Below are 288,358 nucleotides of genomic sequence, written 5' to 3' on the forward strand. Positions count from 1 at the left end.
CAGGGCCATGCCACTGTAATGCGAATGACATGCAGCTCTCAACCAAGTCTCACTCCTCTGCCTCCCCCTCATCTTCTCTCATTCATGACTGCCAGTCTGCTATACAGGCATGGTGTACTGCTATCAATATCTGCCTCAACGCCAGTGACACAGAGAGAGCCTACTCATTGGGACCCCTGCTCCCTTTTGTCCTCCCACACTCTGGCCACACTCCATGGGCCGGCTCCCCTCACCCTCTTGTGGGTCAATGGACTTTGTTGTCATCTTCAAATCCTGTCTCCTTCTCTCTTCACATCACGGACCTTGTCTAGAAAGCCCACTATCAGCTGCACCCCCTAAAAGGCATTTTCCCTTTCCACCCCTTCCCCCATTGCCTCAATGTCTCCAGTTCTGTGTTCCAATCCTGATTTGTGTGTCATGTGTTGACGGTTGTGGTGTCTGTGGATATGGGTGGCTGACTGATGCCATTGGAAGTCCTTCTGCATTACAGTAACACATGCGCAGTATTTTTCCCCAGTATGTGTGCTGACATGACAATTGCATGGCTCATCATTGCATGTTGACGCTACCTGTGTACGTCAGTGTGTCCGCTGACTGCATGCACAGGACCGGGAGATGGGCCAATAGTCGGCAAATGCAATACATCTGTAGTTTACAGCTCATAGTATGGGAATGCACAATGTCTGATGCTGTCATTTAGTATTTCAGTGCAATATGATGTACATGTGCATTTGTGTCTCGAGTCACATGACTCAAAATGTCTTTATCTCTCCATGTGCAGGTGAGGATGCACCAGATGGAGAAGAGGTGCAGGAGGGGGAGGAGGAAGAAAAGTTAGTGGTGCGTCAGACCACCAGTGGAGGATGTGGTGCTGTACGCCAAGAGAACCCACTGGTGTTGCAGACCAACCTCAGTCGTGCTGCAGACCCTTCAGTCTCTTTGGACTCAGCTGAGTTTGATGCTGAACCACATGTGTATGCCTCAAAGAGGGCGAAGGGGAGTGCCACAATGGGCAGATCAGATGGGGCCCATGAGACTGTGGTGCTGCAGCTGGATTCACAAGGCCAGTTAGCGGTGGGACACCTGCCTGCAGTGGTTACGGCTGCAAGGCCACTCTTCCATAAATTGATGTGAGGTCCTGGGGCTGATGTCCAAGGGAGGGTCGCAGACCTGCATATAATGACAGGGGCACCACAGCTACGGGCATTGTCCCTTGCATCAGGCCGCAGTGGGCCCTGCACACGTGGTGGATGTGTGCATGCTGGGGAGACACAGTGGGAGCAGCAGATGTTGCATGCCGCCATCTGACATGGCAATGGGCCTCATTACGAGGTTGGTGGTAACCCGCTGCTGCCACCAGCGGGTTGCCACCAACCCTGTAATACCGAATCTGGCACCTGACTTCCAGCGGCACGGGAAGTCAGGCGCTCCATTTTGTAAGTGCCCATAACCACAGGACTCTATGGGGGTGGGGAGACGGAAGCACCATCGGCTGGTGCCTCCATCTGGAACAGCTTCCCTGCCTCCCTGAAACTTGAGGAGAACCATCTCCAGTTCCGGAAGCACCTCAAAACCTTTCTTTTTGCTTCTGCTTTCTCTCCTCCTCTCCCCTGCTGACCTCCTGGCTGAACTGAAACTGCACCAGTTACCTGGCCACCCTCTGATCCCGGGCCCAGGCCCCTCCCCTGCCAGTCTCACATACCTGCACTGCCTGCCTGACTACCCCCGCACTTCGGGACTGTTTCTATGTCCCTACAGTCCCACTATCAGCACTTGACACCTGATTTCTGCACTCACCTTGCACTCTCCCCTCCGCCCGCCCGTACTTTCCCCTTTCCCCTTCTCCCTTCCCATGCACTTGTGCGATCTGAATGACACTTGGCCTAGTAGGATCGCTGTCTGTCCTCCCTTCGTTCCCCCTCCCTTGCCTCGTTGCGCCTTGAAACACTTGTGTATAGGCGCGTTATAAATGCCATATCATATCATATCATATCATATCTTCGGCACGTTGCTAACGGTGCCAGTGCTTCTGCGACAAATCTGCCTACCGGGGTCGCTGGGTCTGCCATGGTCAGGCCTGTCGGGTGCAGCGACCCCAGCAGGCAGACTCGTAGTGTGGCAGTCTGGAAACAAGGGTGTCGGTGAGCTTACCGGCACCTTTGATTCCATACGGCCACACTTATAATGAGACCCAATGTGCTGGACAGAATTTCAGAGGGCATGGGTAAGAGCTGCAGGTCATGCGGTCCTCATGCCGCTCCCACAGACTGCACATGGAGGCCAACATGAAGGGCCGACAGGCTGATCTGAGTTGCCTGCAGGAGTGCCTGCATGCAGATGATCAGGCACACAGAGAGGCCCTGAAGCGTGAGATGCAGGCCATGAGGACTGCAATCAATGACGAACTCTCAGCTACAAGCACATTGCTCCATGAGGAGATGGATGCCTTCAGGCAGACACTGCCTGAGGAACTCAATGTATCACGGGTGAGTGTGCATACAGACTCTGTGGCTTTCCGTGAGGCCTCAACGCCCTTACTGTGCTGGTGCATTCGACCTTGTCACATCTGGCCATAGCCACTGAAGACCAGGCGTTGGCACTGCATGTTATAGGTCCAACACCAAAACTACCTGCATGTTAACCGCAGGATTGGGGTCCCAGCACAGACCAGCCTCCTGGTCCACTGTTGCTGTGAGTTACATGGGCCCATGGAGGGGATTTCTTGTTTTTCTTTTTTTTTCCTCACTCATGTGGACATTGACATGTACCCTCCCCCTCACCCCTGCAGGGCAGACTCCCCATCTCCCCAGTTCAGGATGCACTTTTTTTTCCTTTTGGACATGACTGGTGTAGTTATTTTTCTACCCCTTGATTTGGCATGGACACTTTATTCTTGCTTTTCAATACCCCTGGCCAGGATGGTGGCATCTGTTTTTTTCCGCCCTTTCCTGGGTGGTCTCTTTTTCTTTTGTTTCTTTGTTCCCCTGAGATGTGCTGTTGCCCTCTCAAAGACATGATTGCAGTTGTGGAGATGCAGCCATGCACAGTGGTGTCAGCTGCCATGGCTGCCTTGAGGTCGATAGGATGGCATGTGAAGGTAACAATGTGTTGAGGAAAACGTGACACATATGTGCTGTATACATGATTGTCAACTATGGCTGGTGATTTGCAATGTCCCATGTTGTTTCAGTGATCCTGAGTCATCCAGTGACTGCACTCCATGGGAGGTCCACCCTGCACTCTTCCACATTCCTAGTCCCCATGCCCTCTGCACTCTTTCACCTTCCTATTCCCCATGCCCTCTGCAAGGCACTGGCCCTCCTTTCACAAAGTTGGGGGTACAGTTCCCGGTGCAGGTGAGGAGGGAATCACATCATGCAGGCTCTGTCAGCAGGTAAGCATGTGCATTGTCTCTCGTGCTGTGTCTGTATTATTGGTCACCATGGCCTTTGAATGCATGACACATTTGTGCTAGCTGTGTGTGTTATCCTTGAGTCACAGTAAATGTCTGTGCAGATGTGTGTCTGTCCACTTGCATATGTGTGTATGTGCAGCTACACTTCTATGCGGGTGCATTGTTTTTGTGGATGCACTTTCTCAATTGATGCAATTAATGGAAGTGATTGGGCAGCACTTGTCCCACTTTAGCCGTTGTCAGTATTTCCATCATTCTGGATGTTCATACTAATTGATGGCATGCATTCTTTGTGCATCTGCACTCTGTGTATTTTGGTTCTCCCAACAGTTGCCTCACTGACCTTGATGATGTCTCCTTACTGCCCACCTTCTACTCCCTCTGGCCACATGTTACCTACAGGGCCCTGCATGTATTCTTCCTGGCCACACCACTCTTTGACCTGTGCCACTTCCCACTCCACTCCCTTATCCATTTATATGACCTGCCCTGCACCTGTTCCACATGCTCCATAGACTTCCATTGTCAGTTCTACTCATCCTCAGCTGCCCTGATTTATGACTTTGCTTCTGGTGACACAGTTCTGGGCATTTGTGTACATTGACTCCACAGGACAGGTTTGTCACACTTGCTGCATGTAGGGTTATGATAAGTTATGATATTTGATTTGTATCGCGCCCACACACAAGTGTTTCAGAGGTTGTACAGATTTGCGCATATGTACCACTAATAGACTACTTCTGTGTCACCCAATCAGGTCACTTCTTGTACATTGTTTATTTCTGTAGGTTATCTACACCATGATGTGTTGCATGTTTTTTTGTTTGCTTTACTTGTTCATCTCATACGGCACTGTGAGTGAGTGCAGAGTGTGTTTGCACATTGTGGGCCCATGCATTCCTCTGTTCTCCCTGTGTGACTTGCGAGTGCATCCCGAGATCCATGCACACTTACTCGGACGGTCTCACACAGGATGTGTGGTCTGTTGGGGGGGTGAGTGAACAGCTGCATGTTGTCCTGAGCTCCATTTACAGTGGTGTCCTACAGTTGTAGTCACTTCCTTGCAGGGATCTAGCACATATGGGTAGTTTTCTGATTTGCATGCCATGGTGGGTGCTCCCTGTAGTTTCTGTGATGTGGAGCTGCTGATTGGCCTTTCACTGGTGCCCTTTCTTTGCAACTCTGCCCTTCTCTGCCACCCATTTTTGACGTTCATGGCCCACTACATGTGGTACTTTTCCATCTATGTTCCGTCCAGGCTCTCTGACCAGGCTGCTTCTCGCATAAGTATTCATGTCCTTGTCTACCTCTCTTGGACAACTTCTCTCTGGACCCACAGCAATGTCAGACGGTGTCCAGTCAAAGGGTCGAATACATTGATTCGAATTACAATAGTTTTGAGTCAAATGGACCGAAAAAAAGGTCAAATGCCTTTTTTTAAATGTATTTTCTTTTTTTGGCTTCCGTATAGGAAGAAAAAGTGTTTTTTTACACCAAAACAGGGTTTTGGGGGACCCTTTCACCTACAACCATGTCAGACATATCCATCCTCATCTCCCCTCCAGACAGTCTCCTCCTTGCAACACTTTTCACCTATCCTTCTCTCTCTCTCTCTCTCTCTCACTTTCTCATCCTCTCTCCGCTCCATTGCTAGGCAATTGTAACTCTGTGTCCTGTCTCCCTCGTGAACTGTTATCCTTCTAAAGTGGGTGGTCCATGCCTATTTACTTGTTCCATACAGGAGTTGTCATGGATGTCCAGTATCTTTATGTTGATGCAATGCATGTCTTTGCAATTTCAAAATGTTATTTCAGGTGTGATGCAGTGGTTGCAAGCCAGTTGGGTACTTTGTGCCGGTAAGTGAAGGGCTCTCAGGGTAGAACTTGTGTTGTGGTTGGTGGCAGGGAGTCTGGTACTGTATGGGGTTGTTTTTCTTTTACTTGTTTTGAGGTGAGCGGGTCCAGCTTCATGGGTGCATGTGACACATGCTGATGGTGGGCTGCTGTGTCTATGTGTCAGTCCAGAAAAACCAAACACCCCTTGAGGGTCCGGAAATTAATGATAATTGGTTGGCCGAAGACAAACCGCCTCATTTACAGTGTTAAGAATATACATTCATTAGTTATTACGTAGCTATTAGTTCAACTAGTTCAACTAGAGTGAGGCCATTTTAAGATGACCAGAATCGCCATTTTGTTTTCTCTCTCTGCTCTCTCTAACGTTGCCACTTTGCCTCATGTAAAACTGCTTTGCTGTAGATATTATTTCGCTTTAATGGTCCAGGGCTAAAAAACATGTTTAAACATTACACTGGAGAGGCAGACAGAAATGCCCGATTCCCTCCCTCACATATCCTTGAAGAAAGGGAGCAAGGCATTTAATCAGTACACGAATGCCAGCGAGTCTCCTGAAAGAATAGCAATGTACGAAACTAGCATTTAAAGAGTTGAATTATGATCTTCTTTATGGCCCCCCTTTCTGAGCCCAGTGAGGCCCCGGAGAGCGGGCTGACCTCTAGAGCGAGAATCGAAACTAAGAGATAGTGACGTCTGGTATGTGCCAGTCTCCTACGCGCAGCTTGCCCATGAAACACAGAAACGCTGTGTTCTCGCAAATAAAGAATGGTGTCTGTAAAATTGAAGATTGCAAACCGTTACTAAATATTGTGGTCTAAGGTGTCATATTTGTCATACTGGTCAATCATCGCCTCTAATTCAAAGGGAAATTAATTGGGGGCGGCATCAAATGTGTCATACTGTGTCATTGCTGATTGTAAGGTGCTCGGTTTGTATATATGTAACTGATGTACGTTTCACTCTCTCTTGCGTCCCCCGAGGTCTGTTAGACACACGTCGCGGGGCGTGGGACGATTTGGCCAACTGGGACTTCTTTGTATTGCAATAAACCCTAGATTTTGGGAACGGAACATCGTGTCTGGAGTATCTATTCGAGTGTGGTGACTGTGCCTTGTTTCCACATCTGAGGGTCCCTCAGGGGCCCCTTTCAAGATGGCGCCTGAATAGGGACCCTCCCCCACTTGTTCCATTGTGTACGTTGCAGAATAAGGAAGGCAGGAAGAACGGCGAGGACGGGAGCGATCGAGCCGGGATCAAGAGGTGTTTGGGGCACCCCTGCAAAAGCGATGAGATACTCCTTTGCAGATCTGCACACCGCTGATCCCTGATCGACGTCCCTGGCCAGCGAACAAGAGGCGAGGGTCCCGAAACGAGGCAGAGCCGAGATACGCAGACACAACGTCATTGGTTGTGTCAGTATACGGACGAATTGTGTCTTGAAAATTGACTAATCAGGTGAGTCATGCCCCGATTCGTAAGTGATCCTGATATTGGTTGAGAGTTGATTTTGCAAAATCAAACACACAAAGTAAGTTTGATTAGCCAAGGGTAAGGTTAAAACATGCCTGGGGTATTGTCCACCTTAGCAGGAATTTTCCGCTGCGGCGAACAATCTTTGGAAACTGGGCAGGAAGCACCACCGGGAGGAACGCCCGCTTATGATATGTACATAAAGTATGGTATGGGAGCGATAATGTTTTGTGAAACTTGGCATAAGCAAACCAGAACACAGGAAAATCTCCAGTGGCCGAGGGATGGGAGTTTTGAGATGGAACGTATAGATAACCTTGAAAAGGTGTTGATAAGTAAGAGAGCACGCCCTGGGGCACTTGATATCCTTAGGGACTGGAGAAGGGAAGCAATGCTCCGATTTAGAAGTAGAGAGAAACATGCACGCAGGCATAAGTCAAAGGCGGAGAAAGCTGAGAAGGAGGAGTGGAGTAATAGCTTGAGAAAGACAAGACGGCGCAATGAATTAAACATAGAAAAAATATATTGTTAAGATGGATTTCTGAACTCTGTCCTGAAGGAGCAGAGGTTCAGAAGGCCAGCCTAGTTTCTTGGAACAGGGTAACCTCTGGACAAGCCAGACCAATCAGGGTAGCGATCGCGGAGGTCAAGACTAGGTCTCAGAAGGGGTGAGGGTGACTGAAAGCCAGCAATGAGCACACAAAGCAAGGACACTTACAAATTACTCCAAGCAGCTGTTATATTAAAAATATATACACATGTATTACAAGGACTTTGTAACATTGACCGTAGCAAGAAATCACAATAAAACTCAAGTAAACCAACACATACCAAACCAATACAATATATATACAAATACAAACAAGTCTAACGAGTTAGACACACGAAATGTGTAGACCACCTAGATGGGGAGGAAAACAGGCAGTGCGAATAATAATGAGACCCAGTCCGCCTTCAGAGGCACCTAACTAAAAGGAAGTCCAAGCCCTACCAAGAGTGGAGTCTTGTGCTCAAAAGTACCTGCACACGCTGGTGCCAACGGGCAAAAAAGGGAAATCTCTTCGAGGGAATAAGGCAGTTTAGTTTGGTGAACAAATGAAGATGAACAGAGCTCCGCATCTCCAGCGCAGCCTCCACTGTGGGCAGAAGCAGAGCGCGAGTACGGAAAGGCGTGCTGTTAGACACCGCGGGGAAAAGCTATGGGCTCCTGCAGGAGGGCGACCAGTTCCTAGCGATGCTACTCACCGGTCCCCGATGCAAGCAGACCCAGGCTTCTCCGCGTCAGTTTCAGTGCTGGCAGGTTTAGATACGAGCAGGGGACGTCTCGGCGTCATGTAGATTCTGCAGCAGCAGAAGTTGAGTTGAGGACGTCCTAAACGCAGTCAACCCGCACAGTTTGTTACCACAGCAGGGCAACGGAGCGGCCGTGTGTATTTTAGCCAAATGTACACTACTCACTTCAGACCTGGGAATGCCAAGTGTACGAATCGTGTGAGAGTGACAAGGACTCGTAATACAACACAACCTGGCGGCGGTTACAGAGCAAGACTCCTGGGTAGGCTGGTCAGTCTGCTGGATGGCCCAGAGACACTTCCGAAGGCTTACGTGCAGGAGATGGTGAAGATGCCGAGAATAGTTGTTCCCACTATTCCAAGGGTCGAAGTACCAGTACAGGCCTTCTCGTTCGATCAGAGGTAGAAAGGGTTTCACCAAGCGACAGCAGTGCCGGAGAGCAGTCCTTCAGCGGGTCACCAGCGATTCCTCGGTTCAGCCTCGTGGTTGCAGGATACTTGGCTCCTGTATTCCTTCGTTCGTGAGAACTCAGGAGATCGACATGGCAGTAGTGTTTCCAGCCCCTCTTATCCACGGTTCCCTTCGCACCAAAACGGCGGGGACCCAACGGGAGATCTGCTCACAAAACACTCACAACATACGTGGACCTATCACGGACCACGGAGGTCCCAGGCATTCACACCACCCTAGACTCTCTGGCACCCAGGATATGTATTGGGACCAGACATCCCAGCCCACATCCTGGAGGCACACGCAAGGCCTGTAGAAGCCCGCGAAAGTATCTGTGTTTCGTGGGAAAGTACATGCCCAAATAAGGAAGGCCCCGGGTCAGCTCGACCTGGGGAAGGTGAAGGGGGCAAGACCGTCAGCGGACAGGACAACGAGCCGCGTGGTCTGGCCATTTTGGGAGCCAGGCCACCATTTTGGGCTAAGCGCGAGAAACGCGCTTAAATGCCAAAAGGAGCTCAAAAACACAAAGAAACGATCGCTGCCACCAGTCCTGTCCGTGATTCACTTGCACCGTTCGTTAACAATCCCAAGAGAGCATCTAGGGCCTGTAGCAGACTAGAGACCCAAGAGAGCAGTAACTTAGCTTACAGTGCCCTCTTGTGTCCTGTTGTGCGAAAGCTGCAACATGATAAAAGAACTATGGAAAACAAAGTTTCCCGTACTGACTGTTTTAAGGGCATGTCAGTTTCCCCGTAAGAATGGAGCGAAAGCCCAGAGGAGTGCGGCAGAAGGCTGCACTTCCCTGGCAAAGTCTAGATCCTGGTGAAAACAACAGCAAAAAGTTTAGGGGTTGCCACATGGAAGGAAAATTACCCACAATTAAGACATCTTTCCTAACATATACCCACAAGAGAGCTACACTCATCGGACAAATTAATAAACAGAATCTTAACTGAAACAAAACAGGGCCCGAGGAGTGTAACTAAAAAGACTGCGTCAGTAGCTGCCGCTCAACCCTTTCCCGTTGCTCAGCCCCTCCTAACGCCAGCACAGCCACAGGTTGCATCAGACACTGCACTGCCCACTAGCCAGCCAGCCCCCGAGTGTTTTGCAACTACCACAGCCCCAACCCCAGCAGATGGATCCCACTCTCACTGCCCCCTCCGCACCTCTCGATCAAGAGGGTGCCACTGTTCCGACCACCCCTCCCATGAGTGGAATTGAGCAGAATGAATGTATGAGAGTAACTCGCAGCGCGATCAGTAAGGAGAGAAAGCATGAGCTGCAAGAACAGGCGGAAATGTATATAGACGATAATGATGGGGTATCCACGCTAGCGTCCCTATATGACTTCAGAAGGAACAACGAAAGACAGGTATTGTTGGAATGCATGGGGGAATATTTGTCGGGACAGTGGAAAAAGTTAATTGGGAAGTTACCACCGCAACGATTGTTGGATTTGAATGTATTAGCCCGTTGTAGAGGGAGAGATGAAGAAATAGAAGAGCATGTTAAGCGATTGTTTGAAATAAAGAATTAATTGGATGAAGAGTATTCTGAAGTACTCGCCACACCGGGAAATAAGAGAAAGAATATTGAGAGGGGTAGACAGCAGTGATTTTCGTCACCAGCAGCGCAAATTAGTGCAGAGATAAAAGTATGTATGCAGGAGGCACTAAAATGGATTTCAGATCCCAGAATTCCCACAATGGAAATACATGGAATATTTGATGAATACACTTTATCAATGAAAAGGAGAGCGTTACAAACAATGGTTAAATATTTGATAAACAAAGATATACGCGAGGAAAAGGTGAGCCCTCCTGAATTGTTGGCAGTATATAAGAGAGCGATGGAACGGGGAACAGGAGAGACAGCCTTATCCCTCGACCTGGGAATATTGTTGCATATGAGGGAAGGGGGAGGAATAGTGAGTGTGGCTTTCCCCATGAGAGAAGTGCCCACTACTTTTGTACCGAAGGTAGAGACTCCGGCAGTAGGCAGTGCGCCACCTGTGGTGATTCCAGCACATTACACAGCCCAATATGTGCATGTTCCCTTCTCTAGACAGGAAGTGAATAATATAAAACAAACAATCCCTGACATACGGAAAAATCCATCGTTTTTTTTTAAAGAAGTGGAGTCTTTATTACAGTCCTCGGTGTTCACTATGGGTGAAATAGATCTAATATTCCCCGTAATTTTGCCAGCGGACATATGAAAATGAATAAGAAAGGTAGATGACGAGAAGGCCTATGGTGCCACGTGGGCAAATTTAATACTGGAAGATAGGAATAAAGCAGTGGGTGCACAGCCAGGGGCGAATATGTTAGCATTACTGGCACAGTACAGAAGTTAAAAGAATTGGTCCCAGAGGAAAGAATCCAATGGGACAAGATGACGGCGTGTGTTCAAGGTAAAGATGAGTTGTCCACAGATTATTTCAACAGATTCGAAGAAGTATTTACAGATTTCAGTGGACAGGATGTGAGTACGGAAGCAGGGAAAAGGTTATTTGTGGATAAATATGTAAGGGGATTAATACTTCACATTCAAAATTTGATAATGACTTCAGAAAGTGCATGGCAAGCAAAAACGTTAGAAGTATTACACATGGCCCAATATTATGAGAACCGGGTAAATGCCGAGAAGGAAAGAGAAGCAAAGGATAGAACAAACTTGAAAACGCAAGTGTTACTCCAGTATGTAGCAGGACACAACAGGGGAAGGGGAAATGCACAGAGTAGGGGAAATTTGAATATGCATGGTGGGCCTTTGGGATTAAACCAATGTACATACTGCAGAGAGGAAGGACACCGGCGGGCACAATGTGCGCATTTGCAAAATAGAGGCGGATATAGTCAGAGAAGGCCTCACAGAGGGCACATGGAAACAAATGGTCACAACAGAAATCATATGCAGCAGCACCAAAGTAATTATGGGAATGGTGCACACAATCAAGGCCAGGCTCCGAATCAAACTACTCAAAGTGAAAATCAGCAGGGTGTACAAACGGGAAGTAGAGGGAGAGGGGGGAACATTTTTGATAACCAGACAGGTGCATATTATAATAACAGTGGAGACTGCACATCGGATGATGTGTGGTTACCCCAATAGGACAGCCCAGGACAGGGGTCGGAACCAGTGTCAATTCCCGTGATTCAGAAAGGACCCTACGTAGAGATGAAAGTCGGGAATGAAGAGCATAGATTCCTCATAGACATGGGGGCACAAAAGTGCTCGATAGATCATCACTTGGTTCCAGACATACCTCTGTCAGGGCGACAGAATATTTCAGTAGGGTTTGCAGGTAACCCAGTAATAAAGCCTGAGTCCAAATCAGTAGCAGTGACAATAGGGCCTTTTACTGAACATTGTCCATTTCTTTTAACAGAGCATTGTGGGGAAAATCTTTTAGGATTGAATCTATTGAAAAAACTAAGCGCAGTTATTCATTGTACACCAGATGGGGTATTTTTGACTATTTCTCCCCAGACTATGCCGACTTCTGAATTTGTGACAGAACCTTTATCAGAGGAATTGAGTAAGGTACCAGCTTGCATTTGGGCCGTGAATGACAATGATGTGGGATGTTTGAAAATAGAGCCAGTGAAAATTACATTAAAAGAAGGAATAACGCTACCATGTATTCCGCAGTATAAAATTTCAGCAGAAGGAGAGAAAGGATTGAAATGTATTGTTTCTGATTTGCTGAAATTGGGAGTGATTGAAGAAATTACAGGTAGTGTATGTAACAGTCCCATTCTTCCCGTGTACAAGAAAGGGGGTAATGAGGTACCGTACCGTTTCATAATTGATCTCCATGCACTGAACAAAGTGGTAGGCCCCCAATTCCCATTAGTGCCAGATGTCACTAGGATTTTGACAAGGATCCCTGCGTCAGCAGAATACTTTAGTGTGATCGATTTAAATAACGCCTTCTTCAGCATTCCAGTACACAAAGAAAGCAGGTATTTTTTTGCTTTCACTCTAGGAGGACGATCATTCACATTTGCATGCATTCCACAAGGCTATACTGAAAGTCCGAGTATAAACAGTAGAGCATTGAAAGAACTGCTAGACATGTTAGAATTACCAGCAGACTGTGTGTTGCTACAATACATTGACGATTTACTAATCGCTGCTGACACGGAGGAGATATGTAAAGAAGGTACTGTTCTATTATTGACTCATCTAGCTACGCATGACCATAAAGCGAGCTTAAAGAAATTCCAGTACTGTTAGAAAGAAGTAGCTTATTTGGGTTACCTACTTTCAAAGGAAGGGAGAAGATTAACGCCAGAGAGGATAAAGAGTATTTCTGGTATGCCTATTCCAACAACACAGAAAGGTGTGAGAGCGATAATAGGGATGGCTTCTTCTTGCCGTCAATGGATTATAAACTTTGCTTTAATTGTGAAACCAATGGTGGAATTAACAAAAAAGGATGCTGTGATGCCTTTGCAGTGGAATGAAGAATGTCAGAAAGCATTTGATTCGCTAAAAAACATTTCGAGTTCTGCTCCAGTTTTGGGCACACCGAATTATGTAAAAGGTTTTTAGGCTATTTGTGCGTGAGAACGAAGGATGCGCATTGTCTGTCTTAACACAGGAACAAGGTGGAAGAAATAGGCCGTGCAGCTATTTTTCTTCTGCGCTGTACCCTCTAGCGCCCGCATTACCACGATGTTTGCGAGCTGTTGCAGCGGCTGCTGCGTCAGTGAAACAAACAGAAGGGATGGTTTTGGGGCACACCTTAATTTTGATGGTGCCACATGCGTTAGACGTTCTACTCAATAGAACGCAGACGCAACACCTCACCTCTGCTAGAGCTAGATTGACTAGATATGAAATTGTATTGTTCGCGCCCCACATCAAAATTATGAGGTGTAGCGCTTTGAATCCAGCAGAATTAATACCAATGCCCGGGGAAAACAGTGGTGGGACTGAATTGCCTCCCCATGATTGCCTAATGGTTACTGAGGAAGAAACAAAAGGGAGAATTGATTGAGTGACACACCGCTAAAAGAACCAGAAGGGGAACTGTTTTGTGACGGCTCCTGTTTTAAACTACCTGACGGCACATCAACTGCCGCATATGCTGTTACGACATTAAAAAGCGGTGTGGAGAGTAAAAGAATTCCTTATAACTCTGCCCAAGCAGCAGAGATAATTGCTTTAACAAGAGCTTGTGAAATTTCGGAGAACTTGAGCGTGAATATCTATACTGATAGCCAGTACGCCTTTGACGTAGTTCATAATTTTGGCCGATTATGGGCCGAGAGAGGTTTCTTAACATCCCATGGGGCTAGAATTCAACATGGCCCTCTGATTGTGCGATTACTGTCTGCACTTACGTGTCGAAAGCACCTGGCATTAGTGAAATGCGAGGTGCGCAAAAAGGTGACATGTAAAGTTGGGGAAGGAAACGCATTTGCAGACAAGATTGCAAAACAGATTGCCACTGATTTGAGTACAAAAATGTTGACAGTACAATCGGAGGAAGTGCCCTGCATGATAGAAAATTGAACTGTGACTGTTAAAGAAATGCAGGCGGAAGCTACCGCCGACGAAATACAGGGATGGGACAAGGGCCCTGCAGAACTGGATTTGGAGGGTTGTTGGGTGGACAAGAAAAGCGGGAATTGGATGTTGCCAAATGCGTATGTAAACGCAATGGTTACAATGGCTCATAGTCCCACACACATCTGTGTGAAGAAAATAGTCCAACATTTAGCCACAGTCTGGGAAAATCCACTTATAAAAAAGAATGCCGAAAGGCTGGTACAAAACTGCATTACATGCCTACAGCACAATGTGGGAAAGGTAACGATGACTCCAACAGGAAGTTTTGAACCTCCCTCTATGCCATTCGAAGTGATTCACTTTGACTTCATAGAAAAGGAGAGATGCCAAAATCTGAAGTATGTTTTGGTGATCATATGTGCATTCAGCAAATGGGTGGAAGCATATCCCTTGAAAGATTGCACAGCTATGAGCACGGCGAAAGTAATGCTAAAAGAGTTTTTCTCTCGCTTTGGTCTGCCCCGTGTCATATGGTCGGACAATGGTCCGCACTTTGTAGGTGCAGTGATACTGCAGGTTTGTGCAGGATTGCAGATCGATAAAAGATTCCATTGTTTGCGACATCCGAGTTCGGCCGGTTTTATTGATCGGCATAACGGAATCTTGAAGTCCAAAATCAGTAAGATCTGTGCAGGCAGCAAACTAAGTTGGGTAGATGCATTACCAATAGCGTTACTGTGTATGCGAACGTCAGTACAGGCCAGAACTGGGCTCTCCCCCTATGAAATCATAATGGGGAGACCGGCGAATGTGTGGTGCGCACCTCAGCCGAAAAGAATGAGAGAGGTAGAATACCCTGTACTCAGCATTTATTGTAATTTGTTAGTAAAATAACTGCGTTTGATTCATCAGCAGGTGCAGGAGGCATTACCAGTGAGGTATACTGGCCCAGGACATGCACTGGAGTCAGGAACCTGGGTATTAGTCAGAAACTACGAACGGAAAACATCACTGGCACCCAGGTGGCATGGGCCATATCAAATTCTCCTGACCACGCAGACAGCGATACGCGTGGATGGGCGCAAGGCGTGGATTCATGCCACACACGCCAAGAAAGTCCCATCACCATTCGACACGTCAACTGATTGGGACAAAGACCAGAAAGATATAGCAGCGGTTCCAGAAATGAAAAATGCCATTGCCAGTCCCTTGCCACAGAAACTGCCTGATCCTGAAACAAAGCCTGATGAGATTGCCATAAAAACGGAAGAGCAAAGAGTGCCTCAACGTTGTCCAGCCGATTCTGCATCTCTGCTGGGTGACATCAAGCACATACCTCTGTGGCGCCCACCATCTTCTGTTGTGCCACAGCCTGCATTGTCGCCTGGGCACCCATCATCATCTGCCATTGTGCCCAGGCTGACTCCAAGCTCGAGACCGGAAGTGCACCCACACTATTTGTTGATCACACGGTACCAGGAGCAAATTGGTACAACCTGCGGAGCAGAAAGAAGGAGTGATCATATTTTCATCTCTTGGTGAATTTCTTGCCTCTGTTTCCTATTTTCGGATGAAGTGGGAACCGAAGGCCTAGAGGAGGGTGGCGTAAGAGTTGTGCAAGTTAGACAGCTCACGAAACGCAACTCCTCGGTGCTAAATCCATGTGTCAGGAACCCGAGTGAACAAGCGGTTCGCACGTGGTACAAAGGCAGCTGCTCTGAAACTATAGGGCAATGTGAAAATGCACGAAGGCCTTGCCAAATGAAAAAGCAATGCAGGCAGATAGCAAACTGGCATAAAAGATTGTAGACATTGATTGAACTCTGTCAACATCCTGGGAAGCACATGAACAAGAGGTAGTCACGACGAGCACAGCAGAAGAAGAAGGAAGAGAAGAAATGTCGGAACCAGCAAATGCCCCCTCTTGCACCAATGTTGATAGAGAATTAAACGTAGTACATAGTATGGTAAAAAAAGGACATGGTAAAAAGAATTGTATGTTGGGTCTAACCATAAGAATGTGTATAATGAGTATATTAGTACCAATATTGACCATATCAGTATTATGGTACCTAGAAGAAACGCACCCTCTTGAAGTCCTTTTGCCTATTATGAACATTTCCACAACGGAAAGCCCAGTCCATGTGATTTCCTATACCTTGTCCCCAATGGAAGAGAAACATAGGGAAGGATATGGGAACAACACATTGGTGTTCATAATGAATATGACACACTCAATCCTAAGAAAAAATAATTGTTGGGTTTGTGCTCACCTGCCGCAGCACGGTGGTCAGTGAATAGGCCGGTATGTACTGCCCCTGCCCTTAACTTCCGCATGTTATGCTTCTCTGAGTTAGCTATATTATGAGAAATGGAACGAAAGTGAAAATGGTCAACTAGATAAAACAAATATGAATGAATTCGAGGAAGTGATTATGAAACCAGTGGGTTGCTCCATGTTCCACAAAAGACAATTAATTACACCATCAATAATGCCACAGGATAGATTGTCTGTACATTATAAAACTTCTGTGATCACGTTCCAAATGAACCCACAGGGGAATAAGGATGCGGAACCCCCTTCATATACAGTGAATTATAACCCTCATTCTGTCCCATTCTGTTTAAAGAAAAAGGGTTCTTTCCAGGTAGGAACATTTACCAGCTGCAGGAATATAGCATTCCTTGATAAAGAAGTGGAACCAATATATGTGGGAGATCCTGTGTATTTCATATGTGGAGAAAAAACATATCCTTGGTTACCTATGAACTGGGGAGGCACGTGTTATTTGGGATTTCTGTTCCCTGGGGTGTTTCTTTTTAAAACATCAGACATAACCAAATTGACCAGGTCACGACCTTGCCATAATATTGAAGACGGGTTGATTGTAGGGGACATAGCAAAATCATTCATACCATTTTGGGGCCAGACGATAAACTCTTATAACATAAGACGACTGTCTAGGATATTGCAAGAAACAATAAATGGAACCACTGATATATTATATAATATGACTCTTGAGGAAAAAGGAATTAGATTAATGTCACTGCAAAATAGAATGGCCCTAGATATAATCTTAGTTGATCGCGGCAGTGTTTGCAAAATCGTGGGATCAGCGTGTTGCGTATTTGTAAGTGACTCCTCCCCCACGATTTTTTAGGCGATAAGAAAATTGCATGTGTTAAGCTCTGATCTCCACCCCCCTGAAGGTGGCTGGGAATTGAACATAAGCTCCTGGTTCTGGGAAGTGTTGCGATCCTGGGGAAGGCAGCTATTTGCAATCCTAGTAGCAATCCTAGGAATATTCGTGCCATGTTGTTGTTGCATACATTGTCTCCCCATAGTATGTACTGAAATCAGCGAAGAGTGTGTACAAATGTTGAAACAAAAAAACATTACTAAATCAAGCACTCGCCATAGTAACGAATCGGAAACCATTAAAGAATTCCTGGTAATTGATATTGATAATAATAACGAGGAGACAAGAAGTGTGCATGAGTCCGAATTTGAATCAGATTCCGAATCGAATCCAAATACTTGGTCGGAGGAGGATGCAATGTATGGATGAGACGTTTGGCTTACGGCCAAGAGGAGGGTTTGTCAGTCCAGAAAAACCAAACACCCCTTGAGGGTCCGGAAATGAATGATAATTGGTTGGCCGAAGACCAACCGCCTCATTTACAGTGTTAAGAATATATATTCATTAGTTATTACGCAGCTATTAGTTCAACTAGTTCAGCTAGAGGTAGGCCATTTTAAGATGACCAGAATCGGCATTTTGTTTTCTCTCTCTGCTCTCTCTAACGTTGCCACTTTGCCTCATGTAAAACTGCTTTGCAGTAGATATTATTTCGCTTCAAGGGTCCAAGGCTAAGAAACATGTTGAAACATTACACTGGAGAGCCAGACAGAAATGCCCGATTCCCTCCCTCACATATCCTTGAAGACAAGGAGCAAGGCATTTAATCAGTGCACGAATGCCAATGAGTCTCCTGAAAGAATAGCAATGTACGAAACTAGCATTTAAAGAGTTGAATTATGATCTTCTTTACCGTCCCCACTTTCTGAGCCCAGTGAGGCTCCGGAGAGCGCGCTGACCTCTAGAGCGAGAATCGAAACTAAGAGATAGTGAGGTCTGGTATGTGCCAGTCTCCTACGCGCAGCTTGCCCATGAAAAACAGAAATGCTGTGTTCTCGCAAATAAAGAATGGTGTCTGTAAAATTGAAGATTGCAAACCGTTACTAAATATGGTGGTCTAAGGTGTCATATTTGTCATACTGGTCAATCATCGCCTCTAATTCAAAGGTAAATGTATTGGGGCGGAATCAAATGTGCCATACTGTGTCATTGCTGATTGTAAGGTGCTCGGTTTTGGATATTTGTAACTCTCTCTTGCGTCCCCCGAGGTCTGTTAGACACACGTCGCGGGACGTGGGATGATTTGGCCAACTGGGACTTCTTTGTATTGCAATAAACCCTAGATTTTGGGAACAGAACCTCGTGTCTGACGTATCTATTCGAGTGTGGTGACTGTGCCTAGTTTCCACATCCGAGGGTCCCTCAGATGCCTCATGTAAAACTGGCCCCTTTCATATGCATCCTGTTTTGTCAAGACAATCAGGGTGGCACTGGTTTCTGGCTCATAGTTGTGAGGGAGGCTGTCACTGTAGGGCCTTTGTTAGTGAATTGTCATGAGGGTGGCAGGCCCGGCTGTTTGTCTGCTGTGACACATGGTGATGGCAGTAATGGGGAGTGTTTCCTTCCACTTTTCACATGTGTCTTGCCTGTCATGTGGCATCCCATTGAATGTTTTTTAATAGTCATGTCTACCTACGCAGCAGTCCAATCTTGGTGCTTCTTTCCCTTCTGGGGGTGCTGTCCCAAAACAATTCCACACACAGAACTGCATTGATGGCCATTTGTGAGATGCCGTGTTCACCACAGACACCAGGCACACAACATTGGCCAGAAGTTGCTGTTTGCCATGGTGAACATGTACTGTGCACGGTACACCAACAGATTTCTTTGGGGCCTGTTGACAGCTGCTGAGTGCATCGCAATGCCCTTCAGTTCAAAGCTGATTGGACCCAATTCAATCCAGTCCCGGTGAAGTCTGCCTTCCCTTCCTCTTTACTGTTACTTGCTCCCTTTTGTTTCGCAGTGTTCCTGGCCTCTGTTTCTCATTCCTTTCCCATGTCTGCTTGCCTCTTTCATGCTGGTTGCCTCGGTGCCATACCTTCCAGTATGACAGCTGCCTCTGTGAAGAGCTGCGTTCTGCCAGATCCTGTCTTCGGTGCAATTAGTGATATTTTTCCATCACCTCCTCTTGGACTTTACATCACCTGCTCCCCTGCCGGTGTTTACTGCACTGTACCACTGCCACGTTAATCAGGGGATGCCATATCTTGGCATTGGGAGTACTTCCAAGGTGATCCTGGGTTTCTATTCTCTAAGTGGTCTCTTTTTGGGAGTCCTCATAGAGTCATACTGACTATCGCTGGATCACAGTGTTCCCAATGTCCATTCACCATGATAATAGTTAAATGTTACGTGCTCCCTCACTGCATGGCACTCGGGCGGGGGAGGCAGGCAGTGTAGGTGATGTGTGTGGGTAAGGTGTGTAGGAGAGGGGTGTTCATGTTGCATTGGCGTGATGTGGGCAGATCTGGCTGCATAGGTGCAGGGATACATGGTGATGGGTGGCTGGTGAGTTCTTGTTTTCATTTGTTGCAGGTTACAGGGGCTCACATGTTGCTGTGTAGTTGGGTGCATGGATATGTTGCCTGCCCTCACATTGTGTTGTATTTCTCTACAGAGGCATTCTGCAGGGGAGGATAGTTGCTGTGATTGTAGGACACATCATCAGGGTTTGGTGGTTTCCAGGCCTACAGAGGGGGGCATCCATCGATTCCAGGGTCTGGCTAGTGCAGGCTCACAAGGGATAAGGTGTGAGGTGAGATGCCCATATTTCTGGCGATGCACTTGCAATTTCCGGAATCTGCTTGACTGCTTTGATGTGGCTGTGTACTGTGAGCATAGTTGGTGTCAGGGAATGGGTTGTCCACTCACCCTGTTTATTGTGGTGGAACACGCATAGTGGGTCCAAGGCACTCCTCATGTGTCTTTATTACTAACATCCATTGTGTACTGTGCCTTCCTACTTGTGGTCTCGTGTGTAGTTTAGTGTCTGCGTGCAGCACAGTTGTTGCCCATGTGATGGTGGTCAGGGACTTTGTTGTTTGAGTTGTGTGCTTTTAGGTGTGCGACATGGACGCTGTTGGTTCAAGTTGCTATGACTATGTTTGTGATTTGTGCACACCCATACAGATTAGCGGTGCATCTGCCATTTTTGCTCACTTCCAAATTGGTTCATACTCTGTTGAAATGTAAATATGGAGTTCAAATGCTCCCTGTTCACAGTAGGTATGAGACATGTGGAATCTTTCACCACTGCTTTCACACTCACAGCAACATGGATATATTTCGGTCTGTAGTGCACGTAGTCCCACAGGTGTAATACAGTATTTTGACTGGCTGATTGGAATAAGTAAACACGTAGCTGTTGATGGCTATGAATGACTAGGTGCTAAGAATTGAATGTCGCCAAGTTGATGTTTTTTTCTATTTCAACATAATTTTACTTGTTTATGTGTTTCTCACATTTGTGTTTTGTACTTACATTTTGTATGCAAAATCACTTTACTACCAACTTTGCAAAGTGGGAGTGGAATACTCCTACTTACAAGTCTTATCTGGGGCTCTGTTTGTGCATGTTGTTTTATGTTTAATGGACGCACACAATTAGCCCCTCCCAGAGACATATTCTCAGGGGTTTGTTATGGGCAGGTAGGATCAGCCCCAATTCATCATTGAATGGCACCTGGGATGTGGCCTCACTGTGTGTGCTCCATAGGGGCAGGCTTTAATGTGACGTATGATTGCACCAGTTGGGCGCTTGCAGCCTCTCCACATACCCTTTGGCCAACCAAGGCTAATGGTGGTTTCTGTGGGTGTGGGCTGTGTTCCACTTGCATTTCCAGTGGTACGCCACGCTGTGTGGCAACATTGTGCAGTATACATGCAGCCACTAGGATTGTACATACTACTGGTGGTGCATATAGCAACACCCCACCAGAGTGGTCAAAGGAAGAGAACCGTGACTTCAGCCCTCCAAATGTGCGCTCCACTATGCCCCTAGTGGCTACATGTGCTGTATTCTATCTCACCCCAGCTGGTGTTGTGGGATTGCCATATTGGTGTCATCATGAATGTTGACAGCGGGTAGGCACTGTCCCCTGTAAATGTGTATATGGTTGTCATTGTCATTTATTGTCAGGCCCATTCATACCCACTGATGAGCCATGCGTTGCCATGATTTCCAGATTTCAGGGCCCGGTGCAGTGGTGACTGGTGGAAGATGTAGCTATCATGTGTGCTGGCTGGAAATTTGGCATATACTTCCATGATGATTCCATTGGCATCAGACACTATCTGCACATTAATAGAGTGCTAGTGCTTTCAATTCCGGTAGATGTGCTCCGTCAATGGGGGGTCCGTAGCGCAACATGTGTGCAGTCAACTGCACCTACTACACGGGGAAAGTGTACTACTGCATAGAATTCCTGGATCACTGTCTACCTTTCTGCCCGTGTATAGGGCATATATATGTGGCTGCGCGCACATGCATGTGCTGGTATGCATGACAATACCTGGTGTAGACAGCGGGATTGGGTGGCCTGCGATATCCCAGCAACTATTGCGGTGGTTCGCTGGAAGGACCAAGTTGCTATGAAATGGAGTGCAGTCAGCACTTTTTCTAGGGGGGTAAGAGCTTGGGAGCAGATTGTGGGTGATGTTAAGCCATCTTTCCACTCTCTGGCGAGGTCTAGGATTACATGGGGGGTGAACCTGTACCTAGCATATTCCTAGTCTTCCGACATCCCAAACAGCGTGGTTCGTGTTGTAAAGATCCGGGCCTTGGACATCCTCTTCCTCCTGAAGTGTCTAGTCATCGTCTCAGGAGGATAGCTCAGGGGCAACGCACTAGCCTTGGAAGCAAGATCACGCTGAGCCGCACAGGTTCGATCCCCGGGTCCGTACTTAGAAACCTCAGGGTATTAAGCACGTTATAAATAACCCATTACACTTACACTTTCATGCACGATAGCTCCTACTATTGCTGGATTTATTGTGGCTGTTAACATTAGTTTGGTTTGCATTGCATGCTTTATTCGCATTTGTTGCTATGTGCGTTGAAGTTTACGCCTGCTAGCATGTGGCGGATGGATCACAGGGTTTGCGCGTACCTTTCCCCAGTGCGAGGTTGGCGTTGACATCCATGAATTTGTTTGCATTTGTGTAAGAATGGGCGTATGCTTGCTTAGTCATGGACAGTCCCTCCACCTGCCCACATTTTGCTGTGTTCTTCCTCATTCTGCATGTTCTGCCCCCTATTTCGGCCTCTGCATAAGCCCGGGCCACGCTCTGTGAGGAGCCTCGCGAAGGGTGATGGTCCACTCGCATGGACGTGCCAGGCCTGTGCGAAGTCCACGCAAGTCCCTGGGTGTCCCGCGCAGTCGATTTCATAAATCGACAAAAAATGTTTTGCACGATGGTTGGTGCGCAGTATATTTGCTCAATCAGGGCCCCATATGTCTAAAAAACATAAAAGCTCAGAGTCCAGATGAGACCTTCAGTTCATAAACTTGTTGAAGGTGTTACATTTGCCAGTGGATTGAGGTATTGTTGGTGCATTTAGGGTACTGAAGAAGTGTTTGTAAGCCTGAAAATGGGACTTGCTTTTGTTAAATGCTGCATGAACACAACAAACCATAAACTACCTTCTTGTTGGTTTTATTGTAATTTCAATTGTAAACTATCATTATAACAAGTCTTCCAAATGTGTTCAGTACCAGAAGACACAATGGGCCTCATTAGGACCCTGGCGGAGTGGGTTTCCGCCAGCGGTATTCGCGGTGGACCCGTCCGCCCCACTACGAGTTCCCGTAGCGCCATGGCGCCGTTTTCCGCCTGGTTTTACCAGGCGGAGAAAACCATGGCGCTACGGGACCTCGTTGTTAATTACGCCACCGTATTTTACGGTGGCGTAATTAACTCCTTCCCCACTCCCATTATACCCTATGGGGCAAGAATGGGAATGGGGAAGGGCAGAATGGGGATTGGGGATTTACCGCTCCGCCAAGGTCGGCATGGGGTGGTAAATCCGCCAACCCCCATGGCGCTATCGACGGCTTTCCGCCGTGCTTCGCGGTGCATTTAGCACCGCGAAATCCGCCAGGGTCCTAATGAGGCCCAATGTTTGTGTGCAGCAAATTACAAAAAAAAGGTGACAACATACAATTTCATGAAAAGAAGCCATTTGTAATCACAATGTATACAATCAAAATATTTATAAAAATCTAGAAGTAAATAGACAATCATAACAGATATAAATGGCTAGTAATCCTAAAAAACTAACATCTTAATATAAACAAAACTCATTATAAGAGACAGAAAAGCAAGCAAAAAGAATAGTGTACGAATAACAAAACCAGTCTCATAAATAAGAACAGTGCAACTTCTATTCAAATTGATCACTTCATTCATGCTGAAAGTAAATCGGGTAATCAAATAAAGACACATCCATGCATACTGCGTCCAAAAGGAAATAGATGGCCTATATCAAAAGTATATGTTTCAGCAGCTACATGCCGAACCCAATAATGCCTTCGTTAAGACAGACTATCAAAGGCTACATCCATTTCTTATTTAAATTCTGTGCGAAAAATAGACAAACAACTAGTCACTCCCATATTAATCATTTGTAAAAACAAATCATCTCATGTCATCCAGAGTCCATTAAAAACGTAAGTAAAATGTGGTATTACAGAGAGACGTCATGATGACGGATGCAAGAAAACATGGTTCTGTTTTATCTCATCCCTTAAGGTGGACTAATATTTTCTTCCTATACACCAAAAAGCTTTTATCCAGTGTAAGCATTCTGAAACAGAAAGCAAGAAGCAACACATATTCTAGAGAAAGCTGTATGTCTACCAGTTAGCGTCTCATTTGTTGGCAGCTGCAGCCATGGTTACTGTGTAAAGGTTGGTCTTGGCAGTTATATTATCCCTCCACTCCCCACATAACCCGAGACTGGGTTATCTGCTTCCCTGTGTTTCCTCTCCTGGTTGCTTGTAGATCTCTTGCTGCCAAATTGCCCGTCCTTCCCCTCCCCTGTTGTTAGCTCCCTTCTCCCTTGTATCTCTGCTTCCCTCACTGTGCACTTGCTCCAGGACTTATAAGGCACTCTGTTCCTTTGTGAAGCTAGTTCGGCACTCACTAAATACCATAATAAAAATAATAATGCAATCAGGGTCCTGTGTGTTCAGCAGGTTTTGTCAGAATTTGAATGTATTGCCATATTTTTCTCACATTCTTCACCTTGTGATCTGTATGTGCCTGTGTGCAATATTTTCCTGGCATTATATAAGATAAGGCAGTGTACCACCAGCTACAGGATTATAAGGAGAGTGTCAAACTCCTGGAAGACTGCCAGTGGTGTTTAGACCTAATGGGGGCACTGGCAATGCCCTTGAGGACATAAGGGAAATGTGCTACAGTCACTGAAAGTTGATGGGTCAGGAATATTGATGTTATGTGTCCTATTTGCAACTTTTGATGTGAATGTCCATGAGATAATTAATGCTAGGCTACCCTTGAACTAAATATTGACTGAATGGCTAGGAAATAGTACACATTTCTTGACAACAGAGCATCTTCCGTTAAGTTTAATTATGAATCATATTCTGTCACTTAAAACTGTGGAGTCCCACATGGATCTTGCTTGACACCCATTCTACTTAACTTTTATATGAAGCCTCTTCATGACTTGTTAGATCAATAAGGGGTGTCGTTCGTTCCACAATTAAGCAGACAACACCGCAATTATAGTGGGACTAGAAGGCCAGCCTGCTGAGACTATGGAGTGCATTCAGGTCCTCTTCAATCACTGAAGGACAGGATGATGGAAAATTGGTTGAGTCTCAACCAATTTGAAGGAGCATTTCTCCTGTTGTACACTAATCACCCTGAAAGCAAAATAAACACTTTATATCCACACATCTCTATCTCTAGCACAACGATCAATGGATAAAGTTAAGTCATTAGGTATTCACTGTCTATAATGTCGCAAATAGTTCAAAGATCTTTATCGTGTTATCTGATGTTACTTAAACAAATCTGTCAATTTCTCCTTCGTATGCAAACTGTTTGAGGATTGCCAGGACAATAATCTGAGCAAAGTTGGATTAATTGAACATTCTTGGGTGCTAATCAGGACATTCTCCGAAGGCTCATGTTCTAGTCATTACTGCAGCCGGAATGCTGAACATCACCTCAAGATGGTCACATTTTTCGCCAGTTACCAGAAGGGTTCACCGCCTGCCGATACAGGCCAGGGTCCAATTTAAGTAGGTCTCTCACTTTAATGAAAAAGGTGCTCCATGGCCCTTAGGGACCCTACCTAAAAGAAAATCAAATGGCCTGTGTCGAGCAGAGATCGTCGGTCCTCAAATACATTTTTGGTTATCAGTCATTGATGCCATCATAAGCCATGTGGCAAGTAGGGCCATTTTAGGACCAAGTACTTCTAAATGTTGCACTTTGGTGAGATTGGTACACAAATAATTATAGGAGAAACAGATCAAACCGTTATTTCATATTTTATAAATATGGTAAACACTTCACCCTTTTCATGTCAGTCTCCAGCCTCTAAGCACAGTACCTACGTACTGAACCCAAAATGCTCGGTGTAGTCTTGTTTACAAGACCAGAGAATTGCCCCTGAGCTATCCTTCCCAGTTAAATTAAACTGATGAATTCCCCTCATTTAATGTCTTATTAATGTTCTTCCTTGGGCACTCATAATGTATGAGTTACTGAACCGAGTAGCCACCACAAAAGGTATTCCCTGGCTTGAACCAATGCTCTCTGCTATTTTTAATTTCTAAACATCGTCTTCTGCTTCATAGCATCCGAAAGCATTGAATTAAATGTTATTTACCGGAACTCATTTGGCCACTCTAATATCATGAGATGGCATTCGTCACTTTCCCTTGACAATCAATGCACCTCTGTAGACTGACCTGCTCAATCGTCTCTGTGACAATCTGGGTATCACCAATCAGGCTCTGGCGTGGCTGACCTCTTTTCTTTCTGATCGACCCTCCCAGGTAACACTGGAGTCCTTCCTATCTTCTATCTCCCTCTCTACTTGTGGTGTGCCCCAGGGGTCTAACCTCTCATTCTGGCTTTTCAACCAATACTTGGAAACTCTTGCCTACTGCATTTCCATTTTCTGCTCAAACTTCCAGTGCTATGGTGATGACACCCAACTCATGTTCAGACTTCCCTCAGACGTCTCCTCTCCTTCTCTCATCTCCAACTGCCTAATTGCCATTCAATATTGATGTGCTGCCAACGATCTTTATCTAAATGCCAACAAGACTGAGATCCTCCTCATTGGCACACCTTCACTATCCTTTCCCCTCACTCTCTGGCCAGCCTCCCTCGGCTCTCCTCCTACTCCTACATGCGAGGCTATAAATCTCAGGGTCATCTTTGACTCAAAACCTTCCTTCTCCTCCCACCTCTCTGACGTCTCTAAAAAGTCAAACTTCTTACTGCACCTCTTTAGATGTACTCTGCGTTTCCTCTCCTTCCCTCAGAAGCTCATTGTCTCCCAAGCTCTGCTTCTCTCTAGGTTGGTCTACTGTAACAGCCTCTTTCTAAATCTACCTACCTCCACACTTTGCCCTTTACAGCTAATCCAGAACAGGACTGCAAGACGTGTCCTTGGCCTTAAGCCCTGGGATTGTATCTCTCCAGCTCTGAAATCCCTTCATTGGCTCCCAGTGGATGCAAGGATTCCATTTAAACCCCTCTGCATTGTCCACAAGGCTTTCTGTGGCCTGGGTCCAACATGCCTTCAACTATCCCTCCGTAAATTCCTCCCCTCTCGAGCCCTTTGCTCCTCCACTTCTAACTCCCTCAGGGTCGGTCGTTTCTCAAAGAAGCGAGCTGGGGGCAGATCTCTGTCTTCGGCTGGGGCCTCCCTCCTGACCACCTTGGAACTTGAGGAGAACCATCTCCGGTTCTGGAAGCACCTCAAGACCTTCCTCTTTGCTTCTGCCTTTGCCCCTCCTCTCGCCTGCTGATCTGCTTCTCTCACGTGGCACCGTGCACTTGGCCACCCTCTGTCCCTCGGGCCCAGGTACTCACCCTGCCTCCATCCTGCACTGCCTCTCGGCCACCCCTGGCACTGGGATCTGGATCTGTACCCATACAGCCCCCCACTCTTCTTCTGCACTTATCAGATATACCCTATCTGACTATCATGTATTTGCCACTTGCTGGCTGCACTACCTTTTTTCACTGCACTTATTTATTTATTTCACTGATTATTTATTCTGTTCTGTTCTCTGTTCTGCACTCTACACCTCTCCCCCTTCCCCGCACTTTCCCCCTTTTCCATGCACTTGCGCGTTCTTAATGTCACTGGGCCTAGTAAGATTTTTTCTTGTGTTCTCCCCTGTTCCCTTCCCTTTGCTTGGTCGCGCTCTGAAACACTTGTGTATGAGCGCGATATGAATAAAATATCATATCATATCATACTCCTAGCACTGAAACAATGCACCCTTTTCCTTATCTTCACATTTCACTTCTGACTTGGTACTTAGACATTCATGGAGCACAATACATCTGTCTCCTGACATGTGTCTTGCAATGCCACACCAGTCCCATGGCATCTAAAGGCTCTCGAAATGCACCTGTTTCCTTTTCTGCACAATTCACTTCTATCTCAGTACTGGAACATTCGCAGAGCTCTCGTGGCGACCAGCCACTTCACTTGTGCAATGCAATGCTATACTAGAGCCGAAGCAGCTACCGAACTCTCACAGTGCAAACCTACGCTGGCCTGCAGAATTCCTCTCTATCCCAGAATTGAGAAAAATGCGCATTTGCAAAATTACACCTCTAACTTGAACTGCTCCATGCACTGATATCTCAATGCTAAGGAATGTGCTCATCCCTCACAGTGCACCTCCACCCTGACCTTCACCATGCAAAGTACAGGGCTATCAGAAAGCACATTAATCCTGACTTGTGTTGTGCACTGGTCGTCTAATGCTGATTCATTCACAGAGCTTTCCTGAGGATCTACGTTGAAATAACGACAATTGTTCAAATTTCTAATTTTGGAAATGTTTTCGAAACGCAATGCGGGGGAGACCTCCGGCCTCCACTGCCTCCCTGCATCCCCCCCACCGTAATGCTGTCCCCTGACTCAACTCCCTATCTATTATTTAGAAAAACGTGCACAAATGTCGAATAATTCGATAAAAAAATTCGGTGTTTTCGGCCTCGTTGCTTTGCACTTCTTTTTCTCACGCCCTACCCTTAACAGATTCCGTTCTCTATTCACCTTCAACTCTTTCCCGCCACTGAGACGTATGCAAAACGCTCACCATGCAGCTCTGCCTACATCTGCAAAAACTCCCGTTCAGTTCATATCATGGCTTCCAGAATGCACTGGACTTCCTGTGTGGCAACGTTCACCGAGCATAGAAGTGCTGAGAGATCCACAGACCACTCACAGTGACAGTCCTGCACCGTACTCGACTGCCATATTCGAACACTCTCTTAGTTCCGCCTCTCTACTGCACTGTAGAAAGTGGTCCCCTTTGCCAGCAATGTTGGCCCTCCTGCGCGAGGCTCTCTGAGAAATGCAGGTAGGAGGGGGACTGTTAGTGGGATAGAAAGGCAGTAGATGCGGGGAAACCTGTGGTGTTGATGAGTGCATGTCAGAAGAACTTGATATCTGTTTGGTGGTAGGAGTTTTCAGTGTTTGAGAGGGGGAAATACTTTGTGGTGTACTATCTGTAAGGAGGGAGGGACACATGTTCTGAAATCTGTGATGGCTGCAGTGAGATGGTTAGTGAGGGAAAAACATAAGAGTCAGGGCCGAAAACGTCCGCACCCCCAGATGTATAGTTATTCCTTGGCTGCAGAGGCTGTAGTCTGGTTTGGAATTTGGTAGGACAGGAGATAAAGTTCCAGACAAAGGGCACGTGGTCTATGCGGGAGGCATAGCAGACCAAGGTTCCTTGTGTAAGACTTTGATTGGCGTTTTTAGCACCCATTCACCTGTGAGAAGTGAAAAGGGAAGGTGATGAAGCTCCAGTCGCACAGGTTGGTGGTTCCCTAAGCGGGAGGTACAGCAGTCTGTCTTCCTTGTAGAATGGCTTTGATTGGCTGTTTTAGCACCTACTCACCTGTGGGAGGTGGAACAAAGGATCGAGTAATTAACTTCTCTTTTATGTTACTCTTGGTCTGCTGCTGCTTATCTAATTCCTTTAGTTGAAGAGCCATGCCTTGAGCTGTTTCCTGAAAGTCTGGTGTTCCTCTTCCATGCGGGGTTGCTTACGGGGGTAGTTAAAGAGTTTATTGGGCAGTAGCCAACGAGGAACCTCCCTGCCTTTTCATGCAGCTGGGAACTAGTACCATAGCAAGGTTACTGGGTCCTGAATGGGATGTGGTATTGGAGGTTCCTTGTGAAGGAGTCTGGACATTACTGTGGTAAGCCTAGTGGGCAATGCAGAGGGGTTTGAAACGTATTCCTTTCTTTACGGGGAGCCAATGGAAAGTGTCCAGCACTGGGGTGATGTGCTCATATATTTTCATCTTGAGGAACAGTCTGGTCGCTGCATTTTGGGTTCTCTGTAATTTTTCCATGAGGTATTCTGGGAGTCCAAAATACCGGCTGTTTGTGTAGTGCTGTCTTGTTAGAACCAGTGCTATGTCGGTCAGGTTCCTGTGGGTGAAGGACAGGTAAGGCATGATGCGTTGTAGAGTTCACAGTTGGAAGAACTAGCTTTTGAGTATGCCGTTCACCTGTGGCTCAAGCAGAAGGCTGCTGTCCATGTGGTTTCAAGGTTCCTTATTATGGAGGTTGGTACTGGGCAAGGGCCCCTTTCCTCAGGCCAAAGGACTGAATTGGTGTTTGATGGTGTTGCACTACAAAACATGGGTTTTGCTTTGGTCAGGTAAAGCTTTAATCTGATTGCTGCCATTAGTGCATGCACATGTGCCAGCCATGTTTTTAAGTTTGTTGAGTCTTGTAGAGGAGGAGCCAAGTACCCCCACTCCAACTGCCCCATCTACATTACCTAAAACGTATGAACCACAGTACGTGACGTATACTGAACAGGTAAACCAGCAAAGAGAAGAGTGTGGACTCTGTGCAGTACCCATAAGAATACCTATACCTAAGAGAATATGGGAGGTAAAGTACCAATTGAGGAAACCATACTTGCATCCAAGACAAACAGCGCTTTGGCTTAAGGCGCTTTATAAATAAACAAATACAAATGATGGCCATTTGAACGAGATTCCTGAAGAAGCAAAGTAACTAAATGACAAGGATGAATGGTGATGTCAGACAAAGTTGAATTGACACCTATATAAAAAGATAACCAGACCAGAGAGGCAGACGCTTTATGAAGTACAAGAAGGTGCCAGGATAATTGACATCTTGGGATCAAGATGAAGAGACTTATGCCACAGACCGGATGAAAATACTTAGTTAAAACGTGTACAGATACAATGAAACGCAAGAAGCAAAGCAATTATGAAGCTAGCCACATGTTTATAAATAGATTAGACCGGGGAAAGCACCAACATATACATATATACCTATATAGATACATATGGACAAGTAAAGGAGGAACGTTTCCTCTACTTACATAAGCAGTACTGAATGAAGCAAGAAGGCCTCAGTTTAGAAAAGAAATTGAATTAAACCGAATAAAAGTTCAGCTAAGGAGTTCACTTAGCCAAGAAAGCCAAGCTCTTATCAAACTGGAATTGGCTGACATTGGATACAATTAACGTGAAAGAACAGAAGCTCCTGTTCAGAGAGGTCCAGCAAGAACAAAGACGTCAGAGGACTATTGAAAATCAAATCAAATACACGAAAAGGCTCAATTTCAGGGTGTCCAGTCATGTGATGGAAGAAAGTTGGACAGACGAGATGATCACACCTACGCACGGAAGCCAGCTAATGCACATACTTCTTAAAAATTCTCAGAGAACAGTACAAACTCAAGGCCAACTTCAAAGCACTAATTGAAACTGGACCATTGAGTTGATGATGGATGATGTTTTAATTGGTGGGAAGCTGGTGCAAAGACAAGCTCATCTGGACTTGGTTGTCCAGTCTGCGTGCTTCTAACATAGGTAGGAAAAGTACTGACGGGGGTTAGAAGCCAACCAATTGTAGGGGACCACGTAGTTGGGGGTCCTATAGTGTGTGTAGCCAATGGGACGTCGTACATTTAGTGACGTTCATAGTCACCATTTTGAAGGGAGGGCTTAGTTGCCCCACCTGATAACTATCCAATGACCTCTTTCTGTTACTCTATACAGATATAGAACCTATGCTTAGTTATTCACTTAGAACCAATCCCACCTCCCTCTAGGTTTTGTAGTTTGCCACATAGGATGACGTTGGTAATGACACAGGTCAAAACGTCAGGGTATCGAGCGATTGCTGATGTTCGTTGTACTCCCTGTTTTAGATACTTTACATTAAAACAGACACATTTTTGGCAAACTATTTGTGTCGTCTTGATTATTGATGTATGAATAAAATCTGTATCCCCATCTATCTCCAGGGTACCACTACTCATCTTAAAGGGCTGGAAGGAGCCTCCAGTTCAGTCTGTTCAAGGGTTGTTCTTGTCTATTTGGTTTTATGTCAGAACAATGCCTTTTTGTTTCTTGAAAGTAAAAAGCTCAAACTATTTTGTAACCACATTGTTTACTGTAAAATGCTGGGCAGACCACCTGCAGCACCTCTCACCTACTACTCAACACTCTTAATATATGGCTTACACCAACCAACCATTTATATTTTTTCAGTAAAATAAATTGTTAAAAAAACCTGTACCAAAAAAGCTCTGATTATTGTGTGTCGTCTGCTTAGTTATTGCAGGTGAGACCAGTCAGACTGATGAGGTCTACGAGGAGCGTCATGTAAAAATGTTGGAGATAGGGTGGATCCTTGGGGTACTTGACATGTGGCTGAGATCAGCCATGAGGGTAGTTTCGGTTCTTCCAGTGAGAAAAGGGAAAATCCAATGCTTAATGCTCCTTGTACTCCAATGTCATCCAGTGTCCGCAGAAGAATCTTGTGGCTGATGGTGTCAAAGTCTGCTGACATGTCCAGTAGGATGAGGGTTGTCATCTCCATTGTTCTCTAGTATTTTGCAAATTGCACTACGGTCCTAATAATGTGCTTGTATAGTAAGTTTGTATTTCTCGACGAAATCCGGGAGTTGACAGTATATTAATTTTTTCAGTATTTTTCTGATGAAAGGAGTGATTGAGATGAGATGTCTCGGGAGGATAGCTCAAGGGCAACATGCTCGCCTTGGAAGCAAGACGACATGGAGCAACCCAGGTTCGATCCCGGGTCCGTGCTTGGGTCCGCGCTTAGAAAGCTCTGGGTATTAAGCACGTTATAAATAACCTATCATATCATATCATATCATATGGTTGATTGTAGAGCTGTTTTGGTCAACTGTGTGCTTTTTTTAGGAGTTGTCTGACAAAAGTTGACTTCAATACTAGTGGAACAGTCACAGTAGCACTTGAGCCATTGAGGAAGGATAAGAAAACATGCGTCAGTTCCGTTTGTTTCATGATAGCTTTGTATATGTGGCAATACAATGTGATCTCAATGCCGAGAGTCATAGAGCTCTCACTATGTACCGCCATCCCGAAGTATGTCTTGTCCAGCTAGTTCAGTATTATCACAGCCATAGACCACCCACCCTATACCTCTGCTGCGACGCACAGTCTGCACTGGGATTCCTATGCAGTGTCACAGCTCTCACAATACACCTCTATCCTGAACTGCGGTGTACTCTGATATTCTCTCACTCAGACATCCACAGAACAGTCATAATACACACACATACTGAGCAGCAACATGCTGTGTTATCCCATCAATGACACAACAGCCGATAAAGTGCACCTCATGCCCGGCTTGCTCTCGCAAGTTTGAATCGTGGCAGGGACCACTCCGCCATTCCTCCAATGGAGGTCGCTAAATCGAGCACCATTACACTGGGTGATAATTACAGCTATTATTACAGCGCTTAGAAGCAGAGGAAAGCGGTCATGATGAGCTATATAAAAACCTGATATTAATATTAGTATTGTTATCATAGTGTTTCAACATGTGAACTGATGTCGCAAAGGTTACAGATACAGAGCTCGTTAGAAGTGCCTCTATAATGCCCTGCAGTGTTCACTGGGCCCTCACTACTGGGACCTTCCCAGAGTGCCCACAGCTGAACTGAGATATGTCATGCCCTGCTATTCTGGTACTGAGGCATCAAAACGCTTCTTGCATTGAAGACACAGGATAGGAGCTCATTGCCAAGGCTCCCCCAGCATAAATGGAGCATAAGTGGAGGGGCTAAAGACAGGTTTTCAGCAGCCTTTTCACTGGCATTCTTCGGGGCTCTAAGGGTAAGCAAGCTGGTTCCCATAAATAAGGAAGGTAAGGGATCGGGTTTTTTGAGGATGAGCGATGTATGGATAGGGGGTGACCAGGTGTATATGTTTATTAGGGAATCCAAGACTGATCAGAGTGGGAAGAACTATCACACTGGGAGGCACCAGGGCCAGACCGGTCTGCCCAGTTGGGTGTGTAACTGCTTATCTGAAGTTAAGGCTCCACACGGGAAGAGGGGAGCCATTCCTAATGCATGTGGATGGGTCAGCATTGAGCCGCTTCCAGTTCAGGAGAGTGATGGACATGGCACTGGAGAAAACTGGGTTTTCAATGGGGGTGTATGGGACCCATTGCTTTAGAATAGGGGCAGCCACCTCTGCAGCGGGGATGGGGCTAGGCGCAGAGGCTATCAAGCAGATAGGAGGTTGGAAATCAGGTTGTTTTAAAAGATATATCAGGCCGTAAAAAAATGTAGTAGTAACGGCTTCCCTCCCAATCTCCTCTTTAGTAGCGACGACAAAAAGAAGGCGACCGTCTGTCTGGATGGTGGGCCATTCATTTGTGTCAAAGGCCGGGCCAAGCTGGACGTCCAAGCAGGAGGAGTTGACCACCAGGGAATATCGAGTGCAATGTCATTGGTTGCCAGGTATGAGATGGTCACAATTACGGGAGCACATGCACAAACTGCTGGGTAAGCAGTGGAAGCCCGACGTGCTGGTGGTGCATCTCGGCGGCAACAATCTGACTAGTTTAGGGAGAGGAAACTTGTTGAGGGAAATTATGTCTTCTTTACAGGAATTGTCAGCTCAGATGGGAGAGACCGAGATCGTATGGTCGGAAATCATTCCAAGGCAGGAATGGAAGGGTGCTGAGAGTCATGCAGCTGTGGAAAATTCAAGGAGAAAGTTGAATTGTGCGATGGCTAAATTCTGCAAAGGAAGGGGTTTCCATTACATCAGACATGGATTGATCAACCTCAAATCCAGGGAGTACTACTTAAAAGACGGAGTGCATTTGTCAGCACTGGGAATAGAATTGTTTTTCTGGAATGTGTGCACCAAACTACTGGAACTATGAGCAAGGAAAGGGGGGAGCCACGGTGGGTGGTAACCCACCTTTGGCAAGGCGGTGTTGTGGCGACCAATGATAAGAGACAGACTCTGAATGAGCCATTGCTAAACCGGAAGGGGCTTTGCTTGTTCTGGTCAGTGCCTCTTGGGACCCTAAAGCGGCGGGGGTGTCTGGCGGTAGCAATGAGGGCTCAGCTTCCCCCTAACAAACAGTGCTCCCCCAGTCCAGAAATACCTGCAAGGGCAGGCACTTCTCAGACTCAAAGTTCTTGGGGGAATTGGGCCTATGATGGACATGGGAAAAAAGGGGGAAGCAGGATATGGAGCAGTTGCCGCACCTTTGGAGCTATTTTCAATATCTGTTTGCTGTGGTTGTATATATGTGAAATAAATCTGCGGTCTTGTTATGCCAAACAAAAGGAAAATGTCTCATTCAGCACCTTACTGGAGGGGAAGGAAAAGGATCTTACAAGAATGAGAAATTGGTGATGCATATGGCATTGCAAATGGACAAATGCCCAGGTTATGAAGGTGACGACGGAAGCACAAAAGAAAAATGGAGGCGGCAACCCGATAACTGGGGCAGGAGCCGGTCGGACACTCAGGATACACAGGCCAGGTACGCATAGTGGTTATTTTATTAGCTTCTTAGGTTACAGGATCAGATGTCATCAAGCCATTGAGATACAAAGAGGATCAGGGACAAGAGCCCACTGGCTCCCACCACCCAGGCTCACATCTTGTAACTGCCTGGGTTAGAACCAATTCAACTCTAAACATTCTAACCTCACACTCACAGCCTACATTCTAATGATGTCATCGATCCTGGCACAGCATACATGCAAGCACAGGAGCCAACCCTAACAGGGCCTCCCTCACTCCGCTCTCTCTTCTCCCCCCCTCGGTGGCAGGGGAGAGGGCGGGAAACTTCAGAAAAGAAGCGGCAAGCACCCCAACAGCCTGCGAAGGGCCAACAATGGAAAGGGGCGGAGCAAGGGCTTCATAAGGTGGTGGGCATCCGGCACAGGGGCACTTGCAGACCTTCCAGCAGCCGGATGCCCCCCGACAAGGAGAGGAATTCATTTTAAACAGGAGCAGCAGCTACGGCAGAGCCTGGATGTCGTGGTCGCAGGACGACAGGGTGGTGTTGTGGCGACCAATAATAAGAGACAGACTCCGAATGAGCCATTGCTAAACCGGAAGGGGCTTTGCTCGTTCTGGCCAGCGCCTCCTGGGAGCCTAAAACAGCAGGGGGTGTCTGGCGGTAGCAATGAGGGCTCAGTTTCCCCCCAACAAACGGCGCTCCCCCAGTCCGGAAATACCTGCAAGGCCAGGCGGTTCTCAGACTCGAAGGTCTTGGGGGAGTTGGGCCTATGATGGACATGGGAAAAACGGGGGAAGCAGGATATGGAGCAGTCGCCACACCTTTGGAGCTATTTTCAATATCTGTTTGCTGTCGTTGTATATATGTGAAATAAATCTGCGGTCTTGTTATGCCAAACAAAAGGAAAATGTCTCATTCAGCACCTTACTGGAGGGGAAGGAAAAGGGGCTTATAAGAATGAGAAATTGGTGATGCATATGGCATAACAAATGGACAAATGCCCAGGTTATGTCATGCCCTGCTATTCTGGTCCTGAGGCATCAAAACGCTTCTTGCAATGAAGACATAGGATAGGAGCTCATTGCCAAGGCTCCCCCAGCATAAGTGGATCATAAGTTTTACACCTGGAAAAAAACAGGTGGTTTCCATAGCTGATCATTGTAAACGCTGCCTGCCATGCGTACATGGCAAGAGGCGTTTACTCTATTTGCACTGCGGAATGCAGGAAGAGAAGTGTAAAGAGGCTTCTGCCGTCTCTTTGCACTTCTCATTTGCACTTCATAGTGCAAATGAAGAAAATTGCCCAGAGGGGACCTGATTGCACGTAAGTGCAAACGTAAGATGTCCAGCCCAGGCAATTTATGTTTAAGTAGCTCAGTAGCCTGAACAAACGATGCAGTTGTAGCACAGTACTGAGATATCAACAGAACAGCCACATCACCTTAATGTGAAGTGTGCACGTGCATCTCGGTGCTGACACAATCACAGACAGGCTTGGACTGGCCTAGAGGGCAAAAGGGCAATGCCCAATCCAAGAATGCAAAATGCTATTGTGGGCCAGGTGTTGGGGTCAAAGTGGGTAACATTTTGGGCCAATGTGAGATAGTTTGATGAGTTAATTCACTATGCAGCTAGTAGTTTTGGCCATTGTTACTAGGAACATATTATTTAAATTGCACAATTTGCATCACATTTTATATAAAAAAACTCCCCCTTGGGTGCTATTCAGACAGTAGGCCTCATTACGAGCATGGAGGTAATGAAAATAGGAAGGCGGAATGGTATTACTGGCATCGTTAACGGGTCTGGGCCATTACGACCCGACAACCCGCCAATACCGCCACTGCCCGTACCGTGCACCTTCATACTGGCATGTGCGCGTACACGCGTCCCTTCGTGGTGGAAATACCGGGATGCCGGTAATAGGAGGACATCACAAGTTACGCGAGCATGCACTTACCGGCATCCCGAAGGCAGTAATTATGGCCTGCACAACAGCGGCAATACAGACATCGAGGACACCCGTAAATAGCAACCTGCAGTGTAGGCAACTGCCACAGGTGCACACAATCACCACAGGTGGAGTCAATGGAGCCTGTCCCAGTACAAAAGGAGTACACCCACACACCACACCCCTTCCCACACCAAATGATAGGACTAGCTGTTGCAATCATGGGGCTGGAGGACATGCCTGTACTGCTACAACTACAGCAACAACAGCAACAACAACTACAGCTACAAGGAGGGTGAGACAGGCCCAGCAAGTTCCACCAGTGCAGCCAGTGGTAACATGTAGGCAGCCACCAATCCCTCGCATCAGACCCAGTCCATTCAATCTAACCCCTGAGCAGATCCACACCCTGTACCGGTTGGACCGGGACACTATCACCACCATAGTGGACATGATACATGACAACATCGTCAGCCTCATAGAAATACGCTCTGCCATCCCCCCACTACTAAAGGTGGTGTCTGTGCTCCACTTCCTGGCCACAGGCACCTACTAGCACACAGTGGGCCAGCTGCATGGTATATCACAACCACTCTTCACGCATGCTGACCCAAGTGCTGGATGCCCTCCTGAAGCATGCTAGCACCCACATATCCCTACCACGGACTGACCAGGAGCTTACCGACACTAAAGTAGGCTTCCATGCACTGGCAGGCATGCCCAATTGCTCGGTGCCCTCGACTGCACCCATTTTGAATTGGTTGTCCCTCATGCAATAGAGGCAGTGTACCGCAATCGCAAGCAATACCACTCCATCAATGTGCAGATGGTATGTAACTCCTGAAGATCATCACACATTGTTGCGCCCGATATCCCGGATCTACACATGATGCCATAGTGCTGCGTAACTCCACCCTACCCCGTCACATGGAACGACATGCTGGACAACGTGCCTGGCTGCTTGGTAAGTTGCCTGACTGGGCCATGTCAGTGCATCGGGGTTGTGAGGTGGGGGGATGCATAATGCACCTGGGTGGGATTGGGCGATGAGTGGACTATGCACTCAGAGCTAAACACTGTTGACCTGAACATCCCAACCCAAACATGAAACATCAATGCCATACATAAGACCAATGCCGTGCATCACTGACAACATGCAAGACGCACAAGCAGGCCATATTGCAGTACACAATGCATCAGACCAATCTGTGTGCATACATACAGGGACATGTGCATGTCAACACCACATAGCTGCGGCCATGGCTGTGATTCCTAAGGGTGTTAGCTCATATTGACTCACACAAACCGCCTTGTGCCCCCATGCAGGTGATGGAGGATATCCCTTGAAGCCGTGGCTACTTACCCCTGTGCAGAACCCGCGTATCAGGCACGAAGAGGAGAACAATCAGGTTCATACCCGTACCCGTGTCGTGATTGAGCAGACCTTTGGCCTGTTGAAGGCACGGTTCCACTGCCTGAGCAGGTCTGGTGGAGCACTTCTTTATGGCCCTGAGAATGTGGCAAAGATCACCATGGTCTGTGTCATGCTGCACAACATGTGCATCCGGAGAAATGTACCACTGCCACCTCACATTTACATGCATGCACCGGGTGAGGATGATGAGGATGATGATGGCGGAGAAGCAGCACCCCTGCCAGTACGTGATGCACAAGATGGCCTTGCTGTACGCCAGTCACTGATTGACAATTACTTCTGAACCACAGGGACGTTGATGGTTATGTGTCAGTGCTACACTGAGCACTGGGACCGTGTCGACATGGACACAGGGTGTGTGGGGAATTGGGCATAGTGCGCTGTCATGAATTGAATGGACACACACGAAATGAACAATAGTCCAGGCATTAAATTATTTCGAACACAACGGGTGTATTAAGGTAATTTACAAAACAGTGCTTTCTCCCTCCACCACTCACACGCCCTCCCCACTCCCCCAAAATCCACAATGAACACCCCATACCCCCAATAAACAACCCCTTAATCCCCAATGAACACCCCATACCCCCAATAAACAACCCCTTAATCCCATCTATACCACCTACACCACCTCCCCCCTCACCCAATGTCATCCCACACTATTTGCGGGTTTTTTTAGTGTCCAGGGGCAGCATTTCAGTCTGCCTTGCACTCCGCCTTGTCATCCATACAGGGCTGGAGGGGGTGGAGGATGCAGGTGTGTATGAGGGGGTTGATGCAGATGGTATTGCCACTGCCGGTGCTGGTTGTTGGTGCTGCATCTGCTGTAGCATGCTGGTCAGGACCTGCGTGACGGCCCCCAAACTGTCACAGATCATAACTGCACTGGTGTTAATTGCTGCAATGGTCGCAGCATTGGCCTGACGGATCTCCCTGCGTGTTTCCACACCCTCAGCCACATTTTGGCGCAACAGCTCTATCATCGCGTCCTTCCTTGCCTCCACCCTCGACAGGCGTGCTTTTATGTCAGTGTGGGCTGCTGAGGTTGATGGTGCTGCGGCTGGGTGGGCCATTGCAGGGCTGGCCTCTGGGGTGGTAGTGATGTCTGAACTGTGCAGTAGGATTGCAGAATCCAGCATGGGGCTGGAGAGTGAGGCCTGAGTAGCATTTTGTGGGGTGGACGGGGGGCTTGGGGTGTGTGGACATGCCAAATGGATTGTTCCTTCTAGGTCCACGTACTCCTATGCTCCTACGTCCACGTCACTGAGTGGGGCTGTAGCTGCTGCCTCACCCACTGAACTTGTGGCAGAGGAATGCCACTAGCCTCCCCTTCAGCTGTTGTTGGCAGCTCTGTGGTCGCAGTCTCATCCGCTGCTGTGGGGTCCTCATGTGCCTGCATGGCCTGTGCACTTGCCCTGGCTTGCACTGTGGGCCACGATGCTGCCCCGGAGGTGGATTAGCCAGCGCCTGGCCCTGGACGTGGATGGCCTTGTGGAAGGGTCCTGACTCCCATCTTCTCCATCGGTGCCTGGGGGGAAGAAGAGATGCAGGGCATCAGTGATGGTGTTACATGCAAGATGCATGAGATGGTGCTGTACAGTTTTCCATTTCTCATGCATTGCAATCTTACAGGTGTGTCACACAGGGTAGTTTCAAGGGGGTGGGCATATTGGCATTAGCCGTGACATCTCCATTCGGGACTGATGTGTGCCAGGTGGCATGCCATTGTATTGGGGTTTGTGTGATGTATGACATGCAAATGGTCCCTGTGTGTTGGGTGTCTGTTGGTAATGGGATTGGCACACAGCATGCATTTCAGTGTGGCAGGGTTTGGGCCTCCGTCTGGACATGGATCTGTATATGTGTGTCTGATGGGTCATGCATTGGCTTGGCTCACTTTCACATCAGTTGTGCTACGTCATGGTTTGGCCTACTGGCGTTTACAGGGTCACTCACATCCATCTCCAGATGTTGCGGCATCCGTCTCCATTTCCCCAAAGCCCTTTATCGACTCCATCTGGATGGTTGTGCTGCAGGTTTCCTACCAGCGCGTGAGTTTCACCGGGGAGTGGGCAACCCCGCCCGTGGCCATGGCCTCCCTATGATTGCTGGCCAGGATGTTCCGGACCCTGAGACGGAGGTCGTACCATCTTTTTTTGCAGTCTTTGTGCGTGGGTGGTACCAACCGCTGACACCTTGCGTGCTACCTCCTCCCATATTTCCTTCTTCCTCAGCTACACCTCCCTTTTGAGGTTATGGGTGAAAACCTCATTGGCATGGGCAGCAAGGGTATCTGCGAGCATATTTAACTCCTCATCAGAAAAGTGCTTCTTGTGCAGGCCGTTGTTGGTTTTACGGGTAGCCTTGGATGTGATGTACACAATGGCCCTGGTCTCTCCTCTGCAGCACTTGTGGATTGGGAGGATTGCAATGGATTGTGTTTTTGAAGATGGCCGCCAGCGCATTTCCCGTTCCGAAGCGATGACGTTACTTCCGGGTCCGGTATTACGAGCCCAGTATTTCCATGATGTTATTATCGGGTGAGTGTTAAGGGGTTGCTCCTTGGCGGAGGCGGTATCGGCGGGTCCCGTGATGCCGCTATCGTGGGTTGGAGGGCCTTTAGCGGGGTGGTATGGCCATTACCGGCATGGGGGTTCAGCGTGCTCGTGCACTCATAATCAGCCGCTGTTAGCGGCATCAAAGGAGCACGGACCTGCTACTTCCTCCATGCCGGTAATGACTCTGTTTTTAGCGGGATTCTCGTAACGGGGCCCACTGTGTCACAAAAGGAATGAATTGCCATTTGCAATGCTGGCCCACATTTTATTTGGTGCCCGAGAGAATGTTATGCCCCAGGCCAACCCTGATCATAGAGCTTTCGAGATGCACCTTTATCTTGAGCCCTAGAGTGTACCGCAGTGTTTCAGTGTCCCCCTCACAGTGCACCCTTTATCTTGACTTGCCGTGTGCACGTGTATCCATGCACTCTGTGTTCCAAACGCTGTCACTTTTAGTCAAGATAGGTGCAAGATGAGTCGTAATCCAGGGCTAATGCTGGGAGAAGGCCATGGGAAAGGCTGGCACTGCTGCATAGAAATGCGGGCACAGAGTCAAGACAGCATATGTAAAGTATGAGGTTTTTTTGATGCAGTTCCAAAGATCTGTTGGCGAAAAGGTGTCGGTGGAACTGCTGAAAGGGGAAGGCAACCACAGTCTGCATTTTAAACTCAAAAATTGAGTTCTTGCTGGAGGGATATGAGGCCTTTGGGAAAGCGTTGGGAGGTCCGTACTTTCCATTAACAAACATCCATCTGCAGCTGCTCGGCCTGAGCTGGGACGGCAACAGGGAGCTACCATTAACTGTTTACGTTGGCTTCACTCGGGAGGGTACAGGGCACTTTTTAACAATAGCAGCCACGATGAAGCCTTACCGGCCTCAGTATAAATGCAGGAAACAGATGATTAGATGTGTGAAAAGGAACACACACCCCAGTTTAGACACAGAACTCTGACTAGCACAGAATCTAGAAGGGACCCAGCACGGATACAGGAGACAGATCCGAAGCAACAAGAAAGGCGCACATGCCATAGTGTGGCCCGTGGTCCTGCAGGGGTCCTGCTAGAAGGTGTTACATGTATGTCCCCAAAGAGAAACCCTAGAAATAGAAACACAGACACACGGGAGAATGCATTGTGTAGTGTGTTTTCTGCGTGTGTGCGCGCTTTCAAATGTGGTACTCCATTCAGCCCACCATGGGGCTAGATGGAATGTTCAGGAAAGAAGGAGAAAGGAGACCAACGGGTCGGAACTCCCCTACCGAGAATGGCTGGGCCAGGGGAGAAAAGAATACAGAGGGGATTTGAATAAAGAGGACAGTTAACGGACAGTGGAGGAGTGAAGAGAAGAAAAAGAAAGGAGAACGAAACAGAGAAGGGGAAAAAGGAAAATAATTCACTTGGGCGGCAGCTGCCCATCTGCAGCAGTCACCCCTGTGTATAAAGACAAGTATTATATGTTTCATGTGTTGTTTGTCATTATGTATATTCATGTGTATACATTTAAGTGTATAATATATGTTAAGTAAGTTAAATGTATAGTAAGGGGATTAGAATGTGAGGGAACACATTCAGGGGAAATGGTAAGCAGGGTAAATGTTATGCATATGTATAGATATGGGAGTAGAGGGGAGGTATCCTGGCTTGAGGTTGCACGATGACGTGGCACCTGCCCGAGGCCCCCTAGTGGGATAGAACAACCTGTGGAGGCCATCCACTGGCCTCATGCTTCAGTGGGTGTACCAGGAATTAGGTAGGGGGTCTGTTACATCAATCTAACCCTATTGGTCCTCAAGATCCCTCCAAAGAAGGGTTGGCTGTCAGACCAGATACCCATTTAGGTGGTACTCACGTCAGGGGGATGTTAGGATTTAGATTCAAGTTTAAGTGTTTTATAAATAAATAGGGGTCCCTGTTGGGATCCCTATAAAATCCACCCTGGTGTCTGTGTCCAGTTAATAAGATAAGAACTCAGGGTGTAGCCCATCTCCTGTTAACTATTTAATTTGACAGGTGCAGCGCCCCTCGCTGACCTGGTGTGTGGGGGTGGTGGTTCCCATGTGGAGTATCCCGGTCCAGGGTGAAAGAGTTGGACACGCTTGCATGGACCAGGGCTGGAAAACTGGAGCTACAACACCATAGATAGCAGATACACATTAGAAGCTACCAGGAAGATGCACATATCGGGGCTTAGACTGAGATTTAGAAGCCGGCCATTGTTTTCAAGTGGTATGGCTGTTAGTGAGCAAAGACACAAATTACTTTGTGGTGTACAATAGATTGATGGTCACTATTATTAATTATGAAGCAACAATGTAGCCAGTTAAAAGATGAGTGAGGTTTTTTGAAGAGTAACTTGTGATGTGAACTAAATCACTTTTCATTTTGAAATATTTAGGGACTGGCAAATGTTGTAGGTTAATTGAGTTGCCCAGTATCACATACTTTAAGAGGTCAAATTGGGATTTGTGCCAGTGTGAAACTTCAGAACTTGACCAAACTATTTTCCACTTCTTGTCATATATCAAGGAAAAAAATGTTTGTGAATGATTATCGTTCATGAACTAAAATAATACCCTGTTTTGTAGACCTTCCTTGGAAAGTACAGAAATCACATAACCAAGCATAATCCTGTAAGGGGACCCTTAGCTATAGTCAAGGAGGGGTTGGAGATGCCTACTCCCCCTATCACTACCAATGTAGTAGACTATGTGCTAGGTCTAAGGAAGAGAATGGTTCTCCTGATGGCTCAGGCTAGTGATAAATGGGCAAACTCTGGTGAAACACTGGTATGTCCAGAAGGCTTTCCTTGTCAACTTTACACCAGGCCAGCAAGTCCTAATCATAAACCCTATACGGCCTAGAGCTTTGCAGGATAAATGGTCAGGCCTCTACTAGTGGAGCCCCTGGGTGAGTTAAACTATTTAGTGGACCTTGGAAGGGCTAGACAAGCTCCAAAAGTGTTCCATTTCATCCCTAGGTTTGAAATAGCTGCGCTGCTGTTGGCATCAGACATAGAGGAGGAAGAGTCAGAACCTCTTCCTGATCTGTTCCAGGGCAGTCCTTCAGACAGCTCCATTGAGGGTGTCAAAGTGGCCCCTCACCGGACTGCTGGTCAGCAAGATGAGATGAGAAGTTTGCTGAGGCAATTCTCCCCCTTGCTTTCCCTAGCTCCTGATTTGACACCTTGGTGCAAACATGATATTGACACAGGAGATAGTGTACCTACTAAATGTAGGGGATACCGGATGTCAGATAAGGTGAGATCTTACATCAAGACAGAGGTGAACAAGATGTTAGATATTGGGATGATTGAGCCCTCCAGTAGTCATTGGTCCAGTCCTGTGGTTCTGGTTCCAACAGCAGGTTCCTCTGAGTTGAGGTTCTGTGTGGATTACAGGGCTCTGAAGGCTATCACCAAGACAGATTCACACCCTTTGCCTAGAACTGATGAGCTAGTGGCTACCTTGGGTGCCTCCAAGTACCTCAGCGCTTTTGACCTCACTGCAGTGTATTGGCAAATAGCACTGGCAGAACATGCCATGGAGAAGACAACATTCTCAACTCCAGAAGGTCTTGACCAATTCAGGGTAATGCCATTTTGATTGAAGAATGCACCTGCCACTTTTCAGAGGCTTGTGAATCATGTCCTTAATGGGTTGGATGAATTCAGTCTTGCATATCTGGGTGATATAGCAGTTTTCAGGGCCACCTGGGACGATCATGTGAAACACGGTAGAATTGTGCTGCAGGCTCTTTAAAAGGCCCACTTGACCATAAAGGACAGCAAGTGCCAGATTGGTCAAAGTTCAGTGGTCTACCTTGGGCATGAAGTAGGTGGAGGGAGGATTCAGCCTCTACCCAGTAAAGTACAAGCTGTACAAAGCTGGCCTACCCCCACTAAACAAACTCAGGTGAGAGCCTTTTCAGGTCTATCGGGGTATTATAGAAACTTCATGGCAGACTATGGCACCATAGTTGCCCCTCCGACTGCTCTAAGAAACCCAAAAAAGGTCTCTTGGTCTGAGGAGTGTAGGAAGGCCTTCAATGGCTTAAAATACTCATTGTGCCTGGCCCCTGTTCTCAGGACCCCTGATTACAAAATACCTTTTATTGTGCAGACAGAGTCCTCTGCTGGGATAGGTGCTGTACTATCACAGATAGATGACCAGGGCAAGAAACACCCTATTGGATTCAAAAATCGAAAACTTAAGGACAGAGTTCAGGTAGTCCACAGTAGAGAAAGAATGTTACTTTGTTGTGTAGGCCATAGGGAAGGTGAGGCCCTACCTCTATGGGACTCGCTTCACTGTGCAAACTGACCATAGGCCCTTAAAGTGGCTCATGAACATGAAGGGAGAGAATCCTAAATTGCTCAGGTGGTCCATAAGCCTGCACGTGTTTGACTTCATAATGTCCAACATAGCAATGCTGATGGGTTGGCCAGAATGTTTAACTGACCAGAACAAGAAACTCATCCAGGGGTGGATTAGTTCCCCCTATCCTTGGTCTGGGAGGGGCGAGTGTTAGGATAAAGTTCCATTTATGGGTGAATATTATAGCAGGTTTATTCCCACGTACTCCGACAAGACAGTGGCCATGAGAGCATTGCTCAAAAAGGGTGTACGTTTTGAGTGGTCAGAGTCGTGCCAACTTGAATTTGAAGGATTGAAGGCTCAGGTGGACCAAGCTCCATCGTTAGCTTCCTTTTCTCCATCAAGGAAGACAGTTTTGACAGTGGATGCTAGTGAATATGGGGTAGGGGCTGTTCTCGAGCAGTGTTTTGATGGATCGTACCGCCCCATTGCTTTTGCGTCTCAAATGCCAAAATCACTGCCTGCCCACCTTCTCCATCTCCTTCGCCTGAAGACAAAGCCAAAACATCCTGTCCCGGAAGGTGCCTGAACACCCTCAAACCCTCCGTACCAAGGCAATTGAGTAGAGTCGCTTCCTTGTCATCATCAGACATTCTGGAACCACCTGACGCTCTCAGGTATACCTTGAAAGTGTCCACCCAAAGCTCCCATGCAATGGGGGGCTCCCCCGGATTGGGGAGGAAGGCTGGGGGAGGGCGAGCATTGCTATGCTGCATGGTCAATGGAACTGACATAGCCACCGACTGAGGTCAATGCAATGGAACAGGTGAAAATGTCTGTGCACTTCCTTGAATAATAATATGCTATCACGTGCACCTTGGCCTAACAGCAGACTATCAATGAATTACTCCACACAAACCCTTTACTGGCAGAGAATACGTGGAATGGGTTGCACAAATGGTTACCCAAACAGGCTCTATTCACTTCCCTCCTTTGTGAACAAACGTGGCCAACAGACGTGCAGTTCCTTTAACATCCGCACTGAAGGAGTTAACCCTCCTCTCCTTGCAGTTCATGTAGTGCAGACACACCCACCAACGAATAGGAAGCCTTCGGCTCTCTTCCTCATGTAGTGGGTGGAGCCGAACAACGTGACACCCGTGGTCTATATGCGCGGCTTTCCCGGCTACGAAGAGCGCAGGGCTGTGCCCCCACCCAGGGTCCACCTCTCACCTGCAGGGCTCTTCAGTCCCCCTTCTTTTTTTTTTTTTTCCTTTTTTTTTTTTCTGCTAGGCGGCAGCCACACTCTCCCTCAAGCCGCGCTCGACCTCCTCCGGGAGCGCGGCTCGGCAGTATCCTCTGTGCTGCGTAGGAACAGCGGCCGCCCAGCAGCAGGCACGGCTGCACTCCCCGCCGTGTGCCGCGCTCGACCTCCTCCGGGAGCGCGGCTCGGCAGGATCTTCTGCGCTGCGTAGGAACAACAGCCGCTCAGCCGCAGACACGGCTGCACTGCCCCGCCGTGTGCCGCGCTCGACCTCCTCCGGGAGCGCGGCTCGGCCGGTCACTGAAGCGAAGGTAACGCTGGCCCAGCTGACATCAATCACGCCGGGGCTGCGCTCGACCACGTCCGGGAGCGCAGCCCGCAAAACCAGCTGAGGCTCCTGATGATGATTACGGCATCGGCAAGGCGCGTGGGTCGGGTTTGAAGATCCTCGTCGCCAGTGTAATAACGTGAGGAACACCGGTAAGTGGAAGTTATATATTTATTATTATTCAAACCCGAACACCGTAAACCACCATCTCCTCCCAGCTCCTTCCTTTCCAAAACCAACCGCGCCCCGAGCGTGGAACTCATGAACATTCCACACTTTGGAACCTTTAACAAAGGCTCGCGGAAGCGCGAGCAACTACTACAATTTTCCCTCCAGTTGTGTACCCCACAACTTGTTGCTGTTGGTTGACCACCCTAGTCTGACTTTTCCCAGTGGAGCCAAGCTTTCTTCTGTACTCCACCAGGCTTTTGCTCATTTTGTTATGGGGAAGCTGACATGCCCTTAAGACTGTCAGTACTGTGAGACTTTGTTTCCCTCAGTCTTTAACTATGTTGCTATTAATTAGCAACATGTTATCAGTGCATAAAGTACCTTACAGTACAAACTCACTTTTGATAGCCAACAAAACCTATAAATCAGCTGTCATAACACACAAATCGAATTCTTTGAATACCCACATAAACAATGCCTCTTCCAACACCACAGAACTATTCTCTATGCTATAGAACTGGAAGACCCTATCCCCTCCACCACCCACATCAACTCAAGTAAAGCCTGGTGCACTACTATCCAGAATGCACTAGCCTCAAAAATCCTTACACTACAAAAGAAAATTCTGTTGAAAAGGAAACTATTGGCTGGCAAAAGTATGCCTTCCCTTGTGCCTGACTTCGGCACTGAAAAAACAGCCACCCAATTTAAATTATCTTTGGTTTCCCAAGTCCAGGTCCTGAACACCATCTCTACATTGAAACCCTCCAATTGTAAAGGAGATAGCTTCCCTGCACGCCTAGTCAAACTTTGTGTCCCCACCTTAGCACCTATCATTATCAACTCCATTAATGCCTCCTTGATCACCAACATTGTCTCCACCAGTATCAAAGAAGCCTGGGTAACCCCACTTCTTAAGAAACCCTCTTTGGACCCTGTTATACCCACCAACCACCGACCCATTACAACAGTGCCTTTCTTGCTAAAAATAGTTGACAAAATAGCCTACACCCAAGTCCAAGAGTATCTAGAAAGCAACCCCTTGTTGGGAGCCCGACAATCAGGCTTCCGTCCTAAGCACAGCAACAGCCTTATTAGACCTCTAAATCCAAATGGACTTCATAAGAGATGCTGGGAAACTGTGCATCCTCCTCTTACTCGATCTGTCTGCTGCATTTGACTTGGTGGACCATGAAAAACTATGTAATGCTTTCTCAGAAAACTTCAACTTCCCCACAGCAGCCACCCTATGGGTCAAGTCATTCCTATCGGAACGTACCTCGAGACTATCCATCGGCGATGAGGATGCCGACCCTATCCCAGTACCTCTACGGGACCCTCAAGGTTCTTGCCTATCTCCCACCCTATATAATGCATATACAAAACTTCTATTTGCAGCCCTTGATGCCACAGGAGTCATCTACATCAATTTTGCTTCCGCCAACCCGCAATTGGCGGCACCCTAAATAACGGTGTCTCTAATAGCGGCATGGGCGCGTACACGCACCCCTTTGGGGAGCAAATACCGGCATGCCGGTAATAGGAGGACATCACAACCCACGCGGACATGCAAATACCGGCATCCTGAAGGCGGTAATCAGGGGCTGCACGATGCCGGCCATACAGGCATCACGGGCCACCCGCAAAATGCAATCAGGAACAAGCCAACTGCCACAGGTGCACACAATCACCACAGGTGAAGTCAATGGAGGCTGGGCCAGTATTAAATGAGTACACCCACACACCACACCCCTTCCTACACCAAAATGCTACCACTAGCTGTTGCAATCATGGCGCTGGAGGACATTCCTATACTGCTACAACTACAGCAACAACACCAACTACAACAACAACTACAGCAGCAACCACAGGCAGCACAGAGGAGACGAGGGAGGAGAAGGAGTGCGAGACAGCCAGCAATTACCACCAGGGCAGCCAGCAGAGCCTCGTAGGCAGCCACCAATCCCTCGCATCAGACCCAGTCCATTCAACCCAACCCCTGAGCAAATCCACACCCTGTACCGGTTGGACCGGGACACCATCACCACCATAGTGGACATGATACACAACGACATTGGCAGCCTCATAGAAATACGCACTGCCATCCCCCCGCTACTAAAGGTGGTGTCTGTGCTCCACTTCCTGGCCACAAGCACCTATCAACAAACAGTGGGGCAGCTGCATGGCATTTCACAACCACTATTTTCACAAATGCTGAACCAAGTGCTGGATGCCCTCCTGAAGCACCAAACACCCACATATGCCTACCACGGACTGCCCAGGAGATAGCCGACACCAAAGTAGGTTTCCATGCACTGGCAGGCATGCCCAATTGTGTTGGTGCCCTGGACTGCACCCATGTGGAATTGGTAGTCCCCCATGCCATAGAGACGGTGTACCGCAATCGCAAGCAATACCATTCCATCAATGTGCAAATGGCATGTGACCCCGGCAAGATCATCACACAATGCTACGCCCAATTTCCCAGATCAACACATGATGCCATGCTGCTGCGTAACTCCACGCTACCCCGTCACATGGAGCGACATGCTGTATCACGTGCCTGGCTGCTTGGTGAGTTGCCTGAGTGGGCCATGGCAGTGCAATGGGCTACTGATGTGTAGGGATGCATACTCCACCTGGGTGGGAAAGGGGGGGGATGCATACTCCACCTGGGTGGGAAAGGGGGGTGCATACTCCACATGGGTGGCAATTGACAGTGATTGGAGAATGCATGCAGAGCTAGACACTCCTGACCTGAATCTCCCAAACCCAAAATGACACATCACTGGCAAATATTTTACCAATTATGCATATCGATGACAACAAGTAAGAGGCACAACCACGCCACCATGGGTATGTTAAGCAATGCATGACTGAACAGGTTTGCAACTGTGGCAATGTAGCTGGTGTGACCATGCACAGTGTATAATACACAGCATAAATGGGAGGCTAAACATTGTTGTACAACCACAGTACATCCACCTCAGCATGCATTATTTCACCCTGCATCATCTATTGAACGCCATCCAGACTACCACACCTCATAGCAGTATAGTATGCATCTAGTTAACATTATTGCAAATGTACAGGGACATGTATGTCCACACCAAATAGCTGCAGCCATGACTGTGCCTCCTGAAGGTGGCAGCTCAGAGTGACACACACCTATTTGGATTTTCTTGCATGTGATGGAGGATATCCCTTGAGGCCGTGCCTACTTACCCCTGTGCGGAACCCGCAGAACAGCCATGAAGAGGAGTACAATCATGTTCACACCCGTACCCCTATTGTGATTGAGCAGACCTTTGGCCTGTTGAAGGCGTGTTTCCGCTGCCTAAGCATGTCTGGTGGGGCACTCCTTATAGCCCTAAGAAGGTGGCCAAGATCACCATGGCCTGTGTCATGCTGCACAACATGTGCGTCCAGAGAAATGTACCACTGCCACCTGACATTGACATGCATGCACCGAGTGAGGATGATGAGGATGGAGACGGAGGTGAAGTAGCCCCCCTGCCAGTACGTGATGCACGGGATGGCCATGCAGTAGGCAAGCACTGATTCACGAATACTTCTGAACCACAGGGACTATGATAGACATGTGTCAGTGACACACTGGGTCCATGTGGACATGCACACAGGGATTGTTGGGAGTTGGCACTGAACACCGTCATACATTAAATGGATACACACAAAATGAACAATGTCCAGCCATTGAATGTTTTTGCACACAACGGGTGTAGTTGTTCAAACAGCAAAAATGTGACCACTCCCCCCCCAACCCACAGTGAACTCCCAAACCCACCCAACAAACCCCAAAAACCCCCATTGAACTCCCGAACCCACCCAACAAACCCCAAAAAACCCCCAGTGAACTCCCAACCCCCCCCAATATACTCAATAAAATGCTCCCCTTCACCCCCAAACATGTGTCCCACTCCCATTGTCTGCCCACACTACTTCCGGGACTTTTTGCTGTCTGGAGGCGGCATCTCGGAGTGCCGTGCACTCCTTTGGGTCTGGCGCACAGGGCTGGTGGGGACTGAGAATGCAGGTGTGGTGGCTGTTGATGAGTCGGAGGCTGTTGATGAGTGGAGCAGGATTGAAGTGAGTACTTGTGTTACTGCCCCCAGACAGTCCCTCATCAGCACAGCTGACGCATTCACAGCGGCTGTGTTTGCTGCAATAGCCGCGGTGGTCCCCGCAATGGCAGTTGCGATTCCCCGCCTGGGCAATGTACTGCCGCAGGAGCTCCAACATGGCCTCCTGTCGGGCCTCCACCCTCGACAGACGTGACTCCACGGTGTTGGTGGGAGCTGGAGTGGTGCACTCACGGGGCCTGCATTCTGGGTGCTTTCCTCCTCGATGGTGCTCAGGTCTGAGTCATGGAGGCAGGAATCAGCACTGCTGTAGGTGGGTGAGTGCTCGATATGGGGCCGGGGGTGGACAGGGGGCTTGGGCTGGGTGGACATGTCACTTCTGTGACTCCCTCCTGGTCCACATTGCCATCCATATCATCCTCAGTGGTGACCGGCGCATGTAGGGACTCCCCTCCAACTGGTGTGGGTGTGGCTGCTGGGTCTGATGTGTGTCCGGCACACTGGCAGCAGGTGTTGGTGGCTGTGTGTCGGCTCGGTCAGGCACACTGGCTGTGGGTGTGGCCTGCTTGGCTGCCATGGTGGTGGTGGTGGTGGTGGCGGTAACCCTTTTCTTTGGGTGGGACGTGGATGCCCTCGTGGTGTTGTCTTCCCTGGCATCTTCCTCATCGGTGCCTGGTGGGTAGAAGAGATGCAGGGTATCAGTGATCGTGTTACATGCCAGAAGCATACAATTGTGCTGTTCAATATTCATTCAATCATGCAATCATGTCTTACAGGTGTCTCACACAGGGTGTTCTGAGGGGGCATTTTGGCATTCACTGCATGGCAGGTGGCATGCCATTGATTTGGGGTTTGTGTGATGTGTTACATGGGTACCGTCCAGGTGTGTCGGCCGTGTGTTGGTTATGGGATTGGCACTCAGCATGCATTTCTGTCTGGCAGGGTTTGGCCCGCAATCTGGACTTGGATATGTTAATGTGGGTGTTGGGACATGCATTGCCTTGCCTAGACTCTCTTCCACATCACTTGTGCTATGTCATGGTTTCCCCTACAGGGATCTACAGGGTCACTCACCTCCTTCTGGGGATGATGCTGCACCCATCTCCCTCTCCCTGATTCCCTCAATGGACTCTGGATCGATGAAGCTACTTGCGGTCTCCTCCCAGGGCATCATTTCTGCCAGAGAGTGGGGACCCCCGCCTGTGGCCATGGTCGCCCTCCTGTTGCTTGCCATGATGTTGCGGACCCTCAAGCGGAGGTCTCCCACCTCTTCCGGCAGTCCCTGACAGTACGTGTGGTGGTCCCCACAGCTGACACCTTGCGGGCGACCTCCTGCCAGATGTCATTATTCTTCTGCTGGACCTCATGCTTCATGTGATGGGATTTCATGAGGTCTGCATGTGCAGCAAGAGTGTCTGCTAACATATTCAATTCAGTGTCGGAGAAACGCTGTTTCCGCAGCCGGGGGCTGGTCTTCCGGGTAGCCTTGGACATCCTCAAAGTATTGCCACAGTGCTCAACAGGAATCGACTGGTGGTTTGGGAGGATTGCAATGGATTGTGTTTTTAAAGATGGCCGCCGGCCCATTTCCCGTTCCGACGCGATGACGTTATTTCCGGGTCTGGTTTTACGATCCCGGTATTAGCATGTTGGTATTACCGGGTCGGTATTTAGGGATTCCTTATAGGCGGTGGCAGTATCGGCGGGTCCCGTTATGGCACTATCGGGGGGTTGGACGGCCTTTTGCGGCATGCCGGTATGGCCATTACCGGCATGGGGGTTCGCATGTGCTTGCGCACTCGTAATCACCCGCTATTAGTGGTGTCCTACGAGAACGGATCCGCTTGTTCCGTCATGCCGGTAATGACCCCGTTTTTACCACGCTACTCGTAATGAGGCCCTTTGTGTCTCAACGACGAAAAAACTGAGATCCTCATTGTAGGTCCCCCCACCCGACTAAAAACTCTTCACACTGACTACTCAGCCATTACCATCGACGGTACACCCATCCCAGTACTCAAACAGGTCAAAACATTGCGCATCGAAATAGACTCTAACCTTACTATGACCAAACTCATCAGTGCTCTCTCATCCTCTACGGCCTACACGGCCAAACTCATCGCACTCAGCTGCCAATTTCTTACCCCACAAAACTGCCTCACCCTAGCCCGAGCCTTCATACTATCGAAATTGGATTATTGCAATATCCTCCTGCTAGGAACCACAAGTACAAATTTGGCTGAATTGCAACTGATACAAAACAAAACCTTATGGAGAGCCTTTGGTTTAAAAAGAGACGATCATATTTCTCAGATCAGGAGGGAAGTATACTGGCTACCCATCCAAGCTAGAATCCTATTTAAGACTTATCACACACAAATGTATCACCAATGATGCCCCCTCATACCTCAATAACTGTGTTACCCAAAAAAAGGTCAACTAGATACCTCAGATCGGGCTCTAGCACACACCTATTTGTCCCAGGGTTCAAGAGCTCTAGGGCAGGGTCACCAGTTTCCCAGTAGATGCACCTAAGATCCGGTACTCCCTCCCCATGCACATTAGAAATTATCCTTCCCACCAGCGCTTTGAGAGTCTTATCAAAACATGCCTCTATAAAAATGTTTAACTAGTAGCAGTGGAGTAACTTTGCTGAAAAAGTTAGGGGGGACATGACATCTGAAGAAAGGGCGCCCCAGCCAAATGAATGGGGACAAAATGGTGTGCCATGAAAGTTGGGGGGGACAAACACCCCTGCCCCCCCTAAAATTACGCCCATGACTAGTAGTGTCTCCACTATGCCACTGTGAGCACACTGCATTCACTTATGTTGGAATGCTCTGTCTGTACTGTAGCTATCTGGTAACCCGAACTGTAGTGTATGTATTGTAACAAATTTCTGCCTCTAACCTTGCCTGTATTGTAACTACCTCTGTAACCAGACAAGCACGTTTATGTAACCTATGCGGTGATACCTCCACAAATGCTATAAATAAATACATAAATGAAATACAGTGCGCTGCGGTCCCCTTTTCACTTTTAAGGCCCTAGACCATTGCGCATCGAAATAGACTCTAACCTTACTATGACCAAACTCATCAGTGCTCTCTCATCCTCTACGGCCTACACGGCCAAACTCATCGCACTCAGCTGCCAATTTCTTACCCCACAAAACTGCCTCACCCTAGCCCGAGCCTTCATACTATCGAAATTGGATTATTGCAATATCCTCCTGCTAGGAACCACAAGTACAAATTTGGCTGAATTGCAACTGATACAAAACAAAACCTTATGGAGAGCCTTTGGTTTAAAAAGAGACGATCATATTTCTCAGATCAGGAGGGAAGTATACTGGCTACCCATCCAAGCTAGAATCCTATTTAAGACTTATCACACACAAATGTATCACCAATGATGCCCCCTCATACCTCAATAACTGTGTTACCCAAACAAAGGTCAACTAGATACCTCAGATCGGGCTCTAGCACACACCTATTTGTCCCAGGGTTCAAGAGCCCTAGGGCAGGGGCACCAGTTTCCCAGTAGATGCACCTAAGATCCGGTACTCCCTCCCCATGCACATTAGAAATTACCCTTCCCACCAGCGCTTTGAGAGTCTTATCAAAACATGCCTCTATAAAAATGTTTAACTAGTAGCAGTGGAGTAACTTTGCTGAAAAAGTTGGGGGGGGCATGACATCTGAAGAAAGGGCGCCCCAGCCAAATGAATGGGGACAAAATGGTGTGCCATGAAAGTTGGGGGGGACAAACACCCCTGCCCCCCCTAAAATTACGCCCATGACTAGTAGTGTCTCCACTATGCCACTGTGAGCACACTGCATTCACTTATGTTGGAATGCTCTGTCTGTACTGTAGCTATCTGGTAACCCGAACTGTAGTGTATGTATTGTAACAAATTTCTGCCTCTAACCTTGCCTGTATTGTAACTACCTCTGTAACCAGACAAGCATGTTTATGTAACCTATGCGGTGATACCTCCACAAATGCTATAAATAAATACATAAATAAAATACAGTGCGCTGCGGTCCCCTTTTCACTTTTAAGGCCCTAGACACCCTCAAAGGATTTTTCGATGAATGTACAAGTGTGCCTTGGACAGAGCTGGGGGCAGCTGTTACTTTACATGTGTTTTCAACTATTTATAAGGGTCCATACTACATTTACTGCATTTGGTCCAGGACAGTGGCCAGTGCCTAAAATGGACATACCACAAGGCCCTTTGTTCTGTCCTTTGGCCATCTTGTCCCTTTGCTTTTCCAAGGTCGAGGAGATCTGGTAAATTTCTTATATGGTCATGCAGACCCCCGCGCAAACCAAAGCTTTTGCAGGCTTCTGCATGCCTTGTGTGTGTGCCTCCAGGATGTGAGCTGGAGCTGTCTAGTTCCAACACACATCCTGGGTGCGAGGATGTCTGGTGTGCTGGGATGACTGGGACCACTGTGTCTGGGATGGATGTATGTGAGCAGATCTCTCATTGGTTTCTCTTTGTTTTGGCGCGAAGGGGATTTTGGATAAGAGAAGGAATCTTACACCCATTCCAGGTCGATCTTCTGAGTTCATACCAAACTTAGTAAAGGAGCCAAGTATCCTGAATAAACAAAGCAGATCCGTGGAACAGCTGGTGACCCGATGGAAGGTTAGGCACCCTGAGCCCGCTGTTGTCCCGTCGGACCCCCTGTTTCTGATTGAACCTAGAAGGCCTGCAAGGGTGCTTTGACCCACTGGAATAGTGAGACCAACTGTGCCTCCAACTTAACCCACAAACAAGCCTCTCAGGAAGTGTTGCTGGACTGCCCAGTGAACTGACCAGCTCGTATGGGAACTTTGGCCTGGAACCACCGCCATCTAGAGTTTTTATTTTGCCTGTGGAGACTGTAAACTCTGTGTATAAGGCACTCTCGTGCCGAGTTTCGTACACCAAGCATTCCTAGCTCTGGAATTAGGAGAGCACGCCTGAGCCCGAGCATACACAGCCATCTTGTCGTCCACCTGTGGTGATAAACTTCGTGGGTGCCTTGCTGCTGTGCCCCCTGTGCCCTCAAACTCACTGCAGCAGAACTGGCCTGATCCCTTCATCAGGAGCGGAGAAATCGCCACTGTCACGCCACAGATTCATCCCTGGAACGCAGCACCTGAAAGCCGCAGAGCCACGCAACCGCAGGATTCGAACCTGTGACCAAAGTGGACTCGACAGCCGAAGTTTGGTCCGGAATGCACGAGGATCAGTGAGTACTTGCAACCCTTACAGGTGGCCTCTGGTGCATCCATCAATTGTTACGCACAAGTGTCCCCTGAGGGCCACTCTTCTTTATAGAAGTAGCCTGTGCTACCGAGCTATTCCCAATTCTTGGATCCTGTTCTGCCCTCTTCCTCTTGGGGAGACCCTCTTTGAATAGTGGGAACTTATTCTTCACTGCCTAACCCACCTTCCTGAGTCACTACAGCCCCTGAAAGAGACCCCGTTTTGACTTAACCGCACAATCGCGTGTACCAGCACCAAAAGTACTTTTGGGCTGAAGGCTCCACTCATTTTAGGCACTGACTTTCAAGTTAGGGCTTGAATTCTGAAGGAGTGCCATAGAGATATTCACACTGTATAACCCCTTTCTGTACAGGTTGTGGAACTGTACTAAGTAATATCCATGTTGGCCATTGATTGATGTATAAATGTTTGCTAGATTAGTGTTGTGTTGGTTTTGATATTACTGCTTAATAAATACTTTGTATTTTACTTAAAAGGCCTTTAATAAATGTATCTATATTTATAATATACACCTGACTGAGAGTAATTTGTGGTATCATTTGCTGTGTGTGCTCATTAAGGGCTTTCGATCACCCTTACCCCTACTGAGACCTAGTCTTGACTGCCGCCAATGCTACTGTGATTGGTCTGGCTTGTTCAGAAGGTTACCCTGTTCCAAGAAACTAGGCTGGCCTTCTGAACCTCTGCCCTCCAGGTCTGAGTTCAGAAGCCCATCTTAACACATACCAAGATGGAAGAAGAGACAGAGGACATTGAAGATGGCAGTTGGTTTACCACCTTGTTTTCATGGATTCCTCAGTTGTTGGCAAATCTATTCAAGGTTCTTGGAGTAATACTGGTGCTAGTAATGTTTGGGTTTTGTATAGTCAGGATGGGGATTGCCAAATGCAAGAAAATGGCAAAGAAAGTAGCAGGAATTAAGATCATGATTGATGTAAAAAATGAACCAAACGCCAAGGAGCTGACTGATGACGCTATCAGAAAATACATAAAGGCTAGCATCATGGCACCTGAGGGAGCAAAGCTTCTGTATCCAAGAATCATAAGAAGTACATGGGACAATGGGTCCATTGTACCCCGAATGGTTAATGTAACTACATGACCTGGAGTGTAGCTGAACATGTCAAATCAGCAGGCCTCCTGAGGGGGGTGATGAAAGTATGGACACCTAAGAAGCACTTCTTCAAAAGAAAATGCCAAGATGTAGAAAAACTTGTGGAGGTGTGCGAGGACTCGACCAGATGGGGGATTGTAGAGGAGCAGCTGTATATCTCTGCAGGAGATCCTACCCCCCTTCCTCCCATATGTTGGAGACATGAGACTGTGCAATGTTTAACACCAGCCGTTGTGCCAATACAGCAGTGTTTGTTCCAAAGAAGATACCCATTGAGACAACCCTACCGAATATATCCCCGAAGTGATGACAACCTAAGGGACGAACTCCCTGAATATGAGAAAGAACAAAGAAAAGAAGCTAGTGATGTCACAAAAAGTATGTACAATGTCCCGAGATACTGGCTGAAGATAATGTATAGATCCTAAAGAAACTAATGACGAAGTAAAGAATCAAGTGAACTTTTAAATATGAAGAAGATTACACGTGCATAAAGTGCCGTAGAAAACCAACCGTTCAATAAATGTACAGATGCTGAAATGCAAGGTAGACTAAGTCATCAAAGAAGCTAGCTATACGTAGTGAATAGAACACAGGCAAAGCCACCATTATATGGAAGCTGGACATTGGTATCATGAATTTAGTAAGCCAGGATCCATGAAGCGGGAAGGGAAAAATGTGTTGCAGCAAGAATAAGCAGAATCGTGGAGCTGCATGGCGAGGTTGTCTGGCCTGGAGTCAAGACTGAAACAGCTAAGGCCAGCTATCTATTCTGGAAATGAGCAAACATGCGTCGGATGAATCAGCCCTTGTTAAGGTGCAAAGAAAGAACACCAAGAGTGCCAAGTTTAATTCATTTAGAGCTTTTAAAACCTGCAAAATGACCAAATCGTGGTCTCCTGTCTCTTGAGCCAAGGATGAAAATGGAGTTTGAACTTGGAGTCCTAGACAGGATAGTGAGTGCCCTCACTCCCGTGCATTCTCAAAGACAAGGATACTTTTGCAAGGCCAAGTACAAAGATAATCTTCATGGCCGAAGGCATGGGCGATGAGAGATGCTGGGCTAATTGGGTGGGGCGGTAGTGTCATGCCCCCATCCCCTTGCACCTGGGTCTAGGCTTACATGCTGCCAAGTGAACCGAATGTTCCAAACATGACACAAGCTTGCCAACCAATTATATTAGTCCATATAATGAAGGACCTTATAGTTTGAAGACCAATGAGAAACTGTGTATCTAATTTTCTGAATTACATGTTTTAGAGGTAGGCATATGTTGTCCACCTGATAGTGGGCAGCCAATCACAATCCTGATTCCTATAGAAGATATTCGTAGGTGTTCCCCTCAGTCAATCCCGACCCTTGATATGTTTTTCATTATTGCCACATAGTATGATGTATTTTTGAGATAAATACCATGTTTTGTGTAAAGATCGCTGAGAGACTGCGTGCGTCCATTGATGTTAGTTGTAAACTCCCTGTTTTAGATAATTTTTAATAAAATAGTACTTTGCCATTTTCCTAAATTGGTTCGGTTATTTGGACTTGGAACCAATTGGTATGATCCCACCCATTATATACACATGTTCCTAAAGGTCCCTAAACTCAGCATGTCAGGCCTCTCTCTTTATTTTCGAGACCTTTCAGCGCCTTCCATTCATTTCAACGCGGCTGTGGCTTCCATCTTTATTTACATGGCCACTCTTGCTAGTTGCGTTCAGCGTCAGCAAGCAGTCCATATGTATTCTTGTGCAACTTCCCATTACTGCATACTAAAGGTGTGTCCATCCTCTAAGTAGGTCATAAGAATGTTTTCATCTCTAAGAGCAATTTAATCTAAGTTTCTGTATAGCTTCATGCAGGAATGCATATGTACTTCATGTCTAACACATCATAGTCTTAGTTGTGATGTCATCAGCCTTCAGCGTGATTACAGTCTACTTGCTCCATCAACTGCAAATGTATCTCTTCTATTACATCATCAGAATAGGGTCTAAATGGTTGTCTGAGTGAATACCGCTTCTCACATCTGCGGTACATCAGTGATGGGGACAAAGGGGCCAAGAACAATGTACACCTTTCGCTTCTGTGACATCGAGAGGAGGACGGGACCAGTGCAACGAGGGTCACATTCATGTCTCTCTCTTCAATCTCCCCGTCTGGTTGATATATCGACCACACTTCCTTGGATTTTCTCCCTGTTAACATACGGCTTTGGGATCCATACTTTCTCCACTCCTCCCAGGTGACCTTTGTACTTCACTTGTTCGGTGAAACCCCAGGTCATACAGCACCAATCTCTGACGAGCTTGTACCATACCCATCATCCCACATAGTTGCATGGATCTGAGGTAAATGAGAACCTTGTGTCTGAAGGGAAAATGGGACATTGCTTCAAGTGAGACTGTAGTACTTTGAAAGTCTGCGTCTCTCCATCTGCCTTTATCTCTACATCCAGTAATATTTTCATCCCCATTGCCTTTTCTGTAGCTTACTTGCACAGAGTTATTGCTACTCTAATGTCACAGAAGGCCAGTAGTACTAGCACTAAGGCATCAACCAGTACTTTGAGCCTGTTAGACAACCATGATGCTATCAAGGAAAATATATTTGCCAGCAAACCTTCATCTTCCCCTGCTGGGCTCGTTATGTCTTCCACCTTGGCATGTAGGTATGATAATTGCACGATTGCTTCTGTGAGAACTCCACTCTCTCCATCATGGGAGGACACATATGTGCAGCAAGATGGCCCTATCTTTGTGCACACACCCTTTTCATAGCCGCGAGGAGATCCAAGAGGCATCTTTTTTGGAGGGTCATCAGTCTAACAGCTCTTAGTTCTTCTTTGATAGCGTTGAACCATTTAACTGTCGAGTTTATTGTCTGCAACAGTTCCCATCTTGTAATCTGGCACCATTTGGCATTTCAGTTGGCCTGGACCCCAGGGACAACCGATGCAAAGAACATTTCAGTCCTTCAAAACAGTCTATGCTCTGGTGGTATCACATTGAGTGCTTCGTCCATCTTTGTTGAAATGTAGTTTTCTCTCTTTTTCTCTTGTCAGCTCTGCATATCTTTTCTTCCTCTGCTGTACCCCAATTTTGGGAAACCCGTCTACCTGTATGTTCTTTTAAGGGACTACTAGTGCTGGCGTATTCAGCTGTATTAGAGAACATACCCCTGCCCAGTTTGGTGGTAGTCGCATGTACGCCTTGCAACCACAGGCCCAGTAGTGGTCCATTGTCTCTGCAGTACCAAACTTCATACCCGGTATCTTTGATGTCCTTTTGCATCCTTTGTTCGCCCCAACCTTCACTGCACCAATATTCTAGAAACTCAAGGCAAGCACCCTCAAGCGGTATAATTGACAGAGGGCCTGCTTAATTCTCATCCCACGTGAGCATCTTGGCACTTGCTGCCCATTCTTTGAGGCAGTCATCATTTTTCTTCTGCACCACTTCCACTGGAGCTATCAGGAGTGCCTGTCCTTTTACCCCATCGTCCCCTCAATCCAAACTTCCCCTGTGAGCACCTGTCCATGCACCAGCAGTTGAGGTCTCTCCCAGCATCCTGGCAGTCCTCCTGTCTCTTTTCGGGCACTGCAATTCCTTTTGTGTTACTATCCTTGCTTCCCCTTTATTTGGGACATCCAAAACATACTGTATCATCTTATCTGTACTCCAATAATCATCCATCGTTGCTTGAGTCTTGATGTAGCTATCTTCATACGGGAACGTTTTCTGTGACATCCATGTTAGAGTGGCCCATCTTCCTTGACTTGGCCCCTTGTGGTGCAGAGCGCTAGGTGAACAAGGCATTGTGCTCTCGCTACTGGAATCTCCGATGCTGTGAATGTTCTGGCGGCACTCATGGCATAGGGGATGTGAGAGCACACAACGCAGCTCTCCTTTGCAGCCTCACTTCCCACCTTGGTCATGTGCTGGTACCGCATATTATAAGCGACGTTGGCCGAATCAGCTAAATAAGCATTCATATGCTGAAAGTCAGTATTTGTGTTTCACCTGAGTCTTTTTACTTCTCAGGCAGCACTAATGATCAGCTCTGGTATAGCTTTGGTGGCATCAGGAATAGGGGTTGTGTTAGCATATGCTTTAGTGCATGTGTGATACAATGCAGCTTTCTGCAGCACAAAGAGGGTAGAGAGGTAGAGACAGCATAATGCAAAATATTACAGTTCAATAATTCTTGCTGCAGTGTCCATGTGCCGCATGCGTGTACGCTCCTGGTGTTTTCCGTGAACTCGGTATAAGCGTTTACCAAATCTTATAATCTTTGATATCACCATTGTTTAGACAGTCAGGCTCTTCTAAGATAATACTGTGCAAATGTGGCAATAAAGATTCTTTCAAATATTAATTGTATTTTAGGGTTACTGACAAAAGCAATAATAGGCACGTTACGTCTTGCCAAAATTGGATAACTGTGTGCTACCTAGATAAGGAAAGCCTAAACAAAAACTTTGTCTGGTATCATTTGCTCTGGGTTACTGTGAGTTCATAAAGTGCTTTTCTGTGATCGTGCAAGTGTACAATTAATCGTCTATTATTACTTTTGTATTTGTTTATTGTTTGTATCGCACACCTAACCCTGAGGTACCTGGGCGCTAGAAAACGTAGTACATGTTACACAATAGCCAATAAACATGACAGGCTTAAATAAGCAATTGTTGTAACGGGTAGACCCGGGTTACAGAATGGTCTAGGCATCACAGTAAATACAAATAGAATATACAAACAGAATATACACATTGGTGTACCAGTGGTTTCAGAAGTAGAAGGTCGGAGGCACTGAAGCCGTGAGGGCATCTTATTATATCAGTTATTGATCTTGCTGGAGAGCCAGAGTTTAACGCTGGTTTTGAAGGCATTGAAGGAGAGTTCCAGTCTGATGGTGGGGGGTGAGGCATTCCAGATATTGGCGGCTTGCATGCGTAAGCTGGCTCCACCTGCCGTTTTGAGGTTGTACCTAGGCATAGAGAGTAGGTGAGTTTGGGATGATCTGGTGGGCCGTGTAGTTTGGTGCAATGAGAACTTGTCTGAGAGGTATTTTGGGGCAATGTTGGAAATGCATTTGTGGGTGATTGCCAGTGTGCAGAGCGATATTCTGTCACGCCCTGGAAGCCAGTTCAATTTTTGTCTATGGCTAGAGATATGATTGGATCTGGGGATGTTTAGTGCAGCTCTTAGTGAGTTATTTTGTAAGGCTTGTAGACTGTTGAGGTTCTGTTCAGCGGTTTCTAGGAAGTGAGTGTTGGAGTAGTCTAATTTAGAGAGCGCTAGAGCTCTTGTTAGCGTCATGCAAATGGTGGGGGATAGGTAAGTCTTGCAGGCATTGCTTAGTTTGTTTGTGTAGGCTGTTGATGAAGCAATAGAGCTAACTTGTTTTTTAGTGATAAGGTCCAGTCAAGGTAGACACCAAGAGTTTTTATCACCTTTGCAACTTTGATTGAATTCCCATCAATGTTGAAGGACATATACTGTGGGTCTAGCTTGTTGAGGCGGGCCTGGGTGCCAACCATTAAGAGCTCTGTTTTTTCATCATTGAGGCAGATTTACTCAATGTGAAGAAAAGACAGTGGGCCTCATTCTGAGTATGCCGGTATCGTGGCGGTAGAACCACCATGATACCGGCATGTGGTACTTACCTTTACCGGCACTCGGATTACAAGTGCCGGCGTGCCGGTGTAAATCCCCATTCATGAGGGAGTTTCCATTTCCATCATTGCCAGTGGTGGTTGTGAGGGCTTTTTTGGCTGGTAGGGTACCTGGCTTACCTCCTGGGCACCTAGAGGTAAACCAGGTGCCCCACTGGCAAACACATAATCGGGCTGTCTGGTAAAGTGCTGGTATCCATGAATACCAGCACTTTTTTACCAGACCGCCCGACTTTGAATGAGACCCACTGTGCCTAATCTAGCTGTCTGTATGCTCTTGTCTAGCTCTGGTCCTTGAACATGTCTGAATCTATGGCTGTTCCTCTTCTTCTTCTTCTTCTTCTTGTGGTGTATCATCTATATGTTGGGCCCGCGGGGGATTCACCTTGGCAGAGGTTGACGTCTCCCAGATAATTCCATGCTTTCTTCCCTAATAATTTAATAGCCTTTTATGTTGCTTGCTCTATGGTGAAGGGACCTCAAAGCGTGGATTGTGCCACACTCTAATGAAATTTCAACAGTACTTGGTCCCCTGGATAAGGAAGTGGTGCTTTAAGCAGCTCAGATTGTTCTATTGGTGTATTATCTTCATCATCCTTCGTCGACCTCCCCCACCACGACTTCATCTGTTGAGCAATACAAGAAGCACTAGCCATCATCGAAGCAAGATGTTCATACATCTCATTACCAAGAACAGTAGTGTTCTCGAAGTCCTAGGACCCCGATCTTGCTCTTCAGCACCTCTTCCGCTCTGACAGGCTCTCCTGGACTCTCTGGGGCTCTCGGCATTTCAGAAAAAGTACTCAGACAACATACAGGAGACAGAGCCAAGTTCATCAAAGACATCAGGTTTTATTCATGTCAGACTTACACAAACAGCATCGTTGTCAAGTACATGAAACCTGGCCCCGGGCTGAAAACGGAGCTTCTTATTATATCATTCTAAGAAAGAGAGTTGAACCCACACCCCTTTTTAATACATGCCCAGGCAAAACACTCCATTGACTTTACTCTGGCACCTGGCAATTATTCATTATCTGCTTAAACCTTCAAATTGAAATACATTTTGGCACCCATCATTGGATTTTCCCGGCTTAGCAAGCCTTATTTGGTCATGCAGCTGTGTTCCTTGGCTAAAAACTCAGACATGGCCTTGTTGTCTGTCTAGTATCAGGCTGCTTATCTGGTTTCCGCAGGGCACTGTGGCTTTGAAACTTTCCTGCTCCGGGGGCTGACTCATGCCACCACTGTCTGCAGAGAACTTCTTCATTTAATGCATTCTATTTGCTCATTAAAGGCATTGTTTCGAATTAAGGGTATTTGCCAGTTACACAAATGGTATAGTTCTTTTTCTATCTGGGTATATTTAAACACTTAGTCATTTTCCTACTCAATTGTCTGTAGAAAGTCAAAATAGGAACAAAGTCATTTGGGTACTGGCAAGGGGTCAGGTTTCTTTCTGACTTCAACCCCTTCCTCCTTTTCTGCTATCAAAAATACTTTCTGGATCATTCTCCCCTACTTGTTGGTGCACGTAAAAAACTATTTTCCAACCACCTCGCAGGATACTTAGTTTAGCCTTGGTTCTTTGCTCAGCTTAGCTGCATGTGCTTCCTGGTTACCTGCAAGTGCTTCCTGGTTAGCTGCAAGTGCTTCCTCAGCTCAGCAGTAAATACTTGCTGCTTAGCTGCCATTCTTCCTTTTTTTCTTCTTGCCTTTGTTGGACCATGGCCTTTGCTTGTGCTTTGCGTTCATCCTATGGAGACAAAAGGAGGCGTTCCTGCCTAACGTAATCTAGTCTACCCCTGTTTTTCAAGACTATGGCACCAATTCTTACTATGTGCCTACATTTTCTATCGTACACAACAATGCTTGCCTCTTCTAATAATTGTATACCCCCATCACATCAGACTTCTTTGGCATTATGAACACAAAAATAATTGCACCTATCTTGGGAAAATATGCATTCTAAAACCCTAGTGCCACTTAACTCTTCTAAATACATCAGGTCATCCTATGAAGCTGTCTTACTGTGAAACATATGAATTGTTTTGTTTTGCAAAAGTATTCCTTATTTTTAGGTTGACACCTTTTATTTCCAGGTGTTTCTGTGTATTCTGTGTTTACGTATTTCTGAGTCTACATGTAAGCTCACTTACTCGTCCTCTGCAACAAATTAATTTCGCATGTAATGCACTTTATTTTCACAATGAATGCAACATATAAAACACAACTAGCTGAGCATTTTCCAGTCTCACTCTCATCACTACAAAATAGCTTTTATCCAACAATTACACCAGCTGCACACACAGCTGATACACCCACACATCATACAATGCTATCTCTTTCGACTGACTTGACCTATGCTTTTCGATGGTGTTCAACCTATCAGTGCTTTAAAGTAATACCACTGATATGTAAGGCGCTATATAACTGCCAAGTAACATGACATGACATAACATATTTTTACTCCTTTGAACCTAAACCTTTCCTTGCTCTTATTAATGTGTCTTTTTACCACACATTTTGACTAATGTATCTAATTTACCACCGTGCTAAAAATGACTGCCGCGAGTCATAATGAAACAAAAATGCAGAATGTAATGACCTAACAAAATCTGAGCTTTTGTGCTTATCAGAAGTGGGCCACACAAACATGGGTTACATCAACTCTCTTCTCACTTTAACAGTTGTGCTTGCTTGGTGCTCATATTAAATGTCTTTCATTAAAAGAATGTCTTCAAACTTTTCAAATGTTTTGGCAAGTGTTTCAAAAATTGCACGACAATGCTCGGGAGAAATCTTTCGCATACAATCTGTTTTTTAATACATGCTTCCTTAATTACTAAGCCTGTCTTTGACTGCATTTGTTTGTACACAATAGAGTGTGACCTTGCGAAACGCATGATCATTTTACATTGCTTTCTATCATGGAGCAATTTGCTTAACTTAGCACTGTTATCTCAAAGAGCGGCATTCTTGTCTAATGAATCACTGTGTTCACTCTAGCGGGTCAGCTTGACCTTGCTTCTGGGCGAAACACATTTTTTTTTGCTTTTCTCATGTGCTAGTCTGATTTTAAAAAAATCCCCTTTAAAATTCAACATATTGTGCGCCTCCACATGGATCCTTATGCATATTAACTTAGTTGCATTTTGCTTAAATATCAATTCTCAATTGCGTGTTTTCAAGCAGCTTTTCTGACTTCATTTTTACTTTGCTAAACAAAATATATTCTTGTTCATTTTGATCATCCTACAAGGATGCCAGCTTAAAAAAAAAGAACACTATCTTTTAAACCACGGCACGCAAACCCCAAACATGACATTCCAAAAAAAGCACAGCTTTGTTTCACTTCGGCGAGACAGAACCAGAGGTGTGTATTGCTACAGAGAAGACCCAAATGCACTCTTCAGCGAAGAAAATCCCTCTATTAAGGTAAGTAACTCTAATAGTTTTAGCGCCGTATAGGCGAATTTCTGGGTACTGGAGTACCTGGTTGCATTCAAACATTTAGTATTAAAAGGTAAATAGCAATACCTCATTAGGTAACAGACATGACATTTAGAAACTTCAGTAGAAAATGTACATATAAATCAGAGCCTGAATTATAGAGCTAACTCTTGAATTTTTAATTTGTCAAATCCAACAAGTTATTAGAAGTGATAGGATCAAATTTATACAGTGCCCTCTATTAAAGCCATAGGGAGCACATTAGTTCATGTAGCATACAATGTACAGAACTTTTATCAAACATAGGAAATGCCTTACAACGACTGGCATTGTGTAAATCAGTCACAAGAATTAATACAGAAAAGTGTCACTTCACACATTCAGAATCAATAATTTAAAACAGCATAATCTTCCAGTGGAAAAGTCTCCTTTTTTTTGGATGTTAGAAAAAGGGAGATGACCGACGCGTTTCGGTTCAAAAAACCATCTTCAGGGTGTAAACTTTCACTGTTCCTATTTCACATCAATATTCATAACATGGACCCTGTAGGGTAATAGAGAAAAGGCTCTAATCAGTCTAATGTCTTATTTCATAGAGTCTGTTAAAGTGATTGGGAGGATAGAAAACACTAACCTTGCTGATACAGAAGCGAGGCGTCCAGTCAAAAGCCAGCCAACTGGTGGAAAAGCCAGAGGACAGAGCCGAGATGGGATGCGGCCAATAGAGTATTTAAAATAAAGATCATAAAGGACCCATATATCAGAAACAGAAATTAGCCTAGCGGGGACAGGCTACTGGTCAATACGGAATAGTGGAAAAAGAGATACTGCATGTAAAGGGACAGATAGCCATGTGCACGGCAGAGCCGCGCCATGGACAGAGATGTAAATAAAGAGGATCCAGTGTGTCCAGGGAGCTGCAACAGAACCTCACGGACCAACGCACGTCTGTCTTTAAAATGGGCCGAATGACAAACCCGGAGTAATCTGGTGGAAAAGTAGCTGCATCAGCTAGGGATACTAGCAGGAATAAAGAGAAATGGGCGTGCTGTGAAAAACGTACCTCAGTGTGCGGGGATCTCCGTGGAGTCTGGCCGCTGTAACGCACGTCCAGACTGGAGTAGGGCGTTATGAGTCGTCCTGGCAACCCCGCGCATGCGCGCGGTTCACCAGGACAACGTCCATCTTGAAGTGGGAAAAGGCGGAGCTGAGTAGCCACGGCAACGCGGCAAACACTACGAGGGATGAACACTCAAAGGAGATAATCTCTCGAGTCAGACGAACTATGGGAGCACAGCAGGGGAGCATAAACGCAGCCTACATGGGACCGCAGAGTGCTCACAAGGTGCAATCAAAGGTATGGCATGTACGCGAGCACGCATGGGGCACAACCACAGCTCAAAGGAACTGCGGGGTGCCCCCATGGTGCTAGAGGGTAAATACGGACAGCCACAAAATGGCCACCGTGAGAGTAATGGAATGACAGGCCAGGTAAATGATGGAAAAAAGCAGGAAGATCCTGCAGGCCAACACAGGGACACAGTCCAATGGGGGAAGGGGGCCGGCACAAAAGGTGCAGTGCCAAAGAGGCACAACCCGGGGCAAAAATTCATGTGGCTAGAAATGCCACTGGAATGGCACAAAGACTCTAGGGGCACTATATGGTGTAGGCGAATGGTAAGCAGACGCTCACCCTCTGTGCGATCTGAAGGGCTACAGTCACTGGACAAGAGAAAATTGTAGTGTTGGGTCAGGCAAACTAACGCATGGATTGATTAGAACATACACAAGATAAATAAAAACATTAGTGCCACTAATGTAGAATGAACATGAAAATGAGCAAAGCAATGTACATACTAGATGTGGATGCATTGGACAAAAAAATGTCAACAAGAACATAAGTAAAACATACATGGATCATAAGTAAAATATATATGAATCAACTGGGCTCGAGTCTCTAGGAGTTACACAAAGCACATATGATCGAACTCAGTGTTCATGTCGTGGGGGCTGAGCGAATCCAAAAGTTCAATCCGTAGGATTTCTCGTTGCAACAATTTCCGCTGGACATCCCCACCCCTGCTTCCCGTTTTCCCTTGCTCCAAGATGACACATTTCAGTTGTGCAATGGTGTGACGTGCTTCTTGAAAATGTAGAGAGACTGGGGACCTTAGACTTTTGGTACGGATATTGGATTTATGTTCTGACAACCTTGTTTTCACTTTTCTGGTGGTCATACCCACGTAGTATAAGCCACAAGGGCATCTCAATGCATAAATTACATTTTGGGCGTCACATGTGCAGGAATGTTTAAGTGAGATAGGTTTGCCAGAGTGAGGGTGTGGTATACTGTTGCCTTTTATAATATTACTGCAGTGCTGGCAGTTGTAGCATGGAATGGTACCCTTAAACAAATTCTGAGTAGATGAAACTTCCGCTTTGACCAGACTTTTGCGTAATGACTTACTATTCCTGTAGGCAAAGGTTGGAGGTTCTTGAAAAATTTGCTGCAACTGAGGGTCCATTCCTAGCATTGGCCAATTCTTCTTTATAATCCTCTTGATTTTCATGCTGTGCAGAGAGTAGGTGGTGACGTAAACTAGCGGCTCTCCTGGTTTGGGGGGCTTCGGAGTCAGCAGTGTCTCTCTGTCAGTGCCTCTTACTTTCTCCACCACATCTGTTATCCTTGTCTGATTGTAGCCTCTAGACCTGAATTTGGACTCCAGTAGTAATGATTGGCGTTCATATTCAATGTTCTCCTTAATTATCCTTCTGTAGCGTAGGAATTGACTGAACGGCACACTGTCGACAGTTCTCTTACGGTGGAAGCTGGTAGCGAGCAACAGGCTGTTTCTGTCAGTCTTTTTTGTGAAAATCCTGGTCTCTAGAGAGGTGTTGGCTACGTATATTTCAACATCCAAGAAGTGGATAGAGGTGTCACTTGTCTCAGTAGTGAATGCATTGAATTCATCATTTCATAGAAGTTGTGTAATTCATCTTCTGGCCCGGACCAGATTCCAAAAATATCATTGATCTATCTGACGTAGAGGGGAAGATGGCTCATCCATCTGGGCAAAGTAAGAATGTTTTCATGTTCGAGGTAGTACATAAAGGCATTGGCATAGCAGGGTGCCATAGCCGCACCCATGCTTGTACCGGATGTTTGGAGAAAAAATCGATCTTGAAATTTGAAAAGATTATTCATCAGTACCAACTTGAGTAAAGTTAGTATAAAAAGTCTGTCGCCCTTGCATTGGTCAGATTGCAATAGTAGCCATTCAATTGCTTCTAGGCCTGCTTCATGTACGATGTTTGTGTAAAGAGATGTGACGTCCATAGTAAACATCACATCTCTCCCTTTGACGAACTGTGCATTTTTTAATTTGTGCCGGAAGTGCATAGTATCCTTGACGTATGTTGTGGTTTCCTGGACTAAAGGTTGTAGAATCTTGTCCAGGTATTGGGCCAATGGTTCCAGGAGGCTATCTGTAGCCGCTATGATATGGCGTCCCGGAGGGTTAGCTAGTCTCCTGTGTATTTAGGATAGTAGATACATGACAGGCATAATAGGGTGTTTATTTTTGAGGAAGAGTCGTGTTTTGTCTGAGATGACATCATTGGTCTCTGCTTCATCAAGTACTCCCGTGATCGTACTGCTTCAGTTGGATTCTGGGGTACTTCCATGTATGTCTCAGGGTCATTCAGTTGGCGTTCGATTTCATCAATGTAATCTTGTTTGTTCAATAGTACAAGTGCACCTCCCTTGTCTGCTGGTTTGAAAATCACATCTTGATTGTCAAGCAACTTCTTTAATGTCTGGCGTTCTCTCACCGTAAAATTGCCTTGTGTGTTGGTGTTAAACGGGATTCTCTTAAATTCTTGTAGTACAGTTTTCTCGAAGGTAGATAGAATGTGATTCTGTACAGGTGGATTGAAGGAACTCTTAGGATTGAGTTCAAGGAATCTAGTCAAGGACACCTTCAATGTTAATTTACGCATCAATTTGAAAAAATCTATTTTTTCACGAAGCAGAGTACTGTTGTTGTTAGGGACAAATGTTAGGCGTTTTTTCAAAACACGTAGTTCCATTTTCGATAACTGATACGATGAAATGTTAACAATCATTGTTTCCTCGTTGTTTTCTTCCGCTGAGGATTTTTTCTTGTTTCCTTTTCGGACTGGCCTTTTTCTAAAAAAAGGCATGGGGGTGGTTGTTGGTTCCTCTGCCACAGGCCCGGGTATTATGTTTGATATAACTTCAAGTTCTGCACTCGGAACGTCAGATGAGGTATTCTCCGGTGGAGGTTGACCTGGTTTCCGTGGTTTGTTGAAATTAGGTTTGTTCTGAGAATGGCCGTAATATGCCTGCCAACTGTAGACAATGTCGAGCTTATAGTCTTGAGTGTTGCGTCTGAATTTGCAAATTTTCTTGACCTCTAGTTCTTGTTTGAAGTTTGCCAATTTCTGGTTTGTCTCTTCCAAGATCTGCTTGAGTTGGTCTGCAGTGTAACCTTTACTGAGTGAAGTTTTGAGTCCTTCTATATCCTCGTTCAGATTTTGTAGTGAGTGTGCTAATTCCTCAATAGTGAGGAGAATAAGGTCAAGTGAGCACTTATTAAGAATTTGATGCCAGCGTTTGAGAAAGGTCGAGTTCTCTTTGCAGAGTGTTGGCTCTAAGTTGACATGTAGGCCCCTTGGTATCCTCTTGGCTGTATAGTATTGGGCCAAGGTTAATGCATGAAGTTTAAGATTAATCTCCCTTCATATCTTCCATTCAGGTTGTCGTATAAGGGCCTCTGGTTTATCAGTTGCCGTTATTTCAGCTCCGGCCGACTTGATCAGCCCCAATATTTGGTTCCTCGTCACTGAACCCTAGGGTTTCAGATCTATTATCGGTGGTCTGATCTATTCTAGAAAAGGACATAGTAACGTCCTAGAGGGGTAATCATACAAAGTACCTTGAGTAAATCAGACTGTAAATGGGTGCGTGCAACCCCTCGGTTGTGGCCAAAGAAAGTGAAACAGACAAGTGGGGTATAGGGGTGCACAGAACAATTTAGATAATCATAGACACTTGAGGAGAGAAACAAAGTTTCAGGAAGATGTATATCAGCAATGATTAGAGAACAATGTAATAAAAATTTCAGTTGCAGGCGGGCATACGTCACAAGGCCACTTGGGACAGAGAAAATCGAGCAGAACCAGAGCTGTGTATTGCTACAGAGCAGGCCCAAATGCACTCTTCAGGGAAGAAAATCCCTCTATTAAGGTAAGTAACTCTAATAGTTTTAGCGCCGTATAGGCGAATTTCTGGGTACTGGAGTACCTGGTTGCATTCAAACATTTAGTATTAAAAGGTAAATAGCAATACCTCATTAGTTAACAGACATGACATTTAGAAACTTCAGTAGAAAATGTACATATAAATCAGAGCCTGAATTATAGCGCTAACTCTTGAATTTTTAATTTGTCAAATCCAACGAGTTATTAGAAGTGATAGGATCAAATTTACACAGTGTCCTCTATTAAAGCCATAGGGAGCACATTCGTTCATGTAGCATACCATGTACAGAACTTTTATCAAACTGTTATGTCACGCGGGAGACGGGGGTCTGCCGCTCTCTTCCCCTCCTGGCGAGTCTATCCGCGCATCTGCTTCCGGGGGCTCGCCGGGAGGGGAGTGGCGGGCTACAGGGCTGGCGGCCTTCGGCGCATGCGCGGAAGGCCTCTCTCTCGGCTCCGCGCATGCGCCGTGGGCCGAACTCATCTCCCTAGCGGGGCTTGCTTCTCAAGCCTCGTTATGGGTCCGCCGGCGTCCGGAAACGGAACGGCTTGCGTCCCAGGCCTTTCGGGCGCCGGCGGCCCATAAAAGAGGCCGCAATTCACAGCGAGTCGCGTCTCAACGCGGTTCGCTTCGCTCGCCTCGTTGTTCCTGCCTCTTACTTACCTGCGGCCTGTCCTGGGCCAGCTTGCCTCCTGCACTTACCTGTGGCCTGTTCTGGGCCAGCTGCCTCCTGCACTTACCTGTGGCCTGTCCTGGACCAGCTCTCTTCCAGCCTTACCTGTGGCCTGTCCTGGGTCAGCTTACCTCCATTCCTTACCCGTGGCCTGTCCTGGGTCAGCTTACCTTCAGTCCTTACCTGTGGCCTGTCCTGGGTCAGCCTACCACCTGCCTTTACTTGTGGCCTGTCCTGGGTCAGCCCATCTCCAGCCCTTACCTGTAGCCTGTCCTGGGTCAGCCAGTCTCCAGCCCATACCTGTGGCTTGTCTTGAGCCAGCCTGCCTCCAGCCTTACCTGTGGCCTGTCCTGGGTCAGCCAGTCTCCAGCCCATACCTGTGGCTTGTCTTGAGCCAGCCTGCCTCCAGCCTTACCTGTGGCCAGTCCTGGGTCAGCCTACCTCCAGCACTTTCCTGTGGCCTGTCTTGAGCCAACCTACCTCCAGCCTTACCTGGGGCCTGTCCTGAGCCTGCCTGCCTCCAGCCCTGACTTGTTGTCGGCACTGGGTCTGCCCATCTTCAGACTTACCCGGGACTTGCCCAGTACCAGCTAGCCTCCAGCTGTTCTCTCTCTTCCTGTTTGCCTACCTCCGAACCTAATCCTGCAAACCTCTGGAACTATCAGCACCAACCGGACTTTTCTATCAACTGTAATACCTCACTGTTACATTGGTTCCGGAAGATTCATGATATCTACAATCGGCTCTACCTGAACTACAGTGTCACCAACCTGAGCCATCAATCCTCGAGTCACGCTCATCTGGCGAGTACTTATCGTGACATTGGGGGTCGGTCCAACCTTCACCCAGTTCCTCTTTTGGGTGGTGGAGGGGCTGATTCCTCGTGCCGTTAATTCATCAGTTCCTGGACTCCAGACTGGCGACCTCAGCAAGACCAACCACCAAGATTACAGGTACGCGGTCCTCTCGGGCCGATCAGCTTAACAGATTGAGACGCCTGCCTTCAGATTCGGAGATGGATGAATCGCAAGAAATGAGGAACGAATTGCTGGCACTCAGAGCTGAGATGACCGCCCTGCATCAAGAGAATCAAACATTACGCCAAATGATAACACAAGGAGCACCCAGTTCTTCTCAGATAGAGGGACAATTGGCTCACACAACACCCATCAAATTCGACGGCGATCCTAGACGGGTGGCAGAGTTTTGTAACCACTGTAGGATCCATTTCCTCTTCAGGTCCACCCACTTTAACAACGATAGGGCCAAGATTGGCTATATCCTGGGGAATCTAACTGGGAACGCATTAGCTTGGGCAACCCCGTTTGTGGTCACGAACAGTCCTATTTTGAATGACTTTGCTGCCTTCGAAAAAGCCTTTCTGGAAGTATTCCAGTCGCCGAACCTGGCCTCCGTCGCACAGAATCAGTTGATGGACTACAAACAGGGAAGCAATGACGTCATCACCTACATCAGTCGCTTCCGACTTTTGGCTACCGACTCTCAGTGGCCCGAAATTACACAGAAAACGCTGTTTCGTCGAGGCCTGAGAGAGGAGTACAAAGACGAATTACTCCACATCCCCGAGCCGGAGAGTCTTCAACTCTTGATTGATCAAATACTTCGTATTGATCATAGGCTAACCGAACGAAAGGCTGAGAGACGTCGGTTTGACAGAAGCGGTTCCCGGACGACCAACTCGCCTGCTGGTTCATTTGGATCAACCGAGTCCGGATCTGAGCCCATGCAAGTAGGAGCCATGAGAGGGCCTTTGTCGGAAGAAGAGAAGAAACGAAGGAGGTCTTTGCGTCTGTGTCTTTACTGTGGAGCAGCTGGGCATTATCTGAGTATATGTCCTTTACGTCCGCAAAAGAAGAAGTCGGGAAACTAGGAGACCTGTCGTTTATAGGAAGGGCAACGACAGGTCCCATCTCCTCCTCAGACCCTTCGGTTATTTGTTCCATTCGTCGGCCCATGCAACCAGTGGTGCTACAGACCCTAAAGGTCAGGATTAAATTACCAGACAGAGACCTGGAGATATCTGGTCTGCTAGATTGTGGGGCTTCCGGCAACTACATCGACGAAACATTCGTCGCCCGACATAAAATACCACTCGTTTCCAGGCCTACTCCCTTGTCGGTGGAGCTTATTGATGGTACCCCCTTGTCTTCGGGGCCTATTAGCCAGTTCACGGTCGGATTGGCTCTTCAGATTACTGATCATTATGAGGAACTCTCCTTTGATGTTATTAAGTCACCTAACTACAAGATGGTCCTAGGACTACCATGGTTACAACATCACAATCCGTTGATAGACTGGAGAACTCAGACTTTAACCTTTTCCTCCGAAAGGTGTGCTCAAGGATGCAAGCTATCTGTTCCCACCATGACCGTTTCGACTTCCCTAAAGACGGACAACAATGGGGTTCATCTATGTTCCACGTCTCTGGTTCCACAGGTATATGCCGATTACAAACAGGTGTTTTCTGAACCCGGCAACATACCCCTTCCTCCACACCGGTCCTTTGATTGCTCCATTGACCTGTTGCCGAACCATGTCATACCTCATGGGAAGTTGTACGCGTTGACCCGTGACGAGAAGCAAGTTCTTCAGGCTTATTTATCTGAAAGTCTAGAAAAGGGGTACATTGTACCGTCAAAGTCACCTGCAGGGTTTCCCCTGTTCTTCGTAAAGAAGAAAGAAGGCACGTTGAGACCCTGTGTTGACTACCGACAGTTGAATGACATTACAGCCAAGGACCGGTACCCGTTACCTTTGATTCGTAGTATCCTTGAAACCCTGCATACTGCACGAATCTTCTCCAAATTGGACCTCCGTGGAGCTTATCATTTGATACGCATCAGGAATGGGGACGATTGGAAGACAGCTTTCAAAACTTCCTTTGGGCACTTTGAATACCGGGTTATGCCCTTCGGCTTATGTAATGCCCCCGCTGTTTTTCAACGATTTATGGACCACATCTTTGGTGACCTGTTAGGATTGTCCGTTTGGGTTTATCTGGATGACATACTGATATTCTCTAAGTCCTTGGACGAGCATGTGGAACACGTTCGTGAGGTCCTTCATCGACTATCCATCAACAATTTGTTCGCCAAGGCAGAGAAATGTAGCTTCCACCAGACCAGTATCGAATTTTTGGGATTCATTATCAATCAAGAAGGAGTTGGGATGGATCCCAAGAAGGTTCTAGCCATACAAGAATGGAAACACCCACACGATATCAAGGCTCTCCAACGATTTTTGGGGTTCGCAAACTTCTACAGGCGCTTTATTCCACATTACTCGCGGATCTCAGCTCCCCTCACCAGTCTTACCAGCAGCAAGATCGCTTTCGAATGGAGTCCTGTGGCTTCCCAGGCTTTTGGAGTATTAAAATCGGCTTTTATGGCTGCTCCCATCCTTTGCCATCCCCAGGAGGACTTGCCCTACATTGTAGAGGCCGATGCTTCCAGCTTCGCGGTCGGAGCCGTCCTTCTCCAGAAAGATCCAGCCACGTTAGTGGAACATCCAGTTGCCTATTTTTCTCGCAAGTTGAGTCCCAGCGAACGAAACTACGCGGTGATAGAAAGGGAATTGTTGGCCATCAAGACCGCATTCGAGGAATGGAGACATTTTCTCCTCGGAGCCCGTTTTTCTGTAGAAGTGCGAACCGACCATCGCAATCTGCAATATCTTCGCTCTCTGCAATGTCGGACTCCTCGTCAAGCCCGGTGGGCCTTCTTCTTCTCTCCATTCGAGTTCCATGTCACTTATATCCCGGGAACTTCCAATATAAAAGCAGATGCTCTCTCCAGGTCCTTGGAAAATGTTGATGGGAAGCAAGGTCCTGAACAGCCATTGATTTCTCCTCGCCATTTCCTGCTGGCTTTGTCCTCTCACCTTAAGTCCATCGCAGAAGCCACTCGGTTGGACCCCGAAAGAACAACCCTTCTTAGTCGTCACTCAGTTTCTGAACGAGAGGGACTCTTGTTTTTTCAGAAGAGACTTTACATACCTAAAGGAGCCATTAGGAGGGGCATTTTACATGGATTCCATGATTCACCCATAGGAGGACACCGTGGGGTCAGAGCCACTCGAGAGTTGATTTCTCGACAGTTCTGGTGGCCAGGTTGGGCGACTGAGGTCCAGAAGTACATCGACAGCTGTCCAATATGTGCACAGTGCAAGGTTCCCAGAAAACGGCCATTGGGTTTATTAATGCCCACTGAAACAGCTCTCTATCCATGGCATACAATCGCTACTGATTTCATTGTGGATTTGCCCCCATCTGAAGGTTACACCTGTATAATGGTGGTCGTAGACTGCTTCACTAAACTGGCTCATTTCATCCCATTTCGGAAGATCCCTACAGCTACCCAAATGGCTTCGGCATTTCTGCATGACATCTACCGGCTGCACGGCCTACCAGAGAAAATCATATCGGATAGAGGAACCCAATTCCTTTCTTCATTCTGGAAACAGGTATGCGGTCATTTAGGAATACATAGAGCTCTAAGCTCAGGCTACCACCCACAGACCAACGGGCTGACCGAAAGGACCAATCAGACTTTGGAGGGGTACCTCCGTTGTTTTGCTAATGCCACACAATCAAACTGGAAAGATGGACCAGATCTGGCCGAGGTTTCATATAATAACACCGTCCATGCTTCCACCGGAGTCAGTCCATTCTTCTGTTCCACTGGTTTACATCCTCGATTGATGCCCTTTCAACCCATTCCATCTAGTACTGTTCCTTCTGCTGATGATCTGGTCAAACACATTCGGAATCAACAAGAACTGGCAAGCAAGATCCTAAGTGAGGCCAAAGATCGGATGAAGAGACAGGCAGACAGGAAGAGGAGTGTAGAACCCGACTTTCAGGAGGGTGACAAGGTGTGGTTGTCCTCAAAGAATTTGCCACTCCGCAATTTGCCCGTCAAACTGGCTCCTCGATACTTGGGTCCCTTTGTTATTACCAAACGGTTGTCCTCCGTATCCTTTCGCCTACGCCTACCCTCTTCTTGGCATGTACATCCCGTTTTTCACGTGTCCTTGTTAAAGCCCTATGTGGTCGATGCTTATGGCCGCACTCCTCCCCGTCCGGCCTCTGTCCTGGTGCAGGGTGTCCCAGAGTTTGAGGTACACGAGATCTGTGATGCCCGTTTCCGTAGAGGGGTGCTCCACTATTTGGTTGACTGGAAGGGGTACCCAGCCTGTGACCGTACATGGGAGCCACGCCAACATGTACATGCTCCCCGGTTGATACGTGAGTTCTATGTACGGTTTCCCTGGAAACCCGGAGCTCCGGGCCTTCCTGGGAGGGGGCATAGTGTTATGTCACGCGGGAGACGGGGGTCTGCCGCTCTCTTCCCCTCCTGGCGAGTCTATCCGCGCATCTGCTTCCGGGGGCTCGCCGGGAGGGGAGTGGCGGGCTACAGGGCTGGCGGCCTTCGGCGCATGCGCGGAAGGCCTCTCTCTCGGCTCCGCGCATGCGCCGTGGGCCGAACTCATCTCCCTAGCGGGGCTTGCTTCTCAAGCCTCGTTATGGGTCCGCCGGCGTCCGGAAACGGAACGGCTTGCGTCCCAGGCCTTTCGGGCGCCGGCGGCCCATAAAAGAGGCCGCAATTCACAGCGAGTCGCGTCTCAACGCGGTTCGCTTCGCTCGCCTCGTTGTTCCTGCCTCTTACTTACCTGCGGCCTGTCCTGGGCCAGCTTGCCTCCTGCACTTACCTGTGGCCTGTTCTGGGCCAGCTGCCTCCTGCACTTACCTGTGGCCTGTCCTGGACCAGCTCTCTTCCAGCCTTACCTGTGGCCTGTCCTGGGTCAGCTTACCTCCATTCCTTACCCGTGGCCTGTCCTGGGTCAGCTTACCTTCAGTCCTTACCTGTGGCCTGTCCTGGGTCAGCCTACCACCTGCCTTTACTTGTGGCCTGTCCTGGGTCAGCCCATCTCCAGCCCTTACCTGTAGCCTGTCCTGGGTCAGCCAGTCTCCAGCCCATACCTGTGGCTTGTCTTGAGCCAGCCTGCCTCCAGCCTTACCTGTGGCCTGTCCTGGGTCAGCCAGTCTCCAGCCCATACCTGTGGCTTGTCTTGAGCCAGCCTGCCTCCAGCCTTACCTGTGGCCAGTCCTGGGTCAGCCTACCTCCAGCACTTTCCTGTGGCCTGTCTTGAGCCAACCTACCTCCAGCCTTACCTGGGGCCTGTCCTGAGCCTGCCTGCCTCCAGCCCTGACTTGTTGTCGGCACTGGGTCTGCCCATCTTCAGACTTACCCGGGACTTGCCCAGTACCAGCTAGCCTCCAGCTGTTCTCTCTCTTCCTGTTTGCCTACCTCCGAACCTAATCCTGCAAACCTCTGGAACTATCAGCACCAACCGGACTTTTCTATCAACTGTAATACCTCACTGTTACATTGGTTCCGGAAGATTCATGATATCTAAAATCGGCTCTACCTGAACTACAGTGTCACCAACCTGAGCCATCAATCCTCGAGTCACGCTCATCTGGCGAGTACTTATCGTGACATTGGGGGTCGGTCCAACCTTCACCCAGTTCCTCTTTTGGGTGGTGGAGGGGCTGATTCCTCGTGCCGCTAATTCATCAGTTCCTGGACTCCAGACTGGCGACCTCAGCAAGACCAACCACCAAGATTACAGGTACGCGGTCCTCTCGGGCCGATCAGCTTAACACAAACATAGGAAATGCCTTACAACGACTGGCATTGTGTAAATCAGTCACAAGAATTAATACAGAAAAGTGTTACTTCACACATTCAGAATCAATAATTTAAAACAGCATAAACTTCCAGTGGAAAAGTCTCCTTTTTTTTGGATGTTAGAAAAAGGGAGATGACCGACGCGTTTCGGTCAGGTTTCGGTTCAAAGAACCATCTTCAGGGTATAAACTTCAGCGAGACACCCTTGTCAACACCTTTCTAAATTGAAACACAAACCAAACCTAGGCTAGCATCCCACCATGCTATGCTTTTACTTTGAGAATCATTCACTCATTTCTTGCCTGACAACCAATTGTCTTGCGCATTTCACAGGCTCACAGTTCATTTCTTAAATAATAAATGACTGTCATTTCAACTCGAGTTTTCTATTGCACACAGTTGAAAAGGTACTCCTGCGCAGTGCATCCCTTTCCCCAGAGCACTAAGGCACTGATAACATTTCCATGAATTACTATAAGTAATTTGAACGCAAATTTTTATCGTTCCTACTACCATTTATTACTTGACTTGGCCAGTACTGGGAAAGCACAAAATTACCTCTGTAGCTGCTGGAGTGAATCTTTTTGTAATGGCTACAAGTGCAACAGCTTTTTTCATTTATCTCAGAACTGTTTGACTTTTTTTTAAGTGAACTCACCACAAATTTGTGTTCCTTAAGTAATAGCATCTGATCATCTACATTTTTGTTATGTTTTGGCATTTTCAAAAACTTGGCTGGTAGACAAGTTTTAAATTAGCTTAAAAATATCATTTTATATTTTTTCCAATATTTGACAGTGCACAGACAATATGACACATAAAACAAAATCAAACAAACAACATACATATAACAAAATCAAACAAACGACATAACATGACATATGACAAAAATCAGACAGACCCCGGCCGGCTACATGAATCTCTAAATTTGTCATGCCCCTAAATTTTACCCCGACATGGGGTGTAAGCCCATCCCTTTCCCAAGCATCTTTAACCGCTGTGGTTTTCTAGTTATTCCTAGTTATTCCTATTTTATTCAGGACTCTGGATGCAGGCTTCTTCTAACCGCTATATTAAAATTAGGAATTTGGGCGTATCCTCTCTTTTCGGGTATCCCCCCGGTTTCTCTCTCTTATCAGGTATCCTCCTGGTATCCTCCTCTTCTCGGGTGTCCTCCCCGGTATCCCTCTATATATATATATATATATATATATGTCCCTATATATATATATATATATATATATATATATATATATATATATATATTCAGTGAAAAAACTTTGTTAAAGGGACGTTATGGTTAAGTTGCACTACTAAAAACCTATGAAATTCAGTGAAAAAACTTTGTTAAAGGGACGTTATGGTTCAAAGTAAAACCGAAAAACCCCTGACATCAGTGATGTCATCAATTACATTTGTGATGTCATCTTTGATGTCCTGGGTGTTAGTGTTAGCAGTGCACGGTGGCGCGAGTTATCTTACCATAACTGGCAAATTTCAGGGGTTTTTCGATTTTACTTTGAACCATAACGTGCCTTAATTTCATAGGTTTTTAGTAGCGCAACTTAACCATAAGGTCCCTTTAACAAAGTTTTTTCACTGAATTTCATAGGTTTTTAGTAGCGCAACTTAACCATAACGTCCCTTTAACAAAGTTTTTTCACTGAATTTCATAGGTTTTTAGTAGCGCAACTTAACCATAATGTCCCTTTAACAAAGTGTTTTTACTGAATTTCATAGGTTTTTAGTAGCACAACTTAACCATAATATCCCTGACTGTAAATACATTTAACATAGAACATACTGAACCCCTAGCTAGTGATTTCGATGTCATATCGAAAATCTGAGCGTGTTGAATGTAAATTTAAATAGTGTGCCCCATTTCCCCTTTGAGGTTGGCTCTGAAAAGAGCCGTTTTTTTTGTTTTTTTTGCAGATGCTTGACAGACACCTGTTATTTTGTATTTTTCTTCTTCTTTTTTTCTTACTTTACTCCTAAAATCTTCACATACCCTTCTCCAAAGCAGTCCCTGGAGCTCTATTATTTGGGTAATGGGAAATGAACTATACACTTCCCACAATATCATGCTAAGCGCTCGCATAATATAAAATAATAATAATAATTAGGCTTTTATATAGCGCTACAAACCCTCAGGTATCTGAGCGCTGCTTATTATTACCCACGGTGTGTGGTGCTCATTTATCGACCTCGGAAGGATGAAACGCTGAGTTTGGCGCTGCCGGGATTCGAACCTGCGTTAACAGGCTCTGCACGGGTGTCAAAGCGGGCGCTCTACTCGCTGTGCCACTTGACCGGCATGCGTTTATTGGGTGGGGTGTCAAACTAATTTAATAAAAAAAAATATGCTGCTCGCTTTGCTTCTGCTGCTTCGTTGCTGTGGGAATCCACATCCTCCCCCCTCGTGTGGGCTTAGCATTTCACTACCACAATTGTTGATGGGAGCTGCAGCGCATTTATGAGCCTGTCCAATAGGGGCACATGCTGCACTGGCGTACTGTCAGCACTTGGAAAACCCCGCCGTTTCCAACATGACAGCCCTGCATGTACTGTTGACGTCACATAGGCGGAATCAGAGTACACTGTGATCTCCCCGTCCTCATGCACTTGTAGTGCAGCCAATTCTGCTGCTTGCGCCGAGACATGCAAGGGTAATCTCCCACTCGCCCCTACTTCAGATGTCCCGTTCTGTTTTAACTTAACAACTACAGTCCCAGTATGTCTTTCTCCTGTCGTCTCGTCAATAGTTGAGGATCCTGTAAGTGATTTCAATCCTGCACTTCACCTAAGTCAATGCCTAGCGTGTAATGCACAACTGAAACCCTTATTTATTTGTGTCTAAAAGTTATTTTATTCTGAACGATGTACCATTCATATCACGCCCCTCTCTTGGAACCCCCCCGGGTCACACTGAACCAGGAATCAGGCTGGTTTGCAAAGTTAAAATATTTATTTATGTATTCACAATATAATCACACTATGTTTAATGGGCATACAATAATCACCAATGGGGTAATGTAACACTAAGCAATCTCTTTAATCACAAGACGTAATAGTGGGCAAAACAATTCAGCACAGAAATAATACTTTTGTGTGTGTTCAGATCAAATAGATGGTTACTATTTCCCCCTGCACACCCCTCAACCCCCCAACAGGCAATGTAAAGAGATAGGAGGAGAGAGAGCAGCTATTCAGGAATGCAGAATTCAAACAAAATATCAATCCAAATTCCCCCCCCAGCAAACACAAGAGAAAAACTGAATTGATTGGCAAGCTGTCAAAATGGTTTTAAAGTTATCTTGAGAATGGATTGGGTAATCAAAAGCTGTTTTACATGTGACAGGATTTCCCTAAACGAAATTTTGCTGCAAACTTTTCTGCACGCGGTAATCACGGTTGCGGGAGAACTATATGGATTTGGAATGCCGTCTTAGGTTCTTGAAAAAGTTATGGACGTTTTAGTGGAGGTTGTTTTTCTGAGATAGGCGCAAGAATGGGAAAACAGGGATGCACTTTTAAAAGACAAATGGGATTTATTTTACACTAAGGGATGACTATGAAGAAGCAAATACCACACGGAAGCACAGCCACTGGATCGAGGCGACTGCCTGCCAAGGAGCTTGCCTTCTTCAGATGAGATATATCAGCGCAAAGATGTTTTTAACAATACTAGTACAGAAGGAAGATAGTAGGGATAAGATAGAGAGTTCAGGCAATTCAAAAAGATTTCCAACAATGCAGGTTCTGAAGACAAAATAGGATGGATTTAGATAGGGATTGGACCAAGCCAGGCACATATGCTAGTGACACAGTTCTATTCTATAGATACTCACTATATATGTTTTGAGTGGAACCGCCAGGAATTCTGGTCCGTCAAGATTTCTGGTCAGGGATTCTGCTCAGGGATTCTGCTGGGCACACCGAACTGCACTGGGGCTGCAATGGCTCTGGTCACAGCTCTCTGGTCACAGCACGGCACAACTGGATTGGATCTTTTGGTTCTGATGATAATTATTTTAGCAGGAAAACAGTACAGCACAGCCCGGCTGTTTCTTTTGTTTCCCCTTAGCTTTCTGGGGTGGATTCTGGAATCTTAAGGCGTAGCTGAAAATGGTTGAGCTATGTTAATATTAATGTTAATGTTAATGTTAAAGGTTATTTATACCGCGCACTGTCACCAACGGAGTGGTCCGCTGGCGCTCTGGCGGCTCTGAAAGAGGGAGAGGGGGGGTGAGTTAGTGGGAATAAGCTGGAAAAGTGCAAGATAGCAGTGATGTGCTGTTGGCAGCCTCAGCCCGGTGGGTCCGTTGACTGGGCTTGGGGTGTTTTACGGTCGGTAGTCGTCATGTGCTGTTGTGCAGGTCTATGTGTGGTTTGTTTTGTTGTTGCAGTGTAGTGAAGTTTGTGCAGATTGCTGTGTTTTAGGCCTGTGGTTGTGTTTGGTTAGAGTTTTAGAGGTGTATGCAGAGGGGTGAAATTGTTAGTAGATTGGTTCATTGGCATTGCTGCCCTTGCAATTATGTCTGGGTGTGATGTTTGCTGCCATTCACCATTCCATCGGAGTATGGCGCTCGCTAACCTTCAACATTCTGTCCAGATGTGAGGCAGGCTAGTGATCGCGATTCCAATTCAAGTGCTGCACTAGTCATCATTCACAGTTTCATTTAGGTGTTTTAACATTCACATTTCTATCTAGATGTGACGCGGGCTAAGGTTGAGAATTCCATCTAAGTGTGGCACATGCTAACATTCACATTTCTATCTAGACGTGACGAAAGCTAAAGTGAAGAATTCCGTCTAAGTGTGGCACATGCTAACAGTCACATTTCCATCTAGATGAGACGTGGGCTAAAGTTGAGAATTCCATCTAAGTGTGGCACATGCTAACATTCACATTTCTATCTAGACGTGACGCGGGCTAAAGTGAAGAATTCCATCTTAGTGTGGCACATGCTAACATTCACATTTTTATCTAGATGTGACGCGGGCTAGGGTTGAGAAATCCATCTAAGTGTGGCACATGCTAACATTCACATTTCCGTCTAGATGTGACCCAAGCTAAAGTTAAGAATTCCATCTAAGTGTGGCACATGCTAACATTCACATTTCTATCTGGATGTGACGCGGGCTAGAGTAAAGAATTCCATCTAAGTGTGGCACATGCTAAAATTCACATTTCTATCTAGATGTGACGTGGGCTAGAGTGAAGAATTCCATCTAAGTGTGGCACATGCTAACATTCACATTTCTATCTAGATGTGACGCGGGCTAAGGTTAAGAATTCCATCTAAGTGTGGCACATGCTAACATTATTACACCTGTCTAAAGGTGACGCAGGCAAATCTTGACCGTTCTCTATAGGTGTGGTACTAGTTAACATTGGCTAGTATGTTAGTGTGCAATGCTGTGCTACATTTATAGTCCGGCCAATAATAGATTTAGGCTGGTGGTCACAAATCTCTATAAGTATGCATGTTGTAATTCTATGGCAGTCTACGTTATGGAGAGGTAAGGTAGGGTGGCGAGGGCTTTCTGGAGTAGAGTAATTGCTCTACACCACACCCATGCCCCACTTACAGTTTTGTTGGTGTCTGTTGGCTGCTGGCTTCCTTTGCTTCCCCTGCTGACACCTGCAGACACATCTTGGGGCCACCTCTGTTGGAGCCGCCCTTTGCCTTGGGGCCCTTAGCCGCAGGGGGCTGCTGGGCAGAGGGCTGCCCTAGGAAGGTCAGTTAAAACCAGATAGATCTGCCAATGGGAGGGGGAGGGCGGGCTGGGAGATTCAGGCCCAGGAAGTGGTTGCTGGGTGCTATGGCACCTGGGGGCTGGGGATCAGGTTTTTTACCTTTTAGAATAAATAAATACCCCCAAAATGGAGGCGCTGGGGGCACTGGGGGCATGCTGCGCTTACCTGCTCCAAGATTTTAAGTGGATGCAGGGGCAGCGCAGGGTTCATTAGACCCAAACACGACGGGGATGACAGCCAATAGGCGGGGGAGGGCAGGCTGGGAGATTCAGGCCCAGAAAGTGGTCGCTGGCTGCTACAGCATCTTGGGGCTGGGGATCAGGTTTTTTCCTTTTTAAATAAATAAATAAACCCAAAATGGAGGCGCTGGGGGCATGCTGCACTTACCTGCTCCAAGATTTTAAGTGGATGCAGGGGCAGCGCGGGGGTCATTAGACCCAAACACGACGGGGATGACAGCCAATGGGAGGGGAGGGCGGGCTGGGAGATTCAGGCCCAGAAAGTGGTCGCTGGGTGCTATGGCATCTGGGGGCTGGGGATCGGGTTTTTTTACATTTTAATAAAGAAATAAACCCAAAATGGAGGCGCTGGGGGGGTTGGGGGCATGCTGCACTTACCTGCTCCAAGATTTTAAGTGGATGCAGGGGCAGAGCGGGAGTCACTACACCAAAACACGACGGGGATGACAGCCAATGGGAGGTGGAAGGCGGGATGGGAGATTAAGGCCCAGAAAGTGGTCGCTGGGAGCTACGGTACCTTGGGGCTGGGATTGGGGTTTTTCCTTTTTAAATAAAAATATCCAAAATGGAGGCGCTGGGGGCATGCTGCACTTACCTGCTCCAAGATTTTAAGTGGATGCAGTGACAGCGTGGGGTTCACTAGACCCAAACACAATGGGGACAACAGCCAATGGGAGTGGGAGTCGGCTGGGAGATTCAGGCCTAGAAAGTGGTCGCTGGGTGCTATGGCATAAATAAACCCAAAATGGAGGCGCTGGGGGCACTGGGAGCATGCTGCACTTACCTGCTCCATGATTCCTATACTCAACCCGCCCCCTCCCTCCTCCATGCGGTGTTTTTGCAAGATGGGAATTCTTTCCAAATCCAGTCATTCAACAAGCCCTTCCTCATGGGAAATCTTTCATATCCATTCATTCAACAAGCATTCCCTCATGGGAAATCTTTCATATCCATTCATTCAGCAAGCCCTTCCTCATGGGAAATCTTTCCAAATCCAGCAATTCAACAAGCCCTTCCTCATGGGAAATCTTTCCAAATCCAGTCATTCAGCAAGCCCTTCCTCATGTGAAATATTTCATATCCATTCATTCAACAAGCCCATCCTCATGGGAAATATTTCATATCCATTCATTCAACAAGCCCATCCTCATGGGAAATCTTTCCAAATCCATTCATTCAACAAGACCTTCCTCATGGGAAATCTTTCCAAATCCATTCATTCAACAAGCCCTTCCTCATGGGAAATCTTTCCAATCCAAGAGTAGTTATTTATTACAAGACCTCTTTAATATTTTATAAAACAATCTTATGATTCAATTAAGATTCCCAGCTCATCAGATTGTAAATATTAAAAACGCAGGCCGGAGGGGGCGCACGGATGACGAGCACCGCCGTGTGAGCTCCGCACCCTCGGGTCCCAAAAGTGCTTTGAGCCCCCGCTTTTGACCCCCCCCCCGTGGAGAAGTAACTGCTGCTCATGCCACCCGAAGTGGCCCCCCACCCGCTGAGGAAGTCTGGGTGAAAAACGGACTTCCCATCCCGGAGTAAAGTCCATCCGACAGCAAGGCCCCTCTCCGCCGCACACGCAGCAGCCGGAAAGCGGGACGCGACTACGCGCCACATCGAGGAACCCGGCTCCCTCCACGATTCGACTGCGAACGACGCAGGCCCTGCTGCGAACCCTCGACGGCCGCAGCCCTTCCACCTGTCCCGCTTTGCCTGCGGGGCGAACGACCACCTGGGGCGGGAGAGTGTGGCCGCACTACCCGCCCAGCTACCCGAGCAGCTCCGGGCCATGAGCGAAAGGAAACTGTGGAGAGGGTAAGTGACCTCCCCCCCCCTCAGAGCACGCAGCGGTGCTTCGCCTGGCCCGGGGTCCTCCCTATCCCCCCGGCACTCTCCTCATCAAGGGCCCGGGGCTGAAGATAGCGTTTGGGGTGCAGATGAGAACCGCCCACCATAATCGGGCCACTGCGATAGGCGGCACACAGCCTCAAGAGGGCCCCCACATCAAGGCCAGACAAGCGGGCTGCTGTATATATCAAACGCAGCCTACGCCCTTGGTCCAGCTGCTCCGTAGGACAAGCGCAGTGCCCTGGGAGACTTAGACGCCACAGCCAGCCACGGAAATCGGGGCGAGGGACTTGCGCACGAGGTGAGGACAGTACAGAGGGTTGGGCCCCCACCTATGGGGCGTGTGCCCTCCTCTGCACAACCACTAATCTTTTGCCCCCTCCGGGGCCTGAACCTCAATTTAAAAGCTACTGGTCAGGAGACCTCCCCCACGCCATCTTGCCTGGGCCTACACCCAAGACCTCGCCGACAGCGGAGAACCCCTCCCATTGGAAAGGGCACACGCCCCGCATGCTGCGGGGCGTGTGCCCTTCTCAGAGCCAACGTCCATAACGAGGCCTGCCTCCACTGGACCTCAACACGGTTAAACGGGTGCCCCCCAATGAACCAAGGAGCAGCACGCACCCTGCCCTCCTCAACTGCCCAGACTCCTCTTCCAGAGGGCACCCGCCAACCTTGAACCATATTCAGTCGGGTGGCTGTGGAACCAGGGACAAGCCCCGACTTCCACTCTTTGACTGTACCCTTGGTGGGATCTCCTGCCCAAACACAGCCAAACCCAACGTATGAACGCCAAGGAGAGACTGGCGGCATACCAGTTCTCACCCTCGCAACACGTCTACTGCGCACCCGGAGTCCCACTATGTCAACACCGGGCCCCGAGGCAGCCTCCACCAAAGCGGACGTCGCCGATATCCTCAACGAAATGCGGAGTATGAGAGCTGACATCGGCAGCAAGATCGATAAAATAACTCAAAGAATGGACAAGATGGAGGACAGGCTTGAGGAAGTTGAGCACAACCAGACCTCGCTGAACACCCTGGAGACCCAGATGGACATGCGACTCGCTGGACTCGAAGCTAGGGAAGAGGAATTTCGCCTAAAAATCGATGACTTGGAAAACAGGGAGCGGCGCAATAACATACGCATCTTCGGAATTCCGGAGAATGAAGGCGAGACCGAGTCAGACCTGAAAAGAACATTGCATAGCATAATGAAGTCGCTTTTCAATGATGACTCAATTGATGAGCCCAAAATTGAACGTGTGCACAGGGCTGGGGGAAAACCAGGAGGCCCACGATCGGTGCTTGCCCGATTCCATTATTACGCAGACAAGGCCAGGGTCCTGGACAAGGCCAGAAACACTCTGCAAGTCGCGTTGGGCCCGGTGCATGTCTCCATATATCAAGACCTATCCTCCCTCACACTAGCAATGCGGAGAAAGTGCCAACCACTCACCAAAATGCTGAAAGAAAAAGGGGTCCGATACCGTTGGGGTTATCCCTTCTCACTCTCTTTTGAATGGGAAAGTAATGCCATCAAACTAGTCTCAGAAAAGGATATTAGGTGCTGCATATTTGATCTATTGGGTACCCAAGAGGAGGAACCGTCACAGAGCGGAAACAGGCCGGAGGCAAAGGAATGGCACATCAAAGGTCCACGGAGAAAGAAGATGCAGGGCGCCAGGAAATATAGACGGATGAACGCCTCCCCGGACACTGAACATTGTACCCACTTTGTTCCTTTACCTGTTTCTCTTTTCATGGGTGGACCTGACGACGGACATTAGGCTAACTAGAGACCCTGGAGAACGTCGGATGGACACCCATTGGGTAGCAACGGGGGAGGGTGGAATCGTTGTCCTCACACCACCTCACCTGATGCGGAAGAGGTGCTCGCAAAGCAACCTGGGATGAGAGTACACTAAGATGATGTGACTCGATGCACTTAAGTGGACCCTAAAGAAGATGGAGGAAGCAGAGGTCTGTATGAGGCCCGAGAAAGGGTAGCACGTAAGAGGTGGTGTGAACCGATATGAAAATGAAGGAGGGCCCTTACAAGGTTTTACCGGGGGCCGAATATCGGGCGCAAATGACTGAGATCCTATTGTTGAAATGCAGTTCAGTTCGTTAACATGTTTACATATGCAGGGGGGGAGTTGGGGGCTCATGGTTATGTTTTATAATTATGTGGTTGGGACCGTTTGAGGTGCGGTTCCCGTTGATGGTCCGAAGACGATTGGGTGAACATAACCCAGCCGGATCGTACGCCGTATGGTTTAGGGGCGAGGGGGTGGGCCAGTGCGACTGGAAAGGTCAGGTGGAACGGATGAATACGAAAATGAGAAGAAGAGAAAGGCACACTTAATACTGTTGAAGGTTGAGCGACAAAGATGGTCAGCGGCCCCCATAAGGCCACATAGGAACCGGCTTACTTGTGTAGGAATAGGCATATGGCAGGCGCTTAGAGCAGAGACATTGAGGCAGGTGCACTTCTGGGGCTACCTCACACATTGCAATGGCCGCAACATGTAGACATCACAAGCTACGTGTATGCACACTCAATGTAAAAGGCTTGAATTCCCCCACTAAACGCTTGTTGGTAGCGAGGGAATTTAAGAGGTCGAACATTGATATTATGTTCTTACAAGAGACGAAATATCAGAAGGGTAGCAAGAAGGGGATCCCCAGTGGTCTGGTGGGGCATACATATTGGAGTTCGGGTGTCCTCAAGAAAGCCGGGGTGGGGATCCTGGTCTGGAAGAATCTCCACATGAAGATCCTAAATTCCTGGTCTGACACAGAGGGTAGGGCCATGTTAATAGTGGGATCCATTCAGAACACAGTCGTGACCCTTGCCACAATTTATGCACCCAATCAAGGCCAAAAAAGATTCCTCCTTAAAACGACCGAATGGCTGTTTAATAAATCGCAAGGTCATACTATTCTTGGGGGCGACTTCAACACATGGATGAACAGTGCCATGGATAGGCAAACCGCACACAATGTCTCCCAACCTCCCCGGTCGCAGGAACATGCAGAAATTAAAACGATGCTTGCCCTGTACGGCCTCTCGGACAGTTGGCGTCACTTACATCCAATGGACAAAGGATTTACCTTTCGATCCACCCCTCATGACACGCTCACAAGAATAGACTATCTGTTCCTCTCGGAAGACCTGATGAGAATACTCCACACCGCAGACATACATCCCATTGCATGGTCTGACCATGACATGGTTATGGCGGAACTAGACTGGGATGGCCTTGCCCACCGCAACACTAAGTGGAGGTGCAATGAAACATTGTGGTCGGATGTGGTTTTCAGGGAGGAATTGGAAAATGAAATCAAACAATTCTTCATGACCAATGATACGGGTGAAGTCGAGAAAGTGAATGTCTGGGAAGCGGCAAAGGCCACGTGGCGTGGGATCCTAATCAGGGAGGGGGCGAGGAAAAAGAGGGAACGCACCATGCTGGAGGCTAACGTTAGAAAGAAATTAGGCGAAGCAGAGAGTCCAGCCCAGACATCTCCTCAACGTAGAGCTACACACCTTGCGGAAACTAAGGCATTACGGGAGGAGCTAAAAGCCCTTGAGATGAACAAGGTGACCCAGACCTTACAATACCTGAAACAAAAGTACTATGAAAAAGGAGACAAGGCCGATGCCCTTCTTGCGGCAAGGCTCAGTGCGCAAAGGGCAGAAAGATGGGTAGACGTGATAGAGAGGACAGATGGCACTCTCGTGGATACAACAGAATCCTCCCCAGAGGGCATACGAGAGTCATTTGCCTTCTTTTATGAAGATTTATATACCTGTGACCTTCCTCCCCCACCGGGGAGTGTAGATGCCTATCTCAAAGAGGCAGATCTCCCGGCGCTTACACGCCCGGAGGCGGAAGCTCTTGAGACTCCGGTCACTGAGGAGGAGGTGGCTGATGCCAGGCGTCCGGGGACGATGGCTTCACCCCGGGCTTCTACAAGATGTTCACTGCGTTCCTTACCCCCTTCCTGGTGACTCTATTCAACCACACCTTCGAAACAGGGCAGGCACCCCCGTCCTTTGCTCAGGCCCTTCTAACGGTCATCCCAAAAGAAGGCAGAGACCCCAAATACTGTGGGTCATATCGCCCCATATCACTCCTTAACATAGATGCCAAGATATATGCAAGAGTGATAGCGGCCAGATTAGAAATGCATTTGCCGAAATTAATACACACGGACACACGGTCGGCTTTGTGGTGGGGAGGCAGGGAGCTGACACGATGAGGAAGACGTTACACTTGATACACGCGGCACAGGGGAGGAATGACGACCGCACCCTCCTGTCGCTTGATGCCGAAAAAGCCTTCGACAGAGTCGATTGGGAGTTCCAAGAAAGAGTTCTAGTGTGGATAGGTCTTGGCCCCAAAATACGCCGCGCCATTAAGGCAATATATTCAGCTCCCCGGACCTCTGTGGCGGTGAACGGTGGCTACTCAAGGTGGTTCCCATTAGAGAGAGGCACCAGGCAAGTCTGCCCATTATCTGCTATACTGTTTGTGTTGTCTCTCGAACCACTGGCACAGAAGCTTAGACTTGATAAAAGGCTGGGAGGAATTACAGTAGGGGATCAGGAATACAAGCTAGGCCTATATGCTGACAATATCCTCCTGCATACAACAAACCCCCTGAGCTCGATACCTGCAGCCATGGAAATAATTGGCGAATATGGTCAATTGGCGGGCCTGAAAATCAACACAGAGAAATCGGTCCTCCTCCCGCTAGACAAGAGTAGGGACTCAGAGGTTGAGCGATTTACACCCCTAGGGATGGAGGTTAGTCTCACTACACTGCGATATCTGGGCATCAATGTGACTCGTAACCTGGGTGACCTGTTTGAAGTCAACTTCCCCCCGATGCTAAGCACAATACAAAAAGACATTGAACGGTGGACAAGGCTCACCATCTCGTGGATGGGCAGACTGAACACCATTAAAATGGTAATCCTACTAAAGTTACTTTACCTATTTGAGATGCTCCCCATACAACTCCCCAGGGACTTCTTTATAACCACCAAAAAAGTCCTACATACCTTCCTGTGGCAAAACAAAAAACCCAGGGTCCCTGCTGCCTTACTTCACCTCCCAAAAGACGAGGGCGGGGTGGGTCTCCCAGACATAGAACTGTACTATAGAGCAGCACAACTGTGAGTACTAATCCCACACGTCAGACAACAAAAAGACCCCCAATGGATAGGCTTAGACAACTACTATCTTCGTCCTTTTATTGTGGGGGAATGGTTATGGGTACCTGGGCCCCAATTACGAAATAGCATCAAAAACCACCCCATCCTCAGGACCATATGGGCCATATGGAAACCAAACAAAGGAATGAAAGGAGTCACAACATGGCCCTCCCCCCTGGCGTATTTGTGGGCCCCGGGCATCCGAGATGACATTCCCGATCCAGGCAGTTTCGAATCATGGTACGAGGCAGGGCTTGAAAGGGCAGGCCAATTACGGAGGAATAACGCCTTCATCACTATCCAAGACCTGGAAGAAGCTCTCGGCATAGGTCGGCTCTCAGTTTTCCAATACCTAAGACTAAAAGGTGTTATGACCCGGGAGGTATAGAGGGAGGCTCTACAGAGAGACCTCACACTGTTCGAAAAAATTCTAGACACATACATAGGCTCCAAGGGACTCATCAGTGCAATGTATGCAGCACTAGTTGGAGTCAACACAACCCCCTCAATCGCTCTGAAACAAAAGTGGGAAAAAGACCTTGGGAGCCATCTCACCCCAGAAACATGGCTCAAGATTTGTAGAAGGACCTCAAAAACCTCTATCTCCTGCCAGTACAAATTGCACGGGATCAAGCTTTTGTATAGGTGGCAGTACGACCCACTCCGACTAGCCAGGATGTATCAGGATGTGAGTCCTTTCTGCTGGCAGGGCTGTGGCCAGAAAGCGGACTATTGGCACATGTGGTGGGGATGTAGGGTGGTCCAGGCATATTGGGACGAAGTACTCTGTTGGATAAAAGAGGTTGAAGGAGAGGAAAGGGAGAAGCACCCAACCTTCATCCTATTTGGTTTGGTCAAAACAGAAGAACAAACAACCAAATTGCCCATAATGACGCATGGGCTCTTGCTTGCTGCGAGGGCCCGCCTTACAACTGTGTGGAAAAGAATTAATTTACCAACTAAAGCTGAGTGGATCAACGTCTCCCGTAATATCTTCAACATGGACAAGCTAACAGCAGCCATTCATGGTGACCGCACTTCCATTGACAATGAATGGTCCGAGTTCCGAGCCAAGTATATTGCACAAAGTTGAGTGTGCAACATGGTATAGCCAAAGCACCATTGCAATGATCTGCCTACTGCTCTAATGTTAATTTTGAAATATCTTATGCAAATGCCACTTTTCCAAAAATTCTTTTGCCTATGAACTCCTTCGCCGGACTGTAAAAATTACCTTAGACCAACTATCGCTTCAAGGGCTGCAGGGTGGGGGAAGGGGGGAGGGGCTCAAGTTGTGGTTATTCGTTAAGTATGTGCAAATGTAAAGCAGTTGAGTTATTCTGTATTCTTTGTAATGAAAACTGCATTCTCTAGGTTTGAAAAACAATATAACCAATTTACAAAAAAAAAACCACACAGGCGGTTTAACCGAGGCCAACACATTTTGTTATTATTTGACCTGTCGTAATTGCTGCTGTAGGCTGTCATCCAAGGATCTGTAGGGGAACTTTATATACAGATTTTAAAACTTGACAGCATTGTATTCTGCCACCAACTTTGCTAGCCCATCAGAACTACACTGACAGTCTTTTGAGGCCGTACTCCCGGCGCTTCCTCTGAGGTCCAATTGACCAGCATGAAATTGATTTTACACCCACTTGCGGATAACCTTGTCCATCTCAAATAGACTTGAACGGCAGGATGCTTAAGTGAGGTCATTACGACATATGCCAGTAATCTGGTGCTACTCATTAAACTTTCCGGTACTACTCATTAAACTTTAATTCACCTTCTCAGACATATAATTAGAGCTTGAAATCTAAAAAAAAGCTGCACCAGTATTTCTGGTCTAGCAGCAACTGGTTCTAAAGCATAATGTGGATAGTGTCTTATTGCAAGCCTGCAAGCCACTCCGAGATGGTTCTGCTACTACCCAAACAGTAGAACAGACCTGCTGAGGAGTGTCAGCACTGTCCACACTAGAAATCCAGGCCCCATTCAAAGCACAGCAGTCAGGTTACCACTCCTGCCCACATTCTAGGAATAGCAGCACTGTAAATAATAAGTGTTGGTCTCCATTTTCAAAGTGAATAAATGAAGGCGACCCTGCTGGGATTCAAATCGTGACCTGCAGGTGTGAGGCCTTTGCTCGCGAACCTGCTAGGAAAAGTGGGATTGTCTTTAGCACAGGCCCTCCGGCAGAGAACAAACTCCAAGCAAAACAGAAGCTGGAGCAAAACATCCCAACAAAATCCACCAATAAGCACAACTTACACAGTGACTCTAATGATATGTTGTCACCTCATTTGAGTAACTGTGCTTGGGGCAAATATTTGCCGAAGTTTATAAAGCTCCATGCATCGAAAGGTTCAGCAGACTATCACAGCTATTTCAATATTTCTCTTTGGAGCGGATGAGTAAACATGACTTCATTGAAAAGACGCTTTCGTGAGCTGCATTTCCAAACCCCTCAAGGCATCAAGTAGGTCTCGTTAGAATGCAACGAAGCAGCGAATTGGATTGTTCACTAAGCTCCACCAGAGGAATGCCTGCGGCAGGTGAGCAGCCATTTCAAGGCAGATGCCAGAAAGGAAGTTTTAAAGCATTCCCCAGTCTCCAAACAGGGCTCCCCAACATAGCTAGTAAGTGATTTGTGATTCTGATCTCTTTTTAGTGAACAATGTGTTTTTCACCTAAATCACTTGCATAACTATTTTTGTTTTGGCGGCTATGATTTGACTTTGTGCAGTCCCATAATGAGGTCTATTGTGTAGCACTACAACGTCGTTTTACTTTCTTGATTTATGGAAATGTTTCCGCTACGTAGTGTACCCAGACAGGCAGATGGCAGTGGTGCATTCAGGTTACACTTGTTAGGGGTACACTGCTGTGCAACTTTACTATTTTACTCTAAGGTGACTATTTTAATCACTATTGTGGCCAGAAAGGCTCAACTTGTAGTTTAAGCCCGGTCTTGTTGCCTCGCAGTCTCTGTGGACATTCTTCATTCCAGGAAGGTGTAAAAATTGACCAGATATGGTAACTCCCTTCACAGGCTCTAGTCAGAGCCCAGGCAATGAGTCTTTCTGCTTGGCAAGTTTCTGGAGTCTGGAGCAAGGAAGATGGATGGTTCTCTAGCAGGGTGCTCTGCCAGCAATCGGTTAGTGGGTGAATCTGTGTGTCCCTAAGTCCTCAGCGTCTCGATTTATGCTTATGATAAAGGGGTGTGTGCTGGTTTATCCTAAGCACGTCCCTTAGGCAGGCGATTGGCTGGAGTCTCTTCTCTCCCTTGATTGGAGGAGAAAACAGGGTGTCACCATGATGATGTGGGTTTATGAGTCAGAGAATCCTCCCCTTGTCCCTTTGAACATAAAATCTACTTTTGGTACAATACATATTTACATGTGTGCAATATTTATAACAATAACATATATAGATTACATATTTTGTATAGCAGTTACTCCTCCAAACCTCGTCGCTGTAGGATTTTGTGTCTGCTTTTGACAGAATTTTGCCATTTTTGTCCAGAACACAATATCCAGTTTATCAGAAAATGTGCACTAATGTGCGCATTGAATATGGGCATAAGTGTATGAAGTTTCATGCTTTTGGCATTAATTCATTTGGTGTAAAACCATATTTTCTGCTGTTACTCCCCAGAACATCTCACAGAGTTCTGGCACCTCTTAAAACGTGCCACCAAAAATTAGATTCACAAATCTGTTGTTTACATATTTTTCACAATTTTACACAGTAAATTATCAGTCATTTAAGAATGTGCTTTTAGCCTTTGTTAAGCAACAAATTGTGGTTTGTCTCCGCCTCCTTCTTCTCCTGGCAGCTCAGAAGCAGACTCCTCCCAGTTCCTTCTGGGCCTGGCCATTTATGAGCCTTCACACTTCGCATTTCCTTTCAGCCGGAGGATGTCCATTGTCCCCTTCCCCTGCAGCCCCAAATTCTCCTCCCCTAATCTAATCATCACAGAGGTGTGATTTCCTGGTAGAGTGAAGCAGGAGGGAGATGCCTGGCCTCTGTGGGGGAAGCTGTTGGACTGGTGTGATTGCTTTTAGGCATGCTTTAATTCAATGTCATTCTGTTAAATGTTTCTCTTGGTTTAAAACAAACTTGTAATTTCAAAACAAGCAGCTAGACCACTTATTCTAGATTCTAAACCATGGGATTAAACAGTTACAATCTAGGTTACTCTCAATAACAGGTCACTTAGTTTGCAGACATTAGATTTCAGTTGTACAACTTTAAATTCGATCATGCAGGCTTTTGAAAGCTGTCATACAGGTGGCCGAGGGTACTGCGCCCAGATTTTGACAGATCTCACAGGCAGGCACATTTTTGCTGTGAATGTTTTGATGACAAATTCAGCTTTTCAGGACATTGTATGTTCATAATGATTTCTTGAACTAACTGAATTGCAGCACCCAGCAAGAATATTGGAGGTTTGCAGGTGTTTTGTACCGGCATTCTGCAGTTTCAGCAACCAAGCAAAAGGATTTAAAAGCAAGATTTGGGATTTTTTTCAGCAAAGCACCGCTTGTCCCTCTGTGCTCCATTTTTACTCGTTCTGAAGCCCAGTGACATGTTTCAGGAGTGAGATCTCCGTTCCACCACTGACAACATGCATGGTAGATTTGGCAGCCATCTTTTCGTGTCGTAAAGCGCGCTTTCCATAGGTTTTGGTGCGCACAGGGGTTTTGCAGCCATTTTGATAATTCTGGCACCATCAGAAAACAGGGATGCCGCAGGGCAGGGCATAAGTGGGTTAATATATCCCACAATCCATCAATAAAGAGTATCTCCTCTCCCCCGAGGGCATTCTCCCTTGCTCCAGGGATGTCATCATAATATTCTGTGTATGTGGTACAGTCGTGTACATAGTCCCTCTCTTCTACTGGTTCTACTACAAATGTCGCTGCGTATACAACTCTACAGCTCACTACTTTTATCACCTCATATCTGCATGCTCTCTGTGTGGTCACTGTGCTCTTAGGCTTTTCAAGAATGGCAAAAAAGTCATGCTCCACTTACAGAGTGGTGGTACAGCCCATCATAAAGCTTGCTGATTCCTATACTGCAAAGGCAGCAGCAGCCAATTCTTGTTCGTAAAGATAATGGCCTCTCATCACTGGATCTAAATGCCCACTGTAGTAGGCTATCAGTTTGTGCCCTAAGGTAGGCTTCTCTGTGAGCACTGCCATCATCACCACTCCGTTGGTGTGCGAAACCAAATACCACTCTGCACTGTACTCAGGAATCCCCAATACTGGGGCTGTGTCTTTGCCCCTTTTAGTTTTTCGACTGCTTCTGTCATCTCACCTGTCCCTGTTAGTTTACCGTCCCCTGTCTGGGCCTCCTTGAGTCTGTTTAAAAGAGGCCTACTGTATGTGCTGTAGTCAAATAGCAAACCCCTGCAATAATTGCAAAGACCTAAGAATTGCTGCATTTCACCCACAGTCCTTGGCAGCAGCGTTCTGAAGATCGCTGCTGCTCTTTCAGGGGTCACCTTTCTCCCCTCTTGGAATATTAACTGTCCAATATATAAGACCTCTCTCTGGCAATACTCTAAATTCACCCTGTCCAGCTTGTACCCCTTTTCTGCCAATACTGTCAACCGATGCACTGAGGAAGTTTTGCATGTTTCCACTTTTTATTTTCTATTTCTATATCGAAACAATGTCAAGTCCTGGTCAAGTCCTGTGATTCTTCGTGGAGCGGGAGAGAGAAGAAAGCATTCTTCAAGTCTATCACCGTGAAATGAGTGGCTTCCGGCAGAATACCAAAAAGGAATTGTATGAGGTCAGGAATTTCAGTTAGTGTCCACAGCAATCAAATCCAAGATAGAAATTGAGTGTAAGGCTCATAATTAATGGAGAAATAATTAGTGAAATTCGGATAGAGGAGAAAAGTTATAATATATTAAATAATTACACATTATATTCAATAAATATTAAAAATCCACCAGTCAGTGGTTACACAAATGACACTCCCAAATATATATACACACAATCGCAAAGACAATCTACAATCAATAATAATGATAGAACAAGTCAAATATAACAAACAATAATAAAGTGCTATTGTGACACCTGTTTAGCTACTTCTAGAATAACTAGTGAGGTAGATGCGGTCTGTAAACTACTATCAGATCACTTGAAAAAGAATGTATTCTTTTTTTGTAATGCCCATAAAGTTATACAAAGGCTGTTGTAATATTGCAATGGCTAATGCTCAACATATTTCAGTTCCAAAGTTCCAAAAATTGGAGAAGCTTCCCCAGGAGCTGTAGAATTGGGTCATTAGCAGGTATGTCAGAGGACTACCCCCATCTGTATTCTTGAAATCGGAAACTTGTGTCATTTCAAAACTCAGATTATCGTACTCTGGAATACCCACAAAAAGACAGAAAAGTAGCCATTAGTGCTCCTAGCCTTAAAAATAGAGGGTAAACATAACCCCCTAATAAATAGCCACAGGTAATGTCAGAAAATGATGAAGTTACCTCTGGGTATGAGTGGTGGAGTTCATCTCTAGTAAACGCAGGTCAACTGCCAATTCCAGTTAATGGAAGTGCATCTGCGAACACACCAAAAGGGTTGTGTTTTGAGAACTCTTAGAAACACCTGATTGATAAAAGCAACAGACAACGCACTAGGCTTGATGGTGACTGGTATCACCTAATACTAGGTAGAAATTACCTCCATCCAAAATGTCCTCTTGTCCAATGTATTAACAGCCTCTTGCGGCTAAAGTCACAAACATATTAAAAGTGGAAGGAATTTCAGGACTGGATTGGGACCTAAAGAGGGGAAGAAAAGACTATAAGAATACAGATTGCTGAGGGTTTGAGTCCTACCAGGGACTGTTGCTCACCTTTAGAAATGGGTGCAATGCCACATTCAGCAGTCTTCTGATCACAAGATAACTGGCAATGCGCAGAACTGTCAAGGAAATCTAAAACGAAAGTTGTAATAAAATGTAATAAGGCATGTGGAGGAGATTTTATCCATAATGTAGGGCAGGCACTACACAGTGGTTGCATACCAACTCTAAACAGCAAATAATGCATGGCTGGCAATAAGAGTGAATAATGTGCATAGTGCTGAGCATTAGTGTGGCTGGGCGACTAAGACTCATAAAGATGTCTTCTGAGTGCGGTAAATAGAGAGGCCACTACTTAGCTTGTTCAGAAGAATTTATGAATTCACTGGTCTATAAATGAATAAATCCCAGATTAACTCAATTTAACTAGTTAACGGGTGGAATCTTACCCGGCTGACTATAAAGATGAAGGATGCCAGTCCGGGAATCAAGGAAACGGCACAGCGTTTAAGTTGATAGGGAAACGTAACGCTGAACAAAGGTTTTTCTATATCGAAGAGAAATATTGTGTACATACACATGCATCCGCATCAGTGAAATTATATAAAGTTATATAAAGGGGCCTCAACAGTTAATATGTAGAGCTGGGAAGTATTCACTCTGACAAACCTTGCTACTGGCGGTCAATCCACCCCGCAGTCAGTTCCAAGTTCCTGGTACCACCAGAAGGGAAGCTAACTGTTACTTAGCAACCCCATTAAGTAGATTCCTAGGCCAAAAGCCGGTGGCCATCTTAGAAAGGTGTGCCAGGGTTGTCAACACTTTCAATCTGTTTGGTAATTAACTGATTAGGAGACTGAATCAGACTGGTTGGAATTCTCATCAATGGTGTCCTTTGAACGTCACAAAGGATTTCCCTTCTTTTCAAAGAGGTAGGGTCTGTGCCTAGAGGACACTAGACTTTCCTATGTAGTAGACAGAAGGAATGAATGCCGTTACCTCTGGATAAAGCCCAAAATCGGGGGAAAAGCCAAAAGGAGCTAAAAACCCTGAGTGGTGGTGTTTCTCCGATGGTATGGGATCCAGAGCTAAGTTGACATACATCCAGGTTGGGCTGCAGTGCTAACAAGATCTTTGACAGTATATGGGAGTGAATCCAGTAAATCCAGAAAGGACCGCAAGATTCGGTAGTGAGGAAGTAGAGAGCAAGCAAAACATAGAGGTTGGAAATGGAAGGTGAACAGGCTGGAAGGCTGTAGAGAGGAGATGAAGCAGCAGAAGGTTGGATACATAGGGCCTCATCACGAGTTTGGCGGTAGCCCTTAAATGGGGCGGCAGCGCTGTTGCCGCAGCATTTAAGGGCCTGCCAAATCACGGCTTCGGCTGATTTCTCCCAGCTCTGAGCTGGGGGAAATCCGCCGAGAATGTGCCGATTTTCGGGTGTTTACCGCCGGCGGGAAATCCACTGGTGGTAAAAGCGTGAAATTTCCCCATTGAGCCCAATGGGGAATGGGGAATTCCCGAATGGGCTCAATGTGGAATGGGCAATACCCGTTCCGCCAAACCCGTGATCCGGCGCTAATAGCGCCGGTGGGTTTGGCGGTAGGGCTAATAACGCAAGCGCTATTAGCACCGGCATTACCGCCCAACTCGTGATGAGGCCCATAGTAAGGGAAGGGAACAAACGTCAGGTAAGAGGCAGGCAACAAAGGAAGAGAGTGTCACGCCACGGGACCCAAAACGGTTTCCAAGAAACCCGCGATTCACCAAGTGTCTCGCTAAACCTATTGTAAAACGGAAAGGCAGCAAAAGTTTCCTGCATTTCCGACCTGATTCACGCAGAAGGGCTTGGAAGTTACCTTGGCAACGGTGGAAGCCGTTGTCAAGGGGAGGGAGTCGGTATTCAGGAAGAAAGCACTAGTCACATGACTTCCTCTTCTTAAACTCCGCCCTGTCCTAAGTTCAGTGCTTCTGAATGAGCTCTTTTTGGTTTACTGCTTCGATTCGTGCATTGTTGTGATTCTGCTTACGCTTTCTCGGACCTGCTTTTTGGATTTCCCTAGTCTGTCTTGGTACCTGGAACTTCTGTTTTTTTCAACTTACGGCACTCGTCCCTGGACTCGCTACTTGCCTGCTCCCTGGTTCTGTCACCGCCCGCTTGTGTTTTTGATTCGGACTGGACTTTGGCTTGCTGTTCTTGACCCCCTTGTTTTTGACGCCTTTTGGATTCGGATTTTCCGTGTTTTGACTTCTTTTTCTTTCTCTAACTCGCCTCCTTGCGGGTTTGGAGAGGTTCACCCGCTGCTGCACCGCAGAATAGTACCAGCCTCCGCTGCATCGTGGGATTAGGAGTTCTCAGCCTCAGCTGCACCGCGGGATCCTGCCAGCCTCCGCTGCTACGTGGGAGTGTTGTGTTTCCATCCTAACCACCTCGTGGGACTCGTTGACGACCTAGACCCGAACTCAGCCTCAGCTGCACCGTGGGAGAGATCTAGAGGAACTATTCTGACTTCACGTACGGTAACTCTTGCTTCATTCTTATATTTTTCCTTTTGTTCAGGAAAGTGGGTCACACCAATCCATACGGGTAGATAGGACCTTTCCCTCACGTTGGCTGTCCAAGGGTTATTCTTACCTGTCCATACCGTTTATCTAACATAGCGGTTAGGCTATTGGTTATATCATTGATTTCTTAGTTACAGGAAATTTCCATGACTCCTGACTAGAATTCTATAGTTCTGGGTTTTGCCATTAACCTCACATGTTAGTGTAGTAGTTATCTGGTTTGGAAATTTTGCTATAGAATATTCCTTATTAATTAATGTATCTTTCTTCACAGCCACGAGGTCTCCAAGGATTCCAGTCTTTCGATTAATCGATCTTTCTGGATGTTCCTTTATCCATTCAGAGAGGTATATTGATAGAAAGAATTCTTCCTCTACACTACGGGGTCAAGTTTGTGAGGAAGAATTCTGACAAAATCAGAAGCCTCATAAATGGAATCTAACGAGACCCTGGCTAATTTGTTTCAGTTAGTGGCAGATTTGCGCACTGACATGGCTAATGCACATGCCACGACCCAACAACAGATCTTAGAGATACAAACGGCCATGCATCCCCCCTCCCTTCCGGCTCATCCACCTCCGTCCACTTCGGGTGTAGGTGCTGCAGCCGCACAGGCCGAGGCAGGGCCGGTTTACGTCACCTCACAGTTTCCGCTAGCTCCTCCTGAGCGGTTTCATGGGGATCCTAAACACTTCAGGACCTTTTTGAATCAATGCCGGTTACACTACTTATGTCGCCCAGGTTCTTTCCCTGATTCCGCAACTAAAGCAGCCTTCCTGTTATCCCACTTTGGGGGTACTGCTGCAGCCTGGGCTAACCCTTTATTGGAAGAGGGTAGTCCTCTACTGTTTGACTGCGATGCATTAATTGCAGCCATGGGTAAAGTGTTCGATACACGGTACAAGGCCCAGGTTATGGAGTTGGAGTTGTTAAGTTTACAACAGGGGGATTCAACCCTTCTGGCTTATTTGGCCAAGTTTAATCAACTGGCTGCTGAGACAGGGTGGCCAGATGATAAGAAGGCCTCGCTCTTTTACAAAGGGTTGTCCGATTCATTGAAAGACACTCTTGCTTTGGTACCAGTTGTTCCAAACACATTTCCAGGATTGTTGGAACTGGTTCTGCAGATCGATGCCCGTAAGGCCGCCAGAAAGGGTGAGAAAAGGGGGTTACCTCCTCCAGAATCAATTAACCCCATTCCAACTGCAGGAGGTCCTGAGCCCATGCAAATTGGAGCAGCCACACGGGGACCCCTTTCTCCAGAAGAAAGGGAAAATAGACGAAAGAATCATTTATGTTTCTATTGTGGTGCTTCCGATCATCTCTTGAAAGAGTGTACTAAGAAACCCATGAAGAAACAGGGAAACTTGAAAGCTCGACAATAAGAGGAGTCCGTTTGTCGAGTCCTTCTTTGTTAATGGACTCCAACTTGGTAATGCCTTTCACTATCCAAGTTATGTTCCTGTTCCCTCCTGGGAAATTGGTTCCAGCTACTGCGGTGCTTGATTCGGGTGCCACTGGAAATTATATTGATTCACTATATGCCAAGGAGTTAGCCTTACCTATTCTTGCGAAGGACAAACCAGTGGCTGTTAATGCTGTTGATGGTTCTTCCTTGTTGTCTGGTATGGTTACCCATCAAACCATTGACCTGGTTATGGAAACTTGTCAGGGGCATACTGAGACCATTGGATTCGATGTTATTTTAGTCCCACAGCTCAAGTTAATCCTAGGGATTCCCTGGCTTAGAACACACAATCCAACCATTGATTGGTTCACGAACAATATTGAATTCCTGTCTGAACATTGTGAAAACCAGTGTTGGCAGTCGAAATCTCCAGTAGATAACCCATGTCGTCCATTGCTGGAGGTTACGTCCACCATCGGAGCAGTGCTCACAGGGGAATTACCTAAAGAATATGCTGAATTCCAAGACGTATTTGATGAAGGAAGTGCCATGGTTTTACCACCTCATAGACCCTATGACTGCCCCATAGATCTTATTCCCGGAGCCAAGATACCTTCCGGGAGGGTTTATTCATTGACGCACAAGGAGGACCAAGTACTCAAAGCATACATTGACCAGTCTCTTCAGTCTGGGTTTATTTGTCCTTCTCAGTCTCCCGCGGCTTCTCCCCTATTTTTTGTTCCGAAGAAGGAAGGGGATCTGCGTCCATGTATCGACTACAGGGCTCTGAATCTAATCACTATTAGGAATCAATATCCTATTCCTCTAATCTCTGTCTTGTTGGATCAGCTGGGTTCTTCAGCTATCTTTACCAAATTAGATCTCCGAGGAGCCTACAATTTGGTTAGAATTCGTAGTGGGGATGAATGGAAGACTGCATTCAAAACTAAATATGGCCTTTTTGAATACAGAGTTATGCCATTCGGACTTTGTAATGCCCCTGCTACCTTCCAGTACTTCATAAATGATGTCTTTCATGATATGATCGATCAATTCCTTGTTATCTACTTGGATGACATTTTGATATACTCAGCTAGTTATGATATTCATGTGCAACATGTCACCCAGGTCTTACAACGGCTTCGAGAGAACCGCCTGCATGCTAAGTTAGAGAAGTGTATCTTCCAAGCCACGGAAGTGGAATTTCTTGGGTATGATATCACATCCAAGGGAATACAAATGAGTCAATCTAAAGTCAAAGCAGTGTTAGATTGGCAAATACCTAAATCACTTAAGGCTCTCCAATCCTTTTTGGGATTTGAAAACTTCTATAGAAGATTCATTAGGGACTTCTCTACAGTGGCGGCTCCTTTAACTGCTCTCACAAGCAGTAAAAAGTTGTTTATATGGGAAGAGGATTGTACTAATGCTTTTGTTAATCTCAAGACAGCGTTTACAACCGCTCACATTCTTCAACATCCAGATCCTTCCCTTCCTTTTGTGGATGAAGCTGATGCTTCTGACATAGCTCTGGGTGCGATCCTGTCTCAAGTATGCCCAGATACTCATGGGTTGCACCCAGTCGCTTTTCATTCACGAAAATTAACATCTTATGAAAGCAACTATACCATAACAGAAAAAGAGTTGTTGGCCATCAGGGATGCGTTTACGACCTGGCGACATCACTTATTAGGTTCAGCAGTACCAGTCCAGGTATTCACAGATCACAAGAACTTACTAGCCCTACAATCGATTAAATGTTCCACGGCTCGACATGCAAGGTGGCATGAATTCTTTTCAATGTTTAACTTTACCATAACATACAGACCTGGGTCTTTACATACCAAAGCTGATGCATTATCACGTATGCATGGTGTTCCTTCTGTGAACCGACCCGAGAAGCAGTTGCTTCTACCCCATCAGGTGCTATGTGCTTGTACTCTAAAACCCACTCTTCGTTCTGAACTACTGGTTTGGGTGCAGAAAAGTCCAGACGAGGTTAAACGATTGAGTCTTGATATTATCAGGGGTCTTCCGTATGCCAAAGGTTTGTTATACTTGCCAGACGAGACTACTGGAAAGAAAGCAGTTAGTTGGTGCCATGATTCTAAGGTGGCAGCACATCCCGGTACTAAGAAAACCATGGATCTATTACATCGGTGGTGTTGGTGGCCATCCATGGGTAAAGATGTTACTGAATACATCGCTCGTTGTTACGTTTGCGCCCAGTGTAAAAGTACCCATGCTAAACCAGTAGGTTTACTTCAATCCATGCCCATACCAGACCAGCCTTGGTATATGATATCTATGGACTTCGTGGTTGAACTGCCTTCGGTGTCCGGTTTCGATACTATTTGGGTCGTCATTGACTATTTTACCAAGTTAGCCTTGTTTGTACCTTGTCATGGGATACCTACTGCTCCGGTGTTGGCGGAGTTGTTTCTAAAGAATGTCTTCCGTTTCTTTGGTCTTCCCTCAATTATCATCTCGGATAGGGGTTCACAATTCACCTCTCATTTTTGGAAATCCTTGACTACCTCTTTTGGTATTGATGACAGGTATTCTAGCTCATATCATCCCCAGACAGATGGGAAAACGGAACCTTTGAATTCCACCATGGAGCAATACCTAAGATGTCTGACCCATCAATATCAGGACGACTGGCTCTCAGTCCTTACTATGGCGGAGTTTGCATATAATAATTCTCTGCACTCCTCTACTCAGTCCTCGCCCTTTTTTGCATTATTTGGACGTCATCCTAGGTCTTTGCCGATGTCCCCTGTTTGTCCTTCTAATCATCCCGCAGCAGCCTCTTGTGTGGAGCGTTTGGTGTCGATCCGCAGTCAGGTTAAACGACATTTGGAACTGGCTCAGGAACGCACCAAACACTATGCTGATGCTCATCGTTCTCCAGCCCCTAACTATTCTGTGGGTGGGAAGGTGTGGTTATCTACGAAAAATCTGCACTTGCCAGGGAGAAGGGCCCTCTTGCCTCGTTATGTGGGTCCTTATTTGGTCACTGCATTAATTAATCCAGTGACGGTGCGTCTGCGCCTTCCTTTGAAGTGGCGGATACATCCGGTATTCCATGTGTCCCTTCTGAAACCTTTCTACCCAAACACCTCCCTGCCTTCACGTCCGCTACCTCTACAGATACAGGGAGAGGAGGAATATGAGGTTCACAAAATCCTCTCTACTAAGGTATCCAAGGGTGTTCAATGGTATTTCGTTGATTGGAAGGGTTATGGGCCAGAGGACCGTACTTGGGAACCCGTGGAACACATCCATGCCCCACGCTTGATTGCCGACTTCTGGGCTTCCCGGAGAGGGGGTCTACCTTTTGGGGAGGGTACTGTCACGCCACGGGACTCGAAACGGTTTCCAAGAAACCCGCGATTCACCAAGTGTCTCGCTAAACCTATTGAAAAACGGAAAGGCAGCAAAAGAATCCTGCATTTCCGACCTGATTCACGCAGAAGGGCTTGGAAGTTACCTTGGCAACGGTGGAAGCCGTTGTCAAGGGGAGGGAGTCGGTATTCAGGAAGAAAGCACTAGTCACATGACTTCCTCTTCTTAAACTCCGCCCTGTCCTAAGTTCAGTGCTTCTGAATGAGCTCTTTTTGGTTTACTGCTTCGATTCGTGCATTGTTGTGATTCTGCTTACGCTTTCTCGGACCTGCTTTTTGGATTTCCCTAGTCTGTCTTGGTACCTGGAACTTCTGGTTTTTTCAACTTACGGCACTCGTCCCTGGACTCGCTACTTGCCTGCTCCCTGGTTCTGTCACCGCCCGCTTGTGTTTTTGATTCGGACTGGACTTTGGCTTGCTGTTCTTGTCCCCCTTGTTTTTGACGCCTTTTGGATTCGGATTTTCCGTGTTTTGACTTCTTTTTCTTTCTCTAACTCGCCTCCTTGCGGGTTTGGAGAGGTTCACCCGCTGCTGCACCGCAGAATAGTACCAGCCTCCGCTGCATCGTGGGATTAGGAGTTCTCAGCCTCAGCTGCACCGCGGGATCCTGCCAGCCTCCGCTGCTACGTGGGAGTGTTGTGTTTCCATCCTAACCACCTCGTGGGACTCGTTGACGACCTAGACCCGAACTCAGCCTCAGCTGCACCGTGGGAGAGATCTAGAGGAACTATTCTGACTTCACGTACGGTAACTCTTGCTTCATTCTTATATTTTTCCTTTTGTTCAGGAAAGTGGGTCACACCAATCCATACGGGTAGATAGGACCTTTCCCTCACGTTGGCTGTCCAAGGGTTATTCTTACCTGTCCATACCGTTTATCTAACATAGCGGTTAGGCTATTAGTTATATCATTGATTTCTTAGTTACAGGAAATTTCCATGACTCCTGACTAGAATTCTATAGTTCTGGGTTTTGCCATTAACCTCACAGGTTAGTGTAGTAGTTATCTGGTCTGGAAATTTTGCTATATAATATTCCTTATTAATTAATGTATCTTTCTTCACAGCCACGAGGTCTCCAAGGATTCCAGTCTTTCGATTAATCGATCTTTCTGGATGTTCCTTTATCCATTCAGAGAGGTATATTGATAGAAAGAATTCTTCCTCTACACTACGGGGTCAAGTTTGTGAGGAAGAATTCTGACAGAGAGGCAGCTGAGAGACGGCACGGTATAGCTGGAAGGCAAGAGAGCATGCAGGAAAATACAAGCGTTAGAACTCAAGTGGTAAGTTGCAACGCGTGAAGCGGGCAGGAGCCGAGGCATATGTAGCGGTTGAAGCAGAACAGGAGAAAGACTAGACCGGCCATTATGTTCAGAAGAGGGACATGACGGAATGGTCTATGATGGCTCCTCCATCGGTCCCAGCATTTCCAAACTGGGGTATTCATGACAGTATGCCCCCTGCTGTATTTGGACACATTGGGCTTTCCTGGATGAATACTGTGGAATCTGGGAATAATGCAGAGAGCTTTGATCTTGGTTAACGTCTCCAAAGAATCTTCAAGGGGGGGAATACCCCTTCCACCTGATCAGGTATTGTAAGCTCCCCTTCTTATATCTGGAGTCCATTGTTCTTTCCACTTCGTATTCTTCCGATGATGGATCTGTACCATGACACCGTAGTTTGTTCTTTCTTTGGAAATCATCAGGCCAATGGGATTTGAGTAAAGAAGCATGTAAATCGGGATGAATGTGTTGAAGAGCTTTGGGTAGCTTAAGTTTGAAAGCCACTGGATTGATTTGAGCTTATTTTTGGGCAGAAGAGATGGAATTCAAAAGAGAATCGATGGATGGAATATTGATAGATGAAAAAAAAAGCTGATGGAAAAACCTTGGGATGGCGACCATAAAGACAAAAAAGGTGTCACCTTGATTGCTGAATGGAATGCGCCCACACATGTTATCGCCAAGAGAAACAACCAATAGACACCAGAACCTCCACGCTTGCGACTTTGGCAATCGGCACCCTACCAAGTGAATACCAGCACTTTCAAGATGTCTTTCAGATGTCTTTCAGAAAGACCAGGCTAATACCCTGCCACCGCATAGACCATACGATTGCCAAATCGACCTGATACCCGGCGCACAAACCCCTTGTGGGCGGATTTATGCACTCACGGAACCAGAAAACCAGCACTTAAAAAGGCCTATCTTAACCAATACCTGGCCAACGGGTTCATCGTCCCTCGAAGTCTCCAGCAGCCAGTCCTCTATTCTTCGTACCGAAAAAGGAGGAGGACTTGAGAACATGCATCGACTATCACGCACTGAACCAGATTACCGTAAAAAACGCTACCCCCTGCCACTTATCCCTGAATTGCTTGATCAAGTCAAAGATGCCCAAATCTACACAAAACTAGACCTGAGGGGGCATATCACCTTGTTCGCGTAAAACAGGGGGACGAATGGAAAACCGCTTTTCGCACCAAATACGACTTGAACGAATATCAAGTAATTCCCTTTGGCCTTTGCAACGCAACTGCAGCATTTCAATACTTCATGAACGATGTCCTACGGGAATTGATTGATGTCTGTGCTCTAGTGTACATCGACGATATTCTAGTATATTCCCCATCAAATCAGGACCACGTTAAACGCGTCCGATCCGTATTGGAGAAACTCCATCAACACCAGCTCTATGCCAAGCTCGAAAAGTGCTCATTCCACATCTCCGAGGTGGAATTCCTGGGCTTTATTCTCAGCCCGAATGGAATCCGAATGGATGTACACAAGGTGGATGCTATCCTGAACTGGCCATCCCCAAATTCATTCAAGGGGGTTCAAAGTATGCTGGGTTTTGCAAACTTCTACCGCCGGTTCATCCCAGGATTTTCGCAAATGGTGCATCCCATCACGACATTGCTAAGGAAAAGCAACAAAAAGTTCCAGTGGACAACAGAAGCCGAGGAAGCTTTCCAGGAACTCAAAGCAAGATTCACATATGCCCCAATCTTACACCACCCTCGCCCTGATCTCCCATACCTGGTGGAAACGGACGCCTTAAGCATGGCTATGGGAGCCATCCTCTCACAAAAGGACCCCGAAACGGCATAGTTACACCCTGTTGCCTTCTGGTCGCGTAAATTCACACCCCCTGAACTCAAGTGCGCTATCACAGACAAAGAACTCCTGGCCATTAAGTCAGCCTTTAAGGCATGGCGGCACTACCTCTTGGGCGCCAGACACACAATCACTGCAATAACTGACCACCGGAACCTCTAGTACCTAAAAACGGCAAAGGCCCAATCCTCACGACAACTACGTTGGGCTCTTTTTTTTGCTGAATATGACTACGTGATTACATTTCGACCAGGGGTGAAAAATGGGAAGGCATATGCCCTTTCCCGTATGGGGGTGGAAGAGCAAGGGTATCAGACCCCTGACCCAATAGCAATCATCCCGAGTGACAAGCTCCTAGGAATCACAGCGACCATAACTCAGAAAGAATTACATGAAGAAATCCAAAACCTGATGAGTCTGGAGCAATTACAAGAGTGAAGTGCTCAAGGAGAACATTACATGATAAAAGATCAGTTGCCCTACTTCAGGAATCGTTTATTCTTACCAAACCAAGAACTACGAGAACAAGTCATGTCCGGTTATCATGATTCCTTGATCGAGGGCCACCCCGGAATTGCTAAAACCCTAGCCAAGGTAAAACAAAATCATTGGTGGCCCACATGGCGTAAAGACATTATCCAATTCATCCTATCTTGTGGAGTGTGTGCTCAAAACAAGTCAGCCAAGCAGAAACCGGCTGGGCTATTACAACCTTTGGAAATCCCACCTGCACCCTGGAACACGTTGTCCCTCGATTTTATTACTGACTTACCACCCAGTCAAGGGTTTAACACTATTCTTGTGGTCGTGGACCTATTTTCAAAAATGGCACATTTCATTCCTCTTAAGGGGCTCCCAAATGCTTCCACTCTGGCAAAGGTATTTCTTGAAGGCATCGTACGGCTCCATGGGTTTCCTTCAGTTTTAGTCTCAGACCGAGGTACTCAATTTGTATCTAACTTCTGGAGAAAATGCAGCTCTATGGTCCAGATCGACAACCGGCTATCCACCAGTCACTATGCCCAAACGGATGGTCAAACTGAGAGGACAAATCAGACGCTCGAGCAGTATCTGCGTTGCATGTTACACCTAGCTGAAGGAAGCTGGTTCGACCTATTATGGATAGCTGAATATGCTTATAATAATTCCCTACACACCAGCACTGGGCAGACACCCTTTTATACCATGTATGGCAGGCACCCACGTACTTCTGAGTTGAACATTCCTACAACCCTGGAAATGCCAGCAGTCAAAACCTTGCACACAACCATTTCTCAAACCTTTAAAAGGGCAGCTGAACACCTACTTCAAGCTAAGAATCGCCAAAAGAAGTTTGCTGATCAACACAGAGCAAAGGCCCCCAACTACCAAGTGAGAGACAAAGTCTGGCTGGCGTCTAAACACGTGTCCATTAAAGGAACCCAAACTTTCCGTCCAAGATACCTGGGTCCATTCACCGTCACCTCTGTGATAAATCCTGTGGCGGTCAGACTAGCTTTGCCGTCAAACATGCAGATTCATCCTGTGTTCCACGTGTCTCTCCTTAAACCTGTTCAACCTGGGACCCGGGTAGCAAGGCCACCGCAGCCAGTAGTAGTCGCCGGGGAGCCAGAATTCAAAGTCAAGGACATCCTGGATTCAAAGTACGTCAGATCCAAATGATACTACTTAGTAGACTGCAAGGGGTATGGTCCACAAGACAGGACATGGGAGCCTTGTGAGTAAATCCATGCACCTTGCTTGCTTAGACGATTTCATCAAAACCATCAAACAAACCAGGACCAGACAGAAGAGCCACCTTGAGAGGGGCTTTGGGGGGGAGTGCTGTCATGATTCCTGCCCCTCTTGTCCCCAGCCCTCCAAGATGTCAGGCTGGAGCCAGGCCACGATCACCTACATGGCCCTCAAGGGCCTCTCCATCCCTCCAAAGACCCACTTGGAGTCAGACTTGGCGCTTGTGGCACCAGACTCACTCACTCCCATAAGATAACTTTGGGGATTGGACTTGTAGTGCATTGATGAGGACAAGATGGATGCCACCACATATTTCGATTCCCAGACCTGCATGTGCAGTCTAGTCTTTTGGGTGTGGTTCAGCCCAGAGACACCTGGGATACCCAGAGACTATTTAAGCCACGCCCAGGCTGAGAAACATGCTTTGTGTTTTCTGCACCTGCAGCGTGACACTCACTGTGTTCGGATCGGTCTCCAGTAGGCCTGCATCTTTCTTCTGCGCTCAGCTCCTGCAAGAACAAGAACACCGCACCGTTAGGAACAGCCTTACCTTGCGGCGCTTCTGCCCATCATTCATCGCTTCTTCTGTTCTGCGGGCATCTTCGGCAGTGTCATTCCCATTCCGGCACGCCGCTTCCTAAGGAAAAGGGAAAAGAACAGAAAAAAGGCATTAGTAAGCATTCAGCAAATCTTCGCTTATTTTTAAAGACTGTATGAGCTTCAAATGCTTACCTTCTGGGGGAACTCTGTCTCCGGAACTTCTCATCCATCTGCAAGAGGGAAAAGACACTCCAGGTTAGCGTGGAAACATCTAGAGGTGCCGCATACCGCGCTTACTCACCGCATTTCTTCTTCATAACCGGCATCCATGCTGAAAACGTTGCGGCACCTAAAAGACACAGAAAAAGAACTCAGTTCAATACAAATACGAAAGGGGTGCATCGCGCTCTCACTCACCTTCAGCGCTACTCATCTCAGCAGCACGCCGCCATCCCCGGACGCCGGCCATCATCTAAGGAAGGAAAGGAACGAAGTAAGAGAACTGTTCAAAAGACTCATTATACTTACCTGTCAGACTCTTGCCAGTGAAGTAACTAGACAGCAACGAGCCCGCATCAATCAACGTGACCCTGCGCTGAAAGCAGGATGGAGAGCACACTTTCCAAGAAAACAAGGTGAGCTATGGATCAAAAGGAAGGGTTGGACACCGGGGAAGAAGGGGTTCAAGCACACAGAGACAATAGGGAGTTAAACTCTACCAATCCTGTGTTTCAGGCCCAGTCTCCAGTCAAGTAGACTCCAGGGAAGGGAAGAGGTCGTAAGAGGTCAGAACAGGCTGAGTGACATCCCCGTGGATACCAGGTGAGTGTTACAGTCCTCCAGCAAAGTTTGTCTTGGGGTTAGTTGGTCCCACCAACCCAAGGCAAGAAGTTATCCTTTCCGGGGCTTCTCTAGTTGATTCAGAGTTGGAGCTTCAGCACTGCAGCAGGGCTTCACTCGGCAATTCCATGGTCCAGGATGGTGCAACAAGCTTCTCTTCCAGTTTCCTTCGTCGGATGTTTCATTCCGTTGTCAACTTTGTCTTCAGTTCAAGAAGCCTTGCCTTTTATGCAGATTTCTCCCATTCAAGCACAGCCTAGCTGTCACTTAGACGGCAAGATGGCTGTCCTGCAAGGACAGCCCACCAGCCAATCAGCACTGGGTGCATTCAGGTAACCAAGGAGGCTAAGGACAGGGAGTTCCGGGCACCTCCCTCACTTCTTGCCCTGCCAGACACACTGGAGCCAGAGGCGGGTTTCAGTACTAAAGCCTGCTGAAGGCAAAATGAACAAAAGGGCTAAACCTGGTTTGGCACGCAGAGTAAAGAAAGACCTCACAAGCAAGAAATGGTGAAAAAAGAAGACCAGGCCATTTTGACAAAATGGGCACCCATGGGTGCACTACTGCAGCTGAGAATTCAGCTTGTGGTAGAAACACACTATCTCAGGAAAATTAAACCACTGCCACCAGCCATTTAAAGTAGTGAGGGTAACATAAAACATGTTTCATGAGTAAGTAGTAAAAGGGGCTACTAAGTAAACCCCCAGCACTCCCACACAAAATGGGGTGTGCTGAACCTACATAGGAAAAACAGGTAAGTAAAGTCAATTTCACTTTACTACTCTTGGGAACAGTAGTTCACCCAAGAGAAGGTATTTAAACTTTATGAGAAATCGAAGGGACCTTTCTGTGACACTGCACGGAAGGTGCTGTGTGTCACAATACCAAAGTAGATGCCTTTCGAGTTTTCAGACTCCAAAAACAAAGAAAAACACATAGGGTTAAAATAAAAAGTTCCCAAAGTCCAGCAAAAGAGATGGGGATCTATAAAATGGGAGGAATTTAGCACTGGAATGGAATGTCTCCCTAACACTGGTTAACTTTACATTTTGGCTTTGGGTATTGAGCTACTCCAAAAAAGGAATTTGAAGACTACAGGAGCCTTCCCACACTACTAAAATATCATCTACGTTTCACGTCCATTGTTTAATTTTGTATGGGTTTATGTCAGAGTAGATACATAGCTTTTCAAAGCTTTTTACATAGAAATTGGCCAAAGAGGGTGCCATTGTTGTCCCCATTGCCGTGAACTCAATTTGTTCATAAGAAATGCCCATGAATTCAAAATAGTTGTGTGTAAGGGCCATTGTGATACACCACATTATAAAGGAATTAGGAACTGGATCACTGTCAGGTCTGTTCTACAAGACCTCTTCGATGACCTCCAGAATACCTTGTTGCGGGATGCTAGTGTAAATGGATAATATATCTAGCACTATCAGTAGATTGATTTCAGGATTGAAAACCAGATTTTCAAATGTATGTATGGTTTGTGTAGTATCTTTCAAATAAGAGGTCATCTTGCTGACAAAGCCTTTCAAATAATGGTCCACAAATTTTGAGATTGGTTCTTAAACTGAATTGATACCTGCAACAATAGGTCATCCAGGCGGGTTCTGTAGAGTTTTATGTATTTTAGGTAGGCAGTAGAAAGTGGGGATGGTAGATTTAGTATTTGCAAGAAAATCAGCTTCCTGTTTGCTGAGCCATCCTTGCTCCTCTGCCTTACCAACTTTGAGCTCTATAATAGAGACTAACAATTTAGTAGGATATTCTGGCAACAGTTTGTAACATTCTGTATTGTTAAGTTGTCAAAGACATTCATTTATGTAATCTTTTTTGTTAAGAACCACTATACATCTGCCTTTGTCAGATTTTTTATAACAATGCTATTGTTAGAGGCAAGGGATTTTAGAGCAGCCTTTTCAGATTTTGTTATATTATGAAAGACCTCTGTTTTGGTCAATCTAGACATTCTATTTCTACCAAAACATTTCTTTCAAAAACAAGTGACTCTGGTGAGTGTATATTCGTAGGAGTGTAAAATGTGGAAGGTTGTCTGAGCCCAAAGCAATTGCTGGATGGATTGTCATCACATGTTTAAAACAACTCCTTAAGATGGATCTTTCTCATAAATGTATGGAAATCCCCTCTAAACCCAAAAGGGTTGTGTTCTTTAGTATGGACAAAACCTAGTCCTTCGTTAAGAGCTTGTTCCTCAGTATTAGATATATTATAATCAGAATGGTTGACTAGGAGCGATTCCCGCTCCTTGTTTGCCATTGATCGCCCCCCCCACTCTCCTCTGTTGGGGCTTTGATGTAAAAAAGCCCTATCAGACCTATTTCTGTTTCCTCTAAATTGCTGTCTGTTAGGTTGTCCTCGTCCTCTACTGGGTGGCCTGCTGTTAGAGGGGCCTGCATTGATGTCACCCCGCTCACTACTGTCATTGCTCGAATTATAGAAAGTATTCTGAAACCGTACCCACCTATTGCTCTGATTTGGACCAGCACTTTGGACTACTGAGGGATTAAAATATCTGTCTCGAATGTATGGAAACGCTTACTCATGGGTGTAATTATTGAGATCCTTTCATAGTCTTTTTATTCTTTCGAAAGTGTTACTCTGTTTAAACTCACTTGTTTCTCAATTTCCTCAATTCCTTTCTTATAGGTATGAACAGAGGCTATTTTATTGACATCTTCTTCCATTTTCCTTAGATCAATTTCTATTGTCTGAGTCATTTCTTCAGCTGTGTAGATTATCAATATTAGCCAATCTCTCCCACAGTAGTTGGCTATATAGCTCCACTGGATTCTGAATTGTTCATTATCCAGAAAAATACTCAGTTCACTCCTAAAAACCAACCCCTGTGAGAGAGATGTATTCTTTAAATACTCGAGCATAATTGATCCATGTAGCTCTGCTCAGATATATCTTTATCATAGTTGGAGAACTTCATCCCAATCATTGGGCGTTGGACTATTTTCCCCAATTTCTCAATCAGTAAGAATCAAGGCAGCTGCCATAAGGTCTGCTGCATGATCATCACTAAATGAAAAAAAGCCTCTATTCCATCATATTGATCAAGCCAGGCAATTATCTCTATTGCTATAATCAAACAGGAGTAACTTAAAGAACACCACTATATTTTTCCTGTGACCACTGTAATAAGACCTAAATAAAAGTGAACACCGGGTCACACCTGTAAATTGTATACGTGCTGTCTTGCCCTCTCCCCAGAATCAAATGTAACCAAACAGGAATTGCATGAGGTCAGGAATTTGGGTCGGCATCCACAGCAATCAAATTCAAGGTAAAAATTGAGTGTAAGGCTCAAAATTAATGGAAAAATAATTAATGAAAGTCGGATAGATGAGAAAAGTTATAATACATGAAACATGAAAAAATTACACATTCTATTCAATAAATATTTTAAAAAACACCAATCAGTGGCTACACAAATGACACTCACAAATATATATACACACAATCACAAAGAAAATCTTCACTCAATAATAATGATAGAACAAGTTGAATATAGACAAACAAACAAACAAATACATAGTAGCTTTGCTGGATTGGCAACTAAAGGAAATTCTGCTACAACAACATTGTTCGAAGGGTGCACATCCTGAATAAAATGCCACAATCTCCCTGTCGCCTTTTCACCGTGTACACAGCCATGTTACATTGAGATTCGACTGGTACTAAAATTCCCTGCTGCACTAGTGCAGAAATTGTCTCAAAAATACCTTTGTCTGCCTACCTAAATAGAGGGTATTGCTTTCCCCGCAGCAAGATCACCCCTGGCTTCAGCTTAATTTTACCAGCTCCTACCCCTTTCAACAGGGCAATATCATATGGGTTGTTGGTCTACAGTATGCTCAGTACTTTCACCACATCTTACTCAAGACATGGCAGTGGTGTCTTTTTCATCAGTGCCATTCTCCAGTTGTTGGTCCTCCTGGTCAATATAGGGTTTTTCTTGCAGCTCCAATATGTTCTTATTCCTAAGGGAAGTCCGTTGAATTCAATTCCCCCTTCTGAATCAGAGCTTTCAAAAGAATCGACAGTATAAGTATCCTTCCCTCGTTCCTCAGTTCCAGATTTAATAGATGGTTCTAATCTTAACGAGTCTCTGTGGAAGACTCCTGGGAAGAATGGTATTCCTGTATTTCTTTTGCTCTTACTGGGGTCTCCCACTTCTGAACTAGTATGGAAGGATTCAGTGGAAATGTCTATGGCTTGGTGCTGCATAAGGATGGGAAGTCCCTGACTCTCCTCTGGTATCATCTTACCTCCGAGGCTTGTCATGGGTATCTCGGTAGCGGAGATGTAAGATCTCAAACAGATGGGACAGAGGAGCTCTTCACTCATGGATCTCTGACTTTGGTAGGGAGATTCTCCCAGGGATTTCCCATCTCTTTACATGTAACTCTTTGGGAGCTGAGGGTACCAATAATCCTACCAGGTCACCTCATTGGATCTGTAATGCATTATAAGAAAGATTCAAAAGGATCAGTCTTATTTCCTCTCCAGGGGTCAAGATAGGTAACAATCTTATTTTTATTGATGGTCTCAGCAGTTACAATGGCACCCAGTTAACACAGTTTACAATCGCATATACAACAATATCTTCATTGAATGTTAAACAGTTGTCATTTACATGGTTGTTTCGGTGTCTGAAAGCATATCACAAAGGTATGCCCTGGAGGGGCCCCAGATGTCCTTTGGCCTACTCATACTCGGTTGAGTCAGTACATACTGCACCTCGCACTCGTGTATGTAGGTTAACTCACGCAGGAAAGCGTCCATGGTGGGGGCAGTTGGGCTCTTCCATGCTTTCAATATACATCTCTTAGCTATGACACGTGACACATTGAACAGCCTTCTTATTTTTTCGGAACATTTACCAATATCACCAAACAGATATTTTTGTGGGGTCAAATTTGGGGGGATCTGTGTGATTTGAGCTAGCATATTTGCAAACTCTTCCCAGAACCGTGCAACAGCTGGACACTCCCAGTACATGTGATAAGATCCCGCTGCCGGGGACCCATACTTAGGGCAATTGCCTGGGTCGTCAGGCATAAATGTAGCTATCCTGGCGGGGCTATAGTGCAGTCTATTTAGGATTTTAAACTGTATTTGGCGCAGACCCGCATTAAGGGACACTCTTTTCGTGAGTGCACAGTACCTTGCCCACTTATCTTCTGGTATTGACATTTTCATGTCTGCTTCCCATTTCTCCTTTACCTGGCTTACCATGCAGGAGTGAGTCTGTATTATCTTGTAAAGTCTGGAAATTCCCAGCCCACCCTGTGTTGTGACCAGCTGTACGCACGGGTGGGAAGGGGGCTCATCGGGAAAGGATGGCCAGCGCGCTTGATATGCGGATCTCATTCGGTAATACTGTAGTGTCCTGAGTTGCCCACCTCCCATGCCCCTCGTGAACACCGCAAGGGTCACAAACTTCCCCTCTATGTACATGTCTCCCACTTTCATCTCTGTATCAGGGTCCCAGGTTTCCTGTAAGCTGGTATCAAAAGTGGGGGGGAGGTTGGGGTATTTCCACAGGGGAATTTCGGGGTTATATGGGATCTCTATTTTCAATTTTTTATATATAGTTCCCCGGGCTTTTACCGTGCAGCTCACAGGGTCGAATTCGCAAGAGTCCTTATGTCTGGTGTTGAAAATCACCGACCTGATGTTGGTGGGCACAGTGGTGTATTCTTCTTTTCGCGTATGAGGGGAGTTGTCCGATTCATCGTACCAGTACTTTGCAAACTGTGCCCGTGCCACCGTGTAATAAAGCTCAAAGTCTGGTGCAGCTATTCCCCCCTTTTCATATGGTTCTGTCATTCTCTCCCAACTGATCCTGGCCGCCTTCCCGTTCCAAAGAAAGGACACCACCATGGATCGAAGCCTAGAGAAGAACTCCCTCCCCGGCCATATAGGGATATTTACAAATAGGTATAGCAATTTTGGAAGTACAATCATTTTAAGAATGGCAATTCTACCGTGTAATGAAATTGGGAGACGCCTCCAGATCTGCAATTTAGTATTAAGTGTTTGTAGTGCCTGATCATGATTATCAGTGTATAAGGTTTGTTTATTGCTAGAGACCAGGACTCCAAGGTATCTGATGTGGTGTTCGGACCACTTGAGGCCGCACATTTGAGTTGGGCATTTTGTGGAGGGGTTGAGCGGGAACACTTCTGATTTTGCACTATTTACCGTATATCCTGAATATTCTGCAAATTCGTTGATATCTACCATGATGGGGACAATGTTTTTATTGGGGTTCTCGAACATAGAGCAGCGTGCCATCCGCGTACAATGATATTATTTGGGTGGCTCCTTTCAGCGTTATGCCCCTGTTGTTAAGTCTTAACCGTATCACCGCCGCCATGGGTTCAATTGTCAGGGCAAAGAGGATAGGGGAGAAAGGGCATCCCTGCCTGGTACTCCTGCCCAACTCAAACAATTTAGATATAGTTCTATTTGTGCATACTTTCGCACATGGAGCTGTATAAAGCAGTTTGACATAGTGAATGAAATACGGGCCCACCCCGAACGCCTCCAACACCAGAAAGAGGTACTCCCAGGAGACCGAGTCAAACGCTTTCTCGGCATCCAGGGATATCGCTACTGCTTGTTTGTTCGGATTAATCTGTGACATTATGCCGAATAGCCTACGCAAGTTTAAGGCAGTGGACCTTTGGGGAATAAACCCGCTTTGATCCGAGTGTACTAATATTGGCGTTACGGGTAGCATGCGGTTTGCCAGCACTTTCGCAAAAATCTTTGCGTCCACATTTATTAGGGACAGGGGTCTATAGGATGACATATCCTGTGGCGGGCGTCGTGGTTTGGGCAGCACTGTAATTATGGCCTCAGGCATTGGCTGTGGCAAAGTTTGTTTACCCAGAGCCTCTTCCCACACCTCCAGCAATACGGGGACCAGTTCTTCCCGGAATTCCTTATAAAATTCCACTCCCAGGCCATCTGAGGCCGGCGCCTTGCCAGATGCGAGCCCCTTGATCGCCTCGGTGAGCTCCTCTGCTGTGACAGGTTGCTCCAACGCTAGTCTATTTTCTTCTATGAGTTTAGGGAGGTCCAGTGTGGCAAGGTAAGTTTTGATCTCATCAGGGGATTTCCTATCCTTATTCGCGTATAGTGTTTGTAAAACTCTACAAATTCATTGTTTATTGTTCGCTTGTTATTGTCGCATTTTGTGCCGTGTGAATCGATGCGATCGGGGCCACCTGTCTTTCTTGCTTAACCAGATTGGCCAGCATTTTCCCTGCTTTATTCCCCTCCCCGTATCTGCGAGCCCTGACAGGGGCTGCTATATATTGTACTTCCCTTTCCGCCAGTCGGTCAAACTCCCTGAGCGATTTATGTATTTCAGCCAGGGTGTCTCCACCGTGTGTCCGGCCGTAAACTTCTTCTAGTATGTTCAGTTCCCCCTCCACCCTCTCCAGGTCCCGGCGTACTTCCCTTAGGAGACCCGTAGTTTTAGATATCAGAGCCTCTCTCGTCCACACCTTAAATGTTTCCCAAACTGACGAGATGTGGTCAACAGACAAGAAATTGGCGATTTCCGTGTGTAAGCTTTCCGCCACGTTTGGGTCTTTAATATATCACTAGGCATTCTCCATCCCCTAACCGGCCTGGGGGCGTCTCCCAGAGTGACTTCCAGTACCACCGAGGAATGATCAGATAGTGTGCGGGGAAGGATTTCGCAACTCTGTAGGGCGTGTGTTGTATTTGAGGGGACGAACCAATAGTCTATACGCGACTCGCTATCATGTACGGAGGAATAGAACGTGTAACGCTTGCTTGTTGGGTGAAGCTCTCTCCAGGCATCCAGCATAGACAGCTGCTGGATAATCTGCTTCAAAGCCATCGCCATCCTAGAAGGCGGCCTGAGTGCCTCGGCAGACCTATCCAGAGTCTGGTCAAGCACCACGTTGAAGTCTCCTCCCCATAGTATGGTTGTCGCTTCATGTTTAACAAGGATCTCAAGTATGTGTAAGTAGAAGTCTGGGTCTTCTAGGTTGGGGCCGTAGGTATTTACCAGGGTCGTGTGTTCCCCCGCAATTTCCCCCCAGACCAGCACATATCTCCCCATCGGGTCCACAAGGTGGCCTTTGTCAATAAATCCTAATGATTTGTGAATGAGAATGCTTACCCCTCTGGACTGCGAGGAATAATTTGTGTAATAGCGCAGCTTGCCCCATTTCGCCAGTATTTTCTCGTTGACCGAGCCCTGTGCATGCGTTTCCTGCAGCATTAAAATGTGGGGGCTGTGTCTGGTGACATAATTGCCAACCTTTCTTGCCTTTATTGGATTGTTTAGGCCTCGGACATTCCATGTCATTAGTTTAACCTTCAACCCGTCACCCATTTCCTACGTATATACATTGTATTGTATTATGACAACCATAAATGCACGAGCGACCAGAAATGGGGCAGTGCCAGCATCTGCGAGACCTTTTTTCAACAAACCAACAACCTTCAACAGTGCAAACTCTCCTCCCAGACTTAAACTTGTCCGGGTGGTGATCACAACAAGGAAACTTCCCCTTTCGCCCTTTAAAACCCCCCGCCCACATCATCTGCCCCAACTTGACGATTGACCCAGATAACTGGTTGGAACATTCCTGAGGGTGCTTCGTTGCAGACCAATGCCCAGCCGTCTGGCCGCCCATATGGGAGACTCTACGGCCCGAGTACATCGGATCTTGGTCCAGTTTAGCTGCGTTGACTGTACAAAAAAGAGAGCATGTCCCTGCTGCAAAGGAGGCACGACTCATCCGTCTACCGGATCTCCTCTGCCTTCACCCGGGCCAGGTCTTACATTTGGGTCTCTTATGCGATCTATGGGGGGCAGTGGAATGGAGGCCTCAACGTATGCCATCGCCTCTGCAGGGCTTTCAAAAAAGTGGGCCCTACCTCCATGCTGGATTCTCATTTTCGCTGGGAAAATTAAAGCATAGGGTGTATTACGGAGTCGTAACTGTTTCTTGACCATCTCATAGGATCTGCGTTGTGCTTGTATGGTCGCAGAAAAGTCCGGATATATATGTATCCTGTTTTCTTCATGGTGTAGTGTCCCCTTTTCTCTGGCCAGCCGGAGGATCGTATCTCTGTCCCTATAGTTCAGGAGGCGTGCAATAATGGTTCGGGGTGGAGCGCCCGGCATGGGGGTTGGTGCAAGGGTGCGATGGGCTCTCTCAACGAAGAAGTGGCTCGACAGGGATTCTTCCCCCAATACAGATTTCAGTAGTTCTTTCATCCTCCTTTCCATGGGGCCTTTGCCAAACGACTCCGCCACCCCAACAATGCGGATATTATTCCTGCGGGACCTGGATTCGAGGTCCTCGCACTTGTTCTGAGTCTTACGGAGCTCCGTCTGGAGTCGGGCCATATCACGACCATGTTGTGAAAGCACATCTTCATTTACACCTATCCTGTTTTCTGCTTCCGAGATACGTGCGCTTTCCTTTTCCACTCGGGCTTTCAAGGAACCAATCGTCGCCACTATATCATCTAGTTTCACGTTAACAGCCAGGAACCCATTTTGCACGATTGTTGCCAGGCGATCCAAGGGTTCTGTGTCTTGATTTTCCAGCGTTTGTGTCGCCCCTCCTGGTATCGCCTGCGGTTGGGAGCTGGCAAAGGAGTCCATTGGGCCGGTCTTACTACCCCCTGTAGCCTTCTTTTCAGTGCAGCCCATTAGGTGAAGTGACCACTTGCAGAGTGGACCATGCTATACCACGTGGCCGTTGTCCCTGTGGTCAGTTATTTGCCAGTGCGGCTATAATGAAGGTTGGCGGTGCAGTCCTCACCCTGGTCAACAGCCAAGGTACGCCGCAGTGCAGGCGGGAAACCGGGCCCTCGTCGCTACCAGCGAAGGATCTTCACTACAAGGCCTAACTGCGGGTTGTGCAGCTCCGGCGCATGCACCGGTAATGGCCACAGGGTGAGCCGCCCCTATGTTTACTGCACGGTTCCGTGGAGCAGTCAGTGTTATGGCGGCAAAATGCCTCACCTTCCTGTGATCGCGGGGAGATGCCTCCTCACCATTGCCAGCCTGACTTCAACGTCTATCCGCCACTCGTGTCCCCAAAAGGAGTTCAGCAGGTCTGGAGGCCGATACCTCCAGCAATCAGTGATCAGGGCAGTACAGGCCTCTGAGTTGGTGAGGCGCCTGATGTATTGAGTACGTTTTCACCCCCTGAGGCCAGCTGCGCATGCAGCTAGGAGGCCCCGGCTTTGTTACCTCGCCCGCTACTCATCACCAGGCGATCCAGACTGGGCCGCACTCACTATGTGCTTCACCTTCCGCTATGGCGGCCACCCTGGTCTAGGGCGTCTCGCCTCACGTCGTGCCTCTCCACAACGTTGGCTTCTCGGTGTCCCCGGGCCCCAGGCACTCCCCGCCTCGCCCCCGTGGTTCACTTACTGCACCAGCGTGCATTCGCTGGACTTCTGCCGCAGGGGTCCGGGGCACGCGCAGCAGTCCCGTTAGTCTTCGGTGCATTTGGCGGGGATCTTCTCCGCCCCTGCGCAAAGGGAGCCGCCCCAGGCTCTCGGTAAGCGAAGGTGGGGAGCTGGAGCATCGCTGCCCACGAGCAGCGCCCCTGTGCCGGTGGGCCGCACATCCCCCTCCGGCTTGCGCAGGAGCGGCGTGGAGCCCAGCAGCGGCCTCACCGCAGCTCTCTGGGCGCCGCGACTTCACCGTCCCGTATCTTTTCAATCCCAGGGTCAATGAGCTCCGTTTTTTCAGGGGCACTTCCTCGAGCTCTCCGCAGCAGTATTTTGTAGATATTTTCCATGCAGCTATCAACTGGAAGGATATTTAGAGTAACAGGATTTCGCTCGAGCCGGAGCTCTTCACCTAGGCGGCCATCTTCGACGTGCGCAACAGTGCCCCCCCAAAATAGGTTATTAATCTTAACTTCCCTTTTTGTTCTGATTTCCCAAAGCGCATAAGGTATGTAACATAGTTGCTTGAAGCTTCTGTCTTAAGCTCCAGGGACATGATCTTTTTTTATCTCTACCCCATATCTGAAAGGTCTGAGGAAAAAAAGGTTATAGGTGTTGCTTTCTGCATTCTTCTTGGTAGGAAGATGGCTTGTGGGGTTAAGGGGAAGAAATGGATGCCTAGATTTTGAGATAGGGAATTGAAGGGTTGCCTCGTGTTTTCCCTACTCCATGTTCTCACCTACCTGATGGAGAAAGGGGCTGGATTGGGTTTGCCTCTTGACTCAAATATTTCTGAGTCAACTTGAAGGGAGTTGTACAGTCGTTCTCTCTCTAATACTGTGGGTAGAGCATGGGACTCCATAATTGGTCTCTCTTCATATAAGTGGGTTCTCTGATTAGTATCAATTGAATCATATCCCACTCTGACGCCATATGTAAGCAACTCATGGTGGCAACAGTAAAGACAGACACAAGTGATCACAGTTCAAGGGTGTTTATTAAATTGTATGTGCAGGGTGTAAAAACTTCTAATCTAAACCTAAATCTAAGATGGGAGCAAGCTACGACCATCAAATAATAATAAGGCAGTCCTAGTGGCATCTTGTCAAATAAAAAGGCCTATACTAATATAAAACTATTACCAATCCTTACACCTAAATACAAAACGAGTGTGGGATAGGGTTCACAAGAAAGAAAGAAGTGTTCACAAATTATAAGTGAGGATGTGGTAGCTGGGGGTTTCCCTTCCTCATGTTTTGAGCACGGGACAAGGTGGGACACCTGAGCACAGCACAGTCTCAAGCTTTCTCAGCACGAGACGACAGTTCCGTTTTCAGCAATCAATATTTCAGTGGTGAGGTCTCTTTTCTATAAAAAGTCTCTGAGGACCTGATGAATTCAAAATAACAAACAAAAAGTTCCTTTCTACTTGTCGTTGGGTGATGGCTTTTCACCCCTGGGTCCCACTCTTCAGGGTTCAGACCCTTCTCGAATATCAGCCTCCCTCCATTGGGTTGACTCTGGGATGCATGCAAAACAAATTCTCTGTTACTTTCACTTTTTGGTGGGTGATGATTTTTCACCCCTGGATCCCCCTCTTCCAGGCTCAGACCCCTCTCGGATATCAGCCTCCCTCTGTCGGGTTCACTATTGATTTTTCCAGAAACAATTTCACCTGTGACATTCACAAGCCTTAATGTCTTTTAAAACAGTTCACTGTGGACATCCCTCTGTTGGGTTCACTCTTGTCACCACACTGTTCATTGGGACCTCAGACTTCGCCCGTTTTCATCGGCATCCATCCGTCGGGTTCACTCTTGCCATTCATACAGTTCTTTCACTTGCTCACAATGCGGGACTCCTCCCGCTTAGTTTTCCAATTATTTGTTGGTCAAAGACTTTCGACTGTACAGGGGATTTTATGAGACCCCTGTAGGATCAATTTGACATTTTCCTTCTGGCTCTCCTAGGGCCTTCTTGTATCGGTAGTTTCAATAAACATGAAATTAACCAGAGTGTCTCGAATAAGCACCCAAATGGTGCCGGACTCCTCTGCAGCTGGTTTGTCTTTAATGTGAACAGTTCTTTGAACGTTTCTCAATTTGCCATTTGCAACTTTCATTCAACACAGTTCGGTTTCTTATTGTCTTTTCCCTCGACTCACTGGCTCTGACAACCCGCTTCCCTTTTCTTTCTTTGGAGTTAAGGCCAGTACCACGGTAGCAAGTGTCTTTCCCTGTTTTGATCATCAGTGTAGGCGTGCTCCATGTATCGTTGACATCTGCTGCAACACACACTGGCTAGTGTCTGCGGTCTTACGATTCCTTTCAGGGAGGCTTTGCGGGTCTGTGTCGGAAAGGGCAAGGTTGCTTCTCTCCTTGTCACCCTTTCGGTTCTCACCGCCTTTCTCCTCCTCTTAAACTGCTCTGCTTGGATAGCTGTTACATCGTGCAAACTACCTTGTTGATAGGGTGCTCTCGGGCTCCACATTTTATTCCTGAGGGGAAAGGAAAGGGCCGTCAGGTGTGTGTGATTCTGGTTAATTGCCTGACTCTGCCTAACCCTTGTGTCAGCACATGCCAGTTAAAAGGCTCTAGGGTAAGTTTGTTGTTTTCCACAGTGTGAGAAAGTGTCAGAAAAGGGGGGGGGGTGACATGAGGAATTATACTCTTTGCCCTAACGGAGTAAGTGACTTTGGCAGAGTACGTTTGCTAGGGTTGGTGAAATGAATAGGGAGGCCGGTGGTGTTCTGTCAAAGCAGATTGGGAGTTCAGGAAATAATAAACCAGGGGACGTGAAAAAAAAATACTGGGAGTATTCGGGTGGACAACAGGAAAACAAGGATTCTGAGAGAGGTTGCTTCCTACTGTAACAGGGTTTGGGTTTTTAATTAGTTTGCCAGAGGTGTAGGGGTGGTGAGATTCTAATAAGGAGCTTCATTGGGAGGAAGGGAGACAGATGTGATACAACCTACAAAGGTCTCAGGGATCTCGTCTTCCTCTCCTTCGTCCCTGATATAATAGCATGTCTTGCCTGGGGTATTTCCCCAAGCACCAGCCTGGGCTCCCCTACCCAGGTGATCCTCTCTCGCTCGTCCATCCCCAGGGTTGGGATCTGAGCTCGCCAGCCCTTCCCTCGCCACCTGAATAAGGGATTCACGAGGTCTACTTGGGAAAATACCCCCAGGTTTCTTACACTCCCTACAAAACTTCCCCAAGCCATTTTGCTGCTGATTATGCACATTCTGGGTAACCACTCCCTCTACGCTTGTCAAATTTGCCCCTTCAATTGTATATTTTGACAGTTCGCTACTTCCTGTTTTCTTTCCTCATGTTTCTTTCTTGCGTTCTCCTGCATTGGCTGACAATAATTTACTATATTCAATTGAATTCCTGACCAAGGCTCCGCCTCCATCCCCACACATTTTTTCAATGGCTTCTGCACCTGCACCTGCTTTGGTAACCCCTGGCTTAGTACATGGTGAAATAAACCCACCATTGTATCCCATGGTTCTGGCGTCTTGAGACACCAACGTTCTTGTATCTCCTGAATATATTGAAGTGGGTCTTCATCCTCACGTACTTTGCGTGCCATAATTGTGCTTATGTCAGATGTGTCTTGATACTGTGCCCTCAGAGCCTGCCATACGGCTGCTCTCCAGTTTTGTGTCCTGCATTGATTCTCTAGGATATTCTGCCTGTTTCCAAACATCAGCTACCTCCCCAGGAACGGCAGAAAGTAAGCTCTTCATGTCACCCACTGCTAGTGTCTTCCCTGCTGTCAGTCTTTCTAGTTCATAAATCAATTTCCCTGCTCCTGCAGTCAACAATGACACCTCAAATTATCTTTGTCCATCTGTTGCCACAGTATATATTGTGGTTGCATGCCATCCTTTTCTAGCAGCGGAAACAGCATCAGCCCCACATCTCTATCATATTTCCTTATGACTTTCATAACTAAATGCTCTAGTCATGCTAGTTCTCTTTAATCTTGGTAATGCGCTCAACCTCTGAGCATATGCTAACTTTGTCTGCGCTATGTGATCTGCCTTTGGAGCACTCAATGCCCCCCCCACCCAGGTTGTAGCTTTCCCTTTTCTGTATTTTCCTCTTTGTCCCACAGTGCCTCCCACTCTGGGATTACTGTTACACTCACCTCATATCCCGGGGGGCGTCTGGAAGGCTCTGTGATCTGGAACCCTGGATGCGTAGTTGCCCAGTGCTGAATAATGAATCTGCAATTACAGAAGGGAGGATTTGTGATAACTGTCTCTAATGGGTGAATCTCCCACATCCCTTTGACCGATTCCCTCCCCGCTGGGTTCTTTTCTCACCTTAGTTATTTGTAGGGTGAGCTATCCGTCCTGCGTTTCTTGTGCAGGGGCGCTTGACGTTTCTTGGCGAGCTGCCCGAGTTGCTTCACTGGTGCAGTACACCTTCCTTGGGTCTAGGCCTGCTTTGACCCTGAATCTGCTGATAGGCAGGTATGTTTGTTAATTGTAAGTCTTTGTTCTGTTTATGGTGGGAATTTGTTAATGTCATTATCTCCTTCTTTTCAGGTGCAAAGGTCTTGATGCTGGCGTGCCGGATGGAGAGGCACGTTTCTAGGTTAGAGAAAGCGCAAAGCGCAGCGCCTTTATTGTCTTTTAAAGCTAACCTGTGTTTTCTTCTTCTTCTCCTCACAGGCCGCTGTGGTGCTGCGAGTAGATGAGAGCGTGATGAAAAACAGGCCCCCGGAATCCGTTAAGGTAGGTACAGCGCTGTGCGGTTGTTTAATATTGAAAGTGAACCTGAATATGTCTCTTTTCCTTTGCAGATGTTGCTGTGGTGCTCCGGATGGAAGCGTGGCGTAGCACGATGGAATTCAGGTAAGACTGATGGAATTCGATGTTTTTGAAGCGCGCGTTCTAATATTGTTTTTCCCTTTCTCGTAATTGCAGGTCGCAATGTTAGACAAGCAGCTGTGTTAGCGGTTCGCCAGAAGTCCTTAAGCTAGTACTCACAGGTGAGTGATGTTTCTTCTTCTCTTGGTTTCCACAGATTGAAGCCCAGTTGAGGTGCTGAGTGCTGGATGGTGTTTTCTCAGGTAAAACAGGATAATCTTGTTCTTGCAGGATTACAGGAAGATGCTGAAGACCAGGAGCTGGACAGAGCGAGTGTCACGCTGCTGGTTGCAGAATAACACGGAGTGTGTTCTGCAGTCAGGGTGTGGTTTATATAGCCCAGGTAAAGTAGTACCAGGGAAAGTAGTTCCAGGCCTGCCACACACAAAACACTAGACCGCATGGCTTGGTTCTTATAACTAGACTGTGTGGGTGCATCCATGTTGGATTTAAAGGCCCATGTACATAAATGGGACCTAGTTTGAATAGCCCTTCCTTCCTACATATGAGCCTGGTGCAGTCAGGGTGTGGTTTATATAGCCCAGGTAAAGTAGTACCAGGGAAAGTAGTTCCAGGCCTGCCACACACAAAACACTAGACCGCATGGCTTGGTTCTTATAACTAGACTGTGTGGGTGCATCCATGTTGGATTTAAAGGCCCATGTACATAAATGGGACCTAGTTTGAATAGCCCTTCCTTCCTACATATGAGCCTGGTGCCAAACCACCTTTTGCAGTGGTTTTAAGGCCGCCAGGGTTCTGGTGGGAGCATGCTTGTGGCACAACTTGTGCCCCCGCACAGTGGTCATGACAATTACTCACTCAGAGGGGCGACGTGGCCTCCTCCCTTCATCATCATCACTCTCCTCTAATTCCTCATCTGACCCCATTGTCCCTTAACTGTCATCACTGTCTTCACCTCCTTCGTCCTCAAAGTTGAACCTCCTCAACATGTTTTTCCCTTGTCTTTTCTGGACTGCTCTGTCCAGTGAATCACCCTCTTACCCCCTGGGTGGGGCCCCCTCTACGCTCCTGCTTGCCTTAGGGGAAGAAGCGCTATCCCTCCTGCTACTATGCAGTATTCCGATCCTCCGCTGGCTTCCGGCTTCCTTGTCGTCATCTAAAGGTCTGGGACCCGTCATTATGTCCTCTACCTCCTTAAGGCGTCTCTTGCTACTTTGCTCTCTCTCCCACTCCTGTCATTTTTCACTCTCTTCTTCCTGTCTGTGTCGACATTCTTTAACAATTCTCTCAATCTCTGTTTTCCTCTTCTCCCTCCTCAATTGCAACTGCCTTTCCTTTTCTTCCTCAACCTTTCTCATCACCTTCTCTATTTCTTTCTGTCCTGTCCTCTTTCCCCTTTGCTCTCTCTCATTCTCTTCTACTTTCCCTGCCTCCTTTCTCAACTGTTCCTGTTCCTTCCTCCCCTCTCTTTCTCTTCTCTTCACTTCCTCCATTACCTCTGACCATTCTCTGTCCTCTTCCTCCTTCTTGTTTTCCCTTTGTTTCTTAGCTTCCTACTCAATGTCTCTGGGCTCTGTTACACGCCTTCTGTCTAGTTTAAGCAATATCTGTCCTCCCACCCACTCATTTGGTGCAACCATCGCCTCATCGTCCCCTTTGCGTCCCTTAGTCACCTTGTTGCACCCAGTCAATTTCGTTTGTAGGTCACAGCGCTCTTTGCGTTCATCAATCATGGTCCCTGTCTTCTTATTCGCCAGTTTAGCGCCACTAAGTGCATCTTTGCTGCTATACAACAGGAGGTGCATAAACTGGGTTAGTGTACCCTGCTGCTGCTTTTAACTCCTTCAAGTGGTAAAATCCCAGGCCTCCTGTTGGTGGGTCGGCGGTTTGAGGAGAAGGAGGAGGAGCCGTGGGAGCTTCGCCCATGCATCATGCTGGCTAAGCATCCACTCTTTCTTGTGTGGATCCTCTTCCTTGTCCTCAAACATCTTCCCTAACGCCAATATTTCTAATCTGCTGCTTAATTTCTTTCCCTTATACGCAGCATTTAAATATGTGGTCAAGTGTTGCAACACAGATTACGAAAGACTGCCTTCCATGGCTTTGCCATTTTGCCCTCTGTATTGCATGTTCATTCCGCGCTATACTTGCGTATCTTGTCCTGATGCTGCGTAAGGGACTTGCACAAATACTTGAGGGGTGTTTCGCCCATGGCAGCATACCACTCTCTGACTGCTGATACTTACTTGACCTCAAATCGGGATTTTTGCACTCTTCGAGCTATGCCAATTTCAATCTTACAATCGCTGTTCACAACTAACCAACTTCTTCAAAACAAAACAACCGCCAATCTGCCACACCAGCCTCTCTGGTTTTCCAACACTACCAAGGGTGTGTTCCGCACACCACCCACACTCTAATCTCTGCCTTCAAAGGCCAAGCCACAACTCTCCAGGTGCTCTTCGAGCCCCACCCAAATGGTACAACAACCTTCTTGTTTTCCGAAAGCTTCACCACCAGTTTGCTCTGCTACAAAACAACGCCTTTTCCATTTTTATTCACAAACAGCTACATACCCCACTGTGGGCTGTCACGTTTGTGTCAATGTGATATGTCCTATTAACAACACTTTTGTGACGTCACCAACCACTGTGCATGTAAAACTATTTAGGTATTTGAATATTTGAGTGCACTCTTAACCCTACAATTCACAAAAAACACCACAATGGAAGCGCACCACAAATACAGCTCTCTTCCTGCTTTTTCATTTTTCATTCTCAGGGAAATCCGTCTTTTAAAAGTGCCCACTCAGGGGTGTGGTCCTTCTTCTACACCACAGCATAGGATAACCTTAAAATCCTTTTTTGTCCTTTTTATTTTTTCTGTAAATTCAATAAGGTACCACCTTCCACAACCTAAGGTAACGCCTAGCCACAGGGAATCATCTCGTCATCCGTAACCTAGCTAACACTCAGAAACAGGGAATCTCTCAGAAATACTACAAAGACAAACCATAACATAACAATTTCACCCTGCAAATGTGTCAAATTGTTGGACTCATACTCCCACTACATGAATCCGCTGAAACACTCGGACACCGTCACTCCCACATTCTGCCACTCTACCTTTCATCTGCTCGGCGTCCCATGGTGAGCGGGCTATAATTTCACCAAGGGGACTCCTGCCGGCCGTCTCAGTTTCCATGCATGGTCAGTGGTCTGGTCCTCACGGGTTGCAACCTATCCCTTTGGGCACACGGCAGGAAAAAACGGTTTTGGCCTGGGGTCTCAGCGATTACCCTCTGCTACCTCCTGAAGTAAGTAGAGGGATTGTTAAAATGTCCCCAACTACAAGCAAGAGGAACTGGGCAAGGGGAAATCCCCTGAACTCAAAAACGGAAAAGTCAAGAAATATGACATATCTTACTGTTTATTGCAAGGTTTCTGAAACAGGGATCAAGTTATGGACATCATATAATTATCCAATACTTTCACGTCATTGGCAGGCTTGTCATTCACTTTTAATGTGATGTGACATCATCAAAATAAATTATACATTGCAAAAACCAAAGGCAACATAGGATTGGTTAGTGAGGTAGGCTACATATAGAATGTATATGGGGCCAGTAACCTTATTGGCAGTGACGTCTTTATGGGAGGGCAAAAGGGGCACTTGCCCCGGCCCCCACCTTGGATGGTGGCCCCCACAAGGGTATCTCATCTAAAGAAGTTAGTGACCATTGTTTACAAAACTTAAAGAGCACACATCAAGATATTGTATGGTGTGTTGCTGAGCCTCTGAACCTATTGCCTGTCTGTTGTAACCAATACTTTCTGCTCTGATCAATTCATCCTGTAATGCATTCTGTGTTCACTGTCCCACACATATGTGTTCACTACGACAATCGCACCTTTCTATGGAAATTATATTGATCATGTGCAATAGCCAAAGTTGAAATGCATAGTGATAAATGTGAGTGTAGCGTTGGTTCAGAAGATAGCTCAGTGTGTTAAGCACTAATTGCAGAGATTGGTGTTCATATGTAAGATTATAATATTGAATTCCAGCAAGGCCAACTCAGCCTTTCCTATGTTTGAAGTTGATAAATCTGCAGGTATGTGTACTTTGTTTTGTAGCGCAACAGGTGCTATTGTCAGCAGTGTACCTGTACCTGTTGTTGCTATAAAAAAAACGGATACAGCATCAGTATGGTGAAGGTTTAGAAATTTGTTTCTGCAGATGGGGGCTTGTAAAACCTAGGAAGCCACCTCAAATGAAGACTATAAAGTGTTAGTTGGAGAAGTGATTAGGTATGCAAATTCAAGACCGTTAAACCAAAGCGTTCATTCTTCTATCCTGGCTTCACAAGCCGACGATAGAGTGATCCTGGACAAATCAACTTATTTCACTGACATTACTGTACTATCTTCCTTGAAAAGGTTATCTTCTCACATGCTGGGGGTATTGTTTAGCCCATTCATTACCTGATCTGACTTTTTATGTAGGTCATTTCAGCAGAAGGGATCCTAGACAGAAGAGAGTGGATCAGCTATTGCAGGACTCTGGCAAGCATATTTTAAGGTCTGCTCATTTGGCACAAAAGAAGTTTGCTTTTTTTGTGCAACCGTAAGGTTTTTGTGTATGTTTATAAATACAATTTCACAAGCCAGTGTTTTGGGGCAATTTAAAGCATTAAAATATAAAAGAGAAACCAGATGTAATTTTTTAGGATCATATCAAATAGTATGTTGGCACCTATATACTTCCCCTGAAGATCAAGACAATGAAGCTAGAATGATTCCCATTTTGCATAATAAGCTTGTATAACATTTTGTTTTTAAAATTGTCATGTTAGGTTATGTGATTTGTCTACTTTCTAAGTCAGATCTATAAAATGGGATTATTTTAGTTCATGATACGTACTAGAAAAGCAAGTGGTAAAGTGCAGAAATTGGAGAGTGGGTGCAAATCCCAGCTTCACCTTTTAACCTATGTGTAATCCTGGGCATCTCATTTAATCTTGCATTGCTAATATGTCAAAATTGGCAGTCCCTAAACCATTCACAATTGTCACCCTTCTGAGTGACGTTGTTCTCAGGGTATGATTTTAACAACAGCTCCACACATGGTTTCACTAGCTATAGTGTTGCTTCCTCTATAATAATAGTGAGCATTGATATATTGCACACCACAGCCACCTGTCCTTTTGCTCTCTAATGGCAACACTACTTGAAAACCATGTCCCTCTTCTAATCTCAATCTGTATGGATGTGTGCGCCTTCCTGGTATCTTCTAATCTTCATCCACTATTTATTCTATGGTAGGTGTATCTTTCTCCTTGCTTCCAATTGGTCTCCTGTATCCATGCTTCATAATTTGTGCATTCTGCTAATCAGAGTCATCTGTCTATTCTTGATTATGTGCACCTTTTACATAGGGTCTGTGTTCTAAATGTATATCATGACTGGTGTACCTTCCTCGTGGCTGCTAATGATGAGTGTCCTGTACCTATTCTAGAATGCAAGTGGCCTTGTCGTGGACTGCTGATGTTGGCCTTTAAATGCTACTTATTTATCATTCCTATTACATTAAGAATGAAGCGGGTAAGGGCTATTTGAATCGCTGTGAGGTGACCAAACTTGGTATTTCCTTACACATGTTTAATCTGCTAGATCTGTTTAGATCGTATTTTGGATATGGATGTTCTCACATTTTATTAATAGGCAATGATAACTCCTCTGCTGGAACTGGTTAACATTCGGGGACAACTGCGTGTTTTTATCCCGCCGGGTTGATGTTAATGTGTGAACTCTTCTATGTAAGGGCCTAGTGGCGGATGTAGGTATGTCTGCACGTGGACTGGAATGCTAGAGGGCCTTTCAGCACCGGATTATATGATGGAACTGTTAGACACTTTTGATTATTTGCAGTCGTCTCATTTAGCAACTCTTGATTTAAAGTGATATACTGTGCTAAAGACTTCTTTATCTCCTCACGCATTTGATCAAGGTAGGATGTACAGTATGCGGCACTTGAGGCTGTTGCTTTAAAAAGCGCACTTCACTCTCAGTTGTATCATCAAGACCCATGGAGGTATTAGTAGCAATGACGGGAAAAGGTAACTGTATATAAACAGGTAACTGTCGTTCAACAGAAGGCGCTGCTAGTTGTAAATTATTTTCCGGTTTTTCAATGTTTCTAGATAACGCTACAATGTCATCCAAAGGTTTGTACTTCAAGGTACATATAGACGTCATCGGTTGATTTGTAGTGACTTTCGGCAGTATACTAGCTGCTTTTTGTACAACTACTGGTACCAAATTGCTTAGTACTTTCTTTGGCATATTTAAGGCGTTAATAAGTCACCTCGTTTTAGTTGATGTTTTTCTCAATGCTTGATTTTTACGTATATTCTTTATCTTCTGCAATATACAGATCTTTTTTTAGTTGTTTTTATTCACTCACAGGGATTCATTTGTTAAACATATTGGAAGCAGGCTGTGCAGTAGTACCTTGCTGAATTGGTAAAGTTGGAACTTTGAGATTGCAGAATTGAGGGTCCCCAACTAGTTCCTGAGCTAGGTTAAGAGCTATGCTTTATGGGAGGGGAGTTATCAGCTCCCTACTGGCTGTCTGATGTACTATAGCTTTAGTTACCTTCACATTGTTGTTTCCATCTATAGGAGTCTCCATCAAACTGCTTCAGTTTGCGTCCTTGCTATTATCGACTCTAAGGCAATGGTGGTCTTTGAATGATAATTTCTGAATATACGACTCTCTTGAGTGAGAGATTTAGTTTGCGTACCCATCCTTAGTAGTGCAAAAGCTTGATTAGGGTCGCGGGTGTTTGGTAAAGGCTTGAGTTTGATGAATTAACTTTTGATAGAGTGCCTCATACAATCTCGCAATTGACAAAAGAGCTGTATTCATTGCAGCTGGCGTGTTATTGAAAGCGAGAGTATCAGGTGATGGAAATTGATGAGGTTGCTGGTTACCATCAGTTATAGGAATGAGGTTAGGGCGCCGTGGAGTGGGATCAGCAAAGGACAATGGGCCTCATTACGAGGCTGGCAGTAGCCATGCCTGTAGTACAGGCAGGCACGGCTGCCGCCGGAATTCATTTTTTTCCCAGCGCCCAGTAAAGGGCAATTACCGGGTCATTACGACCTTGACGGACCCGGTAATTGGACTTTTCTGGGCACTGGAAAAAATGATTCCCCATTCCCATTGAGCCCAATAGGGCTCAATGGTAATTGGGGAAGGTGATAGCACCGGTACCGTTAATATTGCGATAAATTATAAATTATAAATTAAATTATGATTGCGATAAATTATGTTCATTAAATGGACTGGAATGATGGACGCTCACATGGGGGTTTGGTGAATCATCAGGTGCAAGCCTTTCTATACTCAGATTCATAGACATGTTACCCTCTAGTTCCAGGTTTGATTGTATTATGTCGGCAGAGTTCGAATGTATAAAAAGGATTTCCTGGGAATAGGAACAGTTACTGGCCCCTAAATTCATAAAGGCTAAAGCAGCAGCATCAACGTGACCTATTACCGTTATTTAATTGTATGCCTCCCTTAGTTCACGCTGAGCTGCAACTGTGCACATCAAAGGTTCTCTACATGACTGAGCAGTAACTGGAACTAAGGACTCTAAAGACTCAGAAATTAATTCTGAATTTAAATAGGAAGCCTCTATTGCTGAATCTGTGAGTTGCGACACAATCACTGCAGTGTCCATGATTACATTTAAAGGCATCTTAGAATCGGGGGTTGCAATATGGGAATCACCAGTTGCAATATAAGATTCCCCAGCTGGAGCGCTAAAGCCATTCATTTCTACTACTACCCCGGGCGGGGCTTGTAACTTGTTGGGCACCATCCATTTTTGCAAGAAACACGAATAACAGCTCCCATTGAGTACGGACGACGTTGAGATTTCAAACAGCGTATTTTAACCGTAGGTGTCGCTAGAGATTTTCTGAACAATGTATTCGTTGTAGCTTTGCCAATTACATCTTTGAGTGGGGGCATGCCAGATTGTAACGAGTAGAGGCTGACTGATATTGCAAACAATTTAGAGTAGCCTGATTGTTAAATTAGACTTGTAGCAGTTTTTATATTCGTAAATTAATTCAATCCAACAATCGAGATCTATACTCCAATTTTCGATCCACAAATCCGTGTTTCACAAGGATCCTTCAAAACCCACAATAGACAGAGCACAATACGGAAGTGAAATGTTAGATTATCAGGTCATTACCATAACGTCATTACCATTGACGCCAAGCCCAGTCCCAGCATCCAGTGAGACAGCAAGACAGCAGCACACTTGAAAACACACTTGCTAAACTCACTGGAGGTAACATGCCAAGCTATGTGTTGTGATCGCAATGAGGGGGGTACAACTAGCGATTCTGAGTACCTTAGTTCCTTTGGCCCGATGTATGGGGTCCCCAAAGGTGTCTGTGGCCCGGGTCCCAAAAGTGCTTAAAATGGCCCTGCTTATTGGCTAAACTGTATCTGGTGGCTCCTCCTCCGGCCACCTCCTAAATGTTGCAACTGCAGGCATGTCAGGTTAGCTAGCGCGCTGCCATTGGACTTTGCAACAAAATGTAAGCTAGCGTGTACGGTGGGTAGGGATTTGCCGAAAGGAGTCTTCTCAGCCTTGGTGCTTTGGAAAGTTACCAGCCCATGAACAACTATTCAAGGTGGTGGGCACAGCCCCAGAAGTGCTGCTTGTACCCAACAAGTTACCATCTCCGATCCTCTAGGCTTTGAGGCAGAACATTAAGCTTTCAACCTGGTATTAGTTTTGTATCCTCTTGCCTTCATTCGGATGGGAACAACTGTCTCTGTCTGGCTCAAATGAATTGGCTTTGTCGTCCAGGTTCAGATCACGTGTGTAGGGACCACAAACTTGATTTTCCTGCTTGCATATATGAGGATTTTTAGGCTTACACATGCAGGTGTCCTATGTCTTCTGCTGATGTGAAACGTTCTCTCCCTCAGTGTCGTTGGCAAGGCTATGCACAATAACTGCACAACAGCATTCACAACCTGGTCTGCGCCCCTTTGCGAAATCAGCATGCCAGGTCTCCCTGTATTCTCGAGCCCTTTCAGTGCCTTCCATTCATTTCAATACGGCTATGGCTTCCCTCTTTATTTTTCATGACCGATCATGTTGGTTGCGTTCAGCAAAAGCAAGCAGTCCACATGTATTCTTGTGCAACTTGTGGTTACTGCATAGCAAAGGTGGGTCCATCTGCTATCTAAGTATGTCATAAGCATGTTCTTCATGTCTAAGAGCAATTTAATCTAAGTGTCTGCGTAGCTTTATGCAGGAATGCATAGGTGCTTCATGGCTAACGCATCGATGTCATAGTATTAGTCGTGATGTCATCAACCTTCTGCATGTTTACAGTCAGTCTACTTGCTCCATCGACTGAAAATCTATCTCTTCAACGAAGTCATCAGTATAGGTCTAAATGGCTGTCTAAGTGAAGAACGGTTCTCATATCTGCGGTACATCATTGATGGGGAGGAAGTGGCCAGGAACGATACACACCTTTCATTTCTGTGATGTCGAGACGAGGGCAGGACCGGTGCAATAAGGGTCACATTCATGTCTGCCTCTTCAGCAGTGTCTGACAAATGGCTTTCTAATGTATTAGCAAGAGTCAAAACAGTTAGCTTTGCCAATATTTGCTTTTAGCTGGATTCGAGTGCAAAGACCGAAACAAGAACACACATATTGTCAAACATACTGCTTATACATCCAGTGGCTCACGACCCACTTGATTAATGCACTTTTATTACACCAGGAGCTGATTTATATCTGCAATGAAGCCATTGCCTTTCAGAATGATTCTAAGAAATACCAATGCCATCCCCTTAAAAGTACAATGGTAGCACAAAGAGATCCCATGGGTGTGTGCTTTCAGAGGGGAGTGGTAAGTAGTGGGTGTGATTGAATGTCTCTTTGCCCTGATCTTTGTCTCTTGTTCAGGTGTACACAGTGCTTTAAGTGGGGTGGTAAATTGAGGGTGGGTCACTTGTTAGGGGCGTGGCCTAAGTATGAGTGCTTAGGCCACACACAGCAACAAGATCTCACAACAAGAGCCCCCTTACCCAGCCCTTGAATTCTAGGAACCATGGTTAAAGAAATGCCTGCACAGGACGCTGACCCTCCCAGGCAACCCTTTAATATGGCGGAGTGTGGCGAGTGTGTTGTTTGTGTTTGTATCCTAGAGGAGCTGCAGCAACCAGTCTGTCTACGCTGTTTACCTGCCAGGAGGCGGTCCTTTTGCACAAAAACACCAGACATACGCGGAGCGTCGCGGAGTGTGGCAAGTGTGTTGTTTGTGTTTGTATCCTAGAGGAGCTGCAGCGACCACTCTGTCTACGCTGTTTACCTGTCAGGAGGCGGTCCTTTTGCACAAAAACACCAGACATACGCGGAGCGTGGCGAGTGTGATGTTTGTGTTTGTATCCTAGAGGAGCCGCAGCGACCAGTCTGTCTACGCTGTTTACCTGCCAGGAGGAGGTCCTTTTGCACAAAAACACCAGACATACGCAAAGCATCGCGGAGTGCGGTGTGTGTGTTGTTTGTGTTGCTTGGGGAGCGGCGGGACGAGGGGAGACCGAGTACAGCCCCTTGACGCCGGCATAGCAGGTGAGTCTGCAACATATTGCAGGTAAGATATATTTAACCTTGCGGGAATGCTATTTTGGAGCACAAACTTTCACGTGGCATGTGTACTTGCATGCGCTCCATAAATTAGTTTACAATTTTCAGCGCACCACATTAGTTCTTTTGAAGCCCTAGCCGTGACTGTGGGGCTTTGCCCTTTGAACGGCTTTATTACAGGAATAACGGACACTATTACGGGACTAAGCCGTGACTGCGGGGCTTTGCCCTTTGAACAGCTGCATCTCGTGCCTGTGGGGCTTGGCCTTTGAACAGATGTGCTACGATTTAAAGAAACATCAAAAGCAAAGCAACGGTGCGTCCGCCACTTGACAAAAGTCGCTTAAAACGTGTGGTTGTTGGATGCAAACTAGTGGCTATTTCTTGCGCTCAAAGATGTCTAAAAACATGAAAATATCAATTACGTCCTTAACTTTGAAATCCACTCCCAACTAGATCTCGACAGTGAACAATCTGAAGAGAAAAGTGCGCAATCAATCTCTAGATATTGCCACAAAGAAACCATGCGAAGGCGATATTCGAGAGTTCTGCAAATTAAAGACAAGCAGCAATGTTCTGATCGCCACGGCAGGTACTATGTCTCCTCATACTTAGCAAAGTGTAACAGTACGAACTCTATCGGCATTCATGATGTTTCCATGACGGACACGCAACTAAGGACAGCTGCTGAGCAACTTTCAACATCCATAGAAAATGTGCCCGTAAATCAGACGGTGACCCGAACTCCCCAACATCAATTTGAGATATCTGAAGTCACTCAAACTTTGACTTCAGAAGTGTCAGTTATCTTGATTGAAGATCAGGTTGACTCAGACACTACAAAGAAAATTAAATCAAACACACTCAATAATTCCAAGTTGTAACCTGACAAAGCTCTCGGCTACCCACGAGACGAGAGAAAAAAAAATATCCTACCAGTACTTATTAACAGTGATTTACAACACAGAGAACAAGGGTCGAGCTTTAATCCTGTTTGTCCTTGTGACGAGGGAAAAAACATGCCAACAGGTTCAGCTGATATCGACCTAGAAGATAGGGAAGAAGGGTCGAGTTTAAATCTGGAAGAATTGTCAGTGATAGCATCGTCATCTATGATTTCGGACCAGGACATTAGTTTGTACAAATCGCCAAGTCTATATGATAACACTGCGAACACTCTAAATATGTCTCTGGCTGGTTTAGTAAACGAAGGAAAAGTGACTCCCTCTCATGATAACATCAAGACACCGTTTCTTGCGTCAACCCAGGAACCCCAATCACAATTCAACCTACTGGAAATTACGCTTAATTCAATGCATATGACCATAGTCACATTGATGAAGCTCTTTGAAACTCTGGAATCCAAATGATCAAAACAAGCTAACCAACTTGATCAACTAGTCACCTGGATGAATAGTTTGACGACTAATGCATGCCTCTATCCTAGGAGCCCTGATAAACTCATTCCTAGCGATGAGTGCAAAGCAAAGGTTTATTCCGTTTTAACAGATAAATCATGTCATCGAAGAAGTATTTCCTCAAGAGAACTCAAACAAATCTGTTCTGATTATTGAAAACATGGTCGATCAATCGCAAGGCAATAATCAGGATGTTGTTTGTATACCATCTCATCAAAAGGATGACTTAACCACCAATGTGTATACTCAAGAGAGCAACGTCAAGTCAACCTGTGCTAAAAATGAAAGGTAATCTCTAGAGATTCCTGGAACAACAATGTACAACTTGTTTCAAAATACCAACCAAATAAAAGACAAAACCAAAGAATTTGGTACGAACCGAAAAAAAAAAAAAAACCAGGAACGACTAACATTACGCCCGAGAGCTAATATCAACCATCTAATCAAACGATTAATTCCGAAAATGAAAGAGAACCCAAAGGCGGCAAACAACAAGGCTTCTAAAAATGTGAAAAACAAAAATGATGGTGTAACATCTGAAATTGCAGTACAGACTGTCAGAGACTATGTACTCTTGAACCAACTGATTGCCACTATAGAAGGCAGCGCTTCTACCAATGAAAAAACGAAAATGGAAGTACCAATTGATGCAGTGGTGGTCCAACCTGAGACTCAAGAAGAACACATTCAATCCTTAATAATTCAACAAGTAGGACTTAGCCAAGCGATGAACTCCAGTGTTGTAACCACTACAACACAGGCTGTTAATGGCTCAACTCAGAGTGGCTGCTCAAAACGAGATGTGTTGGATAGTTCCAAACAAGATGGAGAGAACTTCTCAATACTGGCTGATATTAGCTCTCAGATTGAGAATTCCATAAAGAATTACCTTGAGCTGCAACAATCAATGAAAAGCCCTTAACAGTTACAAGAAAATCGGCTGAACATTTCAAGACCTGTTTTAAGCTCTACCAAGGTGAACGTTCCACCACCACAACAAGTGCAAGTCACTCAACAGTCTCAACTTGCTTTGTATCATGAAGCAGTGCAGCAGCTGCAACCAAGTTGCAATAAATATTTTACTCAAAGGTCAGATACACAGGAGAAGGGAAAAAGCCAGTTATATTCTCAAGAATCTATCGTTCAACAAGAGATGACTGCTAGGCAAAATAGTCTATATGTCCATGATGACTGCGAAAGTCAGCAACTTGACACACGAGAGAAACATAATTTAAAAGCAGCTGATATAGATACGCAAATAGCAAAAGCAATTGAAAATTACTTTATTCGGAACATGAACAAACCCATCCAGTCTAATAAAGCTACAATAGAAGTGGAGCGAGACCAAACAATAAGCAAGCATCAAGAACTTAGAAAAGGACAAGAACTGGCTAAACAGAAAGAGAATAGCTCCACGACTGGGAAACGCAATGAGGCTAAGAATAAACAAAAGTGGAATACTCACCACAGGTTGATCCTCAAATGTCGTCCAGCTCCATATCCGGACTATGTACTCAATCGAACGAGTATTCTAGCAATCTGTGAAGATATTGATGCATTGCACGACATCACCTCAATTAACATTGCACAGGTCGAATTCATCAAAGACCATGATCATTCTATGGTGACACTTTGGTTACCTTCGAACTTGACAAGAAATGCGCTATGGCAAGCCCGAATGGAACTATTTGCCTTGGGATTTGTGTTAGCTAGAGATCCCATGTGTTTAGATGCGCAAGGAAACATAACCTTAGAAACAAAAACTAATTATATGGAGGAACACGATCAGGGAAATTATATCTACTCTAATTATAACACTGGCACAAATATATCCAGAATCTCACAAACATTGGTAAATGAGGGAGAACCAAAATCATAACAAAGAAATGATTTACGTACATTATCCTTAATCAGCTGGAATACATGTGGCCACATCCATCTACTAGGCCCCAGCGCAATTGTTCTATTGCCTCATGATATAATATTGTTGCAAGAAACATGGCTAATCAAGAGCCATATGTGGGAAGACCACATTATTCTATTAAATCCAGCAATCTCAAGGCAGTCTGAAAGGCCCTCTTCAGGGCTGATGATAATCACTAAAAATCATAAAAACCGGAGTCCCTCTGACTGGGCGTCCCCGAATCCTTATTTACAATTGGTCAGACTGAATATGGGACGTAGTGCAATGGCGATTTTGAACGTCTATCGCAATCCGAAAGGCATTGGGGATGAAGATTTTTTTCTGGAGTTGGAACTCCTTTTGAATATCATCTCAGATGCACCGGATATTACCTCAGTAATTGTAGCAGGAGATCTAAATTTGCAACTTTTACCCAAACACAACCTAAAATTCAATCTCACTTGTATAAGATGGAGGAGCCTAATGAAAATTCGGAAACTGATCATGTGCAATGGTTCGGTTCCTGGGGATATTACCCCCAATACCACTTGGGGTAGAGGTTCAGTGTCCTCAATAATCGATTATGTTTATCTGGATTCACTTACTTTTAATAAGGCGGTTAGTTTTCAGATCCTCCGACAAACAAGTAGTGATCATAACGCTCTAAAATGGAATGTCGAAATGGACCTTCAAAATGATAATCAAAAATTTGAATATACAGTATCAACTAATAACGCCCGTTCAAGTTTGGTATGGAATGGGAAGAATTTGGCGAACTACCACAAAACAATTGAATCAAATACTGCCCATCCTCATATTGACTACACAGCACACCTCCATCTTTTTCAAGTTGTTTACAAAGAACGTAAACTTGACTTTGCAAAACCTAGGCATGAATTTGATGTGCTTGTGCAACAAAAAAAAAACAACTCTAAGGAAAAACAGAAAAATAATCCTGCTCTCAAATTGCATTGATAAACACCAGAAGTTAAAATCACTCAGATGTCAGTATACAAACTGGCTGAGAGGCTACCGTATTCTTATGTATCAAAAAGATGGTGAATCTATGTTGTACAACAGTATTAACAATAATACGGGTCAAATTTGGGCTTTAATTAATGACGCCACAAATTCCACCCAAAAGGCAGCTCAATTAAATGGAGTGAGTGAAGGCCAATGGATCAATAACTTCACCATCATGTACCAGAAAGACCCTTGCTCAATAAGTAATGTCATAAGACAGAATTCTAACTATGTAGGCCCAAAAATTGAAGAAGATGTACTCTTCTACATAAACAAGCTCTCAAAATCACGAGCGCCTGGACCGGATGGTATGAGCAATTTTATGTTCAAACAAGAACCGATACAATGGTCCAAGATTTTGACGTTAATCTTCAATCAAATTATCAACAGTCACATTATACCAGCTTCATGGAAATCTGCAATCATAATACCGATTTTCAAAAAAGGAGACCACTCATTACCTAAGAACTATAGGCCTATTTCCCTACTAGATGCTTCTGTCAAGCTGTTCTCAAAATTCATTTTGAGAGACTTCAACAAATGGACACTTGAGTCAGATACTAGAGATCCATTTTAGAACGGCTTTGTAGCCGGTATGGGAACATCTATTAACTTACTCACATTAACAGCTATCATTGAGCACCACAAAACAATTAAACAGCCATTATATTTCGTTTATATTGACCTACGGGCTGCCTTTGACTCGGTTTCACGTGAGTTATTAGTTCAAAAGCTAATTCGATTAGGATGTCCGAATTATATCATACATCTGATCGAAGATTTACATACAAATAACACAATACAGATCCGTCTTACACATGATGGGAAACTATCTCAACCGATTAAAACATTTCGAGGAGTGAGACAAGGTTGCACCCTTGCATCAGCTCTTTTCAACTTTTTTATTTCTGACGTGGGTGAGTCCTTTAAAAATATCCTCATTGATCCTCCAAAATTAAACAACAAGGCCATTCCTTTCTTAATGTATACGGGTGATCTTGTGATTATGTCCAAAACACCGAAGGGCCTGCAAAAGTCTTTGGACGCAATCATCAACTACACAAATGCGAATCATCTAAGCATCAACCGCGAGAAAACAAAGGTGATGATCTTTAATGTTAACCGTAAAAAATCCAGAGTAATGTTCACCTGGAACATCGAGGGAGAGAACCTCCAAATAGTAAATCACTGTACCTATTTGGGTGCCCAAATATTTACAAAAGATCAAGCAGTGGCGTACAAGCAACAACAACAAGACAAGGTGACTACTTTTATACAACAAACCAAAATAATTCTAAGGAAATACGGAAAGTTCACTCTGGCTCCGGCTTTATCGTTCTATAATCAAAAAGTTGCACCTATTTTGTTATATCCATCGGAATCGAGACCAGTAATGATAGAAAAATTCTGGAACAACCTAGAATCAAAGTTCTGGCATAGCGTCCTTCGTTTGCCAACATCAATTCCATTAGTTATCATTAGACACGAGTTGGGACTTATTTCCCTATACTTTAGATACATTTGGCTAGTAATAGCTTTGTTCTGGAAATGCTTAATGGCGTAGAAATCAACAATGGTCCTGGGAATAGTGGCTAATTACATTTTCGACTCAAAAGACAGTTTCATAAAAAAAGTGGCGAAATTTAGTCATTGACACGTTGGCGTTGGTTGATGCTTCTCTTTCAAGCTTACTTCAAAATCCAGACTACATTAAAACAAGACTTTTCGCAATGGATTGGAACAACACCAGAACCAAATGCGCAAAATATTGTGATCATGATCCCCTAACCTTCACATTTAAGAAGCACTCCTTTCTGGAACGTTATCTGATCAAATCTCCATCTGCAAAACATCGCAATGATCTACTACGACTAAGACTTAACCTATGGCCAACGAGGCAGGTGATGGCCCGGCGTAAGCTTATCAATAAAGAGCAAGCGTTTTGTAGATATTGTGAACAGCAAGAAGCAACTGAATCATTGAGACATTTATTTACTGAATGTGAATCACTTGTAAACTTTCGTGTCAAATTCTTTAAACATCTAACCGAACCATTTGGAGTCACAACATCAGACACACTCTGGAGAACTATTTACTCTAGCATTTCAACAGCGGTGTCAATTGGGGCACTAGCCTTCTTATATGAACTTAAGCTTGACGAAATGAAAGCAGAATAATAGTATGGGAACTGTGGTAGTTGAACAAGCGCTGACTTACGGACATAAGTTCGACTTGACACCGCAATTTATCAACTCTAGATATCAATGCAAGATGTAGTTGTTGATCTTGTTGCCATTGTGTTGTTATGTGTCTAATGTTACTTTGTTTTAATAATCGCTTTTTCACAAATGTTCGTTCGTTACACAGTTTTATTTAATCTTATATAATTTTGTTTCTTCTCTTTTGTAAATTGCATATTTTAATTCATTATATTGAAAAGTTGTAAAATTCAACTATATCAATAAAAAATAAAAAAATAATAATATGATATGATTTGGAACTTACAATATGTCTGCACAGTGGTGTTTCTAGGCACCACAAGACAAGGGAGGAAAGACATAGGGAGGACAAGACAACCACATGGCTGCTTGAATGCAATGGGCTGGTTGCTGCATGATGTGTCTTTATTCTGAAACAGGAGGAGGGTTGGGTTGGCCAGCCTCTCCTTTTGTTTCTGAGTAAAGAGCTAACACCCATGGGAAGCCCTTTAACCAAGTACAGTTAATGAACTTCCTGCTGTATGTTAGCTCTTTACTTACAAACAAAAGGAGGGGCTGGCCAACCTAGTCCCCCTCCTGTTTCTGAATAAAGAGACATAATGCTGCAGGTTTAGCTGAAGAGCTACTCGGTTACACGGCTGACTTAATGTGTCAGCATTTCGGAAATAGAAAAAAGAAAAGGCATCAGAAATGCTGACACCTGCAGGCAGCCGTGTAACCGTGCAGTGCTCGGCTAAAAGGCTACCTGAGAGGTTGGCATGGCTGTGGCTAGTCGGGGTTGCTATGGCTAGTAGGGGTTTGCCCCGGCTCGGGAGCGCATTTCAGGTACTGCCAGGGCTTGGTCCCGGGCCCACTTAAAGCCCTGGGTGTACAGAGAAAAATATGCCCAATGTTTTTTTGCTTTACGTAGACAACCTTTAATATGTGGCAGCATGAGAAACCATTTATGTGCTGTTTTATCTGCACGTGTCCTGCACATATCCTGCAGTACACGGTACAAGGCCTCCCTGCTGTCCCTGGTATGGTATTATTCTGTGTCACCAGATAGGTGATGTGCATAAGGTTCAACTTGCCAGGATGCATGCGCACTGCTTGCTCTCTGCTGTGTCTGTGCACGGCGTGGCGTGCGCGAGGCACGGTCTCTTTGCTGTCACAGCTTGTTGATCTATTGTACTGCTCACGGCATACATCATACCCAATGTACCTTTCCTCGAACCTTCCAGAAACACACAGACAAAGAAAATCCCCCATAAAGGCAGATTGGCTGTTGTTTTTGTCTGCTTTTCAAGTAGGAGGAGCGTTTTTGGCTTTCAGCTTTCTGTTCTTAGAAATGTTCCATGCAGGCTCGAGTTGCATTAGAGCAATTAAACCAGCACATATTAACACATACAGAGCTGCTTTAAAGAATGGCATGTTTTATTGTTTCTATTCTGCCTGCCCAGCTGTCGGCCTGCTTAGATCTGCTGGAGGGATTGTTTCGGTGCCTGTTTACTTTTTCAGCTGTTCAATATTCAAAAAAGATGAGGAAACGTGTGCAGAGTGGGACATAGCAGAACGCAACGGAACGTATTGATGGGCTGCTCTCTGGGTCCAGCCAACGGACTGAGTGGCCCGAGCTATGAAAAGAGGACACTGCGTCACACTATGTGAAGAGTCTCCTAAGATGAATTTGGTTGTTTAGGCTCATCATGATGCCCACCTCAACCTGTCGCGCCAAATCCGTCGAGTCTTGTCCTAACGCGCGTCGTCCTCCTGCTGTGTTTGTGGCATGGTGGCGACCACATTATTTATGTCCATCTCTGCCTACAGCCACTCCCGCCTCGGTTACAACTGCACCCTCTCACCAGTGGCAGATTTAAGGCAAAGCGCCCTGTGGGCAGCACCTGACACAGGGCCCTAGGAGGGCGGGTCAAGCAGGTGTAGCTTAGGGTGGGCGTAGTTAATTGTGGTCACGGTGCACAATGGTGAACTTTAGGGACAAAACCCATTTTTTATAAAGTTGTCTTTATTTCAGTTACCTGTGTCTAGGGGGTTTAACTAACCGGAAACAGCTGGGCCTGCACAGCAGGCTTTGCTATAGATGGTAATATTGGAGGATGAAGCCTGAAACCAAAGTTGGAAATGAAAACGTTTCAAGACTAAGGGCGAAAGAGAATTACCGCTTATGAAGACCACACAATTTCCTAGAGAAATGTCTCTAAGAAAGCGAGTTGGATCCAATGTTTGTAATTAAAACTGTGGAAATGTTTCACAAAAGTACAAAACCTTGTTGAAATATGTCTTTAATAAGGACATGTATCGGGAGGATAGCTCAGGGGCTGTCTCGGGAGGATAGCTCAGGGGCAACGTGCTCGCCTTGGAAGCAAGGTGACACGGAGCACCACAGGTTCGATCCCCAGGTCCGCGCTTAGAAACCTCTGGGTATTAAGCGCGTTATAAATAACCTATCATATCATGTCACAGTACAATAATTTGAGTATTGTGCAAAAAATTAAAACAGTTCCTTTATAGATATTCTTGTGCAATAAGTGAAGTAAACATTCAATTGCCAGCTAAGCTTCACAGAATAATGCAATGAGAATAATAAAATGTCCCTCCATATATTGCACACCACAAAATTCTCTTGGTTTACACAGGAAAACTTGGCATACAGGATGGAGAAAACAAATGTATAATCACATTCTTTTGATTGAACTGTTTCTAGTATGTATATATTGTCAAGTGTAGTTAATATGTGATTTGTGTACTTTTCAAGGCATTGCTAGACAAATAAAGATTTACCCTTTTGATTACCAAGCCTTATGAATACTGATATGAAGTATACCTGGGCAAATCATGCAATCTCATTGTGCCTGATCTACCAACATTGGGAACCCATAAAAGCAATTCAGTTTTCATCTTTTGTTATGCACTCTCACGAGTCACTAAACTTGAGTTAATGATAATTATTGGTTATGTAAATTACGATTCGCCAAACCACTATACATACCAGTATTAGAATCTTCGACCTGCGGATCATACACACACACACATCACAGAAACAAGTGCTCAAACCACTGAGCTACCTTGTTACATAATAATATACTGTCCATTTATATAACACACAACATAAACTTCGCTTGGCGTATACTTGAAAACCTTGATTCATGATGAGCAAAATAAACATCTCACATTCTTTTTGCTTGACCCATTTCCATAATGTATATATACACATTAAGAGCCCATAAAAGCAATTCAGTTTGCTACTTTCCTGATTGGCCACCCCAGGTGCCACCCCATTATCCTAAACTATGATCATTGTGTGTGTGTGTGCACATACTTCAGGCCACCCCTGCATAAGTCAGTGCCCCACTTGGGCCCCACCAGCCAAAAGCGCCTGGACAGCCACTGCAAAGCACACTTTAAGCATTTGTGCGGTGCATTTGTTGTTTGGGGGACCAAACTGGAGGAAAGTTAGCTGTCAAGACTGCCAACAAGTAATCTATGGACCAAGTGAAGCGACACTTCTGTTTTTTCCCCTCGAGGTGCCTCAATGATCCTACTGACCCCCACTCTTTTACCATTCTATCACCGCCTGCGGCCTGATAGCCATTATGAAGACATCAACATCCTGCATCAACTATGCTGGGTGCATTGTAAATATTGTAAATGCGAAAACCCCTGCTTCTTGCCTGCATTTCATCAACACCTGGATGTGCAATCATTGGCTTAAACTGCCTGCATCACAAAGCTGTCACAACCAAACACCACTCTATGCACCCACGCATCTCGGTTTCATGGGAAACTTGAACATTTGGTTAATCTCTTCCCCAGGACCCTCCCTTTTTGCTCCCCTCTTGCTCGCCTGCTTTGAAGCCACTTGTGGCATTCAGTGTTTTTCAACTCGAAAATATATAACTAAATACAATACATAGCTTCCAGATGGATCCATGTCATGAGGGTCTCCTTTGTCCAGTCCAAGCTTTTTAACCAACAGTATGTTGAATGCTGGGATTTGAAGTCCTTTGTTTATAATAAAAAGTTGAATTGCACTTGACAACGTGAGATGTGATGTTGGCCATCCAGGATGGAAGAGGGTGGCCCCCAGGATATGAGGAGGGTTGGGGGGGATGTGGCTCGGTGCAGCACCTCATGGATTCATCCACTCGGCCCCTCCTGACTTCCATTGTCGGAAGGAACGCTAATGAGGCCTAATGCACCCACCGCACCCCCATAGTGACACAACTGTCTGGAGTCACAGCCAGGGCTCAAGTCGAGGGTACACGCGGGTGGATGGAGTCCACATACTTTTTTCAAAGGGTGGACTAGTCCCCCCCAGCTAAAATGAGAAACATTGAAATTCTTCTTTGAATGTATGAATGAAAGCAATCTCAGGGGTCGCAGTCGTCAGTTTTGTAGGCCGGACCCTTCACCACTGCACTATATAATCTGATGAAAAATAACAAACAAGTAAAGGTGAAATGTCCCATTTCGGTACTGCATGTTCCAAGGAAAACAGTAGTATTGGTTATTGGAGTTTAAAACATGCACACCTTTTAATGTTTAAAAAAATACAATTAGAATAAAATATCCTCTCTTGGTTTTGTGTGTGTGTTGATTTTATGAAAGGCAAATGCCATTCGTACTGTGCAAATAGAGTGGTTGTGCAAAGCTATTTCAATGAAATGTGCATATTTCATCTTGATATTCTCATTTCTGGTGACGACACACCCCACTGCGTTTGTTGATGAGTCCCCCCACTCTTATTTTTAGGACTTGACCCCTGGTCACAGCAGAAAAGGCTTTGTGTCCTCTGTCTGAGAGAGAGACTGGGAAGGTAGGTGTGGGGCAGGGCACAGGGGCCCGATGGCCGTTTGTCCACCTGGCGACAGTTAAATCCGCCTCTGCCTCTCTCATTTTTCGTCCCCTGCTATCTATTGCTGATGCTTACTCTTAGAGTAGGGGACCAGATTTTTATTTAAAACCGGAACAGGCCATGAACATAGAAGTAGGACTAACATAAATACAAATAAAAGTGTATTTACGTTAGTCCTACTTCCATGATGCTGACCTGTTGCGGGGGGCGGTGAGCAGGTGTGCTCACAATCACACTCCTCTTCTTGGAGGAGAGTGGCTGGGGAGGGGAAGGGGGAGGACATGGGGGCTTGAAAAGCATTTAATGCGCCCATTCGCGCAGGAAGAGTTGCGCCGGGACCCGGAAGGGGTTTGCAAAATGAAAAAACTCCCAGGACCCCGTGACAAAGGGCGATTTTCCCGGACTGTCCCGGGAAAACCAGGATATCTGGTCACCCTATCTTAGAGGTGTGGCCATACTGCACTGAAATCACAGGCTGAAGGTGTATCCATGGACCAGTGTGTTCCTTATGCCTAATGAAACAAGAGTGGTGTCGATATTGCAAAGCTGAGGGCAAAACATTGGGGAGGGCTATTATTAATGGAATGTCTATTAGGCTATCAGCAGTTTGCCTCAAATTTTTCTGGCAATTGCTAATCCATTGTAACTGGGCAGGTCAGCAAGCAATTCTGCAGGCCCTGCTCCTTTGTTGCGATTTAGGTCTTTTTGTCACTAGCGATAAGTTAGAGCAGTGTATTAATTACCATAGTAACATGGGCATCATGGATCAGGCCCTAGAGTGGTTGTTCTCCTTCCTCCTGGATCGGCCCTCCCAGGTCCAGCCTGGGTCCTTTCTCTCCACCACCTCTCTCTCCACATGTGGTGTTCCCAGGTCTCCAACCTCTCACCCTGGCTCTTCAATGTCTACTTGCTCCCTTTGGCCTACCTGATATCTACCTTCTCCTCTAATTTTCAGTGTTATGCAGATGACACTCAGCTCTCTTTCAGACTCCCCTCAGCCTCCTCTCCTGTCTCGCTCATTCCTGACTGTCCGCAAATCAGGATTGGTGTGCCTCCAACAATCTATGCCTTAATGCCAATAAGACTGAGATCCTACTCATTGCGACCCCTGCTCCAGCTTCCCCTCTCTCACTCTGGCCATTCTCCTTGGGCCCCCCTCCTTCACCTTCCTATGAGGTGAAGAACCTTGGTGTCATCTTCGACTCCACTCTCTCCTTCTCCCCATAAATCACTGAAAACTTTGCCAAGAAGGACCACTACAAGCTGCACCACCTCAGAGGTATTCTTCATTTTCTCACTTTCACCCAGAGGCTCACTGTCTCCAGAACCCTGGTTCTCTCTAGGCTGGACTACTGCAACAGCCTCTTTCTGAATCTGCTTTCCTATCCTCTCCGCCCGCTGCAACTAATCCAGAACAGGACTGCGAGATTTGTCCTTAGCCTCAAACCCAGAGACTGTACCTTTCCAGGCCTGCTATCTCTCCACTGGCTCCTGGGGGCAGCAAGGATCAAGTTCAAGACCCTCTGCATCATCCACAAGGCTTTCTGGGGCCAGGGCCCACACTACATCCAACTCTCTCTTCCAAAATATCTTCCTTCTTGAGACCTTTGCTCAGCCACCTCTAACTCTCTGAGGGTCAGTCGCTTCTCTCAGCAGAGAGTGGGGAGTTGAACTCTCTCTGCAGGTGCCGCCCTCTGGAACGGCCTCTCTGCCACTTTCAAACCTGATCTGGACCACCTGAAGTTCCTGAACTAGTTCAAGACCTTCCTTTTTTAGCCTCTGCTTTCTCCCCCCCCCCCGTCCCCTATTCTGACCTACCTGTCTGTTGCGCACCAGTGGCCGGCTACCAAATGAGCCTCACTGGCAGGCGCGCAACACCATTGAGCTGATCAGGTTTCAGCCCCCGCCCCCAAGAATGTGAGCTGAGGGGCGGGGCTGAAGCACGCCATACCTTTCTGTTAGTCAAAGAGGGGAAAGAAGCCTTTCCTGAAACAGGCGACTTCAAAGTTTTACTGTGTTTGTGTAGAAAGATGTATTTGCACAAACGCAGCAAAACTTTAAAGCTGCTAGTTTCAAGAAAGGCTACCCTCATCTCTCTGTCTAACAAAAATCAAATGGACACATCAGCCCCCTCCCCACGGATGTGTGCGAACATTATATGTTTTTTCACATCTGAGGGAAGGGGGCTGATGTGCACACTTGCTTTTTGTTAGGAAGATACGTGAGAAAGCCTTTTCTGAAACACGTGCATGGGGTTGCTGTTGATACTCTTGTTCAGAAGGGAATTGTCATAGCATTTCAGTGCTGGACTGCCCATGTGGGCGGGACAAAGACTGATATGCAAATTAATATTTCCCATCTGTGAAAGGTACAGTGAGCAAAAAGAAGATGACTGCGAACTCTCAAAGTGGTTAAAAACCACTGAACAGGTTATCATGCCGTGTTCTTTTGAGAGAGGGGCGCCTGCTAGCTTTTTTGTATTTTTGGACGGAACTTGGAGTTGGTCACCCTAAGTTACCTGGGGGCAACCAAGCGTGGACTCCCTGCTCACTGTGGATGTTTGGTGTCCGTGGGGAAGTGTCGGTGAAGGTGGATGCGGGAAGTCTGGAATGGAGGAGGGGGAAGGAGGTGATGCTGAATCGGTTGAGAATAGGGCATGTGGGGCTGAATGACTGTCTGCATCGAGTGGGGAAGCGTGAGTCGAGGGACTGTGCAGTGTGTGGGGTCCCTGAGACTGTGGGACATTTTTTGCTTAGGTGTGAGAGACATGTTGTGGAGAGAGAATTGATGAGGATTCGGTTGTCTGCGCTGGGTGTGGCTGAGATGAGTGGGAAGGCTTTGCTGGGAGGTGACGGGTGAGAGGCAGGAGGAGGAGCATTGTGTTGTTGGATTGTGTGAGACGGACGGGGCGGTGGGAGGAGTTGTGAGTTTATGTGGGCTATGTGTTGATTGGTGGGTTGGTGCACATAATCCTATTGGATGGGGAAGCGTCTGCGTGGGTCCGCCCACGCATTCAGTAATTAAGAAGAAGAAGCTTAGAGAGGCACAGCTTCACCTCACTGAACTGATGAGGCCCAACAAGGCTGAAACACGTGTATGGGGTTGCTGTTGGTACTCTTGTTCAGAAGGGAATTGTCATAGCATTTCGGTGCTGGACTGCCCATGTGGGAGGGACAAAGAGTGATAGGCAAATGGATATTTCCCATCTGTGAAAGGTACACTGAGCAAAAAACAATGGCTGCGGACTCTCAAAGTGGGAAAGTACCACAGAGCAGGTTATCATGCCATGTTCTTTCTGGAGGGGGGCACCTGCTACCTTTTTTGAAAAAAACTTTTCTGAAACTAGCAGTGCATATTAGCTCATTGTGCATGCATGTAATGTATGTGTGAATGAGTGAGTGTGTGTGAATTAGTGTACGATGTACGGGGGGCTGGGTGTTTATGTAAATGAGCGAGTGCATGGTAAATGGGATGTTTAAATGAGTGAGTGAATGTCTAATTGTGTGTGTGCCTATGTGTGATGCTGGGCTGCTACCATTTGATACGTAGGCCCCATGCCAGATAACCCTTGAGGTAGAACAGAGTGGGCAGAGCCTCCAAGTTTGCCACTCCCATTTTCTAAAGTGGCCCCTTCCATCACAAGTTAGCCCCCCGCCCTGTTATGTAGGTTTCGTTGCGCCCCTGCTCACTGAGTACCAGGCTCTTCCATGACCACTCGCTTCAGCACTGCATGCAGGCCTACCTCGCACTTAGGTGCTGCAACTGTAACCATACAGTCCCCTGCCTCCTTGCACTTCCCCTGAGCCGTGCTGCACTTTCTGCAGTTATTCAGCAATGCTGCCCTGATTGCACTTCCCCTCTAACTTGTCCCTTGCACTTCCTCTTCTCCCTCCCCTTCGCACTCTGTGCTATGCACTTGCAGGATCTGAATGACACAAGGCCTAGTAAGATCGTTTGTTTTGTCCTCCCTCTGTTTTCCCTCCCTTGTCTTGTCGTGCCTAGAAACACTTGTGTACAATAACTTTCATACCATTAGGAAGTCTATATGACAATTAGCACTTACTTGACTATTTTACTGGCGACGGCCAATAAATTGAAAGGCCCAGGTCGGCAACCATTTCCACTGGTCGTGTGAACATTTTTCCAGCTAGGGTTGATAAAGGCAGAATAATCTGGGCATTTCCTGGGTTCCCATGATAAAAACCGCCATAGGCCTACGCTGCTCTGGGTACGGATTCACCACTCCATAGCTTGCTCGGTGTATAGGATCTGACTCAAAACATTGTGGTGGTGTAGAAATTCTTACAGAGAGTTTGTCTATGCCCAGCTGAATGCACCCGGCTGTTTTGTGACCCCAACAAAATTATATGTGCTGTAAATAGGGCGTGCAATGCTTGCTGCTAGGCTGCTGAGGTAAAACTGCTCACTGCATTCCATGCATTGACTTCCATGTGCCAATTCTCCATTTGCTCCGTCAGAATGGAAACGCCATCTCTTGGAGCTGCCAGGTTGGATTTCCAACCTGCCTCTCAGCGGTAAACACGTGTGCCTCGGCGTTGGCATGACATGTAAGTCCCATCCCACGGCAATGACCCTGCCGAGTAGGCAGATTTAGAAGCTGGCCAAAGAGCACATGGTGAGAGGTTTGTACCTTTTTATTTCTAGCTCAGTTAATGTATATATGTTGATAAAAAGGTGCGTACCTTTTATTCTTAGACCATAACTAATCGGGATACACCTCTCAGGCTCTTGTTCAGGGGAACGTGGTGTACATATTTTTTAAGCCCTGGCACAGGCAGTTTTCCCTGTGGGGAAGGGGAGAGTGGGTCGAAGGGGAGAGTGGATGCAAGGGGAGAGTGTATGGAAGGGGAGAATGGATGGAAAGGGAGAGTGGTAGGGAGGGGCTTAATGAAAGATGAAGAGAGCAGCAGGTAACAGGTGAGAAGGATTGGGGCGTATGCAGGTGAAGAGCGAACAGACGTAAGAGGAGAGCAGAAGATGTTGGGAGTGGTAAGGGGAGAGAGCGCGATTTTGCAAGGGGTGGGAAGGGGGAAAGAGGGAGTGGATTTTCCACTTGAACACATTTAGGCCCTGATTCATGGAATTATTTGCGTGTAAAACGGGGATTTGCGTGCCATTCTGCACGCAAATCCCCATTCGTCAAACTGGGATTTGGGGGCAGAACGGCACGCAAATCCCCGTTCGTCAAACTGGGATTTGTGGGGCAGAACGGCACGCAAATCCCCGTTTTACACGCAAATAATTCCATGAATCAGGGCCTTAGTGTCCTTGGAAAATCACTATGTGAGCAAAACCTTAGGAGATGATAAGAGTCTTCCAGCCCAAGCCTCACTCCTGAACAAACAACAATAGTAAAAATGTCAATTTAAAAACCGTCAAACCAGAGTGCTTGCAGGTGAGTGCCGTGGACTGTGACACCCCCGGGCCAGCTTCCTATGTTTGGGCCTCTGTAGTAATCTCCGCGGCCCGCGCCGCTCGCATTACCCCAGCATTTTTCTCTCTCTCTCCCTCCCTCCTCCCGCCTCCCACCCAGCTCCCAGAGGCTGATTAGGCAGTGACCCTCGAGCTTCCTGGTCCACCTCGCCAGCGGCCCCCTGCGCGCTCTCACTCCACCCAGAGTGCTTGCAGGTGAGTGCCGTGGCCTGTGACACCCCCCCCCCCCAGCTTCCTGAGTTTGGGCCTCTGTAGTAATCCCTGCGGCCCGCGCCGCTCACATTCCCCCAGCACCTTTCTCTCCCGCTCCCTCCCTCCTCCCACCCCGCCCCCGGAGCCCCAAAACTAGGCCCCCGGGCCCCAAAAGCATCCCCCCTCCCTGCACCCTCTTCCTGTCCCTCTCTCCCCTACCGCCTCCCGACCCGCCCATCTGCGCTCTCATTAGGCCTTGAGCCCTTGGCTGCCAGGGTCTAGTGACCCAGCTTACACAGGCTCCTCCATCCACAGTGAGGAAGCTGGCGTGAAGTGAGCCTTGCCCATCTCTGGGAACTTGGTGTTTATTTCGTGCCCAAAACTAGGCTCCCAGGCCCCAGCAGCGTCCCTCTCCCACCCTCTCCCTGGTCTCTCTCCCCTCCCACCTCCCGATCTGCCCATCCCCACTCTCATTGGTTCTCTCGGCCTTCATCATTGGTCCTACAGGGCAGCCCACTGCCCGGCAGCCCCCTGCGGATAAGGGCCCCAAGGCCAAGGGCGTCTCCTACAGAGGCAGCTCCAGGAGGTGTCAGCAGGGGAAGCTAGTGGCCTGCCGTCAACCAACAACTACAAGGACCAGTAAGGTAGGAGTGGCTTGAGTCGGGGGAGAGCTTCAGCTCTACCCTTGAAACCTGACCACTTGGCAAAACCAATGTTGATCATAGGCTGAGTAGTGTGGGCCCCCCTTTGCACCTGTCCCCCCAACATTCCCTGGTACCTGCTAGTAGGCAAAAATAACACAGACAATTCTGTACGTGGAAAATTATTGGCCGTAGGCTTGTTTTTATTTTCTACCGAAAATAACAACCACTCACTCATCATAACAAACCAAAATGACATAATTCGCTTTTGGGCACCTCGTGTCCAGGGTTTGTGGATGCCCAGCCTGGTCCTAGGCTGTTCTTCGTTACCCAGGGGCATCCGTTCCTGGACACGTGCCGCCTCCTACGACTCTCTTCTACCGTGTACCGAAGAAAGTACTCGGCGTTCTTGCTCCTTGTTCTTGTCTTTTTTTTTTTTTTTTTTTTTCTGCTTTGTTTTTGCCGGGTGGGCGGGTGGCAAAAACGTTTCCTTATCCTTCTTCGCCAGGTCTTTGGAGCCTACCCGCGTGAGGTGAGCTCCTTGGCCTGGTTGTGCTTACCTGCCTAGCGTTGGGGTCTCTTATACCCCCCTGCCTCTTTGTTGTGCCTTGGGGTGGCCGGATTTCCTGCCGCCCCCCTGCTGCTAACACCTCACACCTATCCTCCGCTGCTATTGTCCTTCCCTGGCTGACTCCAAGGGTGGGGGTGCCGTTCGGCTGCCCCTCCCCTTATTTTCGCGCCGTTTGTCCCCCACCCCGCGCCTAACCCCCCAGGCCCTCCATCGTGTCGTGCTTTGCACACCACGGGGCCTGGGGCATAGGCTGAGTAGTGTGGGCCCCCCTTTGCACCTGTCCCCCCAACATTCCCTGGTACCTGCTAGTAGGCAAAAATAACACAGACAATTCTGTACGTGGAAAATTATTGGCCGTAGGCTTGTTTTTATTTTCTACCAAAAATAACAACCACTCACTCATCATAACAAACCAAAATGACATAATTCGCTTTTGGGCACCTCGTGTCCAGGGTTTGTGGATGCCCAGCCTGGTCCTAGGCTGTTCTTCGTTACCCAGGGGCATCCGTTCCTGGACACGTGCCGCCTCCTACGACTCTCTTCTACCGTGTACCGAAGAAAGTACTCGGCGTTCTTGCTCCTTGTTCTTGTCTTTTTTTTTTTTTTTTTTTTTCTGCTTTGTTTTTGCCGGGTGGGCGGGTGGCAAAAAAGTTTCCTTATCCTTCTTCGCCAGGTCTTTGGAGCCTACCCGCGTGAGGTGAGCTCCTTGGCCTGGTTGTGCTTACCTGCCTAGCGTTGGGGTCTCTTATACCCCCCTGCCTCTTTGTTGTGCCTTGGGGTGGCCGGATTTCCTGCCGCCCCCCTGCTGCTAACACCTCACACCTATCCTCCGCTGCTATTGTCCTTCCCTGGCTGACTCCAAGGGTGGGGGTGCCGTTCGGCTGCCCCTCCCCTTATTTTCGCGCCGTTTGTCCCCCACCCCGCGCCTAACCCCCCAGGCCCTCCATCGTGTCGTGCTTTGCACACCACGGGGCCTGGGGCATAGGCTGAGTAGTGTGGGCCCCCCTTTGCACCTGTCCCCCCAACATTCCCTGGTACCTGCTAGTAGGCAAAAATAACACAGACAATTCTGTACGTGGAAAATTATTGGCCGTAGGCTTGTTTTTATTTTCTACCAAAAATAACAACCACTCACTCATCATAACAAACCAAAATGACATAATTCGCTTTTGGGCAACTCGTGTCCAGGGTTTGTGGATGCCCAGCCTGGTCCTAGGCTGTTCTTCGTTACCCAGGGGCATCCGTTCCTGGACACGTGCCGCCTCCTACGACTCTCTTCTACCGTGTACCGAAGAAAGTACTCGGCGTTCTTGCTCCTTGTTCTTGTCTTTTTTTTTTTTTCTGCTTTGTTTTTGCCGGGTGGGCGGGTGGCAAAAACGTTTCCTTATCCTTCTTCGCCAGGTCTTTGGAGCCTACCCGAGTGAGGTGAGCTCCTTGGCCTGGTTGTGCTTACCTGCCTAGCGTTGGGGTCTCTTATACCCCCCTGCCTCTTTGTTGTGCCTTGGGGTGGCCGGATTTCCTGCCGCCCCCCTGCTGCTAACACCTCACACCTATCCTCCGCTGCTATTGTCCTTCCCTGGCTGACTCCAAGGGTGGGGGTGCCGTTCGGCTGCCCCTCCCCTTATTTTCGCGCCGTTTGTCCCCCACCCCGCGCCTAACCCCCCAGGCCCTCCATCGTGTCGTGCTTTGCACACCACGGGGCCTGGGGCATAGGCTGAGTAGTGTGGGCCCCCCTTTGCACCTGTCCCCCCAACATTCCCTGGTACCTGCTAGTAGGCAAAAATAACACAGACAATTCTGTACGTGGAAAATTATTGGCCGTAGGCTTGTTTTTATTTTCTACCAAAAATAACAACCACTCACTCATCATAACAAACCAAAATGACATAATTCGCTTTTGGGCAACTCGTGTCCAGGGTTTGTGGATGCCCAGCCTGGTCCTAGGCTGTTCTTCGTTACCCAGGGGCATCCGTTCCTGGACACGTGCCGCCACACCTGAGTGGGTGTTACCTAGGCCGCTCAGGTCCCCCCAAAACGAGACCTATGTACAACCCCAGTCTGCTAGGGCCCTAAAAATGTTAGCTGTAAATACTGCCATCCCTTTGTTGGACAGGTGTATTCCGTCTTGGTGGAACCATTCTGGATTGTTCTGTGACATACTGTGTTTTATAAACTGGAGGCCGGTACCTCTACAATACTTTTCTATTGTCTTGTTCAGCTTTTTCCTTGACGTCTCGATGGCGTGCCTCCTATGTGCACCGTACCATACCCTGCGGGGTAAGATCTCTGACATAAAAATCTCAGTTTTCCACCAGCAGTGCGCAATGGCCTTTAAAGATTCGCACATGCTACGCATCAACGCCCCTCTGTTGGTCCTGACTAAGTCATTGCCTCCCAAATGTATTACCAGATATTCCGGCGGGTCCCTGAACCCGATCAGGTCGGATAGCCTGTCGTGGATGTCCTCCCAGTGCATTCCTGGGAGGCCCCACCATGATGTGATTGTCTTTTTGAATTGCAGCCCCTCCTTGTAGTCTTCAATCCACCTGCCTGCCCTCGTCACGAAGGAATGGCCGACTATCCACGCCGACTTGTAAGGGCCTGTATCTGTGAGGGGTGGGAGGGAGAGGAATCATATTAAGCTTTCCCTCACGTATCTTTTGAAGCATTGCGATCTCCACCCTCCAATTCTTTTCACCCGTTCTGTACCTAGGCCTCCTACCCATGCTGATGTGGCTGCCCCTATTCTGAAAGAGTGGGTGCCAAATTCTGCTGCGTCCCACCCTGCCCTTGTGATAGTTTTCTTTAGCACTGCTTGGAATTGATGTCTGCTGAGTGCCCTTCCATCTTTATGAATCAATAGCTGTCCCCCAACTACTGGTCTTACCTCCAGGAACTCCTGTGTTATGCATCTGGGACAATGATCCTGCTCTTTGATGCAATTTAGCTCTATTAGTCTCCCTTTCCCTTTCTGGTCCGTTTTTGATTTCCTAAGCAGTATTGACATACCTTTTGACCCGATGCTTATGTCATCTTTTGCCAGCCCGTCCCCTGATACCGTGTTACTGGCTACTAGCTCCCCAATCCTGAATGCCCCATAGTAAGCCAGTGCAAAAGCTGCCCTAAACAATCGTGTCTCATACCCGTTGCTGCATGTGGCCTGCAACAACTGTAACAGCCTTATCACTTTCCTGAAATTTAGTGGCCTTCTGCTGTCTGCTTTCTTTCCTTCCAATTTCCCCCAACCTTTCATAGCGTATTTTAACCGTGAGCTATCTGTTGGATCTGGCAGCCCGGCTACCTTTGTTGCGTATGCCACTGCTGTCAAATGTGCAGCAGCCCAGCTCTTCCTTCTACCTTGTGCAAATGCCTTTTCCAAAAATTCACACGTTAGCAGTTGTAATATCACCAATCATTTGTACCCCCACTTCTTTTAACACCTCCATGACATGTTTCTTGTATTGCTTACCAGTCTTATATGTTATGGCGTTTGCTGCCAACCGTTCAATCACCTGGCCTTGCTTTTCCTCTTCTTTTGAGTCAACCTTGTAGTTGACCGTTTTTTCTCCAGTTTTCTTAATGGGACCCATGCCTTTTTTGGCGTAGGCGTTCCTATCCTGCTTGCCTCTGGTCTCAGTTTTCTGAATTTGTCCCACTGGAAACGAGACAAGGCGTCAGCAACCATGTTTGCTTCCCCGGCGATGTGTCTCGCCCTTAGACATACATTATTCCTCAGACAACCCAGCGTTATTGCCCTCATCAACTCCAGCACCAACGGGCATGATGCGCCTCCATTATTTATGACCTGCACTACCGCCATGTTGTCTGACCATACGTTCAACTCTTTATCTTTCAGGTCTGCCTCCCACGCGCATAGCGCTACCCATATGGGGAACAGTTCTAACAATGTAATGTTGTTTGTCCATGCTGCCTCCCGCCATCTTGTTGGCCATTTTTCTGCACACCATTCTCTACCCATGATAGCCCCGAAGCCAAAACCCCCGGCTGCATCCGTGAACAACACCCTCTTGCACTCTTCATTTAACGGTGAGCGCCAGATCACCGCCCCATTGAATGACATCAGAAAATCTTCCCACACTTCCAAGTCTTTCTTGATCCCACCACCTAATCTTATTCTGTGGTGTCCTTCTCTGACCCCCCTGGTTTTTAGCTCAATGCTCCTTCGGAATATCCTGCCTTGGGGGATGACTCTACCCGCAAAGTTAAGTTTCCCCGCTAGGGACTGCAACTCTTTTACAGTAGCTTTGTTTCTTCCTTTCATGTTTTTGATTGTTTTTAAAAGATCTACCACCTTGTCCTCCGGGATCCTGCACACTCCCTCTTTCGAGTCGATTTCTATACCCAAAAATTGTATTGTTTGTGTAGGACCCGTGGTCTTTTCCTCTGCTAAGGGAAAACCCCAGTCTTCTGTTACTGCTATGAATTCGTCTAGTGTGGCCTTGCATAGGTTGGATCCCTGCGGACCCACGAATAGGAAATCGTCCAGGTAGTGGACTACTTGGGCCTCCTCCATCTTTTTTGTGATTGCCCATTGTAAAAAAGAACTTACTTTCTCAAAGTAAGCGCATGATATTGCGCACCCCATCGGGAGACATTTGTCCACAAAATATTCTCCCTCCCAATGCATGCACAACCATTTCTGTGACTCTCTGTTAACTGGTAGCAGACGAAATGCAGATTTTATGTCGGCCTTCGCCATCCATGCCCCCCTCCCTGCTTTCCTGACCACGTCCACTGCCACCTGAAAATCTGAATAGGTCACTGACACCACATCTTGTGGTATGCCATCGTTCACTGATGCCCCTGGTGGGTATGATAAGTGGTGAATCAATCTGAATTCACCTGCTTCTTTCTTTGGGACCAGCCCCAGTGGTGAGCACATGTACTCATTAAACGGGGGGGTTTTGTAAGGGCCCCCCATTCTCCCCAGCTCTATTTCCTTCCTGATTTTCATGCTGACTAGCTTTTTGTTTTCTAATGCGGATTTCAGATTTTTAGGGGTGTTTTGAGATCCCTGGCCTTTGAACGGGATGGTGAAGCCTTCCTGGAAGCCTCTCCTGATTGTCTCTGCCCCTTCCTGGTCTGGAAAAAACCGCAGCCACTTCTCCATGTTCCCAATCCTCACTGGTGTGGCCCCTTTCTCTTCACCTCCCTTAATTTCTTTTCTCTGGTCCTCTGGGTGTGCTTGCTCTTGCCCTGGTGCATTTTGTGGTACTGTGCTCTCCCTTACAATTCTCACACCTGTGGCTGAATTTACATTTTTTTCCCCAACTGCATGGTGTCCCGCTCTCAAAGTTGCGACATTGCCCTGCCTCTGTTTTTGTTGACCCCTGCGTACCCCTACCCCCCCCTTGGGCTGTTGGAGGTATGATGCTCTGCCAACTTCTCTGTGACTCATATTGCTTGCTCCGAAAATTGTGCTCCCTTGTTCTATCATAGCTGTTATCATATCTCAGGGCATCTGCCTGGCACCCGGGAGGATAGCTCAGCGGCAGCGTGCGCGTCTTGGAAGCAAGACGACACAAAGCAACACAGGTTCGATCCCCGAGTCCGCGCTTAGAAACCTCTGGGTGTTTAAGCACGTTATAAATACGTAACTAAGACAACAACAAAAAAGAAAAACAAACCATTCCTGTAACAGCGCCTCGATGCCTGCGGGCTGTGTGAGCGCTTGATAAATGTAAAAAATAAAAAAAAAATAAAAAAATCTCCTGTTGTTGTATTTGTAATCCCTTCTGTACTCATTTTGCCAGTATTGCCTCCTCTGATACCCTCCCACATTCTGTTCCTTGGTGTCCCATTTCTCCTTCAAAACATTAAATATATACAGATTGTAATTCTCTTCATCCCATCCTATATCGGGAAAGCAGTCCATCTCTTTCCTAAATTCATGATCATATTCTTTCCATGCATCCCCCCAAATGCTTTGTACACTTTCAACACCCTCTGCTGGTATGTCACTAATGCTAACCCGTCCTCTGGGAATTTCTGCAGAATGATATTGGACATTATTTGAAAAGCGGCCAACCAGTTGTCAAAGTTCCTTGCTACTGCTGGCCTCTTCAATAAGCTTTTCTCATCTTCTTTTATGTCTTCTATGGGTACATCCTGTCCTCTCTTTTGGCAATCTAGCAAAGTATATACATCAATGAATTCCTTCCTCCATATTTTATCCTTTACCTTTTCGCTAATATACCATGTTTGTGCCTTCATAGCCCTGCCTGCCGTGTCTTTGCCGATTGTGGGCCTGCCATACTTCGTCATCTCTGTGTCTGTCCCCTGTGTTTCTGTTGGACTGTCCTGCCCAACCTTAGTGCCTTGTGGTGTTCCTTGCGCTAGTGGGACCACATTGTTTGCTGCCCCTGGCCCCACTGCCCCTTGACCCTCCACCACTTTCTGTTTCTTCTTCTTTATTATCCCCTTCCCTTTTACCCATGCTCTCAAATGCTCCCTCTCCTCGTCCCCACTACTTCCTGACTCGGTCGTCTCCGCTTCCTCTGCCTGTTTCCTGTGCTTGTTTTTCTTTGCTCCACAGGTTCTGGGTGACTTACCCTGAGCCGTGACGCATTTTTTCAACATTTTTAAAATCTTGTTACCCATTGCATTATTGATTTTTACAGTACCTTCATCCTTGCTTTTCTTTTGTTTTTTCTTTGGCTCCTCTGTTTGTTGTTGCGATCCTCCTGCCACCTCTCTCGCCCTTTTCTGGCCTGATGGTAATCCTGCTTCCTCTTCGCCACCGCTGGAGTCCTCGAGTAGCAGAGGCGACATTGCCCTTGCCTTGCCCTCCTTCTGCATCACCTCCTGTACCCATTCTGCTCCATATTCGCTTGCCGCTTTTTTCACCCAAACCGCAAATTCCTCTGCCCTTTTTGCCCTTTCTTCAGCCATCCTGCTTCCTTGAAAAAAGGTATTGTCGCTTCGCGGTGCTCCTTTGGGCTTTATAATGTCTTTCTCTGACTTTTGGGTTAATAGCGGAAAAAGTGGTCAATACGAGGATTGAACCAGCGCCCTTGGCGTTGTTAGCGCCACGCTCTACCCACTTGAGCTAATCCGCCCTTCTTTTACTGGGCGGTCTCTCCCTTTAACTCAGCGTGCCGCTCCTATCGTTGCCGGCCACGCCCCTTCTCCGTCGCGTCTCTCCCATTCTTTTCGCGGGCTTCCGCGACGCAGAACGCCCGCTTCTGCGATCCTTGTTGTCCCCGGCTCTCGGCGGTCCTGCAGCTACTTCCCTGATGTCCTCCGACCGCCTCCACGCCTCCAGCTGTTGCTCGCCGAACTCCTGATTATTTGCCCGATGGCCGTCTCCTCGCTTCCCTGGGTCGGGTTTTTCGTCCGTGGCCGCCGTCCAAAGAAGAGGTGAGTCCTTGTTCTCCCGACGAGCCGCTCCGTTGCTACTGCCTTACTAGAGTACAAGAAAGCCCATAGAGGCAAAATCGTCTCAGTAATAGTAACAGGATAAACGAAAAAGCCAGCAGAGGCAAAAACGTTTCCTTATCCTTCTTCGCCAGGTCTTTGGAGCCTACCCGAGTGAGGTGAGCTCCTTGGCCTGGTTGTGCTTACCTGCCTAGCGTTGGGGTCTCTTATACCCCCCTGCCTCTTTGTTGTGCCTTGGGGTGGCCGGATTTCCTGCCGCCCCCCTGCTGCTAACACCTCACACCTATCCTCCGCTGCTATTGTCCTTCCCTGGCGGACTCCAAGGGTGGGGGCGCCGTTCGGCTGCCCCTCCCCTTATTTTCGCGCCGTTTGTCCCCCACCCCGCGCCTAACCCCCCAGGCCCTCCATCGTGTCGTGCTTTGCACACCACGGGGCCTGGGGCAGTGTAACTATTTCCCATTATTCCTCCCCCCCACACCCTCAAGAGAGGCTGATCAAGCTGTGTAAGATGATAACCAACAGACCGGCTGGCTGTCGACCACTATACAGGCCTTTCAAAATTACCAGGGCCTCTATGCCCAAATTGCATTGGGTGACATTTGGATTGCATTGCTAGGCCTCTCTCCCACTATACAGGACTCACAAATTTAGCAGGGCCCCAGTGCCCAAATTGCATTTTGTGATATTTAGACTGCATTGATAGGCCTCTCTCTCGCTATACAGGTCTCTCAAATTTAGCAGGGCCCCAGTGCCCAAATTGCATTTTGTGATATTTAGATTGCTTGATAGGTCTCTCTCCCACTAAACAGGACTCTCAAATTTAGCAGGACCCCTGTGACCAAATTGCATTGTGTGATAGTTAGACTGCATTGATAGGCCTCTCTCCCACTATACAGGTCTCTCAAATTTAGCAGGGTCCTGTGCCCAAATTGCACTGTGATATCTGGACTGCATTGATATGCCTGTCTCCCACTATAAAGGTCTCTCAAATTTAGCAGGGCCCCTGTGCCCAAATTGCATTGTGTGATATTTAGACTGCATTGATAGGCCTCTCTCCCACTATACCGGTCTCGCAAATTTAGCAGGGCCTTGTGTCAAATTGCACTGTGATATCTGGACTGCATTGATAGGCCTCTCTCCCACTATACAGGTCTCTCAAATTTAGCAGGGCCCCAGTGCCCAAATTGCATTGTGTGATGTTTAGATTGCATTGATAGGCCTCTCTCCCACTATAAAGATATCTCAAATTTAGCAAGACCCCTGTGCCCAAATTGCATTGTATGATATTTAGACTGCATTGATAGGCCTCTCTCCCACTATACAGGTCTCTCAAATTTAGCAGGGCCCCAGTGCCCAATTTGCACTGTGTGATATTTAGACTGCATTAATAGGCCTCTCTCCCACTAAACAGGTCTCTCAGATTTAGCAGGGCCTATGTGCCCAAATTGCATTGTGTGATGTTTAGATTGCATTGACAGGCCTCTCTCCCAGTGTACAGGTCTCTCAAATTTAGCAGGGCCTCTGTGCCCAAATTGCATTGTGTGACATTTGGATTGCATTGACAGGACTCTCTCCCACTGTACAGGTCTCTCAAATTTAGTAGGGCCCCTGTGCCCAAATTGCATTGTGTGATATTTAGACTGCATTGACAGGCCTCTCTTCCACTGTACAGGTCTCTCAAATTCAGTAATGCCCCTGTGCCCAAATTGCACTGTGTGATAGTTAGACTGCATTGATAGGCCTCTCTCCCACTATGCAGGCCTCCCAAATTTAACAGGGTTTCTGTTCCCAAATTGTTTTGTATCATATTCAGATTGCATTGCTAAGGCTCTCTCCCACTATATAGGTCTTCCAAACTTGGCGGGGGTTCTGTCCCCAAAATTGCATTGTGTAGTGTTCTGACTGCATTGATGGGCTTCTCTCCCACTGTGCAGGTCTCCCGAATTCAGCAGGGGTTCTGTCCCCAAAATTGCATTGTGTGAGATTGAGATTGCATTGTCAGGCCTCTCAAGCCACTATACTGGCCCCCCAAACTCATCAGGGGTTCTGTCCCCAAGTTGTATTACATGATATTCAGATTGCACTGATAGGCCTCCCTCACACTATACAGGCCTCCCAAAATTATTAGGGGTTATATTCCAAAATTGCATTGTATGACATTCAGATCGCTTTGATAGTTGTATTGTATGATATTCAGATTTTTGAATCATAAGAATTACAATACTCCTCAGGTTCCGGTGATCCCACCCCCACCATATGAGACTCTAGAACATAGTCAGAATTAGTCTCAAGCACAAACTTGGCTTAACCACCTTAACATTAGTTAGGTCCTAGTGAGGACCAGACTGTGACAGAATAGTTCTACCGCCCTCACCCTTTCCGAGAGACCTACATAGACAGCACTGAACTTTGACCTATACCCCTGACAACAGTACGTCCAGCACCAAAACCACACCAGACAGCGTTCGGAGGATACATAAACCGACCCACCGGAAGAACAGACGGCACAAAAGCACCCATGCCTACCAACACAAGAAGAAATACCAGCACTCCCATCATAAGACACAGCAGCCAACCACTCAACCGGCACCTCCGCACTAAGCACCAAAATGCCCCGGACCAGAAAGGGATGCCGAGAAAAGGCACAAGACTAGGCCGCACTGGACACAGACACACAAATCCAACCTACCACCGAAGCAACAACCTCAAATAGAGGAAACACAACGCCAAAAACCAAAACGACCAGAACCAAATTCCAAAGGGAAAATTCCTTATATCTCACATCATACCTCGCAACAACCCCAGAACCAGGATACCCCAACGACACAGAGACATCAAGACACACAAAGAACATCCCGAGACAACCAGGAAAAAGACGGGAAGACCCAAGAAGAAGGTGGCTAGAGTCCGACCCCATCACCCCATACATCACAAGAACAGAAGGACACCCTCAACACCTGCGCCATACCGGACATAACAACGACGAAAATCTTATAACCAACAACCCAAACATGAACCTAACTGACCAATTCAACGAAGAAGATAGCCTTTACAGACCTTCACCTAACCTGCACAAACGGAGAAGCAAACCACTGAACAGCCAAGCTTTCAATCTAGCAGGCCGCTTCAATGAAGATGCAGTTTCCGCTGATCCTCATACTCCCTCCTAGAATGAAGATTCAGCCTTCGCGGATCCTCATCCACCCCCAATCAACGCCAACAACACTGCACCGCAAACAAACAACCACAAACCAAAATAAGGAAAAACCAACAAGCAAAACAACACCAAAAGATCCACTGCAACCTAATCAATGCAAGATCAATGTCCAAACATGCCACCGAGATATACAATCTGCTCTGCGACGGAGGGATCGACATCCTATTTGTAACAGAAACTTGGCTAGACGACAATTACAAGATCACCCTCAACAGCTGCTTGCCTGAATACTTACAATGTGTCCAATCAAACAAAAAAAACAAAAGAGGGGGAGAGCTGGCAATCATTCACAAGGAACACCTGGATATCAAACTGAAAGACCCACTAATCATAGATAAATGTGAATCCCTAATCATATGTCTAGCAGTAACACCCAAAACAAACTAGAAATTCGTACTAATATATAGACCACCAACGTATGATGCAACCTTCGTAGACTCCTTCACAGAAGCAATCACCGTCCTATCCATCAAACACAATCACCTGATAATCCTAGGAGACTTCAACATCTGGTTTGAATGAGAAAGCACGACCATACAAAAATCGCTAACCAGCCAACTAGCAGCAATGAACCTACAACAACTAGTCAAAGGAGCAACCCACTCGGCAGGGCATACACTTGATACAATCTTCACTAACAAACTACTCCTCACCACAGCACCCCCAATTCAAATACCCTGGAGCGACCACCTCATCACCCCCTTCGTAATCAAAATGACCAGGCTAACAAACAATCAACCGGACAAAACAACGAAAACCATGAAAAGAAATTGGAGAACCATCAAAAACTCCAACCTGAATGAAGTCCTGGAGCTAAACAAACCACACCCAACATTCATGGAAGAAGATGAACTGGACAAAAAGTTAACCCTGCTGCATTCCTGGATTATAACTACTACTATAGACAACATCGCCAAAGAAAAACCCTTCGCTTCTTCTAATAAACGGTCAATGGCAAAATGGTTCACCCCACTACTCAGCACCATGAAAAGAAAAAACCAAAGACTAGAACTTGATTGGAGAAAACAAAACGACATAGCGAACAAACTGAAATTCCTACAACACAACCGGGTTTACAAAAAGGAAATACAAAAAGAAAACAGTAAACACTACGACAACCGAATCTTCGAAGCACCAAACACCCAAAAAGAGCTCTTCAAAATCAAAAACCCTCCGGGATGTAACAACACACCAAATCCGTCCGCGAAACTCTGCAACGACCTTGCAGACCACTTCAAAAACAAAATCACCAACATCCAACAAACCATACAAAACAGACCGTCCGATCTGACCACAACCCCAACCTGCACCCGAGAGGAGCACCCAAAAAAACTACAAAGCTTTCTAGAAATATCAGTGGAGACATTCGTCAAACTGGTGAATGAAAGCAGTAACTCGGGGTCCCCCGAAGACCCCTGCCCACCAGACATATACAAATCGATTCTTAAACAAGGAACGCCCATGGAATATCACAGGAACATCCTCAACCATTCCATTACAACTGGGAAATGCCACAAGCCTTCAAAACTGTATACATCAGGCCACTACTCAAAGATACAGCGGGAAATGTAGAGGGCCTCTCCAACTACAGACCCATCTCCAACATTCCGTATACAGCCAAGCTACTTGAAACGTACATATACAAAACAACCCAAGAATTTATAGAAGAGCACGGCCTACTAGACCAGGAACAAGTTGGCTTCAGACCACTGAGAGGAACGGAATCATCTCTACTCTCAATATGGGACGATCTAAAAATCAATGCAGACTCGGAAAACAGCACTGCCTTGATACTCCTAGACCTATCAGCAGCATTTGACACAGTCGACCATGACACCCTCATAACGAGATTAGAAGGACTTGGACACTACCCTACTATGGATCAAATCTTTCCTAACAAACAGAATGGAAACCGTATGGATGAAACCCTTCAAATCCAGCCTGAGAGATTCCACCTGTGGAGTACCACAAGGATCATCCTTCTACCGCTAGTATTTAACATCTACCTGTACCTACTTATCAGAATCATCAAAAGTCATGGCCTCACCTGCTACAACTACGCTGACGATACACAAATAATCTTCAAAATACAAGACAACCCGGAAAGAAACTCAACGCTAGAAAACTGCCTCTGTGATGTATTCTTCTGGATGAACTCCAATTCCCTCAAAATCAACCCAGGCAAAACTGAAATAATGGAGGAGAAAACCAATTCATCCCTTGGCCAAGGGAACTCGGGACAACCCCAGCACCCTCGCCGATTGTAAAAAACCTGGGGGTTCTGATGGACAATAATCTCACGCTGGAGACACAAGTAAATGCTCTCCTCAAGAAATGCTTCTTCCTCCTGAGAGCGGCAAAGAGCATCTTACCGTTCCTATTGTTCAACAACAAAACAACCACAATCATCGCCCTTGTCATGTCCAAAGTAGACTACGCCAATAGCCTATACCGAGGCATGTGTGAACGACTCCTAAAAAAACTACAACGCATTCAAAACGCAGCAGCCAGACTACTTCTGAAACTACCTCAAAGAGGACACACTGCACCAGTTCTGAAAACACTACATTAGCTACCAATAAAACAACAAATAAAATTCAAAACAATGTGCATTACGCACAGAGCAGTACACAACGAAGGCGCGGAGTTCCTAAGAGACAAACTGCGCCTACATCAACCAACAAGAACACTCAGATCAAGCATGGACATCCGCTGGAACCGAAGCCCTACAACAAAAGAAAACTTGGAGGATCCTCTTTCTCTCACCAAGCCCCGAAAACCTGGAACAACCTTCCAAAGTACATATGTAACACAAGAAACCACCTATTATTCAGGAAATTACTCAAAACCTGGCTCTTCACGTCGTAACTAGAAAGACTGGCCACAGGGGCACCGACATAACTAAAAACATCAATGAACGTAGAGCGACCGCGATACACACCGATCAATCAATGGGAAAAGCTGAGGTAAATAACCCACGACATACTAAAGAACCAAACGGGAGACAGTCGCAATACGACCAAAGACAGTAAACATATCAATAACTAAAAACATCAATGAATGTAGAGCGACCGCGATACACACCTATCAATCAATGGGAAAAGCTGAGGTAAATAACCCACGACATACTAAAGAACCAAATGGGAGACAGTCGCAATACGACCAAAGACAGTAAACGTAGCAAACTAAGACAGAAAGACTAGAACAAATCATCAGGAGGACCATGACCTTAACTATTACCTTCCCCAACAGCCCTAAGGTCAAAACATAGAGAGGGAAAGGAAGCAAAGCACCATGAGCCCCAATGCAATGAGTGAGAAGCAGAATGTTTCATCACTACACACTGTCCACCAATACAAAGCAGGAAGCACAATGCCCCACCACACAAAACTACAACTAAACAACAGTCCCAGGGATGTTCACCCCACGGAAACCAAAGAATCAGTCAGGACAGAAGGATACGAACGTCTGAATACACAGGCTTGCCAAGAAGGATCCACTAGGACAACACATCAACATGACCCCGACCCTGAACCATCCATAGACTTAACCGACCAGGGTCACTGATTAGGTTCAGACGCACACACCAATCCAAACCATACTCAATAGGATGCAGTTGGATCAGCGCAACTCCACCAAAGCGAATCGGCCCACGAGGAACCAGCAACATCCCAACCCACAGGTATACAACTCTAACGGAACCATAAGTACCTGAATCGGGATACAGACCCCACTAACCCAACCCTCAATCTTCTGCATACTTAAACACACACAAAACCACACAACCATTTCTCTCCCAGCAATCCACATGCACTTTACCACACCGCATCAACAACACATAAACTTCACTCACAGCACTCGAGGCCTTTGCCGGATCCGATACTAGCACCAAAACCCAGCACTCGGTGTATACCGAGCTGAAGCTGCCAACAGCACACCACTTCTCCCACTCTCCTTCTCCCCTCTTCCCGACTAACTCTACCCACCCTTCCTGTTTACAGATCCGCCAGAGCGCCTGGGGACCAATTCCGTTGGTGACAGTGCGCTATACAAGTACCGCTAACATAACATAATATAACAAACCTTTGTCCCTAAAGTGAATCATTATGGCCCTCACAACTCCCCCTAACCCCACCCACTCTAAACTCCGCCTCTATGACCTGAGTCCTGGAGCTCGTGCACCCTGCTCAGGGGGCCCTTTCCCTTATATCTCCTACTGATTACTGTGGGGGTTATCTTCTTTTCCTAGGGAGCACGGCACCGAAGGGAAGTTTATAGCCCATATTTGGCAAAATGGAGGTCCAATTCCAGACATTCGGAAGGCTGAGTTACCCAATTTAGCCGAACTGGTAAAGGTGGTGCTTGTCAGATTCTCTGTTGAACACAAGAAGAAAAAAAAAACACTTTTATTACAAAATTGTTGGGAATGTAAGGCACACGTAAATATACCCGAATGTGGCTATTTTACACGAACCTTCTCAGGGGCGTTTATCAAGTTTAGAAACGTTCGTCTGAATACTTGACCGACCCTGCTTTATATGGCTGGGTAGTAAACTTTGCTGTGATCCCCTACTCTGGCTGTTAGGGTGGGGGTTTCCATCAGTAGCCTTCTCAGTCCCAGTAGCTGCATTGCGCCAGAGATCCCCTTTTTATCATGCTGCACCGAGTGATGGCACCAAGACCCGTGCACGGCTTCGTGGAAACCACGGCAGCCAGAGACATTACCCAATCTTGATGTTTGGAGAAATGATACAGCAGATTTCGTTTTTTCCCCACTTATAAGCTGCCTGTTTTGCAGAGTTCCTTTCTTGTTACTTTAAAGGGAGTGTTTAAGATGCATGGCTAGCATTGGCCCAAATGCCATTGAATGGGCCTGTTCATTGCTTCAGGCCTTGGCTTAGAAGGAATGACATAATCCCCACAAAAGTGGCCAGGCCATCCATATCATGCATAGCGCCTATAAACAGTCATTAAAGATTAAATGACTCTTGGTAATTGTGAAGAATGCCCCTGTCCAATCTCAGTTTGCTTTCATGTGCCTGTGGTTAGTTGCCTTTTTCTCCTCCGGCCTGCTCTTAATTCCTTTTTTCGTTTGACTTCCAAACCTCCTCTCCCCCTGCCCCCCCCAAAACCCCCTGCTCTAGTGTGCTTCACATCTTGGCAGGATCGGAACGCCTTGCTACCATCACGATAACACACGATTGTGTTTATTTGTGCGGTCGGAGCGGTATTTTTCCACATAATTTGCCCCAGGTGCAAGTAGTCGCGTGACAAAGGCCAGATGCGGCAATGTCCTGAATTCTTGGAATTTGATAATCTGGTCTACGGACTGTTCAGAGGGGGTGGGCGCCTTCAGATACCTGGAGAGACGGGGCAGAAAGTCAAGGGGAACTTGCCAAGTCCGTTCTCGTGATGTTATTCGCGTTCATTCCTCTCTCTCTTTTTCTTTGCCTCCCCTTCCTCGTTTCCCACTCTCTCTCTCCTCATTGTTTCTCTTTCTAGTTCTAGCTCTGCTTCTCTCTCTCTCTCTCTCTCTCTCTCTCTCTCTCTCCCTCTCTCTATCTCTCTCTCATTTGGTTTGGTATGAGGGGCTCTCCTTTCCTGTCCCATTGGTAGGACCACCTCCCAAGCCGTCTCTCCAGTGTGCGCGACCACTGAGACACAAACCACCAGCTACCAGCTTCAGCATGAGGTGGAATAAGAAGACAGAGAAATGAACTGAAAAGTCGGCCAGATGCCAAGAGCTGGACACCGGAAAAAGTGTCAACAAGTACAGAAAAAAGGCAATTAAAATGAATGTACCTAGGGGCGTAATGGAAGGCCTCCTCAGACTGCACTGGTCATTAAGCTAACTGGACAAAGCCCAACTGCATAAACGTCTCCAGAGTTGGTTCCGAATAGAGTTAGGACTGCATCATCACTGATGTGATAGGCACCTCACCGTCCCCCAACTGTGCCATTGGTTGTCTCAAGAGAGAAATGTATCCAGGTATGCTCCCCTCTGGCAACAAGGTAAACAAAAGAATAAGCTGGACCTTGCTAGACAACTCTTGCCAGGCCTTCCTCTTAGGATGAAACTCCCAGGCAGATCGAGGGGTGCTTGGAGTTAGTGAACCCAGAACTCATAGAAGGCCTCCTTCCCTTTCCCAAATGGAACGCAGGCCCAGACAGATAGCAAGTTCAGCTGTGTTTTTTTACAGCCAAAACCAACAGGGATCAGTACACTGAGGAAAAATCCAGGCACATCTCAGAGAATTCTGGCTCGCTGGCAGTTTTGTAACACGGGTGGCATCACACTGACATCACAACCTGGGCCCTTCTCCAGAAAGCCTATCACATCCTGTGGCTGGTCGCTGGGTGGTAGTCCACCTATGGAGGTCCCTATAGCTGCTAGGTTATTGGTTCTCCCATTTCAGATGGCTGGCCTGGTTCATCCCCATAAAAAAAGGCTACTTCTACAATGTTCCAGTGTGACGGTTTGATCATTGGTCAGTGTCTGTTGCTACCCACCCCTAGGTTCCTGAACTGTGATTGGTTAGAGATGTTGCCCACCAGGTCTGGGACCCAAGTCGGGTCTCAGCTCGAAGTGTACCTTTTCAAGGTGAGAGAACAACTATGTGTCTGCATTGTAATGTCAACCACCACAGACTATGAGAGTGCTCGTACTCATCATGCAATAATTGGATCCTCTGTAACAACTTTGTTGCAAGCCATTGTCTGGTTCCGTGAGACTGCTGTGCTTTCTCAGCGGCTAGTTTCGGTTCATCATCGGCTTGGTCTGTCACGTGCCCAGAGACTGTGTCTCTGAGCTCTGCAGCTCTGAATTAGTCTGAATTTGTGAGGAGTTATTTGTATCTTCTGTGCTGGTGTTACTGAAGTTCAGGGAAAGGAATGTCACTTGCATCATGGCAACCTTGGTAGCAGGCCCTTGTCCCACATGGCTTGCTCTTCTGTACGTGCTGAATTCAGCTCAGCTTAGCTTTCACTGAGACGATTGTGGCCTACTTGTGATTTGCCTGAACCATGGTGTGGCTACTAGCCTATTTGTGCTTTGCTATAGTATCCATAGGTCAGTTGTGTATGGCACTGTCAGGTCCCTCAGGTGCTCCTGCAGTTCCATAGAGTTAATTGCACATAGGCATCTGATAGCATTTACACTGGATCTCTTGCTTTTTGCGGTTTTCACGTTGCTGCGGGCAAGCTAATATAAGAAAGGCAAAGGCAGTATGTATGTGTAACTGTCCTCTAGCTTATAGAACCGTACACAAGTGTTCTTCGTGTATTCCGGTGCATGATTGATATGATAGGTTATTTATAATGCGCTTAATACCCAGAGGTTTCTAAGCACAGACCTGGGGATCGAACCTATGGTGCTCCATTTCGTCTTGCTTCCAAGGCGAGCACATTGCCCCTGAAATATCCTCCCGAGGCAATTGTGTCCTGGTGTGTGGATGGCACGTGTGCTTCATGTCTAGCGCTGCTATGTCGTGGTGTCTCTAACGACTTTGAGCACATCTTCTTGGTGCTTTAGTCGAGGCAGTCAATTGAAGTGTCTTTAAGGGCGTCTGGAGGCTCCTCATCCAGTCTAGGCAGTGTATGTGCTTGCCCTGGGCTGTAGGGTACCTCTCCTCGTATTTGTCGACCGGATGAGCAGTGGGGGATGGTCCCAAATGGTACGAACGGTCATGAGTCTTCTTGTTCTTCTTTCGGTTCCTGTGCCTGGTGGGGTGGGAGGCAGGGGTGGATTTCGACCTCCCCTCTTCATTCCACTCCATTGCAATTCTGGGCAATATACTGGGTCGCAGGGATGTTATTAGGTTATAAAAACAGAATGTACCAGTATATTAAAGGAGAGTTCCGGGACTTTTTTTTTATTGTCCCTACGGTTCGGCCATGTGTTTTTAAGCATAACTCGGTCGATCGTAGAAAACTTTCCTATGGACCTTACCCGACTTTTCGTCCATTAACGCACTCGAAATCAGCCGCCATTTTCTGACAATCCTATCACTTGCCGCATCGCCCTGGCTCACCTGCTTTTGCGGCACTAAATCAAATCCCCCGCCCCTGAAACCGACTTTATCAAAACATTCATATTCCCCGCCTCTATCCGTGACGTGACTGTGCTGCGTAGGCAAACGCACCCAGGCGTCTTCTACGCGACTCCACACAGAACCCGGAAATCAACACAGATCAGCTCACACAACACAGCGCGCCACAATTCGCAATATGAAACTGTACTTTTAAATCAAACCGCAAGATTGTAAATTTGGTAAAGTACATTTATTTGACATCAAATGTTTAGAGAATATTCAGCGATTTTCTTTTTTATTTGCTCACGTTCCAAAAAGTTCGTTTTGAGGCACGCGATGTTCCTTTGCTGTACACAGGGTCTTAGATCATCTCACAATACAGCGCCACAATTCGGAATATGAAACTGTGGTTTAAAAGCAAACTGCAAGATTGTACATTTGGCAAAGTACATTTATTGGACATCAAATGTTTAGAGAATATTCAGCGATTTTCATTTTTATTTGCTCTCGATCCAAAATAGTTCGTCTTGAGGCAAGCGATGTTCGTGTGCAGTAAACAGGGTGTTGGTTTACGATAAAATAAGCTCTTCGGTCGCACTGATAATCGCATGGCTGTTCCAACAACGAGGCACTAGGCCACCACAACGGTCTGTATGTTGCATCTAGCCGTTAGTACCGCGTAAGGGCATACTTGTACTTGGCGATCGTCCCATAAAATGGTCAGGGTGGTAACGTTGTTCACGCGGAGAAGCAACTGGCGGTTAAAAAAGCCGTCCGCCGGTGTCTGGTATTCGTGACACATGCAGTAATGCATGATGTACCTGTTTGAAAAACATAAACAATGAAATTAGTCTCACCATCAGATCTTTATTAAAATTATTCATTTTATATATTCGGTCGGGAAATTATTTCATAGCTAGGACAGTGCAACTGGGTTTTAAACGTCAAGGGGGGGCTGTAGGATACTGAGACAGTCCCTCAGTGCAGGGGTTGACAGGGAGTGCAGGTGGAGAGTGGAAGGGCCCAGGACCGAGATCGCAGACAGTGGACCAGTTGTAGCAGGGGAGAGGGAGAGAGAAAGCAGAAGCAAAGGTTTTGAGGTGCTTCCGTAAAAGTAGACGGTTCTCCCCAAGATAGTGCGCGGTACAAAACAATATGCCACATAGAACGAACAAGTACAACTTAACCCGTCTTTAAAGCTACTGTATAGTAATTAAATTACGGTATAAACTCATCTAAAGAGTTACTTACATTATATTTGCATTTTCCATTGTGTCTGTGCGTAGGGCAGCCCCGAAATACCACTCCTTCTATGCCGACGTTATTTCTTCTAATGAACGAACATGAAATGGCTTTCGTTTCTGAAACTATATTCATTATCGTTTCTTACGTGGTCCCGGCCTGTCAAGGTCAAAATATAATAGAACCTTATACTGAGTCGTGGGCCATTCTGGCACCCGAGAAAAAATCAAAGCAGCTGACCTTCACTTTGAACAAGCACACATTCCTAGTTAGCTACATTCAGTGTAAGGCATTCTCACAGGACTTGAAATTTACACTCCATCTTTGCATTTTGTCTGCGTGCTTTGCAGCCCCACAGAACCATAAATACGGAGACATTCTATATTTTTTGAAAAATGATTTATATTACTGTTTGGTTTAATTTAATGCGCAAATGAACAAGGTTGGATAGATACACATATTCAATGGGCCTGCGACATGAGGAGACTCGAGAGAACAGACAATCAAATTACAATCATTTAAACCGTGATGTGTATTTCTCAATGAGTTCTTCTTTAGGTGGACATGGAACAGAGGCAATGTTGGGTGGCAATGCAGTTGTCCCCTGCACAGGTTCGTTCACAACTCCATTTATGTGCCTATCTAGGACGTCAACAATAAGTTTCTCAATAAACACATATTGCATATCCTCAAACACTGGTTTGATCACCCATTGTTTACTTCTTTTAGTGAAGGCCTTATTGTAGCGAAGCGTCCCTAAAGTTCCGGTCGTCCTACTTTGTTGACGGCCAACATTATGGTTATGTGCCAAGACCGCTAAAAGAGTCTGATTTATCATGCCCTCCGTGCCAAAATGCAATCGTTTTGGCCTGTACTTGAGGCACATATTGTGGAACACCTCCAAATCTCCTGTGTGGCAGAATTCCGTGAGTCCCCTCAAAGCTTTTGTTATAGTTTTATCAAATACAATCTTTTCAATGGCTTTGTGAGTGGGTGATGAAGGAATCAACCACTTCTTCTTCCGTGCCTCCTCTGTGGACAAATGGCCATGTTCACAATTGTGGAAATGTTGGTCCGTGTTCCATCGGTGAACGTTTGTACAGTGTGGCATTACTGACCGCCATTTTTCCAGTAGAATTTCCAACGACCCTCCACATGTTTTTGAGCTCCACCAAAGATGGTTGCTGATTGACTTGGACCACTGTGAAATACCTTGCAATTCTTTTTTTTTACCTGCAGCCGACAATTTTTTATTGATTGATTTTGCAAGATGCCAAACGTCAAATTGGTGATTTATATTTTTGTACTGTTCTCTCATTGTCTTGGCAATTGAAACGTGTCTGTCCGTGGCTATCAGGTTGATCACCATTCCCCGCGATTGTAGTTCTTGCAATGATGCTACAAAGCCAACTTTCTCCATGGCCACTGAGGATGTACTTTGTGACACCTGCACGACCACCGAACTCACAATTTTCTTACTTTCCATGTCCTGAAAGTGGTAGGTGCAGTACTTGGCTGAAAATCCTGGGCTGTCGCACTGTCCATCACCGGCTAGCCTGAACCGTTTGCCCGCGAATGTACTATCAATAGACATTTTTTCCATTCTCCAAGCTTCGCTAATGGCTGGAAATAGATAATCGGTTTGGTATTTGTAGAACTGAGTTTTCGCAATGAAATGGATTCCCACAAACTGAAAGAAAGACTCTAATTTTTTAAAACTTGAACCACTAAAAAGTGCAGCCGCTGCACAAAGTAGATTGCCTGCTGGCAGTTGTCCCAGCATAGGTTGTGCAGACCATGTGAAAGGATGATATTTTGTACAGGTGGCATGTATTTTAAGGTTAGTGCCTCGAATTGCACGAGTCACATTAATCAATGGCTCCCCACATACTTCCCCACCTACCAAATGCCCACATTTAATCCGAATAATAATATCAATCAAACAACTTTCGAATACAATGAATTTGGCCTCTTTCCTTATACTGTCACTCTGCATCCCAGCTGGTTCGGCCTGTAACGTTGAGGACATGTCACTCACATGAAAGGTAGAATCTCTGATATCGTCTTCCGCTATGTTCAGTGATATTGATGGTGTTTCATTGTCGTCTACTTCATTCTCTTCCATTGCAACATCTGTTCCTTCTCCGGCGATGGGTGAATAAAACAATTTCTTCAACTTTCTCGCGGTCTTAGTTTTTGCGGGTGTGGATTCTGTGAATTGATCTCCGACTGCATCCGAACTACCAGGAGGACATTCACTATCAATGGCTGGTGGTGGTATAGCTCCGTTGTCAATCACTTCATATTCTTCCCATTGGCACGATGCTTCTCCAGTCTCAAGTCCCTGCCAAAAGGTTTGACAAGCAACATCTCTCGTTCGCTTCACTGTCTGTGTAGATCTAGTTCGTACACCCACTCGCAACTAGAGGACAGATTGGAAAAGGGGTGTTCAGTTTAAACACAACTTACAGTATTGAACTATTAACAGTGAAAAACAACATAATATAGTGACCAGGACACTAACCTTCTTTTGCTTTCTTTTCTTTGAAACTTTCTTGCCTCGAACTTCAACATCAGGACGCTGTTGCTCCGACTCGTGTGTGCATGTCTCCACTTCCTCTTGCGCTGCAACGACTATGTTTTCCTGATAAGCACATCCATCACGCACTGACGCTCCATGGACTCCCTGAAACATAGAACTTTCATTAGTATGTATAATAATATCGAAAACACAAAATGTACTTGGGGACCAATACCCACGTACATCTCAATAGCAAAACACGAATGAACGCTTTGTGTAGAACATTCAAACGACAATTATTCACGCATTGTTGATCTAGTTAGATGGAACTGTCAAGATCCATACCTCGGGCTCCTCATAGACTTCCATTGATGATATTATTGAAGATGATGCTTCAGTGACTCCCTGAAACACAGTAATTGCATTAGTATGGTTTTCTATTTTGATAAAAAGAACATACACTTTGTGCAGGCGTGAACGGCTCATCTAAATAGACCTGCACAAATGATCAGTTGTCTAAAATAAATAATGGATATCTAAATATGATTCGATTTGCTCGATCGTTGGAAGTGTCACCACCCAGAAATCTGCATCAACTACTAGGGGTGATGTTCTTGTAGAAGAAGCTCCGTCATCTCCCTGAAACATAGTACTTGCGTTAATAAAGAAGGAAGTATAGCGGATGTAATCACGTCATATGATTTCGCTTCATCGAACTGTCAGTATCCATACCTCGAAATGCATAAGAACATCAAGGGACGATGTAACTGCGGTGCACACTTATGCAAGCTGTTGCGCCAACCCGTAACTGCACGCTCCCCCTTCTTCTTGGACTAATGCTCCATCGACTCCCTGAAACATAGGACTTTCATTAGTAATGAACACAATATTGAAAAAAGAAGACACATAGGAGGGCGACGACAGAAGGACATATCAATGGCTAAAAACGAAAGAAACATTGTGTGTAACAATCACGCTACAAGAATGCAAGATCTGATGATCTCCATCGATGGAACTGTCCTGAAACGTACCTCGAGCATCTGAGTGACATCAACGTAGTCGTCAATACGTTGGACTCCTCAGCATCTCCCTGAAAGACAGTACTTGAATTATTTTGGATAACAATAATTATAACTGAAAACAAAGACTAGAGGACGAGTACAAGGGTGTACCATTAGGTAAAATAATTACACGATAAATTAAAACTATTGATTTACATGCCTAAAACAAGTCAGTGGCAGAATAGCCAAGTAAGATTACCCGATAGGCGCTTGAAGTGGCTGATGACTGCAATAACGACACAGATGGAGAATCTTCCGCCTTCATATTGAGTGGATACATAAATGGGGAAATTATTGTTAGCTAATGCTACACACTACCGCAAGGCCGAGAGATAAATACGTAAACTTGACTCACCAGTGGAGGGATGTGGACGAATAGAGTGGGAATAGCGGTTGAGAGCAATTTTCGCCTCGCTCGCGGTGTGTTCTTCTTTATTAGCAATGATGTGGAGTACATGTCAGAGGTAAAGTGCCTGCTGCAGATGCGGTATCGATCACCCCTCTTGTCCGCAAAGACTTCTAGGACTCTACTTTCAAGCTCAGAGGGTGGATATCCGCAATATCGAACCCATTCTCTTATCTGATCTATTGTCTTAGGGAAAACATGCATTATAGTACCTTCAGATTTATTATGGGTCTTCGAAGGACAACCGCCAATGGAACAGGCAGGCATTGTGGAAAGTTCTGAAAAGTAAAGATCAACAATTCTCTATGAATACCAATGTGTTAAAAAATTAAATGACACATAAAAGGTTCAATGCAAGGTATGTTTTGGTTCTTGGAACTATACACGTTATTCACATGCGGATAAGTATTTGAATAACTTTAAAAAAATAGAAAAATAATTTGACTAAACTCAGAACATGTGACTAGTTCCTTGCATGTACTGTCTTGAACGAAAAGAAATTGGACGCAAAATGAGTATGGTACATGGCCTTACCTTGACGAGCAAACAGTTAGATGCAGGGATCAGAGTAGTTTCTTGTCGTAGAACAGGGAGCAGTTCACAGGTTGCAAACTGACGAGTTTCCTCGAAGTGGTCACGGAAGTTCACAGAGACGAAGAGCAGATAACCAGCACCTTCACGGGTTGACTAGCAAAGTGCAAAGAAGTTCTCATTATAAATATGAAGTGGGTTATAAAGAATTCGAAACAGGGGTGTGTTTGTGAATGAATGACGTGTATATGTCGTGGCATTATGCGGTTTGCAGGGGGCCGTCCAGCGTGAGGGGGGATGCTTGGCAGGAGACACGGGGTCTGGAGGTAGACATGGGAACAACAACCCATGCTCTATAGACCACTTTGAAGTGTACATGGTCTTTGGCACCTCTTGGCCTTTATCGCTCCCTGACAGCTCCACTTGCCAGCGCAAGTACCCCGGTGCGAACTGCCTTTGATAGGGCGGGGGGTGGATTGGGGCGGTGGTCGTGCAGACAAGACACAGGAAGACTCGTGAATGGAGACACACTTATGTGGATTGCAGGGGGCCGTCCAGCGTGAGGGGGGATGCTTGGCAGGAGACACGGGGTCTGGCGGTAGACATGGGAACAACAACCCATGCTCTATAGACCACTTTGAAGTGTACATGGTCTTTGGCACCTCTTGGCCTTTATCGCTCCCTGACAGCTCCACTTGCCAGCGCAAGTACCCCGGTGCAAACTGCCTTTGATAGGGCGGGGGGTGGATTGGGGCGGTGGTCGTGCAGACAAGACACAGGAAGACTCGTGAATGGAGACACACTTATGTGGATTGCAGGGGGCCGTCCAGCGTGAGGGGGGATGCTTGGCAGGAGACACGGGGTCTGGCGGTAGACATGGGAACAACAACCCATGCTCTATAGACCACTTTGAAGTGTACATGGTCTTTGGCACCTCTTGGCCTTTATCGCTCCCTGACAGCTCCACTGTCACTCACCACTCACCAAGGAGAGGCCATCTAACTGCATGTAAGAGGCAGGCTGCAGGATCTAGTACATGGAAGGCAGGGGGGTGAGTTTATAAATACCTCACCCTCCCAGGAGAATATATGGGTGCAGTTCACCCTGGAGACCCTGGATCCCTAGGCAGTTAGTCAGCAGCAGGCTGGCCTGTGGTGGCAAGGCGGCACGGGCCAGAGGGGGTCATCTCTGTACCCGGTGCCCAAAAGGATGATTTATTATGATCAACCATATTGATTATTTACCTATAACCATGTTTTGTATCAATAAAATCCAACGGCCTTCCTTTTATTGCCAACGCTTGAACAAAGTGGTGTGGTAAGTATTTTTGGGGGAGGAGGCAAGGCCGGGAGGCTTGATGCCAACCCGCAAAATAACATATGTATGTCTGCTGCATATGGGTTCAACGGTTATGTGGATTGAAGGTGGGCGGCCAGCGTGAGGGAGGATGCTGGCCGGAGACATGTGGTGTGACAAGACAAGGCACAGGAAGACTATTCAATGGAGACACACTAGATTCATTTAAAAAATCAAAACAACCATTGTTAAAATATATGTTGGGTTTTATTTTAGATCTTAATTTCAATTGAACATAAATAATAAACATTACACATTGTAAAGTTGCGGTTGCAGCACATCCAGGGAAAATCCGCGGTATTGTCCACTGTCGCTGGGGAAATGTTGTCTAATGGCAAGTACCGCACAGGCAGGTATTACTCTCCGAACGCGGTGTCCGAGCCTCCCGTGAAGCCACCAAGTGAAGCAACGATAGGCCACCAGCCTGTACCACCTGTGAAAATGAAAGATGCAAACTGTATTAAAATGACAACTTTCTTATCACTGTCGATTCAGGTACAAAAATGTCATTCTGCTTTGAAAAAAATTCTATCTAGAAAATGCACAACATGGAACCAATTTACATGCATTCGAATGATATGTAGATGTAGTTTTATATGTGGGAGACGACCATGAAATAGTAGTGGCATCACTGACATCACAACCAGAGTATACTTACTCGTTACTCGGATTACGCGGACGAACAGTGCCGCAAAGTTCGTGCATAAGCACCATCATCATCCTCAACACTGTCCGTGAGAGGCAGGCTTCCCTGAACTCTGGCAGCTCGGTGATGCATTGCGGACTTGGCTCGCCTTCCGAAATGTAGGCCAAGCACCCGGAATTTTCACGGCAGCAGCAGTTCTCCTCCTCAGATGGCATTAGCTCGCACCGATTGCACGTGCACCAGGTGGAGACGCCGTCCATGCGACATGGTCCAGGCTCTTCATCCGTTGACTGGTCCTCCCAACTGCCGTCCGAATCCCCATCGTTTTCGCGTGCTTGCCTTTCCAGTAGTTCTTCCTCGGTGTACTCGGGCTCGTACATATACGGCATTATTGTAGCCATTGTGTGGTAAAGAAAGTAAAATAATTTATAGCGGTGGTACTGGTATCTGTTCACACGGGCTACAATCAACGAAGGTAGCTGACCAGATCACAGAAACGAGTCACAGAATACTCAAAGTAACACACAGAGACTAATGGAATCGAAAATCTGCTGCTGTGTGTTGTGAAACGGTGTGTTTATACTTATTGAGGAAAGAGGCGTCCTGCCATTTCCATGGCGACACTTCATTAGCTGAGGCGCAGCGATTGTTGACACGAAACGTGCTTTGGCGTTGGGAAATGGGCGGTACGCGTCTGCTGATGTCAGGCTCAGGGGCGGGGGATTTGATTTAGTGCCGCAAAAGCAGGTGAGCCAGGGCGATGCGGCAAGTGATAGGATTATCAGAAAATGGCGGCTGATTTCGAGTGCGTTAATGGACGAAAAGTCGGGTAAGGTCCATAGGAAAGTTTTCTACGATCGACCGAGTTATGCTTAAAAACACATGGCCGAACCGTAGGGACAATAAAAAAAAAGTCCCGGAACTCTCCTTTAAATAAATGCAAATATTGCCCACGGTTCAGGTACCATCCCAGTTCTCTCGTGCCCCACCACTCTTTAAGTTCGGGATGATGACGAGACAGAAGTAAAAGCACCACGACCTCGCAGGTGCAAATTCAAAGAGAAGTCGAGAAGTCGCTTACTGATGTCAGCAAAACGGCGAGATATCCAAAAATCAGCAGTAAAGGGGATTCCAGAGGAGGCCACAGTCCAAGGTCAAAGTAGGCCTAACTAAAAAGATGAACGCTTTGTTGCAGTTTATTAGATGGTCACACTGAACTCAGGGAGTTCCTTTCTCCCCCGAGCAAGGTGGCCTGCAATAAAGTGCATTACGGATTCAACTTTAGTGAGGCATCCAACCCGTCTCGCTCCGACCCCAACAAACACCCTGTGTTGTGTTACCAATGGACTAGGAATCAGGCTGGTGTATCGGAAGAATATATATTTATTAATGCTTTTACCAAAAATAGGAGCATAATCACAAAAACATCAACCACCAATGTTGTGGCACTACACAATATCAAAATTCAGCAATGGCGCTCCGTGATTACAGCAACCCAGGTAGAGTTTTGAGATATTCAGTTACAATTTACAAGAAATTTTATTTCAATTTAACTAATAGAAAACATACAATGTAAACATTGTTTTGCAACACACATTCAAAGGATAGGCAATGCCTTGGGATTCTGGTTTGGGGGGCAAGCAAATCAATGGGAACATTTGTTTTTAGGCTTTCATTTGAAATGGCACAGTTGGGAAAAGGAACTCAAATGGGAAATCGTTTTTCAACACACATGAAAATGAAAGCAATGCTTGGTAATTCTGGTTTGGGATTAAAGGGCATCAATTGGGAAATTCGATTTTAGGCTTTGCTTTGAAAGGCACAGTTGGGACAAAGAACTCAAAGAAAAATTGTTTTTCAACACACATGAAAATGAAAAGCAATGCCTGAAAATTCTGGTCAGAGAAAATGAGGGGAAATTTTGTTTTTGCAACACACATACAGATGAGATGCAATACTTTGGAATTCTGATTTAAATTGAATGGATAGTTTTGTTTTGCACCCTCTACATTCACTTGAAAGGCAGCATTTAGGATTACTTATTTTGGGATTATGGAGCCCCCCCCTTTTTATACAGAAGTCAGGGATTTCAGAAAACAGTCAATGCAGTCTTTATGGGCTATACCGGCTCTAACACACTAGGCATGAGCTTTGTTAGTTTTGCACTCTAGCAACACTCATCCCGTGTATTTCTATATTGGAATTAATTGATTTACTTTAATCAAATGTGCTAAGGATCTACACAGTGTCTCCCCTTTTCCCCACAGTTTAATGGATTAGATTAAGGTGGGCAGTTCCCAACACAATGCAATTTCAACAGAAGGGGTGGTTTGTTATGATGAAATAACTTAAGTGATATTCAAGAAAGGTGTGCAAAGGGCCTACCCAGTTCACCCCCCCTTTTAACCACTAATGGAAAGGGATAAGGGCAGGTAGCTCCCACACAATGGATGGCGTTTTGGGATGCGTTTACTTACATGGGGACTCTTTGCTCTTTGCTCAGGAAGCCAGCCAGATTTTTAGGACCCTCTTTTGCTAAGCAGCTCACACCAGGCCTCTCCCACAGCAAGATCCCTCCAGACAGCCCTTTCTCAGATAGGGCTCCCAGGTTTCCAAGAAATGTTTACCTGATGGTCTTGGTAGCTTTCCTTGCCTTTCTGGTAAAGGTTTCTCGCAATAGTCCAGAAGCATGCTGTCTCCCGGAATAAAGTCCAAAAAGCCCTGTTCTGATTCAAACCTGCTCTCTTATAGCGCCATTGACACTGCAATATGGTCATAATTTCCACCTTAAGGATTGGCTAGCTTGCTCCGATCACCTCCCACCAAGAGGCCCACTGGCTGCTGATAGGACCAGCAATTGGGAGATATGTATGATGTAGGGTGAGGGAGGAGAATAGATACATAATTTCAAGATGACAGGGAGTTTTAAAATATTTTGTTCTAAAAATTCTCATGATGTAACAACTCCCTTGGTCTTTCAGATAACCCCATGAAGATGTATACTGTCAGGAATAAGCGTGTGATTTCTAGGTTAAGGAATTCTTGTGTTAACCAATGTGCATCCATTTCATTTGAGTTTCTTCAAGCTCGTTGCTCGTTGAGCCAGATATCTTCAGAACATTATCCTTGTAGAACAATCTTGGTTCTAGAGTATGAAGGAATACTCAGCTGAAAGTCTGCACACAGAGTATTGGGTAGAGCTGGGCTATACAGGTCACACCTCAGGTCTTGGAAAGGAATCATAGTGTGGGCAAAGGAAGAGTGCACGTGTTATGTTGCTTTGCTCACCCATTGGGCCATGTATTATGTTCAATTAAAAAAACACACAATATTCCACAAACCAGCTTCCTTCCTTTCTGTTACTAGTGAATTCTCAAATGCTTCTTGAGATAGTCATGTCATACCCTTTTATCATAAATGAGGGCAGGTAACCATGGGTTATCAAACAATATACACATATTTTAATATTTATCAAAATTACAAAATCAACAGTACATATATTTAAAAAGACAATGACATAGGGCCTCATTACGAGTCAGGCGTTAAGCGGCGCCGACCCTTAACGCCTGATTCCGAGGTCCCTTTGCGCCATGGTGAGTTTAACGCCTGCTTTTTGCAGGCGCTAAAATCCATGGCGCTAAGGGACCATGGTGCTAATTACGCCACCGTAATTTACGGTGGCGTAATTAGCGCCTTCCCCACTCCCATTATGCCCTATGGGGCAAAAATGGGAATGGGGAAGGGTAACTGGGAAATGGGGATTTACCGCCCCACTCACCTTGGAATGGGGCGGTAAATCCGCCATCCACCATGGTGTAAACATAGTTTACACCATGGTGGTAAGGGTACAACCCAGGCGGTAACTTACCGCCTGGGTCGTAATGAGGCCCATAGTCATAATTCATTTTTGCATAAACATATACACTTATACATGTAACACATATGTGACTCATATGACAAAGAGGCACCTCTAATTAAGCCTCTTTTATATTTTAGCCGTGAGCCACTTGATGACTCTACTGGGATTCTACCTAGTGACACCCCCTTGAATGAGAGGGCAAAAACAGTGTGCCTACACTTCAAACAATGTGTTTCTAGGACCAATACTAGTTTCTGAAAAATGCACAATAATTAATTTAAATTGCCTCTGATTTCGGGGCCTATTTGTTAACAGACTCAACCTATTCAGATGCGGTGTGGATCTGGACATACAGAAGAGATTGTGTTTGATTTATTAGCAGCACCGCAGTTTGGACTTATTTTGGGAATGCCTTGGTTGGTATTGCATGATCCCAGTATTTAATGGTTTAAGAGGGAGGTGGTGTTTTCAAAGTCGGGGTGTGGAGAACATTTGGAGGAAGAAATTGGCCCGGCCCTGTTTCTTGCAGATCAGGCAGCTGACACACAGGTAGTGGGAACGGTGGGGGTTTTCATTCCGGAACAATATAAGGAGTTTGCAGGTGTCTTTGACAAAGGGGGGGCAGAAAGGTTGCCTCCACATCGCTCATATTATTGTGTGATTGAACTGGAACCAGAGGCCAAGTTACCATGCAGTCATATCTATGCACTCACGGAAAAGGAGAATCAACATTTGCGAGCATATTTGGACGGCATGTTGAAAAAGGGTTTATCCGACATTCCACATCTCCAGTGTCATCACCTTCGTTTTTTGTTTCAAAAAAGGAAGGAACACTTAGGACCTGCATTGATTATAGAGCTTTGAACAAGGTAACTATAAAACATAGGTATCCATTGCCTTTAATCTCAGTATTGTTGGACCAAGTAAAGTCGACAGTGGTCTATACTAAATTGGACTTAAGAGGGGCATATCACTTGATTCGTGTAAAAGAAGGCGATGAGTGGAAAACTGCTTTTCAAACCAAATTTGGGTTGTTTGAATATTTAGTGATGCTTTTGGACTATGTAATGCACCTGCAGCATTTCAGTATTTTATGCAGGACGCATTGAGTAAGTTTTTGGATATATTTGTTATTGTATATATTGATGATATCTTGATTTATTCTTCTTCAGAGACTCCGCATATTGCGCATGTGAGAGGAGTATTACAGAAATTGCAGGATTACGAGTTGTGTGTAAAATTGGAGAAATGTGAATTTCACATGACAAAGGTGGAATTTCTGGGATTTCTACTCACACCTACTGGCATAGTAATGGACAGGAAAAAGGTGCAGGCAGTTATGGAGTGGCCAATACCTCAATGTGTGAAGGACATTCAGTCTTTTTTGGGATTTGCCAATTTTCATAGAAGATTCATTTTGAATTTTCTCAGATTGTTACTTCCATAACTAAATTTCTAAGGAAGGCCTCTGGGTTTTGCTGGAATTCGGAAGCAGGGAAGGTTTTCCAAGAATTGAAAAATGCATTTACGTCAGCTCCTGTTTTGAAACACCCAGACCCGGAAAGACCTTTTCAAGTTGAAACAGACACATCCAATGTGGCGGTTGGAGCAGTGTTGTCTCAAGAAGATAGGGAAGGTATATGGCATCCAGTGGCTTTTTATTGAAGAAAACTCACTGGATGTGAGCAAAACTATTCTATCACAGACAAGGAGTTGTTGGCTATCAGAGCAGCCTTCTTAGAATGGAGGCATTATCTGTTTGGGGCTGAACATCAGGTGAAGGTGCTAACTGATCATAAGAATTTACAGTACTTTAAAACTGTACATACATTACGCCCAAGCCAATTGCGTTGGTCCCAATATTTTAATGAATTTGATTTCCTGGTAACCTTCCAGCCCGGAAAAAGAAATGGGAAGTCTTATGCATTGTTTCGACAGCAGTACTTAGACAACCTTGTGACAGAGGAAAAAACCATCCTGCCGGTGGATAGAATGGTAGGAGCCGTGACTAACAGTTCATTGAGACAGGTAAAGAATGAGATGCGAAAACAGAAAGGATTGAAATGCGGAACCCCAGGCTCACTAGAAACTGTCAAGGATGGGCTCCCTTACTATGCTGGGAAATTATACTTGCCCACTTAGGAGTTACAGACACAAGCATTGCATTGATGTCATAACTCGCCTTTGGCGGGTCACTCAGGGAGTAAAAAGACACAGAAACTGTTGGAAAGATACTTTTGGTGGTCCACATTGAGAAAAGATACCATGAAATATATTCAAAGATGTGAAACCTGCATACGTAGTGTCAGGAATCTGATTTGGGGCAGAGGACGGCACTTCTTGTTTCCCAAGAGGCGATAAACTACATTTCCTATCAGGCGTTGGGATGCGTGTAGTTCCTCTTTCCCGCGGTACGCCAGCTGCTCATTAGCAGTAACTGTTGAAAACTCGCCACCGCCCGTGCCTCGGTGCAGGTAATTACAGATTATCAGCACGGGCGGCAGCCGCTGAAGAAGCAAGAGCATGCGGGAACGTTTTGGACGCCGAAGGACTGTTGGAGCTTTCCCCGGGCCGCGACGGTGATTAGCAGCCTAAACAGGAGAAAAAGCAGTCGCGGGCCACAGTGGTGAATCCGGCCCCTTCCCAAGTGTTGGGCATCGAACTTCAGGGTCCTGATGTCCTTGTGAGGCATCCGGACCATCAGTTAAGTGTTCTACAACAGTGTTCATGTTTTGGTGTTAAACTATACTTATTTTCGCTTGTTGATTTATGATACGAACACGGCAGGGAGTGTGTGATGAAACACGCCATGTGTAGGATACATGCTATATGTGAGACACGCCATTTGTGAGGAAACACGCTATGAATCTCAGAACTGACAAAACAGTGCCCTGGGAAAATAGGAGACTATCCTTTAAAGCGCACTTTTTTTGGAATCATCCTTTAGGGTTCACACAGCACAAGGGCGTGTGTTTTGTGTATTTGGTCTAACCCTTGTTTGTTGCTTCAGTGGGCCCAGTGGGCCATGAGTCTTGTATCTTCGGGACAACCCCTTTGTTTGTGCCATGTTGCTTGTATGCAACCCTATGTGTTTTCAGGACGTATATGGCCCAAGGTGCATGTTATGTTATGTTCAAGTTCTATGTTCAAGTTTATAATCCTATGTTTTGTGGTTTGCAAAGTGGAGTCGTATAGGGCAACTAATGAGGTACACTACTGTGGGTATGTAGCAGGTGCATTACATGTATAGGAGGTCAGGCTAGGTGTTCAGGAAGTAGAGGTACAGGTATAGGAGTATTACGTATATTGTATGTACTTGCTTGTTTATGTTCCCTTCCTTTCCTTTGTCACTCCATCCCCTTTCCCTAACTCCATCTTCCCCCCATTGGCTGCCATGTGGCTACCTGTGATATCATTTTGAGGGGCCCGTGCCAACCACGGTGGGAGAGGTCAATCTACTTGGCTTCTGTGGTTCGGAAGAGGGTATCGAGACCCCTATTCCCTTATAAGTTTGACAGAATTACCTGGCCCCGATTTCGGGGATAATTGAACCACCCAGGCCAAATGGATTCGAATCCTCCCTCTTTAGTGGATGTGCTAAAAGCACTACAAGACATACAAGTAAAGTTGGTGCAGGCTAGGCAGGAATCCAGTATATTGAAAGCCCAGGTACAGGGTTTGATCGCACAGTGCACCCCGCTGGATGGGGCTGGAACCTCTACTGGAGGGTAAACTGGTAAAACCACGTCTACCATGATTGTGCAGTCCCCTAGTAGTGTGCCATTAGCCGCACCAGAAAGGTTCACAGGAGACCCTAAGAAATATATGACCTTTTTAACACAGTGCCGACTTTTGTGTAAACCTAAGGCTTTTGAGACAGTACAGGCTAGAACAGCATTTGTTATTTCCTATTTAACTGGAGATGCGGCAGCATGGGCAATGCCGTTGGTGCAAAAGGATGATCCTTTATTATATAATTGGGATGGTTTTCTAGTGGAGTTTGGAAGATTGTTTGATCGCCGGGAAGTTTCCTTGGCTCAAGACAAAGAATTGTTAGCTTTAAGACAAGGAACACGCGACTTGGTTTCATATGTTACCCAATTTAACAGGTTAGTGATTGAAACAGATTGGCCTGAGAATAAACAGACTGTGTTGTTTTACCAAGGGCTCAAAGAGGAATTGAAGGATGCTATCGCTCAAGTAGAACCTCAACCTAGTACATGTACGGCCATGATTGATTTAGCACTAAGATTGGATCATCGTATTGGAGAGCGCAGGGGAGAGAAGAAAAGACCAGAAGTGTTGCCCTTTGCCAGGTTGGATCAGGGTAAGGGAAACAGGAATACAGAAGGTGAACCTATGCAGATTGGTGGAATAAGGGGGCCATTGTCTGTTGCAGAGAAGGAGCAACGTAAGGCTAATAACTTGTGCCTTTATTGTGGACAACCAGGACATTTTATTAGGACCTGCCCAAATACTCCCAAGAAAGGAGCAGGTGTGGATAGGAACAAGGTTGAGGCGGGAAAAGGATTGGGCCGGCCTTAGGGGGAACTCAGGCGACAGGCCCAGAAACAACTAGGTTCCCCAATTGGAGTGCAAATACGACAGGGAAACGAAATTCACATTTGCACATTCTGGTGACTTTATTTTTTGCCTGTACTAAGCAGCTAGTATCTGCAATGGTGGATTCTGGCGCCACCGGTAATTTCATTGGCATTGGATTGGCGAAAAGGTTGTGTTTACCGTTAAGGGAAACATCTCAGTTTGAGGGGGTGCAATCAGTGGATGGATCACCATTGGTTTCAGGGCCCATTTGTCAACAAACTAAGCCCATTCTAATGAGGTGTGAGTCTGGACATATAGAGGAAATTGTATTTGATTTAATAGCGGCACCTCAGTTCAGACTCATTTTGGGCATGTCTTGGTTACTTAAGCACAATCCTAGGATTGATTGGATTAAGCGGGAGGTGGTATTTGCAGGAGTGGAATGTGAGGGTCACATGGAGGAGGAGGTGAGACCTGCATTATATTTGGCAGATCAGGTGGCAGAACCACAAATGGTGGGAGCAATGGCTGTGAGTATCCCGAATCAGTACCAAGATTTAGCCAAAGTATTTGACAAAGGGGGAGCAGACAGGTTACCACCCCATAGATCCTATGATTGCGTGATTGAGTTGGAACCAGGGGCTAAGTTACCTTGTAGTAGAATCTACGCTTTGACTGAAACAGAAAACCAGCATTTACGAGAATATCTGGATGACATGCTAAATAAGGGACATTCCACCTCACCTGTTTCATCACCTTTATTCTTTGTTCCAAAGAAAGAGGGAACTCTTAGGACATGTATTGATTATAGAGCATTGAATAAGGTGACAGTGAAAAACAGGTACCCCTTGCCTTTGATTTCAGTGTTATTGGACCAAGTAAAAACAGCAGTGGTTTACACCAAATTAGATTTGAGAGGGGTTTACCATTTGATCCGTGTTAAAGAAGGGGATGAGTGGAAGACAGCCTTCAGGACTAAGTTTGGTTTATTTGAATACCTTGTGATGCCTTTTGGTTTATGCAATGCTCCTGCAGCATTTCAATACTTTATGCAGGAGGTGTTGAGTGAGTTTCTAGATCAGTTTGTCATAGTATATATTGATGACATTTTGATTTATTCATCTTCTGAAGAGCAACATATAGGTCATGTGAGAGCAGTGTTGAAAAAACTAAAAGGCTATCAGTTGTATGTAAAACTCGAAAAATGTGCCTTTCATACCACTCAAGTGGAATTCCTTGGTTTTATTTTGACTCCCTCTGGTATTGTGATGGACAAGAAGAAAGTGCAAGCAGTTATGGAATGTCCAGCGCCTCAATGCATCAAGGATATCCAGTCCTTTTTGGGTTTTGCAAATTTTTATAGGCGCTTTATTTCAAATTCTTCACAAATCGTTACACCCATTACCAAATTATTAAGGAAGGCCACTAAATTTACTCTGAGGCAGAAGTAGCTTTTCAAGAGTTAAAGAAAGCATTTATGTCAGCTCCTGTACTGAGACACCCTACTCCAGAGAAACCTTTCCAATTGGAAACTGATGCTTCCAAAGTGACTGTTGGAGCAGTATTGTCTCAGAAGTATGATGAAGGAGTGTGGCATCCAGTAGCTTTCTACTCTCATAAGCTTACTAGCTGTGAACAAAATTATTCAATTACCAATAAAGGCACAAAGTACCGATAATTGGCAATTAGAGCAGCATTTTTGGAGTGGCGACATTATTTGTTGGGGGCCAAATATCAGGTTACAGTGGTCACTGATCATAATAACTTGCAGTACTTCAAGACAGCTCATACATTGAGCCCAAGGCAGTTAAGATGGTCACAGTACTTTAATGAGTTTAATTTTGTAGTCACTTTTAGACCAGGAAAAAATAATGGAAAAGCTGACGCTCTATCTAGGCAGCAAAATTTGGAAAGCACTGTAACCGAAGTTAAGACTATCATTCCTGCGGACAAGGTAGTAGGAGCGGTAATGACTCAGTTACTGAGACAAGTAAAACAAGAAAGGAAAGCAAAGGTCAAATTGAAATGGGGAGAGATGAATCCTGCAGAAACATTCCACAATGGTCTTCCATACTATGCAGGGAAATTGTTTTTACCAACGCTCGCTCTGCAAAAGAAGGCGATGCATTGGTGTCATAATTCACCTTTAGCAGGACATTCAGGAAGTAATATTAGAGAAATATTTTTGGTGGCCAGGATTAAGACAGGATGCTATTAAATACGTTCAAGAGTGTGAAACATGTGTACGCAGTAAGTCAGACCATACTAAGAAAACAGGGTTACTCCAGCCCCTACCTACTCCGGAGAAGGTTTGGACACATATATCCATGGATTTCATTACTGATTTGCCTCCGGATGATCAGTATGATACAATCTGGGTGGTGGTGGATTATCTATCTAAAAAAGACCATTTTGTACCTTGTAAAGGTATTCCGGGAGCAGGGAAATTGGCAGAATTGTTTTTGCAACATGTGGTCAGATTACATGGTCTACCTCAGAGTATTGTATCCGATAGAGGTCCTCAATTTACTTCCAAATTTTGGCGTGCTTTTTGTGAAATGTTAGGAATGGAGTGTGCTTTGTCCACCAGTTATCACCCACAAACGGATGGACAAACAGAGAGAGTCAATCAGACGCTTGAACAATATTTACGCTGTTATTTAAGTGATGGTCATGAATCTTGGGTACAGTCTTTATGGTTGGCTGAGTTCACTTATAATAACACTGAACACGCCTCTTTGGGTATGTCTCCGAATGTATGTTTGTATGGTCAAACACAGAATATGTTACCAGAGCATTTACCTCATATGGAGAATATTCCTATGCTTCAGGATAGAAAAAAGTTACTTCTACACCTCAGACAGAAAGCACGAGCCAATTTAGACCAGGCTAAGGAACAGTATAAAAGATATGCAGACAGGAATAGGAGAGAGGCTCCTCAGTATAAAGTGGGGGATAAGTTCTGGCTTTCGACACACAATTTGCCTTTGAAAGGACCCCGTAAATTTGCCCCTAAGTTTATTGGACCCTACGAAATTGTGAAATGTATATCTACGGTGGCATGCAAATTAAAGTTGCCTCAAACTTTAAAGATACATCCAGTGTTCCATGCGTCTTTGCTTAAACCCGCAGCTGCGGGGACGCGAGTGCAGAGACCACCAGCAATTATCAAGGATGGGCAGACAGAATATGAAGTAAAGAAGATACTGGACTCAAGACGGAGACAGAATCAATTATGGTATCTCATCCAGTGGGTAGGATATGGCCCTGAGGATTGTTCATGGGAACCTGTCGGAATTGAAACAATATTATGCCTCCTATCGTAACAAATGTATGTGTATTGGCCTACGCCAAGTTGTCTAAACATCATATGCGAACAAACTCCACGGCAATGTCTTGACCTTAGAGAAAGTAATGTAAGTCGCCATCTTGGATTAAGCCGCCATTTTAGGTTCTCTTGTTATATGGAAGTCACCCTGAACATTAAAATGGAGGCCAAATGACATTCTGAGTAAGATTCTGGCCGTTGTGACCTCTGTACACATGCATAATTAATTTGCCTGCAGGCCACTTGTCGGGGTCGCGAACTGAGACCTTGTCCTACCGTTGACCTATGTGTAAATGTACAACTATATCAGCGAAACTAATCAAAATGCATATATTACAGGATTGACCTGGCAAAGAACCCATAGGCCCGGCTCACAGAATGGTTAACCCGCGAGAGGGTTGGCCAAGGGCTGGACAAATCATATAAAGATCCTGAGTATTTCAATGTGCTCTCTCTCACTAACGCATCAAACCCTCGTTGAAGTTCGTTATGTTACTCTGAGAGCCGAATAGCTATCCATTTGTCAATTGAGTTGGTAACTGTTGTAGCTTTTAAATAAAGCACTTGTATGTTCTTTGTAACCTGTGTTGGTGTGTTTCTTGTTGGGCTTCCCGGCCTCATATTATTTTTCTGTTTTCACAGTTGGCGCCCGAACAGAGACCCTCAAGATTGATGCCGGATCATTGAAGGTTGACGCAGACTATCGAACTGGGATCGGACGGTGTGATACTGCGGGCCCGACCGAACGAGACGCGATACCTCGGCAGCGCTGCACGATCCGATCCTTGGACGATAGTCGTGTGGTCTGACACGGCATCTTGACGAGGGTCCATTTTTGAGGTGGGCAGATTTGTCGAAACCACCAAACACAAGGTAAAATTTGTTAGGTAAGTTCTTTGGTAAACCGTACGGTCCTCCTTAGGTTTGGTCAGGTGCAGTCATGACCCGGCTCTTAATTTAACCCTGACAATTTGAATTTGGCGTATGTATCTGCAGACACAATTATTGACCAGGTAACACCAATTCTTTGTGAAATGCCTGTGAAATTGTAGAGCTGCTTCAGGGCTCTGTTCCGCAGCGATCGACAATCTTTGGAATTTAGCCGCCTGGCACCACAGGAGGGGTCGCCGGCATGTACTATGTACTGTAAGTATGGCATTGGAAGTATGGTATTTAATGATATTTGGCACAGACAAACCAGACATGCCTCCGAATTTCAGTGGCCAATCAATGGTAGTTTCGAGATCCCCCGTATTGAATACCTAGAATCGGTCTTGCTAAAAAAGAAGGCCAGACCCGCAGCATTTGATGTTTTGCAGAATTGGAAAAAAGAAGCGTTGCAGCAGCTTAAAAGTAGGGATAAACATGCACGCCGTCATAAAACAAATGCCGAAAAGGCGTTGTTATATGATAAGGAAAAACATTCGGAGTCAGTCAAAAATATGGATAGGGCTTTCTCACTAGGTATCCAGAAAATGTATCCCTCTAAAGATTTCCATGCTTCTGAAGAATTTATTGAAAAATTGTTAAACGAACGCAGGCCTGGTGCCTCTGCGCCACCTCCGTATGATCCTCTCCCGGGTGCTCTGCCCATTCCTGCTGTTATTCCTGCTGTTATTCCTCTTCCCCCGGTACAACCTATTGTTCCTATTCCTCTAGTTGTTGTTCCTCCACCTATCCTGCCACCCCTTCCTCTTGCGCCGATAGTTGCACCCCCATTGAATTTGCCCACACCTCTGCTCCCGAGTGGTCCTGAACTGATTGAAGTTGATCGGGGTGCGGGGTCAAAGATTCTCACTCGAAATACTGTTTCTGCAGACAAGAAACAGGAATTATTTGCATGGGCTAAGCACTGTATGGAGAGAGGTGATCAAGTTAACGTTTTTTCCGAATTATTAAATATGGGCAATTTTTCTGAGAAAAATGTTTTTATCAAAGGTTTGGGGACTCATTTATGCGTGATGTGGGGTAGATTACATAATGCGGATCTCCCACAAGGGCTGAGGGATCTAAATACTTTAGCGCTTTCGAGGGACACAGATGAGAAAGTACATGGTCATGTTGAGAGATTGTTTGAGTATAGGAGGGACTTTGAAAAATTACGCGATGAGGATGGTGAAGACGACAGTATGTATGTACAGAAACGGTTCCTTCCGTGTCGTAGATCGGCATCTGAGGAAGTACGAATTTGTACCAAAGATGCGATTCGGTGGATCTCTGATTAATCGATACCGCCGGATGAAGTATATGACACATATAGTCAGTATACAGTAGAAATGCAGAGGAAGGTGATTCAGGTAATGGTACACTTCCTGCAGGATGAATGTGTAAGGAAGAAGGTTAGTTGTCCTATAGAGTTATTGGGTTTTTGTAAGAGGGCCCTTTCGCCTGACACTTCTTCAGCTGCCTTAGCGCTCGACCTGGCTCTGTTGCTTAGTAAGCGGTCAGAGTTACCTATATCTCAGTTGCCTATGAGAGAGAGGTTCCTCCGACATTTGTCCCAAAGGTTGAGATTCCCACTAACGCTGGTGCGCCCGCTGTGGACACTCCAGCACATTATGTATCGCAATTTGTTCACGTCCCGTTTTCACGACAGGAAGTGAACACTATTAGACAATCAATTCCCGATATTAGGAAAAACCCGACAGGATTCTACAAAGAGATAGAGTCTGTTTTGCAGTCCTCTGTGTTCACCTTAAGTGATATTGACTTGCTATTCTCTGTACTCCTGCCCGTAGATTTATAGAAGCAGGTTCGAACAATAGACAATGTGCCAGGGTTGGGAGATACGTGGGCTAACATGACTAGGTTTGATGGGGAAAGACCAGCTGGTGAGAAACCACCTCAGGTAATACTTACTTTGCCTGATAGAATTGTCGCAAAATTGAAAACCATAATTCCTGAGAAAAGAATTATTTGGGACAAGCTTACGGCCTGTGTTCAAGGAAAAACTGAAGGTGCCACCGAGTTCTTTAATAGATTCGAACAGGTATTCTCTGACTTCAGTGGACAGGACTTGGGCACAGAGTCTGGGAAAAGGTTGTTTGTGGACAAATTTGTACGTGGATTGTTGCCCGACATCCAGTCACAGATTATGTCCTCTGAGAGCGCTTGGCAGGCGAAATCCCAATCTGAAGTTTTGCACATGGCTCAGTATTATGAGAACCGTGTTAATAATGAAAAAGAGAAAATAGAGAAGAGGAAAGGAGATTTGAAGACTAATGTATTGTTACAACAAATTGATAGAAATCCCAGAGGAGGTACTTCACAGACCAGAGGTCAGTATGTCCCGAAAGGAAACGCTCCTTTGGGTCCTGTGAATGTTAATCAATGTGCCTATTGCCGCCAGGGAGGTCATTGGCGAGCACAGTGCCCCGTCCTTCGCCAAAGGTCAAACAATGCATTTGGGAGTATGGGTAGACGACCTAGAGGTCGCCCAGGAGCGGTGGGCCCTGATAGAGGTCAGTTCTCGCAAGATCCTCAGCAACCTTTTTAACGGGAAAATCAGACTTCGAGTGTGGAGACGAGAAACATATTTGATCACCCTTCTGCTGCCTACCTTTCTGAAGAGCTTCCTTCCGATGACATTTTATTTTGTTAGGACTGCCCGAAGCAGGGTTTGGAACCTTCACCCATTCCCGTTAATTAGAAAGGTCCCTAGGTTGAATTGTTAGGTGGGAATAGGAAACATCAGTTTTTGATAGACACTGGAGCACAGAAGTGCTCCATTGATCATTCCCGGGTTCCAAACATTCCACTGTCAGGGCAAACAAATGTTTCTGTAGGGTTTTCTGGTATACCAATTGCTTGCCCGGTTTCTTCGCCGGTGTCTGTTTCTTTGGGTCTCTTTACGGACCATTGTCCCTTCCTTCTGACTTTGAACTGTGGAGAGAATTTGCTGGGGTTAAATTTGTTGAAGAAATTGAATGCAGTAATTCATTGTTCCTCTGACGGAGTACGACTGACGGTTTCACCACAGCAACTTCCAACTTTCCAGTTTCTGACTCGACCATTGCCTCCTGAGCTTAGCGTTGTTCTGGAATGTTTGTGGGCGGTTGACGACAATGATGTCGGGGTGCTACAGATCGAACCTGTTAAAATAGTTGTGAAACATGGCGTTAAACTACCACGCATTCCTCAATATAAAATATCAGTTGAGGGCGAGCGTGCTTTGAAGTGCATTGTCTCCGATTTTGTGCATCGAGGAGTGATTGAAGAGATTGCAGGTAGTTTATGTAACAGCCCGATTTTGCCTGTATACAAGAAAGGCGACAATACAATCCCATACCGTTTTATAATTGATCTACGTGCTATTAACAAAGTTGTCGCCCCACAATTTCCAATTGTGCCTGATGTAACAATGATACTAACAATGATCCCTGCTGCTGCTACGCACTTTAGTGTTGTGGATCTAAAGAATGCTTTCTTTAGTATTCCTATACACAAGGAGAGTAGATATTTGTTCGCGTTCACCTTGGGGGGACGTTCATTCACATTTACTCGTGCGCCTCAAGGGTATACTGAAAGTCCAAGCATTTATAGTAGGGCTTTGAAAGAGCAGCTTGATACTCTCGAATTGCCACCTACTTGTACATTGCTTCAGTATGTCGATGACTTACGTTTAGCTGCAGATTCTGAAAGTGCTTGTAAAGAAGGCACTGTATTGTTGCTTATTCATCTGGCCGAAAACGATCATAAAGCTTCGCTCAAGAAATTTCAATATTGTTGTCAGGAGGTCACCTATTTAGGCTACCTCCTGTCAAAGGAGGGGAGAAGATTGACACCTGAAAGAATAAAACACATTTCTGGCATGTCTGTTCCAAATACACAGAAGGAAGTCAGAGCCTTGATAGGTATGGCTTCTTACTGTAGGTTGTGGATCTCGAACTTCTTACTAGTGATAAAACCAATGTTGGCCTTGACAAAGAAGGGCATTTCTTTGCCGCTGCCATGGAAATCGGAACATCAACGATCATTTGAGCTTCTCAAAACCGCGTTATGCTCTGCACCGGTTCTGGGTACTCCAAATTATGACAAAGCCTTTCTGTTGTTTGTGCATGATTGTGATGGATGTGCTTTGGCTGTGTTAACACAGGAACACGAAGGGAAGTATAGGCCGTGCGGCTACTACTCTTCCGCCCTTGATCCTGTTGCATGCGCTTTGCCAAGATGTTTGCGAGCTGTTGCTGCTGCTGCCGCGTCTGTAAAACAGAGTGAGGGAATGGTCCTAGGCCATGATTTAATTTTGATGGTACCTCACTCTGTAGATGTTCTATTGAATAAAACCCAAACGCAACACCTCACCTCTGCACGACTGACGAGGTATGAATTAATTTTGTTTGCCCCTCACATTCAAATTAAGAGGTGTTGTGTTCTTAATCCGGTTGAACTCCTACCTTTCCCGCAAAATACTGTTTGCGGTGACGAAGAATTACATGACTGCCTGGATACCACTGAATAGGAAACGAAGGAGACCTTATAGATACTCCTTTGGGCAATGCAGAAGGGGAGCTGTTTTGTGATGGCTCCTGCTTCAAACTCCCCGATGGTACATCTATAGCTGCCTACGCAGTTACTACTTTGAGTACGGTTGTTGAAACTAAGAGAATTCCGCATAACTCTGCGCAGGCCGCAGAGATTATAGCGTTGACCCGAGCTTGCGAACTCTCCGAAGGGCTTACAGTAAACATATATACTGATAGCCAGTACGCCTTTGGGGTGGCTCACAACTTCGGGAGGCTCTGGTCAGAAAGAGGGTTCCTAACCTCACATGGGACCAAGATTCAGTATGGTCCCCTGATAGTGCAATTGCTCTCGGCACTCTCACTCCCTAGTCAGTTAGCGATCATGAAATGTGCAGCACATCGTAAGGTCATAGATGATGTGGGAAAAGGGAACGCTTTTGCTGACCAGATAGCCAGGCAAACGGCCACAGACCTTAGCGCAGCCATGTATGCTCTAAGGGAAACAAAAGATGCCTATGTAATGGATGAGGGTGTCGGGTCTGTGCGAGATATCCAAACTGACGCCACAATAGAAGAGTCTACAAGTGGGCCGAAGGAATGGGGAAATTAGATGACGATGGGTGTTGGGTGGATACATCTGAATGGAAATGGTTGCTCCCTGATTCATATGTGCTGGCGATGGTTACGATGGCACATGGTCCCACGCATGTGTGTGCTCAGCAGATCACGAAAATGTTAGAACAAGTCTGGGTGAATGATAAAATTTTGAAGATTGCACAACGACATGTTCAGAATTGTATGATTTGTTTACAGCACAATGTGGGGAAGGGGACAGTAACTCCAAGGGGTAGCTTTGGGCCCCCTTCTCTTCCCTTCGAGGTCATCCACTTTGATTTTATTGAGATGGAACGGTGTAACAATCTAAAATATGTTCTTGTGATTATTTGTGCTTTTAGTAAATGGGTCGAGGCTTTCCCCGTTAAGGATGCTACTGCCATGACCACTGCAAAGACTATGGTAAAAGAATTCTTTCCACGATTTGGGCTTCCAAGGGTAATTTGGTCGGACAACGGTCCCCATTTTGTTGCAGCAGTAATTTTGCAGATATGCACAGCGTTACACATTGAAAAACGATTTCACTCAGCTAGGCATCCTCAAAGTGCTGGGTTGGTAGAGAGACATAACGGTATCCTAAAGAATAAGCTTGCCAAAACATGTGCCGGCACCAAACTGAAATGGCCAGATGCCTTACCTATTGTATTGTTAGCCATGCGTACCACACCTCAAACTAAGACTGGGCTCTCTCCATTTGAGGTAGTGATGGGGAGACCTGCTAACATTTGGGGCCTTCCAAAGCCCAAAGCCCTGAGGGAGGTCGAGAATGTATTGCTTTTAGACTACTGTAACCAGTTGACTAAAAATCTGTATCTCATTTATCATCAGGTTCAATCAGATTTACCTGTACGGTTTACGGGCCCAGGACACGATATTCAGCCTGGAAGTTGGGTCCTAGTGAAGGCCTACGAAAGGTCTTCCTGTCTCGCGCCTCGCTGGAGGGGACCCTACCACGTGTTGTTGGTCACCCAGACAGCAGTGCGGGTGGCTGGAAAGAAGCATTGGATCCATGTGACGCATGTCAAGAAACTTCCTCACCCGACGCCATACGTTACAGAAGAAGCAGAACCCCTCGCTGATGCTACAATCTCTGATCCTGGAGTAGCAAACAGCGCTGTGAGTGTGTCCGAGAATTTCTCAGAGCCCGTGGAGCTTGGGGAACAGTCCATTTCGTCTCTGCACTCTTTGAAAAGGTCTCTTCCGGAAAACACTGTTTCAAGTTCTGTGACTTCTGTCGCCTCTGATACGTTGCTTCCCTCAGGAAGTGATGTTACCCTATTTCCGGATCAAATAGTACTGGGTGCCACCAGGTACGACCTTCGATGAAGAAAATAAAACTACGGCCCGGGTTTTTCCTGTGCATCTGGAAAGAAGAAGTGATTGAAAGTTTTCTCTTGTAAAAGAAAGTTCCTTTGAACAAAAGGAAAAAAGGGATTCTGCTGGCTAGGGTTGGGGAAGGACTAAGTCGCGCGACCATAGCGTCGCCAGCAACGAACATTGGGGTCGTCGATTGAGAAACTACGATGCCTGCCACCTCAACTGCTGCTGCTCGCATTGGACTTGTAAATAAGGGGGTGACCAACTCGGACAACGAACAATGTGCCTGGGCCCCGAAAAAGTATTGCTGTGTTGTGTTAATAGTAATAGGAATTTGTATAATTACCGCTGTGGGACTTTGGTACTTTGAAGAAATTTACCCTCTAAAACCTTTACTGCCAGTTGAAATTGTACCTACTGCCTTGACTCCCTCTGTACACCTTCATACTTTGTCACCTAGAGACTCCCAGCATAGACAAAAGTACCATAATAACACTTTAATGATAATAATGAATTCAACGCATGCCATTTTTAATTAGAGTAATTGCTGGATTTGCACCCATTTACCGTAACATGGGAACAAGGGGCTAGGATGGTATATTCACCCTTTACCTTTAACGTCTGCTTGCTATGCCTCTCTCAGACCACTATTCTTTGGCCGTTGGAATGATAGCATCTCAGGGAACTTTGATGGAACTAATTTAAATGATTTTGAGAAGCGTGAATTGACTCCCCTGGGATGCTGGCTTTTTGCAAATAGAAGTAGACCTAATGTTGCTTCTATTAGGCCATCTGACAAACTATCTCTTCCTTTTCAAACTCTAATTTCCTTTAAAATGGCTCCGATAGGCAATAAGGACGCTGTGCCTTCTTCCTACTCTATTAATCATAGCCCCAATTCAGTCCCCTTTTGTGTGCAAAGAAATGGCACTCGGTCAATGGGGGATTTTGAAGGTTGTGTGAACATTGTAAATTTGACCGGGGAGAACAGGCCTCTGTATGTAGGGGGGCCTGTCTATTTCGTTTGTGGTAATTTAGCATTTCCCTGGTTGCCCAAGGATTGGCAGGGAACCTGTTCTTTAGGAATCCTGTTACCTGGGGTATTCATAGCTAGTACATTGGAGGTTTCTAAGGCTCGCCCATGGCGGGACGAGAACGGAGATACCCCTGGGCAAGTATTGGGAGATATAGCAAAATCAGTTGTGCCATTTTGGGGACAGATAGCAAATTCTGAAAATATTAGGGGGCTAGCAAGAGTACTGGAGAGAACCATCAACCGGACCACGGATATACTCTACAATATGACACTAGAACAGAAAGCAATAAGATTGGTAGCACTCCAATATCGGATGGCATTAGATGTCATCCTGACAGAACGTGGTGGAGTATGCAAGTTAGTGGGGTCCGCTTGCTGTGTTTTCGTACCAGATTCCTCACCGACAATTTTTAAAGCAATACAGAACTTGCACATCCTTAGTTCTGAAGTGCATGTTCCTGTGGGAGATTGGAATATTAGCGCTTGGTTCTGGGATTCTCTACGATCCTGGGGTTGGAGGGTGCTTTCTGTTATACTGGTTATTTTGGGAATCCTGCTATTCCTTTGTTGCTGTTTCCAATGTCTACCTAGTATATGTGCAATGCTAGGGGGATGTTGTGCTCAGGCAGTGAGCACAATAGGACACAAAATGTATGCCCCAGATACAGCATCTAAAGAGTTTGTGTTACAAGAGGTTCTGATGAACGACCTAATGGCTATAGATATTACAGATAATGATTCAGGATGTATGGACTACAATGCATGGAGTTATTTACAAAGATATTAGAAATGATATTAGCACTTGGCATAGGCCAAAAGGAGGGTTTGTCGGAATTCAAACAATATTATGCCTCCTATCGTAACAATTGTATGTGTATTGGCCTACGCCAAGTTGTCTAAACATCATATGCGAACAAACTCCACGGCAAGGTCTTGACCTTAGAGAAAGTAATGTAAGTCGCCATCTTGGATTAAGCCGCCATTTTAGGTTCTCTTGTTATATGGAAGTCACCCTGAACATCAAAATGGAGGCCAAATGACATTCTGAGTAAGATTCTGGCCGTTGTGACCTCTGTACACATGAATAATTAATATGCCTGCAGGCCACTTGTCGGGGTTGCGAACAGAGACCTTGTCCTACCGTTGACCTATGTGTAAATGTACAACTATATCAGCGAAACTAATCAAAATGCATATATTACAGGATTGACCTGTCAAAGAACCCATAGGCCCGGCTCACAGAATGGTCAACCCGCGAGAGGGTTGGCCAAGGGCCGGACAAATCGTATAAAGAGCCCGAGTATTTCAATGTGCTCTTTCTCACTAACGCATCGAACCCTCGTTGAAGTTCGTTTTGTTACTCTGAGAGCCGAATAGCTATCCGTTTGTCAATTGACATGGTAACTGTTGTAGCTTTTAAATAAAGCACTTGTATGTTCTTTGTAACCTGTGTTGGTGTGTTTCTTGTTGGGCTTCCCGGCCTCATATTATTTTTCTGTTTTCACAAACCGGCTAGTGCGGTTCATGCACCTAGATTGGTCTGACAGTTTCATTTGCAGCATCCAGAGAAGGCAAAATTTGGAAGGGGCCCTGAGAGAGGAGGTACTGTCAAGAATCTGATTTGGGGTAGAGGACGGCGCTTCTTGTTTCCCAAGAGGCGATAAACTACATTTCCTATCAGGCGTTGGGATGCGTGTAGTTCCTCTTTCCCGCGGTACGCCAGCTGCTCATTAGTAGTAACTGTTGAAAACTCGCCGCCGCCCGTGCCTCGGTGCAGGTAATTACAGATTATCAGCACGGGCGGTGGCCGCTGAAGAAGCAAGAGCATGCAGGAATGTTTTGGACGCCGAAGGACTGAGCTTTCCCCGGGCCGCGACAGTGATTAGCAGCCTAAACAGGAGAAAAAGCAGTCGCGAGCCACGGCGGTGAATCTGGCCCCTTCCCAAGTGTTGGGCATCGAACTTCAGGGCCCGGATGTCCTCGTGAGGCATCCGGACCATCAGTTAAGTGTTCTACAACAGTGTTCATGTTTTGGTGTTAAAGTATACTTATTTTCGCTTGTTGGTTTACGATACGAACACGGCAGAGAGTGTGTGATGAAACACGCCATGTGTAGGATACACACCATATGTGAGACACGCCATTTGTGAGGAAACATGCTATGAATCTCAGAACTGACAAAACAGTGCCCTGGGAAAATAGGAGACTATCCTTTAAAGCGCACTTGTTTTGGAATCATCCTTTAGGGTCCACACAGCACAAGGGCGTGTGTTTTGTGTATTTGGTCTAACCCTTGTTTGTTGCTTCAGTGGGCCCAGTGGGCCATGAGTCTTGTATCTTCGGGATAACCCCTTTGTTTGTGCCATGTTGCTTGTAGGCAACCTTATGTCTTTTCAGAAAGTATACGGCCCAAGGAGCATGTTATGTTATGTTCAAGTTCTATGTTCAAGTTTATAATCCTATGTTTTGTGGTGTGCAAAGTGGAGTCGTATAGGGCCACTAATGAGGTACACTACTGTGGGTATGTAGCAAGTGCATTACATGTATAGGAGGTCAGGCTAGGTATTCAGGAAGTAGAGGTACAGGCATAGGAGTATTGCATATATTGTATGTACTTGCTTGTTTATGTTCCCTTCCTTTCCTTTGTCACTCCATCCCCTTTCCCTAACTCCATCTTCCCCCTATTGGCTGCCACATGGTACCTGTGATATCATTTTCAGGTGCCTGTGCCAACCACGGTGGGAGGGGTCAATCTACTTGGCTTCTGTGGTTCGGAAGAGGGTATCGAGACCCCTATTCCCTTATAGGTTTGACACGTAGTAAGGCTGATCATGTTAAGAAAGCAGGATTACTGCAGCCTTTGCCTACTCCTGAAAAGGTGAAAAGGTGCAGACCCATATTTCTATGGACTTCATAACTGATTTACCTCCTGATGATCACTGTGATACCATTTGGGTAGCAGTGATTATTTTTCAAAACAAGCTAATTTTGTGCCTTGTAAGGGTATCCCTGGAGCAGGTAAATTGGCGGAATTGTTTCTACAACATATTGTCAGACTACATGGGCTACCACAGAGCATTGTGTCCGATAGGGGTCCTTCGTTTACCTCCAAATTTTGGCTAGCCTTTTGTCAAATGTTGGGCATAGAGTGTGCATTGTCGACTGGCTATCACCCCCAGACAGATGGTCAGACTGAGCGTGTCAATCAGACGCTGGAACAGTATTTACAATGTTATTTGCATGAGGGTCTGGACTCTGTGGTGCAAGCTTTGTGGTTAGCAGAGTTTACTTATAACAACTCGGAGCATACATCATTAGGGATGTCCCCAAATGAATGTCTGTATGGTCAGGTGAGAGAGGGTATGCCCAGACGTGGGTCCCTTGCTCGCTGCGCCACAGGGAACCAGGCTGCACCTCACTGAGGAGGTCTAACAAGGCCGAAACATGTCTGGGGTTGCTTGGTTTTCTGTGCAGAGGGGACCTGGCGTAGCAGTTCGGGCTGGGCTGCTACCTTCGGTGGCGGCAGCTGCTGACTGATTTGCACATGGCTGGTCCCCTTTTGCAATGGCGCAGACGGGCTAAAAAACGGTGGTGTGGAAGGTTGCCCAGAGCATTTGCCAGTGGTTTAGATTCATTTGAAACCTTCCACCCATCACTTTTGTGGTCAGTTTGTTTCTCCTTGTGAGAGAGGGTATGCCCAGACGTGGGTCCCTTGCTCGCTGCGCCACAGGGAACCAGGCTGCACCTCACTGAGGAGGTCCAACAAGGCTGAAACATGTCTGGGGTTGCTTGGTTTTCTGTGCAGAGGGGACCTGGCGTAGCAGTTCGGGCTGGGCTGCTACCTTCGGTGGTGGCAGCTGCTGACTGATTTGCACATGGCTGGTCCCCTTTTGCAATGGCGCAGACGGGCTAAAAAACGGTGGTGTGGAAGGTTGCCAAGAGCATTTGCCAGTGGTTTAGATTCATTTGAAACCTTCCACCCATCACTTTTGTGGTCAGTTTGTTTCTCCTTGTGAGAGAGGGTATGCCCAGACGTGGGTCCCTTGCTCGCTGCGCCGCAGGGAACCAGGCTGCACCTCACTGAGGAGGTCCAACAAGGCCGAAACATGTCTGGGGTTGCTTGGTTTTCTGTGCAGAGGGGACCTGGCGTAGCAGTTCGGGCTGGGCTGCTACCTTCGGTGGCGGCAGCTGCTGACTGATTTGCACATGGCTGGTCCCCTTTTGCAATGGCGCAGACGGGCTAAAAAACGGTGGTGTGGAAGGTTGCCCAGAGCATTTGCCAGTGGTTTAGATTCATTTGAAACCTTCCACCCATCACTTTTGTGGTCAGTTTGTTACTCCTGAAAAGGTGCAGACCCATATTTCTATGGACTTCATAACTGATTTACCTCCTGATGATCACTGTGATACCATTTGGGTAGCAGTAGATTATTTTTCAAAACAAGCTAATTTTGTGCCTTGTAAGGGTATCCCTGGAGCAGGTAAATTGGCGGAATTGTTTCTACAACATATTGTCAGACTACATGGGCTACCACAGAGCATTGTGTCCGATAGGGGTCCTTCGTTTACCTCCAAATTTTGGCTAGCCTTTTGTCAAATGTTGGGCATAGAGTGTGCATTGTCGACTAGCTATCACCCCCAGACAGATGGTCAGACTGAGCGTGTCAATCAGACGCTGGAACAGTATTTACAATGTTATTTGCATGAGGGTCTGGACTCTGTGGTGCAAGCTTTGTGGTTAGCAGAGTTTACTTATAACAACTCGGAGCATACATCATTAGGGATGTCCCCAAATGAATGTCTGTATGGTCAGGTACAGAATATGCTGCCAGAACATTTACCAGAGGTTGAGACATTTCCTGTATTACAGGAGAGAAAGGAATTGCTGTTGAAAATTAGACAGAAGGCTAGAATTAATTTAGAACAAGCAAAAGACGAATACAAGAAACAAGCAGACAAGAAGAGGCGAGAGGCACCTCATTATAAAGTGGGAGATAAAGAATGGTTATCCACATGTAATTTACCGCTGGTTGGGTCTCATAAATTTGCACCTAGATTCATTGGCCCTTATGAAATAGTGAAATGTGTGTCTTCAGTGGCTTTGAAATTACGATTGCCTCTGACTCTAAAGATACATCCTGTGTTCCATGCGTCTTTGCTTAAACCCGCAGTTGCTGTAACACGTGTGCAGAGACCGCCAGCCATCACCAAGGAAGAGCAGGTGGTATCTAATTCAATGGGCTGGTTATGGGATGGAGGATTGCTCTTGGGAACCGGCTAGTGTGGTTCATGCCCCAAGATTGGTCAGACTATTTCATTTACATCATCCTGAAAAGGTAGGCTCTTGGAAGAGCCCTGGGAGAGGAGGTACTGTCAGGAATAAGTGTGTGAGGCAGCTAAGGCGGCTGTATATTGGGAAATGAACTACACTTCCCATCAGGTCATGGGAAGTGTGCAGTTTGGGACTCGTGCCACGAGCCAGCTACACATAATGAGGAAGTCTATTTTACCGTTGGCTGCCCATGCATTGGTGCTGATAATTACTGATTGTGCAGCACGGGCGCCCACGGCGTGTTTTCTGGCGTTTTTGGATCAGGCATGGCGATAAGCTTCACGGTCTGCAGCGGTGAACAGAGTCGGGTCAGCTGAACTTGGGTATTCCGGGATTCCATCTCTGCAGTCCACCCTGCTAACAGCGGTCCTGGGAGGTATGCCTGTGGAACGTTGCCTTGTTGTTGGCTGGGCCCGCGGCGGTGAGCAGTTTGGTCACGGCGGGATACGGCCTATTCTTCTTCGGTCTGGGTGACATTCCAAATCACCCGGACACAAAGATAAGTGAATTGCACTTTATGCATTCCTGGTTTTTGGATATAAGCGCGTTGTGCTTCTGATTTCTAGGTTAAGGAATTCTTGTGTTAACCAATGTGCATCCATTTCATTTGTGTTTCTTCAAGCTCATTGCTCGTTGAGCCAAAAATCTTCAGAACATTATCCTTGTAGAACAATCTTGGTTCTAGATTATGAAGGAATACTCCACTGAAAGTCTGCACACAGAATATTGGGTACAGCTTGGCTACACAGGTCACGCCTCTGGTCTTGGCAAGGACTCATAGTGTGGGCAAGGGAAGAGTGCACGTGTTATGTTGCTTTGCTCGCGCATTGGGCCATGTGTTATGTTCAGTTCATCCTGGAAGCAGCTTCCATGTGTGTCTCATCACGCTTGCTGCTTATTGTTTGTTCAGAGTGTGTATATTTCTGTTCTGTTGATCAAGATACAAGTCCTATGAGAGTAGGAGCATGACTCTATGTATGACACTGTTTAAGATGTAAGTGAGAGGGGTCAGGTAGGTTATGGTTATGAAGAGACAGTAATAAGGTAGGAGGTTAGGATTAGGAGTACGTATCTTCAATTAGAGGTATTGTCGTAGTGTGAAAACAAAAAGAAGATATCGAGGCTGAGTACCCCAAAAGGAAATACACCAAACGCGGGTTACAAAGAAAGATACAAAGATCTTTATTCTATACTGAACAGTTTGAAAGGACAAAGCAAACAGATAGCTATCGGACCTCTGTACAACACAACAAACTCCAGCACTGTTAGGTGTGCTCAGTGAGTGGGACTGTACATTAAAATAGTTGCACCTTTTATACTATCAAAAACATGATGCTCAGCCGACCTACAAGTTAATAAATCACGGATCTAGGGTTCATGCCGAGTTCATACATCTATGCATTTAGGGTTTACCATTAATACATTCAGTAACAAGTCACAATGGCTACAGTATGTCTTTGGATTACTCGTAGAGCCTTCACAAACATTTTTAAATAATGCAGTCAAACAAGTGTTCACATTTCAGTATTTGAATACATTGTGTTGAACATGTGTTCGCGGATTAGCTTAGTTGGCACAGGTAATCCTCTACACACAGGTCAACAAAGGACAAGGTTTCAGTTCATGACCCTAACAAGTGGACTGCAGGCAGGTTACATATTAGCTTATACACAGAGGTCAAGACGGCCATGTTACATTCGGAATGACACTGTCCACCATCTTAGAACACAGGGTGACTTTAGAGAGAGAATCTAAAATGGCGGATAAACCTAAAATGGCGGTTTACACTGATCTAAGGTCAAGACCTTGCAACGCGGATTCCTTTGCTTGTGGCTTGTAAGCAGCTTGGCGTAGGCCAATATACATATATTCATAAAGTATAGGAGGCACAATATGCTTTCCCGTTTGACAGGAGTATAGATATGTATGTTTTCTCCCATTCTTTCCTTTGTCAGTCCACCCCTTTCCCTAACTCCATCTTCCCCCCATTGGCTGCCATCTGGTTATCTGTGATATATATTCAGATGCCCGTGCCAACCACGGTTGGCGGGCTGATCTATTTGGCTTCTGTGGTTCGGGAGAGGGGGTCGATACCATCTACTTCCTCATGAGTTATTGAGAGATATATATCTGGGTTCTATATTTTATGGCAAGTCAGACTATACAAATTCTATTTCGGCATGCCCTTCCTGAGCAGAGCTACCTTTTTTGGTGGTTTTCTGCTGTGCCGAAATAGCTAAAAATGGGACCATTTCCAATTTAAACCTTATTTTCATGATCTACACCTTTTCCAACTTTCCCATTTCTCAGCTGCATAAACGTGACAGAATCATAATTTTCTACATACCTTAAGTTATGTACATCACAAAAACTTTGTTTTTACAGGATTCCAATGACCCTTTTCTTCTTTTTAACTTGAACCCAGGGTGGGCTCAATAGGACACACCATGCTTTTTTATTTAGGAAAAACTGTATTCAATGTTTGATCAATGGCAATGCATTACATGTGTCAGTTTCATTTCCTCATGTTTTTTTTCTGTTACAACATGTGACCAGCCATCTCGTTTATCTGTGTTTATCTTAACTTTTTCTTCTGCTTGGCTTCAAAGGGTCCTTGACTGGACCTTAATGTACAGTTTATGGGAAGCTTGCCCTTAAGGTCACTTCTGCAGGATATGTTATGAGCAACTCCAATAAATCCAATCTACTTCTTTGTATATCTGTTACGCTCACCTGACTCCCACCGAGGCGCAGGCCTGGTTTGAAGTGCTGTTGCCTCTTCTATGGTGAAGCGCAGGACTCGGAAGATGGACAGGACCGGACCTTCAAATCTGGCCTGTCTGACTCGCAGAAATATCCTTCTGTGTGTGAAAAGGGAGTAGTAACAATCTGCGGGATAATGTGTAAGCCTCCCACTCCCTTCTCACCCTCCACGAAACCCTTCTGCGATTCCCCGTGAAGTCTCACCTTAGGGTCTGAAAGGACAAGCTCTCCATCCTGCTTCTGATGCAGGGGCGCGTTGTAATCCAGTTACTTCACTGGATCATGGATTGTAGAGAGTTCAAGTTTGCTTGACCTTCCCGGTAAAGTACTGTGAGAATTCTGTTTATAAGTATGAGCCCGAAATAATAATTGTCCATTGGTGCAGAACAAAGATTCTGAGATGAGCAATGGAACCGACGAATGCACTAATGCTTGTGTCTTTTTTCCCCATAGGGGCCGGGGTTCGGAAATGCCGGAGATATGGCACCGACCCGAAGTGAAAGGTGCAGTTTCAGTAGATATCAGGTAAGTCTTTAATGAGCGTTCAGGTAATGCCTTAGCATTCGCTCACTAACGCTGATGTCTCTTTTTCCCCTTAGGGGCCGGGGTCCGGAAATGCCAGGATGCGGCACCGACCCGAAATGAAGTGGGAATGACCCAACAGGTAAGTCTTATGATGGCAAATTAAGGTTTTCTTATTCTCTTCCCTAGCTCACCTTTGTTCTTGTCTTTTTCTCCCTAGGCGCTGAAATGTGGTTGCGGATCCAGATGATCGCTGATGAACATGAAGGCGCCTAGTAAAGGTGAGTGGAATGCGGCGCTGCAGCGATCGATGCAATGTGCTTTTAAAATGAATGTCTTCCTTTTCAGGATCGTCGGCGAAATGTCTCCAGAATGCAGATTTTAGCAGGTAAGGACTCTTCTTTCTCCTATTCTCTTCTCTTCTCCCTTTGCAGGTGTTCCAGGATGCTGGCGGGCGTGGCAGAAGTCAGGATGCAGGAGCAGACACAGTGAGCGCCCAGCTGCTAGATGCAGAACAACGCAAAGCGTGAGTTGCTGCTTGGGCGTGGCTTAAATAGCCTTCAAAGTAGTTCCAGGTATGTATCCTTCCTCTCAGGTATGTTTTCTTCCTCCTGCCACACCCGTGTGGTTAAGTGGTCCCCAAAGAGAAAGTAGTCCCATTCAGGCCTCTAGATGGCACGGATGTTGCAGCATGGTCTGCATCAGGTAAGTTTACACCAAGCACCTTTAAACAGAAAGTCATCTTTTATGAGCCTGGCGCCTATGGCGCCAGGATTGTTGTCCAATATGAGCCTGGCACCAAAGGCGCCAGGACTGAGTCCAAAGGGCCCCTACTTGGTACTGCTGAGACTTCCCACGGGGACATGATGTCTGCCTCTGGGGTAGCTGGGGCTGGTCTGGCTCCTTGGAGGTAGGCATCATGACAATATCTTAGCTTTTAAATTGTCAATGAGACATGCTCCTTCATGGGCCCAGCCCCAAAGGTTCTGGAGTTCACATTTTCAAAGGGTCTTTGTTCAGAGTTAAATGCACTTTTTATTGGGAACCTGACCATATATGTTGTTTCTGTTGGTTGTGTTATCAGCAATTCACCACATATTCAATCTCTTTCTCTGTATATTTGAACATCTATTTGAAACCAGTCCTGCATCCCTGGTATTCATCAAACCAAAGGGCTGAGCGGTCATGATCCAGACACACTTATCCAGTTCACAATTCAGTGCAGGATTTCAGTTTAGAGGGAAAAACAAGGGGCAGTTTACCATTCTGAAGGCTAGCATATTACATTAAGCATATTTACATTAGAAAGGACAACATAAATAAATAAAGGCATAGTACAATCTTTTCTTCACATACTGTATTAACAGAAATAAGTTCACTCCATCCACACCGATAGGTCATAGTTACAGAAGGAAGCAGTATTCAAATCTACACCAAACGAAATATGCCCTTCTTTGTCCATGCTGTCATTTTATATGTTGAAATTAGATCTCTTTCCTAATGATGAATGCACTTTGTCCTTCACTTTATTTCTGAATTAAAAAGGCATTATTCCTCCTTTTTAGCTTCCAAAGGTACAACTATTTCTTTTCATCCCATGTGCACTGCTGCAGATTTTATATATGTCTCTGTGTAATGAATTTTAATGTCAGTGTATTTGTGAGAAGTAAGTGTCTTTCTCCACTTGCACATTTCTTTCCATGTCACTAGGCCTTAAGTCAGAAAAATAAGTATATTGGACTGGCCTGCATTTTCCAATGGATACCACTATCCAGCTTCACTCTTAACCCTTTAAGTGCCAAGGGTGAGGTATCTCGTCCTTGGGATTACCCCCCTGTTGCCAAGGATGAGATACCTCGTCCTGTCACTTAAGGGGTTAATGAAACAGAAAACGTTAGAAGGCACTGAATGGTGAAATACCAAAATCACCAAAAAAGGCCTTGGCACTGGGGGGGTTTACCCCACAGATGCCCCCCGTATCTTTGATTCAGGTGACTCAGAGAAAAGAGCAAGGAGAGGGAGTTTATTTTTTCCCATCCGGAGGGAGTGGCACTCTCAACTGCACTCCACTCTTTTTGGATTTTAGCGTTTTGGTCCTGGACCCCTCCCTTCCCTGTAGCTCCACCTCCGGTCTGTAGACGCAAGGAGTTATTTAATCTGCCGAGAGTAAAAGAGAGGTTAAGTATTTTATACAGTACTTATTTCCCCAGTATCATTGACATACAAATTAACATCAAAACACCAAGTTATGCATTGTATTTCACTTGGCATTTACAACTCACAACATGATCTACTTTTGGTACATTCCTTATAAGTATAAGTTGTTTTACTCCCTGTAAATGTGTGATTTGTTCAATCTGGGTTTCCATTCTTTTCTTTGATTCTTCAGATGGTTCATGGGCTTTACCCTCACTGGGCTCTTCAATCAGTCGTAGTGCCTGTCTGGGGTGACAACTCTTCCACTGATTGTAATGGACACATTTCTCTTCTGTCTGTTCTCCTTTAGGGATACAGATCTTATATGTGACAGGTGAGATTTTATCGACAATTTCAAAGGCACCATGCCAAGAGCGGAAGAACTTTCGCTCTTTGGTCTGGTTCCTTTGGAAATTCTACAGGTAGACCCTGTCTCCTACTTCATGCTCCTTTTTGGTAGTCTTTAAGTTGTAGTGGGTTTTCATCCCCTCCTCCGACTTTTCAAAATTTCGCTGAGCATAAGCAAAAGCATTCTGAAGGTATTTTTATACATTTTCAATGTACTCATGGGTGGTGGACACGTTCATCAGGGTCTGCTCGCGAGCTCTGTAGAGCAGCTGCTTTGGTAGCACCATTTTACATCCAGTCATGAGCTCAAATGGAGAAATTTTAGTTGCAGAAGATGGTGTAGAACCTAATGGCCATCAGGACATGCGGTAATCGGATGACCCTACTAGGTCCAGAGTCCGCCAGAAATTTCTTCAAGATGCCCACAATTGTTTTGTTGTACCTCTCAACTCCCCCGCTCGAGGCTGGGTGGTAGGCAATGTGGAGTTATGTCTTTAACCCTGGTATCTCCCACATCTTGGTCACCACCTCGCTGGTAAAAGGACTTCCTCGATCTGACTCAATCATTTTGGGAACACCGATACGAGATAAGATGTGATTGATCATTAGTCCGGCAGCTTTCTCCGCCTTACAATTCGGGCCGGAAGAGGTTCTACCCACTTGGTAAACAAGAATGTCACAGTCAACATTTACTTGTTTTATCTAGAGGACCAAATCACTGGCCCGATAAAATTGACTTGCAAATCCAACCAAGGCAGTGTCATTCACCTTTCTTTTTTGTAGGGGAGCTCTGTGTGCGAGAGAACTTGCCTGAAACTGAGCACAAATAGGAAACCCCTTTAAGTATAGGTTGAGAACCTGACCCATGTGTGGCCAGTATGCATCCTCACACAAGATTTCTAATGTTGTATGAAACCCCCTATGACCGGCAGTGGCCACGTCATGGGTGTGACTTAACATCAGGCTTCAGAATGAGGTAGGTACCATCTCCGTACCAACAAACTGTCTTGGATTTAGAACATTTTGGAAAACTTCATCAACAACCGGAGATCCTCCTTCCCGATATAATAGGACTCTGTCAGAGGAAAATTCACAGAGTCTTCAATATGGTGTTAACATTTCCCAATAATTGGGTCTTCTTTTTGTGCAGTAATGAAGTCTGGATATGGGGTGTCTTTGCTCCACTGGGCAGTTCAGAGTTCATTATTAGCATGGGTTTGGGACCTGGGGACAGCAGCAACCTGGATTTCCCCCAGCAGGAATTAGATTTCTAGGAGATCCCCATGAATGGCTCCGGTTGCAGCCAACTGGTCCGCCAAGTAATTTCCAGTTTTGTCTGGTCCCTCTATTTTGGAGTGACCTCTGATCTTTTTCCAATAGATGTCATCTCATTAGAGGTTACCAGATCAATTGATTGGATTAATTCCCCGTGCTTGAGCAGTTTGTTATCCCCACACACCATGCTTCGATTCTTCCAATTAATCAGGTGTTCCTCAAACCCATTCCTGACATAATCTGAATTAGTGATTATGAGAAGTTCTTTGAGTTGGTGTTACATGGCAGCGAGGATGGCTTGATGTACTGCCATCAACTCCACCACCTGACCACTTGGGGGACCTAGTTTGTACCCAGCAGAGGGTTCTGGGGTATCATTCACCCAGGCATTCCCAATGCCAGCCAGTAGTTCTTTTTGCCTATGATCGTCAACATGGACAAGGCTAAGACAGGTCTACTCATACTCCTGGACCTCAGTGCAGCTTTTGACCTATTGGATTGCAAACAACTCCAATAGGCATTAGAGAAAGTCACAAACTGCTCCAGAGAGGCCACCAGATGGCTGGTCTCATTTTTTGCTGACATCAAATCTAAAATATACTGGGGAGATAAATTCTCCAAAGAGGCGCCCGTAGCCTGTGGTGTTCCGCAAAGCGCTAGTTGGTCACCTCTGCTGTTCAACCTCTACATCAGGTGTCTCTGCGCAGTGCTTGACAACATTGGAGTATTTTTCACAAACTACACAGATGACACCCAGTTTGTGGAGGAACTAAGCGGCAACTACTCAGAGGACAGCACAAAGGTGGAAACATTATATAATATTATCGAGACATGGATGGAATCAAATTGGATGTGCCTCAACAGCAACAAAACTGAGATGATGATCTTCGGATCCCAGCAAGCACAAGCCAAACTGGGACCTGAAAATAAATAATTCATCATCAAAGATAATGTCACGTTCACCTGGTCTCCATGGGGGCGTCGCACGAAGCTGCACAAATGATGTCTACACTGGCTTTACATGGGGCCGAGTGATGAGGCTTGCACATGACTTCTCCTTCACTGTCACTTCCCAGGAAGCGTTTGCCTAAAATGTCGAAAAAAGATATTAGCCAGCCGTGAGGAGCGGGTTTGTTTCCCACCTCCCATAACCTCCTAATGTCCCCTCTCTGCTTCAGCCTCACCTTGGGTTTTTTAATGGTGGACCCTCCGTCCTGCGATCTCTAGCGGGCGCAATATGTTCAGTCTTTCCCGGGATCGAGTTCCTTCACTGATCCTGTGGGGCTGTAGCGGAGTCTTAATAACTTGACTGGAAACACTGGCTTTGCAAAACGTTGCTCTGGGGGGCGACGCCTTATAATCCCAGGAGTAAAAAATCGGTAGTCTATTACTGATAGAATGCCATGTCTATGAGATCATGTAGAAAAAAAACATGGATGTCACAGGTCACTGTATCCAGACGGTAGTAAAGCCTAACCGTCACCATAAACAGTGTAAAGCAAAAGAGACTCCAGGACTCAGCGCCATCAAATATATTTTCATTTAATTGTGTTGTATTGTCACACATTCAAAAACGAAAAAAAGCCCATAAGCAATCATATGTTTCGGCTATGCTAAGCTTTTTTCAAATCTGGGCTAAATTACATCAAAATAAATTTACAAAAAGGTGTGACATCAGCATAATTGCAATGGTGAAATTACAAAAATTGTGACACGGACCTTATTACATCATGCCACAATACAGATTATCAAATCAAAATATTAATAAAAGGACAGAAAAACAGGGGTTGGTTGAAGGGAGGATACAAGGGTATAGAGAGACATCAAAAATGTACATTGTTGCAAAAATCAACCAACAAAATAAAACAAATAGAGAGACAACACAAAGGAGTGAAAACCAGAACATTTTAGTTATTACTGAAGTTAATGGTAATTATGCCAATAAAGATAAATGGTCAACATATTATCTAAATGTGTATGCCGTATTCATGCTTACCCGTAGTAGTATGCAACCAATCCAAAAGACTATTGTCACTGTAGTAGTAACGGGGTTAGATCCCCAGAACAAAATTTGTAATCAAGTAAGTGTAGTTTCAGATATTGGTATAACGAAGCAGTTCTAATTCTAAAAAGAAGCATTCATGCCAAAATTCCCTATGTTGAGTGCAAGTAACGTATTGTGATGTCTCTGCTTAGTGTTAGTCACAATGTGTCCGAGAATGTCAGTGGCTTAGGGTGTAATGCAAATACATGAAAGAACAGAGTTTCCGTGTACTGGAGGGTACGTCCCCCATGAGGCGCATATTATTCAAAGTTTACATGCCAACTAAACTCAAAGTTTCTTATTACAAATCACATACACTGTGGCTTATAGTTTTCTAGCTGGGTATCGGCATTCACGAGTCTACATTTAACATGACCCGTTGCAAGGAAGAGCATTCAAAGACCAGAGCTCACTCTGGCTTACCTTTGCTCTATGAACAGGTAGTCACACGCATCGGCAGAAGCAGAAAGCCAACCGTGGGCGCCATCTTGTTATCTCTATCATGTACGGTATCCATTGCAACGCATAAAACGCTGCCACAGAGATCTGCGTCGGACGGAACGCTAGGAAAACGTCCGTCATGACCTCAAGTATCATTAACTTCCCACCATCTTGGAAGTGGCGGCCGCCATTGCCAAGGCGGTCCCTAAGCCCACTACTAACTGGTGTCACCAGCTAACATTATGGAAATTGTATACCTCATACTGACTCTGTCAAACGTGATAATTTGGATGAGTACTGTACATAATGCGAGAAAAGGATTTAATTGTGCGACGATTTAAACAAACATTTATCGTAATGGATGTACTAACTCAGCACCTGCAATGTAAAACTCCAGAAAAACACACAGTTCACATTCAATAGAGTGTAGAATACTACAAGTCTAAACATAATGAAGAGCTATGTTACAAATGGCCAACACTACAGAAAGGAAACCATTTCATTGTCACTATTAAGGCCTGGGGCTGTGGAGTTGAAATAACATATCGTTCGCGCTTCAGCTTTTCTCAATGCTTTCAACCTGTCACCACCCCTTTTGTTCAAAATCACTTGCTGTAAACCAATAAATCTGATCTCAGATTTGTTGTGCAGTTGATGAGCCTTCTGCCAATGTTCTACTAGTGGGAATTGACGGGTCCTGGCTGCCAATCTTTGCCAGGTGTTCACGTATCCGGATTCTCAAAGCTCGCTTCGTAATACCAATATAAATTCTCTTACATACGCAGATGATACAGTAAACAACAAATTTTGTTTTACAATTAATTCCCTGTTTGATGGTCCATTGTTTACAATTGATATCTTCAAATTCCGTAGTTGAATCATGTGCATATTTACACTGTGGGCATGTGCCACATTTCCTGAAGCCCAGGTCTTTTTTATGTAGCCATGTGCCTTGATTTTCTTTTGTAATGTCCGGCAACAGGGATGGACTAAGGATGGACTTAAGTGTGCTCGCTCTTTTGTAGATTATGCATGGATGCTCACCCACAGAATTGCAAATGTGATCATCCAATTTGAGTAGTTACCAATGTTTCTTGAGTATTTTCTGTATACTCCAATGGTCAGAGCAATATCGAGTAATTAAACTGATTGCCGTATTCAAATCTGAGTTCCTCATTGGTTGATACCCCAAGGTATCATGTTGCTTCATTAGTTTTATTTTCTTATATGCCCTTGTTACAGATTTATTTGAGTAACCCCTGTTCCTGAAGCCTTGTTGTAAAAGAGTACACTCCTCTTCAAATTTATCTTCATGTTGGTAGTTACGTCTCGCTCGAATATATTCACCTGATGGTATGTTGAATATGGTTGAGTAAGAATGACAGCTGCTCGCATGCAGCGTCGAGTTCACTTCTATTGATTTCCTAAATGTCCATGTCTGAAGCTTATCGCCATCTGAATGTATTGTCAAATCTAAAACATTGATTTCCTGTTGATCACAAGCCCCTGTGAATTGTATATCAAAGCAGTTCGGGTTTAAGGCTGTCACAAAGTTCTGAAAATCATCTGTGCTTCCATCAATGATACAAAATATATCATCTATCTACCGTGTCCACATCTTGATTTTTGTCCTGTAGAACACTTCCGGGTAAACTGCTTTATCCTCTAGCATGCCCATAAACAGGTTAGCTAGGGTTGGGGCATACTTAACGCCCATTGCCACCCCTTTAGTTTGTTGGTATGTTTGGTTGTCAAAAGTAAATACATTAAGATCCAAAGTAAGCTGCAGCATTTCTTTGATCATCTGGATATGATTGTAATAGGAAGCTGATTCATTTCTGAATGTATAGTCAATTGCTATCATAGCCCATTTGTGCTGAATGGAAGTATATAGTGCCTTCACATCGAGAGTAGCTAACAAAAAAGTCTTGTGCCAAGTAAAGCTCTGTAGTTTCTGTATGAGACTGGTAGAGTCCTGTAGGTATGAGTACAAAAGGCTGGCCCTTGGTTTAAGAATAGAGTCAAGGTATTCCGATATATTCTCAGTGGCCCAACCAATCCCACTTATGATTGGGTGGCCCTCTCGTATGGTATCATAATGTTTATGGATCTTGGGCAAGAAAAACATTGTTGGCGTCACGGGTTCCTTAATTGCTAGAAAGGCACATTCCTCATCAGTAATCAAGCCCTTCCTGTGCCACATCAAGATGTGTGTTTCAAATTGTTCCAATGCTGTGAATTTGTAATTGTCAGTTCTTGTAACGTAGCAGCCCGGGGGTTGTCAGATGCCGAGAAGCCATTGCTAAATAGTCCTCTCGATTCATTATAACGAAATTACCCCTCTTGTCTGCCTCTTTTATCACTATTTGCGTATCCGATTTCAATGATTGAAGAGCTGTTTTTTCTTCTGATGTCAAGTTATTAGTTATTCTCTTATCTTTGGTTCTTGCTTGGTACAATTTAAAGAAATCACGTGAGACTGCTTTATAGAATGTGTCAATAACATTATCAGGTGCCAATTGTGGCAGAAAATTAGATTGCACTTTAATAACTTGACTCAGCAGGTAAGTTTCTATGCCATTAGATGCTTGGTATAGTTGCTTAATGTCTTTCTTGCCCAAGTTTTAACTTTTGTTTCTCTTTTCTTTCAGGCGTGGCCTTGAGCGGTTTTCAGATTTCAGTCCTTCCCCACAGATGAACCAATGGTTTGGGGAGAGCCTTTTCAGTGCTATCTGCACAAAAATGGAACAAACTGCCCCTATCGCACAGACTCGAGCCAAACAATGTAATTTCCAGAAGAAATCTGAAAACGTTCCTTTTTAAGTAAGCACTATGAGTACAACTGTTTCTGTTCTTAGGTAGGGCCCTTGTCCCATATTTTTATGTGGTCTTGATTGTGTATATGTCTGCGCCCCAATGCCTATCAGCTTTCAGTGCAATATAAATCTACATATAAATAAATAAATGGTAGGAGCACCCATCCACATAAACTGTGGGTATCCCTTTTTACGTGTCTTCCTCATAGACTTTGTGTGGGAAGTAAGGTACGCCTCCATACTGTCGTTGGTCCTTACATTTTCATCCTCCATCAATTTTTTTGAGCACAGTCATTCAAGTCAGCCAATCCATGCGCTAGAGGACCTTTCTTGATTTGCCCATATCTGACCTCCAGGAAAGCCTTGTATGGACAGTATCCAGGGAGTAATTCTGGAATTACTCACGTTCCCTGTTCGGATTCGGGCACTGTGGAGATATTGTAAGGGTTGGTGAGGAGTCTCCACGATGATGTGCTCCTCCTGGATGAATGGGTGGTAATTCTTGAACACCCACACCATTTCCTCAAGTGCCTTTTGGCAATCGTTGAATTTTTCCTTCACAGAGGACAAGGTCTAGCACATGTATGAGAATACTTTGTTGACCTTGTCATGCTTTTGGTATAATACTGCCATTAAGCACGTATCTGAGAACCCAGTCTTCTAGAAGAATTCCTTGTTCTTTATGGGGTAAGCCAAACAAAGGGCTTGAGAAAGGCTTCTCTTTAGTTGTTTTACTGCCTCGGATTGTTCTGGACCCCACGCCCACTTGACCCCGACCTTTAATACATGGACCAAGGGTTGTGTGACCTCAGCATAGTCTAAAGGCTTCTTAGTTCAAAGTTCTCACAGAGTAGTAGGGTCTTTCAATTTCAATAATGCTTCCATCTTTTTTTCATGTTTCACCACTGTGCCTTCTGACAGGACAGTAGTTTTGCTCTGGCTTTCTGCCACTGGGTCGAAACATAGCATATTTCGACTATATGCTTCTCCACAGTTGTGCTCTTGACTAAGAAATCATCTGCATAGGCTAGGTTTCCCCCTTCGCTCAAGTCGGGCATGGCCTTATGTAGGAAGATATTAAAATCATTGCCGAAGTTTCTGTATTCAAAGGGGATTCAGGTCCATGTGTATTGCTTCCCCCCCGAAGGTAAAGGCAAGCTTGTACTGTCTTCCCTACTTACGACTGCGGACCGTTGGTCATGTCAATGGTGGTATACATCTTTGACCTTTGGCTCTGGGCCAGTCCCTGATCGATGTAAGGAAAGGGCCATCTTGACATGTGGACCCATTTACTTAACTCCCTATGATCTGTGCAAAGTCTCTATTGGCCATTGAGTTTGAGTATCCCTCTTACCGGGTTGTTAAAGGTACTGTGGGTAGGACGAATTCTCCCACGGGATTCTAAGTTTTTAATGATCTCTGTGAGAAACTCCATAGACGCGAGAGGCAACCGGTATTGCTTCACAAATACTGGAGCCATCTCAGGGTCCATGGATGTGGTCGTTGAATGTACCACTGTGCGTCCACAATCACAAGAATTCACTGCAAAGATATCCTGAAAATCCAAAAACACCTATTTCAGCTTCTGCCTTTGCTCCTCGGCCTCACAGGCATCAGCGAGATTGGTTAATTCTTCGACCATCTGCTTAAAGCCTGGAAAGACATCAGGCTTGGCCATTTCAGACGTATCTTCCAGCTGGGTGGAGAGATCTCTTGTTATGGTGTTGGCCTGGACATGAGGTTTCAAGGATGGGAGGAAGTCACTGTTGACTCGGAACACCACCTCATCCTTCCTGATGTCACAGGTCACGTCTTCCACACCATAAAGGAAGGCAGGGTACACAAAGAAATTCCCCCCTTGCCTGGTGAAAATCTTATCCAAAGGGATATCGTCATTAAAATTGTAGAAGTCATTTGGAATTGGGCCAATTATCTTATTACCTAAATCAATTGAATAATGTTGGGCATCAACCGGCATTCCAATAAAGGTGTCTGCACCCAAAGTGATACTTTGAGGGTCGCTGTTATCCACCAATATTTGAATGGTGTCATTTTCTAGGTCAACTAAGGGTGTTGGATCTCAATCCAAAACTTGCTGATGGAGGTGATAATTCAGATTTATAAGCCTCCTTGTTTTTTAGGTTCTGTCCTCGCTTAATTTTTAGGGGAATCGTAAATTGTCAAACCTGTCCTGGGATGGTAACCTCTTCTCTCACTTGAACTTCAACCACATGCGGCAGTAATTGAGCTGACCAAAATGCTTTGTCAAAGCCCATGGGGTTACCCCCCAATCCTGGCCAGTCTTCATTATTAATTAGGTCCAAATTAATTGTGAATCAGTTGAGAATGTCACCGCTTAATTAAAAGGCGGAGGGGACATCCCTCACAACCCAACAATTATGTTCTCTATTTTTGTCACCAATGGACATTTTTAGCATATATCTACTAGGCAGGAGATGCTTGGAATTTGGAGTCTCTATGCCCATTTCACTCTTATCAATCAATTTAAACGTGGAAATGGTCTGCTTTTTTGGGAGTTTCTTGAGTAATGCTTTAATGATGAAGCTTAATCCGTTATTCAAGCATAATCTGGTGAGAACAGGCTCATCCCCCTCATTTACCTGAATGGGGAAAACAGCTGTTCACCTTTTATCTGGATGTCGGTCCAACTTTGAGCTGGTTTTTCATCATCTTTTGTCATGGGATTTGGGTTTTCATCTGAATGTGGATTGGTATAACATTTCAGAGTATTTCCAGTGTGGAATGTCACTTAAAACTGGGAAATAGGTTAATTTTCAAAACTGGAGAAGGATTCCCATCACCAGTTTGTTCTCCTACAGAGATTATGGTAATGTCTGGGACTTAATTGTTCCTAAAATGGAATTCTATTTCGTCAGACTGTTGTTCAATAATGAGGCATGTGCCATTCAAACTCACATAATTTGTACTTTGTTTTAATTTGATTGGCTTGTTAGTCTGAGTCCAGAGGACCTTGTTCACGCTGTCACTCAGGGGTGATAACCTCCGAAGGAGGCCATTCCCCAGTAGACAAGGTGTGCCCTCTGGAGTGATGACTATTACTGGGTATTTCACCCTATGACTCCCAATTTTTATCTCCAGAACCTCAGTCCCTTCGACGGAAATATAATTCCCATCAAAGTTTTGGAATTGTCCAGGAAGAGGTGTGAGGGGAATTTTATGACTCCCCCCTTCCTGAATTTAGTTGGTCGAAGGCATTTTTATGGACATGATGGAGGCTTGGGATCCAGTGTCTACTAGTGCTGATACTGCACACTGACCCTGTACTTTGATGGTAACATACAATCTTCTTTCTCTCTCCTCAAGTGGGCAAAGAAAATGTGCATTCTGTGTCAGCTTGGCAGTAACATTTTGCATATGGAACTCTGACACTGTGTGACCTTGGACAGTTTTCTGTGCTGGAGTCTGGAAATTGGTAAAAAAGATATTTCACCCAGAAACAGTTGGGATTGAGAAACTCCCTTTTGCCCCCAATTCTTTGCTGTCCTGCTTTTCCTGGAGACAGTTACCCAAGCCTGTTTCAGGGTCATCCTGTTGACATTGTTGGGGTTTACGAATTTGTTGCTGTCTCCATACTTACCCAGTCTAAATCAGAGTCTTTTGAGACCCATTCTTCCTTGGAGGGATCCCTCCATCTCTGAAAGAGAAGGTTTTCTTCCCTGAATCCTCCAGGGATTCTTCCCCTTCAAAATGGATGATGCAGATTTCCTCCACAAAGTGGGTTATCTTTTGCTTTCAATTTCTCCTACTTACCCTCTGCTCCCTATTTTCCAGCTTTTCGGGGGTAGATGATTTATGTTCAGGTTCAGAGGTTTACAGGGGTTTTCTTCCAGTGGCAAAGGAATATTCCTCTAGGGCTTCACATCTCCCTTCCACCTGGGCCCCCTGCTCTGGAACCTGTTGGTTGTTGGAGGTTTCTTCCCGTCATTGCTCCGGGGCACCATGCCCGGATGTCGAGTTATTCTGGGCAGCAGTTTCCAGTTGAGGGTTCTACTGAGCCCTCAACATGCGACCCCGTTCTTGTGTTAAGTGTTGGACTTGTCGCTCCAGTTGAGACAACCTTTCTGGTTGGTAGGGAGGTCTCTATTCATACCTTTGCTGGTCCCGGAAAGGGTAGCTGTCCCTGATCTCAGAGTATCTTGGTTATTGGGAGTTTCCCTGATACCTTTCCATCCTACGTCTTCCTTCTCCCTGATTTGGTAATCTATTGTCCTGAAAGCGGGGAGTGAGAGGAGGATTATTCTGGAAATTGGAGTTTGAAGGGTATCTGGGAAAGAAACTTAGTTTGGGGGGTGGAGTATTTTCGGAGTCCATAAATACCGGGGATGGGTCTGTTACCCTTGTATATAGGGCTGATGTAGGTGGCAGGGTCAGATGTAGCATTGGTCTGATATCTCGCCTGGCTACCACATGATTGGGTTGGATCTGAGGGTCTCCTCTGCCTCTCATGCTGTTTGTTGGTGTTAGTGGAAGGTGTATTTTTAGGCCCCCCCATCTCCAAGTCCAATATAGGAGTATTTTCCACCTCTGCTACCATTGCAGCGTCGGGTGTGTTTGATGGTTTGGGGTTCTTAGGGTTGTTTATGTTTTCAGAGGGCTTTTGGACCTCATAAATCAGGTGGCCTGTTCTATCACCCAATCCAGGGTCCTATGATCATGGAAGTCCCTTGCTAGTTGGGTCATAATGTATTTGAGGAGCGCATGGAAGTACGTGTTGATGAACTCCCGGCTATTGGTGTTCACCCGCCTAAAGGTCTGTGCAAATGCTTGCTTCAGCTCTTGCATAAACTCTCTAGGTTCTTGGTCTTTCCCACACTGCAGGTTGTAGGCCACCTTGTAGACCTCCTGAGGGTTCCTGTGAATGGAGAAGTGCTTTAACATGGCCGCCTTGTAGGTGGAACATTTTTGGTGATCTTGGTCCTCCAGCCCTGCAAAGAAGCTGGGGTATTCAGGGGAAAATGTCCATTTGACAAATTGTTATCATTCTTAATACCAAATGAAGTGATAATTTGGTCAGAAAGCTCTAGATGCTCCCATACTGAGTATGTGGTGTTCTTATGGTACGAAGTCATAAAGCTCTTCATGGTCTTTATTTGCCAAATTGGGTCTTTCATAAGACCTCTCTTCTGTTTGGCAGACCACTCACCCTCTGATTCAGAGCTGCTGCTATTTGTGGTCCCCTCCCTGTCCTCTAGGCGCTACCTACCTCTATGAGACTGTGAATCCCTCCCAGAAGGATGGGGTCTGGTCTCTTCTCCCCTGTGGTGCTGTGGTCTCTAAAGGTCATTTCCTTTGTACTCCCCTTTTCACACGGGAAAGTAGTCCTCCTCCTCATCCCTCCTTCCGCGTATGGTAGGGAATTCACCCCACCTCCCTGAATGTGTGGAGGTTTTTAAAATACTCTTTTGAGGCCTGGACTCTGGTTCTTCTCTGTCTGCAAAGCAGACCAGATGTTCTCTTTGTAACTCCAGTTTCTTCCAGTCCAACTCCCTGATCTTTCCATCATAGGAACCCTTCTGGTCAGAGGTACATGCTAGTATATTTTTAAATTCCCAGAGCCCTCTGGTACGGCAACCTTCCCTCCTACTGGGTAGAGATGAATATTCATCAATATCAGATAAGGAGTGGCCTGGTTGAGTCAAGCTGCCTCATGTTTCCCTGTTCTTGAAAACTGGCAGGTTAGCTGCACCCAGTACATATGAGGTTGTGAGTTGGCTTGAGGTCCCTGGTAGAGAGGTCATCACTCCGTGATCATAGGGTTCTTTTCCATACTGAGGAGGGAGTCGGGACCCTAAGACCACCCCTGCCCCCATCAAGTTCATGACAAGACGGAAGGCCGGAAAAGCCTGCAACCACCCATTCTTTTTCAGACAAATCCCAAATGTAGCAATGATCGACAAATATATGAAGAGGTACCCTCTCAGTCAGCCATACAGACCAGGTGCTGTACAAATCTATCCATGTGTGGGAGAAGAGCCTGAGGGCATGGTCAGAGACACCTTTATGGGCAGCCTGGACTAAACACCAAGAAGCCATGCTATTGACGTCATTAGAGACACGTAGCAGGGTTAGACATGAAGCACATGTGCAGACCGCACCGCTCCACACAAATACCCACTCGAATACATGAAAAACTTGAGTGCACAGTTCTATGGAGGACAGCTACAAATACATACAGTCATTGCTTTTATTATTTTGTCAGGAGCCAAATGCAGTAACGCAAAACCGCAAGGCACAAGAGATCCTGAGCAAGTTTGCTGATGCTTAAAGCCAATAGTCACATGGACATACAGGAGTATATAGGGGACCTGATCAAACCACATATAGCTAACCCATAGGGAATATAGTATAACATGGACAAAGTAGGAACCGCATTATAAGATTTAAGAAAATTACAGTAGGCCTCAAATCATTGAGCCGATTCAGGCTGGACAGAGAGCAAGATGCGTGAGACAGGGCCCACAGCAAAGGTCAAGAGATATGGAAACATTCCAATCCCCAGATGACAAAGGGACCAGCTGCAGAGAAACTGAATACATCCTCATAATTAGGAGCTGCAGAGTTCAATTTTGTGGTCTCTAAACACATGGTACAGCCGAATGAAACAATGGACAGTCTTCCATGGTGGGAAGGAGAAGCCAGTCCCAGCAGCCAGATGCAGATTGCTACAAGTATTGCTACCGCTTGGAGAATATTCTAATAAGGCAAAGGTGGTGTGCACAAATTACAATACAGACACATAATCATTCACATTACCTTGAAGAGGTACACCACAAGCTGAGAACTCATTTGAGTCCCAGACCTGGGGGAATCAGCTCTAGCTAGACACAGTTTAGTATTCCAGAGGTGGATTGCAACAGACAAGAACCAATGGTAAGCCCACTACTTTGCAACAATGTAATAGATAGTGAATTGGGGATGGGACAGGCCAGCCACCTAACATGTGAGAGCCAGTAGAATAACACATATAGGTGACCATATAGGTTATTAGACTCCTGATGGCCAATCCCTCACATGATACATTTTTGGAGAAGGACCCAAGTAATGACAGAGTAATGACGCAACTTAGTAGTAAAATTGGCCTACAGGCCAGGAGATGCAGGGAAGTACTGGAATCCACCTGTATTCTTGTATCTATCCCTGTTGGTTTTATTTGTAATAAACTGCAGTTTGAACTTGCTGTTGAGCGAGTCCTCTGTGTATACTGGGGAGGGAGTTGGGCCCTCCAAGTCCGCAGACTTCCAGCATCGCTCTAGCATACCTGGGAGTTCGTCCCAGCAATACTCTGACTGGTCGGGGTCCCTCAAAACCTGTTTTTATTTGGCTATTTCCTTTTCCAACCTCTCACATTTGTTTTTCTCAGCCCTGTATCTCTTGGTGGTATACAGAGGCCTGACTTTTCAATTTTAACACCATTGCTTGAGTATCTTTTAGCACTTTATTTTGTGTCATCAATCAGTCTCTGAGTCCCTTGTTCTCCTCACAATGTGACTAATTTTCTTTCTGTGAGGCTTGTATTGTCTGTGCATATTCAGACCTCTTTTTTTCAGGAGACTGATCTCCTTCCCTTGTGCAATTTTGGCCTATATTGCCTGCTCTATGTCATCATTTGCTTGCCTTACATGTTCCCTTAATGTTTCATGTTCTAGCCTCATGTCAGTCAGTTCCTGAGAACATAACTGACTTTTCTGCACACCTGTCCTTAACTGACTCACTTCCTGAAACAGGGTACTATTCTCTTGACACAATTTGCTATTTTCTTCCCTCAACTGCTCTCTTTGCTGTTTCAAAGTGTTCAGATCGTGGTGCATCTGATAGAATTCACACTGAGAATTAACACCCCTAATGACTAACTGGCTTTTTTCAGTTGTTTAATCTGTGCTTGAAATGTGAAAATGTCCTCAATGCAGGCTCTATTGTGAACAACCTGTTCACTTAATTTGTGTTGACCTGCACTGAGGTTTTCAACACATTCTTGATACTCCCCTTGCAGTGCAGAAAATGTAACCTCTCACTCTGCATTTGCTTGCTTTTGTGTCACTAACTCATCTTTTAGCTGCTGAATAATATTTTCTAATTTTGACTCTAAATGTTGACTTTGTTGCGCTATTTCTTCTAATTGTTTCAACTCTCTCTGGGCTTGATCCAAAAGCTCAGACTGGTTTTGCAAAGAGGCTGCACTATCCTGGTATCTTTCTTCCATCATTATCATATGGGAGCACATATATGCTGTGAGCTGTGCCATTTTACTTTGCTCATCTTTGCTGGTTTGTGTCATGTAAAGGTTCGCCAGGGCCTGATGTAACAGCTCATTATCCTGCCACATATCAAAATCTGCAGAGGTAATCTCCAGCATCATTTTAGCTTGCCACATTTAATGTTCTTGTTCTACCCATTCACCTTTAATAAACAATGTGGATAGTAGGTGCTTCCTGGCCATATTGATTTCTACAGTGCTCATTCTGAAATGTGTTCTGCACCTGATATACTCTCTACGCAAGGGCAAAATTCTCACCCTGTTCCTGCTTAGATTCCACTCATAATGACAACTCAAAATCAACACTGTTTTATCTATGTATAGCGCTGGAAGCTAGGGTACAGGTCTGAATGGCACCTTCACAATGCAACACAACTCTCCATTCCCTGCAATGTAATTACAGCAAAATGAATATTCTTCTGCTACTGTACTGTCACAAGTGAAGACTCTACCAATCCCAGCACAAGCCCCCAGCATTGTCGCAGTTTATTAGGCAGTCACACTCAACTCAGGGAGTTCCTTTCTCCCCCGAGCAAGGTAGCGCATAATCAATCGCTTTACGGATTCAACTTTGGTGCGGTCTCCAACCCGTCTCTCACCCACCCCAACAAACACGCTCTGTCACCAATGGACTAGGAGTCAGCCCGGTGTAATGTAAGAATATATATTTATTAATGTTTTTACCAAAAATAGGATAATCCCAAAAACATCAACCACCAACGTTGTGGCACTACACAATATTACAATTCAACAATGGTGCCCCATGATTACAACAACCTAGGTAGAATTTTAAATATGCAGTCACAACTTACAACACATTTAATTTCAATTTAACTAATAGAAAATATTCACAATACAGTGGAAACATTGTTTTGCAACACACATTCAAAGGACAGGCAATGCTTTGGGATTCTGGCTAAGGAGGCAAGGGAAGTAATGGGAATATTCGTTTTTAGGTTTTTTTTTTAAATGGCACAGTTGGGAAAAGGAACTCAAATGAGGAAATCGTATTCAAGCACACATAAAAATGAAAGCAATGCTTGGTAATTGTGATTTGGGAATAAAGGGCATCAATGGGGAAATTTGTTTTTAGGGTTTCCTTTGAAAGGCACAGTTGGGAAAAAGAACTCAAAGGGAAATTGTTTTTCAACCCACAGGAAAATGAAAAGCACTGCTGAAAATTCTGGTCAGAGTAAATGAGAAGAAAGGGGAAATTTCGTTTTGACAACACACATACAGATGAGATGCAATACTTTGTAATTCTGATTTAAAATGATTGGGGAATTTAGTTTTTACAACACACATACAGATGAGATGCAATACTTTGTAATTCTGATTTAAAATGACTGGGGAATTTCGGTTTGCACCCTCTACATTCCCTTGAAAGGCAGCATTTAGCATTACTTATTTTTGGATTATGGAAACCCTCCTTTCATATAGAAGTCAGGGTTTTCAGAAAACAGTCAACCCAGTCTTTATGGACTATACCGGCTCTAACACACTAGGCATGAGCTTTGTTAGCTTTTCATTCTAACAACACTCATTCTGTGATTTTCTATATGAAAATTAATTGATTTACTTAATTCAAATGTGCTAAGGATCTACAAAGTGGGCCTCATTACACGGTAGCCAGTATTCCCTACCGCCCTACTACGAGTTCCCTTTGCTGGTCCTCCCTCAACGCCTGGTTTTTCCAGGCATTAAGGACAGGACCCGCAAAGGGACTATAGAGCTAATAACGGTACCGCAATTTGCAGTACCGTTATTAGCGCCTTCCCCATTCCCATTTAGCCCTATGGGGGCTCAAAAGGAATGGGGAAGGGCCCTGGTGAATGGGGAATTACCGGTCCCGCCAACCTTGGAATGGACCGGTAATTGCTCCATTCACCAGGGCGGAGTCGGTAGGGTTTTGGAGGCAGCCATGGCGCTAATAGCGCCATGGTTACCTCCTACCGTGTAATGAGACCCAGTGTCTCCCCCTTCCCCACAGTTTAATGGATAGGATTAAGGCTGGCTGTTCCCAACACAATGCGATTTCAACAGATGGGGTGGTTTGCTATGAGGAAATAACTTAAGTGATATTCAAGAAATTTGTGCAAAGAGCCTATGCAGTTTCATCTCCCTTTTAACCACTAATGGAAAGGGATAAGGGCAGGTAGCTCCCACACAATGGATGTCTTTTTGGGATGTGTCTACTGACATGGGGACTCTCTGCTCTTTGCTTAGGAAGCCAGTCGGATTTTTAGGAACCTCTTTGGTAGGCAGCTCACACCAGGCCTCTCCCAAAGCAAGGTCCCTCCAGACATCGCCTTTCTCAGATAGGGCTCCCAGGTTCCAGGCAAGGTTTCCCTGATGGTCTTGGTAGCTCTTCTTGCCTTTCTGCTAGTGGTTCCTCGCTATAGTCCAGCAGTAGGCTGTCTCCAGGAATAATGTCCAAAAAGCCCTGTTCTGATGCAAACCTTGTCTCTTACAGCGCCAATGACACTACAATATGGTCATATTTCCCGACTATTAGGATTGACTAGCTTGCTCCCTTCACCTCCCACTAAGACACCCACTGGCTGCTGATAGGACCAGAAGTTTGGAGATATGTATGATGTAGGCTGAGGGAGGAGAATAGATGCATCATTTCAAAATGACAGGGAATTTTTAAATCTTTTGTTCTGAAAAATCTCATAATGTAACAACTCCCTTGGTCTTTCAGATATCCCCATGAAGATATATATATATAAATATCTGTGTTCTATATTTTATGGTGAGTCAGACCATACTAATTTTAATTTGGCACGCCCTTCCTGAGCAAAGCTATAATTTTTCACATTTTTTTGCTGCACCGAAATAGCTAAACATTGGACCATTTCTAATTTAAACCACATTTTCATGATCTACCTCTTTGCCAATTTTCCCATTTCTCAGGTGTATGAAAACAGCAGAATCATAATTATCCACACAACTTAAATTATGTACATCACACAAATGCCGTTTTTACAGGGTCCCAATGGCCTTTTTCTTCTGTTTAATTTGAACCCAGGGTGGGCTTGTAGGACACACAATGCTCATTTTATTTATGAATAATGGTATTCAATGTTTAATCAATGGCAATGCATTACATGTGTCAGTACGTTTCATTTCCCTCAAGTTTCCATTTATGTTACAACATGTGACCATGTTTGGGGATGCTTGTGGTCTCGTGCAGAAGGGATGTGGCCTAGCAGTTCGGGCTGGACTGCCCCTTTTGGGGTGGGGCCAAGCCTGATTTGCATATGGTCTTTCCCTTCTGTAATGGCTTGGCAGGCAAAGAACGGTGGTCTGGAGGGTTGCCCAGAGCATTGCCAGTGGTTGAGATTAAGTCTAAACCTTCCAGCCATCACCTCTTTGTTTTTGCTATGTCACCCCGAGTGGGACGGGTATGCCCAGACGTGGATCCCGTGCCTGCTGGGCCTAGAGACCCAAGCTACTCCTCACTGATGAGCCCCAACAAGGGCGAAACATGTTTGGGGATGCTTGTGGTCTCGTGCAGAAGGGATGTGGCCTAGCAGTTCGGGCTGGACTGCCCCTTTTGGGGTGGGGCCAAGCCTGATTTGCATATGGTCTTTCCCTTCTGTAATGGCTTGGCAGGCGAAGAACGGTGGTCTGGAGGGTTGCCCAGAGCATTGCCAGTGGTTGAGATTAAGTCTAAACCTTCCAGCCATCACCTCTTTGTTTTTGCTATGTCACCCCGAGTGGGACGGGTATGCCCAGACGTGGGTCCCGTGCCTGCTGGGCCTAGAGACCCAAGCTACTCCTCACTGATGAGCCCCAACAAGGGCGAAACATGTTTGGGGATGCTTGTGGTCTCGTGCAGAAGGGATGTGGCCTAGCAGTTCGGGCTGGACTGCCCCTTTTGGGGTGGGGCCAAGCCTGATTTGCATATGGTCTTTCCCTTCTGTAATGGCTTGGCAGGCGAAGAACGGCGGTCTGGAGGGTTGCCCAGAGCATTGCCAGTGGTTGAGATTAAGTCTAAACCTTCCAGCCATCACCTCTTTGTTTTTGCTATGTCACCCCGAGTGGGACGGGTATGCCCAGACGTGGGTCCCGTGCCTGCTGGGCCTAGAGACCCAAGCTACTCCTCACTGATGAGCCCCAACAAGGGCGAAACATGTTTGGGGATGCTTGTGGTCTCGTGCAGAAGGGATGTGGCCTAGCAGTTCGGGCTGGACTGCCCCTTTTGGGGTGGGGCCAAGCCTGATTTGCATATGGTCTTTCCCTTCTGTAATGGCTTGACAGGCGAAGAACGGTGGTCTGGAGGGTTGCCCAGAGCATTGCCAGTGGTTGAGATTAAGTCTAAACCTTCCAGCCATCACCTCTTTGTTTTTGCTATGTCACCCCGAGTGGGACGGGTATGCCCAGACGTGGGTCCCGTGCCTGCTGGGCCTAGAGACCCAAGCTACTCCTCACTGATGAGCCCCAACAAGGGCGAAACATGTTTGGGGATGCTTGTGGTCTCGTGCAGAAGGGATGTGGCCTAGCAGTTCGGGCTGGACTGCCCCTTTTGGGGTGGGGCCAAGCCTGATTTGCATATGGTCTTTCCCTTCTGTAATGGCTTGGCAGGCGAAGAACGGTGGTCTGGAGGGTTGCCCAGAGCATTGCCAGTGGTTGAGATTAAGTCTAAACCTTCCAGCCATCACCTCTTTGTTTTTGCTATGTCACCCCGAGTGGGACGGGTATGCCCAGACGTGGGTCCCGTGCCTGCTGGGCCTAGAGACCCAAGCTACTCCTCACTGATGAGCCCCAACAAGGGCGAAACATGTTTGGGGATGCTTGTGGTCTCGTGCAGAAGGGATGTGGCCTAGCAGTTCGGGCTGGACTGCCCCTTTTGGGGTGGGGCCAAGCCTGATTTGCATATGGTCTTTCCCTTCTGTAATGGCTTGGCAGGCGAAGAACGGCGGTCTGGAGGGTTGCCCAGAGCATTGCCAGTGGTTGAGATTAAGTCTAAACCTTCCAGCCATCACCTCTTTGTTTTTGCTATGTCACCCCGAGTGGGACGGGTATGCCCAGACGTGGGTCCCGTGCCTGCTGGGCCTAGAGACCCAAGCTACTCCTCACTGATGAGCCCCAACAAGGGCGAAACATGTTTGGGGATGCTTGTGGTCTCGTGCAGAAGGGATGTGGCCTAGCAGTTCGGGCTGGACTGCCCCTTTTGGGGTGGGGCCAAGCCTGATTTGCATATGGTCTTTCCCTTCTGTAATGGCTTGACAGGCGAAGAACGGTGGTCTGGAGGGTTGCCCAGAGCATTGCCAGTGGTTGAGATTAAGTCTAAACCTTCCAGCCATCACCTCTTTGTTTTTGCTATGTCACCCCGAGTGGGACGGGTATGCCCAGACGTGGGTCCCGTGCCTGCTGGGCCTAGAGACCCAAGCTACTCCTCACTGATGAGCCCCAACAAGGGCGAAACATGTTTGGGGATGCTTGTGGTCTCGTGCAGAAGGGATGTGGCCTAGCAGTTCGGGCTGACTGCCCCTTTTGGGGTGGGGCCAAGCCTGATTTGCATATGGTCTTTCCCTTCTGTAATGGCTTGGCAGGCGAAGAACGGTGGTCTGGAGGGTTGCCCAGAGCATTGCCAGTGGTTGAGATTAAGTCTAAACCTTCCAGCCATCACCTCTTTGTTTTTGCTATGTCACCCCGAGTGGGACGGGTATGCCCAGACGTGGGTCCCGTGCCTGCTGGGCCTAGAGACCCAAGCTACTCCTCACTGATGAGCCCCAACAAGGGCGAAACATGTTTGGGGATGCTTGTGGTCTCGTGCAGAAGGGATGTGGCCTAGCAGTTCGGGCTGGACTGCCCCTTTTGGGGTGGGGCCAAGCCTGATTTGCATATGGTCTTTCCCTTCTGTAATGGCTTGGCAGGCGAAGAACGGTGGTCTGGAGGGTTGCCCAGAGCATTGCCAGTGGTTGAGATTAAGTCTAAACCTTCCAGCCATCACCTCTTTGTTTTTGCTATGTCACCCCGAGTGGGACGGGTATGCCCAGACGTGGGTCCCGTGCCTGCTGGGCCTAGAGACCCAAGCTACTCCTCACTGATGAGCCCCAACAAGGGCGAAACATGTTTGGGGATGCTTGTGGTCTCGTGCAGAAGGGATGTGGCCTAGCAGTTCGGGCTGGACTGCCCCTTTTGGGGTGGGGCCAAGCCTGATTTGCATATGGTCTTTCCCTTCTGTAATGGCTTGGCAGGCGAAGAACGGTGGTCTGGAGGGTTGCCCAGAGCATTGCCAGTGGTTGAGATTAAGTCTAAACCTTCCAGCCATCACCTCTTTGTTTTTGCTATGTCACCCCGAGTGGGACGGGTATGCCCAGACGTGGGTCCCGTGCCTGCTGGGCCTAGAGACCCAAGCTACTCCTCACTGATGAGCCCCAACAAGGGCGAAACATGTTTGGGGATGCTTGTGGTCTCGTGCAGAAGGGATGTGGCCTAGCAGTTCGGGCTGGACTGCCCCTTTTGGGGTGGGGCCAAGCCTGATTTGCATATGGTCTTTCCCTTCTGTAATGGCTTGGCAGGCGAAGAACGGTGGTCTGGAGGGTTGCCCAGAGCATTGCCAGTGGTTGAGATTAAGTCTAAACCTTCCAGCCATCACCTCTTTGTTTTTACAACATGTGACCAGCCATCTGGTTTATCCGTTTTTATCTTAACTTTTTCTTCTGCTTGGCTTAAAAGGGTCCTTGACTGGAGCTTAATGTACAGTTTATAGGAAGCTTGACCTTAAGATCACTTATGCACGACATGTTATCAGCAACTTCAATAAATCCAATCTACTTCTTTGTATATCTTAGCCTTTAAATTGACAACCAGACCGTCTCCTTCATGGGCCCAGCTCCAAAAGGTCTGGAGTTCAGATTTTAAAAGGGTCTTTGTTCAAAGCTAAATGAACTTTTTGGGGGAACCTGAACTTAAAGGTCATATCTGTTGGTTGTGCTATCAGCAACTCACCACAAATTCAATCTCTTTCTCTGTATATTTGAGCATCTATTTGAAACCAGACCTGTATCCCCGGTATTCATCAAACAGAAGGGCTGCGAGGTCAGGATCCAGACACACTTATCCAGTTCACAGTTCAGTGGGGGATTTCAGCTTAGAGGGAAAAACAAGGGGAAGTTTACCATTCTGAAAGGCTAGCATATTACATTCAGCATATTTACATTAGAAAGGCATAGAATAATCTTTTATTTACATACTGTATACACAGAGATAGGTTCACTCCATCCACACCAATAGGTCATAGTTACATAAAGAAGCAGTATTCAAATCTACACCAAACGAAATACGCCCTTCTTTGTCCATGCTGTCATTTTATATGGTGAAATTGAGTCACTTTCCTCCTGATGAATGTAATCTGTCCTTCACTTTATTTCAGAATTGCAAAGGCATTATTCCTCCTTTTCAGCTTCCAAACACACAACTATTTCTTTTCAGCCCATGTGCACTGCTGCAGTTTTTAAATCTGTCCATGTCTACTGCATGTAAATGTCAGTTTATTTGTGAGAAGTAGATGTCTTTCTCCACTTGTCCACTTGTCCATTGCAGTAGAATTTAACTAGGCCCATTGCTTTCCATGTCACAAGGCCTTAAGCCAGAAAAAGAAGTGTTTTGGACTGGCCTGCATTTTCCAATGGATAGCACCAGCGATCTTCACTCTTAAATATTGACCTGGCTCGTCATTTTTATTTCTAACATTCAGTGGATATATTTTAGCCCACACACGGTTGCACACAACAGAATGGAAGCGTTCTTTCATTTCTATTGTCTGGGAACATACATGTCCCTGGTCGTGCACAGCGACTTCCACAAATCTAGAAACGTCTAGTTTGTGTCCGATTTGTGTGCCCCGTTCGAATATAACGTAGGTCTCTAAACCATCTGCCATTATGGTTGGATAGCAATATGGCATGCATGATTGAAATTTGCCACCTTCCAGGATACAGCACCTCTGACCCCAGGGAGGATCCTAGAGCCGGTGCCCAGGCACGTGGGCATTGTGCGTGGCAGGCCAGAGTTCTTCCTTTCTCATCGAGGAACTTCCACACCCCATTTAAGAGTTGTGACCATGGCCACTTCCATGAAGGGTAGTGAGGTATGGGGATTTCATTGTTTGCTGGGCCTGCTACTGGCACTGTTGCACAGACTAGAACATACTTGCCAACATTCTGTGACCAAAAAGATGTAGGATTTTTCAAGTTCCAAAAATAATACTTTGCATAACAATGACATGTTTAAAATGTATCATTCTGAATGATAAGTGTCAGGATTAGTCAGGCGAGTACAAAGGCAGCGAATATGGCAAGGGAAATGTGCACTAAATCACACAGTGAATAGCTTCGAATTAAACTACGTGCACACAGGAACAACGACTCATGTATGCTATAACCCAGGAGTGCAAATAGAGTGTGACAACAAAACCAATATATGAAAAGGGATGTGGGGTAAGCACCTGACCGCGAGGAAAGTCGGCAAGCGCCTTACCCCCAATTGCTGTTACAGGTACTGACAGCGCTAAACCCACGTGGAGGGCAAGCAATGACAGGATCTGTGAACTAACACTCTTGATGGTATTAAATAAGGGAACTAAAGAACAGTACTCACGAGGACGAGATAAACCTCTTGAATGTCAGCTAGCCCACGAATCCTGTTGATGAAACTGGGACCCAGAAAGGCTATAACAGCAATGGGAGGAAAACTAAATACCTAAGTTGGAATAGTGATTACAAATTAGTGAGGAAAACATAAGCATTCACACAGGAGCTAGCTACAACCGCACACCACACCTAATAATCAAATGGGAAATAAATGCAGAAGTGCAATGGAAAACATGGAATGGATCCCAATAGAAAGTAAGGATCAGGAGCAGGGAAAAACAAAATAACCAATGCAAACTTCCCCCTACCCCTCCAAGGAAAAGACAGGAAGCTAATCTAAGAGGAAGGCTAAGGCATACGGGTTTACAGCAGCAAAGGACAGAGTCAAAGAAATATAGAACACAGACAAACTGGGCTGTATCTAAAAGGGGAAAGCACTGAGAAATGCTGCCTGCAAACAGAGGAAGACAAAAAGGGAATCAAGGGAGCAGAAATCAATTAGCGCATGAATCCGAAATCCAGGGCGGAGGAACAAGAAAACAGGAACTAGGAACTAGGTACAAAAGCTAAGATCAAGGAAAAAAGGGACTAGTCACAACAGGAAACACTGCAACGATGACCAGCGCTGGACTGAAGTAAGACTGAGGCTTTTAAAGCTGCTTAACGAGCACACGCCTCAGGTGTGCTGATTGCTGCACCTGCAGCCACAGGTGTTGCCTATCCTCCACCCAACCTTGTCCTGCAAGGGTGGAGGTGAAGCAGTGGGCCAGGCATTCTGGGAAGCATAGTCTTTTGGTTAAAGAAGCATGCTGGCTGCCAAAAACCTGGAATGGATCCGAAAGGGAAGTAGCTTGGAAAATAGGGATTTAGCGCTCCCATTTCATCACAGCACTGTAGCATAAGGTTGGAGGAAAAGTCCAGTAGGGAATAAACCCCAAATCATGCCCCCAAGTGGTGGGAACGGGAGCGAAGGGAGCGAGTCGTGACAATAAGTTAACACTGAATTCAATTACCTAGCTTCACAAAAGGTAATCATACAGAGCTGGTAGGCAATATTGGCAATACATATTTATTCCTGTAGTGCAAATTGAACACTGAACAACATGGAGACTGATACCCTCCTCAGTCTGATAGGCAGATGCTGTGCGATGGTGGTACATTCTGCCACTTGCCTTCAATGGTGGTTCACCTAAGGACTGTCATGGCAAGAGAGCAGGGCAGAATCACGTAGCTGTCATGTCAGTGGATTGGTCTGAGCCCATCACTCCAAGTAATCACTTACCCGCCCACTGCACAGACAAACTAATTAATGTTTTGCATGCTTTGTCCTGGGCCTGGTCTCAAGCTGCCTGCCTTAGAGTCACATACATTACGTGCTGCTGTAAAAAGCAGTAGGATCTGTCACCCAAATCTGTAGGCGGTAGGACTACTTAAAAAGAAGTAGCCTACTTCCTAAATCGGTAGGGTCGGCAGGTATGGACTAGAGGTGCCGAAGAATACGGTCTGTCTCCATCCAGCTTCACCTCCTCATCTTCCCACTCCTTCCCATCTTCCATCCTCACCTCCTTCCCTTTCCCATTCCCACTTTCCCTAGAGTGCTTTTCAGTTGCCTGTGGCAAGTGATGAGCAAGGAACCCTGATGCGTGGATACACTTAGCTGGCAAGGCATGGTAAGGTCTGCATTGTTCAAACTATTAGCTCAGGATTTCTGTGTACCATCACCATGGCATACCACCTCCATCCTACTTGGAAGACCCTCTGAAGTATTTGTATTTCATTTAATGTACATCTGTCTGGATCCAACTACAACGTGCTCAAAGAGGAGGAGAGCATTATAAAAGGTCACTCACAGTGCATGGACCATTCAAACCAGTATAAAACCAGGGCTGAGAGGGGGGGGCAAAATTGATGTGCAGGCGTGCTGTGCTAGGAGGCCTAGCGTTAACATGGAAATAAGTGTAGGAAATAAGAAACTGAAAACAGCATCACACAGGGGAGTACTACCAAAAAGAGGACTGAAAATCATACATCCAGAGGGTAAGAGATGCCCGCCATTGGGTTCCTGATTGTTGGGGCGCCAAGAGCTTGTAAGGCTGAAGGTTCAACAAGAGATACAGGGTCTTCTAAGCTGCACATGGTGCCCTAGTTCAGACCAAAGGTGCAAATTGAGTTCCAGCTCAACTATACCTAAAGGCTATTCTTTAGGTGGTGGGAGTGGCCTGTCTGGAGTGTGTGGCATTCTGGGGGGCACCCTTGTCTGAAAAAACTTGTTTTGAAAAGTCTTTGGAATTTCAAGCAGCTATCCAACAATTTGATGCGCAGCGATTGTTGTTCCATTGTGTTGTGGCCCCTGAAACACAGATCTAAGTACTAATCTCCTACCGCTGAAAAGTGACAGGCATCATGCCATTGATTGGCAAATCTAAGTTTGTAGGTCCATGTTAGTGAAAGTTAAAAAATACTTTAAAAAATACTTGCCACCGAATCAGAGCAGATGAAAAAAATTATATTTTCTTGTAGCTACATCGTTCTCATCATCCCGATGGACTTGCACCAGATTGTTCAGTGAGCTCCCATCATTAGACAGATTAAAATACTCTGAGAATTGTGCCACTCCCACTTGCAGATGCTCAAATGCGCCCCGCCTTGCCTGAGCCTACAACTTTCGCTGGAAATGATCATGATGCTGGCAAGACTTGACTATTGCAACAGCTTGTGCTGTGCCTTCCCACATATTAATGATTTCAGTTTTCTGTGAGGTAGTACAATTGATGGTGTGTTTTGCACGTTTATTTTAGTCATTTATTTGAAATGGTATAATCCATTGAATCGTGGAAGGCAAGTCAAGCGGGTGGGAGCTGGCAAGGGTAGTAACCAATAAGAGAACCTGCGTATTTGACAAATTCATGCAGAGGTGCCTGGCAATCTTTCGGTCTTGGAGCACCAACAGAAAGGTAGGGGATGCTACGAGCCGAATTCATGAAGTTAGGCATTTTAAAGAAGATTTGCGTGCCACCTGCATGCATTTCTAGAAGTGTAAAGAACGGCTCTAAGTCACCCGCCAAAGGTTTCAGGTACCAGTCAAAAAGCTACAGGGTAACACGGAGTTTAGGGGAACCCCCGTTTGGTGGTGAATGGTTTTGAACTAAACGAGCATCATCTGACCATTGAAAATCTGGAGTTTTTGCGTTGAATGCTGCAGATAAGACAAATAGGACAAGAACAGCTAGGCAGTTTTCATCCAAAGATGAGATGACAGAAATACTTCATGAATAGCAGAGGGGATTCTGTGCTGTGGGCAGGTGGCAGCCCGTACTCGTTGACATGTAGTAGCTGGTTCGGTTAGTTGTAGTCCTGGGGTTGATATCTAGCTCATTTCACTAATATGTACCTATGAAGGGGCTATTAGCGATGGGGGAAAGCATTTATTTATTTAAATATCGCTGGAGCCGTCAGGCATCAGTATGCTAGGACATTGAGGCTGGCCAAAGGATTCCTTAGAAGGGACCTTCTTCAGACTTTTCAGAATTGCACTTTTCTTAAGGGAGCATATCAGTATTTCTTTTGGTGCCTAATGTAGATTGCTTCGCCTTTTGGTTCTCAGGCTTTACTTTTGAGGAAGGCCATGTCGCTGTTGTGCCATGTGTTGTTTGATGTGTCCAGAACCTTGGTGACTTCTCTTTCGAGGTTATGTAGGATGGCCTCAGGCAGAGTGACATCCCCCAATGATGGAGAGTAAGCTTCCGTGAAGTTAAGGGCAGTGACCCGTTTCATTAGTCACACTGGGATGGGGATCTGCCAGTTTTGGTGGATGGCTCAATGTTTGTGATATTTCTGGGCAGCTTGGTGAGGTCTCTCCAGGGCACGCAGGCAACTCTGGCAACAGTGAGGGAGAAAGGCTGGAAGGGAAGATTGTATCAAAGTTGCAGGGTATCAGGTAATATTGTTCCCATATGTAACGTCGGAAAACGACATAGGTGACATTAAATATGGGGACAATATATGGGGTAAACGGGAGCAGGGATTGTGGGGGTGTCCCCCGTCCCTTAAAAAAAAAAGTCCCATGCATGTCCCTAATGATAATGGGGGTCATTCTGAGTATGGCATTAGGGGGTTAACGGCACAGTTAAGGATGCCGGTGCCGTTAACCCCCTACCGCCACATTCCAAGGTCCCTTAGCGGGTCCCACCAAGACCGGCTGGTTTGACCAGCCGTCCTTAGCGGGACCCGTTAAGGGACCATGGAGCTAATAACGGGCCCGCTATTTGCGGGCCCGTTATTAGCTCCTTTCCCATTCCCATTGAGCCCTTTGGGGCTCAATGGGAATGGGGAATGGTTTTCGAAATGCAGAATTACCGGGTCCACGTAGGTCGGAATGTCCCGGTAAGTCACCATTCCGATTAACCGGACCTGGACCCGAGTTTGGAGGCAGCCATGGTGCTAATAGCTAATAGCACCATGGCTGCCTCCAAACTCGGAATGACCCCCAATGTCTCCGCAAAAACATGGCGCCATTCTTGCATGGCAACATTTTTGCAAGGACATTATTACATGGAAAAAGGAGCAAGAGATTGAGGTTTTAAAGGTAGTCCATCGAGGAGACTGTGGTGGTGTTTTGCAGCCTGTCTGCCCAGATATTCAGATCACCCATGAGCAGTATTTTATTCATGATGGATTGCAAGCTGGTGACAAAATGCACCCATTATTTAAGGCAGAATAAGGTATCCGCAGGTGGTCTGTACGCAAGTGCTGTGAGTATCAATGAAATAGTGCGTACTGAGCATTTGGGGGCATTTGCACATAAGTCTTTTGAGCGAGGGTTGGGTTTGTAGCGGTCATAACTGCCCTAGGTAAGCTGGGTGAATGAGTGCCACGTCAAATCCGGAGCAATTTGCTCTGTTGCTCACAAGACTCCTGTAGCCGGCCATAAGGAGTAAATCAAGTGGTGTAACATGCTGTGATCCAGCTCTCTGGCATGGGTGTCCAAACCTAGGTCATGGAGAAGATCATGCATGTTGTTAGCATGTTTGGTGACCGATCTGATGTTAAGTGGTCCTATGTTAAGGCTTTTCTTAGCTTTGATGATCTCTGCTGGAGATAGTGTAAACAGAGAGAAAGGTGTTTTTCAGAGGGCAGGGAGCTGGAGTGTCAAAGATCACCAGAGCTCTGGATGGATTTTGCAGGAGGCCTCCCAAGGAAGGTAGTGGCTCATGAGGTTTGTTTTGGTTGGGTTGGCCATCTGCTTCCCAATTCTGGTTACTGTTGAGTCTATAGGGGACTGTAGTGAGGGAAGGAATCGAAGAGTTGAAGATTAACAGGTTTGTGTGATTGTGTGATTGCCTTGCACCACAAAAGTGGCTTAGGGAACCCTGAAGCACATGTTCTCCATATGGACCTCCGTTTATAGAGAATTCTGGATCAGTGATCTTGTAGTGAAGCAGGGGATCCAAGAGTTGGTGAGTGAAAATGAGAAAGCCATTTGTTCAAGATAAGTTGAAATATATGTGAGGAAGAACTATGCCAGGGTTGTGCCCCCAGGTTAGATCTTTTTTTTTCCATGGCTGCTTTGGTGTTAAAACTTGCAGAGTAAATGATGGAAAAACACTTCTTAAAAATGGGTGAGATGGCGGTGTTCATACTGTGGGATCCGGCGTGACGTGAGAGATGGGTTGTTAGAGAAACCACTAGGGGCTTACTGACACCCGTCCTGATTAACCGTAATTAATGTCCAAGCATAGCCCAGTATTGGTGCAGTCCCCCCGGGTCCCAGTATACAGCAAGTTAAAACCGTGATAGAGCTGCATGAGTGAAGAAAGATAGTAGGTATAGAAAGAAAGGTGACATTAATTACTACCCACGAAATCGATAGGAGAGAGACAAATCTCGCCAACCAAGAGGACGGAATCCCCTGACCTTGTAGGAGGCAGAATAGGAAAATAAACAACGAGGTGGATTGGGAAAAAAGATTGGGAATCAGATGAAAATATGGTAACCCCAAGTTTTAGCAAGCACTTGAATGATGTAGGCACATTATCTCCAGCAAATAACAAAACAGGGGTGATATTGCATAAATAAGTATGCAGGGCAGTTTCTAGCCAACTTCGTGCCCAGGACGAAACATCAGAATGCGCCCCGCCACACTCACTGGCACACGTCACTCCCAAACTACACCTCTGTCATGTGACAATAACCCTTCTCAATATGAATAAATAATTGTATATAAATGAAGCTGGTTTCATTACATTGTAATTCAAGTACTTTACAGAAGAATTGTAATGTGAAAACAAAGCTGTTGCTGCCCAAGTAAATGTTTTTTTGGTCACCTGCTCTTAGGGAAGGCCTTGCCTGAATGCAGTTTCAAACTGTCCGTTCCGGTCCACTGCGGTTTGAACAGCCTATCGGTGTCTGAGGGCCCACTGACCTGACCCTGTGTTGCAGGTGTTCTCTTCGTACCACCTCACTTGTATTTTACAAGGGGCAATACTAGATTACCCATATGAATAATTTTCTGATCGAAGGTTATCATTCCGAGATTTACAGTCTGGTACACTCTTACTGTACTATTTCAAAATACCTCTCTGAGGGTGGGAAATGGGACAAATAGCACCAATGAGGATTCATGTATATTCTTTGCATTAAATCACAGATCGTTTAAGGACTATAACAGTGATCTCAGATCTCTATATTTGATAAACAAGTTTGTGATAAAAGGAATGTATGTGTGGATCTCTAAATGCATAACTGATGCATGGCTTGGTGCTCACATCATGGTTCAAAATGCTCACCCTAGCATAAAAACGTTTGTAACCATGAACCATACATGCTAATTTGGACAGCTTACGCATAATGGAGGTTTATGGCTAGCATGGCAAAGTAAGAAGTATGCTCAGGGACTAAAAGTACCATCGAAATAAATGTACAATCGACCAGAAAAGTGAGGACAGCTCAGGGGCCAAGTGCTCACCTTGGAAGCAAAACGATGCAGAGCAACACAGGTTCGATCCCCATGTCGGGGCTTAGAAACCTATTATATATTATAAACCGGAATAACCCTGAAATAAGTCAGTTATCATGATGTCTCTCTGAAAGGCCTGTGTATCGTAGTTCTCAACACTGCTACGACAACAAAAGTTGTCCAAGATGATTTTTCTGCTAGAAAATGGCCACTTGATTACACAGCAAACATAAACCCTTTCCCTTTGTATGCTATATCCTGAATCTGAAATGCTTGTCAGGAACATGCCAAGAGTTCCTTTGAGCAGCTCGGAGTGCAGCACAAAAACTAAGAAATTCCTTAGCAAAGCACAGACCACGGAAAGTACTTAACATGGCAGACGCACCTAAGCCCTGGCCGGCACATAAATAAGCGACTTCCTGATGTCCCAGACAGGGCGACCATTCGGCCGCCCTGGACCGTGTATTCAGGATCAGGCTGGATCGGCTGGATGACACCTGACTCTGTGCTTGTTCTAGATGTGGACATGAGGTCCTCTGGTCCCCACTGCAAGCCCCTCCCGGATTGGGGGGTGGCCGGGAAGGTTGAATATAGCAGCGGAGCATTGAGAAGTTGGAGGTGGCACACTCTTGTGACCTCCTCACTCTACGGGGGAAGACACAATGATGCCTTAGAGCACTGAGTTTGCTACGTTGTTCCGAATGATTAAGGGAACAAACTCCTGAGGTACCCCATTTAAAGACACTCCTCTCACCCACAAAAGAATGCATTCGTTCCGGGTCTCATTATGGTGGAACACAGCAGACAATGATAATCAGTTTGTACAGCAAAATTAGGAAAATCCTAATCTAAGTGAGCCCCCACTTCACCCCGGAGGCCTGAAAACAAATCTGTCGAGCATGTAAAATGGGCAGAAAATGAGGTGCAGGCGTAAGTGCTCATGCCTGTGTACGGTAATGCCAGCCCATTACTTCTGTTGATGTTCTGGTTGCTTAAAACTCTGCATAGATAACGATTTGAAAAGACTATGTGAGCCCTGTGGATAGATCTGAGACCAATCCTGTGATCTTCAGAGCCGGTCAATGCCATCTCCTTGCAAGATCAACTCCTAGCAGATATCCAAACTTTGCACTACCCGTGGAGATTGCACCATCAGCTCACTTGGGTCAAGGCCTTTAGAAAACAACTTGCCCACAGCGATGGCAAACAGCAGTCAGGCGTTGAAATGTTAAGCACATACTGTATAAAACAATGGCTTGTTAAATGAGCCATCGCTTATAAATTGCCCTATTTGAAAGTCTGTCCACACAAAGAATGAGGGGCGGAGGTTGTGTGGCTCCAGAGGATCTCACACGCGGCGTTTGGAATATGCATTCCTTTGTTTGCATATTCCAAACGCCTCGCAGCCAGCCGCAGATTGTAGAGCAGCACTCACAGCACAGCAGGCTGATAAATGTGTTGGCCGGCAGCTTTCAGTCTGGGCCCCTTACTACGCCCACCTTCTGAGCTATTTAGCTTTGCGCCCCGGGCGGTCGCCTGCTCTGCCCGTGCTAAGAAACAGGCCTGTACGTATGCACAGGCGAGGTTAGATGTAATGGACATGCCAACAGTAAGCCAACAAGCTGGTCTCCAGAGAGGTCACTGTTGTGCAAGGACACCGTGGGGGAGGCGCAGTGAGTGGAAGAGGGACATTAGTAGATAGGAAGTGAAATGCTTATTTCCTAGCCTCATGTGCACAAGCGAGACATTAGGAAGTTAATCCTGTGACATTTAGTGCAAAGCCACATTAGATACCAAGAGTTTTCAAATGTTAGCGGCAGCACCACAATGAGTGGCAGAGCAATAAAATAACTATTGGGAGGGCAGGGTTATATACTTCCAGCCTACTTGTGCGTGCCATTTTTTATTTGGGAAGTCAAGCACATTTAAGAGAGTGAGCCAGAGAGTGGCAGCAAAGGCAACACAGAATTGGCTACCCAGTGGTATCACTAGGTTAGATGTAGCACCACCGTAAGCGGCAAATTGAAATGTATGTTTAGGAAGCCAAGCACGTATAAGCAACATCCGAATCACCAGTTACAGCAAACACAAAAATGGCTACCAGTTGTAACTATAGGCTAGAAGCTGAAACCCGATGTGTAGTGAACCATTCAAAGGCAGTAAGATATTATCGCTGTCATATGACACATAATGAGATGTCACGAGACAATATGAGGTGAGCATTGAGACCAAGCCCCGTTGAGCATGGGAGAGAAAGTGCACTTGCTGATAGTCATGCTGGCGAGGCTTCAGAATAAATCCAGCTCCTCCCCAGGAGGAGCAGCTGTTGGGAATAACGCTCAGGGAGAGATCCTGTGTGAGAAACCAGGCTGTGGGTAGAGAGGGAATAGAGTAGACCCTAATCTCCAGAGGGGTACTGGTATGAGACCCGTGTCTGGAAGGAGTAGGGCCACAACAGCATAGGGAGGCACGAGGGCAGGGCCCCAGGTAGACAGCAGGAGGGTGAGGAAGAATGCGAGGGCATAGGGGAAGGTCAGCCTCACTGCCTGCTGTCAGCAATTGCCATGATGCCAGTGGATGGCTGCCACTGAAATCAGAGACAGAGGCTGAACTTGGCCAACTGTGTACTGTACCCAGAGCTGGAACATGGAGGAGTCGGTGTGGATGGTGTGGGGTGAGGGCCAGCAAATGAAGAGCAATAGTTTAGCTGGACCCCACTACTTCCACCGAGTTCTTTGGACCAGACTACATGACCAAGCCGCAGTCAAATAAAGTGCTGCTGTGGCCTCAAAACCTGAAACCAGCAACTGTTATTTTAGAAAATAGCTGGTCACCATTGAATTCAGAGACAAATATTGAGTTTGGTCAATAATCGACTCTGCCCCAGTGCTGGAACAGGGGGGTGTCAGCCCTGGATTGTATTGAGTAAGGGACCAGAGGGGAAGAAGAGAGAGAATTGCTGTGCTGGTGGAAAGCCCACTACTTCCACCTCAGAGTTTGGGTACTTCCGGCGATACCGTGTGACCACGCTGCAGTCCATAAGAAAGTTTTGCAGATGAAGATAGTGTTTTCTTACAGCAGAGTTGAGCTGGAGTCAGAACCAGTCCTCTTTCACTTTCTACGCCGGGAGGCAGCCTTCAAAGAGTCTGCCCTAGCAGAGCGTGCGTTGTGTGCTGTGTGTTTCTGCAGTGTTACCTACAGCGGAGATGATCCGATATCAGAGTAGTCCTCTTTCAGTTTCTACGCCAGAAGGTAGCCTTCAAAAAGGCTTTCACTAGCAGAGCCGCAGTGTGCGGTATGTGTTTCAGTAGTTTGGTGGATGTGGCCGTTAGCCTATCCTCGGTGCGAGCAGCTAAGGCCTTACTCTTAAAGGTACTTTTTGCTCTTTTGTCACAGTTGTTCTCCTGTGTTTTCCTTTGTTAGGCGTGGTTCTCTTCAGTGCCCCCATGATGCACCGCCTCTGCAGTGGCAAACGCTTGGTGGAGGAGGAGATAGACCGGGTTGAGGGGGCTGGGGACGTTGGCGCCGAGGGGCCAGTTACCCCACCCTGAAAGCACTAATAATAGTGCAACACCAGATAACGTGACCAAGGGGTCCTCCTCGGGCTCATTGACTTTGCGGAAAAACTCAGCGCTGCACTTAAAATACAGGGGGAGTGTCAGACCCCACAACGGAGCTTGCATATTGCAACACCATGGAAGTCCACACAGAGATCACATGCTCTCTGAGTCAAGTGGATCCGGAGGACCGGTTGGATTGTGTTGACTCTAACTTTGTCCCAGACATATCAACTTTGGCTCCGATATTCTCATGGGAACTATCTAAGCAGGTTTGCTTGTCATTAGGGTCCCATTAGGGTCCCATACAGCAGTTCCCCTGGCAACTTGTTCGGGGACTCGTCAAGGAATCATGGAGGAGGTGGTCCTGCACAAATCTACAGGGAAGGTGGTGTTTAAGCCCACACTTCATGGGGATGGCTTGGGGCTTTCTCCTAATCAAGTAGAAGCCCAACTGTTCTTTAATCAAATAGGCCCAGACTCTCCCCAATGCTCTTCTCCCTTGAAGAGTGCCAGCACCATGCAGAACCACGACATAGCAACCCTATGACCAGCCCTCATGTCAGGGGAGCCCATAATTGACACGTTTTCCTTTCCAGTACTTTCCAGGATTCTGGACACTATGGACAGAGGTCACGATCAGAATTTACAGTAATTGCGGGACGTGTACTCAATTTTAAAAGATCTATCTGCCTAAATGAATTTTATTCAAGGTTTTATCATGGCAGCTGGAATGTATAATGTGAACGCTGGGAAACGTCACGGGGAGGCATACCGCATTACCGACTACTTGTCCACAGTCTTGACGGCACCCTTTGAGACAGTGGTGGCTAGTGGGGTGTCTGCTGAGTTGGCAATAGCCAGTAGTTTACCGCAACAGGATGTTAAACCCATGTTGCAACTTGAGGGGGTGAAATGTCCTACTGCGGAGGCACGTGCATTGCCTTGTATGGGTACCACCCCTGAGGAGACGGAGGCCACGGCCGAGCTTAATTTGACAAGGGAATCTCCACCCCTCCCAGACTGAAGGTACTAAAAACTAAAAAAAGAAAGCCAAAAATGCGAGAAAGCCAAACCTCTATGTTAGGCCATGATAACAAAGGTTCCCTTAAATTCTTGTGGCCTGTCAAAGCGCAGATTAAAGTTTTCCCGGAGGACCAGGCTCCAGAGGATTTGCGTGATGAAAGCCGAAAAGTGGCTAATTTATCACACAAACTAAAGTTGCCCTCTGTAAGAACGAGGGAAACAGACTCAGCCCCTTCCAACAGCTTGTATTCTAAAAGGTCAAAACTGTTGGAACTCGACAGCAAGCCCAATGGTTTGATCACAGCCTATCTAAAATCCAAAGACAAAACCATGATAAACGTGGTTAACCTCTCAATGCTTTCCACCTATTCCATAGACTCTGTAGACTGTGAAACTGATCAGATATCAGATGCCGTACATGAACCTACAGTTCGGCCTCTGAGCGTGGGTGGAAGTGGTGAAAGGGCGAGCCATCCCTCGACAGCTGGAAGGGTTTATGCCTCAGTAGCATTAAAAACAACTGCCCCAAGTTTTGTACCAGCTTTTCACATGCCCCAGGTCGATTTGGATGCATTCTCCACCTTCAGTACGATGGAGGAAAGGAGGCTTAGAGCTAAGGCGCAGGTTGTACCACCTAGCCCATTAGACAAAGCTCCTCGGGCACCTAAAGGCCCAATTAGATCATTACCCTTTAAGATCCCAGTAATAGGGGAAGCTGACAAGGAAATTCCTCCCCAAGTCAGGTGGGGTCTAGTACGAACTTGGGGGAGGGCTTAGCTGATCTCTCAATTAAACTTACTCTCAAGGTAAATGGGGTTTACCTGTTGAATCACCAATATATTCAGGCTTTGTTTAAAGAAATTCCAGCCTTATCCTCATTGACATCAGGAGACATTGCCAGAATATTTTTCGTCGATTTCAGACGGGTGGATGTAGTAAAAGTGGGTTTCCATTCCCACTTGATTAAGACATGGCTTATGTCTGAATCAGAGAGGCTGGGCAACATGGACTACTTGCTAACCGAAGATTGTGAAGATGGGTTACCTACTATTCAAGGGCAACCTTCCAGTATGGGTCTTGAGTCAATTCCACATGAACCCCTGTTGATTCATTTTAAAGTGGGCTCTATTAGTACTACGGGTGACGGGCCTACTAACGAGAATAAATGCACAGTATCGTATGAGTGGGCTCATGTGATCAACTCCCTTGAAGAGCACAAACGGGGGCTAAAGGGTTCCAATTGAAATTTGGCCACTCGATTGCTTTCATGGAACATGCAAGGGTTCCACCATCTTTGTTGTAATGGTGAGTTTTTGGATGGGGCCGATCCAATCTGTTTGTAAGAAACTTTTTTGCTAGATACCCTAGTTGTAGGTGGCTTTGTCATTTTACACGAATCGACCCAAAAAGGGCAAAAAAGGAAGACCCTTTGGTGGCTTATTGAGTGCCTGGTGACATTCACTGGATTCTAGGGTGGAAAATCGCCTAGGAGGGGCATGGTGACATCTTGAGTATGAAGATTACTTGGTGGGATGCTGTTGATTCTGTCCGGAAGTTGTTGATTGCGCTAAACGTTTACTACAATCCTGCCTCAACATGTCTGGTTGCCTTTTTGTCTGTAATTATCAAGTGCACTGAACCTTACTGTGCCTCTAAAAAAGCTGGACTTGTCATCATGGGTGAATTAATTCAGAATGTCTAGATGCTGATTGGTACAATCAAGGACCTGCCTGGCAATGCTCGCAGAATGCTAGAGTTAGGGGGAGATTGGTACATTTTTTTTTGACAAATGCGATTTAAAACCATTAAATAGTAGAATAGAGGGGGATATTCTGCCAAAATACACCTGGTCTAGCAGTAGACGTCGGTCAACACTAGACTACGTGTGTAGCTGGGAGTTCATCGTGACTACTTTTCACAGTTTGAAGGTTAGACGCAGCCAGGGGAGTGATCACTGGCAGCTGCTGACGTCATGGGTAGGGTTTAACAGTGTGCGATCCATGACACATCCTCTACCCCCTATTGAGATCAGACCACGAGGACAAGCGGTCTTGTGACATCCCAAAATAGCCAATCACTTTAACATTAAAGTAGAACAACACTTATTGGAGGGATCATTTGTTTATATGCCTCCTGGCACGTTTGGCCCCAATTTGCAGACCATATTGCAGGGTTTAATACCCCTGTCTATGCTGAGCCAAAAGTTAATATGTCCCGATTTCTCGCATAAATACAACATAGTTGTGAGTTTAAGAAAAAAAAACGGAGACAGGATATCAAGAAAGCTAAAAAGTTGGGCCCGGTGGCATTTACGCTGATAAGGAAACTAACACAAATGTATAGAAATTGGCTAAAAGGCCACAGGTTCTTTTTAAAAAAAGACGCAGAGTGTATGTTATCTGCCCTGAGCTCAAGAGATTTGTCGAATCTTTTGCGGCTAATTCAAGGACAAGTCACTCAGTTATCATTACAAGGACAACCATATTTGGGGTCTGTATGTGAGGCTCATTTTAACACCTTATATGGCTACGTGAACGTGGTGAGGGATCCCTGTGTGGCTTCCCATGTTGCATTGGTGCCTTTCTCCTCTTGGGAGGAGCTGAAATTCGATAATGTAGATATAGTGTGGGCAATCAAGAGGGCAAAAAAGTCTAACGCTCCTGGCCCGGACGGGCTCAAATATCTTACTTTAAAATCTGCTCCACTGTTATGGGCGCAGGTGCTATTGCTTTTGTACCGTAATGTGTTGGTGAGCCATCAATTCCCGCCTACTTAGAAGGAGGCAATAGTCATAGCGATCTTCAAAAAGGGAGATAGAGCAGATCCCTCAAATGACCGCCCTATCCCTCTATTGGACTCCTCTTACAAGATCTTCTCGAGATTCTTATTGCGTGCCCTGGAGCATTGGACGGAGGATTCGGGGAAACCTGACATTAATCAATCTGGCTTTAGAAAGGGGCTCGTACATCGCTTAATTGTTTCTTGATCAGCCTACTGTCCAAACAAGGGCTCCAGCCAAAGCGCAACCTGTACGTGGCCTTCTTAGACATCACAAATGCATTTGATTGTATATATCACTTACGGCTATGGAAGATGCTAAGGGATTGGGGATGCCCTGAATATCTGGTCAGTATCTTGGAACAGCTACACGCAGAAATCCGTACAAAGGTCAGATTGGATCAAAGGGGGAATTATACGGAATGGATCCCCGTGGCATGTGGTATTCAACATGGCTGCGTGTTAGCACTGTTCCTATTTAACTTGTACATTCTACGAAGAGGAGCGGCTTTAGTCACTATTGTTGTAAACCCACCAAAACTGGGGTCCATTAAATTGCAGTGCCTTCTTGCTTTTTTGCTGGACTACACAGCAGTGTGTTTGCAAACTTCTTTGACTGTGCTGGGTGAATACTTTAAAGACCTTGGTCTGCACATTAATGTTTCCATATCCAAGGTCCTGATTATGAATTGCTGTAAGCAACTGTCTGGGAGAACACATTTCTGCTGGTTCGGTGACGGCCAAAAGAGGTGGTATCTGAATTTAAATACTTGGGTGTAGTTTTCAAAGCCAGGAGATTATTGGTCTTGGCAAACCAGGCCTTTGAACTAAAAGCTGCTTTGGCCGCAAACCAACTCTGAATTTTTCATAACAAATGTGGCTAATTCTCTCTTGCCCCAGTGATCAAGATGTACAATGAGATTCTGGTCCCTAGATTGATCTATGAAGCTGAGGTATGTGAGGAGGGCCTATTGGGTTGGAAAGTGGAAGCAATAATCTCGACGCGTGGTCTTTCCCTACTGCTGTGTCTTCCCTTGGCTGCGATTCAACACATTCTGGGCCTGAAGGCCATGGTCTATTGGTGCAGACCAACAGCTATTAAAAAGTATTCTATTTCCCCCATTTGGTACTCTGTTTAAACAACTTAATGCTTCTGTCACTTGAAGAGACTGCACTAACCTGACTCAATGGGTCCATGAATATCCTTGAGCTTAATGACCTATCATTGTCTGACGTGGAATACACTCCCTCTAATGTTAAAAAGAAAATGTACGAACATGATTGGATCTGGAACAGATCTCGTTTATCTTGAACGTTTTTCGACCATTTGGTAATTGACATCAAACCATACAACAGTGTGCAGAAATTGCTCATTAGACATCCCACAAAGAAATTCAAGAATTTTTGGATACGCTTGAAATTAAATCTTTTCTTGATGAAGGATGTCTTGGGGATCCGTAGCAAGTTAACTGATGTAGATCGATCCTGATGAACTGTGTGATGGTGAATAAAACTTAAAAACATGTAATTATCAAATGCACTGCACTTTGTTGCCTCCGTAAAGAGAAGATTGAACCATATTTTAGAAATATGCCCTTTTTAAACTATGAACAGGGGTGTCGGTGTGCTTACCAGCACCCTTGTTTCCGGACCGGCAACATTATAATGAAGCCCTGTGTCATTACACACCAAGGTTCCCTTGCCATTGTGCAATGATAAGGACAGAAGTGTGGTTGGGCAATTCACTAACCTGTATATATTTCTAGATGTCTTTTCTGGCCATGTGATAGAACTTGAGTGTTAGTGTGGTGTGCCCATGAAATACCAGGACAGGGACATTGTATACACGAGCCATGATGCAACGAAAGATCCAGCACCTGTCAGCCTCAAGCAGGGCTTGGAATGACATTAAGGCCAGGTGCCAAGGAACACATCTTTTCGGTGATTCTGATGGGCATACCACTGAAGGCATGCAAGATTATCCTCTATAGTTTTGTGACAGAACTGCTAAACCGAAACACTAGACAACAAAATCTGGTAATCTCTTGCCGAATACTGGGTGTCCCAGGTGGAAATCCCAATTAATCTAATTAAACATTTAATAATATGACATGTTGGATTTAAGGACAGACATCATTCAAATATCCCATGTTTCAATGTTAAGGATGAAAGTGCAGAGGAGGTCCCAGACATGGCCTGCACCCCTGCCCCTCATTTAGGGGTACCAGGAGAAGACTCGCCAAGGTATCTGACATATGAGGAGCAGATGAACCATCAAAGAGCTGCACTGGGACTCTGCCCAGTGTACATCAGAAGATCCATACCTTTTGAAGCGCCCATAACCAGACAACCCTGGACAGTATGGTACCCTATCAGACAGCCGCACCAGCCGCTGAGACGAAATAAAGAGTACCTACAGACGGTCCATGAAGAGACCCAAAGAGCCTTAATGGAAGGCCAGTGGAGATGACACAAAGGCCAGGACAGACTCGCAAATGAACAAAAATGGCTATCGAAGACAGCACGCCAGTGCAAGCAATCATGAAAATAGATGTAATGGACACAGGAAAGAGACGATGTTAAAACGTAATGAAACGTTGCTATGAGACGAGATGGAAGCAACCAACCAGTTAAACATGTGTAAATAGGCTTGAAACGCAAGAAGCTAAAGGAAATGATACTGCTTGCAATGCTTGGTAGAAGAGTAGAGCGGCAAGCGCAACCATATATCTACCTCAACAAGGCACATTATAACAGTGCGACTCCATTTTGTAAAGTAGAAATGTGCCCAGCTGCCAGAGGCCTAACAGGCCAAGTTTCATAACCCAGCCAGAGTCAAGAGAAGGAGCGAAATCGAAACTTAACAAAGAGCGGCTCATGCCTAGGAAATCGAGGTCATCCAGAGAAAGGGAGGAGAACGTCAGCTAACACAAGTCAAACTTCAGAGCATACCAGCATGCCCCATGAAGGTCAAGATAAGGGGGCCCTGGCAGGTGGTGAGGCTAAAGAATAACAAATACACGAAAAGTTGGAAACTGTAGCAGATTCATGGTGTAACTAGCACGGGACCAGCCAGGCGCAAAGAGGTACCACCGCCTGATGTCACCCAGAACCCGAGGATGCCATAATGTTTCCCGATAAGAGGCTACAGTTCCGGGGCCATACCCAGCCAACTAATTGACACATAGCCCAAGATACTGATTGATGGAAGGGAGGCAGGGTGAAACTTGGGACACCAGGCACCTGGGTGTCCATTCTGCATGCTGCGAATTAAAAGTGGAGATTTATGTCTAGGGGTGTAACCTGCCCAATCACAATGGACCAAGTTATCTAGGGTCCTATATATCGTAGAACCAATGAGATGTCGTACTTGTAGTGACGTCTATCATGTGTGATGTAGAGGGAGGGGTTTAGATGCCCACCCGATAAGAGTTATCCAATCCGCATGCTCCATTATCATATACAGATATAGCACCTATATTTAAGTTACCTTTCCTAACCAATTATATTGCATGACAAGTTTTTTTAGAATTGGACGTCAATGATGACGAGTTTTGTGTATAAAAATTGCTGTTGAACTGAAGTTCGAGGAAGTCGGAGTGAGACAGGTGGTCCCAACGATGCTGATTCCCAACTGCTTCCCTGTTCGATGTACTTGTCATTAAACGGACTTCCCTTTGCCAAACCGCTCATTATTGAGTCGTGTTGGAGTAAGTGAATCCTGCACCCCCATCCCTCACGTGGTGCAGCTATATTGTCTTACAAATACTAGAGGGTGAGCACTGACCTGTGTGCCCGTCAGTGGATATCTTGTCCTCTTTTACACTTGGTAGCGTGAGGATGGTTTCGGCCATCGATTATGAATTATTGATTAATATAGTTATAAGACACCTATAGACCGACGGCACAAAGTAACTCTAGGCCTTCGGCAATATCATGAGTCCTTTCGCCATTCCGGCTGAGTAGGCTGAGAAGCTTCCCGTGGACAATGATAGTGTAAGTCCATAAAAATCTGCAGTGGGTCTGAAGGAACCCGCCTTTCCAAGCATAACCCTTCTCATTCCCACGGGCAGCCAATCGGACGAAAAGACCGAAAGAGGCTGAAATGGAGGGGCGGTGATCCCGAAGCTCCAGAGAGGAAAAGATGCGATCGGTGAGTGAAACAACAAACTCGTTACTTTGGCAAATGTCTTGTAGGCATTAGAACAAGCAAGGGAAAGGTAACGGAGGTGGCGGAGAAAAAATAAAATAGTCAGAAGTAGAGAAGACTGTATATATATAAGGGTTGATAACTCGAGTATAAAAGAGAAAAACATAAGGTTACCGTGGGGCACCCGAGAAAAAAAACGTAAGGTTACCAGGGGGAGGGGGCACCCGAGAGAAAAACGTAAGTTTACCGGGGGCACCCGAGAGAAAAACGTACGGTTACCGGGGGGGGGGGGGCACCTGAGAGAAAAACTTAAGGATTCACTTTGTTCCTGCGCTTTAATATAGCGGTCAGAAGAAACATGAACTCATAGCCCATATAATAAGGGACAATTAGACTACGATGACGTTTAAAGACGCATTAAAGGAGTTTGTTTAAACTCCAGGACGGGGTATTGATTAGAAGGCAGGTATATGTATGACCAGCTGGTTCCGTCTAGTCTGTCAAGTGTCTGTCCTGTGTGTTCTGTTGTATGCTGAATGTAATAGAACTGTATCATTGTTTGTGTGAGATGAAATTTGATTATACACGATTCTGTGAAGAAGAGGGAATCGCCAATGAATTGATGGTTTTGAGTTAATTGATAATATAAATTTTGGGAAAAGATTGGATTGGAGCTTGCGTATATGGTGCTCGCTCATACTAGTGGAAGGATAGCAATCTGTATAAATATTGTTGGTAACGGAATTGAAATGGAGGAGGTCACCCCACTTGCGCATCTATGCAAGCAACTACCTAAGCATGCACCTAAATTAAAAAAGTATAGCACAGAGTGGGTTAAGGGTACCGCCCACAAGATGTTTATGCCTTGGCCACAGAATGGGTCCCTATCAAAAGCCGTCTTACAACACATGACGGCTTACCTACATGCCACATATACAGGCAAGAAGCTAGAGAAATGTCTTTCTGTTCTAGAACTATGGAAGATGTTTGAGCAGTTGAAGGAGGACGAGACTCCTGCAGATTGGATATTAAACATATGCACGGCGAGGGGTGAGACGCCTACCACGCCACCGGCCCTGCCTGAGCAAGCCATCGAGGGAAGTAAGACAGAGGGGTTCTACCCATTAAGAGAACTAAAGGCAGCCACAGGGTATAGCAACCCTGCATATGAGTCGCCTACGTATAGTAACAACGACAATAGAGAAAAGGACCAGGAAATTAATCTTGCCTCCGCAGTCCCGAGGGACAAGGAGAGACGCAATGATGAAGGAAAGGATCAGGCACAGAGTTGTGCATTTCTCGTTAGGGAGAGAGAGGGAAAGAAAGGGAAAGGAAGTGAAGGTAGAACTGATGAGATAACATTTGCAAAAGACGAATGTATGGGAGGGCAGATATTGCTGAAACTAGATGGAAAAGGAAGTGATGATGAAAGGCCAAGAGAGAGGTCTGATGAGACACCAAGGAGAGAGAGAAAAAAGGAAAAGGAAATAAGGGATGAAAGGACAAGAGGGAAGGATAGGCTGAAGCGAGAACAACTATATCACAAAGAGCAAGAGAAACAGCTCTATCACAAACAGAAGGCAGCCTACGACCAGTACAAACAGAATAAGAAAGGTTGGAAGAAGAGCAAAGGGTACGAGAAAAGAAAATGAAGAGAAAAGAAGATGAGGAAATTAGAAGGGCAAAGGAACGTAGAAACGAAAGGATGAGGGAAGTAGACAAGGCTAGAGAAGAAGCGAGGAAGCGCAAGGGAATAGATGAGGAAGCAGAACGCAAGTGCAGACAGAGGGCACAGGATCTTGAATATTTGGAGCGGGAAGTTAAAAAGCCCAATTCTGTTGTAGAATGGGAAGACATAGAAGAATTCTTTCCTGCAAACGACTCGGTGCAAGGTATAAGTGGGACAAATATTGAAGATGACTTCGACACCAGAAGCATCGGGGAAACGATTGATAAAATATGCAATGAGATGGGGCTAGTGCAGATATCCCATGGGGGAAGAGAAGATGAGCGCTTGGAGAGCACTCAACTGTATGAGGAGGTCACTCTAAGTAGTGGGAACAGGGGACTGCCCCTAGACAGGCTGGAGATTGGGCAGAACGAAGAAGATGCAAGGACTTGTGTAAACTGGGAGTATTCAGAATCTGACTCCGGTGGGGAAACAGAGGATGAGGCACATGAGGAAGGGAGACGGTGTGAAAAACAGCTCCCAGGGGACCGAGGGGTATGATGGTCAGATGCTAGCGAGTCCACAAGTAGGACACCGAAGTCTGCCGCACAGTCCGGCCGACGTGAAGGAACACCCCACGGTCAGAGGGGGGCATCAGTACCTGCCTATGCAGACAGATTAAGGGTATTGCCAGGGAGACGGCAAGGAGCGAATGCCACCCCAGCGGTAGACAGGAGAGCTATGGGGAAATAAAAGGAAGACTGCGCATTCCAATTCCCGCTGCTAGAAAAAGGGGGAGCAAGAACACAATGTATTCCATGGCCACACATGGATCAAGAGAACCTGAAAAATAAGCTTCCAATGCTGACATCGGGAGCTGGGAAATGGATACATGAGTTAGAGAAAATGACGGGGGTGTCACCTTAGCAATAGGGAACATTAAGGGCCTCCTAATTGCCATACTTGGTGAAAGAGCAGACGATGTATGGAAATGGGCAGGCTACCCTAGGGTAACCCTAATTAACACCTCCCATGACAGAGCGCCATTTATTAATTGTAGAGCAGCAGTGTGGAAAGCAATGCGAATGCTATATCCAGACACTTCTGATATGGGGGCTATAATGACTCGGAAAATGAGGGAGTCAGAGGACACGTTGATTTATATCCAGAATTTTCAAGACGCTTGGGTGCTCGAAACGCATGAGTCTTGGACGGAATTTATCCCTGTATTCTACCATATATTATGCCAAGGGTTGCCTGAGCCAGTGCAAAAACAGCTCAAGAAATTGGTAAGAAATAGAAGCTAAACCATGGGCTGCAATACAGTTGACAATTTCACATTACTGTAGATTGTTGCAAGAAAAGAATCGAAAAAAGGAAGCAACTCGTAAGGGTCAGGAGGCGAAGCTGGTGCAAAAGAAACTCTCAAAGTATGCTCTGGAGGGAGCCATGCTGACAAACCCAGCTGAACTGCGCGCACAGCAAGCGACTAACCCATCACTGAATAATCAGGGTACCGTAGGATTTTACCCGAGGGGAAGGGATTTTGGAGGATGAGGATGGCAGAGTAATCGGGGTGGGTTTCGAGGTAACCAAGGAGGCTTTCAGAATAATCAAGGTGGCTTTCAGAATGCACAGATGGGCAGTCCAGCTACACCAGATGAACAGATGGCCCGACCACAGCCAGTGTGTTGGCTGTGTGGAATGACAGGACATGTGGCGCGCATGTGCGAAAGCCAAGGCATGTGGCAAAACGGCCAAGGAATGGGAACAGGCATGGTGAATCAGCCTGCTGTCCCACACCAGGGCAGTGCCCAAAATCACACAGTGCAGCAGGAGGTGTCAGGCTCGCAGCAAGGTGCGCAGCAAGTGGTTCAACCCTCGCACATGGGGAACGTACCCCAAGGACATTCTCAGCAGGCATCACTGCCAATGTTGCAGGGCACAAACTCCGGAGGGGGAGCCAACCCTGGAAATGGGGGAAATCAGCAAGTATACAGTGGGCCAAACTTATATATGAAATAGGACAGCTCACGGGGGACTCTGATGTGTTCTATCCTATCAGTGACACCAGACCCTAATAGGGAACCGAGGGTGAATGTCGTCATAGGGGGTAGGGAATATTCCTTGTTAGTTGACACGGGTGCGACGCGCTCGTGCATACGAGAAGGCAAATTTTCCCTGTCCAGCGAGGCCATAGATACTCAGAGTTTCACAGGAGCTCGCAGTAGAGTTCCCTTTACAGATGCGCTCCCAGTCTCTGTGGGAGAATGTGTGATTAATGTACCCTTATTGTATTCACATCAGACCCCAGTAAACATTCTGGGTCGGGACTTAATGGCTAAATTGAATATGACCATCTCATTTATCGAGAATGGTATAGTATGCTCCACTCCGGGAATGCATTATTCAAACGTGTGCGAAATGATCAGAGCATACTCAGGATGCATAGCCATGAGAGCTATACCATTAGAGCCGGATGTCTTCGCATATGGCGTGCTGGTGCTTATGGAGGGATTGCCAGGCCTCGCTGATAAAACTATGAGGACACCTGATGAGTTCCTATTTAGACCAAGAATACCTATGCATGAAGAAGAGGGACAAGTATTTCCCTTATTGATACAATCTGCCACAGTGCGAGGGAAAGTGGTATTGGTCGAAGGATATGACGACGAAGGCAGACAATGGTGTGCGATTATCGCCATCGAAGAAGGGTATCGAGTGACTGACGTCACCAATGACGATCTGTTCGAAGAACACCCTGACCTAGAAGAGAGAAGGGTGGAAGAGGGTCTCATATTCTGGATCAAAATCATCAAACGGGAGGTGCCACAGAGAATGATGTTGACGCTGATATGTCCAGAATACTTTGATGACGACATGGCCCAAGTCCCTGTCGCGGTATGGACCACAGGGCCCTATGACGTAGGCCTCCTGAAAGGGGGCAGGTGAAGTGAAAATTAAACTGAAACCAGGAGCACTTTTACCAAGAGCACGACAATATTCTATGTCCAGAGAGGCAGATGAAGGGATTGCGAAGACAATTTCCGCCATGATGGAGCAGGGCATCCTAGTGACGTCAGAATCACCTTGCAATAATGTGATTTACCCTGTCAAGAAATCAAAGGGAGGGTCTTGGCATTTAATCCACGATTTGAGAGCATTCAACGACATAGTTGAAGCCGAGTTCCCTCTAGTCCCTAATCCATCCACAATTCTATGCAACATTCCCACTGAGGCAAAATATTTCACGATGATTGACTTGAAAAATGCGTTTTTCTCAATCCTGTTGCACTGTGACTCACAAGACCTGACATTGTTTATTTTCAGACAAATGCATTTGAAAAGCACGAGATTGCCACAGGGGTTTTGTGAGTCGCTGTCTCAATGAGTCCTGCAAATGGACCTAAGCAATATTGCAGTAGACAGTGTTGTCATGCAGTATGTAGATGACATTCTGATCTGCAGCACCACTGAAGAGCAATGCAGGCGTGACTCTGTCCAACTACTGACTATACTGGCTGAGAAAGGATATAAGGTTGACAGGGAGAAGTTACAATACTGTCAACAAGAGGTGCTGTACATAGGCCAGCTAATCTCACACGAAGGGAAAAAGGTAACCCCAGAAAGGGCCAAAGCTATCATGAACACGGCTAAGCCGCTCACGATAAAACAAATGCAAAGCTTCTTAGGCCTGTGCAATTATGTCAGAGCATGGGTTTTCGACTACAGCTCGTATACCAAGCCATTGCTTCAGGCCCTAAAGAAGGCCCAGGCGACAAGGGAAAAAATTGAATGGACTGAGGCAATGGAAAAGGGGTTTGCAGAACTCAAGGGGGCGATTTGTAAGGCCCCAGTTCTCGGCATTCCTAATTATGCAGAGGAATTCTACCTGTTCTCACATACCGACGGCAGCGAACCTCACTGGGGTACAAGCCCCTAGCATATTACAGCGGGAGTCTGGACCCGGTCATGAAGGGCCACTTTCCATGCATTATGAATGTGATGTACAAAGTTGCTAGCCTAACTCTTTTCCATAGTCTAGCACAGGAACTGTACTGCACCGCAAGAGGGGGGACACTTGAAAAGCACTCGTCACTTTAGTAGTAATGAACTCATGAACTACGAGATCAGAGCAAGAAAAGGAATAAATAACTGACTATGGACTTGTTTGAAATGGGGGCACATAACAGTAACTTCCCTGGAAGGAAATGCTGCCAGATGTCCTACAAGTCTATTATGTGTATATGTGTAGTAATTATCATTGTCTTTCTATCGTTGACTATCAGAACTGCTTTCTTTATTGGTGCGCAAAGTGTCCCAATCTCAGTGCACCCACCAGATAATGAACGTCTGGGGCCTATGAAAGCACCCAGACCCTATATAGTCATCCCAGTCCCTAGAAAACCTGATGGTAAAGTTGATGAACTAAATTTAAATATAATTAGCAGTAATTCAGACACACCTGAGGTAACAAATGACGAGAAAAGCTGGAGACAGGGTCAGCACGGAATTAATGAAAACATGGCACTGACCACTGCACCCACCCACACACAGAATGCATGCAGACAAGGGCAAGTGTCTGTGGCTACAGGGCCTCCAACAAAGGCAGCAAAGAAGGGGAGACTGCCGGCCGAACAATCAGTTCCAGAAAATAGTGGAAGCAACCAAGGAGAACCAAGTGAGAAACCAATGAAAGAGGGCATAGCAAAATCCCTCAACAGAACAGAAGTAGCCACAACGGAACTCATAGAGAAAACACAAGAACTGATTATTTGTTCCCATTCATAGTCAGAGCAAACAAACTACACGAGAAGCTGAAAGATAGAACTACAGAGACTATAACAGTAGGCACGTCAGCTCAGACGCAAGGAACAATCACCAGACCTACGACACAGCCACGCATTGGGGAGTTGGTGAGCCAACGGCGGTTAGAGAACCTCTATGGAAGATCACAAGAGGAAAGGAAAAGAAACGAAGAACCTTCTCCTACCACAGCGATACAGGCAAGGCAACCTGCTCCACCGAGACACCCAGAGTGGAAAAGCAGCACAGATGCATTCAAGGACATAGTTCTAGCAAACTACAGAAGAACGCTGAGAATCAAGAGGAGCCCGCATGAAGATAACAATGAACTTAATGATTACTTGGACAGCACAGCCCATCTCGGAAATAACATATGATATCAGCACATGAAGGAAGTAGGACGAAGACAGTCAGAAGGAGAATGCTTTGTCTGTGCACTTCTACCATACAGCATGGGAAAATCCAAGATCTTCGTGGCTGTAGAAATTGATGTACCCACAGCACACTGTATGTCACGTGTAGCAATGTGCAACACCAGAGGACAATTTATGGGAAGAGACGCCTCGTTGATATGGGCCAACGAAAAGGACTACCTGGATGAAGATGGCTACGCCCAGGACATTAAGACAAGAAACAGGGCGCCCACAAGGAATCATGTGATCAGATACGAGAATCCTGACGTCAAAGGATCAGGAACATGTTGGGAAATAAACGCGAGACTGAACGTTCAAGGAAAAACTGCAGAAGAGGCTCACATTTGGAAGAACAGAGGCCAAATGCAGATCTGGGGGACAGTAGTTTCCCCTGGTGGATGGGAAGAAGGAGTAGTAATATGCTGAGCATGGATGGTCCTTGGAGCCTGCAAGGAAGCAATAGAAAACTCTCAAAAACTGTGCAAACCCCTATGGCCAAAGCTAGTAAAGTTACTAACATGGGTCGAAGATAGAGGGGGACCCCTGCAGATAGTGCCACTGGAGAGCCCGAAACTATTCTTCAGAAACAATGGCACAAGGAAGATGGGAGAGAATCTAAACTGCGGACGAATCTTTGAAGCCCCAGGAATGACGCAAGGAATTGCAGTAATTATGGACCATTACTGGGCGTGTGGATCCAAAGCATACAAAAGGTTGCCAAAAAATTAGGGAGGCATATGCACACTAGTGAACGTCCACGTTCCTGCACTAGTGATCCTGAAAAATTACCTGTGTATTGACAGTTTCCCGCGGGCAGATGCTCATCTAAGAAAAAGGAGATCTGCGGAATTGGTATCCAGGATGAAGAGAGAGAAATACTTTTCTACCAAATCAGAAAAAGTATTCCATGCAATCCCATACGAGCACAGACTGTTTAGCCTCACCTCAACAGTATTCGCAACACTACCCCTGCCCCACGTCCAAGTTGGTGTAAATACAAAATGGTTGCAGATAACCAGATGGGAGTTATTGCAGACCATCAACGCTACCATTAAAGGATTTAACACAATCAAATAAGTACAGGGAGCAATCAGACTGATGATCCTCCAGAATAGACATGTACTAGACATGATCACAGCAATGGATGGAGGCGTTTGTGCAAAAATCGGGGAATCATGTTGCACATTTAAACCATCGCGCGATGAAGAAAATGGAACCCTGACAGAAGCCATAGGGATGTTGACAAACCTAAAGAACCAGATGATTGATGAAAGTGATGAGGTGGACGACGACAGCTGGTTTGGAACCCTATTCTCATGGGTCCCACAATGGATGGCGGATATATTAAAGTTTCTGGGAGCCTTATTAGCAATGGTACTGCTAGGATGCTGTGTTATCAAGATAATCATCACTCAGTGCCAGAAAATTGCAAAGAAAGCCATTGGGATGAAAATCATGGTCGATGTCGAACCAAGATGGAAGCCCAGAGATTTCACCGATGAAGAAATAGGCTAGTGAAGGCTAGTGAATTTGTGCCAGAGGGAACAAAGTTTACATATCCCAGGAAACTAAGAAAGTATGAAGGGAAATGGATCTACTGCAGCCCAAATGGACAATGCCAGCTGATGACCCGGAACAAAGATGAGCATGTCAAAACAGCAGGGAGCTTGAAAGGGGTGATACAAAATATGGACCCCGAAGACTCACACATTCACACCATCATGTACAAACCCTGAAGAAGATGAACACAACATCAAAGAATAAAAGGAAATAAATGCAAAAGAGATTGCATAAGTGGTTGATGAACCGACCAGAGGGGGGAGTGTAGAGGAGTTCCCAGACATGGCCTGCACCCCTGCCCCTAATTTTGAGGTACCAGGAGCGGAATCGCCAAGGTATGTGACATATGAGGAGCAGATGACCCATCAAAGAGCTGCACTGGGACTCTGCCCAGTGTACATCAGAAGATCCATACCTGTTGAAGAGCCCATAACCAGACAACACTGGGCAGCACGGTACCCTATCAGACAGCCGTACCAGCCACTGAGACGAAATGAAGAGTACCTACAGACGGTCCATGAAGAGACCCAAAGAGCCTTAATGGAAGGCCCGTGGAGATGACACAAGGGCCTGGACAGACTCGCAAATGAACAAAAACGGCTATCGACAGCACGCCAGTGAAAGCAGTCATGAAAATAGATGTAATGGACACAGGAAAGAGATGATGTTAAAACGTAAGGAAACATTGCTACGAGACGAGATGGAAGCAACCAACCAGTTAAACGTGTGTAAATAGGCTTGAAATGCAAGAAGCTAGAGGAAACGGTACTGCTTGCAATGCTTGGTAGAAGAGTAGAGCGGCAGGCGCAACCATATATCTACCTCAACAAGGCACATTATAACAGTGCGACTCCATTTTGTAAAGCAGAAATGTACCCAGGCTGCCAGAGGCCTAACAGGCCAAGTTTCATAACCTAGCCAGAGTCAAGAGAAGGAGCGAAATCGAAACTTAACAAAGAGCAGCTCATGCCTAGGAAATCGAGGTCATCCAAAGAGGAGAGCATCAGCTAACACGAATCAAACTTCAGAGCATACCAGCATGGCCCATGAAGGTCAAGATTAGGGGGGCCCTGGTAGGTGGCGAGGCTAAAGAATAACAAATACACGAAAAGCTGGAAACTGAAGCAGATTCATGGTGTAACTAGCACGTGACCAGTCAGGCGCGAAGCGGTACCACCGCCTGATGTCACCCAGAACCCGAGGATGCCATAACTTTTCCTGATAAGAGGCTACAGTTTCAAGGCCATACCAAGCCAACTAATTGACACATAGCCCAAGATACTGATTGATGGAAGGGAGGCAGGGTGAAACTTGGGACACCAGGCACCTGGGTGTCCATTCTGCATGCTGCTAATTAAAAGTGGAGATTTATGTTTAGGGGTGTAACCTGCCCAATCACAATGGACCAAGTTATCTAGGGTCCTATATATCGTAGAACCAATGAGACGTCGTACTTGTAGTGACGTCTATCACGTGTGATGTAGAAGGAGGGGTGTAGATGCCCATCCGATAAGAGTTATCCAATCCGCATGCTCCATTATCATATACAGATATAGCACCTATATTGAAGTTACTTTTCCTAATCAATTATATTGCATGACAAGTTTTTTAGAATTGGACTTCAATGATGACGAGTGTTGTGTATAAAAATTGCTGTTCAACTGAAGTTCGAGGAAGTCGGAACGAGACAGGTGGTCGCAACGATGCTGATTCCCAACAGCTTCACTGTTTGATGTACTTGTCATTAAACAGACTTCCCTTTGCCAAACTACTGAGTCCTCGTTATTGAGTCGTGTTGGAGTAAGTGACTCCTGCACCCCCATCCCTCACGTGGTGCAGCTATCTTAGTACTAGAGGGTGAGCACTGACCTATGGGCCCGTCAGTGGATATCTTTTCCTCTTTTACAAATTATACGAGGATAAGGTTCTTGAAGTGAGAGCACACATTCAAACTTGAATCATGAACACATGCAGAGGGATGTTGCTCCAATGCATTTCAGAGATCACTTCTTCATTAGAGAAAAGAAAGTCTGAAAATAACCATACCCTGCCATTAGAGTCATGAGATGTACGAGCTTGTTTTTACATCTATAGTCAAAAACCCAAAGTCCTACCTGCCTGTCTGAAACGTGTTGGCACTTTTGCAAGTGAATTATGAAATACAAATAATAATCAAAGTGATTCACTCTAAGTTAGAGATATAATACCAATGTGAACAGACAGATGAATGGCATGCAAAGCCATCACAGAAGACTAAACATGAAGAACAAAATATAAAATATTACCTGGTGGATACCCTCTTTAAAAGGCATACACTCAAATTGCTTGTCTTCATTGTGAAATCCAATTTTCATTGGGAACAACGAAGTACCTTTTCCTTGCTTCTAGATACAAAACATTGTGCAATTCTAACGAAGACATCTGGAAAAATAAGGAAAAACTACATAAAAGAGAATGTGAATTAATCATTTACTTTTCAGTAAGAAAGGCTCTCCATACTAAGTGCCATTGATTGAGTGTAGTCCTGAACTCGTAGCTAAACCTTAATTTGCACCAGAAACCATGTGTGAAATACAAGAAGGCACCTTGCAGCGTCTTAACACGTCATGACGTCACCGTCCTCATGACACCGTCAGCACTGTGATGTCAAATGCCATCACACAGAAATAAAATATTAGGAACATTTACAATAAAAATATATCAATAACAACGTGCGGACTAACATGGGCATTGAAATGTCATCTACAACAAATAACAGTGGAAATAAAATGATGCTAGATCGTTTCAACCCATGTTGATTTTGTGCATATCCAAGCAATAAAACCAATCAGTGAGATACAAACGTTTAATGAATATGATACAGTTCATATTAACATCCAACCCTATCCAAATATTACAGTTAATAAAGAGAAATAATAATTCTGATGAAAAGCCATCTATGAACTACAAATTGTGTTCACTGGGCCTGAAACCTGAAGTAAATGAAAAGAAGCTATACATTTACCAACAATTACCATATTGAACTCACAAGAATCACTGAAGGTTACATTCCTCATTTGTGCCATGTGGAAATACTGAAGCTAATCTATCGATCCAAAATACTTCCCCTTGAAGTAACAGTTATGTTACGTTGGTATAACGTATACCAGTCCACAACACTTCTAGATCTGGTGTCCTTGTTCCAGGAAGTGTATTGTGACTAAATATTTCATATTCTTGGTCCACAAATTACAATGATGTTCACACCAACTGTTTTTATCCTTCCCGCTTAGCTGTCCAACATAGTACAACTGTCAGAATCCTCAGACCTTCAGTGGTCCCTGTTGTCAGAGTGTAAACAAGCCGTTCCCTTTCCAAGATGGTGGACCCTTCAATACAATCCAGCCTATTCTATCATGGCTTCCACGTTCAGCACATTGGCTGACGTCACATGCCGGGACTCCGGCACTCTGATGCCCATCACCATAAATCACATCTACAATCGGTAAGCCTTGCGCCACAACTGCCTTCCGTTGCCACAACACTCCTGTGTCCTTGTATCCCCCGACCTGTTGTCTGCCTTCCCGAACCCTGTTGTCTCTCTCTTTGCCTTCCTCTGCTTCCTGCTCGCTGCCTACCACTGTGCTACCTACCCATTCTATGTTCTGCTGTCTGCTCGACACTTCGTCCTTCAATTGGAGTCACCGCTTCTCAGTGAAGACTGGTACTTGGTCCCTGCTTACATCCCTGCTGGACCTACAAGAGTTTTTTTTTTATCCTTGGAGTTTATCCCTCACTTTAGGCTGCTCCTCTGGAGTAGCAACTGGGCCTCATCACGAGTTGGGCGGAATCCGACTGGGATACAGCCCAACTTTATTTGCATTACTGCCCACTCGTCCGGCGGTATTACTGCTGGATCATGGATTGGGCGGTACATGTTATTCCCCATTCCTCATTGGGTCCATTTTGACCCATTGGGGAATTGTTGGTGCAATTACTGCTAGCTGTATTACCACGTGGTAATTGCGCCAAAAATCACCAAATCATGATTGGGCGGAACCTTAAATGCGGCGCTAACCCCATTACCACCTCATTTAAGGGCTACTCCTCAACTCGTGATGAGGCCCTGTGGCTGCACGAGAGGACAGACCTTTTCTCTACCCAGACAGGACCCTGAAATTGAACAAGGTAAGGTGCAAACTTGACAACAACCGACAGGGCCACTGTAAACTGTAAACAATATTGGAAGTTTTACAAGTGACAAAGTTGCATAACCACATTTTCATCCCTGTCCGTGGGTGGTGTACAATATTCCCAGAAAGGACCCTGAAATTGAACAAGGTAAGGTGCAAACTTGAAAACAACCCTGTAAACAATATTGGAAGTTTCACAAATGGCAAAGCCGCGTACCCTAATTTTCTCCCCGTCCGTGGGTGGTGTACAATATATATACTGACAGCTTGTACAGTTGTGGCATCAAAATGACTCTGCTTTCTTCTTGTGTGCAAAATCTCTCTCCTTGTTTTTTGATTAACTTTAGTTCTTGCTACTTGTAACTTATCATTCTTGTAGCCCCATTACAAACATCTTTCAGACATCTCGAGTTGTTTAATCAAATACACCGCTTTTTACTCTTAGAAATTGACTGTAAGGTTAGCTCCCGACTCTGCTTGGAGAAACATTTTGGTTATGTAATCTTGTGAATGAATCATTACAGATACACCCAAAGATCGTGCACCTGGGTTGCCAATCGTGGCTGTGAAGCTTTGTTTTTTCCGCCATCCATTCAATTGTTACTGCCTCATCAAGTAATTCAGTCAATTTGCATGACATTTCCAACAAAAGGTCATAATCATCGTGGAGCTTACACTGCTCTGCCACTCAATAGGCGTTGACATTGCTCATCATAACAGACGCTTTCCGTAAAACTAAAGCCTCATCTTTATCTGCATGGTCATACTCTATTATGAATACCAAGATTGTATCAAAGTAAATTCATGTCAGATTAAAATGGTGTATTTAGGGTTCTTGTATGATACTTTTTATAGGTCTGAAAGAAATGATATATGAAATTGATCTACTACAGGGTACTGTACGAAAGGTGTAAATGTGCTACTCTGTTTGAATTCTACATACCCTGCCTCCTATATAGATGTTCCAGCTTCTTCTGATGGTATTTCAGAAAGAAATACTTGAACTTTCAGTTTTCTTACCAATTTGTAATGATCAACTTTGTGCTCACATAATGAGGAACTATATGCTGGTACAAAATGTAAGCCTCTTTGTAGAGTAGCCATTTATCTGGTAGTTAGGGTTGTATTGGATAAATGTACAACTAAAGTCATCTGTTGTGTTGTCGTGTCATAGGTCATGATACATTTCCTCTTCCTCCAGCCCCCTTCTGATCCTCATCCTCTGGACTACCTCCCTAAAAAGGGGAAGAGGTGGAGGAGGACCTAGGAGGTTCTGTTGATTTATCAGTAACAGTATTAGTACATTCTTTATCGGTTCCTGTTGTCGATCTTTGTGATGTCTGATTCTATACTTAAAAAATCTGATGATTGTTGTGTCTTGGAATTACCCTGATTGGACTGTTTGTATTTGTTTATCCAAGAGTATGCTTCCTCATTTAGATAGTCATATGCAACCATACAGAATTTTCTACTCCAAGTCTTGTTTATATTGTGACATATTTGAATTAATCTCTTCCAAGATGTTATCTAAAGCAGCCTTACTCATTGTCCCCAGAAGATTATCCTTGGATAGAGTGTCTGTGGGCCTCATTACGACTATGGAGGTAGACATGCCGCTTTTTAGCGGCATGGCTACCCCCATCCCGGGTACTGGGAAAATTCCGACCTTGGAGGGCCCGGTATTTCCCCATTCAAGGAACCCGGACCCGGTACATCCCCATTCCCATTTGAGCCCTCAAAGGGCTCAATGGGAATGGGGAGGATGCTAACAATGGGCCTGTTAAAGACGGGCCCATTGTTAGCATCCTGGTCTGCTCGCGGGACCCGCTAAGGACGCCTGTTTTACCAGGCGTCCTTAGCGGGACCAGCAAGCAGACCTCGTAATGAGGCGGTAGGGGGTTAACCGCGCCGGCAGTTCTACCGGCGCCATTAACCCCCTACCGCCAGGGTCATAATGAGGCCCTGTGTGTAGCTAATGTGTGTATAGTTAGAATTCCTTACTCTCTTTACATAAGGAAGTTGTAAGAGGGATACATAGTCCCCTCGGAATACGTCATGCTTCATGGTATGTATATAGGGTAACTGTGTCGAATTTCCTAGTGATTCCTCAACCACTCCAACAACTGCTTGACTTTTTGGTGGGGTCCAGCTCATGTGTGGAATGAGCTATGTCCCGAATAAGATTAAGTATAGCCTCTGTTTCCAGTGATGTGAAATCTAATCTTTCTGCCCTTTTTGTCTGTAATGTTATTGATATCATCATACGACATTATTATTAGCACCCAATCAGATGGCTAGGAACATAGGCTTGAACCGCCGGTACAAGCCTGCGTTCTAACCCACATTACGGCCGGCTCCCCCCGCCATCTTCCCCCCACCCTCCGTCCCATTTTGTTTCCCCCCACCTTTGTACTTACCTTATTTCGGCAGCGGGTGCGTCCTGTTGTAGAAAGGCAAATCTTTTTTTTTAAGTATCCCGGATTACTGCATTGGCAAACCGGGGTGCTAATGGCCCTCATCCCCCATTCCAGGCACTGGAGCGGGGTATAGCGGCCCAGAGCCCTCGTTATCTGCCCGCGTTTAGCTGTGGCTAATAACTTGGGCTGCCGCGTCATTATCCCCCGTTCCAGCCCCTTTAGCTCTCTTTAGCTCTGATTTTGTGAGTATCTATTCAGTACATCCTTTTCAAGAATTAAAAAAAAGTTGCCACCGAGTTTTTGGACCATTTTTGTATTATAATTGTTGAATATATCATGTACTCCATGAATAAGGGGATTAAGTCCTATGCATGTTTGAATGCTGAATGAGATATGACTCAAATTTAAGTATTGTCCAATGGGAACACCCTTTGGTTTGTGTTTGTTTCTGTACTCAGAGACAGGAGGAGAGCTGGTGTACTGGCCTCTCCTTTTTTTCTGAGTAAATAGTCATCATGCAGCAGGAAGCCCTTTAACTGCGTGTCAGGCACTCCAGCCATCCTCCTGTTTCTGAGTACAGAGGCAGCAGGCAACCTGTTTAGCAGAAGGCTTTGCTGTTAAAGGTGTGACTGCAGGTGTCAATACTTCAGTTTAAAAGAAACAAAAGGCGATGCCTTTTATTTTTTGTAATCTGAAGTGCTGACACCTGCAGGCAGCCCTTTAACCGTGCAGTGCTTCGGCTCCACAGGTTGCCTGCGGTGTCAGCGTGGCTGGGGCAAGTCAGGGGTCAGGCCCATTAGGGCCCTGGCTCGGTAGCCCTTTTTGGAGACTACCGGGACTCTGCCCTGGCCAGCCCTAGCCGACTTAAAGCCCTGTAAATGTCTCAAGGGTCCAAGGTAACTCATTCCACCTTTCTCTTTTTCTTTGACCTTTTTTCTGTCACACCCTCTCCTCTATGTCTGGCCTCACATATGTTGCTTTTTTTTGTTCCCTTACTTTGACTCTCTCCTTAATTTCTTTCATGCTTGAATTTGTTTATCCTGCTTCAGCATGCCCTATTTTGCAGTGCGTTTTGATTTGACAAACTCATAATTAACAATAACATAGAGATGAGGGGACGTCGTCGACAGCCAGCAAGGGACACAGTGCTGTGTACAGTTAATGCTTCTTCGCCTTTAAGAAACAGACGTGAGTTTTCCAAGTTCTCTTCCAGGAATTCAGCCTGTGGAGCTGACATGACAGCCTCGCCTCCACCGCTGAGACCCAGCCAGATCCTTGCAAGCCTCGTCTGTTCCATGACAAGCAAGAAAAAGCTTAGGGTGCAGCCAAGAAACCTTTTATTAGAGTCATCAGACCTTGGCGTCAGGCCAGTCACTCTAGCGTCCAAAGGATACATGAGCTTGCAACCTCTTTCCTACTTAGGCCTGGTTCCTGGCCTCTCAGAACAAATTGACGCTACACTGGACCCCTGTGACAGAGAGGCAGATGAAGGCGTCCATAAGGGCTACCGTCGCTGCTGCGCCAGTTTCTCTCTAACAGGGAACTCAGCCAATGCCATGTGCACAGAGGACAAAAGATGTTACTACTGCGCAGTAGCCTATTTAACTGCGGCTATGCAATCTCAGACAACTCACCCAGTGTCACAGCTGCGCATGCCAACCTGCTTACCCAGGAATTAAGCACATTTGGTACTGCGACCGGCTATTAGGTGTCACTGCTGAGCCAGTGTCGGGTAGACACTGTTGTGTGGGAATCACTGGCCCCCACCGTGTTGTTCTGTGAGCCCCGGGCCCCCGCAGTACCAAGCACTCACACAGAGACTTGTGTTAGGCTCGGGCTCCCTGGCCGCAATGCTGCAGCTGGGAACACCCCTTTTATTTATAGGGCACGCGGCGAAGTGCAACGTCAGTCAGCCGCGTGCTAGTCCCTTAAAGGGGCAGCACCACACTCCTCCTTTTTCATGAGGACAACAAATAATTAAATAACACAGGGCATAACTACAATTGAACTCTACAACACACTAACACCCTTAACCCAAACAACCAGATCCCCAATGAGCCCCTTTATTCACAGCCACCCCCCTACCCCGCTGGGCAAGTCCCTCTGGGTCGGACTCCATTACGGCTCCAGGACAAAGTCACTGAAACAAGCAGGTTTCCCTCACCCTGTCCTCAGGGGATACCTCCTGCAATTGTGCCTGGCTGGCACTCACAGGCCCCACCGGAGCTCTGTGAAGCATCCGTGTAATGAGGGACAAAATGGCCGCCGCCGCATGGGCTGCCCCTCCCCCAAGCATAGAACGAGAGATCCGACCCTCGTTCAGTAAAAAAATGTATCACAATGATCACTGCCGGGTCAAGGCATGTCTCTGGCCTCGTCGCCACTTTTGTGGGCGAATCCCTGGCCCCCGCCGTGTTGTTCCGTGAACCCCAGGCCCCCGCAGTACCAAGCACTCACACGGAGACATGCGTCAGGCTCGGGCTCCCCGGTAGCAATGCCCCGGCCGGGAACGCCCCTTTTATTTATATTGCACGCGGCGGAGTGCAATGTCACACCGCCACGTGCTAGTCCCTTAAAGGGGCAGCACCACAGACCCCTCCGATTCTCAACCAAGGACATACCTCCAATGCAATACTATGACTCCACTGTGTGTGAATGCTGTACCAGCGTGTGCCCGTTTATTTTGATTTATAAAGTTTTCCAGAGTGCTGACCAGGGCCTGCAAGCCATCAGAGTGCTTTACACGGGTGGCTTAAGAAAGAGGAGCGCCCACTATAACATATCCTTGGAAGACCTCATCAACAGAATTCCAGGGAAGTGTTTGGGTCAGAGGCCCTGATGATCTCTGCTGTCTTTACAGCCAAGGTCTAGGCCTAAAGTAAGCAATCATATTGCAGAGAACAAGAGTGGCAGTTGAAGCCCGACTGGCATCAGCAATTTCACGATGCACATTTGATGATAACTAACACGTGTAGACTTGTTGGTTTTAGACAGTGTGTACAAGGGTTTTTGGCAAAAGGGATAAAGACATATCCATGATTAGTAAGGCAGTGACCCAAGGTCACAACATGTCAGATGGGGAGGCTTCTGGGAATAAGGATTCGGGTAAGAAGGGACGGTTTTCCCAGTGGAAACCTCTTTCTCCAAAATCCATGAACCTCAACAGCTGTGCACGAGGTATAGCGGCGAGGAGTCCCACTTGTGGGGCCAGGTGAAGGGATCGTCACAACTGGAGGTGATAATAGAAAGGGGGTGACATTGATAGAAGGGTATTTAGGGGAAAGGAGGCTGTGGACTGGAGCACGCCAGCGTAGTACGTTTTGGCAGGGTAGGGTGGGTAGTGGAGGTGTCTGCATGGGCAAAGCAAGTCTTGTATCATGCCAAGTAACATTGAACTTGAGAAAAAGATTGTGAATAAGGAGAAGGGGGCGGGGTGGGTGGTGAGGGGAAGTCGATCAGGTGGGACGGTGCACCTGCATCTTCCTTTTTTGCATGTTATTGTATTTATCGAACAATAAGGACATCATGTTTAACAGAAAAGACATATAGAGGATATTACAAATGACAAAGCCATACCATGGGTAGGGTGCCTTTACAATATGCGGTGGTTGTCTGGGGAGAGTACACCAAGCGATGGGTGGGGGGTGTAATGAGACACAGGCTTGAGACAGTGACTAGGGAACCGACATACCTAAGGGATACCTGAAGGGCCTAATCCCAGAAACCACACTGGAACAATTTACAGGTTTACATTTGTGTGAGACATTGCCAGGAGAGGTAGGCTGGGGGTTAAAAAGAGTGGAGGGACAAAGAGGGGGCAAAAACCACCCCTTGAACAGATAACAGGTGGGGCTCGAGTTGGGTCCAGTTTGCTGAGCAGGAGGGTCGAGATCAGAGTTTAAGCTGGGTGGCAGGTGACGTAACTCGATGAGCAGTCTCTCTCATCAGTCCATTCTTAAAGAGGAGAGGGTTTAGGACTTTCCTGAAATTAATGAGGGATGGGAACCAGTGCACCCCTGGGGAAAGGCAGTTGCATATTCTTGGAGTATACCCCTAGAAAGACCACCTTAGATTTTGGCTACTCCTGAAGGTTAGGTTTCCTCGGCGTATCACCTCTTTCTTGTATAGTTCACAAAATCCTCCAGAAATGTGAGTTTGTCCATGAGTATAAGTTGCATAGAGGTGGCTGGTTTTGTGCATCAAACAGAGTCTCTTGAGCACCCCTAGTTCGCCAATGCAACAGGACCGTGGCTGTGGTAATGGGGGCAGCTGCTGCATGCTCGACTTCTTTCAGCGGAGACGGGTGCGTTGTGGGTGGGCCCATCAGTTGGATGAGTCTTGCTAGAAACTCGCCTTGCACCACCATGTTGAAGCCTTGTTCTGGGATACACTTATCGTCGTTGTGTTTTTCAGAATGTATAACTCAAATGATGCTTCTTTTAAGATGTTCTTCACATGTTGGTAAATTTGCAACTTGCTCTCCAATAGGAACTCTAATTACTTTGCATTAGAGACTTGAGTTGGTGCTACTCGGACACTTGAGATTGTAGTCGACTCCACCCAGGAGCTTAGCCACGCATGCTCTGAACTATTTTTCTTCAAGTCACCTCCCTGGGAGTCACATCCATTCCAGATTTTAGGATAACCATTGGCTGTGTAGATAATTCCTATTTAGTTTCACTTCATGCAAATGCATTTTATGTTGATATCCTGAAAACAAGGAGTGGACTTGACACTTCAGGTCTGGACTTGGAGACCTAGACTGCTAAGGGGTCCCTCATTAACCAATGGCTTACTACCCCTTCAAGAAAGGCCAATCAATGGCTTACTGGTATTGCATACTTACTCACTTATTCTGATCTTGGGGCAAATGTAAATACTAGGGAAAAGATCATTGCTCCATACAATGAGAGCATCCGGGTATTCTGAATATTGGAGTTTTACTACATGTAGTATCACTGCATGTGGTCATAGGACATGAGTTATGACATCATGTGCAACTATCTGATGACTCCATGTGCATCAGACTCATGGGACACGTAAGCAATTGGCCCCGATATTTAGAACCAACTAAAATAAAGTGCCCATTTGTATCTTGTATTTGTGTTTACATTTGAGCAGTGGAAACAGGCACTACGACCCTAGGGTTTCTCAGCGCTCGCCCACAAGCCTCAGGAGAAGAATATCTTTTATGAATGGGCAGTCAAGCCAAGTCCAGACAATCTCTTTCTACAATCAAGGAGACCTGCTATTTCCCTGATGTTCCCAGGGAGATTGCTCCAAAGTTTAGTGCCAACAAATGCCCTGGATTGCCCAGTTGCCGTGGATCTGGTAAGCCTAGAAACATCGAGAGAGACGAAGTGATGATCCAAGTGGGCTATTGAAATGATGCCGAACACACACACCGCTGTCTCACGTAGTCAGGAGCTTTTCCCAAAGAGTCTTGTGAATGATGGACAATAGCTTAAACTTAAATCCTCGCTTGAATCTGGAGCCAAGGAAGCCTTTTGTATTTGTATTTATTTTGTTTATATAGCGCTTTACTCCAAAGCGCTGCTCAGAACTGGAGATGTATGTGCGGGTTCACTAGTATATAGCCAACAGGCCCCAAAACTGGGGCAGAGAGCTGTCAGCAGCAGATGCCATGATCAAAACCCAATCATACATGCTGTTAGAACATGCAGCTTTAGAGAAGAAGGCGCTACAGCAATGTAGGTACAGGGCCATGGCACATGATCAGTCTGGGAGGATGCATCCATCACATGTCACAGAGGACACACTTTACATAGGACACACTGTAAATGACCAACACAGACACATATGCTCGGCTGCAGGTGACAGGTGTGTTATTTCTCAAGTTCCGACATGCATGTATGCTCAGAGGCTAGCATATGTGGTAAAATGAAAGGCATTGCGGCATGCATGCAACTTGTGCTAATTTGCCCATTTGTTTTAAAGCTGAGCTTGCAGCATGCGGGGATTGGCCACTGCTAGCATGCAGGGATCATGAAGCCCAGTTATCTGCTATTATGCCTTTCTCACTGTAGCCTTGATTTTTATAAGTATCTGAGCGTGTGTGGCAACAGTGCACCTTTGCACACACTTCTACTCTGCCTACTAGCTCCCATGACTCTCCTTGCATCCTCCTTTGGTGCTCACCAGCATTACACGGGCAGCGCGCCATGCCTAAAGAAAGGGGACAGGGCACTACATCACTGCCCTTAAAAGGGACATGGAAAAAGAGGGGTTTATGTAGTATTCCTGCCATAGTCTAGAAACCTGCTCGGTGGTCTTTGTGACCTTTGCACCCTTCACTGCACATTCTTGCATATATCCCACTGCTGAAGACCCATTCGGCTCCCTGTTGCTCCGTCTCTTGGATGCTTCCATCCAGTGTTGCTTCGTGCTAGTCCTGCCCTATTTGGCTAGCGTCTCCTTGATCAACACTGTCCAATATTCCCTGTCTTGTTGACACTAGTTTTTTCCTATGTTGTCCTTGTCCCTCTGGTACAGCACTGGTCTTTCCACACCCCAAGCTCTCCCATCTGTGGTTGTGACTGTGCTATGGTACCCCTTTGCTGTCTGAAAGTGTGCACTGTACATTTACCATAATCCGCCTGTCTACGTGGACAAGTCTGGTCATCACTCAAACACCTTTCTCCAAGAAGTGTGGCTTCATGGCTTTCGTCTTCTAGGGGATCCCCTTCTTTAAGTGCTGTTGGCGATTCACGGTGTCTCTTATCACCTGGCTTGCTGGTAGGCTTGACACCATTCTCCGATGAACCCCTCCCTGGGCCAGTGAGATGTGTGCTTGCCTATCTCATGCGAAAAAGTGGTGACATACCAGTCCCTATCACTCTGTGGGCTGCTATTGCACTGCACACGGCTTCCTGGTGATCCAAGACCTCCCGACCCCCGATATCATCGACGGAAGGATACCCTGTTCATCCTTTTCACCTGCCCATTGAGTTGGGAGTGGTAGGAAGCCACTCTGATGTCTTGGCTGCCATTTTGTAGTACGTGGCCCCTGTATCTCTTTTGACAGGATTGAACTAGTTTGTCGGTCACTGACTGCGCTGGGAATGCCCCTGATGGAACCTTCCTGAAAGAGCTATTTGGCTGCTGTAGTGAAGTCCTCCACAGACTATTTCCACCACTTCTAGGCGTAGTTGACGAGTGTCACAGCATACCATTGCTGCGGTGGCATGGAGTCTGCTGGTCTAATGATGTCGTCAGCTGATTTGTTCCGGACCTCTCCTTACAGTCCTACATTTATTATGAAAGCTGGCCTTCTGCTGAGGTTTGTGTTGCAGTCTAAGCACATGCTGCACCTTTCCAGTGCTCCCTTCATGTAAGAGTCCAGGCCAGCTCAACACTAGTGCTTGCTCAGTTTCTTTTCTCAGGGCTTTCCCTAAGGGCCCTTTGGGTGCTACTTGCATGAGCCCGCTGTGGGCCCCCTGGGTGGCACTGTTTGGCAGGTTCTGAGCTAGATGTCCTCGCGCATGCGTAGCTCTGCTGGCTACTTCTCAGTAAGACGGTAGCTTCGCCACTAGAGTCCTCTTCTCTGGACAGCACCACTGTATTGTCTTCTCTGTTGCTTTTTTCTCTACTCTCCCTTCTTGCATGTAGTGACACTAGTCTTCCAGGCACATGGTTTCTTGGCATTCATTTGCACTGCACAGCATGCATGCAGGCTACTGGACATTCTCCTTTAAGGTCTTAGCCGTCCTTGCAACAAACAGCCTGCTTGCATATGTTGCCACCCAGGGATGAGCTCGATGGGGATAGTGATATTGTTGCATCTTTTATGCAACCCTGCCCAGTCTGGGGATCTGTTACCAAGTGCTTGGCAGCTGTCTGGCCCAGGAGATAGGTTCTCAAGTGGGACGTGGTCCATGCACAGTGGCTTTCTGTCCTGTCAGGCATTTATAGACACAATCTGCATTAAGGCCCCCAGGCACATTGGACACAGTAGTTACCAGACTGTTGTCGAAAAGTCCCGGGCAAGGTGTGTTGGTGCTTTGACTGCAACAGGCCACCAAGACACTCTTTGAAGATCTTTGCGCAATATTCTGTCATCCAGCTGCATGACTTCAAATGCTCTTTGACCATATGTGGATGGAGCTTCAGCGATGCTTCATACTAGATTTCCCTTTGGGTATATCCATCACTTTGGAAACGGAGTACACCAGGTAGTTCAACTAAGACAGTTGGAACGGCATTTGTGTTTGCTCAGCTGTAGGTTGCACTCCTGCAGCCTAGAGAGTACTGTTTACAAAGTGCTGCTGTGCTCCTCTTCTGTCTTTTCATGCACCAGAATATCGTCCTCGCAGTATTTGACTCCGCTGAGGCCTTTGGTGTGGGACATCAGTTTCTGTCCAGCTCTTGCACCAGATCACGGGGAGCAGAGTTTGAATGGCCAGCTCTTGCCCCTGATCACACGGAGCAGAGTTTGAATGGCCAGCTCTTGTCCCTGATCACGCGGAGCAGAGTTTCAATGACCAGCTCTTGCCCCTGAACACGCGGAGCAGAGTTTCAATGGCCAACTCTTGCCCCTGAACACGCGGAGCAGAGTTTCAATGGCCAGCTCTTGCACCCGATCACGCAGACCAGAGTTTGAATTGCCAGCTTTTGAACACCCTGAAAGGTGTTAGGAAGGAGGTCAAGTGCTTAAAGTCTGTGTGGAGTTTTGCACCCCTCATCTCTAGTTCTGTCAAAGCCTTCACCCAGTTTATAGACTGTGCCAACTCCAATTATGTCGGGCAGCAGGAAGTTGTCCACATCACCTCAATGCTCCGGCTTCTCAGGTCCACACAAACTCGCAGGTTTCTGGCTTTAGTGCTACCAATATGGGGCTTATTAATTATTTTTCTCCCACTCTTTCGATCACTTCGTCCCTTTTCAAGTTATTCGCTACTTCCTCATGGTCTAGACTTGCTGTGACTGGCTTAGTCTCCCCTAGGTCTATTAGTCGTTTGATGTGTTCTTTGAGGTGAATGCGACGAGCGTAGACCTCCATAGTCTTGATGGGTGGTTGAAATACTTCCTTCTGGCTATCTAGGAATTTATAATGGTTTGTCAACTTCGCACCAAGAATGTTGTCTAGCGTTGGGGTTATGTTTTATCTTGAGTGCACTACTCTCAAGCTTTGAGACCACCCCTGCACTGAACATCAGTTCTTCGCAATGTCAATGTTCCCTTTTGTCTTTCTATGACTGAATAGGATTTTTCATCTGACGTATCCCTTCAATGCAATTGTGTAACTTTGCAATTTCCTGGAATGATTTCAGTTTTGTACAGAAAACACTTGTTATCTCCCCATAGTTCTTATTAACTCAACAGAATATGAGCCAGATTAGATTTCAGGGAATGCGCAGGTTTATTTACGTCGCAATCTTGAACCAAAACCAACTGCATCCCATCCTAACCTGCCGACACATCGAACTCCATTCACCCTCCATGATGGCTGCCCTTACACCCCTAAAGACGCTCAACCCTATATCTCCGAAGAGTCCTACGTACGCCTTCCGGTATTATGTTCCCACCTCCCCAGTCCAAAAACGAACCTTGTGTTTTTGTCCTCATACCCTTCAGATATCACGTGACGAAGCGGATCCTATTTAAGCTGTGTCGACTTCTGTTCCCGCTTCCTCAGGCGAGGGGCGTTGGTCCTTCACCCCATGATGAACACCCTGTCCCCAATGAAAGTCCCATTGTACCAACCGTCTAGAACCAGCGTTTCCGAAACATGGCGGCCAAAGAGCCTTCCCATACTAACCTGAGTAGACCCAGAAATGCAGGGCTCAGCAATTCTCATGCCACAAACCCGTTTTGCGACTCACCCACAAGCACTGCCAAATGTTCATGGAGAATCTCTCAACAAAAGTCTGATGGGATTTAAAGAAAAATATTAAACGCCTGGGTCAGTGACATAAAGGCATGGCATAGGCATCTTTTATGGAAAGTATTGATTACCCTCCCCGCGTCCTGTCAGGTGGCCATTTTGACATCATCTGATTTATCAAACCCTTAAGAGGAAGGGTTCTGCGTTGCCATTCCTTATGCATTTCTTAGTAGATGATTGTCAGGTCTGCCCCCGAATTCACTGGCATCCTGATCTTTCTTTCATCTACAATCACGTCACAGTGCTGCTTCTTAGTTTTCCGGGCTTGCCCCACATTTTCTTTGCTTAGGGCCATCTCTATGGCAATCCAGTGCTTTCTTCACTTTTATCTCCTAAACATCAATTGCGTCATATGCGATAGTGTTCTATCTCGGCACATTTTAAGCATATCTTCTGCCTGGCTGGGCAGCTGGCACCACTCAAAATGCGCCCATGGGTTCTGCGCCAGTGATGTAACACAGAATGTGGGCCCCCCCCTGCGAGCCATGCTGAGCCCCCCCCCCCCAGCACGGCAACAAATCACAGGTCGCGCCACACTCTGGGCTGGCCTAGATTACCACGCTTGCGCAATACACACAAAAGTGCTGCTTCAGGGGTACACCGCACACTGTACTAGGAGAATATATATATATATATTTTTTTTTTTTCAAACAAAAAAATGCCGTGGAACAGGGCAAATCTGGCGGGTTGCACTCCCGAGCACAGCTGGGAAATGGACATCCAGTCTCAGCAAGGAAAAGGCATGACAGCAGGTCCAGACAGCACAAAAATATCTTTATTGTAAAGGTGCAACAGAAGGGAAAACCTGGATGGCAGACGACGTGTTTCACGGTATTCTGACCGCTTGTTCACATAGGTAGGGAATGACACAGAGAAAGGACTCCTTAAAAATGCTTAACATACTCTATGGTACAACAACATAGAATGTCCCCATCCACATGTAGGTAGTGTTTAGTGGATTTGTGGCGGCCATGTTACAACGGTGTGAAACACCTCAGTATCAAGTGTACTAACAAAGTCAAATACACTCCACAGTCATTAAAACATTGTCGAAGTACTGTGTAGTTCAAAATATTAAAGCGAGTTCATGGACACTACAATTCCATAAACTGAGGTGGAAAAGGCGTAACAAGCGGGAAAAATGGCGGGAGGAGGAAAAATAGACAGAGATGAAAGCACCGCGCTGTAAATACAGCCGTGCATATCGAAAATATCATGCATCTAAGGCTGCTACATAGTTAAATATATGAGCATAAGTATAAATGACAAAACAATGCATCAGCCAATTAGAAGCCTCCAAATTTAAATAGACATGTTGGCGATACTGGCTACTACTGGCCTCTAAAGAATAAAAAATAAAATATTTAAATAGAAGAAGCCTAGCCAGAAAAACACCAAACATGTGAATACCCCGCCTTTGCAAAAAACTGCACACCCGCTATAACACAGCCATTTCCTCAACTCAATTCTGCAATGCAGATCTCAACCGTGTAATTTACTAATCATTGTAAAAACATGCCAAATAGTCACCTCATACCACATAAATACATCGACACAACGTCATATTAATCTGGATACTGATATGCATGATGGATATGGCAGACAAGGTGATACAGTATGATAACAGTATAAAGTGCATAGTGCTTAGCAGCAAAAAAGGTGCATAGTGCTTAGCAGCCAGGGAAAAGAGGGGGGAAGAGAAAGGTTGTCCTCTCAACAGTTATAATAATGTGCATAGTGCTCTACGTCCATGTATGCACTAATATATTACAAAAATAGAATGTTTCGTTTATCATAAAACCATTCAATTAACTACCAGAGAACAATTAAAAAATCACAAAATAGTAAAAATAACATGGTATCAAAATGTTAAAAAATACTCATATCTCTGTGGTAAAATACAAAGCATAAAAAAGTGCATACATGGACAACTGGAGAATAGACAACAAATGTATCAAGAATAAAGTGCTAAGTGCATGTAAACAATTAAACATATCAATCTGAATCGAAAAACTGCTATGACAGAGTGCCTTCTGCTGCATATCAACACATGATATTCATTAGCTTAATCATGTCAATAGATAAATTAGACTCAATGGACACAGATAAAGATGTACCATAGCTGTGTAACCTAAAGGTCAGAAACTGTATCTACAAGGAAAGAAATATCAACCACCAACAAATAAAAGGCGGGTGAGATGAGGCGAGGGGATAGAGTAAAAAAAGCATAAGAAGTCCTAAAAAGATTCTGTGTAAAAATGCTCATCATAATGATAAATATTTAAGAAAAATATTTAAGAACAACCCTCCTAGTAATCATGCTAAAACAAACATACACAAGTTGAGCTTCACAATCTCATAAGAAAACAACCAGTGATATACAACAGAAGAAAGAGAAATGTACATGGTGGCTGAGGCCAAGTTAATATTATGTCGGACAATAGAAGGGTCATCAAAGAGCGGAAAAAGGGGCCAAAAATATAAGGAGAAATTCAAAAAATATATAATATTAGGTACCTAAAAACGTATGCCCCTCGGTTTTTTGGTCTCAAGGTCCAAAATGGATTTTGTTTCTAATTGTCTCAACAATAGCTCCCGGTTGCCACCTCTGGGTGATTTGGGCACTGTTCGAATGCCAAAGAAGGAAAAGACCTCCAGTTTACTGCCATGTTTGGACCAAAAATGCAGAGCCATCGGATAGTTGGAGTCTACATTTCTTATGGCTCTAATGTGTTGAAGCATTCTCAGTCTCAATTTATCTTTCGTACTGCCCACATACCACATGTTGCAAGGACAATTCAAAACATAAACTACATGATCAGTGTCACAAGTTATTCTGGACGAGATCTTAATATTGTTGCCCAAAATAGGATGTGTGTAACATGTCTTATTGACAGCGTAAGTACAGGCTTTACATTTAGAACACTTATAGAAGCCTGATGGTTTGGTGTTCAACCATCCATTAGTCGATGCATTATCAATCGGCCTCATAAAACTTGGAACTAAAGTATCCTTAAATGAGGTGGATCTGCGAAAAGTAATGTTAATGCGATCATCCAAAATGGTATTTAAGTGTTCATCTGATTTAAGGATATGCCAATGTCGTTGCATGACTAGTCGAATATTGTGAGAGCCTTCTCCATAGGTCAAAATGAGCCTTGTCTCGCTGGTGTCTGTGGTACTATGTTCCGAAGTGTCTGTTACTAGTAGTAGGGAGCAATCTGTGTCTCTGGATTTCTGAAAAGCCCTCTCCAATACTTTCTTGGGGTATCCACATTGCTTAAATTTATTTGCTATGAGGGCACATTTGCAGTCAAAAGTTTCAATCTTAGAACAGTTTCTGCGTATGCGAATGAACTCCCCATAAGGGATACTCCATTTAAGGGCTGTGGGGTGGTTGCTCTTGGCATGGAGTGGGATATTGGAACTCGTAGGTTTTCTGTACAGACTGGTGATCAATTCACCTTGAGCCCAGTAACAAGAATATCCAAGTATGTGATAACAGTCTTGCTGTGGCTCTCAGTGAATTGTAGATTAAGATCATTGATGTTAAGAACTGTAACAAAGTCCAGACATTCTGTACTGGTTCCTTCCTAGATAACAAACAAGTCATCTATGTATCTCAGCCAAAGGGCGATCTTAGATGTGTATTGACTGTTTCTAGGATGCCATACCACAAATTTCTCCCACCAGCCCATCAACAAATTAGCATAAGAGGGGTCGGATGTAGAGCCCATGGCAGTACCTTGTAATTGCATGAAGAACTGCTTGTTAAAGAGAAAACAATTAGTACTCAAACAAAGTGAAATCATTTCAAGTATCATTTGTGAATGTTGAAGGTAATTCAAGGATCTGGTATGCAAAAATATTCACAAGCTTTGAGACCTTTTGTATGTCTGATAGATGTGTAGAGAGAGACTACATCAAGTGTCATTAGTAAATAGGTAGATTCCCATGGTGTTCCTTCTATGCGGCTAAGAAAGTCTTTGGTGTCCCTGAGATATGACGGTAGAGTAGTGACAAAAGACACCAGTCTCGTCTATTAATCTCGAGGTATTTTCTAACAAAGCCCCGCATTGTGTGACTATAGGTCTGCCCGGTGGTTTGGTAAGACTCTTATGTACTTTGGGCAGAAAATAAATAGTCGGAATAACCGGGAACTTGGGATGTAAATAAGAACAAATGTCCTCATCCAACAGATCTTTCACTTTCCATGTCTGTAAAAGATGGTCTAATTTACTGCTCATGGTTTCAGATGGATCTTCAGTTAATTTAGCATAGCAGTCCTTATTCAACAGTTGTCTGTGGGCCTCTTTAATATAATCATCACGATTCATGAGGACGATGTTCATTCCTTTATCTGATGGTTTGATGATAAGCTCCGTCATGGCACTCAATCGATCAATGGTGCATTGTTGTGATGGAGTGAGATTCTTTTTAAGAGGCACCCATTTCTTCCTGATTTTTTTTAAGTCATGGACAACTAAGTCTTGAAAAGCCTCAACATGTCCTCCTGGATTAAATACAGGGTTGAAACGAGATTTAGCTTTGAGTTGAGTCTTCCCCGACTAAGCAGTATCAACATACATTGAGGCAGATTCTTGGTCCCAAACATCGGCGACTCTGTCCCCTTCGGTTTCTAGATGATCCAAATCCCTCAAGGTAAGCGTATCTTGTATAGAAACGTTGGTACCTCACTGGAGATTAGATTTAGGTTTGGGTTTGGGTGGATACATGGCAAATAATTTTTTCAATCTTACTTTGCGCATGTATTTAGCGAAGTCTATTCGAGTTTCAGCATAGTCATATCTTGACGAGGGGCAAAAGTTGAGGCCCATTTGCAGTACGTTAGTTTCCTCAGCAGTAAGGTGGTGGGTGGACAAATTGATGATAGACATGTCCGATAAATTGGTGGTCATGTGAGTTATTTCTTCGCTCCAGAGCATGTTAATCTCTCCGATTTGTCCGCGCTTGATGTAGATGCTATGTCTTCCCCTCCTTGTTTTTTTCGGCTTCTTTGGCCCGAGGATTTTCATCTTCCTCGGCCTCTGGTTTTCTTGCCACTGTTTAATCTGCCCTCCATACCTAACAGTCTCATCTCCTCTAAAAAATTAAGCTTCCTGGAGGGCTGTTCACCCTCACTCTCAGTGGTGTCAACATCAGAGGAAGATACATCAGTAGGCATATCATCAGTAGTACTGGATGTTAGTTTGGGGAGCTTCTGGCGCAAAGTGTCAAAGCGTTTTGCAAAAGTCAGTACTCTTCCCTGCTCGTAGTCTTGTTTGTCCTTGATGAATTTCCTTTGTTTTCGTAATTTGATATCTTCCTCCTTTGTTTTATAACCATTTTCCATGCTGATTCGAAGGGACTTACCCTCCTCAGTTGGATCAAGCTTCTCCAGTTCCTCCTCTATGTTCTGGATCTTAGCCAATATCTTGTGTCGATCCATGCGGGCATATTTGATCAATATGTTCAGAAAAGTTACTGAGCATGTGTTACTGGATTTGCCCCATTCCTGCAGCATGGCTGGATCTTGTTCTTCGAAGGTGGGTGTGGTAAGGATTCGCAGGCCTCTCGGGATGTGTCCAACGTTGATATAGTTTTGGAGGGAGTGTTCCTCCCACCACTTGCTGATCTCACGGCACTTAAGTTTCTCCAGTTCTCTAAGCAGTCTGACTTCATTGTTGGATTGTAAGTCCAGGATTGCCACCTGTGGTGTAGGTTTGTTCACGGGTTGTTTCTCACACAAAAGTGAAGCAGCTTGTGTTTTTCTCAGGTTCTCCCTTTCCTGTTATGATGCCATAGTATATGTGCACTGTGCTGTCTAGATACGCAGTGTGCCTTTTCAACATTAAACAGTGTTAGCTCTCTAGCACATTCAGTAGTACTGTTTAAGTGCTGTTATATCCTTACCTATCATCCAATAGGCGTCGGCCACAAATAAAAACAGAGGCGGAGAAACTACGTGGTCCTACCTGAGCAGATGGAAATTTCCCGCGTCCTCCGATGCAGCAAAAATCCAATCCGTATCACAGGCAAGCCACAGTGGTACTCCCCTTCTCTGTAGCCGCACCGCATGTAGTCGAAATGGATGATGCTGAGCGCAACAATAAGCCCTTCTGTGGATCCGAGAGGGACACTCGTTGTGCGCTTCAAATGCAGTGGATGGGTGCAAAGTCCAGCGTCGTGGATCCCACAGCGCGTAGATATTTTTAAACAAAATAAATACGTGTGTATTAATGCATTATACAGCACACTTACTAATGCTTAGCTATTAAAAATGCCATGGCACAATGACAAC

Source organism: Ambystoma mexicanum, chromosome 3q (assembly GCF_040938575.1).
Source record: "Ambystoma mexicanum isolate Mex_15411 chromosome 3q, UKY_AmexF1_1, whole genome shotgun sequence".
NCBI classification, from domain to species: domain Eukaryota; kingdom Metazoa; phylum Chordata; class Amphibia; order Caudata; family Ambystomatidae; genus Ambystoma; species Ambystoma mexicanum.